Below are 288,358 nucleotides of genomic sequence, written 5' to 3' on the forward strand. Positions count from 1 at the left end.
ATGATCGGTACAATTGCTGCCAATGCATTTTTTAAAGCTGTATTGTCATGAGTCAAATTTGATCATGTTAGATTCTTGCATAGGTCCTATAGCATTGATAAGTTTCCACCCTCTTTCCTACATACACACATCTCTCCTGCATACACACAACTCTACTACTATCACACACGCAATTTTCCGAAATACACACACAACTCTCCTCCATACACAAACACAGTTCTAACACATATAGCTTTTCTACAGCTTTGAAGTATGCACTCACACCTCTGTTACATACACGCACTGTTTTGCTACATACTTGTACACAGCTTTCTTACATACACCAACAGCTCTCTTATATACTCATGCAGCTCCACACACACAAACACTTATATATATATATATATATATATGTACACTCATCCATCGTATACATTACCACATCTTGAAATTCCTTCCAGGAATGTGACTGATCACATGACCTGAAAGGTTCAATGGCTAATCAACAACTTTGTTTGATTGGGACCCTATCCATGCCACCTCACATATCAGGAGTGTCGTTCTTCTTTTCATAAAGAGGTCCAAGGGCTAGTCTTGCAGAAGTTTTTTCAGCTACACAGGATGCGCAACATCCGTGCAAGTCCTGGTGACTTTCTCCCCTGCACTGCACCGATCAGATAGATCAGTGTGGGGCAGGAGAAAGGAGAACAGTTCTTTCAGTGATCATGAAGGATGCTGTCAGTGTTTTCCTCCATCAGAATAAGCAGCCTCTAGACTGTAAGAAACACACACATTTTAACATCATTTTGATTGTCTAAAATTTACTGCAGCTAAAAATTACATTTGGTTTACAATGCATTTTGCCAGATATGTTGTCACTTGTCAAAGCTAAGAATTTTACATGCTGGGTTTTTTTATGGCACATTTAGCACTGATAAGTTGTCACACTCTTGCTTAATATGTTAACATTCTGTCTGTAAACTGTATATGCATAGCTACCTTTTTGAAGCAATATTGAGATTTACTTAAGAACGTGGGGCCCAATAAATACCATCAATGGTGCCCAGTCCAAGAGATGGTGGATCCTATAGGTAAACACCACCTCATCATGCACTAAAACTTACTAAAAAAAAAAAAGATGTGAAGTTCACACATATAGAAAATGAACATTTTGTGAATACATATTACACGTATTGTAAAATAGATAGAGCTCATATGTAGAGTTTGTTTGATAAACTTTCCTACTACTTTGTCTAAATTAGAAGCAAATTGGTTGAACATTACTTCTACCTAAAATGGCAGAAAACGCACCTATCTTGGTGATGGACAGGACAGCTAGAGGGGATATGGAGGAGGCTGTTATTTTTTTTTTAATAGGTGTACTTTCACCAATTTGCTGATAATTCATTGAAAGTAGATGATCGGTACAATTGCTGCCAATGCATTTTTTAAAGCTGTATTGTCATGAGTCAAATTTGATCATGTTAGATTCTTGCATAGGTCCTATAGCATTGATAAGTTTCCACCCTCTTTCCTACATACACACATCTCTCCTGCATACACACAACTCTACTACTATCACACACGCAATTTTCCGAAATACACACACAACTCTCCTCCATACACAAACACAGTTCTAACACATATAGCTTTTCTACAGCTTTGAAGTATGCACTCACACCTCTGTTACATACACGCACTGTTTTGCTACATACTTGTACACAGCTTTCTTACATACACCAACAGCTCTCTTATATACTCATGCAGCTCCACACACACAAACACTTATATATATATATATATATATGTACACTCATCCATCGTATACATTACCACATCTTGAAATTCCTTCCAGGAATGTGACTGATCACATGACCTGAAAGGTTCAATGGCTAATCAACAACTTTGTTTGATTGGGACCCTATCCATGCCACCTCACATATCAGGAGTGTCGTTCTTCTTTTCATAAAGAGGTCCAAGGGCTAGTCTTGCAGAAGTTTTTTCAGCTACACAGGATGCGCAACATCCGTGCAAGTCCTGGTGACTTTCTCCCCTGCACTGCACCGATCAGATAGATCAGTGTGGGGCAGGAGAAAGGAGAACAGTTCTTTCAGTGATCATGAAGGATGCTGTCAGTGTTTTCCTCCATCAGAATAAGCAGCCTCTAGACTGTAAGAAACACACACATTTTAACATCATTTTGATTGTCTAAAATTTACTGCAGCTAAAAATTACATTTGGTTTACAATGCATTTTGCCAGATATGTTGTCACTTGTCAAAGCTAAGAATTTTACATGCTGGGTTTTTTTATGGCACATTTAGCACTGATAAGTTGTCACACTCTTGCTTAATATGTTAACATTCTGTCTGTAAACTGTATATGCATAGCTACCTTTTTGAAGCAATATTGAGATTTACTTAAGAACGTGGGGCCCAATAAATACCATCAATGGTGCCCAGTCCAAGAGATGGTGGATCCTATAGGTAAACACCACCTCATCATGCACTAAAACTTACTAAAAAAAAAAAAGATGTGAAGTTCACACATATAGAAAATGGACATTTTGTGAATACATATTACACGTATTGTAAAATAGATATAGATAGAGCTCATATGTAGAGTTTGTTTGATAAACTTTCCTACTACTTTGTCTAAATTAGAAGCAAATTGGTTGAACATTACTTCTACCTAAAATGGCAGAAAACGCACCTATCTTGGTGATGGACAGGACAGCTAGAGGGGATATGGAGGAGGCTGTTATTTTTTTTTTAATAGGTGTACTTTCACCAATTTGCTGATAATTCATTGAAAGTAGATGATCGGTACAATTGCTGCCAATGCATTTTTTAAAGCTGTATTGTCATGAGTCAAATTTGATCATGTTAGGTTCTTGCATAGGTCCTATAGCATTGATAAGTTTCCACCCTCTTTCCTACATACACACATCTCTCCTGCATACACACAACTCTACTACTATCACACACGCAATTTTCCGAAATACACACACAACTCTCCTCCATACACAAACACAGTTCTAACACATAGCTTTTCTACAGCTTTGAAGTATGCACTCACACCTCTGTTACATACACGCACTGTTTTGCTACATACTTGTACACAGCTTTCTTACATACACCAACAGCTCTCTTATATACTCATGCAGCTCCACACACACAAACACTTATATATATATATATATATATATATATATATGTACACTCATCCATCGTATACATTACCACATCTTGAAATTCCTTCCAGGAATGTGACTGATCACATGACCTGAAAGGTTCAATGGCTAATCAACAACTTTGTTTGATTGGGACCCTATCCATGCCACCTCACATATCAGGAGTGTCGTTCTTCTTTTCATAAAGAGGTCCAAGGGCTAGTCTTGCAGAAGTTTTTTCAGCTACACAGGATGCGCAACATCCGTGCAAGTCCTGGTGACTTTCTCCCCTGCACTGCACCGATCAGATAGATCAGTGTGGGGCAGGAGAAAGGAGAACAGTTCTTTCAGTGATCATGAAGGATGCTGTCAGTGTTTTCCTCCATCAGAATAAGCAGCCTCTAGACTGTAAGAAACACACACATTTTAACATCATTTTGATTGTCTAAAATTTACTGCAGCTAAAAATTACATTTGGTTTACAATGCATTTTGCCACATATGTTGTCACTTGTCAAAGCTAAGAATTTTACATGCTGGGTTTTTTTATGGCACATTTAGCACTGATAAGTTGTCACACTCTTGCTTAATATGTTAACATTCTGTCTGTAAACTGTATATGCATAGCTACCTTTTTGAAGCAATATTGAGATTTACTTAAGAACGTGGGGCCCAATAAATACCATCAATGGTGCCCAGTCCAAGAGATGGTGGATCCTATAGGTAAACACCACCTCATCATGCACTAAAACTTACTAAAAAAAAAAAAGATGTGAAGTTCACACATATAGAAAATGGACATTTTGTGAATACATATTACACGTATTGTAAAATAGATAGAGCTCATATGTAGAGTTTGTTTGATAAACTTTCCTACTACTTTGTCTAAATTAGAAGCAAATTGGTTGAACATTACTTCTACCTAAAATGGCAGAAAACGCACCTATCTTGGTGATTGACAGGACAGCTAGAGGGGATATGGAGGAGGCTGTTATTTTTTTTTTTAATAGGTGTACTTTCACCAATTTGCTGATAATTCATTGAAAGTAGATGATCGGTACAATTGCTGCCAATGCATTTTTTAAAGCTGTATTGTCATGAGTCAAATTTGATCATGTTAGGTTCTTGCATAGGTCCTATAGCATTGATAAGTTTCCACCCTCTTTCCTACATACACACATCTCTCCTGCATACACACAACTCTACTACTATCACACACGCAATTTTCCGAAATACACACACAACTCTCCTCCATACACAAACACAGTTCTAACACATATAGCTTTTCTACAGCTTTGAAGTATGCACTCACACCTCTGTTACATACACGCACTGTTTTGCTACATACTTGTACACAGCTTTCTTACATACACCAACAGCTCTCTTATATACTCATGCAGCTCCACACACACAAACACTTATATATATATATATATATATATGTACACTCATCCATCGTATACATTACCACATCTTGAAATTCCTTCCAGGAATGTGACTGATCACATGACCTGAAAGGTTCAATGGCTAATCAACAACTTTGTTTGATTGGGACCCTATCCATGCCACCTCACATATCAGGAGTGTCGTTCTTCTTTTCATAAAGAGGTCCAAGGGCTAGTCTTGCAGAAGTTTTTTCAGCTACACAGGATGCGCAACATCCGTGCAAGTCCTGGTGACTTTCTCCCCTGCACTGCACCGATCAGATAGATCAGTGTGGGGCAGGAGAAAGGAGAACAGTTCTTTCAGTGATCATGAAGGATGCTGTCAGTGTTTTCCTCCATCAGAATAAGCAGCCTCTAGACTGTAAGAAACACACACATTTTAACATCATTTTGATTGTCTAAAATTTACTGCAGCTAAAAATTACATTTGGTTTACAATGCATTTTGCCAGATATGTTGTCACTTGTCAAAGCTAAGAATTTTACATGCTGGGTTTTTTTATGGCACATTTAGCACTGATAAGTTGTCACACTCTTGCTTAATATGTTAACATTCTGTCTGTAAACTGTATATGCATAGCTACCTTTTTGAAGCAATATTGAGATTTACTTAAGAACGTGGGGCCCAATAAATACCATCAATGGTGCCCAGTCCAAGAGATGGTGGATCCTATAGGTAAACACCACCTCATCATGCACTAAAACTTACTAAAAAAAAAAAAGATGTGAAGTTCACACATATAGAAAATGAACATTTTGTGAATACATATTACACGTATTGTAAAATAGATAGAGCTCATATGTAGAGTTTGTTTGATAAACTTTCCTACTACTTTGTCTAAATTAGAAGCAAATTGGTTGAACATTACTTCTACCTAAAATGGCAGAAAACGCACCTATCTTGGTGATGGACAGGACAGCTAGAGGGGATATGGAGGAGGCTGTTATTTTTTTTTTAATAGGTGTACTTTCACCAATTTGCTGATAATTCATTGAAAGTAGATGATCGGTACAATTGCTGCCAATGCATTTTTTAAAGCTGTATTGTCATGAGTCAAATTTGATCATGTTAGATTCTTGCATAGGTCCTATAGCATTGATAAGTTTCCACCCTCTTTCCTACATACACACATCTCTCCTGCATACACACAACTCTACTACTATCACACACGCAATTTTCCGAAATACACACACAACTCTCCTCCATACACAAACACAGTTCTAACACATATAGCTTTTCTACAGCTTTGAAGTATGCACTCACACCTCTGTTACATACACGCACTGTTTTGCTACATACTTGTACACAGCTTTCTTACATACACCAACAGCTCTCTTATATACTCATGCAGCTCCACACACACAAACACTTATATATATATATATATATATGTACACTCATCCATCGTATACATTACCACATCTTGAAATTCCTTCCAGGAATGTGACTGATCACATGACCTGAAAGGTTCAATGGCTAATCAACAACTTTGTTTGATTGGGACCCTATCCATGCCACCTCACATATCAGGAGTGTCGTTCTTCTTTTCATAAAGAGGTCCAAGGGCTAGTCTTGCAGAAGTTTTTTCAGCTACACAGGATGCGCAACATCCGTGCAAGTCCTGGTGACTTTCTCCCCTGCACTGCACCGATCAGATAGATCAGTGTGGGGCAGGAGAAAGGAGAACAGTTCTTTCAGTGATCATGAAGGATGCTGTCAGTGTTTTCCTCCATCAGAATAAGCAGCCTCTAGACTGTAAGAAACACACACATTTTAACATCATTTTGATTGTCTAAAATTTACTGCAGCTAAAAATTACATTTGGTTTACAATGCATTTTGCCAGATATGTTGTCACTTGTCAAAGCTAAGAATTTTACATGCTGGGTTTTTTTATGGCACATTTAGCACTGATAAGTTGTCACACTCTTGCTTAATATGTTAACATTCTGTCTGTAAACTGTATATGCATAGCTACCTTTTTGAAGCAATATTGAGATTTACTTAAGAACGTGGGGCCCAATAAATACCATCAATGGTGCCCAGTCCAAGAGATGGTGGATCCTATAGGTAAACACCACCTCATCATGCACTAAAACTTACTAAAAAAAAAAAAGATGTGAAGTTCACACATATAGAAAATGGACATTTTGTGAATACATATTACACGTATTGTAAAATAGATATAGATAGAGCTCATATGTAGAGTTTGTTTGATAAACTTTCCTACTACTTTGTCTAAATTAGAAGCAAATTGGTTGAACATTACTTCTACCTAAAATGGCAGAAAACGCACCTATCTTGGTGATGGACAGGACAGCTAGAGGGGATATGGAGGAGGCTGTTATTTTTTTTTTAATAGGTGTACTTTCACCAATTTGCTGATAATTCATTGAAAGTAGATGATCGGTACAATTGCTGCCAATGCATTTTTTAAAGCTGTATTGTCATGAGTCAAATTTGATCATGTTAGGTTCTTGCATAGGTCCTATAGCATTGATAAGTTTCCACCCTCTTTCCTACATACACACATCTCTCCTGCATACACACAACTCTACTACTATCACACACGCAATTTTCCGAAATACACACACAACTCTCCTCCATACACAAACACAGTTCTAACACATAGCTTTTCTACAGCTTTGAAGTATGCACTCACACCTCTGTTACATACACGCACTGTTTTGCTACATACTTGTACACAGCTTTCTTACATACACCAACAGCTCTCTTATATACTCATGCAGCTCCACACACACAAACACTTATATATATATATATATATATATATATATATGTACACTCATCCATCGTATACATTACCACATCTTGAAATTCCTTCCAGGAATGTGACTGATCACATGACCTGAAAGGTTCAATGGCTAATCAACAACTTTGTTTGATTGGGACCCTATCCATGCCACCTCACATATCAGGAGTGTCGTTCTTCTTTTCATAAAGAGGTCCAAGGGCTAGTCTTGCAGAAGTTTTTTCAGCTACACAGGATGCGCAACATCCGTGCAAGTCCTGGTGACTTTCTCCCCTGCACTGCACCGATCAGATAGATCAGTGTGGGGCAGGAGAAAGGAGAACAGTTCTTTCAGTGATCATGAAGGATGCTGTCAGTGTTTTCCTCCATCAGAATAAGCAGCCTCTAGACTGTAAGAAACACACACATTTTAACATCATTTTGATTGTCTAAAATTTACTGCAGCTAAAAATTACATTTGGTTTACAATGCATTTTGCCACATATGTTGTCACTTGTCAAAGCTAAGAATTTTACATGCTGGGTTTTTTTATGGCACATTTAGCACTGATAAGTTGTCACACTCTTGCTTAATATGTTAACATTCTGTCTGTAAACTGTATATGCATAGCTACCTTTTTGAAGCAATATTGAGATTTACTTAAGAACGTGGGGCCCAATAAATACCATCAATGGTGCCCAGTCCAAGAGATGGTGGATCCTATAGGTAAACACCACCTCATCATGCACTAAAACTTACTAAAAAAAAAAAAGATGTGAAGTTCACACATATAGAAAATGGACATTTTGTGAATACATATTACACGTATTGTAAAATAGATAGAGCTCATATGTAGAGTTTGTTTGATAAACTTTCCTACTACTTTGTCTAAATTAGAAGCAAATTGGTTGAACATTACTTCTACCTAAAATGGCAGAAAACGCACCTATCTTGGTGATTGACAGGACAGCTAGAGGGGATATGGAGGAGGCTGTTATTTTTTTTTTTAATAGGTGTACTTTCACCAATTTGCTGATAATTCATTGAAAGTAGATGATCGGTACAATTGCTGCCAATGCATTTTTTAAAGCTGTATTGTCATGAGTCAAATTTGATCATGTTAGGTTCTTGCATAGGTCCTATAGCATTGATAAGTTTCCACCCTCTTTCCTACATACACACATCTCTCCTGCATACACACAACTCTACTACTATCACACACGCAATTTTCCGAAATACACACACAACTCTCCTCCATACACAAACACAGTTCTAACACATATAGCTTTTCTACAGCTTTGAAGTATGCACTCACACCTCTGTTACATACACGCACTGTTTTGCTACATACTTGTACACAGCTTTCTTACATACACCAACAGCTCTCTTATATACTCATGCAGCTCCACACACACAAACACTTTTATATATATATATATATATATATATATATATATATATATATATATATATGTACACTCATCCATCGTATACATTACCACATCTTGAAATTCCTTCCAGGAATGTGACTGATCACATGACCTGAAAGGTTCAATGGCTAATCAACAACTTTGTTTGATTGGGACCCTATCCATGCCACCTCACATATCAGGAGTGTCGTTCTTCTTTTCATAAAGAGGTCCAAGGGCTAGTCTTGCAGAAGTTTTTTCAGCTACACAGGATGCGCAACATCCGTGCAAGTCCTGGTGACTTTCTCCCCTGCACTGCACCGATCAGATAGATCAGTGTGGGGCAGGAGAAAGGAGAACAGTTCTTTCAGTGATCATGAAGGATGCTGTCAGTGTTTTCCTCCATCAGAATAAGCAGCCTCTAGACTGTAAGAAACACACACATTTTAACATCATTTTGATTGTCTAAAATTTACTGCAGCTAAAAATTACATTTGGTTTACAATGCATTTTGCCAGATATGTTGTCACTTGTCAAAGCTAAGAATTTTACATGCTGGGTTTTTTTATGGCACATTTAGCACTGATAAGTTGTCACACTCTTGCTTAATATGTTAACATTCTGTCTGTAAACTGTATATGCATAGCTACCTTTTTGAAGCAATATTGAGATTTACTTAAGAACGTGGGGCCCAATAAATACCATCAATGGTGCCCAGTCCAAGAGATGGTGGATCCTATAGGTAAACACCACCTCATCATGCACTAAAACTTACTAAAAAAAAAAAAAGATGTGAAGTTCACACATATAGAAAATGGACATTTTGTGAATACATATTACACGTATTGTAAAATAGATATAGATAGAGCTCATATGTAGAGTTTGTTTGATAAACTTTCCTACTACTTTGTCTAAATTAGAAGCAAATTGGTTGAACATTACTTCTACCTAAAATGGCAGAAAACGCACCTATCTTGGTGATGGACAGGACAGCTAGAGGGGATATGGAGGAGGCTGTTATTTTTTTTTTAATAGGTGTACTTTCACCAATTTGCTGATAATTCATTGAAAGTAGATGATCGGTACAATTGCTGCCAATGCATTTTTTAAAGCTGTATTGTCATGAGTCAAATTTGATCATGTTAGGTTCTTGCATAGGTCCTATAGCATTGATAAGTTTCCACCCTCTTTCCTACATACACACATCTCTCCTGCATACACACAACTCTACTACTATCACACACGCAATTTTCCGAAATACACACACAACTCTCCTCCATACACAAACACAGTTCTAACACATATAGCTTTTCTACAGCTTTGAAGTATGCACTCACACCTCTGTTACATACACGCACTGTTTTGCTACATACTTGTACACAGCTTTCTTACATACACCAACAGCTCTCTTATATACTCATGCAGCTCCACACACACAAACACTTATATATATATATATATATATATATATATGTACACTCATCCATCGTATACATTACCACATCTTGAAATTCCTTCCAGGAATGTGACTGATCACATGACCTGAAAGGTTCAATGGCTAATCAACAACTTTGTTTGATTGGGACCCTATCCATGCCACCTCACATATCAGGAGTGTCGTTCTTCTTTTCATAAAGAGGTCCAAGGGCTAGTCTTGCAGAAGTTTTTTCAGCTACACAGGATGCGCAACATCCGTGCAAGTCCTGGTGACTTTCTCCCCTGCACTGCACCGATCAGATAGATCAGTGTGGGGCAGGAGAAAGGAGAACAGTTCTTTCAGTGATCATGAAGGATGCTGTCAGTGTTTTCCTCCATCAGAATAAGCAGCCTCTAGACTGTAAGAAACACACACATTTTAACATCATTTTGATTGTCTAAAATTTACTGCAGCTAAAAATTACATTTGGTTTACAATGCATTTTGCCAGATATGTTGTCACTTGTCAAAGCTAAGAATTTTACATGCTGGGTTTTTTTATGGCACATTTAGCACTGATAAGTTGTCACACTCTTGCTTAATATGTTAACATTCTGTCTGTAAACTGTATATGCATAGCTACCTTTTTGAAGCAATATTGAGATTTACTTAAGAACGTGGGGCCCAATAAATACCATCAATGGTGCCCAGTCCAAGAGATGGTGGATCCTATAGGTAAACACCACCTCATCATGCACTAAAACTTACTAAAAAAAAAAAAGATGTGAAGTTCACACATATAGAAAATGGACATTTTGTGAATACATATTACACGTATTGTAAAATAGATAGAGCTCATATGTAGAGTTTGTTTGATAAACTTTCCTACTACTTTGTCTAAATTAGAAGCAAATTGGTTGAACATTACTTCTACCTAAAATGGCAGAAAACGCACCTATCTTGGTGATGGACAGGACAGCTAGAGGGGATATGGAGGAGGCTGTTATTTTTTTTTTTAATAGGTGTACTTTCACCAATTTGCTGATAATTCATTGAAAGTAGATGATCGGTACAATTGCTGCCAATGCATTTTTTAAAGCTGTATTGTCATGAGTCAAATTTGATCATGTTAGGTTCTTGCATAGGTCCTATAGCATTGATAAGTTTCCACCCTCTTTCCTACATACACACATCTCTCCTGCATACACACAACTCTACTACTATCACACACGCAATTTTCCGAAATACACACACAACTCTCCTCCATACACAAACACAGTTCTAACACATATAGCTTTTCTACAGCTTTGAAGTATGCACTCACACCTCTGTTACATACACGCACTGTTTTGCTACATACTTGTACACAGCTTTCTTACATACACCAACAGCTCTCTTATATACTCATGCAGCTCCACACACACAAACACTTTATATATATATATATATATATATATATATATATATATGTACACTCATCCATCGTATACATTACCACATCTTGAAATTCCTTCCAGGAATGTGACTGATCACATGACCTGAAAGGTTCAATGGCTAATCAACAACTTTGTTTGATTGGGACCCTATCCATGCCACCTCACATATCAGGAGTGTCGTTCTTCTTTTCATAAAGAGGTCCAAGGGCTAGTCTTGCAGAAGTTTTTTCAGCTACACAGGATGCGCAACATCCGTGCAAGTCCTGGTGACTTTCTCCCCTGCACTGCACCGATCAGATAGATCAGTGTGGGGCAGGAGAAAGGAGAACAGTTCTTTCAGTGATCATGAAGGATGCTGTCAGTGTTTTCCTCCATCAGAATAAGCAGCCTCTAGACTGTAAGAAACACACACATTTTAACATCATTTTGATTGTCTAAAATTTACTGCAGCTAAAAATTACATTTGGTTTACAATGCATTTTGCCAGATATGTTGTCACTTGTCAAAGCTAAGAATTTTACATGCTGGGTTTTTTTATGGCACATTTAGCACTGATAAGTTGTCACACTCTTGCTTAATATGTTAACATTCTGTCTGTAAACTGTATATGCATAGCTACCTTTTTGAAGCAATATTGAGATTTACTTAAGAACGTGGGGCCCAATAAATACCATCAATGGTGCCCAGTCCAAGAGATGGTGGATCCTATAGGTAAACACCACCTCATCATGCACTAAAACTTACTAAAAAAAAAAAAGATGTGAAGTTCACACATATAGAAAATGGACATTTTGTGAATACATATTACACGTATTGTAAAATAGATATAGATAGAGCTCATATGTAGAGTTTGTTTGATAAACTTTCCTACTACTTTGTCTAAATTAGAAGCAAATTGGTTGAACATTACTTCTACCTAAAATGGCAGAAAACGCACCTATCTTGGTGATGGACAGGACAGCTAGAGGGGATATGGAGGAGGCTGTTATTTTTTTTTTAATAGGTGTACTTTCACCAATTTGCTGATAATTCATTGAAAGTAGATGATCGGTACAATTGCTGCCAATGCATTTTTTAAAGCTGTATTGTCATGAGTCAAATTTGATCATGTTAGGTTCTTGCATAGGTCCTATAGCATTGATAAGTTTCCACCCTCTTTCCTACATACACACATCTCTCCTGCATACACACAACTCTACTACTGTCACACACGCAATTTTCCGAAATACACACACAACTCTCCTCCATACACAAACACAGTTCTAACACATATAGCTTTTCTACAGCTTTGAAGTATGCACTCACACCTCTGTTACATACACGCACTGTTTTGCTACATACTTGTACACAGCTTTCTTACATACACCAACAGCTCTCTTATATACTCATGCAGCTCCACACACACAAACACTTATATATATATATATATATATATATATGTACACTCATCCATCGTATACATTACCACATCTTGAAATTCCTTCCAGGAATGTGACTGATCACATGACCTGAAAGGTTCAATGGCTAATCAACAACTTTGTTTGATTGGGACCCTATCCATGCCACCTCACATATCAGGAGTGTCGTTCTTCTTTTCATAAAGAGGTCCAAGGGCTAGTCTTGCAGAAGTTTTTTCAGCTACACAGGATGCGCAACATCCGTGCAAGTCCTGGTGACTTTCTCCCCTGCACTGCACCGATCAGATAGATCAGTGTGGGGCAGGAGAAAGGAGAACAGTTCTTTCAGTGATCATGAAGGATGCTGTCAGTGTTTTCCTCCATCAGAATAAGCAGCCTCTAGACTGTAAGAAACACACACATTTTAACATCATTTTGATTGTCTAAAATTTACTGCAGCTAAAAATTACATTTGGTTTACAATGCATTTTGCCAGATATGTTGTCACTTGTCAAAGCTAAGAATTTTACATGCTGGGTTTTTTTATGGCACATTTAGCACTGATAAGTTGTCACACTCTTGCTTAATATGTTAACATTCTGTCTGTAAACTGTATATGCATAGCTACCTTTTTGAAGCAATATTGAGATTTACTTAAGAACGTGGGGCCCAATAAATACCATCAATGGTGCCCAGTCCAAGAGATGGTGGATCCTATAGGTAAACACCACCTCATCATGCACTAAAACTTACTAAAAAAAAAAAAGATGTGAAGTTCACACATATAGAAAATGGACATTTTGTGAATACATATTACACGTATTGTAAAATAGATATAGATAGAGCTCATATGTAGAGTTTGTTTGATAAACTTTCCTACTACTTTGTCTAAATTAGAAGCAAATTGGTTGAACATTACTTCTACCTAAAATGGCAGAAAACGCACCTATCTTGGTGATGGACAGGACAGCTAGAGGGGATATGGAGGAGGCTGTTATTTTTTTTTTAATAGGTGTACTTTCACCAATTTGCTGATAATTCATTGAAAGTAGATGATCGGTACAATTGCTGCCAATGCATTTTTTAAAGCTGTATTGTCATGAGTCAAATTTGATCATGTTAGGTTCTTGCATAGGTCCTATAGCATTGATAAGTTTCCACCCTCTTTCCTACATACACACATCTCTCCTGCATACACACAACTCTACTACTATCACACACGCAATTTTCCGAAATACACACACAACTCTCCTCCATACACAAACACAGTTCTAACACATATAGCTTTTCTACAGCTTTGAAGTATGCACTCACACCTCTGTTACATACACGCACTGTTTTGCTACATACTTGTACACAGCTTTCTTACATACACCAACAGCTCTCTTATATACTCATGCAGCTCCACACACACAAACACTTATATATATATATATATATATATATGTACACTCATCCATCGTATACATTACCACATCTTGAAATTCCTTCCAGGAATGTGACTGATCACATGACCTGAAAGGTTCAATGGCTAATCAACAACTTTGTTTGATTGGGACCCTATCCATGCCACCTCACATATCAGGAGTGTCGTTCTTCTTTTCATAAAGAGGTCCAAGGGCTAGTCTTGCAGAAGTTTTTTCAGCTACACAGGATGCGCAACATCCGTGCAAGTCCTGGTGACTTTCTCCCCTGCACTGCACCGATCAGATAGATCAGTGTGGGGCAGGAGAAAGGAGAACAGTTCTTTCAGTGATCATGAAGGATGCTGTCAGTGTTTTCCTCCATCAGAATAAGCAGCCTCTAGACTGTAAGAAACACACACATTTTAACATCATTTTGATTGTCTAAAATTTACTGCAGCTAAAAATTACATTTGGTTTACAATGCATTTTGCCAGATATGTTGTCACTTGTCAAAGCTAAGAATTTTACATGCTGGGTTTTTTTATGGCACATTTAGCACTGATAAGTTGTCACACTCTTGCTTAATATGTTAACATTCTGTCTGTAAACTGTATATGCATAGCTACCTTTTTGAAGCAATATTGAGATTTACTTAAGAACGTGGGGCCCAATAAATACCATCAATGGTGCCCAGTCCAAGAGATGGTGGATCCTATAGGTAAACACCACCTCATCATGCACTAAAACTTACTAAAAAAAAAAAAGATGTGAAGTTCACACATATAGAAAATGGACATTTTGTGAATACATATTACACGTATTGTAAAATAGATAGAGCTCATATGTAGAGTTTGTTTGATAAACTTTCCTACTACTTTGTCTAAATTAGAAGCAAATTGGTTGAACATTACTTCTACCTAAAATGGCAGAAAACGCACCTATCTTGGTGATGGACAGGACAGCTAGAGGGGATATGGAGGAGGCTGTTATTTTTTTTTTAATAGGTGTACTTTCACCAATTTGCTGATAATTCATTGAAAGTAGATGATCGGTACAATTGCTGCCAATGCATTTTTTAAAGCTGTATTGTCATGAGTCAAATTTGATCATGTTAGGTTCTTGCATAGGTCCTATAGCATTGATAAGTTTCCACCCTCTTTCCTACATACACACATCTCTCCTGCATACACACAACTCTACTACTATCACACACGCAATTTTCCGAAATACACACACAACTCTCCTCCATACACAAACACAGTTCTAACACATATAGCTTTTCTACAGCTTTGAAGTATGCACTCACACCTCTGTTACATACACGCACTGTTTTGCTACATACTTGTACACAGCTTTCTTACATACACCAACAGCTCTCTTATATACTCATGCAGCTCCACACACACAAACACTTATATATATATATATATATATATATATATATGTACACTCATCCATCGTATACATTACCACATCTTGAAATTCCTTCCAGGAATGTGACTGATCACATGACCTGAAAGGTTCAATGGCTAATCAACAACTTTGTTTGATTGGGACCCTATCCATGCCACCTCACATATCAGGAGTGTCGTTCTTCTTTTCATAAAGAGGTCCAAGGGCTAGTCTTGCAGAAGTTTTTTCAGCTACACAGGATGCGCAACATCCGTGCAAGTCCTGGTGACTTTCTCCCCTGCACTGCACCGATCAGATAGATCAGTGTGGGGCAGGAGAAAGGAGAACAGTTCTTTCAGTGATCATGAAGGATGCTGTCAGTGTTTTCCTCCATCAGAATAAGCAGCCTCTAGACTGTAAGAAACACACACATTTTAACATCATTTTGATTGTCTAAAATTTACTGCAGCTAAAAATTACATTTGGTTTACAATGCATTTTGCCAGATATGTTGTCACTTGTCAAAGCTAAGAATTTTACATGCTGGGTTTTTTTATGGCACATTTAGCACTGATAAGTTGTCACACTCTTGCTTAATATGTTAACATTCTGTCTGTAAACTGTATATGCATAGCTACCTTTTTGAAGCAATATTGAGATTTACTTAAGAACGTGGGGCCCAATAAATACCATCAATGGTGCCCAGTCCAAGAGATGGTGGATCCTATAGGTAAACACCACCTCATCATGCACTAAAACTTACTAAAAAAAAAAAAGATGTGAAGTTCACACATATAGAAAATGGACATTTTGTGAATACATATTACACGTATTGTAAAATAGATAGAGCTCATATGTAGAGTTTGTTTGATAAACTTTCCTACTACTTTGTCTAAATTAGAAGCAAATTGGTTGAACATTACTTCTACCTAAAATGGCAGAAAACGCACCTATCTTGGTGATGGACAGGACAGCTAGAGGGGATATGGAGGAGGCTGTTATTTTTTTTTTAATAGGTGTACTTTCACCAATTTGCTGATAATTCATTGAAAGTAGATGATCGGTACAATTGCTGCCAATGCATTTTTTAAAGCTGTATTGTCATGAGTCAAATTTGATCATGTTAGGTTCTTGCATAGGTCCTATAGCATTGATAAGTTTCCACCCTCTTTCCTACATACACACATCTCTCCTGCATACACACAACTCTACTACTATCACACACGCAATTTTCCGAAATACACACACAACTCTCCTCCATACACAAACACAGTTCTAACACATATAGCTTTTCTACAGCTTTGAAGTATGCACTCACACCTCTGTTACATACACGCACTGTTTTGCTACATACTTGTACACAGCTTTCTTACATACACCAACAGCTCTCTTATATACTCATGCAGCTCCACACACACAAACACTTATATATATATATATATATATATGTACACTCATCCATCGTATACATTACCACATCTTGAAATTCCTTCCAGGAATGTGACTGATCACATGACCTGAAAGGTTCAATGGCTAATCAACAACTTTGTTTGATTGGGACCCTATCCATGCCACCTCACATATCAGGAGTGTCGTTCTTCTTTTCATAAAGAGGTCCAAGGGCTAGTCTTGCAGAAGTTTTTTCAGCTACACAGGATGCGCAACATCCGTGCAAGTCCTGGTGACTTTCTCCCCTGCACTGCACCGATCAGATAGATCAGTGTGGGGCAGGAGAAAGGAGAACAGTTCTTTCAGTGATCATGAAGGATGCTGTCAGTGTTTTCCTCCATCAGAATAAGCAGCCTCTAGACTGTAAGAAACACACACATTTTAACATCATTTTGATTGTCTAAAATTTACTGCAGCTAAAAATTACATTTGGTTTACAATGCATTTTGCCAGATATGTTGTCACTTGTCAAAGCTAAGAATTTTACATGCTGGGTTTTTTTATGGCACATTTAGCACTGATAAGTTGTCACACTCTTGCTTAATATGTTAACATTCTGTCTGTAAACTGTATATGCATAGCTACCTTTTTGAAGCAATATTGAGATTTACTTAAGAACGTGGGGCCCAATAAATACCATCAATGGTGCCCAGTCCAAGAGATGGTGGATCCTATAGGTAAACACCACCTCATCATGCACTAAAACTTACTAAAAAAAAAAAAGATGTGAAGTTCACACATATAGAAAATGGACATTTTGTGAATACATATTACACGTATTGTAAAATAGATAGAGCTCATATGTAGAGTTTGTTTGATAAACTTTCCCACTACTTTGTCTAAATTAGAAGCAAATTGGTTGAACATTACTTCTACCTAAAATGGCAGAAAACGCACCTATCTTGGTGATGGACAGGACAGCTAGAGGGGATATGGAGGAGGCTGTTATTTTTTTTTTAATAGGTGTACTTTCACCAATTTGCTGATAATTCATTGAAAGTAGATGATCGGTACAATTGCTGCCAATGCATTTTTTAAAGCTGTATTGTCATGAGTCAAATTTGATCATGTTAGGTTCTTGCATAGGTCCTATAGCATTGATAAGTTTCCACCCTCTTTCCTACATACACACATCTCTCCTGCATACACACAACTCTACTACTATCACACACGCAATTTTCCGAAATACACACACAACTCTCCTCCATACACAAACACAGTTCTAACACATATAGCTTTTCTACAGCTTTGAAGTATGCACTCACACCTCTGTTACATACACGCACTGTTTTGCTACATACTTGTACACAGCTTTCTTACATACACCAACAGCTCTCTTATATACTCATGCAGCTCCACACACACAAACACATATATATATATATATATATATATATATATATATATATATATATATATGTACACTCATCCATCGTATACATTACCACATCTTGAAATTCCTTCCAGGAATGTGACTGATCACATGACCTGAAAGGTTCAATGGCTAATCAACAACTTTGTTTGATTGGGACCCTATCCATGCCACCTCACATATCAGGAGTGTCGTTCTTCTTTTCATAAAGAGGTCCAAGGGCTAGTCTTGCAGAAGTTTTTTCAGCTACACAGGATGCGCAACATCCGTGCAAGTCCTGGTGACTTTCTCCCCTGCACTGCACCGATCAGATAGATCAGTGTGGGGCAGGAGAAAGGAGAACAGTTCTTTCAGTGATCATGAAGGATGCTGTCAGTGTTTTCCTCCATCAGAATAAGCAGCCTCTAGACTGTAAGAAACACACACATTTTAACATCATTTTGATTGTCTAAAATTTACTGCAGCTAAAAATTACATTTGGTTTACAATGCATTTTGCCAGATATGTTGTCACTTGTCAAAGCTAAGAATTTTACATGCTGGGTTTTTTTATGGCACATTTAGCACTGATAAGTTGTCACACTCTTGCTTAATATGTTAACATTCTGTCTGTAAACTGTATATGCATAGCTACCTTTTTGAAGCAATATTGAGATTTACTTAAGAACGTGGGGCCCAATAAATACCATCAATGGTGCCCAGTCCAAGAGATGGTGGATCCTATAGGTAAACACCACCTCATCATGCACTAAAACTTACTAAAAAAAAAAAAGATGTGAAGTTCACACATATAGAAAATGGACATTTTGTGAATACATATTACACGTATTGTAAAATAGATAGAGCTCATATGTAGAGTTTGTTTGATAAACTTTCCCACTACTTTGTCTAAATTAGAAGCAAATTGGTTGAACATTACTTCTACCTAAAATGGCAGAAAACGCACCTATCTTGGTGATGGACAGGACAGCTAGAGGGGATATGGAGGAGGCTGTTATTTTTTTTTTAATAGGTGTACTTTCACCAATTTGCTGATAATTCATTGAAAGTAGATGATCGGTACAATTGCTGCCAATGCATTTTTTAAAGCTGTATTGTCATGAGTCAAATTTGATCATGTTAGGTTCTTGCATAGGTCCTATAGCATTGATAAGTTTCCACCCTCTTTCCTACATACACACATCTCTCCTGCATACACACAACTCTACTACTATCACACACGCAATTTTCCGAAATACACACACAACTCTCCTCCATACACAAACACAGTTCTAACACATATAGCTTTTCTACAGCTTTGAAGTATGCACTCACACCTCTGTTACATACACGCACTGTTTTGCTACATACTTGTACACAGCTTTCTTACATACACCAACAGCTCTCTTATATACTCATGCAGCTCCACACACACAAACACATATATATATATATATATATATATATATATATATATATATATATATATGTACACTCATCCATCGTATACATTACCACATCTTGAAATTCCTTCCAGGAATGTGACTGATCACATGACCTGAAAGGTTCAATGGCTAATCAACAACTTTGTTTGATTGGGACCCTATCCATGCCACCTCACATATCAGGAGTGTCGTTCTTCTTTTCATAAAGAGGTCCAAGGGCTAGTCTTGCAGAAGTTTTTTCAGCTACACAGGATGCGCAACATCCGTGCAAGTCCTGGTGACTTTCTCCCCTGCACTGCACCGATCAGATAGATCAGTGTGGGGCAGGAGAAAGGAGAACAGTTCTTTCAGTGATCATGAAGGATGCTGTCAGTGTTTTCCTCCATCAGAATAAGCAGCCTCTAGACTGTAAGAAACACACACATTTTAACATCATTTTGATTGTCTAAAATTTACTGCAGCTAAAAATTACATTTGGTTTACAATGCATTTTGCCAGATATGTTGTCACTTGTCAAAGCTAAGAATTTTACATGCTGGGTTTTTTTATGGCACATTTAGCACTGATAAGTTGTCACACTCTTGCTTAATATGTTAACATTCTGTCTGTAAACTGTATATGCATAGCTACCTTTTTGAAGCAATATTGAGATTTACTTAAGAACGTGGGGCCCAATAAATACCATCAATGGTGCCCAGTCCAAGAGATGGTGGATCCTATAGGTAAACACCACCTCATCATGCACTAAAACTTACTAAAAAAAAAAAAGATGTGAAGTTCACACATATAGAAAATGGACATTTTGTGAATACATATTACACGTATTGTAAAATAGATAGAGCTCATATGTAGAGTTTGTTTGATAAACTTTCCTACTACTTTGTCTAAATTAGAAGCAAATTGGTTGAACATTACTTCTACCTAAAATGGCAGAAAACGCACCTATCTTGGTGATGGACAGGACAGCTAGAGGGGATATGGAGGAGGCTGTTATTTTTTTTTTAATAGGTGTACTTTCACCAATTTGCTGATAATTCATTGAAAGTAGATGATCGGTACAATTGCTGCCAATGCATTTTTTAAAGCTGTATTGTCATGAGTCAAATTTGATCATGTTAGGTTCTTGCATAGGTCCTATAGCATTGATAAGTTTCCACCCTCTTTCCTACATACACACATCTCTCCTGCATACACACAACTCTACTACTATCACACACGCAATTTTCCGAAATACACACACAACTCTCCTCCATACACAAACACAGTTCTAACACATATAGCTTTTCTACAGCTTTGAAGTATGCACTCACACCTCTGTTACATACACGCACTGTTTTGCTACATACTTGTACACAGCTTTCTTACATACACCAACAGCTCTCTTATATACTCATGCAGCTCCACACACACAAACACTTATATATATATATATATATATATATATATATGTACACTCATCCATCGTATACATTACCACATCTTGAAATTCCTTCCAGGAATGTGACTGATCACATGACCTGAAAGGTTCAATGGCTAATCAACAACTTTGTTTGATTGGGACCCTATCCATGCCACCTCACATATCAGGAGTGTCGTTCTTCTTTTCATAAAGAGGTCCAAGGGCTAGTCTTGCAGAAGTTTTTTCAGCTACACAGGATGCGCAACATCCGTGCAAGTCCTGGTGACTTTCTCCCCTGCACTGCACCGATCAGATAGATCAGTGTGGGGCAGGAGAAAGGAGAACAGTTCTTTCAGTGATCATGAAGGATGCTGTCAGTGTTTTCCTCCATCAGAATAAGCAGCCTCTAGACTGTAAGAAACACACACATTTTAACATCATTTTGATTGTCTAAAATTTACTGCAGCTAAAAATTACATTTGGTTTACAATGCATTTTGCCAGATATGTTGTCACTTGTCAAAGCTAAGAATTTTACATGCTGGGTTTTTTTATGGCACATTTAGCACTGATAAGTTGTCACACTCTTGCTTAATATGTTAACATTCTGTCTGTAAACTGTATATGCATAGCTACCTTTTTGAAGCAATATTGAGATTTACTTAAGAACGTGGGGCCCAATAAATACCATCAATGGTGCCCAGTCCAAGAGATGGTGGATCCTATAGGTAAACACCACCTCATCATGCACTAAAACTTACTAAAAAAAAAAAAGATGTGAAGTTCACACATATAGAAAATGGACATTTTGTGAATACATATTACACGTATTGTAAAATAGATAGAGCTCATATGTAGAGTTTGTTTGATAAACTTTCCTACTACTTTGTCTAAATTAGAAGCAAATTGGTTGAACATTACTTCTACCTAAAATGGCAGAAAACGCACCTATCTTGGTGATGGACAGGACAGCTAGAGGGGATATGGAGGAGGCTGTTATTTTTTTTTTAATAGGTGTACTTTCACCAATTTGCTGATAATTCATTGAAAGTAGATGATCGGTACAATTGCTGCCAATGCATTTTTTAAAGCTGTATTGTCATGAGTCAAATTTGATCATGTTAGGTTCTTGCATAGGTCCTATAGCATTGATAAGTTTCCACCCTCTTTCCTACATACACACATCTCTCCTGCATACACACAACTCTACTACTATCACACACGCAATTTTCCGAAATACACACACAACTCTCCTCCATACACAAACACAGTTCTAACACATATAGCTTTTCTACAGCTTTGAAGTATGCACTCACACCTCTGTTACATACACGCACTGTTTTGCTACATACTTGTACACAGCTTTCTTACATACACCAACAGCTCTCTTATATACTCATGCAGCTCCACACACACAAACACTTATATATATATATATATATATATATATATATATGTACACTCATCCATCGTATACATTACCACATCTTGAAATTCCTTCCAGGAATGTGACTGATCACATGACCTGAAAGGTTCAATGGCTAATCAACAACTTTGTTTGATTGGGACCCTATCCATGCCACCTCACATATCAGGAGTGTCGTTCTTCTTTTCATAAAGAGGTCCAAGGGCTAGTCTTGCAGAAGTTTTTTCAGCTACACAGGATGCGCAACATCCGTGCAAGTCCTGGTGACTTTCTCCCCTGCACTGCACCGATCAGATAGATCAGTGTGGGGCAGGAGAAAGGAGAACAGTTCTTTCAGTGATCATGAAGGATGCTGTCAGTGTTTTCCTCCATCAGAATAAGCAGCCTCTAGACTGTAAGAAACACACACATTTTAACATCATTTTGATTGTCTAAAATTTACTGCAGCTAAAAATTACATTTGGTTTACAATGCATTTTGCCAGATATGTTGTCACTTGTCAAAGCTAAGAATTTTACATGCTGGGTTTTTTTATGGCACATTTAGCACTGATAAGTTGTCACACTCTTGCTTAATATGTTAACATTCTGTCTGTAAACTGTATATGCATAGCTACCTTTTTGAAGCAATATTGAGATTTACTTAAGAACGTGGGGCCCAATAAATACCATCAATGGTGCCCAGTCCAAGAGATGGTGGATCCTATAGGTAAACACCACCTCATCATGCACTAAAACTTACTAAAAAAAAAAAAGATGTGAAGTTCACACATATAGAAAATGGACATTTTGTGAATACATATTACACGTATTGTAAAATAGATAGAGCTCATATGTAGAGTTTGTTTGATAAACTTTCCTACTACTTTGTCTAAATTAGAAGCAAATTGGTTGAACATTACTTCTACCTAAAATGGCAGAAAACGCACCTATCTTGGTGATGGACAGGACAGCTAGAGGGGATATGGAGGAGGCTGTTATTTTTTTTTTAATAGGTGTACTTTCACCAATTTGCTGATAATTCATTGAAAGTAGATGATCGGTACAATTGCTGCCAATGCATTTTTTAAAGCTGTATTGTCATGAGTCAAATTTGATCATGTTAGGTTCTTGCATAGGTCCTATAGCATTGATAAGTTTCCACCCTCTTTCCTACATACACACATCTCTCCTGCATACACACAACTCTACTACTATCACACACGCAATTTTCCGAAATACACACACAACTCTCCTCCATACACAAACACAGTTCTAACACATATAGCTTTTCTACAGCTTTGAAGTATGCACTCACACCTCTGTTACATACACGCACTGTTTTGCTACATACTTGTACACAGCTTTCTTACATACACCAACAGCTCTCTTATATACTCATGCAGCTCCACACACACAAACACTTATATATATATATATATATATATATATATATGTACACTCATCCATCGTATACATTACCACATCTTGAAATTCCTTCCAGGAATGTGACTGATCACATGACCTGAAAGGTTCAATGGCTAATCAACAACTTTGTTTGATTGGGACCCTATCCATGCCACCTCACATATCAGGAGTGTCGTTCTTCTTTTCATAAAGAGGTCCAAGGGCTAGTCTTGCAGAAGTTTTTTCAGCTACACAGGATGCGCAACATCCGTGCAAGTCCTGGTGACTTTCTCCCCTGCACTGCACCGATCAGATAGATCAGTGTGGGGCAGGAGAAAGGAGAACAGTTCTTTCAGTGATCATGAAGGATGCTGTCAGTGTTTTCCTCCATCAGAATAAGCAGCCTCTAGACTGTAAGAAACACACACATTTTAACATCATTTTGATTGTCTAAAATTTACTGCAGCTAAAAATTACATTTGGTTTACAATGCATTTTGCCAGATATGTTGTCACTTGTCAAAGCTAATAATTTTACATGCTGGGTTTTTTTATGGCACATTTAGCACTGATAAGTTGTCACACTCTTGCTTAATATGTTAACATTCTGTCTGTAAACTGTATATGCATAGCTACCTTTTTGAAGCAATATTGAGATTTACTTAAGAACGTGGGGCCCAATAAATACCATCAATGGTGCCCAGTCCAAGAGATGGTGGATCCTATAGGTAAACACCACCTCATCATGCACTAAAACTTACTAAAAAAAAAAAAAAGATGTGAAGTTCACACATATAGAAAATGGACATTTTGTGAATACATATTACACGTATTGTAAAATAGATAGAGCTCATATGTAGAGTTTGTTTGATAAACTTTCCTACTACTTTGTCTAAATTAGAAGCAAATTGGTTGAACATTACTTCTACCTAAAATGGCAGAAAACGCACCTATCTTGGTGATGGACAGGACAGCTAGAGGGGATATGGAGGAGGCTGTTATTTTTTTTTTAATAGGTGTACTTTCACCAATTTGCTGATAATTCATTGAAAGTAGATGATCGGTACAATTGCTGCCAATGCATTTTTTAAAGCTGTATTGTCATGAGTCAAATTTGATCATGTTAGGTTCTTGCATAGGTCCTATAGCATTGATAAGTTTCCACCCTCTTTCCTACATACACACATCTCTCCTGCATACACACAACTCTACTACTATCACACACGCAATTTTCCGAAATACACACACAACTCTCCTCCATACACAAACACAGTTCTAACACATATAGCTTTTCTACAGCTTTGAAGTATGCACTCACACCTCTGTTACATACACGCACTGTTTTGCTACATACTTGTACACAGCTTTCTTACATACACCAACAGCTCTCTTATATACTCATGCAGCTCCACACACACAAACACTTATATATATATATATATATATATATATATATGTACACTCATCCATCGTATACATTACCACATCTTGAAATTCCTTCCAGGAATGTGACTGATCACATGACCTGAAAGGTTCAATGGCTAATCAACAACTTTGTTTGATTGGGACCCTATCCATGCCACCTCACATATCAGGAGTGTCGTTCTTCTTTTCATAAAGAGGTCCAAGGGCTAGTCTTGCAGAAGTTTTTTCAGCTACACAGGATGCGCAACATCCGTGCAAGTCCTGGTGACTTTCTCCCCTGCACTGCACCGATCAGATAGATCAGTGTGGGGCAGGAGAAAGGAGAACAGTTCTTTCAGTGATCATGAAGGATGCTGTCAGTGTTTTCCTCCATCAGAATAAGCAGCCTCTAGACTGTAAGAAACACACACATTTTAACATCATTTTGATTGTCTAAAATTTACTGCAGCTAAAAATTACATTTGGTTTACAATGCATTTTGCCAGATATGTTGTCACTTGTCAAAGCTAAGAATTTTACATGCTGGGTTTTTTTATGGCACATTTAGCACTGATAAGTTGTCACACTCTTGCTTAATATGTTAACATTCTGTCTGTAAACTGTATATGCATAGCTACCTTTTTGAAGCAATATTGAGATTTACTTAAGAACGTGGGGCCCAATAAATACCATCAATGGTGCCCAGTCCAAGAGATGGTGGATCCTATAGGTAAACACCACCTCATCATGCACTAAAACTTACTAAAAAAAAAAAAGATGTGAAGTTCACACATATAGAAAATGGACATTTTGTGAATACATATTACACGTATTGTAAAATAGATAGAGCTCATATGTAGAGTTTGTTTGATAAACTTTCCTACTACTTTGTCTAAATTAGAAGCAAATTGGTTGAACATTACTTCTACCTAAAATGGCAGAAAACGCACCTATCTTGGTGATGGACAGGACAGCTAGAGGGGATATGGAGGAGGCTGTTATTTTTTTTTTTAATAGGTGTACTTTCACCAATTTGCTGATAATTCATTGAAAGTAGATGATCGGTACAATTGCTGCCAATGCATTTTTTAAAGCTGTATTGTCATGAGTCAAATTTGATCATGTTAGGTTCTTGCATAGGTCCTATAGCATTGATAAGTTTCCACCCTCTTTCCTACATACACACATCTCTCCTGCATACACACAACTCTACTACTATCACACACGCAATTTTCCGAAATACACACACAACTCTCCTCCATACACAAACACAGTTCTAACACATATAGCTTTTCTACAGCTTTGAAGTATGCACTCACACCTCTGTTACATACACGCACTGTTTTGCTACATACTTGTACACAGCTTTCTTACATACACCAACAGCTCTCTTATATACTCATGCAGCTTCACACACACAAACACTTATATATATATATATATATATATGTACACTCATCCATCGTATACATTACCACATCTTGAAATTCCTTCCAGGAATGTGACTGATCACATGACCTGAAAGGTTCAATGGCTAATCAACAACTTTGTTTGATTGGGACCCTATCCATGCCACCTCACATATCAGGAGTGTCGTTCTTCTTTTCATAAAGAGGTCCAAGGGCTAGTCTTGCAGAAGTTTTTTCAGCTACACAGGATGCGCAACATCCGTGCAAGTCCTGGTGACTTTCTCCCCTGCACTGCACCGATCAGATAGATCAGTGTGGGGCAGGAGAAAGGAGAACAGTTCTTTCAGTGATCATGAAGGATGCTGTCAGTGTTTTCCTCCATCAGAATAAGCAGCCTCTAGACTGTAAGAAACACACACATTTTAACATCATTTTGATTGTCTAAAATTTACTGCAGCTAAAAATTACATTTGGTTTACAATGCATTTTGCCAGATATGTTGTCACTTGTCAAAGCTAAGAATTTTACATGCTGGGTTTTTTTATGGCACATTTAGCACTGATAAGTTGTCACACTCTTGCTTAATATGTTAACATTCTGTCTGTAAACTGTATATGCATAGCTACCTTTTTGAAGCAATATTGAGATTTACTTAAGAACGTGGGGCCCAATAAATACCATCAATGGTGCCCAGTCCAAGAGATGGTGGATCCTATAGGTAAACACCACCTCATCATGCACTAAAACTTACTAAAAAAAAAAAAGATGTGAAGTTCACACATATAGAAAATGGACATTTTGTGAATACATATTACACGTATTGTAAAATAGATAGAGCTCATATGTAGAGTTTGTTTGATAAACTTTCCTACTACTTTGTCTAAATTAGAAGCAAATTGGTTGAACATTACTTCTACCTAAAATGGCAGAAAACGCACCTATCTTGGTGATGGACAGGACAGCTAGAGGGGATATGGAGGAGGCTGTTATTTTTTTTTTAATAGGTGTACTTTCACCAATTTGCTGATAATTCATTGAAAGTAGATGATCGGTACAATTGCTGCCAATGCATTTTTTAAAGCTGTATTGTCATGAGTCAAATTTGATCATGTTAGGTTCTTGCATAGGTCCTATAGCATTGATAAGTTTCCACCCTCTTTCCTACATACACACATCTCTCCTGGCATACACACAACTCTACTACTATCACACACGCAATTTTCCGAAATACACACACAACTCTCCTCCATACACAAACACAGTTCTAACACATATAGCTTTTCTACAGCTTTGAAGTATGCACTCACACCTCTGTTACATACACGCACTGTTTTGCTACATACTTGTACACAGCTTTCTTACATACACCAACAGCTCTCTTATATACTCATGCAGCTCCACACACACAAACACTTATATATATATATATATATATATATATATATATGTACACTCATCCATCGTATACATTACCACATCTTGAAATTCCTTCCAGGAATGTGACTGATCACATGACCTGAAAGGTTCAATGGCTAATCAACAACTTTGTTTGATTGGGACCCTATCCATGCCACCTCACATATCAGGAGTGTCGTTCTTCTTTTCATAAAGAGGTCCAAGGGCTAGTCTTGCAGAAGTTTTTTCAGCTACACAGGATGCGCAACATCCGTGCAAGTCCTGGTGACTTTCTCCCCTGCACTGCACCGATCAGATAGATCAGTGTGGGGCAGGAGAAAGGAGAACAGTTCTTTCAGTGATCATGAAGGATGCTGTCAGTGTTTTCCTCCATCAGAATAAGCAGCCTCTAGACTGTAAGAAACACACACATTTTAACATCATTTTGATTGTCTAAAATTTACTGCAGCTAAAAATTACATTTGGTTTACAATGCATTTTGCCAGATATGTTGTCACTTGTCAAAGCTAAGAATTTTACATGCTGGGTTTTTTTATGGCACATTTAGCACTGATAAGTTGTCACACTCTTGCTTAATATGTTAACATTCTGTCTGTAAACTGTATATGCATAGCTACCTTTTTGAAGCAATATTGAGATTTACTTAAGAACGTGGGGCCCAATAAATACCATCAATGGTGCCCAGTCCAAGAGATGGTGGATCCTATAGGTAAACACCACCTCATCATGCACTAAAACTTACTAAAAAAAAAAAAGATGTGAAGTTCACACATATAGAAAATGGACATTTTGTGAATACATATTACACGTATTGTAAAATAGATAGAGCTCATATGTAGAGTTTGTTTGATAAACTTTCCTACTACTTTGTCTAAATTAGAAGCAAATTGGTTGAACATTACTTCTACCTAAAATGGCAGAAAACGCACCTATCTTGGTGATGGACAGGACAGCTAGAGGGGATATGGAGGAGGCTGTTATTTTTTTTTTTAATAGGTGTACTTTCACCAATTTGCTGATAATTCATTGAAAGTAGATGATCGGTACAATTGCTGCCAATGCATTTTTTAAAGCTGTATTGTCATGAGTCAAATTTGATCATGTTAGGTTCTTGCATAGGTCCTATAGCATTGATAAGTTTCCACCCTCTTTCCTACATACACACATCTCTCCTGCATACACACAACTCTACTACTATCACACACGCAATTTTCCGAAATACACACACAACTCTCCTCCATACACAAACACAGTTCTAACACATATAGCTTTTCTACAGCTTTGAAGTATGCACTCACACCTCTGTTACATACACGCACTGTTTTGCTACATACTTGTACACAGCTTTCTTACATACACCAACAGCTCTCTTATATACTCATGCAGCTTCACACACACAAACACTTATATATATATATATATATATGTACACTCATCCATCGTATACATTACCACATCTTGAAATTCCTTCCAGGAATGTGACTGATCACATGACCTGAAAGGTTCAATGGCTAATCAACAACTTTGTTTGATTGGGACCCTATCCATGCCACCTCACATATCAGGAGTGTCGTTCTTCTTTTCATAAAGAGGTCCAAGGGCTAGTCTTGCAGAAGTTTTTTCAGCTACACAGGATGCGCAACATCCGTGCAAGTCCTGGTGACTTTCTCCCCTGCACTGCACCGATCAGATAGATCAGTGTGGGGCAGGAGAAAGGAGAACAGTTCTTTCAGTGATCATGAAGGATGCTGTCAGTGTTTTCCTCCATCAGAATAAGCAGCCTCTAGACTGTAAGAAACACACACATTTTAACATCATTTTGATTGTCTAAAATTTACTGCAGCTAAAAATTACATTTGGTTTACAATGCATTTTGCCAGATATGTTGTCACTTGTCAAAGCTAAGAATTTTACATGCTGGGTTTTTTTATGGCACATTTAGCACTGATAAGTTGTCACACTCTTGCTTAATATGTTAACATTCTGTCTGTAAACTGTATATGCATAGCTACCTTTTTGAAGCAATATTGAGATTTACTTAAGAACGTGGGGCCCAATAAATACCATCAATGGTGCCCAGTCCAAGAGATGGTGGATCCTATAGGTAAACACCACCTCATCATGCACTAAAACTTACTAAAAAAAAAAAAGATGTGAAGTTCACACATATAGAAAATGGACATTTTGTGAATACATATTACACGTATTGTAAAATAGATAGAGCTCATATGTAGAGTTTGTTTGATAAACTTTCCTACTACTTTGTCTAAATTAGAAGCAAATTGGTTGAACATTACTTCTACCTAAAATGGCAGAAAACGCACCTATCTTGGTGATGGACAGGACAGCTAGAGGGGATATGGAGGAGGCTGTTATTTTTTTTTTAATAGGTGTACTTTCACCAATTTGCTGATAATTCATTGAAAGTAGATGATCGGTACAATTGCTGCCAATGCATTTTTTAAAGCTGTATTGTCATGAGTCAAATTTGATCATGTTAGGTTCTTGCATAGGTCCTATAGCATTGATAAGTTTCCACCCTCTTTCCTACATACACACATCTCTCCTGCATACACACAACTCTACTACTATCACACACGCAATTTTCCGAAATACACACACAACTCTCCTCCATACACAAACACAGTTCTAACACATATAGCTTTTCTACAGCTTTGAAGTATGCACTCACACCTCTGTTACATACACGCACTGTTTTGCTACATACTTGTACACAGCTTTCTTACATACACCAACAGCTCTCTTATATACTCATGCAGCTCCACACACACAAACACTTATATATATATATATATATATATATATATATGTACACTCATCCATCGTATACATTACCACATCTTGAAATTCCTTCCAGGAATGTGACTGATCACATGACCTGAAAGGTTCAATGGCTAATCAACAACTTTGTTTGATTGGGACCCTATCCATGCCACCTCACATATCAGGAGTGTCGTTCTTCTTTTCATAAAGAGGTCCAAGGGCTAGTCTTGCAGAAGTTTTTTCAGCTACACAGGATGCGCAACATCCGTGCAAGTCCTGGTGACTTTCTCCCCTGCACTGCACCGATCAGATAGATCAGTGTGGGGCAGGAGAAAGGAGAACAGTTCTTTCAGTGATCATGAAGGATGCTGTCAGTGTTTTCCTCCATCAGAATAAGCAGCCTCTAGACTGTAAGAAACACACACATTTTAACATCATTTTGATTGTCTAAAATTTACTGCAGCTAAAAATTACATTTGGTTTACAATGCATTTTGCCAGATATGTTGTCACTTGTCAAAGCTAATAATTTTACATGCTGGGTTTTTTTATGGCACATTTAGCACTGATAAGTTGTCACACTCTTGCTTAATATGTTAACATTCTGTCTGTAAACTGTATATGCATAGCTACCTTTTTGAAGCAATATTGAGATTTACTTAAGAACGTGGGGCCCAATAAATACCATCAATGGTGCCCAGTCCAAGAGATGGTGGATCCTATAGGTAAACACCACCTCATCATGCACTAAAACTTACTAAAAAAAAAAAAAGATGTGAAGTTCACACATATAGAAAATGGACATTTTGTGAATACATATTACACGTATTGTAAAATAGATAGAGCTCATATGTAGAGTTTGTTTGATAAACTTTCCTACTACTTTGTCTAAATTAGAAGCAAATTGGTTGAACATTACTTCTACCTAAAATGGCAGAAAACGCACCTATCTTGGTGATGGACAGGACAGCTAGAGGGGATATGGAGGAGGCTGTTATTTTTTTTTTAATAGGTGTACTTTCACCAATTTGCTGATAATTCATTGAAAGTAGATGATCGGTACAATTGCTGCCAATGCATTTTTTAAAGCTGTATTGTCATGAGTCAAATTTGATCATGTTAGGTTCTTGCATAGGTCCTATAGCATTGATAAGTTTCCACCCTCTTTCCTACATACACACATCTCTCCTGCATACACACAACTCTACTACTATCACACACGCAATTTTCCGAAATACACACACAACTCTCCTCCATACACAAACACAGTTCTAACACATATAGCTTTTCTACAGCTTTGAAGTATGCACTCACACCTCTGTTACATACACGCACTGTTTTGCTACATACTTGTACACAGCTTTCTTACATACACCAACAGCTCTCTTATATACTCATGCAGCTCCACACACACAAACACTTATATATATATATATATATATATATATATATATGTACACTCATCCATCGTATACATTACCACATCTTGAAATTCCTTCCAGGAATGTGACTGATCACATGACCTGAAAGGTTCAATGGCTAATCAACAACTTTGTTTGATTGGGACCCTATCCATGCCACCTCACATATCAGGAGTGTCGTTCTTCTTTTCATAAAGAGGTCCAAGGGCTAGTCTTGCAGAAGTTTTTTCAGCTACACAGGATGCGCAACATCCGTGCAAGTCCTGGTGACTTTCTCCCCTGCACTGCACCGATCAGATAGATCAGTGTGGGGCAGGAGAAAGGAGAACAGTTCTTTCAGTGATCATGAAGGATGCTGTCAGTGTTTTCCTCCATCAGAATAAGCAGCCTCTAGACTGTAAGAAACACACACATTTTAACATCATTTTGATTGTCTAAAATTTACTGCAGCTAAAAATTACATTTGGTTTACAATGCATTTTGCCAGATATGTTGTCACTTGTCAAAGCTAAGAATTTTACATGCTGGGTTTTTTTATGGCACATTTAGCACTGATAAGTTGTCACACTCTTGCTTAATATGTTAACATTCTGTCTGTAAACTGTATATGCATAGCTACCTTTTTGAAGCAATATTGAGATTTACTTAAGAACGTGGGGCCCAATAAATACCATCAATGGTGCCCAGTCCAAGAGATGGTGGATCCTATAGGTAAACACCACCTCATCATGCACTAAAACTTACTAAAAAAAAAAAAGATGTGAAGTTCACACATATAGAAAATGGACATTTTGTGAATACATATTACACGTATTGTAAAATAGATAGAGCTCATATGTAGAGTTTGTTTGATAAACTTTCCTACTACTTTGTCTAAATTAGAAGCAAATTGGTTGAACATTACTTCTACCTAAAATGGCAGAAAACGCACCTATCTTGGTGATGGACAGGACAGCTAGAGGGGATATGGAGGAGGCTGTTATTTTTTTTTTTAATAGGTGTACTTTCACCAATTTGCTGATAATTCATTGAAAGTAGATGATCGGTACAATTGCTGCCAATGCATTTTTTAAAGCTGTATTGTCATGAGTCAAATTTGATCATGTTAGGTTCTTGCATAGGTCCTATAGCATTGATAAGTTTCCACCCTCTTTCCTACATACACACATCTCTCCTGCATACACACAACTCTACTACTATCACACACGCAATTTTCCGAAATACACACACAACTCTCCTCCATACACAAACACAGTTCTAACACATATAGCTTTTCTACAGCTTTGAAGTATGCACTCACACCTCTGTTACATACACGCACTGTTTTGCTACATACTTGTACACAGCTTTCTTACATACACCAACAGCTCTCTTATATACTCATGCAGCTTCACACACACAAACACTTATATATATATATATATATATGTACACTCATCCATCGTATACATTACCACATCTTGAAATTCCTTCCAGGAATGTGACTGATCACATGACCTGAAAGGTTCAATGGCTAATCAACAACTTTGTTTGATTGGGACCCTATCCATGCCACCTCACATATCAGGAGTGTCGTTCTTCTTTTCATAAAGAGGTCCAAGGGCTAGTCTTGCAGAAGTTTTTTCAGCTACACAGGATGCGCAACATCCGTGCAAGTCCTGGTGACTTTCTCCCCTGCACTGCACCGATCAGATAGATCAGTGTGGGGCAGGAGAAAGGAGAACAGTTCTTTCAGTGATCATGAAGGATGCTGTCAGTGTTTTCCTCCATCAGAATAAGCAGCCTCTAGACTGTAAGAAACACACACATTTTAACATCATTTTGATTGTCTAAAATTTACTGCAGCTAAAAATTACATTTGGTTTACAATGCATTTTGCCAGATATGTTGTCACTTGTCAAAGCTAAGAATTTTACATGCTGGGTTTTTTTATGGCACATTTAGCACTGATAAGTTGTCACACTCTTGCTTAATATGTTAACATTCTGTCTGTAAACTGTATATGCATAGCTACCTTTTTGAAGCAATATTGAGATTTACTTAAGAACGTGGGGCCCAATAAATACCATCAATGGTGCCCAGTCCAAGAGATGGTGGATCCTATAGGTAAACACCACCTCATCATGCACTAAAACTTACTAAAAAAAAAAAAGATGTGAAGTTCACACATATAGAAAATGGACATTTTGTGAATACATATTACACGTATTGTAAAATAGATAGAGCTCATATGTAGAGTTTGTTTGATAAACTTTCCTACTACTTTGTCTAAATTAGAAGCAAATTGGTTGAACATTACTTCTACCTAAAATGGCAGAAAACGCACCTATCTTGGTGATGGACAGGACAGCTAGAGGGGATATGGAGGAGGCTGTTATTTTTTTTTTAATAGGTGTACTTTCACCAATTTGCTGATAATTCATTGAAAGTAGATGATCGGTACAATTGCTGCCAATGCATTTTTTAAAGCTGTATTGTCATGAGTCAAATTTGATCATGTTAGGTTCTTGCATAGGTCCTATAGCATTGATAAGTTTCCACCCTCTTTCCTACATACACACATCTCTCCTGCATACACACAACTCTACTACTATCACACACGCAATTTTCCGAAATACACACACAACTCTCCTCCATACACAAACACAGTTCTAACACATATAGCTTTTCTACAGCTTTGAAGTATGCACTCACACCTCTGTTACATACACGCACTGTTTTGCTACATACTTGTACACAGCTTTCTTACATACACCAACAGCTCTCTTATATACTCATGCAGCTTCACACACACAAACACTTATATATATATATATATATATATATATATATATATATGTACACTCATCCATCGTATACATTACCACATCTTGAAATTCCTTCCAGGAATGTGACTGATCACATGACCTGAAAGGTTCAATGGCTAATCAACAACTTTGTTTGATTGGGACCCTATCCATGCCACCTCACATATCAGGAGTGTCGTTCTTCTTTTCATAAAGAGGTCCAAGGGCTAGTCTTGCAGAAGTTTTTTCAGCTACACAGGATGCGCAACATCCGTGCAAGTCCTGGTGACTTTCTCCCCTGCACTGCACCGATCAGATAGATCAGTGTGGGGCAGGAGAAAGGAGAACAGTTCTTTCAGTGATCATGAAGGATGCTGTCAGTGTTTTCCTCCATCAGAATAAGCAGCCTCTAGACTGTAAGAAACACACACATTTTAACATCATTTTGATTGTCTAAAATTTACTGCAGCTAAAAATTACATTTGGTTTACAATGCATTTTGCCAGATATGTTGTCACTTGTCAAAGCTAAGAATTTTACATGCTGGGTTTTTTTATGGCACATTTAGCACTGATAAGTTGTCACACTCTTGCTTAATATGTTAACATTCTGTCTGTAAACTGTATATGCATAGCTACCTTTTTGAAGCAATATTGAGATTTACTTAAGAACGTGGGGCCCAATAAATACCATCAATGGTGCCCAGTCCAAGAGATGGTGGATCCTATAGGTAAACACCACCTCATCATGCACTAAAACTTACTAAAAAAAAAAAAGATGTGAAGTTCACACATATAGAAAATGGACATTTTGTGAATACATATTACACGTATTGTAAAATAGATAGAGCTCATATGTAGAGTTTGTTTGATAAACTTTCCTACTACTTTGTCTAAATTAGAAGCAAATTGGTTGAACATTACTTCTACCTAAAATGGCAGAAAACGCACCTATCTTGGTGATGGACAGGACAGCTAGAGGGGATATGGAGGAGGCTGTTATTTTTTTTTTAATAGGTGTACTTTCACCAATTTGCTGATAATTCATTGAAAGTAGATGATCGGTACAATTGCTGCCAATGCATTTTTTAAAGCTGTATTGTCATGAGTCAAATTTGATCATGTTAGGTTCTTGCATAGGTCCTATAGCATTGATAAGTTTCCACCCTCTTTCCTACATACACACATCTCTCCTGCATACACACAACTCTACTACTATCACACACACAATTTTCCGAAATACACACACAACTCTCCTCCATACACAAACACAGTTCTAACACATATAGCTTTTCTACAGCTTTGAAGTATGCACTCACACCTCTGTTACATACACGCACTGTTTTGCTACATACTTGTACACAGCTTTCTTACATACACCAACAGCTCTCTTATATACTCATGCAGCTTCACACACACAAACACTTATATATATATATATATATATATATGTACACTCATCCATCGTATACATTACCACATCTTGAAATTCCTTCCAGGAATGTGACTGATCACATGACCTGAAAGGTTCAATGGCTAATCAACAACTTTGTTTGATTGGGACCCTATCCATGCCACCTCACATATCAGGAGTGTCGTTCTTCTTTTCATAAAGAGGTCCAAGGGCTAGTCTTGCAGAAGTTTTTTCAGCTACACAGGATGCGCAACATCCGTGCAAGTCCTGGTGACTTTCTCCCCTGCACTGCACCGATCAGATAGATCAGTGTGGGGCAGGAGAAAGGAGAACAGTTCTTTCAGTGATCATGAAGGATGCTGTCAGTGTTTTCCTCCATCAGAATAAGCAGCCTCTAGACTGTAAGAAACACACACATTTTAACATCATTTTGATTGTCTAAAATTTACTGCAGCTAAAAATTACATTTGGTTTACAATGCATTTTGCCAGATATGTTGTCACTTGTCAAAGCTAAGAATTTTACATGCTGGGTTTTTTTATGGCACATTTAGCACTGATAAGTTGTCACACTCTTGCTTAATATGTTAACATTCTGTCTGTAAACTGTATATGCATAGCTACCTTTTTGAAGCAATATTGAGATTTACTTAAGAACGTGGGGCCCAATAAATACCATCAATGGTGCCCAGTCCAAGAGATGGTGGATCCTATAGGTAAACACCACCTCATCATGCACTAAAACTTACTAAAAAAAAAAAAGATGTGAAGTTCACACATATAGAAAATGGACATTTTGTGAATACATATTACACGTATTGTAAAATAGATAGAGCTCATATGTAGAGTTTGTTTGATAAACTTTCCTACTACTTTGTCTAAATTAGAAGCAAATTGGTTGAACATTACTTCTACCTAAAATGGCAGAAAACGCACCTATCTTGGTGATGGACAGGACAGCTAGAGGGGATATGGAGGAGGCTGTTATTTTTTTTTTTAATAGGTGTACTTTCACCAATTTGCTGATAATTCATTGAAAGTAGATGATCGGTACAATTGCTGCCAATGCATTTTTTAAAGCTGTATTGTCATGAGTCAAATTTGATCATGTTAGGTTCTTGCATAGGTCCTATAGCATTGATAAGTTTCCACCCTCTTTCCTACATACACACATCTCTCCTGCATACACACAACTCTACTACTATCACACACGCAATTTTCCGAAATACACACACAACTCTCCTCCATACACAAACACAGTTCTAACACATATAGCTTTTCTACAGCTTTGAAGTATGCACTCACACCTCTGTTACATACACGCACTGTTTTGCTACATACTTGTACACAGCTTTCTTACATACACCAACAGCTCTCTTATATACTCATGCAGCTTCACACACACAAACACTTATATATATATATATATATATGTACACTCATCCATCGTATACATTACCACATCTTGAAATTCCTTCCAGGAATGTGACTGATCACATGACCTGAAAGGTTCAATGGCTAATCAACAACTTTGTTTGATTGGGACCCTATCCATGCCACCTCACATATCAGGAGTGTCGTTCTTCTTTTCATAAAGAGGTCCAAGGGCTAGTCTTGCAGAAGTTTTTTCAGCTACACAGGATGCGCAACATCCGTGCAAGTCCTGGTGACTTTCTCCCCTGCACTGCACCGATCAGATAGATCAGTGTGGGGCAGGAGAAAGGAGAACAGTTCTTTCAGTGATCATGAAGGATGCTGTCAGTGTTTTCCTCCATCAGAATAAGCAGCCTCTAGACTGTAAGAAACACACACATTTTAACATCATTTTGATTGTCTAAAATTTACTGCAGCTAAAAATTACATTTGGTTTACAATGCATTTTGCCAGATATGTTGTCACTTGTCAAAGCTAAGAATTTTACATGCTGGGTTTTTTTATGGCACATTTAGCACTGATAAGTTGTCACACTCTTGCTTAATATGTTAACATTCTGTCTGTAAACTGTATATGCATAGCTACCTTTTTGAAGCAATATTGAGATTTACTTAAGAACGTGGGGCCCAATAAATACCATCAATGGTGCCCAGTCCAAGAGATGGTGGATCCTATAGGTAAACACCACCTCATCATGCACTAAAACTTACTAAAAAAAAAAAAGATGTGAAGTTCACACATATAGAAAATGGACATTTTGTGAATACATATTACACGTATTGTAAAATAGATAGAGCTCATATGTAGAGTTTGTTTGATAAACTTTCCTACTACTTTGTCTAAATTAGAAGCAAATTGGTTGAACATTACTTCTACCTAAAATGGCAGAAAACGCACCTATCTTGGTGATGGACAGGACAGCTAGAGGGGATATGGAGGAGGCTGTTATTTTTTTTTTAATAGGTGTACTTTCACCAATTTGCTGATAATTCATTGAAAGTAGATGATCGGTACAATTGCTGCCAATGCATTTTTTAAAGCTGTATTGTCATGAGTCAAATTTGATCATGTTAGGTTCTTGCATAGGTCCTATAGCATTGATAAGTTTCCACCCTCTTTCCTACATACACACATCTCTCCTGCATACACACAACTCTACTACTATCACACACGCAATTTTCCGAAATACACACACAACTCTCCTCCATACACAAACACAGTTCTAACACATATAGCTTTTCTACAGCTTTGAAGTATGCACTCACACCTCTGTTACATACACGCACTGTTTTGCTACATACTTGTACACAGCTTTCTTACATACACCAACAGCTCTCTTATATACTCATGCAGCTTCACACACACAAACACTTATATATATATATATATATATATATGTACACTCATCCATCGTATACATTACCACATCTTGAAATTCCTTCCAGGAATGTGACTGATCACATGACCTGAAAGGTTCAATGGCTAATCAACAACTTTGTTTGATTGGGACCCTATCCATGCCACCTCACATATCAGGAGTGTCGTTCTTCTTTTCATAAAGAGGTCCAAGGGCTAGTCTTGCAGAAGTTTTTTCAGCTACACAGGATGCGCAACATCCGTGCAAGTCCTGGTGACTTTCTCCCCTGCACTGCACCGATCAGATAGATCAGTGTGGGGCAGGAGAAAGGAGAACAGTTCTTTCAGTGATCATGAAGGATGCTGTCAGTGTTTTCCTCCATCAGAATAAGCAGCCTCTAGACTGTAAGAAACACACACATTTTAACATCATTTTGATTGTCTAAAATTTACTGCAGCTAAAAATTACATTTGGTTTACAATGCATTTTGCCAGATATGTTGTCACTTGTCAAAGCTAAGAATTTTACATGCTGGGTTTTTTTATGGCACATTTAGCACTGATAAGTTGTCACACTCTTGCTTAATATGTTAACATTCTGTCTGTAAACTGTATATGCATAGCTACCTTTTTGAAGCAATATTGAGATTTACTTAAGAACGTGGGGCCCAATAAATACCATCAATGGTGCCCAGTCCAAGAGATGGTGGATCCTATAGGTAAACACCACCTCATCATGCACTAAAACTTACTAAAAAAAAAAAAGATGTGAAGTTCACACATATAGAAAATGGACATTTTGTGAATACATATTACACGTATTGTAAAATAGATAGAGCTCATATGTAGAGTTTGTTTGATAAACTTTCCTACTACTTTGTCTAAATTAGAAGCAAATTGGTTGAACATTACTTCTACCTAAAATGGCAGAAAACGCACCTATCTTGGTGATGGACAGGACAGCTAGAGGGGATATGGAGGAGGCTGTTATTTTTTTTTTAATAGGTGTACTTTCACCAATTTGCTGATAATTCATTGAAAGTAGATGATCGGTACAATTGCTGCCAATGCATTTTTTAAAGCTGTATTGTCATGAGTCAAATTTGATCATGTTAGGTTCTTGCATAGGTCCTATAGCATTGATAAGTTTCCACCCTCTTTCCTACATACACACATCTCTCCTGCATACACACAACTCTACTACTATCACACACGCAATTTTCCGAAATACACACACAACTCTCCTCCATACACAAACACAGTTCTAACACATATAGCTTTTCTACAGCTTTGAAGTATGCACTCACACCTCTGTTACATACACGCACTGTTTTGCTACATACTTGTACACAGCTTTCTTACATACACCAACAGCTCTCTTATATACTCATGCAGCTTCACACACACAAACACTTATATATATATATATATATATATGTACACTCATCCATCGTATACATTACCACATCTTGAAATTCCTTCCAGGAATGTGACTGATCACATGACCTGAAAGGTTCAATGGCTAATCAACAACTTTGTTTGATTGGGACCCTATCCATGCCACCTCACATATCAGGAGTGTCGTTCTTCTTTTCATAAAGAGGTCCAAGGGCTAGTCTTGCAGAAGTTTTTTCAGCTACACAGGATGCGCAACATCCGTGCAAGTCCTGGTGACTTTCTCCCCTGCACTGCACCGATCAGATAGATCAGTGTGGGGCAGGAGAAAGGAGAACAGTTCTTTCAGTGATCATGAAGGATGCTGTCAGTGTTTTCCTCCATCAGAATAAGCAGCCTCTAGACTGTAAGAAACACACACATTTTAACATCATTTTGATTGTCTAAAATTTACTGCAGCTAAAAATTACATTTGGTTTACAATGCATTTTGCCAGATATGTTGTCACTTGTCAAAGCTAAGAATTTTACATGCTGGGTTTTTTTATGGCACATTTAGCACTGATAAGTTGTCACACTCTTGCTTAATATGTTAACATTCTGTCTGTAAACTGTATATGCATAGCTACCTTTTTGAAGCAATATTGAGATTTACTTAAGAACGTGGGGCCCAATAAATACCATCAATGGTGCCCAGTCCAAGAGATGGTGGATCCTATAGGTAAACACCACCTCATCATGCACTAAAACTTACTAAAAAAAAAAAAGATGTGAAGTTCACACATATAGAAAATGGACATTTTGTGAATACATATTACACGTATTGTAAAATAGATAGAGCTCATATGTAGAGTTTGTTTGATAAACTTTCCTACTACTTTGTCTAAATTAGAAGCAAATTGGTTGAACATTACTTCTACCTAAAATGGCAGAAAACGCACCTATCTTGGTGATGGACAGGACAGCTAGAGGGGATATGGAGGAGGCTGTTATTTTTTTTTTAATAGGTGTACTTTCACCAATTTACTGATAATTAATTGAAAGTAGATGATCGGTACAATTGCTGCCAATGAATTTTTTAAAGCTGTATTGTCATGAGTCAAATTTGATCATGTTAGGTTCTTGCATAGGTCCTATAGCATTGATAAGTTTCCACCCTCTTTCCTACATACACACATCTCTCCTGCATACACACAACTCTACTACTATCACACACGCAATTTTCCGAAATACACACACAACTCTCCTCCATACACAAACACAGTTCTAACACATATAGCTTTTCTACAGCTTTGAAGTATGCACTCACACCTCTGTTACATACACGCACTGTTTTGCTACATACTTGTACACAGCTTTCTTACATACACCAACAGCTCTCTTATATACTCATGCAGCTCCACACACACAAACACTTATATATATATATATATATATATATATATATATGTACACTCATCCATCGTATACATTACCACATCTTGAAATTCCTTCCAGGAATGTGACTGATCACATGACCTGAAAGGTTCAATGGCTAATCAACAACTTTGTTTGATTGGGACCCTATCCATGCCACCTCACATATCAGGAGTGTCGTTCTTCTTTTCATAAAGAGGTCCAAGGGCTAGTCTTGCAGAAGTTTTTTCAGCTACACAGGATGCGCAACATCCGTGCAAGTCCTGGTGACTTTCTCCCCTGCACTGCACCGATCAGATAGATCAGTGTGGGGCAGGAGAAAGGAGAACAGTTCTTTCAGTGATCATGAAGGATGCTGTCAGTGTTTTCCTCCATCAGAATAAGCAGCCTCTAGACTGTAAGAAACACACACATTTTAACATCATTTTGATTGTCTAAAATTTACTGCAGCTAAAAATTACATTTGGTTTACAATGCATTTTGCCAGATATGTTGTCACTTGTCAAAGCTAAGAATTTTACATGCTGGGTTTTTTTATGGCACATTTAGCACTGATAAGTTGTCACACTCTTGCTTAATATGTTAACATTCTGTCTGTAAACTGTATATGCATAGCTACCTTTTTGAAGCAATATTGAGATTTACTTAAGAACGTGGGGCCCAATAAATACCATCAATGGTGCCCAGTCCAAGAGATGGTGGATCCTATAGGTAAACACCACCTCATCATGCACTAAAACTTACTAAAAAAAAAAAAGATGTGAAGTTCACACATATAGAAAATGGACATTTTGTGAATACATATTACACGTATTGTAAAATAGATAGAGCTCATATGTAGAGTTTGTTTGATAAACTTTCCTACTACTTTGTCTAAATTAGAAGCAAATTGGTTGAACATTACTTCTACCTAAAATGGCAGAAAACGCACCTATCTTGGTGATGGACAGGACAGCTAGAGGGGATATGGAGGAGGCTGTTATTTTTTTTTTAATAGGTGTACTTTCACCAATTTGCTGATAATTCATTGAAAGTAGATGATCGGTACAATTGCTGCCAATGCATTTTTTAAAGCTGTATTGTCATGAGTCAAATTTGATCATGTTAGGTTCTTGCATAGGTCCTATAGCATTGATAAGTTTCCACCCTCTTTCCTACATACACACATCTCTCCTGCATACACACAACTCTACTACTATCACACACGCAATTTTCCGAAATACACACACAACTCTCCTCCATACACAAACACAGTTCTAACACATATAGCTTTTCTACAGCTTTGAAGTATGCACTCACACCTCTGTTACATACACGCACTGTTTTGCTACATACTTGTACACAGCTTTCTTACATACACCAACAGCTCTCTTATATACTCATGCAGCTTCACACACACAAACACTTATATATATATATATATATATATGTACACTCATCCATCGTATACATTACCACATCTTGAAATTCCTTCCAGGAATGTGACTGATCACATGACCTGAAAGGTTCAATGGCTAATCAACAACTTTGTTTGATTGGGACCCTATCCATGCCACCTCACATATCAGGAGTGTCGTTCTTCTTTTCATAAAGAGGTCCAAGGGCTAGTCTTGCAGAAGTTTTTTCAGCTACACAGGATGCGCAACATCCGTGCAAGTCCTGGTGACTTTCTCCCCTGCACTGCACCGATCAGATAGATCAGTGTGGGGCAGGAGAAAGGAGAACAGTTCTTTCAGTGATCATGAAGGATGCTGTCAGTGTTTTCCTCCATCAGAATAAGCAGCCTCTAGACTGTAAGAAACACACACATTTTAACATCATTTTGATTGTCTAAAATTTACTGCAGCTAAAAATTACATTTGGTTTACAATGCATTTTGCCAGATATGTTGTCACTTGTCAAAGCTAAGAATTTTACATGCTGGGTTTTTTTATGGCACATTTAGCACTGATAAGTTGTCACACTCTTGCTTAATATGTTAACATTCTGTCTGTAAACTGTATATGCATAGCTACCTTTTTGAAGCAATATTGAGATTTACTTAAGAACGTGGGGCCCAATAAATACCATCAATGGTGCCCAGTCCAAGAGATGGTGGATCCTATAGGTAAACACCACCTCATCATGCACTAAAACTTACTAAAAAAAAAAAAGATGTGAAGTTCACACATATAGAAAATGGACATTTTGTGAATACATATTACACGTATTGTAAAATAGATAGAGCTCATATGTAGAGTTTGTTTGATAAACTTTCCTACTACTTTGTCTAAATTAGAAGCAAATTGGTTGAACATTACTTCTACCTAAAATGGCAGAAAACGCACCTATCTTGGTGATGGACAGGACAGCTAGAGGGGATATGGAGGAGGCTGTTATTTTTTTTTTAATAGGTGTACTTTCACCAATTTACTGATAATTAATTGAAAGTAGATGATCGGTACAATTGCTGCCAATGAATTTTTTAAAGCTGTATTGTCATGAGTCAAATTTGATCATGTTAGGTTCTTGCATAGGTCCTATAGCATTGATAAGTTTCCACCCTCTTTCCTACATACACACATCTCTCCTGCATACACACAACTCTACTACTATCACACACGCAATTTTCCGAAATACACACACAACTCTCCTCCATACACAAACACAGTTCTAACACATATAGCTTTTCTACAGCTTTGAAGTATGCACTCACACCTCTGTTACATACACGCACTGTTTTGCTACATACTTGTACACAGCTTTCTTACATACACCAACAGCTCTCTTATATACTCATGCAGCTCCACACACACAAACACTTATATATATATATATATATATATATATATATGTACACTCATCCATCGTATACATTACCACATCTTGAAATTCCTTCCAGGAATGTGACTGATCACATGACCTGAAAGGTTCAATGGCTAATCAACAACTTTGTTTGATTGGGACCCTATCCATGCCACCTCACATATCAGGAGTGTCGTTCTTCTTTTCATAAAGAGGTCCAAGGGCTAGTCTTGCAGAAGTTTTTTCAGCTACACAGGATGCGCAACATCCGTGCAAGTCCTGGTGACTTTCTCCCCTGCACTGCACCGATCAGATAGATCAGTGTGGGGCAGGAGAAAGGAGAACAGTTCTTTCAGTGATCATGAAGGATGCTGTCAGTGTTTTCCTCCATCAGAATAAGCAGCCTCTAGACTGTAAGAAACACACACATTTTAACATCATTTTGATTGTCTAAAATTTACTGCAGCTAAAAATTACATTTGGTTTACAATGCATTTTGCCAGATATGTTGTCACTTGTCAAAGCTAAGAATTTTACATGCTGGGTTTTTTTATGGCACATTTAGCACTGATAAGTTGTCACACTCTTGCTTAATATGTTAACATTCTGTCTGTAAACTGTATATGCATAGCTACCTTTTTGAAGCAATATTGAGATTTACTTAAGAACGTGGGGCCCAATAAATACCATCAATGGTGCCCAGTCCAAGAGATGGTGGATCCTATAGGTAAACACCACCTCATCATGCACTAAAACTTACTAAAAAAAAAAAAGATGTGAAGTTCACACATATAGAAAATGGACATTTTGTGAATACATATTACACGTATTGTAAAATAGATAGAGCTCATATGTAGAGTTTGTTTGATAAACTTTCCTACTACTTTGTCTAAATTAGAAGCAAATTGGTTGAACATTACTTCTACCTAAAATGGCAGAAAACGCACCTATCTTGGTGATGGACAGGACAGCTAGAGGGGATATGGAGGAGGCTGTTATTTTTTTTTTAATAGGTGTACTTTCACCAATTTGCTGATAATTCATTGAAAGTAGATGATCGGTACAATTGCTGCCAATGCATTTTTTAAAGCTGTATTGTCATGAGTCAAATTTGATCATGTTAGGTTCTTGCATAGGTCCTATAGCATTGATAAGTTTCCACCCTCTTTCCTACATACACACATCTCTCCTGCATACACACAACTCTACTACTATCACACACACAATTTTCCGAAATACACACACAACTCTCCTCCATACACAAACACAGTTCTAACACATATAGCTTTTCTACAGCTTTGAAGTATGCACTCACACCTCTGTTACATACACGCACTGTTTTGCTACATACTTGTACACAGCTTTCTTACATACACCAACAGCTCTCTTATATACTCATGCAGCTTCACACACACAAACACTTATATATATATATATATATATATGTACACTCATCCATCGTATACATTACCACATCTTGAAATTCCTTCCAGGAATGTGACTGATCACATGACCTGAAAGGTTCAATGGCTAATCAACAACTTTGTTTGATTGGGACCCTATCCATGCCACCTCACATATCAGGAGTGTCGTTCTTCTTTTCATAAAGAGGTCCAAGGGCTAGTCTTGCAGAAGTTTTTTCAGCTACACAGGATGCGCAACATCCGTGCAAGTCCTGGTGACTTTCTCCCCTGCACTGCACCGATCAGATAGATCAGTGTGGGGCAGGAGAAAGGAGAACAGTTCTTTCAGTGATCATGAAGGATGCTGTCAGTGTTTTCCTCCATCAGAATAAGCAGCCTCTAGACTGTAAGAAACACACACATTTTAACATCATTTTGATTGTCTAAAATTTACTGCAGCTAAAAATTACATTTGGTTTACAATGCATTTTGCCAGATATGTTGTCACTTGTCAAAGCTAAGAATTTTACATGCTGGGTTTTTTTATGGCACATTTAGCACTGATAAGTTGTCACACTCTTGCTTAATATGTTAACATTCTGTCTGTAAACTGTATATGCATAGCTACCTTTTTGAAGCAATATTGAGATTTACTTAAGAACGTGGGGCCCAATAAATACCATCAATGGTGCCCAGTCCAAGAGATGGTGGATCCTATAGGTAAACACCACCTCATCATGCACTAAAACTTACTAAAAAAAAAAAAGATGTGAAGTTCACACATATAGAAAATGGACATTTTGTGAATACATATTACACGTATTGTAAAATAGATAGAGCTCATATGTAGAGTTTGTTTGATAAACTTTCCTACTACTTTGTCTAAATTAGAAGCAAATTGGTTGAACATTACTTCTACCTAAAATGGCAGAAAACGCACCTATCTTGGTGATGGACAGGACAGCTAGAGGGGATATGGAGGAGGCTGTTATTTTTTTTTTTAATAGGTGTACTTTCACCAATTTGCTGATAATTCATTGAAAGTAGATGATCGGTACAATTGCTGCCAATGCATTTTTTAAAGCTGTATTGTCATGAGTCAAATTTGATCATGTTAGGTTCTTGCATAGGTCCTATAGCATTGATAAGTTTCCACCCTCTTTCCTACATACACACATCTCTCCTGCATACACACAACTCTACTACTATCACACACGCAATTTTCCGAAATACACACACAACTCTCCTCCATACACAAACACAGTTCTAACACATATAGCTTTTCTACAGCTTTGAAGTATGCACTCACACCTCTGTTACATACACGCACTGTTTTGCTACATACTTGTACACAGCTTTCTTACATACACCAACAGCTCTCTTATATACTCATGCAGCTTCACACACACAAACACTTATATATATATATATATATATGTACACTCATCCATCGTATACATTACCACATCTTGAAATTCCTTCCAGGAATGTGACTGATCACATGACCTGAAAGGTTCAATGGCTAATCAACAACTTTGTTTGATTGGGACCCTATCCATGCCACCTCACATATCAGGAGTGTCGTTCTTCTTTTCATAAAGAGGTCCAAGGGCTAGTCTTGCAGAAGTTTTTTCAGCTACACAGGATGCGCAACATCCGTGCAAGTCCTGGTGACTTTCTCCCCTGCACTGCACCGATCAGATAGATCAGTGTGGGGCAGGAGAAAGGAGAACAGTTCTTTCAGTGATCATGAAGGATGCTGTCAGTGTTTTCCTCCATCAGAATAAGCAGCCTCTAGACTGTAAGAAACACACACATTTTAACATCATTTTGATTGTCTAAAATTTACTGCAGCTAAAAATTACATTTGGTTTACAATGCATTTTGCCAGATATGTTGTCACTTGTCAAAGCTAAGAATTTTACATGCTGGGTTTTTTTATGGCACATTTAGCACTGATAAGTTGTCACACTCTTGCTTAATATGTTAACATTCTGTCTGTAAACTGTATATGCATAGCTACCTTTTTGAAGCAATATTGAGATTTACTTAAGAACGTGGGGCCCAATAAATACCATCAATGGTGCCCAGTCCAAGAGATGGTGGATCCTATAGGTAAACACCACCTCATCATGCACTAAAACTTACTAAAAAAAAAAAAGATGTGAAGTTCACACATATAGAAAATGGACATTTTGTGAATACATATTACACGTATTGTAAAATAGATAGAGCTCATATGTAGAGTTTGTTTGATAAACTTTCCTACTACTTTGTCTAAATTAGAAGCAAATTGGTTGAACATTACTTCTACCTAAAATGGCAGAAAACGCACCTATCTTGGTGATGGACAGGACAGCTAGAGGGGATATGGAGGAGGCTGTTATTTTTTTTTTAATAGGTGTACTTTCACCAATTTGCTGATAATTCATTGAAAGTAGATGATCGGTACAATTGCTGCCAATGCATTTTTTAAAGCTGTATTGTCATGAGTCAAATTTGATCATGTTAGGTTCTTGCATAGGTCCTATAGCATTGATAAGTTTCCACCCTCTTTCCTACATACACACATCTCTCCTGCATACACACAACTCTACTACTATCACACACGCAATTTTCCGAAATACACACACAACTCTCCTCCATACACAAACACAGTTCTAACACATATAGCTTTTCTACAGCTTTGAAGTATGCACTCACACCTCTGTTACATACACGCACTGTTTTGCTACATACTTGTACACAGCTTTCTTACATACACCAACAGCTCTCTTATATACTCATGCAGCTTCACACACACAAACACTTATATATATATATATATATATATATATATATATATGTACACTCATCCATCGTATACATTACCACATCTTGAAATTCCTTCCAGGAATGTGACTGATCACATGACCTGAAAGGTTCAATGGCTAATCAACAACTTTGTTTGATTGGGACCCTATCCATGCCACCTCACATATCAGGAGTGTCGTTCTTCTTTTCATAAAGAGGTCCAAGGGCTAGTCTTGCAGAAGTTTTTTCAGCTACACAGGATGCGCAACATCCGTGCAAGTCCTGGTGACTTTCTCCCCTGCACTGCACCGATCAGATAGATCAGTGTGGGGCAGGAGAAAGGAGAACAGTTCTTTCAGTGATCATGAAGGATGCTGTCAGTGTTTTCCTCCATCAGAATAAGCAGCCTCTAGACTGTAAGAAACACACACATTTTAACATCATTTTGATTGTCTAAAATTTACTGCAGCTAAAAATTACATTTGGTTTACAATGCATTTTGCCAGATATGTTGTCACTTGTCAAAGCTAAGAATTTTACATGCTGGGTTTTTTTATGGCACATTTAGCACTGATAAGTTGTCACACTCTTGCTTAATATGTTAACATTCTGTCTGTAAACTGTATATGCATAGCTACCTTTTTGAAGCAATATTGAGATTTACTTAAGAACGTGGGGCCCAATAAATACCATCAATGGTGCCCAGTCCAAGAGATGGTGGATCCTATAGGTAAACACCACCTCATCATGCACTAAAACTTACTAAAAAAAAAAAAGATGTGAAGTTCACACATATAGAAAATGGACATTTTGTGAATACATATTACACGTATTGTAAAATAGATAGAGCTCATATGTAGAGTTTGTTTGATAAACTTTCCTACTACTTTGTCTAAATTAGAAGCAAATTGGTTGAACATTACTTCTACCTAAAATGGCAGAAAACGCACCTATCTTGGTGATGGACAGGACAGCTAGAGGGGATATGGAGGAGGCTGTTATTTTTTTTTTAATAGGTGTACTTTCACCAATTTGCTGATAATTCATTGAAAGTAGATGATCGGTACAATTGCTGCCAATGCATTTTTTAAAGCTGTATTGTCATGAGTCAAATTTGATCATGTTAGGTTCTTGCATAGGTCCTATAGCATTGATAAGTTTCCACCCTCTTTCCTACATACACACATCTCTCCTGCATACACACAACTCTACTACTATCACACACGCAATTTTCCGAAATACACACACAACTCTCCTCCATACACAAACACAGTTCTAACACATATAGCTTTTCTACAGCTTTGAAGTATGCACTCACACCTCTGTTACATACACGCACTGTTTTGCTACATACTTGTACACAGCTTTCTTACATACACCAACAGCTCTCTTATATACTCATGCAGCTTCACACACACAAACACTTATATATATATATATATATATATGTACACTCATCCATCGTATACATTACCACATCTTGAAATTCCTTCCAGGAATGTGACTGATCACATGACCTGAAAGGTTCAATGGCTAATCAACAACTTTGTTTGATTGGGACCCTATCCATGCCACCTCACATATCAGGAGTGTCGTTCTTCTTTTCATAAAGAGGTCCAAGGGCTAGTCTTGCAGAAGTTTTTTCAGCTACACAGGATGCGCAACATCCGTGCAAGTCCTGGTGACTTTCTCCCCTGCACTGCACCGATCAGATAGATCAGTGTGGGGCAGGAGAAAGGAGAACAGTTCTTTCAGTGATCATGAAGGATGCTGTCAGTGTTTTCCTCCATCAGAATAAGCAGCCTCTAGACTGTAAGAAACACACACATTTTAACATCATTTTGATTGTCTAAAATTTACTGCAGCTAAAAATTACATTTGGTTTACAATGCATTTTGCCAGATATGTTGTCACTTGTCAAAGCTAAGAATTTTACATGCTGGGTTTTTTTATGGCACATTTAGCACTGATAAGTTGTCACACTCTTGCTTAATATGTTAACATTCTGTCTGTAAACTGTATATGCATAGCTACCTTTTTGAAGCAATATTGAGATTTACTTAAGAACGTGGGGCCCAATAAATACCATCAATGGTGCCCAGTCCAAGAGATGGTGGATCCTATAGGTAAACACCACCTCATCATGCACTAAAACTTACTAAAAAAAAAAAAGATGTGAAGTTCACACATATAGAAAATGGACATTTTGTGAATACATATTACACGTATTGTAAAATAGATAGAGCTCATATGTAGAGTTTGTTTGATAAACTTTCCTACTACTTTGTCTAAATTAGAAGCAAATTGGTTGAACATTACTTCTACCTAAAATGGCAGAAAACGCACCTATCTTGGTGATGGACAGGACAGCTAGAGGGGATATGGAGGAGGCTGTTATTTTTTTTTTAATAGGTGTACTTTCACCAATTTACTGATAATTAATTGAAAGTAGATGATCGGTACAATTGCTGCCAATGAATTTTTTAAAGCTGTATTGTCATGAGTCAAATTTGATCATGTTAGGTTCTTGCATAGGTCCTATAGCATTGATAAGTTTCCACCCTCTTTCCTACATACACACATCTCTCCTGCATACACACAACTCTACTACTATCACACACGCAATTTTCCGAAATACACACACAACTCTCCTCCATACACAAACACAGTTCTAACACATATAGCTTTTCTACAGCTTTGAAGTATGCACTCACACCTCTGTTACATACACGCACTGTTTTGCTACATACTTGTACACAGCTTTCTTACATACACCAACAGCTCTCTTATATACTCATGCAGCTTCACACACACAAACACTTATATATATATATATATATATATGTACACTCATCCATCGTATACATTACCACATCTTGAAATTCCTTCCAGGAATGTGACTGATCACATGACCTGAAAGGTTCAATGGCTAATCAACAACTTTGTTTGATTGGGACCCTATCCATGCCACCTCACATATCAGGAGTGTCGTTCTTCTTTTCATAAAGAGGTCCAAGGGCTAGTCTTGCAGAAGTTTTTTCAGCTACACAGGATGCGCAACATCCGTGCAAGTCCTGGTGACTTTCTCCCCTGCACTGCACCGATCAGATAGATCAGTGTGGGGCAGGAGAAAGGAGAACAGTTCTTTCAGTGATCATGAAGGATGCTGTCAGTGTTTTCCTCCATCAGAATAAGCAGCCTCTAGACTGTAAGAAACACACACATTTTAACATCATTTTGATTGTCTAAAATTTACTGCAGCTAAAAATTACATTTGGTTTACAATGCATTTTGCCAGATATGTTGTCACTTGTCAAAGCTAAGAATTTTACATGCTGGGTTTTTTTATGGCACATTTAGCACTGATAAGTTGTCACACTCTTGCTTAATATGTTAACATTCTGTCTGTAAACTGTATATGCATAGCTACCTTTTTGAAGCAATATTGAGATTTACTTAAGAACGTGGGGCCCAATAAATACCATCAATGGTGCCCAGTCCAAGAGATGGTGGATCCTATAGGTAAACACCACCTCATCATGCACTAAAACTTACTAAAAAAAAAAAAGATGTGAAGTTCACACATATAGAAAATGGACATTTTGTGAATACATATTACACGTATTGTAAAATAGATAGAGCTCATATGTAGAGTTTGTTTGATAAACTTTCCTACTACTTTGTCTAAATTAGAAGCAAATTGGTTGAACATTACTTCTACCTAAAATGGCAGAAAACGCACCTATCTTGGTGATGGACAGGACAGCTAGAGGGGATATGGAGGAGGCTGTTATTTTTTTTTTTAATAGGTGTACTTTCACCAATTTGCTGATAATTCATTGAAAGTAGATGATCGGTACAATTGCTGCCAATGCATTTTTTAAAGCTGTATTGTCATGAGTCAAATTTGATCATGTTAGGTTCTTGCATAGGTCCTATAGCATTGATAAGTTTCCACCCTCTTTCCTACATACACACATCTCTCCTGCATACACACAACTCTACTACTATCACACACGCAATTTTCCGAAATACACACACAACTCTCCTCCATACACAAACACAGTTCTAACACATATAGCTTTTCTACAGCTTTGAAGTATGCACTCACACCTCTGTTACATACACGCACTGTTTTGCTACATACTTGTACACAGCTTTCTTACATACACCAACAGCTCTCTTATATACTCATGCAGCTTCACACACACAAACACTTATATATATATATATATATATGTACACTCATCCATCGTATACATTACCACATCTTGAAATTCCTTCCAGGAATGTGACTGATCACATGACCTGAAAGGTTCAATGGCTAATCAACAACTTTGTTTGATTGGGACCCTATCCATGCCACCTCACATATCAGGAGTGTCGTTCTTCTTTTCATAAAGAGGTCCAAGGGCTAGTCTTGCAGAAGTTTTTTCAGCTACACAGGATGCGCAACATCCGTGCAAGTCCTGGTGACTTTCTCCCCTGCACTGCACCGATCAGATAGATCAGTGTGGGGCAGGAGAAAGGAGAACAGTTCTTTCAGTGATCATGAAGGATGCTGTCAGTGTTTTCCTCCATCAGAATAAGCAGCCTCTAGACTGTAAGAAACACACACATTTTAACATCATTTTGATTGTCTAAAATTTACTGCAGCTAAAAATTACATTTGGTTTACAATGCATTTTGCCAGATATGTTGTCACTTGTCAAAGCTAAGAATTTTACATGCTGGGTTTTTTTATGGCACATTTAGCACTGATAAGTTGTCACACTCTTGCTTAATATGTTAACATTCTGTCTGTAAACTGTATATGCATAGCTACCTTTTTGAAGCAATATTGAGATTTACTTAAGAACGTGGGGCCCAATAAATACCATCAATGGTGCCCAGTCCAAGAGATGGTGGATCCTATAGGTAAACACCACCTCATCATGCACTAAAACTTACTAAAAAAAAAAAAGATGTGAAGTTCACACATATAGAAAATGGACATTTTGTGAATACATATTACACGTATTGTAAAATAGATAGAGCTCATATGTAGAGTTTGTTTGATAAACTTTCCTACTACTTTGTCTAAATTAGAAGCAAATTGGTTGAACATTACTTCTACCTAAAATGGCAGAAAACGCACCTATCTTGGTGATGGACAGGACAGCTAGAGGGGATATGGAGGAGGCTGTTATTTTTTTTTTAATAGGTGTACTTTCACCAATTTGCTGATAATTCATTGAAAGTAGATGATCGGTACAATTGCTGCCAATGCATTTTTTAAAGCTGTATTGTCATGAGTCAAATTTGATCATGTTAGGTTCTTGCATAGGTCCTATAGCATTGATAAGTTTCCACCCTCTTTCCTACATACACACATCTCTCCTGCATACACACAACTCTACTACTATCACACACGCAATTTTCCGAAATACACACACAACTCTCCTCCATACACAAACACAGTTCTAACACATATAGCTTTTCTACAGCTTTGAAGTATGCACTCACACCTCTGTTACATACACGCACTGTTTTGCTACATACTTGTACACAGCTTTCTTACATACACCAACAGCTCTCTTATATACTCATGCAGCTTCACACACACAAACACTTATATATATATATATATATATATATATATATATATATGTACACTCATCCATCGTATACATTACCACATCTTGAAATTCCTTCCAGGAATGTGACTGATCACATGACCTGAAAGGTTCAATGGCTAATCAACAACTTTGTTTGATTGGGACCCTATCCATGCCACCTCACATATCAGGAGTGTCGTTCTTCTTTTCATAAAGAGGTCCAAGGGCTAGTCTTGCAGAAGTTTTTTCAGCTACACAGGATGCGCAACATCCGTGCAAGTCCTGGTGACTTTCTCCCCTGCACTGCACCGATCAGATAGATCAGTGTGGGGCAGGAGAAAGGAGAACAGTTCTTTCAGTGATCATGAAGGATGCTGTCAGTGTTTTCCTCCATCAGAATAAGCAGCCTCTAGACTGTAAGAAACACACACATTTTAACATCATTTTGATTGTCTAAAATTTACTGCAGCTAAAAATTACATTTGGTTTACAATGCATTTTGCCAGATATGTTGTCACTTGTCAAAGCTAAGAATTTTACATGCTGGGTTTTTTTATGGCACATTTAGCACTGATAAGTTGTCACACTCTTGCTTAATATGTTAACATTCTGTCTGTAAACTGTATATGCATAGCTACCTTTTTGAAGCAATATTGAGATTTACTTAAGAACGTGGGGCCCAATAAATACCATCAATGGTGCCCAGTCCAAGAGATGGTGGATCCTATAGGTAAACACCACCTCATCATGCACTAAAACTTACTAAAAAAAAAAAAGATGTGAAGTTCACACATATAGAAAATGGACATTTTGTGAATACATATTACACGTATTGTAAAATAGATAGAGCTCATATGTAGAGTTTGTTTGATAAACTTTCCTACTACTTTGTCTAAATTAGAAGCAAATTGGTTGAACATTACTTCTACCTAAAATGGCAGAAAACGCACCTATCTTGGTGATGGACAGGACAGCTAGAGGGGATATGGAGGAGGCTGTTATTTTTTTTTTAATAGGTGTACTTTCACCAATTTGCTGATAATTCATTGAAAGTAGATGATCGGTACAATTGCTGCCAATGCATTTTTTAAAGCTGTATTGTCATGAGTCAAATTTGATCATGTTAGGTTCTTGCATAGGTCCTATAGCATTGATAAGTTTCCACCCTCTTTCCTACATACACACATCTCTCCTGCATACACACAACTCTACTACTATCACACACGCAATTTTCCGAAATACACACACAACTCTCCTCCATACACAAACACAGTTCTAACACATATAGCTTTTCTACAGCTTTGAAGTATGCACTCACACCTCTGTTACATACACGCACTGTTTTGCTACATACTTGTACACAGCTTTCTTACATACACCAACAGCTCTCTTATATACTCATGCAGCTTCACACACACAAACACTTATATATATATATATATATATATGTACACTCATCCATCGTATACATTACCACATCTTGAAATTCCTTCCAGGAATGTGACTGATCACATGACCTGAAAGGTTCAATGGCTAATCAACAACTTTGTTTGATTGGGACCCTATCCATGCCACCTCACATATCAGGAGTGTCGTTCTTCTTTTCATAAAGAGGTCCAAGGGCTAGTCTTGCAGAAGTTTTTTCAGCTACACAGGATGCGCAACATCCGTGCAAGTCCTGGTGACTTTCTCCCCTGCACTGCACCGATCAGATAGATCAGTGTGGGGCAGGAGAAAGGAGAACAGTTCTTTCAGTGATCATGAAGGATGCTGTCAGTGTTTTCCTCCATCAGAATAAGCAGCCTCTAGACTGTAAGAAACACACACATTTTAACATCATTTTGATTGTCTAAAATTTACTGCAGCTAAAAATTACATTTGGTTTACAATGCATTTTGCCAGATATGTTGTCACTTGTCAAAGCTAAGAATTTTACATGCTGGGTTTTTTTATGGCACATTTAGCACTGATAAGTTGTCACACTCTTGCTTAATATGTTAACATTCTGTCTGTAAACTGTATATGCATAGCTACCTTTTTGAAGCAATATTGAGATTTACTTAAGAACGTGGGGCCCAATAAATACCATCAATGGTGCCCAGTCCAAGAGATGGTGGATCCTATAGGTAAACACCACCTCATCATGCACTAAAACTTACTAAAAAAAAAAAAGATGTGAAGTTCACACATATAGAAAATGGACATTTTGTGAATACATATTACACGTATTGTAAAATAGATAGAGCTCATATGTAGAGTTTGTTTGATAAACTTTCCTACTACTTTGTCTAAATTAGAAGCAAATTGGTTGAACATTACTTCTACCTAAAATGGCAGAAAACGCACCTATCTTGGTGATGGACAGGACAGCTAGAGGGGATATGGAGGAGGCTGTTATTTTTTTTTTAATAGGTGTACTTTCACCAATTTACTGATAATTAATTGAAAGTAGATGATCGGTACAATTGCTGCCAATGAATTTTTTAAAGCTGTATTGTCATGAGTCAAATTTGATCATGTTAGGTTCTTGCATAGGTCCTATAGCATTGATAAGTTTCCACCCTCTTTCCTACATACACACATCTCTCCTGCATACACACAACTCTACTACTATCACACACGCAATTTTCCGAAATACACACACAACTCTCCTCCATACACAAACACAGTTCTAACACATATAGCTTTTCTACAGCTTTGAAGTATGCACTCACACCTCTGTTACATACACGCACTGTTTTGCTACATACTTGTACACAGCTTTCTTACATACACCAACAGCTCTCTTATATACTCATGCAGCTCCACACACACAAACACTTATATATATATATATATATATATATATATATGTACACTCATCCATCGTATACATTACCACATCTTGAAATTCCTTCCAGGAATGTGACTGATCACATGACCTGAAAGGTTCAATGGCTAATCAACAACTTTGTTTGATTGGGACCCTATCCATGCCACCTCACATATCAGGAGTGTCGTTCTTCTTTTCATAAAGAGGTCCAAGGGCTAGTCTTGCAGAAGTTTTTTCAGCTACACAGGATGCGCAACATCCGTGCAAGTCCTGGTGACTTTCTCCCCTGCACTGCACCGATCAGATAGATCAGTGTGGGGCAGGAGAAAGGAGAACAGTTCTTTCAGTGATCATGAAGGATGCTGTCAGTGTTTTCCTCCATCAGAATAAGCAGCCTCTAGACTGTAAGAAACACACACATTTTAACATCATTTTGATTGTCTAAAATTTACTGCAGCTAAAAATTACATTTGGTTTACAATGCATTTTGCCAGATATGTTGTCACTTGTCAAAGCTAAGAATTTTACATGCTGGGTTTTTTTATGGCACATTTAGCACTGATAAGTTGTCACACTCTTGCTTAATATGTTAACATTCTGTCTGTAAACTGTATATGCATAGCTACCTTTTTGAAGCAATATTGAGATTTACTTAAGAACGTGGGGCCCAATAAATACCATCAATGGTGCCCAGTCCAAGAGATGGTGGATCCTATAGGTAAACACCACCTCATCATGCACTAAAACTTACTAAAAAAAAAAAAGATGTGAAGTTCACACATATAGAAAATGGACATTTTGTGAATACATATTACACGTATTGTAAAATAGATAGAGCTCATATGTAGAGTTTGTTTGATAAACTTTCCTACTACTTTGTCTAAATTAGAAGCAAATTGGTTGAACATTACTTCTACCTAAAATGGCAGAAAACGCACCTATCTTGGTGATGGACAGGACAGCTAGAGGGGATATGGAGGAGGCTGTTATTTTTTTTTTAATAGGTGTACTTTCACCAATTTGCTGATAATTCATTGAAAGTAGATGATCGGTACAATTGCTGCCAATGCATTTTTTAAAGCTGTATTGTCATGAGTCAAATTTGATCATGTTAGGTTCTTGCATAGGTCCTATAGCATTGATAAGTTTCCACCCTCTTTCCTACATACACACATCTCTCCTGCATACACACAACTCTACTACTATCACACACGCAATTTTCCGAAATACACACACAACTCTCCTCCATACACAAACACAGTTCTAACACATATAGCTTTTCTACAGCTTTGAAGTATGCACTCACACCTCTGTTACATACACGCACTGTTTTGCTACATACTTGTACACAGCTTTCTTACATACACCAACAGCTCTCTTATATACTCATGCAGCTTCACACACACAAACACTTATATATATATATATATATATATGTACACTCATCCATCGTATACATTACCACATCTTGAAATTCCTTCCAGGAATGTGACTGATCACATGACCTGAAAGGTTCAATGGCTAATCAACAACTTTGTTTGATTGGGACCCTATCCATGCCACCTCACATATCAGGAGTGTCGTTCTTCTTTTCATAAAGAGGTCCAAGGGCTAGTCTTGCAGAAGTTTTTTCAGCTACACAGGATGCGCAACATCCGTGCAAGTCCTGGTGACTTTCTCCCCTGCACTGCACCGATCAGATAGATCAGTGTGGGGCAGGAGAAAGGAGAACAGTTCTTTCAGTGATCATGAAGGATGCTGTCAGTGTTTTCCTCCATCAGAATAAGCAGCCTCTAGACTGTAAGAAACACACACATTTTAACATCATTTTGATTGTCTAAAATTTACTGCAGCTAAAAATTACATTTGGTTTACAATGCATTTTGCCAGATATGTTGTCACTTGTCAAAGCTAAGAATTTTACATGCTGGGTTTTTTTATGGCACATTTAGCACTGATAAGTTGTCACACTCTTGCTTAATATGTTAACATTCTGTCTGTAAACTGTATATGCATAGCTACCTTTTTGAAGCAATATTGAGATTTACTTAAGAACGTGGGGCCCAATAAATACCATCAATGGTGCCCAGTCCAAGAGATGGTGGATCCTATAGGTAAACACCACCTCATCATGCACTAAAACTTACTAAAAAAAAAAAAGATGTGAAGTTCACACATATAGAAAATGGACATTTTGTGAATACATATTACACGTATTGTAAAATAGATAGAGCTCATATGTAGAGTTTGTTTGATAAACTTTCCTACTACTTTGTCTAAATTAGAAGCAAATTGGTTGAACATTACTTCTACCTAAAATGGCAGAAAACGCACCTATCTTGGTGATGGACAGGACAGCTAGAGGGGATATGGAGGAGGCTGTTATTTTTTTTTTAATAGGTGTACTTTCACCAATTTACTGATAATTAATTGAAAGTAGATGATCGGTACAATTGCTGCCAATGAATTTTTTAAAGCTGTATTGTCATGAGTCAAATTTGATCATGTTAGGTTCTTGCATAGGTCCTATAGCATTGATAAGTTTCCACCCTCTTTCCTACATACACACATCTCTCCTGCATACACACAACTCTACTACTATCACACACGCAATTTTCCGAAATACACACACAACTCTCCTCCATACACAAACACAGTTCTAACACATATAGCTTTTCTACAGCTTTGAAGTATGCACTCACACCTCTGTTACATACACGCACTGTTTTGCTACATACTTGTACACAGCTTTCTTACATACACCAACAGCTCTCTTATATACTCATGCAGCTCCACACACACAAACACTTATATATATATATATATATATATATATATATATATGTACACTCATCCATCGTATACATTACCACATCTTGAAATTCCTTCCAGGAATGTGACTGATCACATGACCTGAAAGGTTCAATGGCTAATCAACAACTTTGTTTGATTGGGACCCTATCCATGCCACCTCACATATCAGGAGTGTCGTTCTTCTTTTCATAAAGAGGTCCAAGGGCTAGTCTTGCAGAAGTTTTTTCAGCTACACAGGATGCGCAACATCCGTGCAAGTCCTGGTGACTTTCTCCCCTGCACTGCACCGATCAGATAGATCAGTGTGGGGCAGGAGAAAGGAGAACAGTTCTTTCAGTGATCATGAAGGATGCTGTCAGTGTTTTCCTCCATCAGAATAAGCAGCCTCTAGACTGTAAGAAACACACACATTTTAACATCATTTTGATTGTCTAAAATTTACTGCAGCTAAAAATTACATTTGGTTTACAATGCATTTTGCCAGATATGTTGTCACTTGTCAAAGCTAAGAATTTTACATGCTGGGTTTTTTTATGGCACATTTAGCACTGATAAGTTGTCACACTCTTGCTTAATATGTTAACATTCTGTCTGTAAACTGTATATGCATAGCTACCTTTTTGAAGCAATATTGAGATTTACTTAAGAACGTGGGGCCCAATAAATACCATCAATGGTGCCCAGTCCAAGAGATGGTGGATCCTATAGGTAAACACCACCTCATCATGCACTAAAACTTACTAAAAAAAAAAAAGATGTGAAGTTCACACATATAGAAAATGGACATTTTGTGAATACATATTACACGTATTGTAAAATAGATAGAGCTCATATGTAGAGTTTGTTTGATAAACTTTCCTACTACTTTGTCTAAATTAGAAGCAAATTGGTTGAACATTACTTCTACCTAAAATGGCAGAAAACGCACCTATCTTGGTGATGGACAGGACAGCTAGAGGGGATATGGAGGAGGCTGTTATTTTTTTTTTAATAGGTGTACTTTCACCAATTTGCTGATAATTCATTGAAAGTAGATGATCGGTACAATTGCTGCCAATGCATTTTTTAAAGCTGTATTGTCATGAGTCAAATTTGATCATGTTAGGTTCTTGCATAGGTCCTATAGCATTGATAAGTTTCCACCCTCTTTCCTACATACACACATCTCTCCTGCATACACACAACTCTACTACTATCACACACGCAATTTTCCGAAATACACACACAACTCTCCTCCATACACAAACACAGTTCTAACACATATAGCTTTTCTACAGCTTTGAAGTATGCACTCACACCTCTGTTACATACACGCACTGTTTTGCTACATACTTGTACACAGCTTTCTTACATACACCAACAGCTCTCTTATATACTCATGCAGCTTCACACACACAAACACTTATATATATATATATATATATATATATATGTACACTCATCCATCGTATACATTACCACATCTTGAAATTCCTTCCAGGAATGTGACTGATCACATGACCTGAAAGGTTCAATGGCTAATCAACAACTTTGTTTGATTGGGACCCTATCCATGCCACCTCACATATCAGGAGTGTCGTTCTTCTTTTCATAAAGAGGTCCAAGGGCTAGTCTTGCAGAAGTTTTTTCAGCTACACAGGATGCGCAACATCCGTGCAAGTCCTGGTGACTTTCTCCCCTGCACTGCACCGATCAGATAGATCAGTGTGGGGCAGGAGAAAGGAGAACAGTTCTTTCAGTGATCATGAAGGATGCTGTCAGTGTTTTCCTCCATCAGAATAAGCAGCCTCTAGACTGTAAGAAACACACACATTTTAACATCATTTTGATTGTCTAAAATTTACTGCAGCTAAAAATTACATTTGGTTTACAATGCATTTTGCCAGATATGTTGTCACTTGTCAAAGCTAAGAATTTTACATGCTGGGTTTTTTTATGGCACATTTAGCACTGATAAGTTGTCACACTCTTGCTTAATATGTTAACATTCTGTCTGTAAACTGTATATGCATAGCTACCTTTTTGAAGCAATATTGAGATTTACTTAAGAACGTGGGGCCCAATAAATACCATCAATGGTGCCCAGTCCAAGAGATGGTGGATCCTATAGGTAAACACCACCTCATCATGCACTAAAACTTACTAAAAAAAAAAAAGATGTGAAGTTCACACATATAGAAAATGGACATTTTGTGAATACATATTACACGTATTGTAAAATAGATAGAGCTCATATGTAGAGTTTGTTTGATAAACTTTCCTACTACTTTGTCTAAATTAGAAGCAAATTGGTTGAACATTACTTCTACCTAAAATGGCAGAAAACGCACCTATCTTGGTGATGGACAGGACAGCTAGAGGGGATATGGAGGAGGCTGTTATTTTTTTTTTAATAGGTGTACTTTCACCAATTTACTGATAATTAATTGAAAGTAGATGATCGGTACAATTGCTGCCAATGCATTTTTTAAAGCTGTATTGTCATGAGTCAAATTTGATCATGTTAGGTTCTTGCATAGGTCCTATAGCATTGATAAGTTTCCACCCTCTTTCCTACATACACACATCTCTCCTGCATACACACAACTCTACTACTATCACACACGCAATTTTCCGAAATACACACACAACTCTCCTCCATACACAAACACAGTTCTAACACATATAGCTTTTCTACAGCTTTGAAGTATGCACTCACACCTCTGTTACATACACGCACTGTTTTGCTACATACTTGTACACAGCTTTCTTACATACACCAACAGCTCTCTTATATACTCATGCAGCTCCACACACACAAACACTTATATATATATATATATATATATATATATATGTACACTCATCCATCGTATACATTACCACATCTTGAAATTCCTTCCAGGAATGTGACTGATCACATGACCTGAAAGGTTCAATGGCTAATCAACAACTTTGTTTGATTGGGACCCTATCCATGCCACCTCACATATCAGGAGTGTCGTTCTTCTTTTCATAAAGAGGTCCAAGGGCTAGTCTTGCAGAAGTTTTTTCAGCTACACAGGATGCGCAACATCCGTGCAAGTCCTGGTGACTTTCTCCCCTGCACTGCACCGATCAGATAGATCAGTGTGGGGCAGGAGAAAGGAGAACAGTTCTTTCAGTGATCATGAAGGATGCTGTCAGTGTTTTCCTCCATCAGAATAAGCAGCCTCTAGACTGTAAGAAACACACACATTTTAACATCATTTTGATTGTCTAAAATTTACTGCAGCTAAAAATTACATTTGGTTTACAATGCATTTTGCCAGATATGTTGTCACTTGTCAAAGCTAAGAATTTTACATGCTGGGTTTTTTTATGGCACATTTAGCACTGATAAGTTGTCACACTCTTGCTTAATATGTTAACATTCTGTCTGTAAACTGTATATGCATAGCTACCTTTTTGAAGCAATATTGAGATTTACTTAAGAACGTGGGGCCCAATAAATACCATCAATGGTGCCCAGTCCAAGAGATGGTGGATCCTATAGGTAAACACCACCTCATCATGCACTAAAACTTACTAAAAAAAAAAAAGATGTGAAGTTCACACATATAGAAAATGGACATTTTGTGAATACATATTACACGTATTGTAAAATAGATAGAGCTCATATGTAGAGTTTGTTTGATAAACTTTCCTACTACTTTGTCTAAATTAGAAGCAAATTGGTTGAACATTACTTCTACCTAAAATGGCAGAAAACGCACCTATCTTGGTGATGGACAGGACAGCTAGAGGGGATATGGAGGAGGCTGTTATTTTTTTTTTAATAGGTGTACTTTCACCAATTTGCTGATAATTCATTGAAAGTAGATGATCGGTACAATTGCTGCCAATGCATTTTTTAAAGCTGTATTGTCATGAGTCAAATTTGATCATGTTAGGTTCTTGCATAGGTCCTATAGCATTGATAAGTTTCCACCCTCTTTCCTACATACACACATCTCTCCTGCATACACACAACTCTACTACTATCACACACGCAATTTTCCGAAATACACACACAACTCTCCTCCATACACAAACACAGTTCTAACACATATAGCTTTTCTACAGCTTTGAAGTATGCACTCACACCTCTGTTACATACACGCACTGTTTTGCTACATACTTGTACACAGCTTTCTTACATACACCAACAGCTCTCTTATATACTCATGCAGCTTCACACACACAAACACTTATATATATATATATATATATATGTACACTCATCCATCGTATACATTACCACATCTTGAAATTCCTTCCAGGAATGTGACTGATCACATGACCTGAAAGGTTCAATGGCTAATCAACAACTTTGTTTGATTGGGACCCTATCCATGCCACCTCACATATCAGGAGTGTCGTTCTTCTTTTCATAAAGAGGTCCAAGGGCTAGTCTTGCAGAAGTTTTTTCAGCTACACAGGATGCGCAACATCCGTGCAAGTCCTGGTGACTTTCTCCCCTGCACTGCACCGATCAGATAGATCAGTGTGGGGCAGGAGAAAGGAGAACAGTTCTTTCAGTGATCATGAAGGATGCTGTCAGTGTTTTCCTCCATCAGAATAAGCAGCCTCTAGACTGTAAGAAACACACACATTTTAACATCATTTTGATTGTCTAAAATTTACTGCAGCTAAAAATTACATTTGGTTTACAATGCATTTTGCCAGATATGTTGTCACTTGTCAAAGCTAAGAATTTTACATGCTGGGTTTTTTTATGGCACATTTAGCACTGATAAGTTGTCACACTCTTGCTTAATATGTTAACATTCTGTCTGTAAACTGTATATGCATAGCTACCTTTTTGAAGCAATATTGAGATTTACTTAAGAACGTGGGGCCCAATAAATACCATCAATGGTGCCCAGTCCAAGAGATGGTGGATCCTATAGGTAAACACCACCTCATCATGCACTAAAACTTACTAAAAAAAAAAAAGATGTGAAGTTCACACATATAGAAAATGGACATTTTGTGAATACATATTACACGTATTGTAAAATAGATAGAGCTCATATGTAGAGTTTGTTTGATAAACTTTCCTACTACTTTGTCTAAATTAGAAGCAAATTGGTTGAACATTACTTCTACCTAAAATGGCAGAAAACGCACCTATCTTGGTGATGGACAGGACAGCTAGAGGGGATATGGAGGAGGCTGTTATTTTTTTTTTAATAGGTGTACTTTCACCAATTTGCTGATAATTCATTGAAAGTAGATGATCGGTACAATTGCTGCCAATGCATTTTTTAAAGCTGTATTGTCATGAGTCAAATTTGATCATGTTAGGTTCTTGCATAGGTCCTATAGCATTGATAAGTTTCCACCCTCTTTCCTACATACACACATCTCTCCTGCATACACACAACTCTACTACTATCACACACGCAATTTTCCGAAATACACACACAACTCTCCTCCATACACAAACACAGTTCTAACACATATAGCTTTTCTACAGCTTTGAAGTATGCACTCACACCTCTGTTACATACACGCACTGTTTTGCTACATACTTGTACACAGCTTTCTTACATACACCAACAGCTCTCTTATATACTCATGCAGCTTCACACACACAAACACTTATATATATATATATATATATATATATATGTACACTCATCCATCGTATACATTACCACATCTTGAAATTCCTTCCAGGAATGTGACTGATCACATGACCTGAAAGGTTCAATGGCTAATCAACAACTTTGTTTGATTGGGACCCTATCCATGCCACCTCACATATCAGGAGTGTCGTTCTTCTTTTCATAAAGAGGTCCAAGGGCTAGTCTTGCAGAAGTTTTTTCAGCTACACAGGATGCGCAACATCCGTGCAAGTCCTGGTGACTTTCTCCCCTGCACTGCACCGATCAGATAGATCAGTGTGGGGCAGGAGAAAGGAGAACAGTTCTTTCAGTGATCATGAAGGATGCTGTCAGTGTTTTCCTCCATCAGAATAAGCAGCCTCTAGACTGTAAGAAACACACACATTTTAACATCATTTTGATTGTCTAAAATTTACTGCAGCTAAAAATTACATTTGGTTTACAATGCATTTTGCCAGATATGTTGTCACTTGTCAAAGCTAAGAATTTTACATGCTGGGTTTTTTTATGGCACATTTAGCACTGATAAGTTGTCACACTCTTGCTTAATATGTTAACATTCTGTCTGTAAACTGTATATGCATAGCTACCTTTTTGAAGCAATATTGAGATTTACTTAAGAACGTGGGGCCCAATAAATACCATCAATGGTGCCCAGTCCAAGAGATGGTGGATCCTATAGGTAAACACCACCTCATCATGCACTAAAACTTACTAAAAAAAAAAAAGATGTGAAGTTCACACATATAGAAAATGGACATTTTGTGAATACATATTACACGTATTGTAAAATAGATAGAGCTCATATGTAGAGTTTGTTTGATAAACTTTCCTACTACTTTGTCTAAATTAGAAGCAAATTGGTTGAACATTACTTCTACCTAAAATGGCAGAAAACGCACCTATCTTGGTGATGGACAGGACAGCTAGAGGGGATATGGAGGAGGCTGTTATTTTTTTTTTAATAGGTGTACTTTCACCAATTTACTGATAATTAATTGAAAGTAGATGATCGGTACAATTGCTGCCAATGAATTTTTTAAAGCTGTATTGTCATGAGTCAAATTTGATCATGTTAGGTTCTTGCATAGGTCCTATAGCATTGATAAGTTTCCACCCTCTTTCCTACATACACACATCTCTCCTGCATACACACAACTCTACTACTATCACACACGCAATTTTCCGAAATACACACACAACTCTCCTCCATACACAAACACAGTTCTAACACATATAGCTTTTCTACAGCTTTGAAGTATGCACTCACACCTCTGTTACATACACGCACTGTTTTGCTACATACTTGTACACAGCTTTCTTACATACACCAACAGCTCTCTTATATACTCATGCAGCTCCACACACACAAACACTTATATATATATATATATATATATATATATATATGTACACTCATCCATCGTATACATTACCACATCTTGAAATTCCTTCCAGGAATGTGACTGATCACATGACCTGAAAGGTTCAATGGCTAATCAACAACTTTGTTTGATTGGGACCCTATCCATGCCACCTCACATATCAGGAGTGTCGTTCTTCTTTTCATAAAGAGGTCCAAGGGCTAGTCTTGCAGAAGTTTTTTCAGCTACACAGGATGCGCAACATCCGTGCAAGTCCTGGTGACTTTCTCCCCTGCACTGCACCGATCAGATAGATCAGTGTGGGGCAGGAGAAAGGAGAACAGTTCTTTCAGTGATCATGAAGGATGCTGTCAGTGTTTTCCTCCATCAGAATAAGCAGCCTCTAGACTGTAAGAAACACACACATTTTAACATCATTTTGATTGTCTAAAATTTACTGCAGCTAAAAATTACATTTGGTTTACAATGCATTTTGCCAGATATGTTGTCACTTGTCAAAGCTAAGAATTTTACATGCTGGGTTTTTTTATGGCACATTTAGCACTGATAAGTTGTCACACTCTTGCTTAATATGTTAACATTCTGTCTGTAAACTGTATATGCATAGCTACCTTTTTGAAGCAATATTGAGATTTACTTAAGAACGTGGGGCCCAATAAATACCATCAATGGTGCCCAGTCCAAGAGATGGTGGATCCTATAGGTAAACACCACCTCATCATGCACTAAAACTTACTAAAAAAAAAAAAGATGTGAAGTTCACACATATAGAAAATGGACATTTTGTGAATACATATTACACGTATTGTAAAATAGATAGAGCTCATATGTAGAGTTTGTTTGATAAACTTTCCTACTACTTTGTCTAAATTAGAAGCAAATTGGTTGAACATTACTTCTACCTAAAATGGCAGAAAACGCACCTATCTTGGTGATGGACAGGACAGCTAGAGGGGATATGGAGGAGGCTGTTATTTTTTTTTTAATAGGTGTACTTTCACCAATTTGCTGATAATTCATTGAAAGTAGATGATCGGTACAATTGCTGCCAATGCATTTTTTAAAGCTGTATTGTCATGAGTCAAATTTGATCATGTTAGGTTCTTGCATAGGTCCTATAGCATTGATAAGTTTCCACCCTCTTTCCTACATACACACATCTCTCCTGCATACACACAACTCTACTACTATCACACACGCAATTTTCCGAAATACACACACAACTCTCCTCCATACACAAACACAGTTCTAACACATATAGCTTTTCTACAGCTTTGAAGTATGCACTCACACCTCTGTTACATACACGCACTGTTTTGCTACATACTTGTACACAGCTTTCTTACATACACCAACAGCTCTCTTATATACTCATGCAGCTTCACACACACAAACACTTATATATATATATATATATATATATATATGTACACTCATCCATCGTATACATTACCACATCTTGAAATTCCTTCCAGGAATGTGACTGATCACATGACCTGAAAGGTTCAATGGCTAATCAACAACTTTGTTTGATTGGGACCCTATCCATGCCACCTCACATATCAGGAGTGTCGTTCTTCTTTTCATAAAGAGGTCCAAGGGCTAGTCTTGCAGAAGTTTTTTCAGCTACACAGGATGCGCAACATCCGTGCAAGTCCTGGTGACTTTCTCCCCTGCACTGCACCGATCAGATAGATCAGTGTGGGGCAGGAGAAAGGAGAACAGTTCTTTCAGTGATCATGAAGGATGCTGTCAGTGTTTTCCTCCATCAGAATAAGCAGCCTCTAGACTGTAAGAAACACACACATTTTAACATCATTTTGATTGTCTAAAATTTACTGCAGCTAAAAATTACATTTGGTTTACAATGCATTTTGCCAGATATGTTGTCACTTGTCAAAGCTAAGAATTTTACATGCTGGGTTTTTTTATGGCACATTTAGCACTGATAAGTTGTCACACTCTTGCTTAATATGTTAACATTCTGTCTGTAAACTGTATATGCATAGCTACCTTTTTGAAGCAATATTGAGATTTACTTAAGAACGTGGGGCCCAATAAATACCATCAATGGTGCCCAGTCCAAGAGATGGTGGATCCTATAGGTAAACACCACCTCATCATGCACTAAAACTTACTAAAAAAAAAAAAGATGTGAAGTTCACACATATAGAAAATGGACATTTTGTGAATACATATTACACGTATTGTAAAATAGATAGAGCTCATATGTAGAGTTTGTTTGATAAACTTTCCTACTACTTTGTCTAAATTAGAAGCAAATTGGTTGAACATTACTTCTACCTAAAATGGCAGAAAACGCACCTATCTTGGTGATGGACAGGACAGCTAGAGGGGATATGGAGGAGGCTGTTATTTTTTTTTTAATAGGTGTACTTTCACCAATTTACTGATAATTAATTGAAAGTAGATGATCGGTACAATTGCTGCCAATGCATTTTTTAAAGCTGTATTGTCATGAGTCAAATTTGATCATGTTAGGTTCTTGCATAGGTCCTATAGCATTGATAAGTTTCCACCCTCTTTCCTACATACACACATCTCTCCTGCATACACACAACTCTACTACTATCACACACGCAATTTTCCGAAATACACACACAACTCTCCTCCATACACAAACACAGTTCTAACACATATAGCTTTTCTACAGCTTTGAAGTATGCACTCACACCTCTGTTACATACACGCACTGTTTTGCTACATACTTGTACACAGCTTTCTTACATACACCAACAGCTCTCTTATATACTCATGCAGCTCCACACACACAAACACTTATATATATATATATATATATATATATATATGTACACTCATCCATCGTATACATTACCACATCTTGAAATTCCTTCCAGGAATGTGACTGATCACATGACCTGAAAGGTTCAATGGCTAATCAACAACTTTGTTTGATTGGGACCCTATCCATGCCACCTCACATATCAGGAGTGTCGTTCTTCTTTTCATAAAGAGGTCCAAGGGCTAGTCTTGCAGAAGTTTTTTCAGCTACACAGGATGCGCAACATCCGTGCAAGTCCTGGTGACTTTCTCCCCTGCACTGCACCGATCAGATAGATCAGTGTGGGGCAGGAGAAAGGAGAACAGTTCTTTCAGTGATCATGAAGGATGCTGTCAGTGTTTTCCTCCATCAGAATAAGCAGCCTCTAGACTGTAAGAAACACACACATTTTAACATCATTTTGATTGTCTAAAATTTACTGCAGCTAAAAATTACATTTGGTTTACAATGCATTTTGCCAGATATGTTGTCACTTGTCAAAGCTAAGAATTTTACATGCTGGGTTTTTTTATGGCACATTTAGCACTGATAAGTTGTCACACTCTTGCTTAATATGTTAACATTCTGTCTGTAAACTGTATATGCATAGCTACCTTTTTGAAGCAATATTGAGATTTACTTAAGAACGTGGGGCCCAATAAATACCATCAATGGTGCCCAGTCCAAGAGATGGTGGATCCTATAGGTAAACACCACCTCATCATGCACTAAAACTTACTAAAAAAAAAAAAGATGTGAAGTTCACACATATAGAAAATGGACATTTTGTGAATACATATTACACGTATTGTAAAATAGATAGAGCTCATATGTAGAGTTTGTTTGATAAACTTTCCTACTACTTTGTCTAAATTAGAAGCAAATTGGTTGAACATTACTTCTACCTAAAATGGCAGAAAACGCACCTATCTTGGTGATGGACAGGACAGCTAGAGGGGATATGGAGGAGGCTGTTATTTTTTTTTTAATAGGTGTACTTTCACCAATTTGCTGATAATTCATTGAAAGTAGATGATCGGTACAATTGCTGCCAATGCATTTTTTAAAGCTGTATTGTCATGAGTCAAATTTGATCATGTTAGGTTCTTGCATAGGTCCTATAGCATTGATAAGTTTCCACCCTCTTTCCTACATACACACATCTCTCCTGCATACACACAACTCTACTACTATCACACACGCAATTTTCCGAAATACACACACAACTCTCCTCCATACACAAACACAGTTCTAACACATATAGCTTTTCTACAGCTTTGAAGTATGCACTCACACCTCTGTTACATACACGCACTGTTTTGCTACATACTTGTACACAGCTTTCTTACATACACCAACAGCTCTCTTATATACTCATGCAGCTTCACACACACAAACACTTATATATATATATATATATATATGTACACTCATCCATCGTATACATTACCACATCTTGAAATTCCTTCCAGGAATGTGACTGATCACATGACCTGAAAGGTTCAATGGCTAATCAACAACTTTGTTTGATTGGGACCCTATCCATGCCACCTCACATATCAGGAGTGTCGTTCTTCTTTTCATAAAGAGGTCCAAGGGCTAGTCTTGCAGAAGTTTTTTCAGCTACACAGGATGCGCAACATCCGTGCAAGTCCTGGTGACTTTCTCCCCTGCACTGCACCGATCAGATAGATCAGTGTGGGGCAGGAGAAAGGAGAACAGTTCTTTCAGTGATCATGAAGGATGCTGTCAGTGTTTTCCTCCATCAGAATAAGCAGCCTCTAGACTGTAAGAAACACACACATTTTAACATCATTTTGATTGTCTAAAATTTACTGCAGCTAAAAATTACATTTGGTTTACAATGCATTTTGCCAGATATGTTGTCACTTGTCAAAGCTAAGAATTTTACATGCTGGGTTTTTTTATGGCACATTTAGCACTGATAAGTTGTCACACTCTTGCTTAATATGTTAACATTCTGTCTGTAAACTGTATATGCATAGCTACCTTTTTGAAGCAATATTGAGATTTACTTAAGAACGTGGGGCCCAATAAATACCATCAATGGTGCCCAGTCCAAGAGATGGTGGATCCTATAGGTAAACACCACCTCATCATGCACTAAAACTTACTAAAAAAAAAAAAGATGTGAAGTTCACACATATAGAAAATGGACATTTTGTGAATACATATTACACGTATTGTAAAATAGATAGAGCTCATATGTAGAGTTTGTTTGATAAACTTTCCTACTACTTTGTCTAAATTAGAAGCAAATTGGTTGAACATTACTTCTACCTAAAATGGCAGAAAACGCACCTATCTTGGTGATGGACAGGACAGCTAGAGGGGATATGGAGGAGGCTGTTATTTTTTTTTTAATAGGTGTACTTTCACCAATTTACTGATAATTAATTGAAAGTAGATGATCGGTACAATTGCTGCCAATGAATTTTTTAAAGCTGTATTGTCATGAGTCAAATTTGATCATGTTAGGTTCTTGCATAGGTCCTATAGCATTGATAAGTTTCCACCCTCTTTCCTACATACACACATCTCTCCTGCATACACACAACTCTACTACTATCACACACGCAATTTTCCGAAATACACACACAACTCTCCTCCATACACAAACACAGTTCTAACACATATAGCTTTTCTACAGCTTTGAAGTATGCACTCACACCTCTGTTACATACACGCACTGTTTTGCTACATACTTGTACACAGCTTTCTTACATACACCAACAGCTCTCTTATATACTCATGCAGCTCCACACACACAAACACTTATATATATATATATATATATATATATATGTACACTCATCCATCGTATACATTACCACATCTTGAAATTCCTTCCAGGAATGTGACTGATCACATGACCTGAAAGGTTCAATGGCTAATCAACAACTTTGTTTGATTGGGACCCTATCCATGCCACCTCACATATCAGGAGTGTCGTTCTTCTTTTCATAAAGAGGTCCAAGGGCTAGTCTTGCAGAAGTTTTTTCAGCTACACAGGATGCGCAACATCCGTGCAAGTCCTGGTGACTTTCTCCCCTGCACTGCACCGATCAGATAGATCAGTGTGGGGCAGGAGAAAGGAGAACAGTTCTTTCAGTGATCATGAAGGATGCTGTCAGTGTTTTCCTCCATCAGAATAAGCAGCCTCTAGACTGTAAGAAACACACACATTTTAACATCATTTTGATTGTCTAAAATTTACTGCAGCTAAAAATTACATTTGGTTTACAATGCATTTTGCCAGATATGTTGTCACTTGTCAAAGCTAAGAATTTTACATGCTGGGTTTTTTTATGGCACATTTAGCACTGATAAGTTGTCACACTCTTGCTTAATATGTTAACATTCTGTCTGTAAACTGTATATGCATAGCTACCTTTTTGAAGCAATATTGAGATTTACTTAAGAACGTGGGGCCCAATAAATACCATCAATGGTGCCCAGTCCAAGAGATGGTGGATCCTATAGGTAAACACCACCTCATCATGCACTAAAACTTACTAAAAAAAAAAAAGATGTGAAGTTCACACATATAGAAAATGGACATTTTGTGAATACATATTACACGTATTGTAAAATAGATAGAGCTCATATGTAGAGTTTGTTTGATAAACTTTCCTACTACTTTGTCTAAATTAGAAGCAAATTGGTTGAACATTACTTCTACCTAAAATGGCAGAAAACGCACCTATCTTGGTGATGGACAGGACAGCTAGAGGGGATATGGAGGAGGCTGTTATTTTTTTTTTAATAGGTGTACTTTCACCAATTTGCTGATAATTCATTGAAAGTAGATGATCGGTACAATTGCTGCCAATGCATTTTTTAAAGCTGTATTGTCATGAGTCAAATTTGATCATGTTAGGTTCTTGCATAGGTCCTATAGCATTGATAAGTTTCCACCCTCTTTCCTACATACACACATCTCTCCTGCATACACACAACTCTACTACTATCACACACGCAATTTTCCGAAATACACACACAACTCTCCTCCATACACAAACACAGTTCTAACACATATAGCTTTTCTACAGCTTTGAAGTATGCACTCACACCTCTGTTACATACACGCACTGTTTTGCTACATACTTGTACACAGCTTTCTTACATACACCAACAGCTCTCTTATATACTCATGCAGCTTCACACACACAAACACTTATATATATATATATATATATATATATATATGTACACTCATCCATCGTATACATTACCACATCTTGAAATTCCTTCCAGGAATGTGACTGATCACATGACCTGAAAGGTTCAATGGCTAATCAACAACTTTGTTTGATTGGGACCCTATCCATGCCACCTCACATATCAGGAGTGTCGTTCTTCTTTTCATAAAGAGGTCCAAGGGCTAGTCTTGCAGAAGTTTTTTCAGCTACACAGGATGCGCAACATCCGTGCAAGTCCTGGTGACTTTCTCCCCTGCACTGCACCGATCAGATAGATCAGTGTGGGGCAGGAGAAAGGAGAACAGTTCTTTCAGTGATCATGAAGGATGCTGTCAGTGTTTTCCTCCATCAGAATAAGCAGCCTCTAGACTGTAAGAAACACACACATTTTAACATCATTTTGATTGTCTAAAATTTACTGCAGCTAAAAATTACATTTGGTTTACAATGCATTTTGCCAGATATGTTGTCACTTGTCAAAGCTAAGAATTTTACATGCTGGGTTTTTTTATGGCACATTTAGCACTGATAAGTTGTCACACTCTTGCTTAATATGTTAACATTCTGTCTGTAAACTGTATATGCATAGCTACCTTTTTGAAGCAATATTGAGATTTACTTAAGAACGTGGGGCCCAATAAATACCATCAATGGTGCCCAGTCCAAGAGATGGTGGATCCTATAGGTAAACACCACCTCATCATGCACTAAAACTTACTAAAAAAAAAAAAGATGTGAAGTTCACACATATAGAAAATGGACATTTTGTGAATACATATTACACGTATTGTAAAATAGATAGAGCTCATATGTAGAGTTTGTTTGATAAACTTTCCTACTACTTTGTCTAAATTAGAAGCAAATTGGTTGAACATTACTTCTACCTAAAATGGCAGAAAACGCACCTATCTTGGTGATGGACAGGACAGCTAGAGGGGATATGGAGGAGGCTGTTATTTTTTTTTTAATAGGTGTACTTTCACCAATTTACTGATAATTAATTGAAAGTAGATGATCGGTACAATTGCTGCCAATGCATTTTTTAAAGCTGTATTGTCATGAGTCAAATTTGATCATGTTAGGTTCTTGCATAGGTCCTATAGCATTGATAAGTTTCCACCCTCTTTCCTACATACACACATCTCTCCTGCATACACACAACTCTACTACTATCACACACGCAATTTTCCGAAATACACACACAACTCTCCTCCATACACAAACACAGTTCTAACACATATAGCTTTTCTACAGCTTTGAAGTATGCACTCACACCTCTGTTACATACACGCACTGTTTTGCTACATACTTGTACACAGCTTTCTTACATACACCAACAGCTCTCTTATATACTCATGCAGCTCCACACACACAAACACTTATATATATATATATATATATATATATATATGTACACTCATCCATCGTATACATTACCACATCTTGAAATTCCTTCCAGGAATGTGACTGATCACATGACCTGAAAGGTTCAATGGCTAATCAACAACTTTGTTTGATTGGGACCCTATCCATGCCACCTCACATATCAGGAGTGTCGTTCTTCTTTTCATAAAGAGGTCCAAGGGCTAGTCTTGCAGAAGTTTTTTCAGCTACACAGGATGCGCAACATCCGTGCAAGTCCTGGTGACTTTCTCCCCTGCACTGCACCGATCAGATAGATCAGTGTGGGGCAGGAGAAAGGAGAACAGTTCTTTCAGTGATCATGAAGGATGCTGTCAGTGTTTTCCTCCATCAGAATAAGCAGCCTCTAGACTGTAAGAAACACACACATTTTAACATCATTTTGATTGTCTAAAATTTACTGCAGCTAAAAATTACATTTGGTTTACAATGCATTTTGCCAGATATGTTGTCACTTGTCAAAGCTAAGAATTTTACATGCTGGGTTTTTTTATGGCACATTTAGCACTGATAAGTTGTCACACTCTTGCTTAATATGTTAACATTCTGTCTGTAAACTGTATATGCATAGCTACCTTTTTGAAGCAATATTGAGATTTACTTAAGAACGTGGGGCCCAATAAATACCATCAATGGTGCCCAGTCCAAGAGATGGTGGATCCTATAGGTAAACACCACCTCATCATGCACTAAAACTTACTAAAAAAAAAAAAAGATGTGAAGTTCACACATATAGAAAATGGACATTTTGTGAATACATATTACACGTATTGTAAAATAGATAGAGCTCATATGTAGAGTTTGTTTGATAAACTTTCCTACTACTTTGTCTAAATTAGAAGCAAATTGGTTGAACATTACTTCTACCTAAAATGGCAGAAAACGCACCTATCTTGGTGATGGACAGGACAGCTAGAGGGGATATGGAGGAGGCTGTTATTTTTTTTTTAATAGGTGTACTTTCACCAATTTGCTGATAATTCATTGAAAGTAGATGATCGGTACAATTGCTGCCAATGCATTTTTTAAAGCTGTATTGTCATGAGTCAAATTTGATCATGTTAGGTTCTTGCATAGGTCCTATAGCATTGATAAGTTTCCACCCTCTTTCCTACATACACACATCTCTCCTGCATACACACAACTCTACTACTATCACACACGCAATTTTCCGAAATACACACACAACTCTCCTCCATACACAAACACAGTTCTAACACATATAGCTTTTCTACAGCTTTGAAGTATGCACTCACACCTCTGTTACATACACGCACTGTTTTGCTACATACTTGTACACAGCTTTCTTACATACACCAACAGCTCTCTTATATACTCATGCAGCTCCACACACACAAACACTTATATATATATATATATATATATATATATATGTACACTCATCCATCGTATACATTACCACATCTTGAAATTCCTTCCAGGAATGTGACTGATCACATGACCTGAAAGGTTCAATGGCTAATCAACAACTTTGTTTGATTGGGACCCTATCCATGCCACCTCACATATCAGGAGTGTCGTTCTTCTTTTCATAAAGAGGTCCAAGGGCTAGTCTTGCAGAAGTTTTTTCAGCTACACAGGATGCGCAACATCCGTGCAAGTCCTGGTGACTTTCTCCCCTGCACTGCACCGATCAGATAGATCAGTGTGGGGCAGGAGAAAGGAGAACAGTTCTTTCAGTGATCATGAAGGATGCTGTCAGTGTTTTCCTCCATCAGAATAAGCAGCCTCTAGACTGTAAGAAACACACACATTTTAACATCATTTTGATTGTCTAAAATTTACTGCAGCTAAAAATTACATTTGGTTTACAATGCATTTTGCCAGATATGTTGTCACTTGTCAAAGCTAAGAATTTTACATGCTGGGTTTTTTTATGGCACATTTAGCACTGATAAGTTGTCACACTCTTGCTTAATATGTTAACATTCTGTCTGTAAACTGTATATGCATAGCTACCTTTTTGAAGCAATATTGAGATTTACTTAAGAACGTGGGGCCCAATAAATACCATCAATGGTGCCCAGTCCAAGAGATGGTGGATCCTATAGGTAAACACCACCTCATCATGCACTAAAACTTACTAAAAAAAAAAAAGATGTGAAGTTCACACATATAGAAAATGGACATTTTGTGAATACATATTACACGTATTGTAAAATAGATAGAGCTCATATGTAGAGTTTGTTTGATAAACTTTCCTACTACTTTGTCTAAATTAGAAGCAAATTGGTTGAACATTACTTCTACCTAAAATGGCAGAAAACGCACCTATCTTGGTGATGGACAGGACAGCTAGAGGGGATATGGAGGAGGCTGTTATTTTTTTTTTAATAGGTGTACTTTCACCAATTTACTGATAATTAATTGAAAGTAGATGATCGGTACAATTGCTGCCAATGCATTTTTTAAAGCTGTATTGTCATGAGTCAAATTTGATCATGTTAGGTTCTTGCATAGGTCCTATAGCATTGATAAGTTTCCACCCTCTTTCCTACATACACACATCTCTCCTGCATACACACAACTCTACTACTATCACACACGCAATTTTCCGAAATACACACACAACTCTCCTCCATACACAAACACAGTTCTAACACATATAGCTTTTCTACAGCTTTGAAGTATGCACTCACACCTCTGTTACATACACGCACTGTTTTGCTACATACTTGTACACAGCTTTCTTACATACACCAACAGCTCTCTTATATACTCATGCAGCTCCACACACACAAACACTTATATATATATATATATATATATATATGTACACTCATCCATCGTATACATTACCACATCTTGAAATTCCTTCCAGGAATGTGACTGATCACATGACCTGAAAGGTTCAATGGCTAATCAACAACTTTGTTTGATTGGGACCCTATCCATGCCACCTCACATATCAGGAGTGTCGTTCTTCTTTTCATAAAGAGGTCCAAGGGCTAGTCTTGCAGAAGTTTTTTCAGCTACACAGGATGCGCAACATCCGTGCAAGTCCTGGTGACTTTCTCCCCTGCACTGCACCGATCAGATAGATCAGTGTGGGGCAGGAGAAAGGAGAACAGTTCTTTCAGTGATCATGAAGGATGCTGTCAGTGTTTTCCTCCATCAGAATAAGCAGCCTCTAGACTGTAAGAAACACACACATTTTAACATCATTTTGATTGTCTAAAATTTACTGCAGCTAAAAATTACATTTGGTTTACAATGCATTTTGCCAGATATGTTGTCACTTGTCAAAGCTAAGAATTTTACATGCTGGGTTTTTTTATGGCACATTTAGCACTGATAAGTTGTCACACTCTTGCTTAATATGTTAACATTCTGTCTGTAAACTGTATATGCATAGCTACCTTTTTGAAGCAATATTGAGATTTACTTAAGAACGTGGGGCCCAATAAATACCATCAATGGTGCCCAGTCCAAGAGATGGTGGATCCTATAGGTAAACACCACCTCATCATGCACTAAAACTTACTAAAAAAAAAAAAAGATGTGAAGTTCACACATATAGAAAATGGACATTTTGTGAATACATATTACACGTATTGTAAAATAGATAGAGCTCATATGTAGAGTTTGTTTGATAAACTTTCCTACTACTTTGTCTAAATTAGAAGCAAATTGGTTGAACATTACTTCTACCTAAAATGGCAGAAAACGCACCTATCTTGGTGATGGACAGGACAGCTAGAGGGGATATGGAGGAGGCTGTTATTTTTTTTTTAATAGGTGTACTTTCACCAATTTGCTGATAATTCATTGAAAGTAGATGATCGGTACAATTGCTGCCAATGCATTTTTTAAAGCTGTATTGTCATGAGTCAAATTTGATCATGTTAGGTTCTTGCATAGGTCCTATAGCATTGATAAGTTTCCACCCTCTTTCCTACATACACACATCTCTCCTGCATACACACAACTCTACTACTATCACACACGCAATTTTCCGAAATACACACACAACTCTCCTCCATACACAAACACAGTTCTAACACATATAGCTTTTCTACAGCTTTGAAGTATGCACTCACACCTCTGTTACATACACGCACTGTTTTGCTACATACTTGTACACAGCTTTCTTACATACACCAACAGCTCTCTTATATACTCATGCAGCTCCACACACACAAACACTTATATATATATATATATATATATATATATGTACACTCATCCATCGTATACATTACCACATCTTGAAATTCCTTCCAGGAATGTGACTGATCACATGACCTGAAAGGTTCAATGGCTAATCAACAACTTTGTTTGATTGGGACCCTATCCATGCCACCTCACATATCAGGAGTGTCGTTCTTCTTTTCATAAAGAGGTCCAAGGGCTAGTCTTGCAGAAGTTTTTTCAGCTACACAGGATGCGCAACATCCGTGCAAGTCCTGGTGACTTTCTCCCCTGCACTGCACCGATCAGATAGATCAGTGTGGGGCAGGAGAAAGGAGAACAGTTCTTTCAGTGATCATGAAGGATGCTGTCAGTGTTTTCCTCCATCAGAATAAGCAGCCTCTAGACTGTAAGAAACACACACATTTTAACATCATTTTGATTGTCTAAAATTTACTGCAGCTAAAAATTACATTTGGTTTACAATGCATTTTGCCAGATATGTTGTCACTTGTCAAAGCTAAGAATTTTACATGCTGGGTTTTTTTATGGCACATTTAGCACTGATAAGTTGTCACACTCTTGCTTAATATGTTAACATTCTGTCTGTAAACTGTATATGCATAGCTACCTTTTTGAAGCAATATTGAGATTTACTTAAGAACGTGGGGCCCAATAAATACCATCAATGGTGCCCAGTCCAAGAGATGGTGGATCCTATAGGTAAACACCACCTCATCATGCACTAAAACTTACTAAAAAAAAAAAAAGATGTGAAGTTCACACATATAGAAAATGGACATTTTGTGAATACATATTACACGTATTGTAAAATAGATAGAGCTCATATGTAGAGTTTGTTTGATAAACTTTCCTACTACTTTGTCTAAATTAGAAGCAAATTGGTTGAACATTACTTCTACCTAAAATGGCAGAAAACGCACCTATCTTGGTGATGGACAGGACAGCTAGAGGGGATATGGAGGAGGCTGTTATTTTTTTTTTAATAGGTGTACTTTCACCAATTTACTGATAATTAATTGAAAGTAGATGATCGGTACAATTGCTGCCAATGAATTTTTTAAAGCTGTATTGTCATGAGTCAAATTTGATCATGTTAGGTTCTTGCATAGGTCCTATAGCATTGATAAGTTTCCACCCTCTTTCCTACATACACACATCTCTCCTGCATACACACAACTCTACTACTATCACACACGCAATTTTCCGAAATACACACACAACTCTCCTCCATACACAAACACAGTTCTAACACATATAGCTTTTCTACAGCTTTGAAGTATGCACTCACACCTCTGTTACATACACGCACTGTTTTGCTACATACTTGTACACAGCTTTCTTACATACACCAACAGCTCTCTTATATACTCATGCAGCTCCACACACACAAACACTTATATATATATATATATATATATATATATATGTACACTCATCCATCGTATACATTACCACATCTTGAAATTCCTTCCAGGAATGTGACTGATCACATGACCTGAAAGGTTCAATGGCTAATCAACAACTTTGTTTGATTGGGACCCTATCCATGCCACCTCACATATCAGGAGTGTCGTTCTTCTTTTCATAAAGAGGTCCAAGGGCTAGTCTTGCAGAAGTTTTTTCAGCTACACAGGATGCGCAACATCCGTGCAAGTCCTGGTGACTTTCTCCCCTGCACTGCACCGATCAGATAGATCAGTGTGGGGCAGGAGAAAGGAGAACAGTTCTTTCAGTGATCATGAAGGATGCTGTCAGTGTTTTCCTCCATCAGAATAAGCAGCCTCTAGACTGTAAGAAACACACACATTTTAACATCATTTTGATTGTCTAAAATTTACTGCAGCTAAAAATTACATTTGGTTTACAATGCATTTTGCCAGATATGTTGTCACTTGTCAAAGCTAAGAATTTTACATGCTGGGTTTTTTTATGGCACATTTAGCACTGATAAGTTGTCACACTCTTGCTTAATATGTTAACATTCTGTCTGTAAACTGTATATGCATAGCTACCTTTTTGAAGCAATATTGAGATTTACTTAAGAACGTGGGGCCCAATAAATACCATCAATGGTGCCCAGTCCAAGAGATGGTGGATCCTATAGGTAAACACCACCTCATCATGCACTAAAACTTACTAAAAAAAAAAAAGATGTGAAGTTCACACATATAGAAAATGGACATTTTGTGAATACATATTACACGTATTGTAAAATAGATAGAGCTCATATGTAGAGTTTGTTTGATAAACTTTCCTACTACTTTGTCTAAATTAGAAGCAAATTGGTTGAACATTACTTCTACCTAAAATGGCAGAAAACGCACCTATCTTGGTGATGGACAGGACAGCTAGAGGGGATATGGAGGAGGCTGTTATTTTTTTTTTAATAGGTGTACTTTCACCAATTTGCTGATAATTCATTGAAAGTAGATGATCGGTACAATTGCTGCCAATGCATTTTTTAAAGCTGTATTGTCATGAGTCAAATTTGATCATGTTAGGTTCTTGCATAGGTCCTATAGCATTGATAAGTTTCCACCCTCTTTCCTACATACACACATCTCTCCTGCATACACACAACTCTACTACTATCACACACGCAATTTTCCGAAATACACACACAACTCTCCTCCATACACAAACACAGTTCTAACACATATAGCTTTTCTACAGCTTTGAAGTATGCACTCACACCTCTGTTACATACACGCACTGTTTTGCTACATACTTGTACACAGCTTTCTTACATACACCAACAGCTCTCTTATATACTCATGCAGCTTCACACACACAAACACTTATATATATATATATATATATATATATATGTACACTCATCCATCGTATACATTACCACATCTTGAAATTCCTTCCAGGAATGTGACTGATCACATGACCTGAAAGGTTCAATGGCTAATCAACAACTTTGTTTGATTGGGACCCTATCCATGCCACCTCACATATCAGGAGTGTCGTTCTTCTTTTCATAAAGAGGTCCAAGGGCTAGTCTTGCAGAAGTTTTTTCAGCTACACAGGATGCGCAACATCCGTGCAAGTCCTGGTGACTTTCTCCCCTGCACTGCACCGATCAGATAGATCAGTGTGGGGCAGGAGAAAGGAGAACAGTTCTTTCAGTGATCATGAAGGATGCTGTCAGTGTTTTCCTCCATCAGAATAAGCAGCCTCTAGACTGTAAGAAACACACACATTTTAACATCATTTTGATTGTCTAAAATTTACTGCAGCTAAAAATTACATTTGGTTTACAATGCATTTTGCCAGATATGTTGTCACTTGTCAAAGCTAAGAATTTTACATGCTGGGTTTTTTTATGGCACATTTAGCACTGATAAGTTGTCACACTCTTGCTTAATATGTTAACATTCTGTCTGTAAACTGTATATGCATAGCTACCTTTTTGAAGCAATATTGAGATTTACTTAAGAACGTGGGGCCCAATAAATACCATCAATGGTGCCCAGTCCAAGAGATGGTGGATCCTATAGGTAAACACCACCTCATCATGCACTAAAACTTACTAAAAAAAAAAAAAGATGTGAAGTTCACACATATAGAAAATGGACATTTTGTGAATACATATTACACGTATTGTAAAATAGATAGAGCTCATATGTAGAGTTTGTTTGATAAACTTTCCTACTACTTTGTCTAAATTAGAAGCAAATTGGTTGAACATTACTTCTACCTAAAATGGCAGAAAACGCACCTATCTTGGTGATGGACAGGACAGCTAGAGGGGATATGGAGGAGGCTGTTATTTTTTTTTTAATAGGTGTACTTTCACCAATTTGCTGATAATTCATTGAAAGTAGATGATCGGTACAATTGCTGCCAATGCATTTTTTAAAGCTGTATTGTCATGAGTCAAATTTGATCATGTTAGGTTCTTGCATAGGTCCTATAGCATTGATAAGTTTCCACCCTCTTTCCTACATACACACATCTCTCCTGCATACACACAACTCTACTACTATCACACACGCAATTTTCCGAAATACACACACAACTCTCCTCCATACACAAACACAGTTCTAACACATATAGCTTTTCTACAGCTTTGAAGTATGCACTCACACCTCTGTTACATACACGCACTGTTTTGCTACATACTTGTACACAGCTTTCTTACATACACCAACAGCTCTCTTATATACTCATGCAGCTCCACACACACAAACACTTATATATATATATATATATATATATATATGTACACTCATCCATCGTATACATTACCACATCTTGAAATTCCTTCCAGGAATGTGACTGATCACATGACCTGAAAGGTTCAATGGCTAATCAACAACTTTGTTTGATTGGGACCCTATCCATGCCACCTCACATATCAGGAGTGTCGTTCTTCTTTTCATAAAGAGGTCCAAGGGCTAGTCTTGCAGAAGTTTTTTCAGCTACACAGGATGCGCAACATCCGTGCAAGTCCTGGTGACTTTCTCCCCTGCACTGCACCGATCAGATAGATCAGTGTGGGGCAGGAGAAAGGAGAACAGTTCTTTCAGTGATCATGAAGGATGCTGTCAGTGTTTTCCTCCATCAGAATAAGCAGCCTCTAGACTGTAAGAAACACACACATTTTAACATCATTTTGATTGTCTAAAATTTACTGCAGCTAAAAATTACATTTGGTTTACAATGCATTTTGCCAGATATGTTGTCACTTGTCAAAGCTAAGAATTTTACATGCTGGGTTTTTTTATGGCACATTTAGCACTGATAAGTTGTCACACTCTTGCTTAATATGTTAACATTCTGTCTGTAAACTGTATATGCATAGCTACCTTTTTGAAGCAATATTGAGATTTACTTAAGAACGTGGGGCCCAATAAATACCATCAATGGTGCCCAGTCCAAGAGATGGTGGATCCTATAGGTAAACACCACCTCATCATGCACTAAAACTTACTAAAAAAAAAAAAAGATGTGAAGTTCACACATATAGAAAATGGACATTTTGTGAATACATATTACACGTATTGTAAAATAGATAGAGCTCATATGTAGAGTTTGTTTGATAAACTTTCCTACTACTTTGTCTAAATTAGAAGCAAATTGGTTGAACATTACTTCTACCTAAAATGGCAGAAAACGCACCTATCTTGGTGATGGACAGGACAGCTAGAGGGGATATGGAGGAGGCTGTTATTTTTTTTTTAATAGGTGTACTTTCACCAATTTGCTGATAATTCATTGAAAGTAGATGATCGGTACAATTGCTGCCAATGCATTTTTTAAAGCTGTATTGTCATGAGTCAAATTTGATCATGTTAGGTTCTTGCATAGGTCCTATAGCATTGATAAGTTTCCACCCTCTTTCCTACATACACACATCTCTCCTGCATACACACAACTCTACTACTATCACACACGCAATTTTCCGAAATACACACACAACTCTCCTCCATACACAAACACAGTTCTAACACATATAGCTTTTCTACAGCTTTGAAGTATGCACTCACACCTCTGTTACATACACGCACTGTTTTGCTACATACTTGTACACAGCTTTCTTACATACACCAACAGCTCTCTTATATACTCATGCAGCTCCACACACACAAACACTTATATATATATATATATATATATATATATGTACACTCATCCATCGTATACATTACCACATCTTGAAATTCCTTCCAGGAATGTGACTGATCACATGACCTGAAAGGTTCAATGGCTAATCAACAACTTTGTTTGATTGGGACCCTATCCATGCCACCTCACATATCAGGAGTGTCGTTCTTCTTTTCATAAAGAGGTCCAAGGGCTAGTCTTGCAGAAGTTTTTTCAGCTACACAGGATGCGCAACATCCGTGCAAGTCCTGGTGACTTTCTCCCCTGCACTGCACCGATCAGATAGATCAGTGTGGGGCAGGAGAAAGGAGAACAGTTCTTTCAGTGATCATGAAGGATGCTGTCAGTGTTTTCCTCCATCAGAATAAGCAGCCTCTAGACTGTAAGAAACACACACATTTTAACATCATTTTGATTGTCTAAAATTTACTGCAGCTAAAAATTACATTTGGTTTACAATGCATTTTGCCAGATATGTTGTCACTTGTCAAAGCTAAGAATTTTACATGCTGGGTTTTTTTATGGCACATTTAGCACTGATAAGTTGTCACACTCTTGCTTAATATGTTAACATTCTGTCTGTAAACTGTATATGCATAGCTACCTTTTTGAAGCAATATTGAGATTTACTTAAGAACGTGGGGCCCAATAAATACCATCAATGGTGCCCAGTCCAAGAGATGGTGGATCCTATAGGTAAACACCACCTCATCATGCACTAAAACTTACTAAAAAAAAAAAAGATGTGAAGTTCACACATATAGAAAATGGACATTTTGTGAATACATATTACACGTATTGTAAAATAGATAGAGCTCATATGTAGAGTTTGTTTGATAAACTTTCCTACTACTTTGTCTAAATTAGAAGCAAATTGGTTGAACATTACTTCTACCTAAAATGGCAGAAAACGCACCTATCTTGGTGATGGACAGGACAGCTAGAGGGGATATGGAGGAGGCTGTTATTTTTTTTTTAATAGGTGTACTTTCACCAATTTACTGATAATTAATTGAAAGTAGATGATCGGTACAATTGCTGCCAATGCATTTTTTAAAGCTGTATTGTCATGAGTCAAATTTGATCATGTTAGGTTCTTGCATAGGTCCTATAGCATTGATAAGTTTCCACCCTCTTTCCTACATACACACATCTCTCCTGCATACACACAACTCTACTACTATCACACACGCAATTTTCCGAAATACACACACAACTCTCCTCCATACACAAACACAGTTCTAACACATATAGCTTTTCTACAGCTTTGAAGTATGCACTCACACCTCTGTTACATACACGCACTGTTTTGCTACATACTTGTACACAGCTTTCTTACATACACCAACAGCTCTCTTATATACTCATGCAGCTCCACACACACAAACACTTATATATATATATATATATATATATATATATATATATGTACACTCATCCATCGTATACATTACCACATCTTGAAATTCCTTCCAGGAATGTGACTGATCACATGACCTGAAAGGTTCAATGGCTAATCAACAACTTTGTTTGATTGGGACCCTATCCATGCCACCTCACATATCAGGAGTGTCGTTCTTCTTTTCATAAAGAGGTCCAAGGGCTAGTCTTGCAGAAGTTTTTTCAGCTACACAGGATGCGCAACATCCGTGCAAGTCCTGGTGACTTTCTCCCCTGCACTGCACCGATCAGATAGATCAGTGTGGGGCAGGAGAAAGGAGAACAGTTCTTTCAGTGATCATGAAGGATGCTGTCAGTGTTTTCCTCCATCAGAATAAGCAGCCTCTAGACTGTAAGAAACACACACATTTTAACATCATTTTGATTGTCTAAAATTTACTGCAGCTAAAAATTACATTTGGTTTACAATGCATTTTGCCAGATATGTTGTCACTTGTCAAAGCTAAGAATTTTACATGCTGGGTTTTTTTATGGCACATTTAGCACTGATAAGTTGTCACACTCTTGCTTAATATGTTAACATTCTGTCTGTAAACTGTATATGCATAGCTACCTTTTTGAAGCAATATTGAGATTTACTTAAGAACGTGGGGCCCAATAAATACCATCAATGGTGCCCAGTCCAAGAGATGGTGGATCCTATAGGTAAACACCACCTCATCATGCACTAAAACTTACTAAAAAAAAAAAAGATGTGAAGTTCACACATATAGAAAATGGACATTTTGTGAATACATATTACACGTATTGTAAAATAGATAGAGCTCATATGTAGAGTTTGTTTGATAAACTTTCCTACTACTTTGTCTAAATTAGAAGCAAATTGGTTGAACATTACTTCTACCTAAAATGGCAGAAAACGCACCTATCTTGGTGATGGACAGGACAGCTAGAGGGGATATGGAGGAGGCTGTTATTTTTTTTTTAATAGGTGTACTTTCACCAATTTACTGATAATTAATTGAAAGTAGATGATCGGTACAATTGCTGCCAATGCATTTTTTAAAGCTGTATTGTCATGAGTCAAATTTGATCATGTTAGGTTCTTGCATAGGTCCTATAGCATTGATAAGTTTCCACCCTCTTTCCTACATACACACATCTCTCCTGCATACACACAACTCTACTACTATCACACACGCAATTTTCCGAAATACACACACAACTCTCCTCCATACACAAACACAGTTCTAACACATATAGCTTTTCTACAGCTTTGAAGTATGCACTCACACCTCTGTTACATACACGCACTGTTTTGCTACATACTTGTACACAGCTTTCTTACATACACCAACAGCTCTCTTATATACTCATGCAGCTCCACACACACAAACACTTATATATATATATATATATATATATATGTACACTCATCCATCGTATACATTACCACATCTTGAAATTCCTTCCAGGAATGTGACTGATCACATGACCTGAAAGGTTCAATGGCTAATCAACAACTTTGTTTGATTGGGACCCTATCCATGCCACCTCACATATCAGGAGTGTCGTTCTTCTTTTCATAAAGAGGTCCAAGGGCTAGTCTTGCAGAAGTTTTTTCAGCTACACAGGATGCGCAACATCCGTGCAAGTCCTGGTGACTTTCTCCCCTGCACTGCACCGATCAGATAGATCAGTGTGGGGCAGGAGAAAGGAGAACAGTTCTTTCAGTGATCATGAAGGATGCTGTCAGTGTTTTCCTCCATCAGAATAAGCAGCCTCTAGACTGTAAGAAACACACACATTTTAACATCATTTTGATTGTCTAAAATTTACTGCAGCTAAAAATTACATTTGGTTTACAATGCATTTTGCCAGATATGTTGTCACTTGTCAAAGCTAAGAATTTTACATGCTGGGTTTTTTTATGGCACATTTAGCACTGATAAGTTGTCACACTCTTGCTTAATATGTTAACATTCTGTCTGTAAACTGTATATGCATAGCTACCTTTTTGAAGCAATATTGAGATTTACTTAAGAACGTGGGGCCCAATAAATACCATCAATGGTGCCCAGTCCAAGAGATGGTGGATCCTATAGGTAAACACCACCTCATCATGCACTAAAACTTACTAAAAAAAAAAAAAGATGTGAAGTTCACACATATAGAAAATGGACATTTTGTGAATACATATTACACGTATTGTAAAATAGATAGAGCTCATATGTAGAGTTTGTTTGATAAACTTTCCTACTACTTTGTCTAAATTAGAAGCAAATTGGTTGAACATTACTTCTACCTAAAATGGCAGAAAACGCACCTATCTTGGTGATGGACAGGACAGCTAGAGGGGATATGGAGGAGGCTGTTATTTTTTTTTTAATAGGTGTACTTTCACCAATTTGCTGATAATTCATTGAAAGTAGATGATCGGTACAATTGCTGCCAATGCATTTTTTAAAGCTGTATTGTCATGAGTCAAATTTGATCATGTTAGGTTCTTGCATAGGTCCTATAGCATTGATAAGTTTCCACCCTCTTTCCTACATACACACATCTCTCCTGCATACACACAACTCTACTACTATCACACACGCAATTTTCCGAAATACACACACAACTCTCCTCCATACACAAACACAGTTCTAACACATATAGCTTTTCTACAGCTTTGAAGTATGCACTCACACCTCTGTTACATACACGCACTGTTTTGCTACATACTTGTACACAGCTTTCTTACATACACCAACAGCTCTCTTATATACTCATGCAGCTCCACACACACAAACACTTATATATATATATATATATATATATATATGTACACTCATCCATCGTATACATTACCACATCTTGAAATTCCTTCCAGGAATGTGACTGATCACATGACCTGAAAGGTTCAATGGCTAATCAACAACTTTGTTTGATTGGGACCCTATCCATGCCACCTCACATATCAGGAGTGTCGTTCTTCTTTTCATAAAGAGGTCCAAGGGCTAGTCTTGCAGAAGTTTTTTCAGCTACACAGGATGCGCAACATCCGTGCAAGTCCTGGTGACTTTCTCCCCTGCACTGCACCGATCAGATAGATCAGTGTGGGGCAGGAGAAAGGAGAACAGTTCTTTCAGTGATCATGAAGGATGCTGTCAGTGTTTTCCTCCATCAGAATAAGCAGCCTCTAGACTGTAAGAAACACACACATTTTAACATCATTTTGATTGTCTAAAATTTACTGCAGCTAAAAATTACATTTGGTTTACAATGCATTTTGCCAGATATGTTGTCACTTGTCAAAGCTAAGAATTTTACATGCTGGGTTTTTTTATGGCACATTTAGCACTGATAAGTTGTCACACTCTTGCTTAATATGTTAACATTCTGTCTGTAAACTGTATATGCATAGCTACCTTTTTGAAGCAATATTGAGATTTACTTAAGAACGTGGGGCCCAATAAATACCATCAATGGTGCCCAGTCCAAGAGATGGTGGATCCTATAGGTAAACACCACCTCATCATGCACTAAAACTTACTAAAAAAAAAAAAGATGTGAAGTTCACACATATAGAAAATGGACATTTTGTGAATACATATTACACGTATTGTAAAATAGATAGAGCTCATATGTAGAGTTTGTTTGATAAACTTTCCTACTACTTTGTCTAAATTAGAAGCAAATTGGTTGAACATTACTTCTACCTAAAATGGCAGAAAACGCACCTATCTTGGTGATGGACAGGACAGCTAGAGGGGATATGGAGGAGGCTGTTATTTTTTTTTTAATAGGTGTACTTTCACCAATTTACTGATAATTAATTGAAAGTAGATGATCGGTACAATTGCTGCCAATGCATTTTTTAAAGCTGTATTGTCATGAGTCAAATTTGATCATGTTAGGTTCTTGCATAGGTCCTATAGCATTGATAAGTTTCCACCCTCTTTCCTACATACACACATCTCTCCTGCATACACACAACTCTACTACTATCACACACGCAATTTTCCGAAATACACACACAACTCTCCTCCATACACAAACACAGTTCTAACACATATAGCTTTTCTACAGCTTTGAAGTATGCACTCACACCTCTGTTACATACACGCACTGTTTTGCTACATACTTGTACACAGCTTTCTTACATACACCAACAGCTCTCTTATATACTCATGCAGCTCCACACACACAAACACTTATATATATATATATATATATATATATGTACACTCATCCATCGTATACATTACCACATCTTGAAATTCCTTCCAGGAATGTGACTGATCACATGACCTGAAAGGTTCAATGGCTAATCAACAACTTTGTTTGATTGGGACCCTATCCATGCCACCTCACATATCAGGAGTGTCGTTCTTCTTTTCATAAAGAGGTCCAAGGGCTAGTCTTGCAGAAGTTTTTTCAGCTACACAGGATGCGCAACATCCGTGCAAGTCCTGGTGACTTTCTCCCCTGCACTGCACCGATCAGATAGATCAGTGTGGGGCAGGAGAAAGGAGAACAGTTCTTTCAGTGATCATGAAGGATGCTGTCAGTGTTTTCCTCCATCAGAATAAGCAGCCTCTAGACTGTAAGAAACACACACATTTTAACATCATTTTGATTGTCTAAAATTTACTGCAGCTAAAAATTACATTTGGTTTACAATGCATTTTGCCAGATATGTTGTCACTTGTCAAAGCTAAGAATTTTACATGCTGGGTTTTTTTATGGCACATTTAGCACTGATAAGTTGTCACACTCTTGCTTAATATGTTAACATTCTGTCTGTAAACTGTATATGCATAGCTACCTTTTTGAAGCAATATTGAGATTTACTTAAGAACGTGGGGCCCAATAAATACCATCAATGGTGCCCAGTCCAAGAGATGGTGGATCCTATAGGTAAACACCACCTCATCATGCACTAAAACTTACTAAAAAAAAAAAAAGATGTGAAGTTCACACATATAGAAAATGGACATTTTGTGAATACATATTACACGTATTGTAAAATAGATAGAGCTCATATGTAGAGTTTGTTTGATAAACTTTCCTACTACTTTGTCTAAATTAGAAGCAAATTGGTTGAACATTACTTCTACCTAAAATGGCAGAAAACGCACCTATCTTGGTGATGGACAGGACAGCTAGAGGGGATATGGAGGAGGCTGTTATTTTTTTTTTAATAGGTGTACTTTCACCAATTTGCTGATAATTCATTGAAAGTAGATGATCGGTACAATTGCTGCCAATGCATTTTTTAAAGCTGTATTGTCATGAGTCAAATTTGATCATGTTAGGTTCTTGCATAGGTCCTATAGCATTGATAAGTTTCCACCCTCTTTCCTACATACACACATCTCTCCTGCATACACACAACTCTACTACTATCACACACGCAATTTTCCGAAATACACACACAACTCTCCTCCATACACAAACACAGTTCTAACACATATAGCTTTTCTACAGCTTTGAAGTATGCACTCACACCTCTGTTACATACACGCACTGTTTTGCTACATACTTGTACACAGCTTTCTTACATACACCAACAGCTCTCTTATATACTCATGCAGCTCCACACACACAAACACTTATATATATATATATATATATATATATATGTACACTCATCCATCGTATACATTACCACATCTTGAAATTCCTTCCAGGAATGTGACTGATCACATGACCTGAAAGGTTCAATGGCTAATCAACAACTTTGTTTGATTGGGACCCTATCCATGCCACCTCACATATCAGGAGTGTCGTTCTTCTTTTCATAAAGAGGTCCAAGGGCTAGTCTTGCAGAAGTTTTTTCAGCTACACAGGATGCGCAACATCCGTGCAAGTCCTGGTGACTTTCTCCCCTGCACTGCACCGATCAGATAGATCAGTGTGGGGCAGGAGAAAGGAGAACAGTTCTTTCAGTGATCATGAAGGATGCTGTCAGTGTTTTCCTCCATCAGAATAAGCAGCCTCTAGACTGTAAGAAACACACACATTTTAACATCATTTTGATTGTCTAAAATTTACTGCAGCTAAAAATTACATTTGGTTTACAATGCATTTTGCCAGATATGTTGTCACTTGTCAAAGCTAAGAATTTTACATGCTGGGTTTTTTTATGGCACATTTAGCACTGATAAGTTGTCACACTCTTGCTTAATATGTTAACATTCTGTCTGTAAACTGTATATGCATAGCTACCTTTTTGAAGCAATATTGAGATTTACTTAAGAACGTGGGGCCCAATAAATACCATCAATGGTGCCCAGTCCAAGAGATGGTGGATCCTATAGGTAAACACCACCTCATCATGCACTAAAACTTACTAAAAAAAAAAAAAGATGTGAAGTTCACACATATAGAAAATGGACATTTTGTGAATACATATTACACGTATTGTAAAATAGATAGAGCTCATATGTAGAGTTTGTTTGATAAACTTTCCTACTACTTTGTCTAAATTAGAAGCAAATTGGTTGAACATTACTTCTACCTAAAATGGCAGAAAACGCACCTATCTTGGTGATGGACAGGACAGCTAGAGGGGATATGGAGGAGGCTGTTATTTTTTTTTTAATAGGTGTACTTTCACCAATTTGCTGATAATTCATTGAAAGTAGATGATCGGTACAATTGCTGCCAATGCATTTTTTAAAGCTGTATTGTCATGAGTCAAATTTGATCATGTTAGGTTCTTGCATAGGTCCTATAGCATTGATAAGTTTCCACCCTCTTTCCTACATACACACATCTCTCCTGCATACACACAACTCTACTACTATCACACACGCAATTTTCCGAAATACACACACAACTCTCCTCCATACACAAACACAGTTCTAACACATATAGCTTTTCTACAGCTTTGAAGTATGCACTCACACCTCTGTTACATACACGCACTGTTTTGCTACATACTTGTACACAGCTTTCTTACATACACCAACAGCTCTCTTATATACTCATGCAGCTCCACACACACAAACACTTATATATATATATATATATATATATATATGTACACTCATCCATCGTATACATTACCACATCTTGAAATTCCTTCCAGGAATGTGACTGATCACATGACCTGAAAGGTTCAATGGCTAATCAACAACTTTGTTTGATTGGGACCCTATCCATGCCACCTCACATATCAGGAGTGTCGTTCTTCTTTTCATAAAGAGGTCCAAGGGCTAGTCTTGCAGAAGTTTTTTCAGCTACACAGGATGCGCAACATCCGTGCAAGTCCTGGTGACTTTCTCCCCTGCACTGCACCGATCAGATAGATCAGTGTGGGGCAGGAGAAAGGAGAACAGTTCTTTCAGTGATCATGAAGGATGCTGTCAGTGTTTTCCTCCATCAGAATAAGCAGCCTCTAGACTGTAAGAAACACACACATTTTAACATCATTTTGATTGTCTAAAATTTACTGCAGCTAAAAATTACATTTGGTTTACAATGCATTTTGCCAGATATGTTGTCACTTGTCAAAGCTAAGAATTTTACATGCTGGGTTTTTTTATGGCACATTTAGCACTGATAAGTTGTCACACTCTTGCTTAATATGTTAACATTCTGTCTGTAAACTGTATATGCATAGCTACCTTTTTGAAGCAATATTGAGATTTACTTAAGAACGTGGGGCCCAATAAATACCATCAATGGTGCCCAGTCCAAGAGATGGTGGATCCTATAGGTAAACACCACCTCATCATGCACTAAAACTTACTAAAAAAAAAAAAGATGTGAAGTTCACACATATAGAAAATGGACATTTTGTGAATACATATTACACGTATTGTAAAATAGATAGAGCTCATATGTAGAGTTTGTTTGATAAACTTTCCTACTACTTTGTCTAAATTAGAAGCAAATTGGTTGAACATTACTTCTACCTAAAATGGCAGAAAACGCACCTATCTTGGTGATGGACAGGACAGCTAGAGGGGATATGGAGGAGGCTGTTATTTTTTTTTTAATAGGTGTACTTTCACCAATTTACTGATAATTAATTGAAAGTAGATGATCGGTACAATTGCTGCCAATGCATTTTTTAAAGCTGTATTGTCATGAGTCAAATTTGATCATGTTAGGTTCTTGCATAGGTCCTATAGCATTGATAAGTTTCCACCCTCTTTCCTACATACACACATCTCTCCTGCATACACACAACTCTACTACTATCACACACGCAATTTTCCGAAATACACACACAACTCTCCTCCATACACAAACACAGTTCTAACACATATAGCTTTTCTACAGCTTTGAAGTATGCACTCACACCTCTGTTACATACACGCACTGTTTTGCTACATACTTGTACACAGCTTTCTTACATACACCAACAGCTCTCTTATATACTCATGCAGCTCCACACACACAAACACTTATATATATATATATATATATATATATATATATATATGTACACTCATCCATCGTATACATTACCACATCTTGAAATTCCTTCCAGGAATGTGACTGATCACATGACCTGAAAGGTTCAATGGCTAATCAACAACTTTGTTTGATTGGGACCCTATCCATGCCACCTCACATATCAGGAGTGTCGTTCTTCTTTTCATAAAGAGGTCCAAGGGCTAGTCTTGCAGAAGTTTTTTCAGCTACACAGGATGCGCAACATCCGTGCAAGTCCTGGTGACTTTCTCCCCTGCACTGCACCGATCAGATAGATCAGTGTGGGGCAGGAGAAAGGAGAACAGTTCTTTCAGTGATCATGAAGGATGCTGTCAGTGTTTTCCTCCATCAGAATAAGCAGCCTCTAGACTGTAAGAAACACACACATTTTAACATCATTTTGATTGTCTAAAATTTACTGCAGCTAAAAATTACATTTGGTTTACAATGCATTTTGCCAGATATGTTGTCACTTGTCAAAGCTAAGAATTTTACATGCTGGGTTTTTTTATGGCACATTTAGCACTGATAAGTTGTCACACTCTTGCTTAATATGTTAACATTCTGTCTGTAAACTGTATATGCATAGCTACCTTTTTGAAGCAATATTGAGATTTACTTAAGAACGTGGGGCCCAATAAATACCATCAATGGTGCCCAGTCCAAGAGATGGTGGATCCTATAGGTAAACACCACCTCATCATGCACTAAAACTTACTAAAAAAAAAAAAAGATGTGAAGTTCACACATATAGAAAATGGACATTTTGTGAATACATATTACACGTATTGTAAAATAGATAGAGCTCATATGTAGAATTTGTTTGATAAACTTTCCTACTACTTTGTCTAAATTAGAAGCAAATTGGTTGAACATTACTTCTACCTAAAATGGCAGAAAACGCACCTATCTTGGTGATGGACAGGACAGCTAGAGGGGATATGGAGGAGGCTGTTATTTTTTTTTTAATAGGTGTACTTTCACCAATTTGCTGATAATTCATTGAAAGTAGATGATCGGTACAATTGCTGCCAATGCATTTTTTAAAGCTGTATTGTCATGAGTCAAATTTGATCATGTTAGGTTCTTGCATAGGTCCTATAGCATTGATAAGTTTCCACCCTCTTTCCTACATACACACATCTCTCCTGCATACACACAACTCTACTACTATCACACACGCAATTTTCCGAAATACACACACAACTCTCCTCCATACACAAACACAGTTCTAACACATATAGCTTTTCTACAGCTTTGAAGTATGCACTCACACCTCTGTTACATACACGCACTGTTTTGCTACATACTTGTACACAGCTTTCTTACATACACCAACAGCTCTCTTATATACTCATGCAGCTCCACACACACAAACACTTATATATATATATATATATATATATATATGTACACTCATCCATCGTATACATTACCACATCTTGAAATTCCTTCCAGGAATGTGACTGATCACATGACCTGAAAGGTTCAATGGCTAATCAACAACTTTGTTTGATTGGGACCCTATCCATGCCACCTCACATATCAGGAGTGTCGTTCTTCTTTTCATAAAGAGGTCCAAGGGCTAGTCTTGCAGAAGTTTTTTCAGCTACACAGGATGCGCAACATCCGTGCAAGTCCTGGTGACTTTCTCCCCTGCACTGCACCGATCAGATAGATCAGTGTGGGGCAGGAGAAAGGAGAACAGTTCTTTCAGTGATCATGAAGGATGCTGTCAGTGTTTTCCTCCATCAGAATAAGCAGCCTCTAGACTGTAAGAAACACACACATTTTAACATCATTTTGATTGTCTAAAATTTACTGCAGCTAAAAATTACATTTGGTTTACAATGCATTTTGCCAGATATGTTGTCACTTGTCAAAGCTAAGAATTTTACATGCTGGGTTTTTTTATGGCACATTTAGCACTGATAAGTTGTCACACTCTTGCTTAATATGTTAACATTCTGTCTGTAAACTGTATATGCATAGCTACCTTTTTGAAGCAATATTGAGATTTACTTAAGAACGTGGGGCCCAATAAATACCATCAATGGTGCCCAGTCCAAGAGATGGTGGATCCTATAGGTAAACACCACCTCATCATGCACTAAAACTTACTAAAAAAAAAAAAAGATGTGAAGTTCACACATATAGAAAATGGACATTTTGTGAATACATATTACACGTATTGTAAAATAGATAGAGCTCATATGTAGAATTTGTTTGATAAACTTTCCTACTACTTTGTCTAAATTAGAAGCAAATTGGTTGAACATTACTTCTACCTAAAATGGCAGAAAACGCACCTATCTTGGTGATGGACAGGACAGCTAGAGGGGATATGGAGGAGGCTGTTATTTTTTTTTTAATAGGTGTACTTTCACCAATTTGCTGATAATTCATTGAAAGTAGATGATCGGTACAATTGCTGCCAATGCATTTTTTAAAGCTGTATTGTCATGAGTCAAATTTGATCATGTTAGGTTCTTGCATAGGTCCTATAGCATTGATAAGTTTCCACCCTCTTTCCTACATACACACATCTCTCCTGCATACACACAACTCTACTACTATCACACACGCAATTTTCCGAAATACACACACAACTCTCCTCCATACACAAACACAGTTCTAACACATATAGCTTTTCTACAGCTTTGAAGTATGCACTCACACCTCTGTTACATACACGCACTGTTTTGCTACATACTTGTACACAGCTTTCTTACATACACCAACAGCTCTCTTATATACTCATGCAGCTCCACACACACAAACACTTATATATATATATATATATATATATATATATGTACACTCATCCATCGTATACATTACCACATCTTGAAATTCCTTCCAGGAATGTGACTGATCACATGACCTGAAAGGTTCAATGGCTAATCAACAACTTTGTTTGATTGGGACCCTATCCATGCCACCTCACATATCAGGAGTGTCGTTCTTCTTTTCATAAAGAGGTCCAAGGGCTAGTCTTGCAGAAGTTTTTTCAGCTACACAGGATGCGCAACATCCGTGCAAGTCCTGGTGACTTTCTCCCCTGCACTGCACCGATCAGATAGATCAGTGTGGGGCAGGAGAAAGGAGAACAGTTCTTTCAGTGATCATGAAGGATGCTGTCAGTGTTTTCCTCCATCAGAATAAGCAGCCTCTAGACTGTAAGAAACACACACATTTTAACATCATTTTGATTGTCTAAAATTTACTGCAGCTAAAAATTACATTTGGTTTACAATGCATTTTGCCAGATATGTTGTCACTTGTCAAAGCTAAGAATTTTACATGCTGGGTTTTTTTATGGCACATTTAGCACTGATAAGTTGTCACACTCTTGCTTAATATGTTAACATTCTGTCTGTAAACTGTATATGCATAGCTACCTTTTTGAAGCAATATTGAGATTTACTTAAGAACGTGGGGCCCAATAAATACCATCAATGGTGCCCAGTCCAAGAGATGGTGGATCCTATAGGTAAACACCACCTCATCATGCACTAAAACTTACTAAAAAAAAAAAAGATGTGAAGTTCACACATATAGAAAATGGACATTTTGTGAATACATATTACACGTATTGTAAAATAGATAGAGCTCATATGTAGAGTTTGTTTGATAAACTTTCCTACTACTTTGTCTAAATTAGAAGCAAATTGGTTGAACATTACTTCTACCTAAAATGGCAGAAAACGCACCTATCTTGGTGATGGACAGGACAGCTAGAGGGGATATGGAGGAGGCTGTTATTTTTTTTTTAATAGGTGTACTTTCACCAATTTACTGATAATTAATTGAAAGTAGATGATCGGTACAATTGCTGCCAATGCATTTTTTAAAGCTGTATTGTCATGAGTCAAATTTGATCATGTTAGGTTCTTGCATAGGTCCTATAGCATTGATAAGTTTCCACCCTCTTTCCTACATACACACATCTCTCCTGCATACACACAACTCTACTACTATCACACACGCAATTTTCCGAAATACACACACAACTCTCCTCCATACACAAACACAGTTCTAACACATATAGCTTTTCTACAGCTTTGAAGTATGCACTCACACCTCTGTTACATACACGCACTGTTTTGCTACATACTTGTACACAGCTTTCTTACATACACCAACAGCTCTCTTATATACTCATGCAGCTCCACACACACAAACACTTATATATATATATATATATATATATATATATATGTACACTCATCCATCGTATACATTACCACATCTTGAAATTCCTTCCAGGAATGTGACTGATCACATGACCTGAAAGGTTCAATGGCTAATCAACAACTTTGTTTGATTGGGACCCTATCCATGCCACCTCACATATCAGGAGTGTCGTTCTTCTTTTCATAAAGAGGTCCAAGGGCTAGTCTTGCAGAAGTTTTTTCAGCTACACAGGATGCGCAACATCCGTGCAAGTCCTGGTGACTTTCTCCCCTGCACTGCACCGATCAGATAGATCAGTGTGGGGCAGGAGAAAGGAGAACAGTTCTTTCAGTGATCATGAAGGATGCTGTCAGTGTTTTCCTCCATCAGAATAAGCAGCCTCTAGACTGTAAGAAACACACACATTTTAACATCATTTTGATTGTCTAAAATTTACTGCAGCTAAAAATTACATTTGGTTTACAATGCATTTTGCCAGATATGTTGTCACTTGTCAAAGCTAAGAATTTTACATGCTGGGTTTTTTTATGGCACATTTAGCACTGATAAGTTGTCACACTCTTGCTTAATATGTTAACATTCTGTCTGTAAACTGTATATGCATAGCTACCTTTTTGAAGCAATATTGAGATTTACTTAAGAACGTGGGGCCCAATAAATACCATCAATGGTGCCCAGTCCAAGAGATGGTGGATCCTATAGGTAAACACCACCTCATCATGCACTAAAACTTACTAAAAAAAAAAAAGATGTGAAGTTCACACATATAGAAAATGGACATTTTGTGAATACATATTACACGTATTGTAAAATAGATAGAGCTCATATGTAGAGTTTGTTTGATAAACTTTCCTACTACTTTGTCTAAATTAGAAGCAAATTGGTTGAACATTACTTCTACCTAAAATGGCAGAAAACGCACCTATCTTGGTGATGGACAGGACAGCTAGAGGGGATATGGAGGAGGCTGTTATTTTTTTTTTAATAGGTGTACTTTCACCAATTTACTGATAATTAATTGAAAGTAGATGATCGGTACAATTGCTGCCAATGCATTTTTTAAAGCTGTATTGTCATGAGTCAAATTTGATCATGTTAGGTTCTTGCATAGGTCCTATAGCATTGATAAGTTTCCACCCTCTTTCCTACATACACACATCTCTCCTGCATACACACAACTCTACTACTATCACACACGCAATTTTCCGAAATACACACACAACTCTCCTCCATACACAAACACAGTTCTAACACATATAGCTTTTCTACAGCTTTGAAGTATGCACTCACACCTCTGTTACATACACGCACTGTTTTGCTACATACTTGTACACAGCTTTCTTACATACACCAACAGCTCTCTTATATACTCATGCAGCTCCACACACACAAACACTTATATATATATATATATATATATATATATATATGTACACTCATCCATCGTATACATTACCACATCTTGAAATTCCTTCCAGGAATGTGACTGATCACATGACCTGAAAGGTTCAATGGCTAATCAACAACTTTGTTTGATTGGGACCCTATCCATGCCACCTCACATATCAGGAGTGTCGTTCTTCTTTTCATAAAGAGGTCCAAGGGCTAGTCTTGCAGAAGTTTTTTCAGCTACACAGGATGCGCAACATCCGTGCAAGTCCTGGTGACTTTCTCCCCTGCACTGCACCGATCAGATAGATCAGTGTGGGGCAGGAAAAAGGAGAACAGTTCTTTCAGTGATCATGAAGGATGCTGTCAGTGTTTTCCTCCATCAGAATAAGCAGCCTCTAGACTGTAAGAAACACACACATTTTAACATCATTTTGATTGTCTAAAATTTACTGCAGCTAAAAATTACATTTGGTTTACAATGCATTTTGCCAGATATGTTGTCACTTGTCAAAGCTAAGAATTTTACATGCTGGGTTTTTTTATGGCACATTTAGCACTGATAAGTTGTCACACTCTTGCTTAATATGTTAACATTCTGTCTGTAAACTGTATATGCATAGCTACCTTTTTGAAGCAATATTGAGATTTACTTAAGAACGTGGGGCCCAATAAATACCATCAATGGTGCCCAGTCCAAGAGATGGTGGATCCTATAGGTAAACACCACCTCATCATGCACTAAAACTTACTAAAAAAAAAAAAAGATGTGAAGTTCACACATATAGAAAATGGACATTTTGTGAATACATATTACACGTATTGTAAAATAGATAGAGCTCATATGTAGAGTTTGTTTGATAAACTTTCCTACTACTTTGTCTAAATTAGAAGCAAATTGGTTGAACATTACTTCTACCTAAAATGGCAGAAAACGCACCTATCTTGGTGATGGACAGGACAGCTAGAGGGGATATGGAGGAGGCTGTTATTTTTTTTTTAATAGGTGTACTTTCACCAATTTGCTGATAATTCATTGAAAGTAGATGATCGGTACAATTGCTGCCAATGCATTTTTTAAAGCTGTATTGTCATGAGTCAAATTTGATCATGTTAGGTTCTTGCATAGGTCCTATAGCATTGATAAGTTTCCACCCTCTTTCCTACATACACACATCTCTCCTGCATACACACAACTCTACTACTATCACACACGCAATTTTCCGAAATACACACACAACTCTCCTCCATACACAAACACAGTTCTAACACATATAGCTTTTCTACAGCTTTGAAGTATGCACTCACACCTATGTTACATACACGCACTGTTTTGCTACATACTTGTACACAGCTTTCTTACATACACCAACAGCTCTCTTATATACTCATGCAGCTCCACACACACAAACACATATATATATATATATATATATATATATATATATATATATATATATATATATGTACACTCATCCATCGTATACATTACCACATCTTGAAATTCCTTCCAGGAATGTGACTGATCACATGACCTGAAAGGTTCAATGGCTAATCAACAACTTTGTTTGATTGGGACCCTATCCATGCCACCTCACATATCAGGAGTGTCGTTCTTCTTTTCATAAAGAGGTCCAAGGGCTAGTCTTGCAGAAGTTTTTTCAGCTACACAGGATGCGCAACATCCGTGCAAGTCCTGGTGACTTTCTCCCCTGCACTGCACCGATCAGATAGATCAGTGTGGGGCAGGAGAAAGGAGAACAGTTCTTTCAGTGATCATGAAGGATGCTGTCAGTGTTTTCCTCCATCAGAATAAGCAGCCTCTAGACTGTAAGAAACACACACATTTTAACATCATTTTGATTGTCTAAAATTTACTGCAGCTAAAAATTACATTTGGTTTACAATGCATTTTGCCAGATATGTTGTCACTTGTCAAAGCTAAGAATTTTACATGCTGGGTTTTTTTATGGCACATTTAGCACTGATAAGTTGTCACACTCTTGCTTAATATGTTAACATTCTGTCTGTAAACTGTATATGCATAGCTACCTTTTTGAAGCAATATTGAGATTTACTTAAGAACGTGGGGCCCAATAAATACCATCAATGGTGCCCAGTCCAAGAGATGGTGGATCCTATAGGTAAACACCACCTCATCATGCACTAAAACTTACTAAAAAAAAAAAAAGATGTGAAGTTCACACATATAGAAAATGGACATTTTGTGAATACATATTACATGTATTGTAAAATAGATAGAGCTCATATGTAGAGTTTGTTTGATAAACTTTCCTACTACTTTGTCTAAATTAGAAGCAAATTGGTTGAACATTACTTCTACCTAAAATGGCAGAAAACGCACCTATCTTGGTGATGGACAGGACAGCTAGAGGGGATATGGAGGAGGCTGTTATTTTTTTTTTAATAGGTGTACTTTCACCAATTTGCTGATAATTCATTGAAAGTAGATGATCGGTACAATTGCTGCCAATGCATTTTTTAAAGCTGTATTGTCATGAGTCAAATTTGATCATGTTAGGTTCTTGCATAGGTCCTATAGCATTGATAAGTTTCCACCCTCTTTCCTACATACACACATCTCTCCTGCATACACACAACTCTACTACTATCACACACGCAATTTTCCGAAATACACACACAACTCTCCTCCATACACAAACACAGTTCTAACACATATAGCTTTTCTACAGCTTTGAAGTATGCACTCACACCTCTGTTACATACACGCACTGTTTTGCTACATACTTGTACACAGCTTTCTTACATACCATACACCAACAGCTCTCTTATATACTCATGCAGCTCCACACACACAAACACTTATATATATATATATATATATATGTACACTCATCCATCGTATACATTACCACATCTTGAAATTCCTTCCAGGAATGTGACTGATCACATGACCTGAAAGGTTCAATGGCTAATCAACAACTTTGTTTGATTGGGACCCTATCCATGCCACCTCACATATCAGGAGTGTCGTTCTTCTTTTCATAAAGAGGTCCAAGGGCTAGTCTTGCAGAAGTTTTTTCAGCTACACAGGATGCGCAACATCCGTGCAAGTCCTGGTGACTTTCTCCCCTGCACTGCACCGATCAGATAGATCAGTGTGGGGCAGGAGAAAGGAGAACAGTTCTTTCAGTGATCATGAAGGATGCTGTCAGTGTTTTCCTCCATCAGAATAAGCAGCCTCTAGACTGTAAGAAACACACACATTTTAACATCATTTTGATTGTCTAAAATTTACTGCAGCTAAAAATTACATTTGGTTTACAATGCATTTTGCCAGATATGTTGTCACTTGTCAAAGCTAAGAATTTTACATGCTGGGTTTTTTTATGGCACATTTAGCACTGATAAGTTGTCACACTCTTGCTTAATATGTTAACATTCTGTCTGTAAACTGTATATGCATAGCTACCTTTTTGAAGCAATATTGAGATTTACTTAAGAACGTGGGGCCCAATAAATACCATCAATGGTGCCCAGTCCAAGAGATGGTGGATCCTATAGGTAAACACCACCTCATCATGCACTAAAACTTACTAAAAAAAAAAAAAGATGTGAAGTTCACACATATAGAAAATGGACATTTTGTGAATACATATTACATGTATTGTAAAATAGATAGAGCTCATATGTAGAGTTTGTTTGATAAACTTTCCTACTACTTTGTCTAAATTAGAAGCAAATTGGTTGAACATTACTTCTACCTAAAATGGCAGAAAACGCACCTATCTTGGTGATGGACAGGACAGCTAGAGGGGATATGGAGGAGGCTGTTATTTTTTTTTTAATAGGTGTACTTTCACCAATTTGCTGATAATTCATTGAAAGTAGATGATCGGTACAATTGCTGCCAATGCATTTTTTAAAGCTGTATTGTCATGAGTCAAATTTGATCATGTTAGGTTCTTGCATAGGTCCTATAGCATTGATAAGTTTCCACCCTCTTTCCTACATACACACATCTCTCCTGCATACACACAACTCTACTACTATCACACACGCAATTTTCCGAAATACACACACAACTCTCCTCCATACACAAACACAGTTCTAACACATATAGCTTTTCTACAGCTTTGAAGTATGCACTCACACCTCTGTTACATACACGCACTGTTTTGCTACATACTTGTACACAGCTTTCTTACATACCATACACCAACAGCTCTCTTATATACTCATGCAGCTCCACACACACAAACACTTATATATATATATATATATATATGTACACTCATCCATCGTATACATTACCACATCTTGAAATTCCTTCCAGGAATGTGACTGATCACATGACCTGAAAGGTTCAATGGCTAATCAACAACTTTGTTTGATTGGGACCCTATCCATGCCACCTCACATATCAGGAGTGTCGTTCTTCTTTTCATAAAGAGGTCCAAGGGCTAGTCTTGCAGAAGTTTTTTCAGCTACACAGGATGCGCAACATCCGTGCAAGTCCTGGTGACTTTCTCCCCTGCACTGCACCGATCAGATAGATCAGTGTGGGGCAGGAGAAAGGAGAACAGTTCTTTCAGTGATCATGAAGGATGCTGTCAGTGTTTTCCTCCATCAGAATAAGCAGCCTCTAGACTGTAAGAAACACACACATTTTAACATCATTTTGATTGTCTAAAATTTACTGCAGCTAAAAATTACATTTGGTTTACAATGCATTTTGCCAGATATGTTGTCACTTGTCAAAGCTAAGAATTTTACATGCTGGGTTTTTTTATGGCACATTTAGCACTGATAAGTTGTCACACTCTTGCTTAATATGTTAACATTCTGTCTGTAAACTGTATATGCATAGCTACCTTTTTGAAGCAATATTGAGATTTACTTAAGAACGTGGGGCCCAATAAATACCATCAATGGTGCCCAGTCCAAGAGATGGTGGATCCTATAGGTAAACACCACCTCATCATGCACTAAAACTTACTAAAAAAAAAAAAAGATGTGAAGTTCACACATATAGAAAATGGACATTTTGTGAATACATATTACACGTATTGTAAAATAGATAGAGCTCATATGTAGAATTTGTTTGATAAACTTTCCTACTACTTTGTCTAAATTAGAAGCAAATTGGTTGAACATTACTTCTACCTAAAATGGCAGAAAACGCACCTATCTTGGTGATGGACAGGACAGCTAGAGGGGATATGGAGGAGGCTGTTATTTTTTTTTTAATAGGTGTACTTTCACCAATTTGCTGATAATTCATTGAAAGTAGATGATCGGTACAATTGCTGCCAATGCATTTTTTAAAGCTGTATTGTCATGAGTCAAATTTGATCATGTTAGGTTCTTGCATAGGTCCTATAGCATTGATAAGTTTCCACCCTCTTTCCTACATACACACATCTCTCCTGCATACACACAACTCTACTACTATCACACACGCAATTTTCCGAAATACACACACAACTCTCCTCCATACACAAACACAGTTCTAACACATATAGCTTTTCTACAGCTTTGAAGTATGCACTCACACCTCTGTTACATACACGCACTGTTTTGCTACATACTTGTACACAGCTTTCTTACATACACCAACAGCTCTCTTATATACTCATGCAGCTCCACACACACAAACACTTATATATATATATATATATATATATATATATATATGTACACTCATCCATCGTATACATTACCACATCTTGAAATTCCTTCCAGGAATGTGACTGATCACATGACCTGAAAGGTTCAATGGCTAATCAACAACTTTGTTTGATTGGGACCCTATCCATGCCACCTCACATATCAGGAGTGTCGTTCTTCTTTTCATAAAGAGGTCCAAGGGCTAGTCTTGCAGAAGTTTTTTCAGCTACACAGGATGCGCAACATCCGTGCAAGTCCTGGTGACTTTCTCCCCTGCACTGCACCGATCAGATAGATCAGTGTGGGGCAGGAGAAAGGAGAACAGTTCTTTCAGTGATCATGAAGGATGCTGTCAGTGTTTTCCTCCATCAGAATAAGCAGCCTCTAGACTGTAAGAAACACACACATTTTAACATCATTTTGATTGTCTAAAATTTACTGCAGCTAAAAATTACATTTGGTTTACAATGCATTTTGCCAGATATGTTGTCACTTGTCAAAGCTAAGAATTTTACATGCTGGGTTTTTTTATGGCACATTTAGCACTGATAAGTTGTCACACTCTTGCTTAATATGTTAACATTCTGTCTGTAAACTGTATATGCATAGCTACCTTTTTGAAGCAATATTGAGATTTACTTAAGAACGTGGGGCCCAATAAATACCATCAATGGTGCCCAGTCCAAGAGATGGTGGATCCTATAGGTAAACACCACCTCATCATGCACTAAAACTTACTAAAAAAAAAAAAAGATGTGAAGTTCACACATATAGAAAATGGACATTTTGTGAATACATATTACACGTATTGTAAAATAGATAGAGCTCATATGTAGAGTTTGTTTGATAAACTTTCCTACTACTTTGTCTAAATTAGAAGCAAATTGGTTGAACATTACTTCTACCTAAAATGGCAGAAAACGCACCTATCTTGGTGATGGACAGGACAGCTAGAGGGGATATGGAGGAGGCTGTTATTTTTTTTTTAATAGGTGTACTTTCACCAATTTGCTGATAATTCATTGAAAGTAGATGATCGGTACAATTGCTGCCAATGCATTTTTTAAAGCTGTATTGTCATGAGTCAAATTTGATCATGTTAGGTTCTTGCATAGGTCCTATAGCATTGATAAGTTTCCACCCTCTTTCCTACATACACACATCTCTCCTGCATACACACAACTCTACTACTATCACACACGCAATTTTCCGAAATACACACACAACTCTCCTCCATACACAAACACAGTTCTAACACATATAGCTTTTCTACAGCTTTGAAGTATGCACTCACACCTATGTTACATACACGCACTGTTTTGCTACATACTTGTACACAGCTTTCTTACATACACCAACAGCTCTCTTATATACTCATGCAGCTCCACACACACAAACACATATATATATATATATATATATATATATATATATATATATATATATATATATATGTACACTCATCCATCGTATACATTACCACATCTTGAAATTCCTTCCAGGAATGTGACTGATCACATGACCTGAAAGGTTCAATGGCTAATCAACAACTTTGTTTGATTGGGACCCTATCCATGCCACCTCACATATCAGGAGTGTCGTTCTTCTTTTCATAAAGAGGTCCAAGGGCTAGTCTTGCAGAAGTTTTTTCAGCTACACAGGATGCGCAACATCCGTGCAAGTCCTGGTGACTTTCTCCCCTGCACTGCACCGATCAGATAGATCAGTGTGGGGCAGGAGAAAGGAGAACAGTTCTTTCAGTGATCATGAAGGATGCTGTCAGTGTTTTCCTCCATCAGAATAAGCAGCCTCTAGACTGTAAGAAACACACACATTTTAACATCATTTTGATTGTCTAAAATTTACTGCAGCTAAAAATTACATTTGGTTTACAATGCATTTTGCCAGATATGTTGTCACTTGTCAAAGCTAAGAATTTTACATGCTGGGTTTTTTTATGGCACATTTAGCACTGATAAGTTGTCACACTCTTGCTTAATATGTTAACATTCTGTCTGTAAACTGTATATGCATAGCTACCTTTTTGAAGCAATATTGAGATTTACTTAAGAACGTGGGGCCCAATAAATACCATCAATGGTGCCCAGTCCAAGAGATGGTGGATCCTATAGGTAAACACCACCTCATCATGCACTAAAACTTACTAAAAAAAAAAAAAGATGTGAAGTTCACACATATAGAAAATGGACATTTTGTGAATACATATTACATGTATTGTAAAATAGATAGAGCTCATATGTAGAGTTTGTTTGATAAACTTTCCTACTACTTTGTCTAAATTAGAAGCAAATTGGTTGAACATTACTTCTACCTAAAATGGCAGAAAACGCACCTATCTTGGTGATGGACAGGACAGCTAGAGGGGATATGGAGGAGGCTGTTATTTTTTTTTTAATAGGTGTACTTTCACCAATTTGCTGATAATTCATTGAAAGTAGATGATCGGTACAATTGCTGCCAATGCATTTTTTAAAGCTGTATTGTCATGAGTCAAATTTGATCATGTTAGGTTCTTGCATAGGTCCTATAGCATTGATAAGTTTCCACCCTCTTTCCTACATACACACATCTCTCCTGCATACACACAACTCTACTACTATCACACACGCAATTTTCCGAAATACACACACAACTCTCCTCCATACACAAACACAGTTCTAACACATATAGCTTTTCTACAGCTTTGAAGTATGCACTCACACCTCTGTTACATACACGCACTGTTTTGCTACATACTTGTACACAGCTTTCTTACATACCATACACCAACAGCTCTCTTATATACTCATGCAGCTCCACACACACAAACACTTATATATATATATATATATATATGTACACTCATCCATCGTATACATTACCACATCTTGAAATTCCTTCCAGGAATGTGACTGATCACATGACCTGAAAGGTTCAATGGCTAATCAACAACTTTGTTTGATTGGGACCCTATCCATGCCACCTCACATATCAGGAGTGTCGTTCTTCTTTTCATAAAGAGGTCCAAGGGCTAGTCTTGCAGAAGTTTTTTCAGCTACACAGGATGCGCAACATCCGTGCAAGTCCTGGTGACTTTCTCCCCTGCACTGCACCGATCAGATAGATCAGTGTGGGGCAGGAGAAAGGAGAACAGTTCTTTCAGTGATCATGAAGGATGCTGTCAGTGTTTTCCTCCATCAGAATAAGCAGCCTCTAGACTGTAAGAAACACACACATTTTAACATCATTTTGATTGTCTAAAATTTACTGCAGCTAAAAATTACATTTGGTTTACAATGCATTTTGCCAGATATGTTGTCACTTGTCAAAGCTAAGAATTTTACATGCTGGGTTTTTTTATGGCACATTTAGCACTGATAAGTTGTCACACTCTTGCTTAATATGTTAACATTCTGTCTGTAAACTGTATATGCATAGCTACCTTTTTGAAGCAATATTGAGATTTACTTAAGAACGTGGGGCCCAATAAATACCATCAATGGTGCCCAGTCCAAGAGATGGTGGATCCTATAGGTAAACACCACCTCATCATGCACTAAAACTTACTAAAAAAAAAAAAAGATGTGAAGTTCACACATATAGAAAATGGACATTTTGTGAATACATATTACATGTATTGTAAAATAGATAGAGCTCATATGTAGAGTTTGTTTGATAAACTTTCCTACTACTTTGTCTAAATTAGAAGCAAATTGGTTGAACATTACTTCTACCTAAAATGGCAGAAAACGCACCTATCTTGGTGATGGACAGGACAGCTAGAGGGGATATGGAGGAGGCTGTTATTTTTTTTTTAATAGGTGTACTTTCACCAATTTGCTGATAATTCATTGAAAGTAGATGATCGGTACAATTGCTGCCAATGCATTTTTTAAAGCTGTATTGTCATGAGTCAAATTTGATCATGTTAGGTTCTTGCATAGGTCCTATAGCATTGATAAGTTTCCACCCTCTTTCCTACATACACACATCTCTCCTGCATACACACAACTCTACTACTATCACACACGCAATTTTCCGAAATACACACACAACTCTCCTCCATACACAAACACAGTTCTAACACATATAGCTTTTCTACAGCTTTGAAGTATGCACTCACACCTCTGTTACATACACGCACTGTTTTGCTACATACTTGTACACAGCTTTCTTACATACCATACACCAACAGCTCTCTTATATACTCATGCAGCTCCACACACACAAACACTTATATATATATATATATATATATGTACACTCATCCATCGTATACATTACCACATCTTGAAATTCCTTCCAGGAATGTGACTGATCACATGACCTGAAAGGTTCAATGGCTAATCAACAACTTTGTTTGATTGGGACCCTATCCATGCCACCTCACATATCAGGAGTGTCGTTCTTCTTTTCATAAAGAGGTCCAAGGGCTAGTCTTGCAGAAGTTTTTTCAGCTACACAGGATGCGCAACATCCGTGCAAGTCCTGGTGACTTTCTCCCCTGCACTGCACCGATCAGATAGATCAGTGTGGGGCAGGAGAAAGGAGAACAGTTCTTTCAGTGATCATGAAGGATGCTGTCAGTGTTTTCCTCCATCAGAATAAGCAGCCTCTAGACTGTAAGAAACACACACATTTTAACATCATTTTGATTGTCTAAAATTTACTGCAGCTAAAAATTACATTTGGTTTACAATGCATTTTGCCAGATATGTTGTCACTTGTCAAAGCTAAGAATTTTACATGCTGGGTTTTTTTATGGCACATTTAGCACTGATAAGTTGTCACACTCTTGCTTAATATGTTAACATTCTGTCTGTAAACTGTATATGCATAGCTACCTTTTTGAAGCAATATTGAGATTTACTTAAGAACGTGGGGCCCAATAAATACCATCAATGGTGCCCAGTCCAAGAGATGGTGGATCCTATAGGTAAACACCACCTCATCATGCACTAAAACTTACTAAAAAAAAAAAAAGATGTGAAGTTCACACATATAGAAAATGGACATTTTGTGAATACATATTACACGTATTGTAAAATAGATAGAGCTCATATGTAGAATTTGTTTGATAAACTTTCCTACTACTTTGTCTAAATTAGAAGCAAATTGGTTGAACATTACTTCTACCTAAAATGGCAGAAAACGCACCTATCTTGGTGATGGACAGGACAGCTAGAGGGGATATGGAGGAGGCTGTTATTTTTTTTTTAATAGGTGTACTTTCACCAATTTGCTGATAATTCATTGAAAGTAGATGATCGGTACAATTGCTGCCAATGCATTTTTTAAAGCTGTATTGTCATGAGTCAAATTTGATCATGTTAGGTTCTTGCATAGGTCCTATAGCATTGATAAGTTTCCACCCTCTTTCCTACATACACACATCTCTCCTGCATACACACAACTCTACTACTATCACACACGCAATTTTCCGAAATACACACACAACTCTCCTCCATACACAAACACAGTTCTAACACATATAGCTTTTCTACAGCTTTGAAGTATGCACTCACACCTCTGTTACATACACGCACTGTTTTGCTACATACTTGTACACAGCTTTCTTACATACACCAACAGCTCTCTTATATACTCATGCAGCTCCACACACACAAACACTTATATATATATATATATATATATATATATATATATGTACACTCATCCATCGTATACATTACCACATCTTGAAATTCCTTCCAGGAATGTGACTGATCACATGACCTGAAAGGTTCAATGGCTAATCAACAACTTTGTTTGATTGGGACCCTATCCATGCCACCTCACATATCAGGAGTGTCGTTCTTCTTTTCATAAAGAGGTCCAAGGGCTAGTCTTGCAGAAGTTTTTTCAGCTACACAGGATGCGCAACATCCGTGCAAGTCCTGGTGACTTTCTCCCCTGCACTGCACCGATCAGATAGATCAGTGTGGGGCAGGAGAAAGGAGAACAGTTCTTTCAGTGATCATGAAGGATGCTGTCAGTGTTTTCCTCCATCAGAATAAGCAGCCTCTAGACTGTAAGAAACACACACATTTTAACATCATTTTGATTGTCTAAAATTTACTGCAGCTAAAAATTACATTTGGTTTACAATGCATTTTGCCAGATATGTTGTCACTTGTCAAAGCTAAGAATTTTACATGCTGGGTTTTTTTATGGCACATTTAGCACTGATAAGTTGTCACACTCTTGCTTAATATGTTAACATTCTGTCTGTAAACTGTATATGCATAGCTACCTTTTTGAAGCAATATTGAGATTTACTTAAGAACGTGGGGCCCAATAAATACCATCAATGGTGCCCAGTCCAAGAGATGGTGGATCCTATAGGTAAACACCACCTCATCATGCACTAAAACTTACTAAAAAAAAAAAAGATGTGAAGTTCACACATATAGAAAATGGACATTTTGTGAATACATATTACACGTATTGTAAAATAGATAGAGCTCATATGTAGAGTTTGTTTGATAAACTTTCCTACTACTTTGTCTAAATTAGAAGCAAATTGGTTGAACATTACTTCTACCTAAAATGGCAGAAAACGCACCTATCTTGGTGATGGACAGGACAGCTAGAGGGGATATGGAGGAGGCTGTTATTTTTTTTTTAATAGGTGTACTTTCACCAATTTACTGATAATTAATTGAAAGTAGATGATCGGTACAATTGCTGCCAATGCATTTTTTAAAGCTGTATTGTCATGAGTCAAATTTGATCATGTTAGGTTCTTGCATAGGTCCTATAGCATTGATAAGTTTCCACCCTCTTTCCTACATACACACATCTCTCCTGCATACACACAACTCTACTACTATCACACACGCAATTTTCCGAAATACACACACAACTCTCCTCCATACACAAACACAGTTCTAACACATATAGCTTTTCTACAGCTTTGAAGTATGCACTCACACCTCTGTTACATACACGCACTGTTTTGCTACATACTTGTACACAGCTTTCTTACATACACCAACAGCTCTCTTATATACTCATGCAGCTCCACACACACAAACACTTATATATATATATATATATATATATATATATATATGTACACTCATCCATCGTATACATTACCACATCTTGAAATTCCTTCCAGGAATGTGACTGATCACATGACCTGAAAGGTTCAATGGCTAATCAACAACTTTGTTTGATTGGGACCCTATCCATGCCACCTCACATATCAGGAGTGTCGTTCTTCTTTTCATAAAGAGGTCCAAGGGCTAGTCTTGCAGAAGTTTTTTCAGCTACACAGGATGCGCAACATCCGTGCAAGTCCTGGTGACTTTCTCCCCTGCACTGCACCGATCAGATAGATCAGTGTGGGGCAGGAGAAAGGAGAACAGTTCTTTCAGTGATCATGAAGGATGCTGTCAGTGTTTTCCTCCATCAGAATAAGCAGCCTCTAGACTGTAAGAAACACACACATTTTAACATCATTTTGATTGTCTAAAATTTACTGCAGCTAAAAATTACATTTGGTTTACAATGCATTTTGCCAGATATGTTGTCACTTGTCAAAGCTAAGAATTTTACATGCTGGGTTTTTTTATGGCACATTTAGCACTGATAAGTTGTCACACTCTTGCTTAATATGTTAACATTCTGTCTGTAAACTGTATATGCATAGCTACCTTTTTGAAGCAATATTGAGATTTACTTAAGAACGTGGGGCCCAATAAATACCATCAATGGTGCCCAGTCCAAGAGATGGTGGATCCTATAGGTAAACACCACCTCATCATGCACTAAAACTTACTAAAAAAAAAAAAAGATGTGAAGTTCACACATATAGAAAATGGACATTTTGTGAATACATATTACACGTATTGTAAAATAGATAGAGCTCATATGTAGAGTTTGTTTGATAAACTTTCCTACTACTTTGTCTAAATTAGAAGCAAATTGGTTGAACATTACTTCTACCTAAAATGGCAGAAAACGCACCTATCTTGGTGATGGACAGGACAGCTAGAGGGGATATGGAGGAGGCTGTTATTTTTTTTTTAATAGGTGTACTTTCACCAATTTGCTGATAATTCATTGAAAGTAGATGATCGGTACAATTGCTGCCAATGCATTTTTTAAAGCTGTATTGTCATGAGTCAAATTTGATCATGTTAGGTTCTTGCATAGGTCCTATAGCATTGATAAGTTTCCACCCTCTTTCCTACATACACACATCTCTCCTGCATACACACAACTCTACTACTATCACACACGCAATTTTCCGAAATACACACACAACTCTCCTCCATACACAAACACAGTTCTAACACATATAGCTTTTCTACAGCTTTGAAGTATGCACTCACACCTCTGTTACATACACGCACTGTTTTGCTACATACTTGTACACAGCTTTCTTACATACACCAACAGCTCTCTTATATACTCATGCAGCTCCACACACACAAACACATATATATATATATATATATATATATATATATATATGTACACTCATCCATCGTATACATTACCACATCTTGAAATTCCTTCCAGGAATGTGACTGATCACATGACCTGAAAGGTTCAATGGCTAATCAACAACTTTGTTTGATTGGGACCCTATCCATGCCACCTCACATATCAGGAGTGTCGTTCTTCTTTTCATAAAGAGGTCCAAGGGCTAGTCTTGCAGAAGTTTTTTCAGCTACACAGGATGCGCAACATCCGTGCAAGTCCTGGTGACTTTCTCCCCTGCACTGCACCGATCAGATAGATCAGTGTGGGGCAGGAGAAAGGAGAACAGTTCTTTCAGTGATCATGAAGGATGCTGTCAGTGTTTTCCTCCATCAGAATAAGCAGCCTCTAGACTGTAAGAAACACACACATTTTAACATCATTTTGATTGTCTAAAATTTACTGCAGCTAAAAATTACATTTGGTTTACAATGCATTTTGCCAGATATGTTGTCACTTGTCAAAGCTAAGAATTTTACATGCTGGGTTTTTTTATGGCACATTTAGCACTGATAAGTTGTCACACTCTTGCTTAATATGTTAACATTCTGTCTGTAAACTGTATATGCATAGCTACCTTTTTGAAGCAATATTGAGATTTACTTAAGAACGTGGGGCCCAATAAATACCATCAATGGTGCCCAGTCCAAGAGATGGTGGATCCTATAGGTAAACACCACCTCATCATGCACTAAAACTTACTAAAAAAAAAAAAAGATGTGAAGTTCACACATATAGAAAATGGACATTTTGTGAATACATATTACATGTATTGTAAAATAGATAGAGCTCATATGTAGAGTTTGTTTGATAAACTTTCCTACTACTTTGTCTAAATTAGAAGCAAATTGGTTGAACATTACTTCTACCTAAAATGGCAGAAAACGCACCTATCTTGGTGATGGACAGGACAGCTAGAGGGGATATGGAGGAGGCTGTTATTTTTTTTTTAATAGGTGTACTTTCACCAATTTGCTGATAATTCATTGAAAGTAGATGATCGGTACAATTGCTGCCAATGCATTTTTTAAAGCTGTATTGTCATGAGTCAAATTTGATCATGTTAGGTTCTTGCATAGGTCCTATAGCATTGATAAGTTTCCACCCTCTTTCCTACATACACACATCTCTCCTGCATACACACAACTCTACTACTATCACACACGCAATTTTCCGAAATACACACACAACTCTCCTCCATACACAAACACAGTTCTAACACATATAGCTTTTCTACAGCTTTGAAGTATGCACTCACACCTCTGTTACATACACGCACTGTTTTGCTACATACTTGTACACAGCTTTCTTACATACCATACACCAACAGCTCTCTTATATACTCATGCAGCTCCACACACACAAACACTTATATATATATATATATATATATGTACACTCATCCATCGTATACATTACCACATCTTGAAATTCCTTCCAGGAATGTGACTGATCACATGACCTGAAAGGTTCAATGGCTAATCAACAACTTTGTTTGATTGGGACCCTATCCATGCCACCTCACATATCAGGAGTGTCGTTCTTCTTTTCATAAAGAGGTCCAAGGGCTAGTCTTGCAGAAGTTTTTTCAGCTACACAGGATGCGCAACATCCGTGCAAGTCCTGGTGACTTTCTCCCCTGCACTGCACCGATCAGATAGATCAGTGTGGGGCAGGAGAAAGGAGAACAGTTCTTTCAGTGATCATGAAGGATGCTGTCAGTGTTTTCCTCCATCAGAATAAGCAGGCTCTAGACTGTAAGAAACACACACATTTTAACATCATTTTGATTGTCTAAAATTTACTGCAGCTAAAAATTACATTTGGTTTACAATGCATTTTGCCAGATATGTTGTCACTTGTCAAAGCTAAGAATTTTACATGCTGGGTTTTTTTATGGCACATTTAGCACTGATAAGTTGTCACACTCTTGCTTAATATGTTAACATTCTGTCTGTAAACTGTATATGCATAGCTACCTTTTTGAAGCAATATTGAGATTTACTTAAGAACGTGGGGCCCAATAAATACCATCAATGGTGCCCAGTCCAAGAGATGGTGGATCCTATAGGTAAACACCACCTCATCATGCACTAAAACTTACTAAAAAAAAAAAAAGATGTGAAGTTCACACATATAGAAAATGGACATTTTGTGAATACATATTACACGTATTGTAAAATAGATAGAGCTCATATGTAGAGTTTGTTTGATAAACTTTCCTACTACTTTGTCTAAATTAGAAGCAAATTGGTTGAACATTACTTCTACCTAAAATGGCAGAAAACGCACCTATCTTGGTGATGGACAGGACAGCTAGAGGGGATATGGAGGAGGCTGTTATTTTTTTTTTAATAGGTGTACTTTCACCAATTTACTGATAATTAATTGAAAGTAGATGATCGGTACAATTGCTGCCAATGCATTTTTTAAAGCTGTATTGTCATGAGTCAAATTTGATCATGTTAGGTTCTTGCATAGGTCCTATAGCATTGATAAGTTTCCACCCTCTTTCCTACATACACACATCTCTCCTGCATACACACAACTCTACTACTATCACACACGCAATTTTCCGAAATACACACACAACTCTCCTCCATACACAAACACAGTTCTAACACATATAGCTTTTCTACAGCTTTGAAGTATGCACTCACACCTCTGTTACATACACGCACTGTTTTGCTACATACTTGTACACAGCTTTCTTACATACACCAACAGCTCTCTTATATACTCATGCAGCTCCACACACACAAACACTTATATATATATATATATATATATATATGTACACTCATCCATCGTATACATTACCACATCTTGAAATTCCTTCCAGGAATGTGACTGATCACATGACCTGAAAGGTTCAATGGCTAATCAACAACTTTGTTTGATTGGGACCCTATCCATGCCACCTCACATATCAGGAGTGTCGTTCTTCTTTTCATAAAGAGGTCCAAGGGCTAGTCTTGCAGAAGTTTTTTCAGCTACACAGGATGCGCAACATCCGTGCAAGTCCTGGTGACTTTCTCCCCTGCACTGCACCGATCAGATAGATCAGTGTGGGGCAGGAGAAAGGAGAACAGTTCTTTCAGTGATCATGAAGGATGCTGTCAGTGTTTTCCTCCATCAGAATAAGCAGCCTCTAGACTGTAAGAAACACACACATTTTAACATCATTTTGATTGTCTAAAATTTACTGCAGCTAAAAATTACATTTGGTTTACAATGCATTTTGCCAGATATGTTGTCACTTGTCAAAGCTAAGAATTTTACATGCTGGGTTTTTTTATGGCACATTTAGCACTGATAAGTTGTCACACTCTTGCTTAATATGTTAACATTCTGTCTGTAAACTGTATATGCATAGCTACCTTTTTGAAGCAATATTGAGATTTACTTAAGAACGTGGGGCCCAATAAATACCATCAATGGTGCCCAGTCCAAGAGATGGTGGATCCTATAGGTAAACACCACCTCATCATGCACTAAAACTTACTAAAAAAAAAAAAAGATGTGAAGTTCACACATATAGAAAATGGACATTTTGTGAATACATATTACACGTATTGTAAAATAGATAGAGCTCATATGTAGAGTTTGTTTGATAAACTTTCCTACTACTTTGTCTAAATTAGAAGCAAATTGGTTGAACATTACTTCTACCTAAAATGGCAGAAAACGCACCTATCTTGGTGATGGACAGGACAGCTAGAGGGGATATGGAGGAGGCTGTTATTTTTTTTTTAATAGGTGTACTTTCACCAATTTGCTGATAATTCATTGAAAGTAGATGATCGGTACAATTGCTGCCAATGCATTTTTTAAAGCTGTATTGTCATGAGTCAAATTTGATCATGTTAGGTTCTTGCATAGGTCCTATAGCATTGATAAGTTTCCACCCTCTTTCCTACATACACACATCTCTCCTGCATACACACAACTCTACTACTATCACACACGCAATTTTCCGAAATACACACACAACTCTCCTCCATACACAAACACAGTTCTAACACATATAGCTTTTCTACAGCTTTGAAGTATGCACTCACACCTCTGTTACATACACGCACTGTTTTGCTACATACTTGTACACAGCTTTCTTACATACACCAACAGCTCTCTTATATACTCATGCAGCTCCACACACACAAACACATATATATATATATATATATATATATATATATATATGTACACTCATCCATCGTATACATTACCACATCTTGAAATTCCTTCCAGGAATGTGACTGATCACATGACCTGAAAGGTTCAATGGCTAATCAACAACTTTGTTTGATTGGGACCCTATCCATGCCACCTCACATATCAGGAGTGTCGTTCTTCTTTTCATAAAGAGGTCCAAGGGCTAGTCTTGCAGAAGTTTTTTCAGCTACACAGGATGCGCAACATCCGTGCAAGTCCTGGTGACTTTCTCCCCTGCACTGCACCGATCAGATAGATCAGTGTGGGGCAGGAGAAAGGAGAACAGTTCTTTCAGTGATCATGAAGGATGCTGTCAGTGTTTTCCTCCATCAGAATAAGCAGCCTCTAGACTGTAAGAAACACACACATTTTAACATCATTTTGATTGTCTAAAATTTACTGCAGCTAAAAATTACATTTGGTTTACAATGCATTTTGCCAGATATGTTGTCACTTGTCAAAGCTAAGAATTTTACATGCTGGGTTTTTTTATGGCACATTTAGCACTGATAAGTTGTCACACTCTTGCTTAATATGTTAACATTCTGTCTGTAAACTGTATATGCATAGCTACCTTTTTGAAGCAATATTGAGATTTACTTAAGAACGTGGGGCCCAATAAATACCATCAATGGTGCCCAGTCCAAGAGATGGTGGATCCTATAGGTAAACACCACCTCATCATGCACTAAAACTTACTAAAAAAAAAAAAAGATGTGAAGTTCACACATATAGAAAATGGACATTTTGTGAATACATATTACATGTATTGTAAAATAGATAGAGCTCATATGTAGAGTTTGTTTGATAAACTTTCCTACTACTTTGTCTAAATTAGAAGCAAATTGGTTGAACATTACTTCTACCTAAAATGGCAGAAAACGCACCTATCTTGGTGATGGACAGGACAGCTAGAGGGGATATGGAGGAGGCTGTTATTTTTTTTTTAATAGGTGTACTTTCACCAATTTGCTGATAATTCATTGAAAGTAGATGATCGGTACAATTGCTGCCAATGCATTTTTTAAAGCTGTATTGTCATGAGTCAAATTTGATCATGTTAGGTTCTTGCATAGGTCCTATAGCATTGATAAGTTTCCACCCTCTTTCCTACATACACACATCTCTCCTGCATACACACAACTCTACTACTATCACACACGCAATTTTCCGAAATACACACACAACTCTCCTCCATACACAAACACAGTTCTAACACATATAGCTTTTCTACAGCTTTGAAGTATGCACTCACACCTCTGTTACATACACGCACTGTTTTGCTACATACTTGTACACAGCTTTCTTACATACCATACACCAACAGCTCTCTTATATACTCATGCAGCTCCACACACACAAACACTTATATATATATATATATATATATGTACACTCATCCATCGTATACATTACCACATCTTGAAATTCCTTCCAGGAATGTGACTGATCACATGACCTGAAAGGTTCAATGGCTAATCAACAACTTTGTTTGATTGGGACCCTATCCATGCCACCTCACATATCAGGAGTGTCGTTCTTCTTTTCATAAAGAGGTCCAAGGGCTAGTCTTGCAGAAGTTTTTTCAGCTACACAGGATGCGCAACATCCGTGCAAGTCCTGGTGACTTTCTCCCCTGCACTGCACCGATCAGATAGATCAGTGTGGGGCAGGAGAAAGGAGAACAGTTCTTTCAGTGATCATGAAGGATGCTGTCAGTGTTTTCCTCCATCAGAATAAGCAGCCTCTAGACTGTAAGAAACACACACATTTTAACATCATTTTGATTGTCTAAAATTTACTGCAGCTAAAAATTACATTTGGTTTACAATGCATTTTGCCAGATATGTTGTCACTTGTCAAAGCTAAGAATTTTACATGCTGGGTTTTTTTATGGCACATTTAGCACTGATAAGTTGTCACACTCTTGCTTAATATGTTAACATTCTGTCTGTAAACTGTATATGCATAGCTACCTTTTTGAAGCAATATTGAGATTTACTTAAGAACGTGGGGCCCAATAAATACCATCAATGGTGCCCAGTCCAAGAGATGGTGGATCCTATAGGTAAACACCACCTCATCATGCACTAAAACTTACTAAAAAAAAAAAAAGATGTGAAGTTCACACATATAGAAAATGGACATTTTGTGAATACATATTACACGTATTGTAAAATAGATAGAGCTCATATGTAGAGTTTGTTTGATAAACTTTCCTACTACTTTGTCTAAATTAGAAGCAAATTGGTTGAACATTACTTCTACCTAAAATGGCAGAAAACGCACCTATCTTGGTGATGGACAGGACAGCTAGAGGGGATATGGAGGAGGCTGTTATTTTTTTTTTAATAGGTGTACTTTCACCAATTTACTGATAATTAATTGAAAGTAGATGATCGGTACAATTGCTGCCAATGCATTTTTTAAAGCTGTATTGTCATGAGTCAAATTTGATCATGTTAGGTTCTTGCATAGGTCCTATAGCATTGATAAGTTTCCACCCTCTTTCCTACATACACACATCTCTCCTGCATACACACAACTCTACTACTATCACACACGCAATTTTCCGAAATACACACACAACTCTCCTCCATACACAAACACAGTTCTAACACATATAGCTTTTCTACAGCTTTGAAGTATGCACTCACACCTCTGTTACATACACGCACTGTTTTGCTACATACTTGTACACAGCTTTCTTACATACACCAACAGCTCTCTTATATACTCATGCAGCTCCACACACACAAACACTTATATATATATATATATATATATATATGTACACTCATCCATCGTATACATTACCACATCTTGAAATTCCTTCCAGGAATGTGACTGATCACATGACCTGAAAGGTTCAATGGCTAATCAACAACTTTGTTTGATTGGGACCCTATCCATGCCACCTCACATATCAGGAGTGTCGTTCTTCTTTTCATAAAGAGGTCCAAGGGCTAGTCTTGCAGAAGTTTTTTCAGCTACACAGGATGCGCAACATCCGTGCAAGTCCTGGTGACTTTCTCCCCTGCACTGCACCGATCAGATAGATCAGTGTGGGGCAGGAGAAAGGAGAACAGTTCTTTCAGTGATCATGAAGGATGCTGTCAGTGTTTTCCTCCATCAGAATAAGCAGCCTCTAGACTGTAAGAAACACACACATTTTAACATCATTTTGATTGTCTAAAATTTACTGCAGCTAAAAATTACATTTGGTTTACAATGCATTTTGCCAGATATGTTGTCACTTGTCAAAGCTAAGAATTTTACATGCTGGGTTTTTTTATGGCACATTTAGCACTGATAAGTTGTCACACTCTTGCTTAATATGTTAACATTCTGTCTGTAAACTGTATATGCATAGCTACCTTTTTGAAGCAATATTGAGATTTACTTAAGAACGTGGGGCCCAATAAATACCATCAATGGTGCCCAGTCCAAGAGATGGTGGATCCTATAGGTAAACACCACCTCATCATGCACTAAAACTTACTAAAAAAAAAAAAAGATGTGAAGTTCACACATATAGAAAATGGACATTTTGTGAATACATATTACACGTATTGTAAAATAGATAGAGCTCATATGTAGAGTTTGTTTGATAAACTTTCCTACTACTTTGTCTAAATTAGAAGCAAATTGGTTGAACATTACTTCTACCTAAAATGGCAGAAAACGCACCTATCTTGGTGATGGACAGGACAGCTAGAGGGGATATGGAGGAGGCTGTTATTTTTTTTTTAATAGGTGTACTTTCACCAATTTGCTGATAATTCATTGAAAGTAGATGATCGGTACAATTGCTGCCAATGCATTTTTTAAAGCTGTATTGTCATGAGTCAAATTTGATCATGTTAGGTTCTTGCATAGGTCCTATAGCATTGATAAGTTTCCACCCTCTTTCCTACATACACACATCTCTCCTGCATACACACAACTCTACTACTATCACACACGCAATTTTCCGAAATACACACACAACTCTCCTCCATACACAAACACAGTTCTAACACATATAGCTTTTCTACAGCTTTGAAGTATGCACTCACACCTCTGTTACATACACGCACTGTTTTGCTACATACTTGTACACAGCTTTCTTACATACACCAACAGCTCTCTTATATACTCATGCAGCTCCACACACACAAACACATATATATATATATATATATGTACACTCATCCATCGTATACATTACCACATCTTGAAATTCCTTCCAGGAATGTGACTGATCACATGACCTGAAAGGTTCAATGGCTAATCAACAACTTTGTTTGATTGGGACCCTATCCATGCCACCTCACATATCAGGAGTGTCGTTCTTCTTTTCATAAAGAGGTCCAAGGGCTAGTCTTGCAGAAGTTTTTTCAGCTACACAGGATGCGCAACATCCGTGCAAGTCCTGGTGACTTTCTCCCCTGCACTGCACCGATCAGATAGATCAGTGTGGGGCAGGAGAAAGGAGAACAGTTCTTTCAGTGATCATGAAGGATGCTGTCAGTGTTTTCCTCCATCAGAATAAGCAGCCTCTAGACTGTAAGAAACACACACATTTTAACATCATTTTGATTGTCTAAAATTTACTGCAGCTAAAAATTACATTTGGTTTACAATGCATTTTGCCAGATATGTTGTCACTTGTCAAAGCTAAGAATTTTACATGCTGGGTTTTTTTATGGCACATTTAGCACTGATAAGTTGTCACACTCTTGCTTAATATGTTAACATTCTGTCTGTAAACTGTATATGCATAGCTACCTTTTTGAAGCAATATTGAGATTTACTTAAGAACGTGGGGCCCAATAAATACCATCAATGGTGCCCAGTCCAAGAGATGGTGGATCCTATAGGTAAACACCACCTCATCATGCACTAAAACTTACTAAAAAAAAAAAAAGATGTGAAGTTCACACATATAGAAAATGGACATTTTGTGAATACATATTACACGTATTGTAAAATAGATAGAGCTCATATGTAGAGTTTGTTTGATAAACTTTCCTACTACTTTGTCTAAATTAGAAGCAAATTGGTTGAACATTACTTCTACCTAAAATGGCAGAAAACGCACCTATCTTGGTGATGGACAGGACAGCTAGAGGGGATATGGAGGAGGCTGTTATTTTTTTTTTAATAGGTGTACTTTCACCAATTTGCTGATAATTCATTGAAAGTAGATGATCGGTACAATTGCTGCCAATGCATTTTTTAAAGCTGTATTGTCATGAGTCAAATTTGATCATGTTAGGTTCTTGCATAGGTCCTATAGCATTGATAAGTTTCCACCCTCTTTCCTACATACACACATCTCTCCTGCATACACACAACTCTACTACTATCACACACGCAATTTTCCGAAATACACACACAACTCTCCTCCATACACAAACACAGTTCTAACACATATAGCTTTTCTACAGCTTTGAAGTATGCACTCACACCTCTGTTACATACACGCACTGTTTTGCTACATACTTGTACACAGCTTTCTTACATACCATACACCAACAGCTCTCTTATATACTCATGCAGCTCCACACACACAAACACTTATATATATATATATATATATGTACACTCATCCATCGTATACATTACCACATCTTGAAATTCCTTCCAGGAATGTGACTGATCACATGACCTGAAAGGTTCAATGGCTAATCAACAACTTTGTTTGATTGGGACCCTATCCATGCCACCTCACATATCAGGAGTGTCGTTCTTCTTTTCATAAAGAGGTCCAAGGGCTAGTCTTGCAGAAGTTTTTTCAGCTACACAGGATGCGCAACATCCGTGCAAGTCCTGGTGACTTTCTCCCCTGCACTGCACCGATCAGATAGATCAGTGTGGGGCAGGAGAAAGGAGAACAGTTCTTTCAGTGATCATGAAGGATGCTGTCAGTGTTTTCCTCCATCAGAATAAGCAGCCTCTAGACTGTAAGAAACACACACATTTTAACATCATTTTGATTGTCTAAAATTTACTGCAGCTAAAAATTACATTTGGTTTACAATGCATTTTGCCAGATATGTTGTCACTTGTCAAAGCTAAGAATTTTACATGCTGGGTTTTTTTATGGCACATTTAGCACTGATAAGTTGTCACACTCTTGCTTAATATGTTAACATTCTGTCTGTAAACTGTATATGCATAGCTACCTTTTTGAAGCAATATTGAGATTTACTTAAGAACGTGGGGCCCAATAAATACCATCAATGGTGCCCAGTCCAAGAGATGGTGGATCCTATAGGTAAACACCACCTCATCATGCACTAAAACTTACTAAAAAAAAAAAAGATGTGAAGTTCACACATATAGAAGATGGACATTTTGTGAATACATATTACACGTATTGTAAAATAGATAGAGCTCATATGTAGAGTTTGTTTGATAAACTTTCCTACTACTTTGTCTAAATTAGAAGCAAATTGGTTGAACATTACTTCTACCTAAAATGGCAGAAAACGCACCTATCTTGGTGATGGACAGGACAGCTAGAGGGGATATGGAGGAGGCTGTTATTTTTTTTTTAATAGGTGTACTTTCACCAATTTGCTGATAATTCATTGAAAGTAGATGATCGGTACAATTGCTGCCAATGCATTTTTTAAAGCTGTATTGTCATGAGTCAAATTTGATCATGTTAGGTTCTTGCATAGGTCCTATAGCATTGATAAGTTTCCACCCTCTTTCCTACATACACACATCTCTCCTGCATACACACAACTCTACTACTATCACACACGCAATTTTCCGAAATACACACACAACTCTCCTCCATACACAAACACAGTTCTAACACATATAGCTTTTCTACAGCTTTGAAGTATGCACTCACACCTCTGTTACATACACGCACTGTTTTGCTACATACTTGTACACAGCTTTCTTACATACCATACACCAACAGCTCTCTTATATACTCATGCAGCTCCACACACACAAACACTTATATATATATATATATATGTACACTCATCCATCGTATACATTACCACATCTTGAAATTCCTTCCAGGAATGTGACTGATCACATGACCTGAAAGGTTCAATGGCTAATCAACAACTTTGTTTGATTGGGACCCTATCCATGCCACCTCACATATCAGGAGTGTCGTTCTTCTTTTCATAAAGAGGTCCAAGGGCTAGTCTTGCAGAAGTTTTTTCAGCTACACAGGATGCGCAACATCCGTGCAAGTCCTGGTGACTTTCTCCCCTGCACTGCACCGATCAGATAGATCAGTGTGGGGCAGGAGAAAGGAGAACAGTTCTTTCAGTGATCATGAAGGATGCTGTCAGTGTTTTCCTCCATCAGAATAAGCAGCCTCTAGACTGTAAGAAACACACACATTTTAACATCATTTTGATTGTCTAAAATTTACTGCAGCTAAAAATTACATTTGGTTTACAATGCATTTTGCCAGATATGTTGTCACTTGTCAAAGCTAAGAATTTTACATGCTGGGTTTTTTTATGGCACATTTAGCACTGATAAGTTGTCACACTCTTGCTTAATATGTTAACATTCTGTCTGTAAACTGTATATGCATAGCTACCTTTTTGAAGCAATATTGAGATTTACTTAAGAACGTGGGGCCCAATAAATACCATCAATGGTGCCCAGTCCAAGAGATGGTGGATCCTATAGGTAAACACCACCTCATCATGCACTAAAACTTACTAAAAAAAAAAAAAGATGTGAAGTTCACACATATAGAAAATGGACATTTTGTGAATACATATTACACGTATTGTAAAATAGATAGAGCTCATATGTAGAGTTTGTTTGATAAACTTTCCTACTACTTTGTCTAAATTAGAAGCAAATTGGTTGAACATTACTTCTACCTAAAATGGCAGAAAACGCACCTATCTTGGTGATGGACAGGACAGCTAGAGGGGATATGGAGGAGGCTGTTATTTTTTTTTTAATAGGTGTACTTTCACCAATTTGCTGATAATTCATTGAAAGTAGATGATCGGTACAATTGCTGCCAATGCATTTTTTAAAGCTGTATTGTCATGAGTCAAATTTGATCATGTTAGGTTCTTGCATAGGTCCTATAGCATTGATAAGTTTCCACCCTCTTTCCTACATACACACATCTCTCCTGCATACACACAACTCTACTACTATCACACATGCAATTTTCCGAAATACACACACAACTCTCCTCCATACACAAACACAGTTCTAACACATATAGCTTTTCTACAGCTTTGAAGTATGCACTCACACCTCTGTTACATACACGCACTGTTTTGCTACATACTTGTACACAGCTTTCTTACATACCATACACCAACAGCTCTCTTATATACTCATGCAGCTCCACACACACAAACACTTATATATATATATATATATATGTACACTCATCCATCGTATACATTACCACATCTTGAAATTCCTTCCAGGAATGTGACTGATCACATGACCTGAAAGGTTCAATGGCTAATCAACAACTTTGTTTGATTGGGACCCTATCCATGCCACCTCACATATCAGGAGTGTCGTTCTTCTTTTCATAAAGAGGTCCAAGGGCTAGTCTTGCAGAAGTTTTTTCAGCTACACAGGATGCGCAACATCCGTGCAAGTCCTGGTGACTTTCTCCCCTGCACTGCACCGATCAGATAGATCAGTGTGGGGCAGGAGAAAGGAGAACAGTTCTTTCAGTGATCATGAAGGATGCTGTCAGTGTTTTCCTCCATCAGAATAAGCAGCCTCTAGACTGTAAGAAACACACACATTTTAACATCATTTTGATTGTCTAAAATTTACTGCAGCTAAAAATTACATTTGGTTTACAATGCATTTTGCCAGATATGTTGTCACTTGTCAAAGCTAAGAATTTTACATGCTGGGTTTTTTTATGGCACATTTAGCACTGATAAGTTGTCACACTCTTGCTTAATATGTTAACATTCTGTCTGTAAACTGTATATGCATAGCTACCTTTTTGAAGCAATATTGAGATTTACTTAAGAACGTGGGGCCCAATAAATACCATCAATGGTGCCCAGTCCAAGAGATGGTGGATCCTATAGGTAAACACCACCTCATCATGCACTAAAACTTACTAAAAAAAAAAAAGATGTGAAGTTCACACATATAGAAGATGGACATTTTGTGAATACATATTACACGTATTGTAAAATAGATAGAGCTCATATGTAGAGTTTGTTTGATAAACTTTCCTACTACTTTGTCTAAATTAGAAGCAAATTGGTTGAACATTACTTCTACCTAAAATGGCAGAAAACGCACCTATCTTGGTGATGGACAGGACAGCTAGAGGGGATATGGAGGAGGCTGTTATTTTTTTTTTAATAGGTGTACTTTCACCAATTTGCTGATAATTCATTGAAAGTAGATGATCGGTACAATTGCTGCCAATGCATTTTTTAAAGCTGTATTGTCATGAGTCAAATTTGATCATGTTAGGTTCTTGCATAGGTCCTATAGCATTGATAAGTTTCCACCCTCTTTCCTACATACACACATCTCTCCTGCATACACACAACTCTACTACTATCACACACGCAATTTTCCGAAATACACACACAACTCTCCTCCATACACAAACACAGTTCTAACACATATAGCTTTTCTACAGCTTTGAAGTATGCACTCACACCTCTGTTACATACACGCACTGTTTTGCTACATACTTGTACACAGCTTTCTTACATACACCAACAGCTCTCTTATATACTCATGCAGCTCCACACACACAAACACTTATATATATATATATATATATATATATATATGTACACTCATCCATCGTATACATTACCACATCTTGAAATTCCTTCCAGGAATGTGACTGATCACATGACCTGAAAGGTTCAATGGTTAATCAACAACTTTGTTTGATTGGGACCCTATCCATGCCACCTCACATATCAGGAGTGTCGTTCTTCTTTTCATAAAGAGGTCCAAGGGCTAGTCTTGCAGAAGTTTTTTCAGCTACACAGGATGCGCAACATCCGTGCAAGTCCTGGTGACTTTCTCCCCTGCACTGCACCGATCAGATAGATCAGTGTGGGGCAGGAGAAAGGAGAACAGTTCTTTCAGTGATCATGAAGGATGCTGTCAGTGTTTTCCTCCATCAGAATAAGCAGCCTCTAGACTGTAAGAAACACACACATTTTAACATCATTTTGATTGTCTAAAATTTACTGCAGCTAAAAATTACATTTGGTTTACAATGCATTTTGCCAGATATGTTGTCACTTGTCAAAGCTAAGAATTTTACATGCTGGGTTTTTTTATGGCACATTTAGCACTGATAAGTTGTCACACTCTTGCTTAATATGTTAACATTCTGTCTGTAAACTGTATATGCATAGCTACCTTTTTGAAGCAATATTGAGATTTACTTAAGAACGTGGGGCCCAATAAATACCATCAATGGTGCCCAGTCCAAGAGATGGTGGATCCTATAGGTAAACACCACCTCATCATGCACTAAAACTTACTAAAAAAAAAAAAGATGTGAAGTTCACACATATAGAAGATGGACATTTTGTGAATACATATTACACGTATTGTAAAATAGATAGAGCTCATATGTAGAGTTTGTTTGATAAACTTTCCTACTACTTTGTCTAAATTAGAAGCAAATTGGTTGAACATTACTTCTACCTAAAATGGCAGAAAACGCACCTATCTTGGTGATGGACAGGACAGCTAGAGGGGATATGGAGGAGGCTGTTATTTTTTTTTTAATAGGTGTACTTTCACCAATTTGCTGATAATTCATTGAAAGTAGATGATCGGTACAATTGCTGCCAATGCATTTTTTAAAGCTGTATTGTCATGAGTCAAATTTGATCATGTTAGGTTCTTGCATAGGTCCTATAGCATTGATAAGTTTCCACCCTCTTTCCTACATACACACATCTCTCCTGCATACACACAACTCTACTACTATCACACACGCAATTTTCCGAAATACACACACAACTCTCCTCCATACACAAACACAGTTCTAACACATATAGCTTTTCTACAGCTTTGAAGTATGCACTCACACCTCTGTTACATACACGCACTGTTTTGCTACATACTTGTACACAGCTTTCTTACATACACCAACAGCTCTCTTATATACTCATGCAGCTCCACACACACAAACACTTATATATATATATATATATATATATATATATGTACACTCATCCATCGTATACATTACCACATCTTGAAATTCCTTCCAGGAATGTGACTGATCACATGACCTGAAAGGTTCAATGGTTAATCAACAACTTTGTTTGATTGGGACCCTATCCATGCCACCTCACATATCAGGAGTGTCGTTCTTCTTTTCATAAAGAGGTCCAAGGGCTAGTCTTGCAGAAGTTTTTTCAGCTACACAGGATGCGCAACATCCGTGCAAGTCCTGGTGACTTTCTCCCCTGCACTGCACCGATCAGATAGATCAGTGTGGGGCAGGAGAAAGGAGAACAGTTCTTTCAGTGATCATGAAGGATGCTGTCAGTGTTTTCCTCCATCAGAATAAGCAGCCTCTAGACTGTAAGAAACACACACATTTTAACATCATTTTAATTGTCTAAAATTTACTGCAGCTAAAAATTACATTTGGTTTACAATGCATTTTGCCAGATATGTTGTCACTTGTCAAAGCTAAGAATTTTACATGCTGGGTTTTTTTATGGCACATTTAGCACTGATAAGTTGTCACACTCTTGCTTAATATGTTAACATTCTGTCTGTAAACTGTATATGCATAGCTACCTTTTTGAAGCAATATTGAGATTTACTTAAGAACGTGGGGCCCAATAAATACCATCAATGGTGCCCAGTCCAAGAGATGGTGGATCCTATAGGTAAACACCACCTCATCATGCACTAAAACTTACTAAAAAAAAAAAAGATGTGAAGTTCACACATATAGAAGATGGACATTTTGTGAATACATATTACACGTATTGTAAAATAGATAGAGCTCATATGTAGAGTTTGTTTGATAAACTTTCCTACTACTTTGTCTAAATTAGAAGCAAATTGGTTGAACATTACTTCTACCTAAAATGGCAGAAAACGCACCTATCTTGGTGATGGATAGGACAGCTAGAGGGGATATGGAGGAGGCTGTTATTTTTTTTTAATAGGTGTACTTTCACCAATTTGCTGATAATTCATTGAAAGTAGATGATCGGTACAATTGCTGCCAATGCATTTTTTAAAGCTGTATTGTCATGAGTCAAATTTGATCATGTTAGGTTCTTGCATAGGTCCTATAGCATTGATAAGTTTCCACCCTCTTTCCTACATACACACATCTCTCCTGCATACACACAACTCTACTACTATCACACACGCAATTTTCCGAAATACACACACAACTCTCCTCCATACACAAACACAGTTCTAACACATATAGCTTTTCTACAGCTTTGAAGTATGCACTCACACCTCTGTTACATACACGCACTGTTTTGCTACATACTTATACACAGCTTTCTTACATACACCAACAGCTCTCTTATATACTCATGCAGCTCCACACACACAAACACATATATATATATATATATATATATATGTACACTCATCCATCGTATACATTACCACATCTTGAAATTCCTTCCAGGAATGTGACTGATCACATGACCTGAAAGGTTCAATGGCTAATCAACAACTTTGTTTGATTGGGACCCTATCCATGCCACCTCACATATCAGGAGTGTCGTTCTTCTTTTCATAAAGAGGTCCAAGGGCTAGTCTTGCAGAAGTTTTTTCAGCTACACAGGATGCGCAACATCCATGCAAGTCCTGGTGTCTTTCTCTCCTGCACTGCACCGATCAGATAGATCAGTGTGGGGCAGGAGAAAGGAGAACAGTTCTTTCAGTGATCAGGAAGGATGCTGTCAGCGTTTTCCTCCATCAGAATAAGCTGCCTCTAGACTGTCAGAAACACACACATTTTAGCATCATTTTGATTGTCTAAAATATACTGCAGCTAAAAATTACATTTGGTTTACAATGCATTTTGCCAGGTATGTTGTCACTTGTCAAAGTTAAGAATTTTACCATGCTGGGTTTTTTTTATGGCACATTTAGCACTGATAAGTTGTCACACTCTTGCTTAATGTGTTAACATTCTGTCTGTAAACTGTATATGCAAAACTACATTTTTGAAGCAATATTGAGATTTACTTAAGAATGTGAGGCCCAATAAATACCATCAATGGTGCCCAGTCCAAGAGATGGTGGATCCTATAGGTAAACACCACCTCATCATGCACTAAAACTTACTAAAAAAAAAGATTTGAAGTTCACACATATAGAAAATGGACATTTTGTGAATACACATTACATGTAATGTAAAATAGATAGAGCTCATATGTAGAGTTTGTTTGATAAACCTTCCTGCTACTTTGTCTAAATTAGAAGCAAATTGGTTGAACGTTACTTCTACCTAAAATGGCAGAAAATGCACCTATCTTGGTGATGGACAGGACAGCTAGAGGGGATATGGAGGAGGCTGTTATTTTTTTTTTAATAGGTGTACTTCACCAATTTGCTGATAATTCATTGAAAGTAGATGATCGGTACAATTGATGCCAATGCATTTTTTAAAGCTGTATTGTCATGAGTCAAATTTGATCATGTTAGGTTCTTGCATAGGTCCTATAGCATTGATAAGTTTCCACCCTCTTTCCTACATACACACATCTCTCCTGCATACACATACATCTCTCCTGCATACACACAACTCTACTACTATCACACACGCAGTTTTCCTAAATACACACACAACTCTCCTCCATACACAAACACAGTTCTGAAACATATAGCTTTTATACAGCTTTGAAGTATGCACTCACACATCTGTTACATACACTCACTGTTATGCTTCATACTTGTACACAGCTTTCTTACATACACCAACAGCTCTCTTATATACTCATGCAGCTCCACACGCACACAAACACTTATATATATATATATATATCCTACTAATATTATAAATGCGAAAGTTTGTCAGTATTTATGTTTGTTACTCTTTCACGAAAAAACTACTGGACGGATTTGCATGAAACTTTACAGTAATATAGATTATACATCGGAATAACATATAGGCTACAATTTGTAATGATTTTATGTAATTTTGGTCGTAATATAACGATACATGTCAATTAAGTCGGAAAAAAATCTGGCCTCTGAGAGCTCTCTTATATACACACATACACAGGTGATATTTAAATGGCTGATTTACAGCAGTCAGAAGAGATTGATAATACAATAATTTGCCCATAGTGGATCATTGTATAGTGAGGTCACAGTTGCCGCCTGTCCACAGTCAGAATACAGGGGTTATCATATACCGTGGCCAGGTTCAAGTGTGGCACAGGGGGTTCACACACGACCCCCAGGGACTGACATTTCCTAGCTGTCAGTCATGAGCTCACCCTGATACATTACACTCTGGAAACAGCTGAAGGGAGAAGGATAATTTATGACATTTTCTCAGACTTAAAAAAAAATAAAAAAACACAGAAAACAGCCCATATGTCAGGAACAGGTTACTAGGGAACTACACGTCCCAGCACGGCCTGCCCGCGCCCACAGCCCGGGGGGAGTGTGAGGCTTCCTCCTGCAGGTTGCCCGGGGGCCGTCATTGTCCTCACACAGGGGGTCCCCGCCGCCATTGTCCCTCCACATAACACCGTATAATAAAACATGCGCTCACCTGCGCCAGCTGCTGCAGCCGGGAAAGTTCCGAGCGCCTCACCTGGGCGGAGGGGAAGTGACTCACACACGGGGAGGGGCAGTAACCTGAGCGCGGCTCCATGGAGGATGCACACACTGCAGCCTGACAGCACCGGCAGCAGCGCTACACAAATGGTGTCCTCCCCTCCTGTGTGCAGCACAGCCCTGTGTGTGTGCAGTGCAGCATGTCACCCACACCACCAGCAGGCTGCTCTCAGCTCCCACAGAGCACTGGGAATGGTTGCTATGGGTAACCGCGCCACAGCTGCTCCTCATAGACCAGTCATATACAACTGATATCGTCTGTACAGCGATCGTAATATAACTAATTAGATTGTTTTAGTATTTTGTTTGAACTTTACTAAGTACCTATTTTGTAATTAGTACTTATAAAAATGCCGCGAAAGCGTAAGTCTAACATTTCGCAAAGCTCTAATAAAGCCCGAGCTATGAAAATAATTAGACGTGATGAGACGTCTCAACAAGCCGAGCAACGAAGGCTTGAGCAGGCGGTGCGTTGTGCGGCACATAGAGCTGCAGAGACTCCAGAACAATCCCAAGCCCGACGTGAACGGAATGCGGAGTTTTTGGCATCTCAACGGGCTGCTGAAACTCAAGAACAGTCCCAAGCCCGACGTGAACAGCATGCGGAGTATCTGGCATCTCAACGGGCTGCTGAAACTCCAGAACAGTCCCAAGCTCGACGTAAACAGCAAGCGACTTACATGGCGTCCCAAAGAGCCACTGAAACTTATGAAATGGCCGAATCACGCAGACGCACTGTTGCTGAAAGGGCAGCACAGCGACGTCAAACATTTACAAGAAATACATGGATATTGTTTAATAAAGCAGCATTTGAGTATGACGAGACTCTTGATTATGAAACTCACAAGCTTATAAAAATAGAAGCAATGACCATAGATTGCAAATATTGCGGAGCTCTTAAGTGGAAAGAGGAAGCAGCAGGTATGTGTTGTTTGGGCGGGAAAGTAGCTCTTCCTTATATAGACGAGCCAGTTCAACCTTTAAAAGAGCTTTTCTCTAATGAAACTGATGAATCTCGCCTTTTTCTAAATAATATAAGAAAATACAACATGTGCTTTCATATGACGTCTTTTGGAGCAGATCAAATTGTCTTAATGCCAGGGTTTTGCCCGACCTTTACAATACAAGGACAAGTATACCACCGTATCGGTTCTTTAATTCCTACGTCCATTTCGCAACCACAATTTTTACAAGTTTATTTCATAGGTGACGAAGAAGAACAAATCAACAGGCGTACTGAGTGCGTGCAAAGCGTAGATAGAAACATAGTTAAAAAATTACAACGAGTAGTTCACGACCACAACATTTTGTGCATGAATTTAAAACGGATAGAGACAGAATGATCAATGACGATCATTTCAAAGTAGTGATTCACCCAGACCGTGTACCACGTGGTCAACATGAGAGATGATTCAATGCCCCTACTACAAATGAAATAGCTGCTGTAATAGTTAGTAGCGAACAAACTATGTCTCGGGACATCGTTGTGCAGCCGCGCGATGGCATGCTCACTAGGGTTCCCAATACACATAGATTCTATGACGCTCTCGAGTACCCAATAATTTTTTGGAAAGGACAAGAGGGGTACAGCATTGATATTCCTCAGATAAATCCAATTACCAAACAAGCAATGCCAAGCAAAAAGGTGTCCTGCAAAGATTTTTATGCCTTTCACTTGAAGGTCCGTCGCAGCGATTTTAATTTGATGCTTAAGTGTAGGCTCCTACTTCATCAGTTTCTGGTCGACATGTATGTAAAGATGGAAAGTGAGCGCTTAAGGTTCATCTCTTTAAATGAAAAAAAACTGCGCGCAGAAAATTATATTCACTTGCAAGATGCAATAAGAAATGATGCGGATTTGGATCCAAATAATTTAGGTCAGATGGTGATTCTCCCGTCATCATTTGTAAATAGCCCGAGATACCTACACGAATACACACGAGATGCGTTCACATACGTACGTAATTATGGGAGGCCTGATTTATTTAATACAATGACTTGCAACCCCGCTTGGCCAGAAATCACCAAAGAGCTTATGGCTGGTCAAAATTCAACAGACAGACATGACTTAACAGCTCGAGTATTTAGAATAAAAGTACAGAAGTTGGTAGCTCTACTTACAAAAGTTTACATATTTGGTGATATGCAATGCTTCATGTACTCGATCGAGTGGCAAAAGCGAGGTTTGCCTCATGTGCACTTACTGCTGTGGTTAAAGGAAAAATTGCATCCGAACCAAATTGACGAAATCATATGTGCTGAGATACCAAACCCAGAAACCGATCAAAAGCTCTATGATACAGTGACAAAGAATATGATTCACGGGCCATGTGGTACATTCAATTCTTCATCGCCATGCATGAAGGAAGGAAAATGTACCAAAAAATATCCGAGGAAGCTTTTAAAAGATACTCAAACCAATGACAGGCGCAGAGCACCAGAGAATGGTGGACGCAAGACGATTATAAAAACCCGTAGAGGAACACAGGAAATATTGGTGGACAATAGCTGGGTGGTCCCATATTCTCCACTCTTGTCAAAAAATTTTAATTCTCATTTAAATGTAGAGTTCTGTAATACGGTACAGGCGATAAAATATATTTGTAAATATGTTAATAAGGGTAGCGACCAGGCTATTTTTAACATCCGCCAGCAAGGGAATGTTAACATTGACCCAAGAGATGAGGTGCAGACCTTTAGAACCGGCCGATATGTTAGTAGTAACGAAGCAGCGTGGCGGATCTTAGGTCTGCCTCTGCACGAGAAACACCCAACCGTCACTCATCTCGCGATTCATTTACCCAATGGCGAGAGGGTTTACTTTACGGAAAATAATTTTAGAGAGAGATTAGAAGCACCACCTAAAACTACACTAACTGCATTTTTCCTGTTGTGCCAAAGTGATACGTTTGCAAAAACATTACTTTACATTGACGTGCCTCGCTACTATACTTGGAATGTGGCACGGAAGCAATGGAAACGTCGTTTACAAGGAACACCTGTCGATGGCTGGCCAGGTGTGAAGGCAGGAGACGCTCTAGGTCGCATTTACACGGTGCACGTTAGCAATTTTGAATGTTATTGCTTGCGTATGCTGCTGAATGTAATAAGGGGTCCAACCAACTTCTCGGATTTAAAAACATTTGAAGGTCAAGAACTTGCAACTTTTCGGCAGGTGTGTGAGAAGATGGGGTTGTTGGAAGATGATAACCACTGGGATACCACCTTAGAAGAGGCCGTGCTATGTCACTCCCCGGCGCAAATAAGAGAGCTGTTTGCCATATTGATATGCACTTGCGGTTTATCCAATCCTCTACAACTCTGGCACAAGTATAAAACTGCGTTATCAGAGGATATCATGCACAGATTTGAAAGAATGGATCACGTTAACGATGATCTCTGTTTCAATGAGGCGTTGGGGCTTATCGAGGACAAAATATTAATAATTTCTGGAAAGAAATTGTCCGATTTTGGTCTACCCTCACCGCGGCGTAGAGGAGAGCTGTCGAACGAGTTGATAAAAGAGCTAAGCTATGATACCAACCAGTTAGACGCTCACGTTTGCGAAACTGAGCCACGTTTGCTACCTGATCAAAGAGAGATTTATCACAAAATAGTAGGACGAGTTGAGAATGGTGAAGGTGGACTTTTTTTCCTTGATGCCCCGGGTGGTACAGGAAAAACTTTCTTGCTTAATTTACTTTTAGCAAAAATTCATAGCAGTCATAACGTTGCATTAGCTGTGGCTTCCTCTGGAATTGCTGCAACATTGCTAAGTGGTGGACGGACGGCACATTCAGTCTTTAAATTACCTCTTAATCTGGTGAACGAAGAAACCCCATCGTGTAATATCAGCAAGAGCAGCGCCCGTGGCCTCCTGTTGCAACAGTGCAAACTAATCGTGTGGGACGAGTGCACAATGTCACGCAAACGCGCCATCGAAGCTCTTGATCGTTGTCTACAAGACTTACACAGTAAACAAACAATAATGGGTGGTGTGGTTGTTTTATTGGCTGGGGACTTTAGGCAAACTTTGCCTGTCATCAAGCGAGGCACTGCAGCAGACGAAATTAACGCATGTCTGAAATCCTCATATTTATGGACCAAAGTTGAAAAGCTGCACCTCACCACCAACATGCTTGTCCAGCTATTCAGTGATCTAGAGTCGGGCGCGTACGCTGAGAAACTGCTCGAGATCGGTGAAGGTCGAATCGAAACTGACGAAGAAGGTATGGTTCTATTCACTAACCAATTTTGTCATGTTGTGGATTCGGAAGACGCACTTATTGCTCAAGTTTTTCCAAATTTGCAACAAAACATCCACGATGAAAATTGGCTATGTGAAAGAACTATACTAGCACCAAGAAATGAAACAGTTGCGAAAATCAATAAAATTATCTAGGACCAAGTAACCAGCGATGCAACAACCTACAACTCCATCGACACAGTCATGTCATCTGAAGACTGTACGAGCTACCCCGTGGAGTTTCTTAACTGTTTGGAGCTATCCGGGGTCCCATCTCATAAGCTCGAATTAAAGGTCGGTATACCCGTTTTGTTAATGCGCAACTTGGACGCCCCGAGATTATGTAATGGCACTAGATTGCGAGTCACTGAACTAGGCAGGCACATTGTAAAGGCCACAATTTTAACTGGAGAAGCTAAGGGTGAAAATATTCTTATACCACGCATCCCAATAATACCCAATAACTTACCCTTTAATTTCAAACGTTTGCAGTTCCCACTTAAAGTTGCATTTTCAATGACCATCAATAAATCGCAAGGGCAAACTTTGAAGGTAGCGGGGATACATTTAGGCACGCCCTGTTTTTCCCACGGTCAGCTATACGTAGCTTGCTCACGTGTTTCTAAATCGCAAAATCTACATATTTTCGCTGAACGAAAGAAATCAAATAACATAGTTTACAGGAGTATATTGCAGTAAAAACACATAGATAAATTACCTGCAGATGTCCACTATTCCAATTACATACTAATTCTTTACTAACACGAACAATATTAAACGCAAGTAACTTCAGTCCGTCCTGTTTATTAATCAGTGTTTAGTAATCCGTTTGTGATGAAATTTGATATGGATAATTTCAAGCCTGGGGAAGGACATAGGGCTACTTTTTATAAACAAACCATACAGGCGAAGATTATATAAAACTGTAAACCTGATTGACTGACACACCTAGCGGTCAACGCACAGCCGAAACCACTGAACTTATAGCATCTTGAAATTTGCAGATAGGTTCTATTATAGCTTAAATGAGCACTAAGAAAGGAATTTTGATAATTCCACCCTCAAGAGTTTCCCTCTTCATATTATAGGGGTTCAAAGATTGTATGGAATCCGTCAGTTTTGAAGTTAGACATCTGAAATTTTGGATGTACGAGTAACTAAATATGATTATTTTTTTTTACTATTAAGATTATTTTTTTTTACTATTAAAATGATCTGTCACGAAACTTAATGTGGCAGACCAAATTCCACGCGAGCGAAGCCGCGGGTAAAAGCTAGTAGCATATAAAGATGTCAGAAGAACAGATTTCTAAAGCACACAACCGCAGGCAACAGTTAGCTGCCATTAATGCAAAAATGGATGAGCTGGGGGAGAAAGAAGCTGAAGACATCATGGGGACATGCCTCCAGGAGCTAACACAGTTTCTTACCAGGTTGAAGTTGGAGGATGGAGGGGCGGCACCAATTACCAAAAGCGTGAATCTCTGTCTGCAGACTGAACTACGGGAATTGAAAGAACAACTCAAAACCCTAACAACAGCCCTGCAGAAATCGACCAAAATCTCTTAACGGGTGACAGACTCAGACAGAACCTTTAACCTGCTCGGGTTAGATAAATCAGGAAGACAGTCCTCTCTAACACCACAAATCACCATAAGGAAAGAATTCAAGATCCTGGGACAGATTGGAGAGTGTGAACAGAAAGAGAAACTGTCTTATATGAACTTGTTTCACCAGATTGATGCAGGCTTACAGAAAGGCTACCAGCCAGATGAAATCGTTGAGGGGGTGGTGAAGTGATCAGCCCAGGAATGAACCTCTATAGTATGCTAGAAATGAAGAGTCAATTGACCTTGCAACAGCTGAAGATGATTTTAAATGGGCACTATAAAGAAGAGTGTACTTCAGAATTGTTCCACCGACTCATTAATCTCTCACAGAAAAATAATGAATCACCCCAAAGTTTCTTGTTCAGAGAAATTGAACTGAAGAATAGACTGTTGTTTGCATCCAGAGATGTAGAAGCAGACGAGAGGTTTGATGCTGGACTAGTCCAGAAGAAGTTCTTGAGATCATTGGGAACAGGGTTAATCAGCAAAGACATCAAGTCGCAGCTGAAACAGTACCTAGAAGATCCTGGCATTCTGGACGAAATCCTAATTGAACAAATGAATGAGGCAGCTAGATTGGAGTCAGAGAGCGAACAAAAGATAAAGAATGGCTCTGCTCCTAAATCAAAAAATATCACAGTAAAAGATAATTCCTTACCAACACCAGGTCAGATTACATGGAGGGGATGGCTGTGTAGTATTATACATGCACACGCACACCGATGGAGTTTGCATATTTTTAATGTTTAATGTTAGGACTCGCAAGTATGGGGACCCTTGATGCTGGGTTGCGAGCTTGCGTATTTTGGCCAAAATATTGACCCTTACCTCATGTGGTGTATTGATCTTATACACTATTTTTCATCTTTTTTACACATTTTTATGCAGGATGCAGCCAGGCCTCTTTAGTGTTGGCTGGGTAAATTGGGGCGTCTGTCCTGTGGGGGTGCACGTATATAGTGCTCGGCAGCCCCCCTGATCTAATAGTATAGGCATCATCAATAGGCTGCAAGCCAGACACTGTGCATCACACATATCTGTGTGATTGGTGCCCTATGCAAACTCCATCGGTGTGCATGTATAATACTACGCAGTCACCCCCTCCATGAATTGGTAGGTTAGTGAGTGGCTGTCTGCATCAGTATTTTGCACATGTGCTGCCCCTGCCTTTATCATGGAGGCTTGCTGCATCCTGCGATGCCTTGGTAATCTGACCTGGTGTTGATAAGGCATTATCTTTTACTGTGATGTTTTTTGAAATTAGCTCCTAAATCACCAAAATGAGTCAGCTGAGGTTGGAGACCCCCAGTGGCCAGTCTGAAGATAATCATGGAGACCCTCCAGTGCCACCTCCGAGAGGGAACCTTAAAGCACCAACAAAAGAGAGGACCGCCAGCGCTGACTGGGAAGAAGTAATAGGAGAACTGCGAGCTGAGTTGATTGAGATGAAAAAGTTGATTAATTCCAGAACAGAACCTGCATCCCTCAGACCCAGGAGTGGGTTCCAAAACAGAAGATACCCGGCTTGTGAAGCGTGCCGTTCACCAAATCAGAGTACGGTATGTGTACACTGTCTAAGATGTGGTGAGGAAGGACATTATGCCAAGAAATGCCAATGGTCATGGTCTTTTGGGTTAAAAGACAGGAGGTTGCCAGTGCGGGGCGACTGGTATCCACGACACGGAGGAGGTCCCAGAAGCAAATCCAAATCTCACCAAACCCCAGAACGGTGTATGAGGTAAAACGGCTGCGTCATTACTATCCCCAAATGTGTTCCCGTCTACAACAGCTGCAAGAGAGACAGGGGCATCAGTTACTTAATGCCCAGTGCGGAGGTCAAATGATGTACTCCTGGGAGGAGGATTCCTCGGTCAGTAAAGATAGCATCATCGGCCTAATCGGCGAAAGATGCTTTATATAGTGCCAGCTAGATGGACTCCTGAAAACAGCACTGTGGGACACAGGAGCCCAAGCGAGCCTTTTAAATGAAGAATGGAGAAGGCTCTACCTGCCACATAAGTGCCTTCAAACTCTTAGAACCAGTGGAACTCCACGGCAAAGCAGTCAACCAGACCGAAGTCCCTTTCATAGGCTGGGTGGAAGTGACTTTCCAACTGAGGGCCACGAAGAACAGCAACACCATTGAGCTTTTGGTACCTTTTCTCGTGACCAGTAATCAGAACGTGGAAGAGAATCCTATCTTGGGTTATAATGTAATCAGTGAGGTCATCATGAAACACAAGTCAGGGACGCTGGTGGTGGATGCAATTGCTACATTGCTTGCCATACCCAATGTCGTGGTGGAAAATGTGATTCATAGAGTAAAGAAAGCACAGAATACAATGGACCTAAAAGAAGTCAAGGTAGGCTGGCGCCCAAACATCATTCCTGCAAACCAAATGGTGGGGGTGAGGTGTGGAGTCCAGGTAGAACTGGTAAGAAAAGTTCAGAAAAGACTGTTCATGCCAAAAGACTCATCAGAACTTCCGGAATGCCTAGTTCAAGGTGAGACTGTGCTTACGATTCCTACTGGTGGGTTTACTCGAGTGACAATACTGGTGATGAATACTACGAAACAAGAAATTAGACTGGATCCAAAGACTGTGTTAGGTCACATTGAAACCGTTAAAACTGTATATTCAGCCAGTGTGAGACCCGCCCACGGGTCTACCATGAATTCAGTCTCCCCACCAAGGAACAGGAGTTGACCAGGGGAGGAAATTGCGCGACCCACCTCGGGGTCCTGGGATCCCCCAGTACCCCTAGAACACTTGTGTGCTGAAGAAATAGCGGTAGCAAAACAGATGCTGAGAGAAGAGTGTCATGCATTCTCCAAAGATGACTCTGATATAGGAGGTATCCCGTTGGTGCAGTTGGAAATCAATTTGAAAGACATGACCCCAGTAACCAGAAGTTACATGTCTGTGCCAAAACCATTACACCGTGAAGTGAAAGAGTATTTACAAGATCTAATCAACAGAGGTTGGATCCAAAAGTCAAAGCCGTCTTATTCCTCTCCTATTCTTTGTGTTAGGAAGAAGGACGGTACGTTGAGACTCTGCTGTGATTACCGGGAACTAAACCGAAAGTCAGTACCTGATCAGCACCCGATACCACAGATTCAAGATATGCTGGATAACCTATCAGGAAGTGCCTGGTTCTCTGTCCTCGATCAGGGTAAAGCATACCATCAAAGGTTTGTTGAAGAGTCCAGTAGACCTTTGACAGCATTCATCACACCGTGCGGGATATACGAGTGGATCTGCATACTGTTTGGGCTCAGTTCAGCTCCAGAAAAATTCCAGAGGAGCATGGAGACATATTTAGAAGGACTGAGGGATAATATCTTCCAGCTGTACTTGGATGACAATGTGGTACACAGAAAAACTTTCCGGGAGCATGTTGAACATGTGAGGACCGTATTACAACGGTATCAAGTCAACAACATGGAGTTAAGTTGACCCCCAAAGAAGTGTGAACTGTTCAAAAGGCAAGTCTGATTTCTAGGGAAAATTGTGTCCGGAGAAGGATATACCATAGACCCAGCAGAAATCGCTCTGGTACTGGCCTTAAAAGACAAGCGGCCCTCTACTGTCGGGGAGTTGAGGTAGATATTATTATTCCTCTCCTACTATCGTACTTACGTTCGGAACTTCTCCAGGATTGCCACCCCACTATACCTCCTCTTGGGGGGGGGTGGTGACAGAGTCAACAACACACACTGAGAAAAAGAAGAATGCGGGTAGAACTGGGCTTAAAAGAAGCAACGCCGTTTCATCCCAAAAGCCATTCTCTGGACAGTAGACCACCAGGAGGTATTGGAAGAACTAGTAGACTACCTGGTAAAACCACACATCTTGGGATATCCTGATTTCAACTTACCGTTTGTTCTTCATTGTGACGTTTCTCAAGTTGGACTGGGAGCTGCCCTGTATCAGCATCAAGATAGAAAACTGAGAGTCATCGGTTACGGTTCTAGAACGTTGACAGACGCCGAGAAGAATTACCATCTACATTCCGGAAAATTGAAGTTCCTGGAGTTGAAATGGACTATCTGTGAACCATTTAGAGATTATCTCTACTACAGCAAAGAGTTTGAGGTATACACTGACAACAACCCTTTGACCTATGTCCTCACTACAGCCAAACTGAATGCAACGGGTCAGAGATGAGTCGCTGAACTAGCTGACTTCAATTTCAGCATCAAGTACAGGCCAGGAAAATGCAAGGCTGATGCTGACAGATTGTCGAAAATGCCAATAGAGCCTGATTAGTTCATGTAAGAAAGCTCAGAGGAAGTCAGTTTGGAAGCAATTGAGAGCACTACCCAAGCAGTACAAGCTTATCAAGAGGAAGACACACCATTGTGGTGTCCGTTGACGGTGGAAACCACCATAAAAGCGAGAGAACAAGATTACCCCCTGTCTACTCAACGACTACCAAAAGGAAAAATCCATAGAGCACAATGGGAAGATCAGATAAATGGTAAAATACTACTTTATGTGGACCAAAATCAGTTTCCAAGTAAATGGGAGAAAGATAATGAGTCACCAGCAGTATCTGTTTTAGTTAAAGAATGGATGAAGCTCTACCTCAGTGAAGACTGTATCCTGTATCGTAAAGGAGGTCAAAACCGGCAGTTGGTACTACCCAGAGTATTTCGTAGATTGGTCTTCAAAGAACTCCATGAAAACATGGGACACCTGGGAGTGGAAAGGACAACAAACTTGATCCGTGAACGTTTCTTCTGGCCGTACATGCAGAGAGATATTGAGAGATACGTGACCAGGGAGTGTGGGGGTCTGAAAGATAAATGTCCCAACACATCAACCCGGGCACCTATGGGCAACATCCAAACTACGTATCCGTTTGAGATGGTCTCAATAGACTTTCTACATCTCGAGACGTGCAAGGGTGGTGACGAATACATCTTGGTGGTGATGGACCATTTTACTTGATTTGCTCAAGCATATGCCACCACCAATAAAGAGGGTCGCACAGCAGCAGAGAAGATCTTCAATAATTTTGCTTTGAGGTTTGGGTTCCCTACGAGGTTACACCATGACCAAGGAAGAGAATTTGAGAACAAGATCTTTGCCAAGATAGGAAAGTACTGTAGGATTCAGAGATCCCACATAATGCCCTATCACCCAGAGGGTAATGGACAAGTGAAACGATTTAGTCGGACATTATTGTCGATGTTGCACACTTTAACAGCTGACGAGAAGAAAGACTGGAAGAGTTCTCTGTCAAAAGTGGTACATGCCTATAACTGTACGAAGAGCGATGCAATGGGTTACTCACCCTTCTTTCTATTGTACGGTCAATCGCCAAGACTGTCAATCGACATCATGTTCGATACTCCAGTGTCAGAGACTTACAGAACATATCCGGAGTATGTTCGGAAATGGAAGGAACGGATGGCAGAGGCATACAACATAGCGTCCAAAGTGGTTACGCAAGGACAGAGCAAGAGCAAGGAGTACTATGACTGAAAATGTTATGGAGCAGAATTGGCACTGGGAAGCCGTGTGCTAGTCAAGAACAAAAGGCGGTCCGGGAAAACTTTGTTTGTACTGGGAAGACAAGGTGTATGTGGTCGTAAGGAGGAAAGCCGATGACAGTACAGTGTATGAAATCCGATTGGAAACCAGAATAGTCCATCGGAATTTACTACTACCCTGTGATTATCTCCCACCACAACAAGACTTTCCAGAAGTAGAACAACATCGTCCGAGATCGACTAAGGGACCACCACAGACTGAAGCTCCGAAGATGGATAGTGATCTTGAAAGTTCACATGAAGAAGAACACACCGTTGTATTTCTCGGACCGGCAAGGAGAGGGATGTACCATCCTCAGGAGAGTGAAGTAAGTCCCCAGGCTCCAGAGTTTGTACCAAGGAGTACAGATATAGTCCAATTCAGATTTGATGATCGAACACCGTTCACTGAAGAGACCGATCGACACTTAGGAGTAGCAGAATTACCAGACCAGGTGGAAACGAACGATTCAAGAGAAGTACAGTAACTTACAGAGGCACTTCCAAGATCATCTGAGGAAGTTCGAGAAATGAGTGTGGCAGAAGAAACTCCTGCAACGGAGGAACCCGTTGTATCTGAGGAACAACCTACCAGGAGGATGTCGACTCGAGAAGTGAGGAGGCCTGTGATGCTGACATATGAGACACTCGGTGAACCGAGTCAAGTGCCAAGGACTGTCGATTGGAAACAGGTATTTCTGCCTACGGACCAGGTAAGCTCACTTGAGTGGTATTCACCACCGAGAGACAGTATGGACAATGTTACCTGGTGGAAAGACTTGTTTTGGCCTAGTGAGAGAGAGAGCTGGTTGAAGACGTACGAAAACCTCCAGCGGAAGAGATGCTGATTATTTTAATTGTGTATTTCTTTCAGGAGATCTACAAGCAAAAGGTCGCAAGAATAGGTTGTTATTGATGTTTGTAAATTTTATGCCAATATGACAATGCCAATTTGTATATAAAGTTATTCAACTTTTACCACTGTCTCAGAATTGGTCAGCTTGACCAATTAAAACGAATATCGAGAACAACATTAAAAAAGAAGGGAAAGTGTGACATGCAGAAGTAGTGCTGTTGCTTCAAAAGCATCCAGCAACTATAAGAGTTAACACAGTCACAAGAGACAGGGAGTGGTTAGCAGAGCCCCAGGGGGATTGTGGGGAACTTGTTTACTATTCTGGCTGCAGCCAAAGGGAGAAGTGGTGTGTGATCTGTATCTCACAGAAGTGCAGGAAAGAGAACAGGATTCAAGTCCAGGGTGAAACTCAACACGGGTCAGATACCCTGCACTGTTAGTTCAGGAAATCTATCATCGGGCAGGAAGATAAGGACTGGAAGGAATTGTGTCACAGAGATCATCTTCCTCATCAAACCCTCCCCCCTCCATCTCCATGCAGAATAAAGAATGCTGTGTACTAGTGAGACCTTGTGAAGGAAAAGCCTGCTGTTTACGTATAGAAGTGTGCTGCCAAGAGATCTAATTTGTGCTGAATTATGCTACTGAAGAGACTGAGGTTCCTGTGCCTGCTTTATGAGACTGTGCTGTAATGAAGATTGTTGCTGTAATATCCCTGAACTGCACTGGCCATGCTTCAGATTAAATTCCACTGTTAAACTGTTGAAAAAGACTCTTGTCAGATGTGTCTGGTCAGCAACTGAATCTTTCATGTGCCTGAGAGAAGCTGCAGCCTATGGTTGCCCTGAGTAACGGTTCCCCCAAGATTCCAATTAATTTATGAAACCTGTCTCGCCCTATTTGAACCTAGTGGCGTGCGTGTAACAAAAGCCTAGTTTTGTTGGTTGGCTCTGTCAGGAACTGTAGTAAGGGCACTAGCAGCAGCTATCTCAGTCATAGCAAATTTAAAGATGTGAATAATGTGTGGGAGCATTGAGCTCAGGACATTTTTCATACTGACTCCGGGATAGTGATGATTTTGTAAAGGTGTCAGTTGTGTCAGCCAGACCTGGAGATTATCTGTGAATGAATGCATGGTCAGCAAGGCTACAGCATGTTAGAGAGGTGGTAGCTAGAGAGAGCCCCCTTAGGCTGCGTGCCCACGATGCCCACAATGTTTTTTAAGCACTTCCATAGGAGCAATTCCGCCACGGAAATGCTTAAAAAACGCTTGGTAGAAGGTCTGCAATGTTCCCCAATGATAATCCGCATTTGCTGAGCACATGCTGGGAAATTTCCGCTGCAGATTAACATTGCGGAAAAATCCGCAGCACTACCATAAATTTAGCGGAATCGCGGCGTTTTAGCCACCATTGACTTGTATTGGACCGCATAACATCCGCATGACTACATGTGCACATGCAGATATTATGCGGTTCAATGCGCAGATGGTACCTGGGTCTGGAGAAGAGGAGACTCTCCTTCAGTCCCGGGTACCATACTACCTGTAGTTAAAAAAGAATTAAAATAAAAAATAAACATATACTCACCTTCTGATGGCCCCCGGTCTCCTTCTCCGGTGTCTTCGACTGCTCGCGGTGGTAAAAGGACCTTCCATGATGTCATTTAGTCATGTGACCTGTCACATGACTAAATGACGTCATGGAAGGTCCTTTTACACCACCGCGAGCCGCTGAAGACACCGGACGCAACGGAGAAGGAGATCAGGGGCCATCGGAAGGTGAGTATATGTTTTTTTTTTATTTTTCACCATTTGTATTCTTTTTTTTACTATTGATGCTGCATTTGCAGCATCGTAACTTGGTCACACTATATAAATCCATGCCGTTTGCATGGATTTATACAGTGTGACCAAGTTGTCAAGCACTTTTCCAAGTGATGCTAAAATCGTTTAGAAAAGTGCTTCACAACTCGCATGCGAAATCGCATGTTAAAAAAGCTTCACTTACGCTTCTACCTGGCAGAAAAAAACGCATGTAAAATCCGCATGCGTTTTTTCTGCCAGAGAGATGCAGAAACGCTCAGGAAAAATCCGCAGCATTTCTGCATCATGGGCACATAGCCTTACACTGTTTCACAAGAGTGCAACTAGGGTGCAGTGGTCACAGCGAAACACATGAGCCATGTGGCCCTATATCAGGAAGGTGGAGGTGATGTTATCAGTGTGGGATGATGTTGACAACAGACGCATGCTCAGTAGAGGAGGAACTAGCCCAGACCCTGAAAAGGACATCACTGACGGCTCTTAATTCAGGGAAAGGACAGGCGCTACTGCAATGACGACAGCCTCTGCTCCCTGATGATGGTTTGTTTGTAAATCCCAGTATGCACTTGGGGTTCTCAGACGAAGCAACGTGAAACAGGAAGAAGGTAAAAAAAAAAAGGAGTCAGATAGTCTAGTGAAGGAACAATAGGGATTTTTTAATTAATGTATATTAGAAAAGAGATTAGGTAATGACATTAACCCCTTCACGACCTATGACGTTAATGTACTTCAAAGGTCATGTCCCTGAATTTAATGCAGGCTCATATGCCGAGCTCGGATTTTTCACAGCAGATGATGGCTGATTTAAGCCCAGATTCCATTGGTCAATACCCAAAACCCAGTCTTCACCAGTCAAGATGCCGCAGGTCAAGCACCGAAGATCAGACGGTGGTCATTGGATGAGGCAGGACGTCTGCCGTGCTGACGAGAAGACCCAAGTGAACCAGGCCTTTAATTCAAGCGTAGACGAACGGTACAGGGTGTGGGCCGTGGCTGCGCTTCAGAAAGGAACGAGGGTGGCCAGTGTGAAGAACCCACTAAGTGACTCACATATGAGGCACTTGTGGCCTAGCGGAAAGTACCGGTGTCCCCCGTTAGTGCCAGTATAACAATCAAAGGCGCTTGAAGCGCATATTACAGCTACAAGCCTGGCGCTGGCAGTGTCGCTCTTTGAGCTAAAGACATTAATAGTCGTTTAACTGTGAAATGAGACTGCATGCAGATAGAACATAGAGTAAGATATTGCATTTATTACACTGCTTTTATTGTCATTACTGCTAAGATTGTGTTAGTTGTCTCCATATACCTGCATCACCATGTGTTCCTATAGTTAAACGTTCTTTCTGTGGTAGGAAAATAAATAGCTTTGGTTAACTATCCCTGCATCCTCACTATCTGCATCATTACATCTAGATCATTTCACCCGATAAATGAGCATTTAGCTTGTTTATTGTGTTTAATTGGCTGCCTCTTTAGAAGGGACTGAAAGCTGTATTTTAGGTGTAAATGCAGCTTTCAGTCCCCCATACATAAGTCTAAAGTCGGTTGACACATTCATATCAATAAGTATGCCTTACACTCTAATATGTGTGGCGCCCCTGAGGGTTCAGTCGCCACAAAGGTACTGCATCTCACCCAGAGGTGTGGTATCTCACTCTCAGGTAAGGAAGGAGTACAGCCCGGGACCCTAACACCTGCATTCAACACATCCACTTCAGTAGGGCAGGGCGAGATTGCTCCTACGGGAGAGCACAGTCCCTGGGCCCTGGCTGGAGTGGAGGGGAACTTAGTGAGGGGGAACCATGTAGTGGGTGTGGGTGGAGAACGTAAATCAGGGGAGCACTGGTGAGGGAGTGATATAAAAGAGGGAACCATCTTAGAAAGACAAGCCAGTCAGAGGAGGAGAGTGTGTGGAGCAGAGGCTCTGCAGGAGCTCTGCTTCGGAGGCGGGCCTAGTGAGAGGCCCAGGACTGAGAGAGGAGAGGGAGCAGGAGAAAGGCCCCAGGAACAGAGGGGATCCCAGGGGTACGGGCAGTGCTAGAGGCCACCCGTACGCCCGAATCTGCCAGGCGGTGGAGGGATCGAGCCGCAGAGGGGATCGGCTCCTAAACTAGTGGAGAACTATAAGGCTCAGCTAGGAACCGGAGGCTGCTGTACTTGCAAGGTGCAGTGGCCACATTCGCAACTATATCGCCGAAAAGGTGGCCACAGAGGGTCCAGGGGACTGCAGGTCGCCCGACAAGACCCGAGGCTACCGGATTGGGACACTGGTTGCGAGGCGCAGGGCAGGAGGGCGAGAGCCAGCGCAGGAAGACGACTGAGGAAGGCACATAGAAAGGGGTCCTGTCAGGCACTCTTGAATCACCTGAGGGATTGCTGAACCTCTGCCTGGTGAACGCAGCACGACGTGGGAGGTTGTGGTCCGGACCCTGTAACCTGAGGAACTGATCAACTGTGAGTAAACTCGGAAGACTGCACCCCACTGTCTCTGTGATTATTGCTGCACCATCAACCCCTGCACTACAACGCCCAGCATAACCTATAACATCTACACTGCCCTGGAGCTGAGCTCTACCTGTGGAGAGCCACACCATCCCTGCTGCACTCACATCAGCTCCAGAGGACCTGCTCCGCAGCGGCGGCTCCCTTAGCCGCATACCAGAGGTGGCGTCACGAACGTTATACAATCACTATAAATCCCCAATCAATAACCCCTTTTTATTGACCGTCCTGGGTTACGGACCGGGTCACCGCCACTGTGACATCCCCCAGCATCTACCGGCCCGGCACCGGGTACCCCACGGCCAAAAGGGCGCGTCATATGTATGTGTGGCGCCCATGTGGGTTCAGTCGCCACAGAGGTACTGCATCTCACCCAGAGGTGTGGTATCTCACTCTCAGGTAAGGAAGGAGTACAGCCCGGGACCCTAACACCTGCATTCAACACTACACTACTCCAGACAAGCAGGAGGGGCAAAATGCGCTGCTCCTCTGCTGAGCCCTGTCCCTGGCTGGAGCTGGGGGAACCAAAGTAGGGGGAACCATGTAGTGGGTGTGGGTAGAGGAAGCAGTTCAGGGGAGCACAGTATGGAGCAATATGAAAGAGAGGGTGGAACATTCTAGAGTGAGTGAAGTTCTGAGGCGGTTGAGTCAGAGAGAGAGTCAGAGCAGCAGCTCAGCAGGAGCTCTGCTCAGGAGGAGGGCCTAGTGAGGAGGCCCAGGAGTAGAGGAGGAAGGAACGGGAGCAGAGGGAAGGCTCCAGGAGTGAAGAAAGAATCCCAGGGGTATGGGCAGTGCTGGAGGCCACCCGTACACCCAAATCCACCAAATCTAGGCGGTGGAGAGATCGGGTCGCAGAGGGGACCGGCCCCTAACTAGTGAGAATAGCAATATTCAACTAGGTAACCGGAGGGTGCAGCATTTCAAGTGCTGCAGCCAAAAGCCACATCTATTTCACCGAAAAGGTGGCCATAGAAGACCCAGGGGACAGAGAAAAAGTCGCCCGACAAGGTCCACGGTCACTGGATTGGGACACAGGGTGTGAGGTGTAGGAAGACGGCCAGAAGGAACACACAGAAGGGGGTCCCGTTATGTACTCCGGAGGTACCTGAGGGTTTGCTGTACCCCTCCCTGAGTAAGCACAGGACGACGTGGGAAGTTATGATCTGCAGTTGTAACCAGGAGCAAAGTAAGAAATGTGAGTAAATCCGGAAGACTGCACCCCACTGTCTCTGCGACTTATTACTGCGCCATCATCCCCTGCACTACACTTCACAGCAACATCTATAACATCACCATTTCCTGCCCTGGAGCTAAGCTCTGCCTGTGGAGAGCTGAACCAACTCTGCTGCACTAACATCAGCTCCAGAGGACCTGCTCTGCAGCGGCGGCTCCCTTTAGCCACATACCACAGTTGGCGTCACGAACATTATATAAAAACTATAAATCCCCTGTAAATATCCCCTTTTATTGACCACCCTGGGTCACGGACCGGGTCACCGCCACTGTGACATCTCCCCTAGAAACGACCGGCCCGGCACCAAGTACCCCAGGGCCCATGGGGCGCATCATATTGGCGCGCCAATCAACTGGTCAGGGAAGATATTATTTGGGCATATACAATTTTGGACTGCCGATCACTTCATTCTCTCTGAGAATAGCTGCTGACAGAGATGATTGTCAGTTTCTCTCATAGAGAACACAGGAGCACTCGGCCAAGTGCGCGCTTCCGTGTATGGGAGAGACGGCCAAGATGGTTGTTGGCCAAATGATCAACTGAAGCATCATTTGGCCAACAATTTGGTCACAATTATCAGATTCTAAATAATATTATCAGCAGGTCACACCAAAGGCTAAGCCTGTCCTGTTAACCCTTTCATGACATGCGCCGTACATATACGGCGCATGACGTGTCTTCGCCTTAGATGCAGGCTCCGACGATGAGCCCGCAACTTTCCGGGGACTTGACAGCGGATCTGATCAGCTGTCATGTGCTCCTAACAGCCGCGGGTGGAATCGCGATTCTCCCGTGATTATCAACATGTTAAATGCCGCTAATTATGAACCTATCCTAGTAATGCAGTTAGTATTATTTAGACGATATGAATCATGACGAGGGTTTATATAAATTGGGCAAAAAATAAACATTTAAGTCTCTTCTACATGTTTGATGCCTACCTGCTATATTTCTTCAGTGTCTGCTGCTTTTGACCTTTGATTTCTTAGGAAAAACTTATGGTCAGTGACCTCCTGTGTAATCAGTGGCTCCGTCCCTCCTTTCAGCACTGCAGCTCTGTAAACTCGGATTGGAAAAGAGCCCTAAAAGATACAGTTACCAGAGTTCATAAATCCATACCCAGACCAGACTCTCTCTTAAAGAAGTTGTCCACTACTTGGACAACTCCTTCACCCCCACGCTTGGCCCCAATAAAATAAAAAAGCTTATACTCACCTATACTCAGGCGTTTTAATTTTATTATGGCCAAACATTTAGATCAAGAAGGGGTTGCCCAAGTAGTGTACAACAACCTCTTTAATGCAGACTCCTGACCACAATCCTCTGTAATACAAACCCCAGACTTCCTTTTGAAATAATGCCTAATCAGACTCATGCTGTGGCACCCTGCTGTGCACAGGTACCACAAGACCCAGGGTGCATGAATGGACTTTTCCACAAGAGGCCCTCATTACATACAAACACCTCCACCCTTCCACCTCACACCACCAGAGGGAGCCTGTTAGGGATATATATATGGAGGGTGGAGCCAGGTAGCTCAGTCAGTGAGAAGTTCAGTCAGAGTCAGAGAGCGTGCTGACGCTGAGAGCAGCGAAGACGCAGCGCGTCTGCTGCTAAGTTCTGAGGGCCCCGAGTGTGGCCGACGGCAGAGAGGAGAAAGGAGAGAGGAGTTGAAGGGGCAGAGGAGCTTCATAGGCTCACCCCGATATACAAACCGGACACCGGGTCCGCGCCTACAGGGTCCCTTTATACCCAGTAGGGTTCACCGGCATTCCAGGACTACAAGTCCCTCGACGACCTGAAGCTAGACCCATTACAGGATCAGGTACCACGAAGGCCCCAGCTTTACCAGGGATAGTGGTTGCCAGCAGAAGGTCCTACTACCGACAGGTGAAGGAACAACACGACACATAAGCTAGGCCCAGTTGCAGGCTGGCCAGGAGCATACAGAGAGGCAGACACGGACCAGGAGGCCTTATACCCGCTCACTGGGGAGAAGTTCTGAAGTGCACCCATCCTACTGAGTACCCTGGACCGTACCTGACATCTGCACCAGTAAAGGTATTGAAGCGAATCCCCTGTCTCTGTCAGTTACTTCTGCTGCGCCATCCGCCTGCACTACAAGTCCCAGCATCACCACCATCAAACTCCACACGGCCCCGGCGGCTGCTCCACCTCAGCTGCCATCCCATCACCCCCCGGAGGTCTGCAGCAGCGCTGGTAATCCTTACCAGGTACCACAGGTGGCGTCACAAACTATTTATTATATTTTTCCTATCCAAGTTACAAATCCCCCTTTTTGGTTGACCACTCTGGGCCACGGACCGGGCCAGCCACCGTGATATCCCCCACCAGCATCCACAGGCCCGGATGCCGAGTACCCCATTGCCCCGGGGGCGCGTCAATGCCTCATTCACACGACAGTGTTTCACGTACGGGTTATATCCGCGGTGTTCACCCACCCATTATAATCTATAGATCAGATCACATAGCCTTGTTGTTTTCCAGACTGTGTGTGTGTGAGACCCGCAGCAAATTTTAACCATTTTTGAGCCATTAAAGATAAATCTTTTTATTCAAAAACTGTTGTTTAAGAAATGTTTCATGATAAATTCCACCAATTCTATTTTTACCACAGACAGGGAACTCCAAGCAATCCAGGCATTAGAAAATCTCTTGCTGGGGCAGGCGAAGTATACAAGGGTAAGTTTCCCTCTACCATTAGTAAGGAAGGCCAGGGAGCCCCATAGGGCGTATAGGCCACATGACAAGATAGGAGGGTGGGAGTGAAGGAGTTAGAATTTTGAATAAGGGATTAGGAGTAGTGTGGGGAGTTTTGATTGGAGGGGAAGAGGTGGGGGGAGGAGCAAGAGATGATATAAGGAAGGGCAGGGGTCAGTTACCTCCTCTTGCTTCCTGGATCGCAGCTGAAGCAGACCAGACCCTGCAGTGGAGCCATGGCAGATCTTGTGGCCTTGCTGGACCTAGCGCGGCCTGTCTCAGCGATCCATGGGGCAGACTTGGTGCAGCAGCAGCTGCGGGTGACCTGTGCACAGTCGTCGGCTGCAGAAGAAGCTTCAGGGAGGCCTGCAGCGGTCACGGCCGCCGGAGCGTTACTCACCAGCAGGTGAGGTTCGGAGCAGGAGAAGCTCCAGGAGCCCCCTCGGGGACCTCTGCAGCCAGGGGAGCAGCGCGTGCCTGAGGCTCCTTCTCCGATCCCCAGGAGGAATCCTCGCCGGAGCCGCAGCCTACCAGAAGTGGGCGTGCCTGCGCTGCGGCCTACTTCCGGTTTGCGGCCTAAAAGGCCCCCGAGCAGCGCGGCGGTGACCCCCGGTGACAAGCCAGCCGTGGGTTATACCTGGCAAGATGGCGGGACGAGGAGTCCTCCCACGGTCTGCGGATGAGGGCGGGGCCAGCGTCCAGTGTACGGCGGGGGAGGAGTTGCTGTCTGCAGCGGTGGCCCCGATGTCATGCTGGGGTCGACCCCGGCGGGGGAGGGAGCGTGAAGGGCCTTCCCACAGTCGGCAGGGAGGAGCACGGCTTGCAGGGCGGAGGTGCAGCAGAGCCATGAGGAACACTGGCGCAGCAGCAGGTGGTCAAGAAAGGGGACGGATGAGAGATGAGCGGCCCTCCTGCAGGCGGCAGGGTGGGTCTGTGGATGGGAGGATCTGGGGTCCAGGAGTGCCACGGGAGATTGCGGGGGCAGGCTGCCCTGCGGGGCCCTTTTAAGATCATCGGGCAGGAAGCGGCCGGCAGATGTGCGGGACCTTAGAGAGCTATCTTTGGATCCGGAGCGGCAGCGTCGTCAGGCAGCCCCTTCTGCGCCTTTATCAAGACCTGACAACGTTGAAAACATGGAGAAAAGCTGAGAGGAGGGCGAGATTTCATAGGGACCGTCAGAACATGAGCAAGTTCCGTCAGGAGATGTCGCGGCCGGTCAGAGGATCTCTCTGAGGCAGCCTGATGAGGAGACTACCCTTGTTCATAATTTAACTGATGTGGGTGGTGCTCGGGGTGTGTTGGGGGTTAGTAATTCAGAGGGTGTTATAGGGAATATTCAAGGGGCAATTGGTGGGTGCATTATCTATGGGGTCAATTATTAAGTGTATTGCAGGGCTTGGCGTCACAGGGGGCAAGTGATGTGAGGTCGCCGGCAGTGGCGTGAGTGGCTTCCGGAGGTTCAGGAGCAGGATCTGGGCAGGCGGGAGTGCGCCTGCAGGGTGGTGGCTCGGTGTTATCACAGGAAAAGAGTAATACTGAGAAAGAAAAGGAGGATGAGGTGGTTCGGTTGGATAATTGAAGTGTATGTGGCACCCCAGGAGTCCGGGTGCCACAGTGGCATTGCCTCCCTCACAAGGGGTGATGCCATGCCTCGAAGCAAGGAGGGGTCCCCTAATCAGGTTTTGCTAGCATGCAACACTTTCCTGGCTCCAGACCAGCAAGGGGAGCTCCTCCCCTTAGCAACTGGGATCTGGAGGCGGGGTTAGTTTGAGGAAAGAAGAAAGGAGTTGAAGTCAGGACGTCGATGAGGAAAGACCTAGGGAGTGGAGCTGCATGGCAGTTCACCCCAGAGGAAGCGCAGAAGAACTGGACACCGGAGTCCGAGGTTGTGGGGCACCGAAAGCCCAGCAGCAGAAACCGGAGGGCAGGAGACAGCCAGCGGATCTTCAGTGTCTATAAAGAAAGGTTTTTGTTGGCAGTTCAACTAGGGGCAATGTAAGTTTGGGGGCACATGCAAGTTTAAGCACGAGTGTTTTGGATGTAGGGGAAGTCAGGGGCTCAGTAAGTGCTTTAAACGAGCAAAAGGCAAAACAGGTGAGGGTTCTGGAAAGAGGGAGGACTCCCGTGAAGGTCGAGGCGATGCTTCCATTTTTAAATAGATATCCAGATATGGAGGCGGCTAGGTTAATTGAGCTGGGTTTTTCTGAGCGCCAAAATTTAGGCCGGGAAATTTGAAATCGGCAGGGGAACACCCGGAGGTGGTGATGGAAACGCTGTATAATGAAGTGGCTTTGGGGAGCACGGCGGGACCATTTCTGGATCCGCCTTGGCCAGAATTGAGAATTTCCCCTTTGAATGTTGTACCCAAGCTGGTACCAAATAAGTTTTGGCTTATTCATCACTTATCTTCTCTAGAAGAAGACTCCGTGAATGGCATCCCGGTAGAGTTATCGTTTGATAAGTCATTAGGGTTGGTAAGGGCAGCAGGGCAAGCTGCGTTGGTGGTGACTCGCCCCCTGGGCCGTGGGGTACTCTGTAGCGGGGCAGGTCGGTGCTGGGGGTGTCACAGTGGCAGTGACCCGGTCCGTGACCCAGGGCGGTTAATAAAAGGGATTAAAGAAAAGGGAATATAGTTTTTATATAATGTTCGTGACGACACCTGTGATATGCTGCTATATGGGGCCGCCGCTGCGGTGCAGATCCTCTGGAACTGATGATGACGCAGCAGAGTTGGTTCAGCTCTCCACAGGGAGAGCTTAGCTCCAGGGCAGTAAGTAGTGATACTATAGGGCGGATGTGGTTGGTGCGGTGTAGTGCAGGTGATGGCGCAGATAATAATTCTAGGACACAGTGGGGTGTAGTCTTCAAGGTTTACTCACAGTTGTTGAACTCCAGGTTACCAGGACCAGGGTAACCTCCCACACCGTCCTGTGTTTACCAAGGCAGGGGTTCAGCAATCTCCCAGGTGCCTCAGGAGTACATAACGGGACCCCAGTCTGTGTGCCTTACTCGGTCGTCTTCCTGCGCTGGCTCTCACCCTCCTGCCCTGCGCCAGTGTCCCAAGCCGGTAACCTCGGATTTTGGCGGGTAACCTGCAGTCCCCTGAATCCTATGTGGCTACCTTTTTAGCGATGTAGTTGTGGTTGTGAGCAGCTGCACCCTGAAAGTACAGAAGCATCCGGTTTCTAGCTGAGCCTTGTAGTTCTCCAATAGTTAGGGGCCGGTCCTCTTTGCGGCCTGATACCTCCACGTTCCTGCAGATTCGGGCGCATTGGTGGCTTCCGCACTTGCCGTGCCCCTGGGATCCCCTCACTCCTGGAGCCTTCCTCTGCTCCCTTCCTCTTCAGCCAGTCCTCCTGGGCCTCTCTGTCTAGGCTCTCTTCTCTGAGCAGAGCTCCTGCTTCCACCACTCTCTCCTCAGACTGAACACTGACTGGACTCTCTCTCTCAAGATGGCTCCCCTTTTTATACACCTACTGAAGTGCTCCCCTAGCTGCTTCCTCCACCCTCACCCAATACTTGGTTCCCCCTCAGTCGGTTCCACCGCACTTCCAACAGGGACAGGGCTCAGCATAAGGCAGTGCATCTTGCCCCGCCTGCTGGCCTGGAAGGGTGTAGTGTTGGATGCAAGTGGGTGGGTCCCGGGCAGTACTCCATCCTTACCTGAGAGTGAGATACCACACCTCTGGGTGAGATGCAGTACCTCTGTGGCGACTGACCCCGCAGGGGCGCCACAATGGCAAAATCGGATATTGAGGCGGCTTTTCACTTGCTTCCAGTGCATCCGGACACTCTTCATCTGTTAGGCTGCATGTGGGATGAAAACATTTTTGTAGATCGTTGTTTGCCCATGGGCTGCTCTATATCATGCTCATACTTTGAGGCTTTTAGTTTATTTGTTGAATGGGTGGTTCGGGACATGTCCGGGGTCTCTTCAATAATTCACTACCTGAATGATTTCTTTTGTGTTGGGCCTTCTGGCTTGTTAGTGTGTTCAGTTTTGTGGGTAACTTTAAAGAAGGTGACGGTGTTGTTTGGGATCCCATTAGCCGCAGACAAGACGGAGGGCCCTGCTACGGTGATGTGTTTTTTGGGTATAGAAATTGACAGTGTGGCGATGGAGTGTAGGCTTCCTAAAGGAAAGTTGATGGATTTGCGGCTGGCGGAAGCGGCGGTGCGACGCGTCAAGAAAATAAGGTTGAAGGTAGTACGGTCATTGTTGGGCAAGCTTAATTTTGCTTGCAGGATAATGCCGATGGTCAGGGTGTTTTCCAGGTGATTATCGGAGGCGTTGGCAGGAAAATCATCGTCGCATCATTTTTTCGCGTTACTCAGGAGATCAAGGCGGATCTGGAGGTTTGGGACTCTTTTCTGGCGAAATATAATGGTTGCACGCTGTGGATGGACAAAGTGGTGTCCAATGATAGTATATCTTGACTTCAGCAAAGCATTTGACAAAGTATCTCACACCGTCCTTATTGAAAAAATGACCAAGTATGCAATGGACCAGGCAACTGTTAGGTGGATTCATAACTGGCTTAGTGATCGGACTCAAAGGGTGGTTGTAAATGGCTTCACATCCAGCTGGATGAATGTCTCAAGTGGGGTACCACAGGGCTCCGTCCTGGGACCTGTATTGTTCAACATCTTTATCAATGATTTAGATGAAGGAATTGAGGGTAAACTGATTAAATTTGCTGATGACACAAAGCTAGGAGGGATAGCTAATACTAGAGAAGAGAGAGAGAGGATTCAAAAAGACCTAAATAAACTGGAGCAGTGGGCAGCAACCAACAGAATGGTTTTTAACCGGGAAAAATGCAAAGTACTACATCTGGGCAATAAAAATGAAAAAAGCATATACAGAATGGGAGGAATAGAGCTAAGCAACAGTACATGTGAAAAAGACTTAGGTATACTAATAGGTCATAGACTGAACATGAGTCAACAGTGTGATGCAGCAGCAAAAAAGGCAAATACAATTCTGGGATGTATTAACAGAAGCATACAGTCTAGATCACGTGAAGTCATTATCGGTCTTTACTCCTCTTTGGTCAGACCTCATCTGGAATGCTGTGTACAGTTTTGGGCACCACATTTTAAAAAAGACATAGACAAACTGGAGCAAGTTCAGAGAAGAGCGACCAGAATGGTGACTGGTCTGCAAACCATGTCCTATGAGGAACGGTTGCAGGATTTGGGAATGTTTAGCTTGCAAAAAAGAAGACTGAGAGGAGACTTAATAGCTGTCTACAAATATGTCAAGGGCTGTCACATTGTAGAAGGATCATCTTCTCATTTGCACAAGGAAAGACTAGAAGCAATGGGATGAAACTAAATGGGAGGAGACACAGATTAGATATTAGAAAAAACTTTTTGACAGTTAGGGTGATTAATGAGTGGAACAGGCTGCCACGAGAGGTGGTGAGTTCCCCTTCAATGGACATCTTCAAACAGAGGCTGGACAGACATCTGTCTGAGATGATTTAGTGAATCCTGCTTTGAGCAAGGGGTTGGACCAGATGACCCAGGAGGTCCCTTCCAACTCTACCATTCTATGATAACTTGCAGCTTTACACGGTTGCTGCTAGGTCATTGGGTTTTGGAGCGTTTTTTCTGGGACATTGGTGCGTAGGTCCTTGGCCAGTGACCTGACAGGAAACGGGTTTGGTAAAAAAACTTGTCCTTGTTGGAATTATTCCCAACTGTACTGGCCCTGGAATTGTGGGGGGCCGAGTTTAGCGGAAAGAACGTTTGTTTTTATTGTGATAACCTGTTGGAGGTTCATGCAATAAATTCTTTGTTGGCAAAATCTCCTCCTATAGTGGTGTACCTACGTCACTTGGTGTTGCGCTGTTTGGAAAGGAATGTGTATAGTGGCGAGGCATGTTCCGGGGGAATTGAATGAAGTGGCTGATGCGCTGTCTCGTTTCAGTTCGACTGGTTTCTCCAGCTGGTGCCATGGGCAGATAAAGTGGGAGCGGAATGTCCCAATGTGCTTTGGAGTCTAGTCAATGTGTAGTTTTCGAGTTAATCAAGAACTCAAGAAGGTATCCAAAATTATTGCTAGAATGGGAAACTTTGAGTGCGTGCATGGAGGTGGATTCTTCTGATAAGGATAGGCTGTGTTTAGTTTTATCCTTTTTAGGAAAAGATTTCATTTCGGGTAGATCGGTGTCCGCAGTGTCGCAGAGATTAGCGACGCTGGCATTTCTGTTTAAGTTACAGGGTGTGAAGGATGTCACAAAGGAATTTTTGGTGAATCAGGCCATGAAGGATTTTCGGAAAGGCGTAGTTAGTCAAGATAAAAGGAGGCCAGTTTCTTTTGCACTGTTGAACAAGTTGTTGGGTTGTGTGCAATCTGTTTGTTATTCCCTTTATGAGATAGCATTGTTTTCGGCTGCTTTTGTGTTAGCCTTCTTTGGTGCATTTCGCATAAGCGAGCTAATCAGTCCTCCACGTATGGTGGAAGGGGGTTTGCTTTTGGGTGACGTTCATGTGTTGGATGATAGGGTGGAATGTGTGTTCAGGCAGTCTAAGACTGATCAATGTGGGAATGTTTATTCTATTCCTGGTTATTTAGCCTGCCCGATTGTCGTAGTAAGGCATTTTATGGCAGTTCATGGTGCAATGCTGGGTGTGTTCTTATGACATGTGGACGAATTTGCACTGTCTCGGTACCAATTTGTTGCAGTTTTTAAACATTGATTAATGTTAATGGGTGAAAAGCCTGAAGAGTATGGGTCTCATTCGTTCCGCATTGGTGCGGCGACGGAGGCTTCTCGTTGGGGCTTGGGTGATGATGTGGTTCGGCGTATAGGTCGTTGTGAATCAGCACTTTTTCGCTCATATGGACGCCCTCACCTTGTGGCTGTATAAGGTTGAGATGGGCTGTAGCTGTTTGTTAGTGTGGTGATATTTATGTTTATTAATGAGGTCATTTTTTGTTTTATTAAAGTGCATGTTTAATGTGGATCCTCGGTCATTCTTGCATGTTTTGGGGTGCGTTACTGGCCGATGTTCACACGGATGGTCGGCAGCTCAGGCAGGCTTGGTCCACGGCACTGATCAAGTGGCTGGGTATCCGCGGTATGACCTGGGGGAGTGTTTTGCCGGAGGTGGCATACTATTGTAGGGTGAATCAACTGCCGAATGTACTTGTGTTACATGTTGGTGGAAATTACCTTGGGGTTAGATCATCATGGAAACTCATCAGAGATATTAAATTCGACATGTTACGGTTGTGGTCAGCGTATCCAGGAATCGTTATTGTTTGGTCGGACATTGTTGCTCTGCTGAACTGGAGGTACACAAAATCGGTTGAGCGTATTAACAAGACCAGGATTAAGGTTAACAAAACTATGGCTCGTTTCGTAGCAAGGTGTGGTGGTAAGGCGTAAGGATTTGGAGGTGCCTTCTAGGGAGCACTTGAGATCGGACGGTGTGCATCTAAATGATATTGGGATGGATTTATGGTCTTTGGCCTTGAGAGAGGGTATTGAGCAAGCTTTAGGTGTGTGGCAGGCCCAGGCCAAGTAAGGTGTCACGTGTCCGGAGCTGTGGCGGGGGATAGGTCTGGTTCAGAAGCTGATATTAAAAATGTCCGTTTTGGTGGGAAGTCACTATTGGAGTATAGTGCCTTCTGTTTAACCCATGTCGCATGCAGCCATGTGTTTCTTTAAAGGGAGGTTAATATGAAAGGGGGTCGGAAAGATCCTCAATGACCAGAAAACCCTTCTTGAATTGTCAAGAAATCTGCCATATTTCCTCTACTCTCTCTTTGTCCCACTTGAAATTTTCATGAGAACAGTCTGAGTAACTTAAAATATTCACTCATCACTGCGAATCAATGATAATGTTACTAAACAACAGATGACTGCTTTAAATGAAATTAAAAAAAATCATGAAACAGGTGGTAAAAAGGTAAACTGACAAAGGATCGAATGTGGTTATTTGGCATACTGACATGTATGAAAGGGAGGCTTCCTGTCAACTGAATGATGTCAAGTATTTTTTTGCAGATTGCCAATAAGAACATTTCAAAATAATATGTTCCTTATTTTGGATAAGACACTTGAGAGAGGCACTATCCCTAAACCATAATGGGAAGATCTCATGGTTGACGGTCCAGTTATTGCTACATTCTATTACCTAAGGTTCATGAAAATTTACTCAACCCCCCCCAGGTTGTCCCATTGTATCAGGATGTGGAAGTATGAATGAACAGATCTGTAGATTCCTTGATCATTGTCTTCAACCTTGTATGGTCGATCTTCCGTCCTACTTAAAGGAGTCGAGAGAGGTTTTAAGGCGATTGGATGGTGAAGTATTGGAACCTGACATGTTCCTTGTGACATGTGATATTGAGTCCCTTTATACCTGCATTAGTCATCAACAGGGGATGCCAGCAACCAAATTTCTTCTCAACATGCAGGGTCTATCCAGAGACCTCCTTATCCGTCCAATGGACTCAATTTTGTTTTGGATCACAATTTTTTTTGTATTCAGGAACAGATTTTTCTTGCAGACTATGGGTGTGGCAATGGGCGTAACATTTGCGCTGTCTTATGAAAATCTTTTTTGTAGGGCTATGGGTGAGAGATATGGTTCAGACACAATATTCTCATGAATGGATAAGTAATTTTGTGTGATCAAACATCTGACTTTGAGAGCCATGTTAGAGATCTGAAAGACAGATTTACACAACGCGGATATCGAGTAAAAGATATTGACCGAGGTTACAGATTAGCTAGAGTATGTAACCTTGATGATTTACTGAAAAAGATGAAAAATCAAGATGAACGTGTCCTGCCAATTACCAGTTTCCATAGTCGAAGAGATGAAGTCCATTGGCCTATATTGAAACAGTTTTTTCTGAAACAAGAAAAAGCTGGTACAAATTGAATGTAAGTGGATAACTACTTTATAAACATTGGCACCTCTTGGTTTATAAGAACAGCTCAGTTTTGTTTCCTATCTTTAATTGTTGTATTCTTTCATGACTACAATTTACCATCTTTTTGTTCCCTTATTGTTTCCCAACATTTCATTTTATTTTCCTTATATTTGCGAAGTCGGCTGTGGCTTTTTAGTTTTATTCATTTTTATTTGTTTTCTCACTTCTTCTCTTTCAATCTAGGATGCAGTTTATCTCAGTGGCTAATATGAAAACAAGTCCCACATTTTTTCTTTCTTCCAGTATTTTTTACTTTGTCGTCTCATCTGGATATTGCTGCACGTTTTTCCATTTAAATGTGTTTTTATATATTTTTTTCATTGTTCTGTGTGTTTTATACACACTATTTTATTCTACCACTATGCATACCCTTTTTCACATTCATATGTTCTCTTTCTTTGCTTACTCATTACACTATTATTATTTTAATTTTACAATTTTTTATTACTTACTATTTATTTATTATCATTATATATATTTTTTTTTCTTAGTTTTTCATTTTGTGATCTTCCCTATTCCCCTATCACTTTATTTAGATTTTTTTTTTCATCATTCATTTCATTGACATGTCACAACGCATCCAATCATATTTCTTTGTTTATTTTTTAGCACCCTCACTTTTCACTCCATGCTTCCACATTCTGTCATTTTTCATCAGTTATCCACATACATATTTTTTTTCATTTGGCTCTTTTTCCCATCAAGGTCTACTTTCCCCACTGCAATAGGCACGTTTCCCCCATCCAATATAGCCGCCGCCCCATATTTTCCAATCTACAGTTATATGAAAAAGTTTGGGCACCCCTATTAATCTTAAGCTTAATGTTTTATAAAAATTGGTGTTTTTGCAACAGCTATTTCAGTTTGATATATGTAATAACTGTTGGACACAGTAATGTTTCTGCTTTGAAATGAGGTTTATTGTACTAACAGAAAATGTGCAATCTGCATTCAAACAAAATTTGACAGGTGCATAAGTATGGGCACCCTTATCATTTTCTTGTTTTAAATACTCCTACCTACTTTTTACTGACTTACTAAAGCACTTTTTTGGTTTTGTAACCTCATTAAGCTTTGAACTTCATAGCCACTTGCAAGTTGTTCTCTTGTTTGAATCTCCTCTGAAGAGTGGCATCATGGGCTCCTCAAAACAACTGTCAAATGATCTGAAAACAAAGATTATTCAACATAGTTGTTCAGGGGAAGGATACAAAAAGCTGTCTCAGAGATTTAACCTGTCAGTTTCCTCTGTGAGGAACATAGTAAGGAAATGGAAGAACACAGGGACAGTTCTTGTTAAGGCCAGAAGTGGCAGGCCAAGAAAAACATCAGAAAGGCAGAGAAGAAGAATGGTGAGGTCAAGGACAATCCTCAGACCACCTCCAGAGAGCTGCAGCATCAACTTGCTGCAGATGGTGTCACTGTGCATCGGTCAACAACGCACTTTGCACAAGGAGAAGCTGTATGGGAGAGTGATGCGAAAGAAGCCGTTTCTGCAAGCACGCCACAAACAGAGTCGGCTGAGGTATGCAAAAGCACATTTGGAGAAGCCAATTTCTTTTTGGAAGAAGGTCCTGTGGACTGATGAAACCATGGTTGAGTTGTTTGGTCATACAAAAAGGCGTTATGCATGGCTGCAAAAAAACACAGCATTCCAAGAAAAACACTTGCTACCCACAGTAAAATTGGGTGGAGGTTCCATCATGCTTTGGGGCTGTGTGGCCAATGCCGGCACCGGGAATCTTGTTAAAGTTGAGGGATGCATGAATTCCACTCAGTATCAGCAGATTCTTGACAATAATGTTCAAGAATCAGTGACAAAGTTGAAGTTACGCAGGGGATGGATCTTTCAGCAAGACAATAATCCAAAACACCGCTCCAAATCTACTCAGGCATTCATGCAGAGGAACAATTACAATGTTCTGGAATGGCCATCCCAGTCCCCAGACCTGAATATCATTGAACATCTGTGGGATCATTTGAAGAGGGCTGTCCATGCTCGGCGATCATCAAATTTAACTGAACTGGAACTGTTTTGTAAAGAGGAATGGTCAAAAATACCTTCATCCAGGATCCAGGAAATCATTAAAAGCTACAGGAAGCGACTAGAGGCTGTTATTTTTGCAAAAGGAGGATCTACTAAATATTAATGTCACTTTTCTGGTGAGGTGCCCATACTTATGCACCTGTCAAATTTTGTTTGAATGCAGATTGCACATTTTTTGTTAGTACAATAAACCTCATTTCAAGGCAGAAACATTACGGTGTCCAACAGTTATTACATATATCAAACTGAAATAGCTGTTGCAAAAACACCAATTTTTATAAAACATTAAGCTTAAGATTAATAGGGGTGCCCAAACTTTTTCATATAACTGTATTTCTACTTTCATAGTTGCATTGGGCAAGTTTTCCTCATCCAAGATGGCTGCCACTCCATTTCGCACATACGCACTGGCTGCTCGGCTTGGACCCGGAATTTCAGCTTCAATGACTCCATCAGCGCCCTCCAATGCAGGTATTGATAGTGACCACGCCACATAATCATAGTGGAAGGCGTTGATAGAAATGGCCATCACCTCTACCACCTTTCTCACTCATTAAAAAGTTGGCTTCCATTCTCCACTTCACCACCCCTTCGGAAGCATTAGTGAAACGTGCATTGGAGGGTAAGGTGGAGGCTGCACAGGGAGTATGTGGGCATCGGGACCTATGTTCAGTACTTATTATTGTGCCTGCTGTGTTTTATTGGTTTTTAATTAGTCCTATATCTTGTTTTTTAATATCTCTAGTTGTCCAGCTATATTTATTAATTAATAAAATTATGTTTTGTTACTTGCGACTTTGTAGGTTCTATTTTGTAATTATAGACTGTCTGCTCTCACTGATTTTCCTGCAAATCTGTATGTGATTACATAGTTCTAGGAGAATAGTAGACATATGTGTGATTACTAACACTTCTTCAGCTTTCATCATGTCAGAAAGTGTTGGGGAAGGGGCAGTACAGCAGAGGTTAGCTTTGTCTCATTATACTTTTGTGAGCTCTTTTCTCATAGTGCTGTCAGCTCAGCTGTACTGCCCCATCTCTTAGCTGCTATTAATCTGTGCTGCTGGGTGCCAACTCCGCACATAATCAGTTTTCTTCCCCTTCTGGCAGCAGACAGTATGGTCCATTTTACTTCCTTTGCACATGGACTTTTCATAGGTATATAATGCTACTGCAGGAGAGAGACCAAGCATGCATATCCAGCAGCACTTAGCACATGAGGTGGACATGCACATTGATAAACACTTTGAACATAAAACGGTGTCATACTATATGTTTAGATGTAGTAAATGATTCTTTACTCAATATTGTTTAACAGCATGTAAATGCTATTAACTATTTTTTTAGAACATGAAATACCCACGTAAGAGATATGAACACCTTGACATTCAGGGAAAAATGTAAATTTGCAATAAAATATATATAAAGTTTAAGATTTTCATACATCAAATGTGTTTATCATCTAAATCACTGCACTAAATAGAGTTTAGAACAAAATGGGTAATTTTTAATATTTGCTTAGCTACCGTTGAAGCTCGAGCAGGCATTAAAACATTTGTATCTGATACAATGACAGTAAATGATGGCGGTACATATAATCCTTGGCTTGTCTCATCAATAAACCGAGGTCCAATGAAATATAAAACAGGGCCGAATGGAGTGTGCACTTTCCAGTATGAGTGAAAAGTGTCCCAGAAAACAGAATATTTTTCGTTGTAGGAGCTAAAACCCATATTTGGTATCCATAGCCTCCTTTTCGGAACCCCAATGACTTTGGGGGAGAATCTGATGTATATCCATGGTTAATCCTCTCCCATATCAACATTATCGGCCAACATGCCTCATCAAATGATGCCGTCAGTGTGAAATCCATCTCTGTATTGATTACTGATGTCTTCACTCTAGAATGTTTTCAGAAGTACAAAATCAAAATATTAAAATGGTATAGAATAGGGGTCTCAAACTCAGCTGGGTATATGGGCCGCACACGGAAAAAAATTGAATTTGGGGGGCCGCATTCTTTGCATGACAAAGTGACATTTTTAGTGATACCATTTTTTTTCTATACACTTTTTGAACTGGTCCTCGTCTTGTAGTAATGCCCCATCCTGATCCTCATCTTGTAGTAATGTGCCCATCCTGATCCTCATCTTGTAGTAATGTACCCATCCTGGTCCTCATCTTGCAGTAATGCCCCATCCTGGTCCTCATCTTGTAGTAATGTGCCCATCCTGATCCTCATCTTGAAGTATTGCCCCATCCTGGTCCTCATCTTGTAGTAATGCACCATCCTGGTCCCCATCTTGTAGTAATGCCCCATCGTGGTCCCCATCTTGTAGTGATGTGCCCATCCTGGTCCTCATATTGTAGTGATGTGCCCATCCTGGTCCTCATATTGTAGCGATGTGCCCATCCTGGTCCTCATATTGTAGCAATGTGCCCATCCTGGTCCTCATATTGTAGCAATGTGCCCATCCTGGTCCTCATATTGTAGCAATGTGCCCATCCTGGTCCTCATATTGTAGCAATGTGCCCATCCTGGTCCTCATATTGTAGCAATGTGCCCATCCTGGTCCTTATATTGTAGCAATGTGCCCATCCTGGTCCTCATCTTGTAGTAATGCCCCATCCTGGTCCTCATCTTGTAGTAATGCCCCCCATCCAGGTCCAAATATTGTAGGAATGTCCCCCTCCAGGTCCCCATATTGTAGGAATGTCCCCATCCAGGTGGCCATACGTCCTCATCCAGGTGGCCATATGTGCTCACCCACGTGCCCATATGTCCCTATCCAGATGCCCATAGTGCACATAACAGAGAAAAAAAAATTCTTCTCACCTGTCTTCCGTTCCCTCGGCGTCCTTCTGCATATGCAGCATGCAGGCACCATAGACCCCTTGACAATTCCGGCCCGGACCAGTAGCCGCCGACATAAGCACCGTAGTGCAGTGTATTGCCGAGCAGAGACAGGCTCTCTGCACAGCAATACCAATGCCAGCTGCCGACCTATCAGAGGCCTGCAGCTGACATCTGCGTCAGTGATGTCATACGCCGCTGCGCTGGGACGCAGATGTCAGCTGCTGGCCTCTGATAATCTTGTCTTTCAAAGTGTTAGCCCCGCTCATCCATTAGAATCTGAGGATGTGAAAAGACTCACTGAGCGACATTTTATTGCACTTATTCCAGCAACGGAAACAAGAAGGAACCCCCAGAAAAGATGTCGTGTATGTACTAAGAGAGGAATGAGGCGTGATACCCGCTACTATTGCGCACAATGCCCATCATTGCCAGCCTTATGCGTCACTGACTGCTTTAAAATCTTCCACACAGAACCACGTTTTTAAACTGTAAAAATGTATCCCAATTTGTCATTCAAACATTTGGTTCATTTAGTGAATGACACATTTGAGTAGAGCTCACTTAATTTCCAGGGGGGGTTCTCCAGAATCTAAACCTTCCATTGCGTGCTTGTTTCTGGAAATCATCCATTGAGTTAAAATGGTCACAAAACTCATAGATGAATTCCCAGAGGGGTGTCATTTCCAAAATGGGGTCACTTGTTGGGGGTTTCCTCTGTTTAGGCACCTCAGGGGCTCTCCAAATGCAACATGGCGTCCGCTATCGATTCCAGTCAAATTTCCATTCCAAAAGTCAAATGGCGCTCCTTACCTTCCAAGCCATGCCGTGCGCCCAAAAAGTGGCTTTGCACCACATATGGGGTATCAGCGTGCTCAGGAGAAATTGCACAACACATTTTGGGGTCCATTTTTTCTGGCTGCCCTTGTGAAAATTAAAAATTTGAGGTTAAAGTAGCAGTTTTGTGAAAAAAAAGTTAAATGTTCATTGTTTTCTTCCACATTCCAAAAATTCCTGTGAAGCACCTGAAGGGTTAATAAACTTCTTGAATGTGGTTTTGAGCACCTTGGGGGGTGAAGTTTTTAGAATGGTGTCACTTTTGGGTATTTTCTGTCATAAAGGCCTCTCAAAGTCACTTCAAATAAGATGTGGTCCCTAAAAAAATGTTTTTGTAAATTTTGTTGTAAAAATGAGAAATCGCTGGTCAACTTTTAACCCTTATAGCTTCCTAACAAAAAAAAATGTTGGTTCCAAAATTGTGCTGATGTAAAGTAGACATGTGGGAAATGTTATTTATTAACTATTTTGTGTGACATCTCTCTCTGATTTAAGGGCATGAAAATTCAAAGTTTGAAAATTGCAAAATTTTCAAAATTTTCGCCAAATTTCCGATTTTTTCACAAATAAACGCAAGTGATATCGAAGAAATTTTACCACTATCATGAAGTACAATATGTCACGAAAAAACAGTCTCAGAATCAGGGGAATCCGTTGAAGCGTTCCAGAGTAATTACCTCATAAAGTGACAGTGGTCAGAATTGAAAAAATTGGCCCGGTCACGAAGGCAAAAAGAGGCTCTGGCGCGAAGTGGTTAACTTGACATGGGCATCACCCTCCCAGTACAGGCCAATAACATATAATCTCCCCGGCAGCACTATATTCAGCTTTTCTTATGTTGTAGGATCCATTTACACAAACCCATTTGCAGAAATTTAAAAGCCTGTTTACATGGGCAGACTGAGCGATCTGTAGCAGATTGTTCAGAGTGCATAAGCAGCCATAGCTCTTGGGAGTCCGAGTCGTATTTAGAAAGGACCACTGCACCACTGAGAACAATGATTTTTTGTGCTGCACAAAAAATAATTTCACCCAGTGAATGCGAGTTTTGCTTTTTTTATCTGATGATCATCAGCCTGTTTCTTAAAAACGATCGTACATGATAATCTTTCAGTGTAAATACAGCTTTCTCCATACACATTAGGTTAAAGTTGGTCAAACACATCGATATGCCGGACACTCTAATGTGTATAGGGGCACAGGTCAACTGATGGTCGCAGGAGATGACAATTGGACATATCCAATTTGGGACTGCTGATCACTTTGTTCTCTCAGAAATCATGGAGAACACAGGAGTGCTCAGCCAAGTGAGCAATCCATTCCATGGGAGAGTCAGCAAAGATGGCTGTTGGCTGAATGATCCACTGAAGAATCGTTTGGTCAACAGTCATCTAATTTGTGTGGCCAGCTTTAGAATGGCTCAACAACCTGGTCACAAGTATCAGCTTCTAATTATTGTGCTCAGTTGGTCACATTGAAGGCTACACCCGCCCTGTTACAGAGAGCGCATGACCTATTTGTTCTACCTATTTATCTACTAACCTTGTCCACATGGGAGACTCGCAGTCTTTACCTCTCTTGAATTCCCACACTGACTGAGTGATAACAATACACCAATTTACTATGACGCTTGAGTTCTCTCCGATGTAATGACAGAGGAGACAAGGCAACTACAATCATCACTCTGACCCGTAGTCAACACATTCAAAGCAATGTAATCATAGGCGGATTATAATGAGGACAATCTGGGCTACCGCCCGGGGCCCTGGCCTTCGGGGGAGCCCATGGCCAGATCGCCCTCATTATAATGTTTTCTGCAGAGGCATGGGCAGGGGAACCGCACCGTACCATTAGACGCCGGCTGCATCAGGGAGACAGACACACCCCTTGCACGCTGTGTCTCCAGGACTGACGTCACACAGCGGCGCCTGGAGCTGCTTCACTTCAGCCTGCCGGAGAGGAGCTCCTGCATCAGTGGATGGCGGTAAATAGTAAATATGAGGTCGGGCCCAGGGCAGGTTGTCTGGAGTGAGGAGGGGGCTGCAAGATGCTGCTCTCCTCCTAATGAGTTCACACAGATCCCTTAGTATCAGGTCAGCGGTCGCTCTGCTGGGGCTCTGTGTGACTTATTGCCGGAGTCTGACCTTTGTTGCAGATCAGCTCGCGCTGTCAATGCCAGGTCATCGGCTCCATCGTCACCAGATCTGCAGGAAAATTCACAGTCATGCAATAAATCACACTGAGCCCCAGCAGAGACCACAGACATCGCATACAGGATCCTGCACTGACTGATCAGCCCAAAACCTACAGGACGTCACATACTATACTGCTCCATATATAATATGTGAGGTCCTGTAGGCCGGTGTGATCAGTACAGTGTATATCCCTGTACAAAATGTCACATCCAGTATACAGATTAGTGTACGGTATACTGTGGTAAAGACATCAGATGGGATATAACAATGTGTATAGTATATAACATCTGATGTCTATATCACAGTATATCGCACTAGCTATTGAACTTGTTTTACGCCCGGGTGGCGAGCTTTTTTATTGGTATATGCTCTCCTATCCTGGCCCCGTATCCTGGTATATGCTTCCCCATCCTGGTGTATGCTTCCCCATCCTGGTATATTTGCCCCCGTCCTGGTATATGCTCCCCCATCCTGGTGTATGCTTCCCCATCCTGGTCCCCCATCCTGGTATATGCTCCTCCATCCTGGTGTATGCTCCCCCATCCTGGTATATGCTCCCCCATCCTGGTATATGCTTCCCCATCCTGGTATATGCTCCCCCATCCTGGTATATGCTCCCCCATCCTGGTATATGCTCCCCCATCCTGGTTCCCCATCCTGGTATATGCTCCCCCATCCTGGTGTATGCTTCCCCATCCTGGTCCTCCATCCTGTTATATGCTCCCCCATCCTGGTATATGCTCCCCCATCCTGGTATATGCTCCCCCATCCTGGTGTATGCTTCCCCATCCTGGTCCCCCATCCTGGTATATGCTCCCCCCATCCTGGTCCATGCTTCCCCCCCATCCCTCCATCCTGGTATATGCTTCCCCATCCTGGTCCCCCATTCTGGTACATGCTCCCCCATCCTGGTCCATGCTTCCTCCCATCTTGGCATATGCTCCCCTATCCTGGTATATGCTCCCCCATCCTGGTTTATGCTTCCCCATCCTCGTATATGCTCCGCTATCCTGGCCCATGCTCCCCCATCCTGGTCCATGCTTCCCCATCCTGGTATATGCTCCCCCTTCCTGTTCCCCTATCCTGGTCTATGCTCCCCCCTCACCTTGGTCCATGCTCCCCATGTCCGCATAGCGCAATATCCAGTTTCATTTGAATGAATACAAATGTGCAGAGTGTATTCAACAAAATGGCGCCAAAGTACACGCATGCGCATACCACACTGTCCATTTTGTTTTCATATTTGTCTTGACTAAAATAGCGCCGGAAATCACAGTATGCACAGGCGCCGATTGTGGCACCACATTCCTCCCCCAGCCTCTCCAGAGATGACAGGACTGAACAGGTATGTGTTTATGGTGCCTTTGCATACCGGGATATCCGGCACCACACTCCTCATCCCTGTCTGGGATGTGGATGTGTCTGTCTGCGGCCAGACTGCGCAGGTATTGCACTTGCGCAGTCTATAGAGGCTTCTGACAGAAGGACACATCCCTGATTATACTATAGTAGATACCAGTCATGTATTGTCATATAGACTGTACAGGGCCATACATGGGGGAATGAGGAGAGGCATGTGACCGGGGTACAGCCATCAGGCGGGTGCCTTTGGGCCACCTCATGCGGTGGTCAAAGGTGTCTCCCAGGTAGCTGCATTTTGCATTCGACCATTCTCTGAGCTGGCTGTGGAACCGACAGTCGATCAGAGAAGGGAGCTATGTACGGGCTCATATTGTATATAGGGAGCTATGTGGGTACTCATACTGTATATAGGGAGTTATGTACGGGCTCATATTGTATATAGGGTGCTATGTGGGTACTCATACTGTATATAGGGAGCTATGTACGGGCTCATATTGTACATAGGGAGCTATTTGGGTGCTCATACTGTATATAGGGAGCTATGTGAGGGCTCATACTGTATCTATGGAGCTATGTGAGGGCTCATACTGTAACTAGGGAGCTATGTGAGGGCTCATACTGTATATAGGGAGCTATGTGGGGCTCCTACTGTATATAGGGGGCAATGTGAGTGCTCATACTGTATATAGGGTGCTATGTGGGTGCTCATACTGTATATAGGCAGCTATGTGTGGGGCTCATACTGTATCTAGGGAGCTATGTGTGGGGCTCATACTGTATCTAGGGAGCTATGTGTGGGGCTCATACTGTATCTAGGGAGCTATGTGGGGGCTCATACTGTATCTAGGGAGCTATGTGCGGGCTCATACTGTATCTAGGGAGTTATGTGGGGGCTCATACTGTATATAGGGGGATGTCAGCATACTTAATTCTGCTCAATATTAAGTCATACAATTAATATATATTTTTTATTATTTTGTTAACATTATTAATGTTGAGCAGAATTAATTTCAGCCTATTGGTTCAGCCTCCACAACAGTCATGGTCTCTCGTGACCCCTCAAGGAAATTAATCTCCCACTGCTGCTCTACTATATATAGCGCTATGTTATGTATAGCGCTGTGAACATAATGGAAAAAAATTTCTATCATTTTCCGTCTACAGATGTGACCAAAGCTTCTGTGTGTTGGTCACATGATCTATCACATGAGCTATCAAAGGGAATCATGTGACATGTCACGTGATACATCGGGTACCTGTGGGGGGGCCCACACCTTCTAAACTGCCCAGGGCCCTGGCTACTCTTAATCCACCCCTGAACGTAATCCATAACATATCCAGCAAACCATCATTATCACACAATAAGTTTAACATTACACATTCAGTATCTGCCATGGGGAAAAGAGCAGTGGCCCTTGCATCCTATAAAATCCATACAGTCTGTACATACAGGAAGCCCCAAGTATAACCACATGTACAGACAATAAGATCAGTGATAGTTTATAGCTATAATGGAAATAGGACGCGTAATGCTAATAATGACCCTATCCTAGTGATGCAGTCAGTATTATTTAGAAGATATGAATCATGACGAGGGTTTTATAAATTAAGCAAAAAAAATCAACATTTAAGTCTTCTACATGACTGATGCCTACAGTCATGGCCAAAAGTTTTGAGAATGACACCAAAATTATATTTTCACATGATCTGCTGGCCTCTGGTTTTTATTAGTGTTTGTCTGATGTTTATATCACATACAGAAATATAATTGCAATCATATTATGAGTACCAATAGGTTATATTGACAGTTAGAATGAGTTAATGCAGCAAGTCAATATTTGCAGTGTTGCCCCTTCTTCTTCAAGACCTCTGTAATTCTCCCTGGCATGCCCTCAATCAACTTTTGGACCAAATCCTGACTGATAGCAGTCCATTCTTGCATAATCAATGCTTGCATTTTGCCAGAATTTGTTGGTTTTTGTTTGTCCACCCGTCTCTTGATGATTGACCACAAGTTCTCAATGGGATTAAGATCTGGGGAGTTTCCAGGCCATGGACCCAAAATCTCTATGTTTTGTTCCATGAGCCATTTAGTTATCACCTTTGCTTTATGGCAAGGTGCTCCATCATGCTGGAAAAGGCATTGTTGGGCGCCAAACTGCTCTTGGACGGTTGGGAGAAGTTGCTCTTGGAGGACATTCTGGTACCATTCTTTATTCATGGCTGTGATTTTAGGCAAGACTGTGAGTGAGCCGATTCCCTTGGCTGAGAAGCAACCCCACACATGAATGGTTTCAGGATGCTTTACAGTTGGCATGAGACAAGACTGGTGGTAGCGCTCACCTCTTCTCCGAATAAGCTGTTTTCCAGATGTCCCAAACAATCGAAAAGGGGATTCATCAGAGAAAATGACTTTGCCCCAGTCCTCAGCAGTCCACTCCCTGTACCTTTTGCAGAATATCAGTCGGTCCCTGATGTTTTTTCTGGAGAGAAGTGGCTTCTTTGCTGCCCTCCTTGAAACCAGCCCTTGCTCAAAGAGTCTCCGCCTCACAGTGCGTGCAGAAGCACGCACACCAGCCTGCTGCCATTCCTGAGCAAGCTCGGCACTGCTGGTAGTCCGATCCCGCAGCTGAAACAGTTTGAAGATACGGTCCTGGCGCTTGCTGGTCTTTCTTGGGCGCCCTGGAGCCTTTTTGACAACAATAGAAGCTCTCTCCTTGAAGTTCTTGATGATGCGATAGATTGTTGACTGAGGTGCAATCTTTGTAGCTGCGATACTCTTCCCTGTTAGGCCATTTTTGTGCAGTGCAATGATGGCTGCACGTGTTTCTTTAGAGATAACCATGGTTAACTGAAGAGAAACAATGATACCAAGAACCAGCCTCCTTTTAAAGTGTCCAGTGATGTCATTCTTACTTAATCATGACTGATTGATCGCCTGCCCTGTCCTCATCAACACCCACACCTGTATTAATGGATCAATCACTAAAACGATGTTAGCTGCTCCTTTTAAGGCAGGACTGCAATGATGTTGAAATGTGTTTTGGGGGTTAAAGTTCATTTTCTGGGCAAATATTGACTTTGCAAGTACAGTAATTGCTGTTAAGCTGATCACTCTTTGACATTCAGGAGTATATGCAAATTGCCATTACAAAAAATGAAGCAGTAAACTTTGGAAAAATTACTATTTGTCTCATTCTCAATACTTTTGGCCATGACTGTACCTGCTATTTCATGTCTTCACATTTGAGCTTTGTTCACTTAGGATAAATTTATGGTCAGTGACCTAGCTCATAAATCCATACCCAGACCAGACTCCCTCTTAATACAGACTCCTGAGCACAACCCTCTGTAATACAAACCCCAGACTTTGCTTTGAAATAATGTCTAATCAGACTCCCCTCATACCTCATCCAGACTTTATTGTTTCACATACTTGTTTTATCCATAGTTTTCATGCATAAAATACGTAGCCATTATAAGCTATTGAGTTGTCCACATAACAATAGTTACGATTCATGAATCTAAATTCCCCATACAAATATATGGGTCTGTGACAGTAGCGTAGCTACCTGGGGGGCAGAGGGGGAGGTCGCCCCGGGCCCCGCGCTCTGAGGGTGCCCACCCGAGCTACGTCATTGTAACTGTAGCGGCACGCCTCTACAGTTACACTCCGGGCAGAGCAGGGAGACCCAATGTCCCTGTACTGCCCGGCAGCTGCTATGGGGCCCTAAAGCAGGAGGGAGGTCCCCGATGCCAGCATCGCCCCCCCCCCCCGCAAGTCACCGCAACTGCAAGCTCAGTGATGGGAGAGGGAGCTACGCTCCCTCTCCCATCAGTCCCCATAGCGTCCTCTGTGTCTGACGCCACTGACGTCACGTCATCACTTGGCGCCCGGCCCACTGTGCTGAAGATTTGTGCGGACCGGGCGCTCGGAGCAGCGGGGGAATGAGGAGGAGAGAGAGGTGAGTATTGTGCTTATTTATTTATTTTTTCTTATTGGAGAGGGGGGGGGGGTTATGCTACAGACTGCCTATGGGGGGGTGAGGGGATTATGCTACAGACTACCTATGGGGAGTGAGGAGATTATGCTACAGACTGCCTATGGGGGGTGGGGGGATTATGCTACAGACTGCCTATGGGGGGTGGGGGGATTATGCTACAGACTGCCTGTGGGGGGTGGGGGGATTATGCTACAGACTGCCTATGGGGGGTGAGGGGATTATGCTACAGACTGCCTATGGGGGGGTGAGGGGATTATGCTACAGACTGCCTATGGGGGGTGAGGGGATTATGCTACAGACTGCCTATGGGGGGGTGAGGGGATTATGCTACAGACTGCCTATGGGGGGTGAAGGGATAATGCTACAGACTGCTTATGGGGGGTGAGGGGATTATGCTACAGACTGCCTATGGGGGGGTGAGGGGATTATGCTACAGACTGCCTATGGGGGGGGTGAGGGGATTATGCTACAGACTGCCTATGGGGGGGGTGAGGGGATTATGCTACAGACTGCCTATGGGGGCTGAGGGGATTATGCTACAGACTGCCTATGGGGGGGTGAGGGGATTATGCTACAGACTGCCTATGGGGGGGTGAGGGGATTATGCTACAGACTGCTTATGGGGGGTGAGGGGATTATGCTACAGACTGCCTATGGGGGGGAGTGAGGGGATTATGCTACAGACTGCCTATGGGAGGGGTGAGGGGATTATGCTACAGACTGCCTATGGGTAGTGAGGGGATTATGCTACAGACTGCTTATGGGGGGTGAGGGGATTATGCTACAGACTGCCTATGGGGGTGAGGGGATTATGCTACAGGCTGCCTATGGGGGGGGGTGAGGGGATTATGCTACAGACTGTCTATGGGGAGTGAGGAGATTATGCTACAGACTGCCTATGGGGGGCGGGGGGATTATACTACAGACTGCCTATGGGGGTGGGGGGATTATGCTACAGAAGGCCTATGGGAGGTGGGGGGATTATGCTACAGACTGCTTTTGGGGGGATTATGCTACAGAGGTGCACCTTTGGTCAAAATCAGAGGCTTCGTGTCCCGTTTGCAACAGGCTTGACCTGAAATGTTGCCGAAAGGCAACAAAAGATGACCTTTTGTTGCAAACGGGACACAAGATGGCCGACTTTTGTTGCCGGAATGCAACATTTGTTGCATTTGTGCAACAGGCTTGACCTTGATACATTGGAACTGGATTAAAGAGTCAATATGGTAGTATGACCTTCTGTACTATAGTAATATATAGGGACTGATGGGGGAAATTTGTTTTTTGGCATTTGGGACGCTTACGCACGCGGTGGGATGCGCTAAATTTTTTTCAGGGTTAAGGCAAAATTTTTGCTCGAAACTGCGCGCTCTGCGGTCTGAAATATCGCTCCTGAGGGGGTCTACGCAATAAAAATGCAAAAAAATGTAACATTAGAGCTGGCTAAATCACTTACCTGATTGACCAATAGCCAGCCCTCATTGACTTTTTTGTTGACATTGTGTGTTCTGAGGAAACTCCACCGGGTGGCAATGTTGTCCAACTTTTTAATTTTTTATTGTAGGATTGTAAAAACACCAGATGGCAATGTTTCTATTTCTAATGTGCACGCAAGCATGAGAGCTTGCTGCTGGTTGTCCTGGATTACCTGCATCCAGCCCTCATATTGGGCATATAATGTCTATAGCCAACTCTCAAATTTTTTTTGCTTTAATAACACTAAGGCTATGTAACCACGATGCAGAAATGAAGCATTGTGTTCACGGCTGCCTCTAGCCAGCCCCCCAATTTTTTTTTTCTTTAATAACACAAACACCATGAGGGCTGGCTATCGTGTGTTCACGGCTGCCTCTAGCCAGCCCCCCCAATTTTTTTTTTCTTTAATAACACAAACACCATGAGGGCTGGCTATCATGTGTCCACGGCTGCCTCTAGCCAGCCCCCCAATTTTTTTTTTCTTTAATATCACAAACACCATGAGGGCTGGCTATCGTGTGTTCACGGCTGCCTCTAGCCAGCCCCCCAATTTTTTTTTTCTTTAATAACACAAACACCATGAGGGCTGGCTATCGTGTGTTCACGGCTGCCTCTAGCCAGCCCCCCAATTTTTTTTTTCTTTAATAACACAAACACCATGAGGGCTGGCTATCGTGTGTCCACGGCTGCCTCTAGCCAGCCCCCCCAATTTTTTTTTTCTTTAATAACACAAACACCATGAGGGCTGGCTATCGTGTGTCCACGGCTGCCTCTAGCCAGCCCCCCAATTTTTTTTTTCTTTAATATCACAAACACCATGAGGGCTGGCTATCGTGTGTTCACGGCTGCCTCTAGCCAGCCCCCAAATTTTTTTTTTCTTTAATATCACAAACACCATGAGGGCTGGCTATCGTGTGTCCGCGGCTGCCTCTAGCCAGCCCCCCAATTTTTGTTTTTCTTTAATAACACAAACACCATGAGGGCTGGCTATCGTGTGTTCACGGCTGCCTCTAGCCAGCCCCCCAATTTTTTTTTTTCTTTAATAACACAAACACCATGAGGGCTGGCTATCGTGTGTTCACGGCTGCCTCTAGCCAGCCCCCCAATTTTTTTTTTCTTTAATAACACAAACACCATGAGGGCTGGCTATCGTGTATCCATGGCTACCTCTAGCCAGCCCCCCAATTTTTTTTTTCTTTAATAACACAAACACCATGAGGGCTGGCTATCGTGTATCCACGGCTACCTCTAGCCAGCCCCCCAATTTTTTTTTTTGTTTAATAACACAAGCACCATGAGGGCTGGCTATCGTGTGTCCACGGCTGCCTCTAGCCAGCCCCCCAATTTTTTTTTTCTTTAATAACACAAACACCATGAGGGCTGGCTATCATGTGTCCACGGCTGCCTCTAGCCAGCCCCCCAATTTTTTTTTCTTTAATAACACAAACACCATGAGGGCTGGCTATCGTGTGTTCACGGCTGCCTCTAGCCAGCCCCCCAATTTTTGTTTTTCTTTAATAACACAAACACCATGAGGGCTGGCTATCGTGTGTCCACGGCTGCCTCTAGCCAGCCCCCCAATTTTTTTTTTCTTTAATAACACAAACATCATGAGGGCTCGCTATCGTGTGTCCACGGCTGCCTCTAGCCAGCCCCCCAATTTTTTTTTTCTTTAATAACACAAACACCATGAGGGCTGGCTATCGTGTGTCCACGGCTGCCTCTAGCCAGCCCTCCAATTTTTTTTTTCTTTAATAACACAAACACCATGAGGGCTGGCTATCGTGTGTTCACGGCTGCCTCTAGCCAGCCCCCCAATTTTTTTTTTCTTTAATAACACAAACACCATGAGGGCTGGCTATCATGTGTCCACGGCTGCCTCTAGCCAGCCCCCCAATTTTTTTTTTCTTTAATAACACAAACACCATGAGGGCTGGCTATCGTGTGTTCACGGCTGCCTCTAGCCAGCCCCCCAATTTTTTTTTTCTTTAATAACACAAACACCATGAGGGCTGGCTATCTTGTGTCCACGGCTGCCTCTAGCCAGCCCCCCAATTTTTTTTTTCTTTAATAACACAAACACCATGAGGGCTGGCTATCGTGTGTTCACGGCTGCCTCTAGCCAGCCCCCCAATTTTTTTTTTCTTTAATAACACAAACACCATGAGGGCTGGCTATCTTGTGTCCACGGCTGCCTCTAGCCAGCCCCCCAATTTTTTTTTTCTTTAATAACACAAACACCATGAGGGCTGGCTATCGTGTGTTCACGGCTGCCTCTAGCCAGCCCCCCAATTTTTTTTTTCTTTAATAACACAAACACCATGAGGGCTGGCTATCGTGTGTCCACGGCTGCCTCTAGCCAACCCCCCAATTTTTTTTTCTTTAACCCCTTAAGCCCCGCGGGTGGTTTGCACATTAATGACCGGGCCAATTTTTACAATTCTGACCACTGTCACTTTATGAGGTAATTACTCTGGAACGCTTCAACGGATCCCCCTGATTCTGAGATTGTTTTTTCGTGACATATTGTACTTCATGATTGTGGAAAAATTTCTTCGATATCACTTGCGTTTATTTGTGAAAAAAACGGAAATTAGGTGAAAATTTTGAAAATTTTGCAATTTTCAAAATTTGAATTATTAAGCCCTGAAATCAGAGCGATATGTCACACAAAAGAGTTAATAAATAACATTTCCCACATGTCTACTTTACATCAGCACAATTTTGGAACCAAAATTTTTTTTTGTTAAGGAGCTATAAGGGTTAAAAGTTGACCAGCGATTTCTCATTTTTCCAACAAAATTTACAAAACCATTTTTTTAGGGACCACATCACATTTGAAGTCACTTTGAGAGGTCTTTATGACAGAAAATACCCAAAAGTGACACCATTCTAAAAACTGCACCCCTCAAGGTGCTCAAAACCACATTCAAGAACTTTATTAACCCTTCAGGTGCTTCACAGGAATTTTTTGAATGTGGAAGAAAAAAATGAACATTTAACTTTTTTCACAAAAATGTTACTTTAGACCCAATTTTTTTTATTTTCACAGGGGTAACAAGAAAAAATGGACCCCAAAATTTGTTGTGCAATTTCCCCTGGGCACGCAGATACCCAATATTTGGGGAAAAAACACTGTTTAGGCGCACGGCAGGGCTCGGAAGGGAAGGAGCGCCATTTGACTTTTTGATTGTAAAATTTGCTTGAATAATTAGCGGACGCCATGTTGTGTTTGGAGAGCCCATGTGTGCCCAAACTTTGGAGCTCCCCCACAAGTGACCCCATTTTGGAAACTAGACCCCCCAAGGCACCTTTCTAGATGCATAGTGAGCACTTGGAACCCCCAGGTGCTTCACAAATTGATTCGTAACAATGAAAAAGTGAAAAAAACAAACACTTTTTCATTTTTATGAATCAATTTGTGAAGCACCTGAGGGTTCCAAGTGCTCACAATGCATCTAGATAGGTGCCTTGGGGGGTCTAGTTTCCAAAATGGGGTCACTTGTGGGGGAGCTCCAATGTTTGGGCACACAGCGGCTCTCCAAACGCAACATGGTGTCACTAACAATTTGAGCCGATTTTCCGTTAAATTTGTTAGAGGACACCAAGTTGCATTTAGAGAGTCCCTGTGTGCCCAAACATTGGAGCTCCCCCACAAGTGACCCCATTTCGGAAACTAGACCCCCCAAGGCACTTATCTAGATGCATAGTGAGCACTTGGAACCCCCAGGTGCTTCACAAATTGATTCGTAACAATGAAAAAGTGAAAAAAAAAACACTTTTTCATTTTTATGAATCAATTTGTGAAGCACCTGAGGGTTCCAAGTGCTCACTATGCATCTAGATAGGTGCCTTGGGTGGTCTAGTTTCCAAAATGGGGTCACTTGTGGGGGAGCTCCAATATTTGGGCACACAGTGGCTCTCTAAATGCAACATGGTGTCCGCTAACAAATTTAACGCAAAATTGGCTCAAATTGTTAGCGACACCATGTTGCGTTTGGAGAGCCGCTGTGTGCCCAAACATTGGTGCTCCCCCACAAGTGACCGCATTTTGGAAACTAGACCCCCCAAGGCACCTATCTAGATGCATCGTGAGCACTTGGAACCCCCAGATGCTTCACAAATTGATTCGTAACAATGAAAAAGTGAAAAAAAAAACACTTTTTCATTTTTATGAATCAATTTGTGAAGCACCTGGGGGTTCCAACTGCTCACTATGCATCTAGATAGGTGCCTTGGGGGGTCTAGTTTCCAAAATGGGGTCACTTGTGGGGGAGCTCCAATGTTTGGGCACACAGGGACTCTCCAAATGCAACATGATATCCGCTAACAATTTGAGCCGACAATTTGTTAGCGGATATCATGTTGCATTTGGAGAGTCCCTGTGTGCCCAAACATTGGAGCTCCCCCACAAGTGACCCCATTTTGGAAACTAGACCCCCCAAGGCACCTATCTAGATTCATAGTGAGCACTTGGAACCCCAGGTGCTTCACAAATTGATTCATAAAAATGAAAAAGTGTTTTTTTTTTCACTTTTTCATTTTTACGAATCAATTTGTGAAGCACCTGGGGGTTCCAAGTGCTCACTATGCATCTAGAAAGGTGCCTTGGGGGGTCTAGTTTCCAAAATGGGGTCACTTGTGGGGGAGCTCCAAAGTTTGGGCACAGAGGGGCTCTCCAAACGCAATGTGTGTCCGCTAACAATTTGAGCCGATTTTCCATTCAATTTGTTAGCGGATACCATGTTGCATTTAGAGAGTCCCTGTGTGCCCAAACATTGGAGCTCCCCCACAAGTGACCCCATTTTGGAAACTAGACCCCCCAAGGCACCTATCTAGATTCATAGTGAGCACTTGGAACCCCAGGTGCTTCACAAATTGATTCATAAAAATGAAAAAGTGTTTTTTTTTTTCACTTTTTCATTTTTACGAATCAATTTGTGAAGCACCTGGGGGTTCCAAGTGCTCACTATGCATCTAGATAGGTGCCTTGGGGGGTCTAGTTTCCAAAATGGGGTCACTTGTGGGGGAGCTCCAATGTTTGGGCACACAGGGGCTCTCCAAACGCAACATGGCGTCCGCTAACAATTTGAGCCGATTTTCCATTCAATTTGTTAGCGGACACCATGTCGCGTTTGGAGAGCCCGTGATGTGCCTAAACAGTGGAGCTCCCCCACAAGTGTCCCCATTTTGGAAACTATACCCCTCATGGATTTTATTAAGGTGTATAGTGAACATTTTGAACCCAGAGGTACGGCACATTATTTGTTTACATTAGGTCATCATATTGAATAAGTTGTCATTATTCTTGAGCGCAAGTGCTCGCTACTTGAGTTTGCATCGGGTACTCAGGTATGCACCATGTACAGCGTGTGCTCGAGTGACATGCTCGAGTCCCTGCTCCGCATGTTTCACGGTTATTAGACACCCAAAAAAAAACATGCGGGGATCGCTCGTGCATGGCAGGCAATCCCCGTAAAGTTTTTTGGCCGCGAAGCATATGGGGCAGAGACTCGAGCATGTCACTCAAATACCCACGATACTCAATGCATACCAGAGCACCCGATGCAAACTCAAGTAGCGAGCACTTGCTCTCAACACTAGTCGCCATATCGTCATCTTTTTTTCTTACTTTTGAAAAAAATCCCAACCCCAGCCCTAACCCTAGCACAACCCTAGCCCCAGCACAACCCTAGCCCCAAACCCAGCCCTAACCCTAGCCCAATCCTAACCCAAGAGTTTATTTTTGACGCCGTTCCTTGTGCGGTATTAGTGATTAGACGACTTTATTTTTCGGGTCGGTGTGATTACAGCAATGCCAGAATCATATGGGGTTTTTATGACTGACAGCTGTCACACACTAAAAGACGCATTTTTTGTAAAATCTAGTTTTTGCATCGCCATATTTTGAGAGCTATAATTTTTCCAGATTTTGGCAGACAGTCATGTGACGGCTCGTTTTTTGCGGGATGACTTGACGTTGTTATTGGTGCCATTTTCAGGCACGTGACATTTTTCGATCGCTTTCTATTCCGATTTTTGGGAGGCAGAATAAACAAAAAACAACAATTCAGGAATTGTTTTTTTTTTTTTATTCTGTTCCGCGTGTGGTAAAATTGATGAGGTAGCTTTATTCTTCGGGTCAGTACGTTTACAGCGGTACCACATTTGTATCATTTTTCTATGTTTTGGCGCTTATACACAATAAAAGCTATTTTATAGAAAAAAATATTTTTTAGTATCGCTTTATTCTGAGAGCTATAACTTTTTTATTTTTCAGCTGATGGAGCTGTATGGCAGCTTGTTTTTTGCGGGACGAGATGACGTTTTCAGCGGTATCATTTTTATTTATATGCGTCTTTTTGATCGCGTGTTATTCCACTTTTTGTTTGGTGGTATGGTGATAAAGCATTGTTTTTTGCTTCGTTTTTTTTTTTTTTTTTTTACCGTGTTCACTGAAGGGGTTAACTTGTGGGACAGTTTTATAGGTCAGGTTGTTCCGGACGCGGCGATACCAAATATGTGTACTTTTATTGTTTTTTTTTTATTTTTTTTATAATAATATTTATTGATGGGTACATTATATTTTTATTTTTGGTGTATTATTTTTTTTATTTTTTTATAATATTTTTTCACTTTTTTTTTTTTTTTTTTTTCCCACTTTCACACAGTTTATACACTTTATTACTTTGTCCCACTCTGGGACTTTCACTTTTTTTTTTTCTGATCGCCTGCATGGCATAAGAATGGAGCACCATCCCTATGCCATGAAGGCTGTCAGAAGTGCACAGTGTCAAGATTGCTTGGAGATGCACTGCGCATGTCCAAGCAATCTTCCTGCTCTCTGGTGACCCGGATGTTGTCATGACGACATCGGGTAGTCATGGCAACACCCGGGAAGCCGCTGCAGACTGCGCTGGAAGCCGGAAGAGGAGGTGAGTATCGCCGATCACCTCCCCTTGCCCCCGCAATGCCGCGATCGACTTCTATCGACTTCGATCGCAGCATCACGGGGGTTAATGTGCTGGGAGCGGTGCAGGACCGCTCCCTGCACATAGTACCGGGTGTCAGCTGTGACAATCAGCTGACACCTGGCGGCGATCGCGCCCGCACAGCCTGTGTGCGCGCGCGATCGCGATGACGTACTAATACGGGTCTGGCTCTTAAGTCCCAGGGCACAGACGCGTATTAGTACGTCAGATGTTATTAAGGGGTTAATAACACAAACACCATGAGGGCTGGCTATAGTGTGTCCACGGCTGCCTCTAGCCAGCCCTCAAATTTTTTTTTCTTTAATAACACAAACACCATGATGGCTGGCTATGAGAAAGGGAGCTATGTCCCTGTAAAGTTAGCTTGTTGTCATGTGGAGAAGAGTTTGAGGGGATTGTGGCCCTGTGGAAATGCTTGTGGCCCGGCAGAAGGAGCCAGTGGTCCTGTGGAGAGAGCTGAAGGGGTTGAGGCCCTGTGGAAAGGCCTGTGACCCTGTATAGGGGTCCGTTGCCCTGTGGAGAGAGCTGTAGGGGCTCGTGCCCTATGGAAATGACTATGGCCATGTAGACAGGCCTTCTGGCCTTGAAGAGGGGGCTTGTGCCCTGCAGACGGGCCTTGTGTCTCTGTGGAGAGAGCTAAAGGGGGCAGTGGCGGTGCAGAAAGTGCATTTCGCCCTGTTGATGGGAGCTATGGCCCGGTAAAGAGAGCTTGTTGTCCTGTGGAGAAGAGTTGGAGGGGCTTGTGGCACTGTGGAAAGGCCTGTGGCCCAGTAGGGGCCTGTGGTCCTGTGGAGACAGCTGAAGGGGTTGAGGCCCTGTGGAAAGGCCTGTGACCCTGTATAGGGGTCTGTGGCCCCGCAGAGGGGCATGTGGCGATGTAAAGAGAGCTGGAGGGAGTTGTGGCCTGAGGAAAAGGCCATGTGGAGCGGGCTGGAGAGGCCTGTGGAAGGCTCTGGAGTAAGATTTGAGCCTATGAAGTCCTTTGCAGTAAACAACATGCAACATGATTGCCTGTGGAGAGAGCTGGAGGGGCTTGTGGCACTGTGGAAAGGCCTGTGGCCCAGTAGGAGCCTGTGGTTCTGTGGAGATAGCTGAAGGTGTTGTGGCCCTGTGGAAAGGCCTGTGACCCTGTATAGGGGTCCGTTGCCCTGTGGAGAGAGCTGGAGGGGCTCGTGCCATATGGAAATGACTATAGCCATGTAGAAAGGCCTTTTGGCCTTGAAGAGGGCGCTTGTGCCCTGCAGACGGGCCCTGTGACTCTGTGGAGAGAGCTGTTGGGAGTTGTGGCCGTGTGGAAAGTGCATTTGGCCCTGTGGAGGTGAGCTATGGCCCTGTAAAGAGAGCTTCTTGTCCTGTGGAGAGAGCTGGAGGGTGTTGTGGCCCTGTGGAAAGGTCTGTGGCCCTATGGATAGGCCCTTTAGCCTTGTGGAAAGGGATGTGGCCCTGTGGTGAGAGCTGGAAGGAGTTGTGGGCTGTGGAAAAGCCTGTGGTCCTGTGGAGACAGCTGAAGGGGTTGAGGCCCTGTGGAAAGGCCTGTGACCCTGTATAGGGGTCTGTGGCCCCGCAGAGGGGCATGTGGCGATGTAAAGAGAGCTGGAGGGAGTTGTGGCCTGAGGAAAAGGCCATGTGGAGCGGGCTGGAGAGGCCTGTGGAAGGCTCTGGAGTAAGATTTGAGCCTATGAAGTCCTTTGCAGTAAACAACATGCAACATGATTGCCTGTGGAGAGAGCTGGAGGGGCTTGTGGCACTGTGGAAAGGCCTGTGGCCCAGTAGGAGCCTGTGGTCCTGTGGAGAGAGCTGAAGGTGTTGTGGCCCTGTATAGGGGTCTGTTGCCCTGTGGAGAGAGCTGGAGGGGCTCGTGCCCTATGGAAATGACTATGGCCATGTAGAAAGGCCTTTTGGCCTTGAAGAGGGGGCTTGTGCCCTGCAGACGGGCCCTGTGACTCTGTGGTGAGAGCTGTTGGGAGTTGTGGCCGTGTGGAAAGTGCATTTGGCCCTGTGGAGGTTAGCTATGGCCCTGTAAAGAGAGCTTCTTGTCCTGTGGAGAGAGCTGGAGGGTGTTGTGGCCCTGTGGAAAGGTATGTGGCCCTATGGATAGGCCCTTTAGCCTTGTGGAAAGGGCTGTGGCCCTGTGGTGAGAGCTGGAAGGAGTTGTGGGCTGTGGAAAAGCCTGTGGTCCTGTGGAGACAGCTGAAGGGGTTGAGGCCCTGTGGAAAGGCCTGTGACCCTGTATAGGGGTCTGTGGCCCCGCAGAGGGGCATGTGGCGATGTAAAGAGAGCTGGAGGGAGTTGTGGCCTGAGGAAAAGGCCATGTGGAGCGGGCTGGAGAGGCCTGTGGAAGGCTCTGGAGTAAGATTTGAGCCTATGAAGTCCTTTGCAGTAAACAACATGCAACATGATTGCCTGTGGAGAGAGCTGGAGGGGCTTGTGGCACTGTGGAAAGGCCTGTGGTCCTGTGGAGAGAGCTGAAGGTGTTGTGGCCCTGTGGAAAGGCCTGTGATCCTGTATAGGTGTCCGTTGCTCTGTGGAGAGAGCTGGAGGGGCTCGTGCCCTATGGAAATGACTATGGCCATGTAGAAAGGCCTTTTGGCCTTGAAGAGGGGGCTTGTGCCCTGCAGACGGGCCCTGTGACTCTGTGGAGAGAGCTGTTGGGAGTTGTGGCCGTGTGGAAAGTGCATTTGGCCCTGTGGAGGTGAGCTATGGCCCTGTAAAGAGAGCTTCTTGTCCTGTGGAGAGAGCTGGAGGGTGTTGTGGCCCTGTGGAAAGGTCTGTGGCCCTATGGATAGGCCCTTTAGCCTTGTGGAAAGGGCTGTGGCCCTGTGGTGAGAGCTGGAAGGAGTTGTGGGCTGTGGAAAAGCCTGTGGTCCTGTGGAGACAGCTGAAGGGGTTGAGGCCCTGTGGAAAGGCCTGTGACCCTGTAAAGGGGTCTGTGGCCCCGCAGAGGGGCATGTGACGATGTAAAAAGAGCTGGAGGGAGTTGTGGCCTGAGGAAAAGGCCATGTGGAGCGGGCTGGAGAGGCCTGTGGAAGGCTCTGGAGTAAGATTTGAGCCTATGAAGTCCTTTGCAGTAAACAACATGCAACATGATTGCCTGTGGAGAGAGCTGGAGGGGCTTGTGGCACTGTGGAAAGGCCTGTGACCCTGTATAGGGGTCCGTTGCCCTGTAGAGAGAGCTGGAGGGGCTCGTGCCCTATGGAAATGACTATGGCCATGTAGAAAGGCCTTTTGGCCTTGAAGAGGGGGCTTGTGCCCTGCAGACGGGCCTTGTGTCTCTGTGGAGAGAGCTAAAGGGGGCTGTGGCCGTGCAGAAAGTGCATTTGGCCCTGTGGAGGGGAGCTATGGCCCGGTAAAGAGAGCTTGTTGTCCTGTGGAGAGGAGTTGGAGGGGATTGTGGCCCTGTGGAAAGGCTTGTGGCCCGGCAGAAGTAGGCAGTGGTCCTGATGAGAGAGCTGAAGGGGTTGAGGCCCTGTGGAAAGGCCTGTGACCCTGTATAGGGGTCTGTGGCCCCGCAGAGGGGCATGTGGCGATGTAAAGAGAGCTGGATGGAGTTGTGGCCTGAGAAAAAGGCCATGTGGAGCGGGCTGGAGAGGCCTGTGGAAGGCTCTGGAGTAAGATTTGGGCCTATGAAATCCTTTGCAGTAAACAACATGCAACATGATTGCCTGTGGAGTGAGCTGGAGGGGCTTGTGGCACTGTGGAAAGGCCTGTGGCCCAGTAGGAGCCTGTGGTCCTGTGGAGAGATCTGAAGGTGTTGTGGCCCTGTGGAAAGGCCTGTGACCCTGTATAGGGGTCTGTTGCCCTGTGGAGAGAGCTGGAGGGGCTCGTGCCCTATGGAAATGACTATGGCCATGTAGAAAGGCCTTTCGGCCTTGAAGAGGGGGCTTGTGCCCTGCAGACGTGCCCTGTGACTCTGTGGAGAGAGCTGTTGGGAGTTGTGGCCGTGTGGAAAGTGCATTTGGCCTTGTGGAGGTGAGCTATGGCCCTGTAAAGAGAGCTTCTTGTCCTGTGGAGAGAGCTGGAGGGTTTTGTGGCCCTATGGATAGGCCCTTTAGCCTTGTGGAAGGGGCTGTGGCCCTGTGGTGAGAGCTGGAAGGAGTTGTGGGCTGTGGAAAAGCCTGTGGTCCTGTGGAGACAGCTGAAGGGGTTGAGGCCCTGTGGAAAGGCCTGTGACCCTGTAAAGGGGTCTGTGGCCCCGCAGAGGGGCATGTGACGATGTAAAAAGAGCTGGAGGGAGTTGTGGCCTGAGGAAAAGGCCATGTGGAGCGGGCTGGAGAGGCCTGTGGAAGGCTCTGGAGTAAGATTTGAGCCTATGAAGTCCTTTGCAGTAAACAACATGCAACATGATTGCCTGTGGAGAGAGCTGGAGGGGCTTGTGGCACTGTGGAAAGGCCTGTGGCCCAGTAGGAGCCTGTGGTCCTGTGGAGAGAGCTGAAGGTGTTGTGGCCCTGTGGAAAGGCCTGTGACCCTGTATAGGGGTCCGTTGCCCTGTGGAGAGAGCTGGAGGGGCTCGTGCCCTATGGAAATGACTATGGCCATGTAGAAAGGCCTTTTGGCCTTGAAGAGGGGGCTTGTGCCCTGCAGACGGGCCTTGTGTCTCTGTGGAGAGAGCTAAAGGGGGCTGTGGCCGTGCAGAAAGTGCATTTGGCCCTGTGGAGGGGAGCTATGGCCCGGTAAAGAGAGCTTGTTGTCCTGTGGAGAGGAGTTGGAGGGGATTGTGGCCCTGTGGAAAGGCTTGTGGCCCGGCAGAAGTAGGCAGTGGTCCTGATGAGAGAGCTGAAGGGGTTGAGGCCCTGTGGAAAGGCCTGTGACCCTGTATAGGGGTCTGTGGCCCCGCAGAGGGGCATGTGGCGATGTAAAGAGAGCTGGATGGAGTTGTGGCCTGAGAAAAAGGCCATGTGGAGCGGGCTGGAGAGGCCTGTGGAAGGCTCTGGAGTAAGATTTGGGCCTATGAAGTCCTTTGCAGTAAACAACATGCAACATGATTGCCTGTGGAGTGAGCTGGAGGGGCTTGTGGCACTGTGGAAAGGCCTGTGGCCCAGTAGGAGCCTGTGGTCCTGTGGAGAGATCTGAAGGTGTTGTGGCCCTGTGGAAAGGCCTGTGACCCTGTATAGGGGTCTGTTGCCCTGTGGAGAGAGCTGGAGGGGCTCGTGCCCTATGGAAATGACTATGGCCATGTAGAAAGGCCTTTCGGCCTTGAAGAGGGGGCTTGTGCCCTGCAGACGTGCCCTGTGACTCTGTGGAGAGAGCTGTTGGGAGTTGTGGCCGTGTGGAAAGTGCATTTGGCCTTGTGGAGGTGAGCTATGGCCCTGTAAAGAGAGCTTCTTGTCCTGTGGAGAGAGCTGGAGGGTTTTGTGGCCCTGTCAAAAGGTCTGTGGCCCTATGGATAGGCCCTTTAGCCTTGTGGAAGGGGCTGTGGCCCTGTGGTGAGAGGTGGAAGGAGTTGTGGGCTGTGGAGAAGCCTGTGGTCCTGTGGAGACAGCTGAAGGGTTTGAGGCCCTGTGGAAAGGCCTGTGACCCTGTATAAGGGTCTGTGACCCCGCAGAGGGGCATGTGGCGATGTAAAGAGAGCTGGAGGGAGTTGTGGCCTGAGGAAAACGCCATGTGGAGCGGGCTGGAGAGGCCTGTGGAAGGCTCTGGAGTAAGATTTGGGCCTATGAAGTCCTTTGCAGTAAACAACATGCAACATGATTGCCTGTGGAGAGAGCTGGAGGGGCTTGTGGCACTGTGGAAAGGCCTGTGGCCCAGTAGGAGCCTGTGGTCCTGTGGAGAGAGCTGAAGGTGTTGTGGCCCTGTGGAAAGGCCTGTGACCCTGTATAGGGGTCCGTTGCCCTGTGGAGAGAGCTGGAGGTGCTCGTGCCCTATGGAAATGACTATGGCCATGTAGAAAGGCCTTTTGGCCTTGAAGAGGGGGCTTGTGCCCTGCATACGGGCCTTGTGTCTCTGTGGAGAGAGCTAAAGGGGGCTGTGGCCGTGCAGAAAGTGCATTTGGCCCTGTGGAGGGGAGCTATGGCCCAGTAAAGAGAGCTTGTTGTCCTGTGGAGAAGAGTTGGAGTGGATTGTGGCCCTGTGGAAAGGATTGGTGCCCGGCAGAAGTAGGCAGTGGTCCTGTGGAGACAGCTGAAGGGGTTGAGGCCCTGTGGAAAGGCCTGTGACCCTGTATAGGGGTCTGTGGCCCCGCAGAGGGGCATGTGGCGATGTAAAGAGAGCTGGAGGGAGTTGTGGCCTGAGGAAAACGCCATGTGGAGCGGGCTGGAGAGGCCTGTGGAAGGCTCTGGAGTAAGATTTGGGCCTATGAAGTCCTTTGCAGTAAACAACATGCAACATGATTGCCTGTGGAGAGAGCTGGAGGGGCTTGTGGCACTGTGGAAAGGCCTGTGGCCCAGTAGGAGCCTGTGGTCCTGTGGAGAGAGCTGAAGGTGTTGTGGCCCTGTGGAAAGGTCTGTGACCCTGTATAGGGGTCCGTTGCCCTGTGGAGAGAGCTGGAGGGGCTCGTGCCCTATGGAAATGACTATGGCCATGTAGAAAGGCCTTTTGGCCTTGAAGAGGGGGCTTGTGCCCTGCAGACGGGCCCTGTGACTCTGTGGAGAGAGCTGTTGGGAGTTGTGGCCGTGTGGAAAGTGCATTTGGCCCTGTGGAGGTGAGCTATGGCCCTGTAAAGAGAGCTTCTTTTCCTGTGGAGAGAGCTGGAGGGTGTTGTGGCCCTGTGGAAAGGTCTGTGGCCCTATGGATAGGCCCTTTAGCCTTGTGGAAGGGGCTGTGGCCGTGTGGTGAGAGCTGGAAGGAGTTGTGGGCTGTGGAAAAGCCTGTGGTCCTGTGGAGACAGCTGAAGGGGTTGAGGCCCTGTGGAAAGGCCTGTGACCCTGTATAGGGGTCTGTGGCCCCGCAGAGGGGCATGTGGCGATGTAAAGAGAGCTGGAGGGAGTTGTGGCCTGAGGAAAAGGCCATGTGGAGCAGGCTGGAGAGGCCTGTGGAAGGCTCTGGAGTAAGATTTGGGCCTATGAAGTCCTTTGCAGTAAACGACATGCAACATGATAGCCTGTGGAGAGAGATGGAGGGGCTTGTGACACTGTGGAAAGGCCTGTGGCCCAGTAGGAGCCTGTGGTCCTGTGGAGAGAGCTGAAGGTGTTGTGGCCCTGTGGAAAGGATTTTTAAGCGCAGCAGAAACGCTGCGGAAAAATCCGCAGCATGGGCATTAACATTGCGGAATGCCACTAAGTACCATGGGGTGCGGATTAACAAGTGTTTCACAAGCGTTTCCGCTGCGTAAATTACGCAACATATACGCTTGTAAATCGCTACGTGGGCACGCAGCCTGAGGCTGTGTTCACACACCACGCTTTTTTCCGGCCCGGAGGAGAAGTGATGTCACAGAGGAGGATGAAGAATCCTGTTCCTCCTCCCCTTTGTGACATGTCTGCCAGCCCCCCTTTCATTTTGTAATATATTACTATACAGTACGAAATCAAAATTAAATAAATCAAGATGTATTAAAAATAATAAAGAATTAATACTTACCCTTTCAGACGCTTTTCGGTCTATCCGGTGCAGAGCCAAGGCCACGTCCTGAGCGACAGGACCTTCCATGATGTCACAGGAAGGTCCTGTCGATTGGTATTTGGCCTTGGTTCTGCACCGGATAGCCCTAAAAGGCATCGGAAATGGTAAGTATTAATTCTATTGTGATGTCATAATACCCCACAACTATTAGTAGAGGCAAAAAAGTGACACATTTATTCCATTTTATTTATTGAAAGAAATTAGGCTTAAACCAAAAATGACATGATGGAGCGGATTGCCTGTAAAGATGCCTTCTTTTTAATGTATTGATCTTCATGGAATAAAGTAAAATTCATCATATGGAAACCGGTGCCAGCATTCCTTTTTTCATGTTTGGCTTTCAGGCGGTGGCCTACCGCCACTGAGCACCTGACCGGATCCACTGATTGGAAGGAGGGGGGAGCTTTCCATTTCCCAATTTTCTCATTTGGCTCCAAAAATAACATGTCAATCAAGAAAACTGGTATAAAGGAGCATGGCATAGGTGACATTTCTTTGCAAGCATTCAACCTGTGTAAAGAAAAAAAAGAATATTAAACAGTGCAGTATACTATATCAGGTTCCTTTACTCGAGCTGACCAATGGTCAATAGGTCACTCAAATGAGTCCTTTTAACTGACTAAAGGGGGGTGGAGGAGGCTGTGGCCCTGATGAAAGAGCTGAAAAGGGTTGTAGCCTTGTAGAAGGAGCCTGTGGAGAGAGCTGGAGGGGGTTATTGCCTTGGGGAAATGCCTATGGCTCTGTGGAAGGGACCTGTGGCCCTTTGAAAAAGGCCTTTGGACTTGTGGAGGGGGCTGTGGCCTTGTAAAGGGAGCCTCTGTCCTTTTTGAGAGAGACAGAGGGGGTTGTGGCCTTATGGAAAAGCCTATGACACAGTGAAAGGGCCCTGTGGAGAGAGGTGAAGGCGGTTGTGGCCCTGTATAAATGCCTGTAAACCTGTAGAAGGAGCCTGTTGTTCTGTGGAGAGAGCTTGAGGGGGTTATGGCCCTATGGAAATGACTATGGCCCTGTGGAATTGACCTATGGCTCTTTGCAAAGGGCCTTTGGCCTTGTGGAGGGGGCCCTTGCCCTGTAGAAGGAGCCTGTGGCCCTCTTGAGAGAGCCAGAGGAGGTTGTGGCACTATTTAAAGGCCAGTGGCCCTGTAGAAAGGCCCCTTGGCCTTGATGAAGGGGCTTGTGCCCTGCAGACGGGCCCCATGACTCTGTGTAGAGAGCTGTGTAGAGAGCTGGAGGGGGTTGTGGCCATGTGGAAAGTGCACTTGGCCCTGTGGAGGGGAGCTATGGCCCTGTAAAGAGAGTCTGTTGTCCTGTGGAATTGGAGGGGATTGTGGCCCTGTGGAAAGGCTTGTGGCCCGGCAGAAGGAGCCAGTGGTCCTGTGGAGAGAGCTGAAGGGGTTGAGGCCCTGTGGAGAGGCCTGTGACCCTGTATAGGGGTCTGTTGCCCCGCAGAGGGGCATGTGGCGATGTAAAGAGAGCTGGATGGAGTTGTGGCCTGTGGAAAAGGCCATGTGGAGCATGCTGGAGGGGCCTGTGGAAGGCTCTGGAGTAAGATGGGGGCCTATGAAGTCCTTTGCAGTAAACATCTAAATTTTCAAGCTTCGTGTCCGATTTGCAACAGGGTTGACTCCAATGTTGCCGAACTGCAACAAAAATTGACTCTTGTTGCAAAAGTGCAACATGATTGCCTGTGGAGAGAGCTGAATGGTGCTTGTGGCACTGTGGAAAGACCTGTGGCCCGGTAGTAGCCTGTGGTCCTGTGGAGAGAGCTGAGGGTGTTGTGGCCCTGTGGAAAGGCCTGTGACCCTGTATAGGGGTCCGTTGCCCTGTGGAGAGAGCTGGAGGGGCTTGTGCCCTATGGAAATGACTATGGCCATGTAGAAAGGCCCTTTGGCCTTGAAGAGGGGGCTTGTGTCCTGCAGACGGGCCCTGTGTCTCTGTGGAAAGAGCTAAAGGGGGCTGTGGCCGTGCAGAAAGTGCATTTGGCCCTGTGGAGGGGAGCTATGGCTCTGTAAAGAGAGCTTGTTGTCCTGTGGAGAAGAGTTGGAGGGGATTGTGGCCCTGTGGAAATGCTTGTGGCCCGGCAAAAGGAGCCAGTGGTCCTGTGGAGAGAGCTGAAGGGGTTGAGGCCCTGTGGAAAGGCCTGTGACCCTGTATAGGGGTCTGTGGCCCCGCAGAGGGGCATGTGGCGATGTAAAGAGAGCTGGAGGGAGTTGTGGCCTGCGGAAAAGGCCATGTGGAGGGGGCTGGAGGGGCCTGTGGAAGGGTCTGAAGTAAGATTTGGGCCTATGAAGTCCTTTTTTCGGTAAACAACATGCAACATGATTGCCTGTGGAGAGAGCTAGAGGGACTTGTATCACTGTGTAAAAGCCTGTGGCCGGGTAGGAGCCTGTGGTCCTGTGGAGAGAGCTGAAGGTGTTGTGGCCCTGTGGAAAGGCCTGTGACCCTGTATAGCGGTCCGTTGCCCTGTGGAGAGAGCTGGAGGGGCTCGTGCCCTATGGAAATGACTATGGCCATGCAGAAAGGCCTTTTGGCTTTGAAGAGGGGGCTTGTGCCCTGCAGACGGGCCCTGTGACTCTGTGGAGAGGGCTGTTGGGAGTTGTGGCCGTGTGGAAAGTGCATTTGGCCCTGTGGAGGTGAGCTATGGCCCTGTAAAGAGAGCTTCTTGTCCTGTGGAGAGAGCTGGAGGGTGTTGTGGCCATGTGGAAAGGTCTGTGGCCCTATGGATAGGCCCTTTGGCCTTGTGGAAGGGGCTGTGGCCCTGTGGTGAGAGGTGGAAGAAGTTGTGGGCTGTGGAAAAGCCTGTGGTCCTGTGGAGACAGCTGAAGGGGTTGAGGCCCTGTGGAAAGGCCTGTGACCCTGTATAGGGGTCTGTGGCCCCGCAGAGGGGCATGTGGCGATGTAAAGAGAGCTGGAGGGAGTTGTGGCCTGAGGAAAAGGCCATGTGGAGCGGGCTGGAAAGGCCTGTAGAAGGCTCTGGAGTAAGATTTGGGCCTATGAAGTCCTTTGCAGTAAACAACATGCAACATGATTGCCTGTGGAGAGAGCTGGAGGGGCTTGTGGCACTGTGGAAAGGCCTGTGGCCCAGTAGGAGCCTGTGGTCCTATGGAGAGAGCTGAAGGTGTTGTGGCCCTGTGGAAAGGCCTGTGACCCTGTATAGGGGTCCGTTGCCCTGTGGAGATAGCTGGAGGTGCTCGTGGAAATGACTATGGCCATGTAGAAAGGCCTTTTGGCCTTGAAGAGGGGGCTTGTGCCCTGCAGACGGGCCTTGTGTCTCTGTGGAGAGAGCTAAAGGGGGCTGTGTCCATGCAGAAAGTGCATGTGGAGGGGAGCTATGGCCCGGTAAAGAGAGCTTGTTGTCCTGTGGAGAAGAGTTGGAGGGGATTGTGGCCCTGTGGAAAGGCTTGTAGCCCGGCAGAAGGAGGCAGTGGTACTCTGGAGAGAGCTGAAGGGGTTGAGGCCCTGTGGAAAGGCATGTGACGCTGTATAGGGGTCTGTGGCCCCGCAGAGGGGCATGTGGCGATGTAAAGAGAGCTGGAGGGAGTTGTGGCCTGAGGAAAAGGCCATGTGGAGTGGGCTGGAGGGGCCTGTGGAAGGCTCTGGAGTAAGATTGGGGCCTATGAAGTCTTTTGCAGTAAACAACATGCAACATGATTGCCTGTGGAAAGAGCTGGAGGGGCTTGTGGCACTGTGTAAAGGCCTGTGGCCCGGTAGGAGCCTGTGGTCCTGTGGAGAGAGCTGAAGGGGCTTGTGGCCCTGTGGAAAGGCCTGTGACCCTGTATAGTGGTCTGTTGCCCTGTGGAGAGAGCTGGAGGGGCTTGTGGCCCTGAGGAAAGGGCCTATGGCCCTGTGGAGAGAGCTGAAGGTGGGTGCGGCCCTGTGGAAAGGCCTGTGACCCTGAAGAGGGATCTGTGGCCCTTCAAATGGGCCTGTTGCCCTGTGGAGAGAGCTGGAGTGGGTTATGGCCCTGTGGAAATGCCTATGGCACTGCGGAAAGGGACCTCTGGCCCTTTGCAAAGGGTCATTGGCCTTGTGGAGTGGGCTATTGCCCTGTTGACGGGCCTGTGGCCCTGTGTGATTGTTGATAGCCTGACAAATCATCCCATAAAAACTTGCATATTTTTCAAGGATCCTGTAGCTTAAAGATGTTTCCTGACAATTCACTTTAATGTTCAGGAAGCATCCTACAGCAACAAGATTCTTAAAAAATACACAAGTGTTAAACACTGTGTAGCTTTCTGGTTACTTACCAATTAATCTTCTCTGCTGCAACTTGAGTAGTGCTTCTTACCTTTGACCTACAGGAAGAGGTGTGCATGAGAGAGAGTCATTGAGAGGCACATAGAGGCAAAGAAGGGAGCAAAGGGGCAAAGGTAGGCACATAGAGGGATGCAAAAGGTAAATAGAAGCACAGGGAGGGACAGAGAGGCACAGAGACCGATAGAGAGCCACAGATGGGCAAAGACAGAGATTGAGAGGCTCGTGAAGGCACAGAGACAAAAAAAGGCACTTTGGATGGAAAGAGAGCACCAGAGAGAGAGCATGCGAGAGAGTGGTGCAATGGGGAGAGATCAAAAGCGAGCGCCAGTGATGCACTGGAGACTGAGAGAGCACAAAAGAGAGCAGTGCACTATAAAGACAGAGGAGTGCCAGAGAGTGGTGCACTGGAAAGAGAGTGAAAGAGCACCAGAGAGCATTGCACTGCGGAGAGAGAAAGAGAGAAAGAGACAGAAAGCAGTGTGCCAGTGTAAAAGGGCACCAGAGAGTGATGCACTGACTGGACAAATGGTCATTTTTATAGGCAGTTCTACATGTCGGGTTGCTGGACAGCTGGGGGTCATGCTTACCGTTGTTAGGGATGGTAATATATTCTGCTTCCCTAGGCCTGATTTCCAGGGACTGCACTGCTCTGACTGGCAGGAGCACTTTTATGGCTACCTGACCTTTAAATTATTATGGATTCTAGTAATACTGACAAAGCATTAGACTAAACGGCTCAGAAACCTGACGGTAGTAAATGATTGTGCCATTTGAACAGTTGTCAGAATTGTTTCATCATAGCCATAGGACTTCCACTTTATATTTATCTTTAAAATAGTTATTAAAAGGACTCTGTCACCAGGTTTTTGACATCCCATCGGACAGCAGCATAATGTAGAGATAGAAATCCTGATCCAGCAATGTTTCACTTACTGAGCTCCTTGCTGTCATTTTGATAAAATTACTGTTTTCTCTGTTGCAGATTTGGCAGCTCCCAAGTATGACTTGACTACTGGAGTAGTGCTCTAATGATAATCTCCAGATGATTTAACAGTGTTTTAATGCAAACTACACTGAGCAGCCTAGTAAGTGATACATCACTGGAATAAAGATGTCTGTGTCCACATTATGGTGCGCTCAGATGAGATGGCTAAAACCTGGTGACATAATCCCTTTAACACTAATACAAACAGTACAAATGTTTATAATAAAGAAAATCTTCTCCCATTGCTTCGAGGGCCCCGTTCACCTGGAATTGTAGAACAACCTAGAATAGAAAAGAAACAAATAAAACATGAATTCAGAAACTTTAACAAGACCGGAACTTTAGTCTCCGAAACGCCTCATTCTTTCTTGGGAGCTGATCACTGCCGTCTTCTTAATCTCTTTAAAGGAAAGAAGGGGAATACATATGTTAAAACCGAAATGTTTATTGTTCAAGGACAATGTGAATGAGTACCGTATATTCCGGCGTATAAGACGACCTGGTGTATAAGACGACCCCCCTACTTTCCTGTTAAAATATAGAGTTTAGGATATATTCACCGTATAAGACTACCCCTTTTCCAACGCATACCAAACACCGGTAAAAATAAAAAAAAAAACAGATTTGAATTTAACATGGTCCTTTTTTAATTTAAATTCTTATGACATGCAGGTATATAGCAGGAAAACTGTCACTCATAAACATATTAAAATAGTGGGGACCCCACGTCATTTTTTGGGGGGGTCCCCCATTCTAATAGCTAGTAAAGGCTAGGTATTCAGCTGGGGGCTGATATTAGTAGCCTGGGAAGCTCCGTGGGTATTACCCTCTTCCCAGACTTCAAACATCTGCCCCAGCCGTCTGCTTAACCTCCGCTAGAGACTATAATGATGGTGGATCCCACGCCAATTTTCTTTTTAAAAAATCCTTTATTTTAACACTAAATGACAATTGAGGGGTTAATAAAGATGCAGTCCCTAAATTATTAATTTTGTAATTAATTTTTCCCAAAAATGTTGACGTGGGGCTTCGCCATATTTTTGTGTCCAGCCAGGTACAGCAGGCAGGAACGGGCTGCACCCAACCACCAGCTGCCTATTTGTACCTGGCCGGACACAACAATATAGGGAAGCCCTTTTTTTTTTTAATTATTTCATGAAATAATTTAAAAAAAAAATACGTGGGGCTTCGCCCTATTTTTGTGTCCAGCCAGGTACAACTAGGCAGCTGGGGGCTGGAATCTGCAGCGCAGGGAGACCCAAGCTTTCTGGGCCCCCCCCGCTGCAAATTGCAGTCCGCAGCCACCCCGGAAAATGGCGCGTTCATAGAAGCGCCATCTTCTGGCGCTGTACCCAACTCATCCAGGGCCCTGGTGCGGTGGCTCACTGGGTAATAAAGGGGTTAGGGCCAGCTTGGCATTATCAGCTGGCCCTAAGCCCGAAATTCATGGGGTCACGCCAATATTAGACATGACCACCATGAATTTCTAGTAAAGTATTTAAAAAAACACAACACCCAGAAAAAAGTCCTTTAATTGAAATAAAGACACAATTCTTTATTGTTCTAAATTAAACCATACTTACCATCACGGCCATTCCAGCTGAAGCCAACGATCTCCTGCAATAAAAGTAAAATAATAAAGCAACCTCATCCTTACCTCTCCATGGTTCCCAGGACCGGTCCAGCTCTGCTACATTCACATGACAGGCTGCACCGCAGCAGAACGCTGCCGTTCAGCTTGCCATGCGGCAGACACTGAGAAGCGCAGGCATGCTTGTGCTCCTCAGTGTCTGACTGTGACGGCATCCAGATGAGCCGAGATCATGTCCAATGAACTCGGCTCACCTCATGCACGTCACTGACAGCGTGGGAAAATTCTCCTGCTCCCCGCATGCGCAGTAGAAGTTTCCCACGCTGTCAGTGATGGACGTCCAGGAGGTGAGCCGAGTTCATTGTCGGCTCATCTGGATGCCGTCACAGTCAGACACTGAGGAGCGCAAGCATGCCTGCGCTTCAGTGTCTGCAGGATGACAGGCTGGATGGCAGCGTTCTGCTGCGGTCCAGCCTGTCATCTCGATGTAGCAGAGCTGGACCTGTCCTGGGAACCATGGAAAGGTAAGGATGAGGTTGGTTTATTATTTTTCTTTTATTGCAGGAGATCGTTGGCTTCAGCTGGAATGGGCGTGATGGTAAGTATAGTTTAATTTAGAACAATAAAGATTTGTGTCTTTATTTCAATTAAAGGAGTTTATTCTGGGTGTTTGTGTTTTTTTTTTAACTTTGACTATGGGGTTAGCAATGGGGGTGTCTTATAGACGCCTCTCCATTACTAACCTGGGCTTGATGTCAGCTGGCATTATAAGCTGACATCAACCCCAGCCCTATTACCCCCTGCCACCGCTACAGGGCAGCGTGGAAGAGCGAGGCTAAGTGCCAGAATTGGTGCATCCTATGAATGCGCCATTTCTGGGGCGGCTGACGGCTGGTGTTTCTAGCCTGGGAGGGGGCCAATATTCATGGCTCCCTTCCTGGGCTATTAATATCAGCCCCCAGCTGTCTGCCTAGCCTTTGCTAGCTATTAAAATAGGGGGGACCCCACGTCATTTTTTTGGGGGGGTCCCCCATTTTAATAGCTAGTAAAGGCTATGTATTCAGCTGGGGGCTGATATTAGTAGCCTGGGAAGCTCCGTGGGTATTATCCCCTTCCCAGGCTTCAAACATCTGCCCCAGCCGTCTGCTTAACCTCCGCTAGAGACTAAAATTAAGGGGAACCCCACGCCAATTTTTTTTTTAATAAATCCGTTATTTTAACACTAGATGACAAGTACAGTAACCAGCACTGTCACTGTACTTCATATATATGTGACTGACATGTTTCTATCTATCTAATCTATGTGTGATGCTCTATCTTTCTGTTCTAAATTGTCGGGTACAGATGCTGAATTGCCGGCCGGCTTTTTTAAAGAGACGGTGCATGAAAACACTATTATTTGTTTTAATAAATCCTTTACACTAAATGACAAGTACAGTAAGCAATACTGTCACTGTACTTCATATATATGTGACTGACATGTTTCTATCTATCTAATCTATGTGTGAAGCTCTATTCTTTCTATTCTAAATTGTCGGGTGCCGGCTTATGCCGCTGCTGAATTGCCGGCTTTTCATATATTGTCACAGAAGCGATGCGAACTTCCCAGCTCCGGACACAGCGCAGCGCTTCTGTGACAAGTGAAAGCTGTCGGCACAGAAGCCCTGCGCTGTGTCCGGAGCTGGGAATACGCAGCGATGTGTCCGTTTCAGCACAGAAGCGCTGACTATCTGGACCTACCGCCGCCGTATTTTAACTCCCTCCACCTTATATTAACTCCGACATGGCAGGGATACGGCCACGGCAGCTTATTAACACCCCCAGAGTATCCCCGCATGTCAATTTCTGAAAGTTCAAAAGCATTACCGGCGTATAAGACGACCCCAGACTAGACAGAAGATTTTTCAGTCTTCAAAAGTCGTCTTATACGCCGGAATATACGGTATATTGACCAATTACCCTGGGTGTTTCCTTTTCCTCAACTGCATCCCTGTCTTCATGGACCTTGTTGTGACCCTAGGTTCGATTGGTGCTCTCCGCCTGATATAAATAATAACATTACATTTTCTGGGCACTTAGAGTGGTATAAGGATATCTTCTATCAATCCTAAAAGTTTAGGCATCGAGGTTTGTTCTGCGATGGAGATATCATCAATAAACGCCTGTAATATACCCTTCCGCATACTGTCTACAAGTGGCCGCTACTGAGAGCACTTTGCCTGGGTATAGGTGCTGAGGATGCTCGGAAGAACAAGTCATTGTCCATAACATCACAAGCTATGTACAGTTTGCCAACTCCTACTAGCTTGCTTGATTTAATAATATACCCACCTTTGAGTCTTAGTATTTAAATTTGACACACCGAGGTCCTCTGTTTCACCCTGGGCACTGTAGTCTTCAGCTTGCTGGACCATTTGCTCCTCTTCTCCATTGCTCCCTTCTGCTTCTCTTTAGGGGAGATAGAAAACAGAATATTACATTTTATCAACAATTTGGTGAAATAGATCATAACTGCTTTGCAATAAATTACCTTGAGCTGCTGGGTTGAGGTTGATTTTCCGATGATTTCCCTGCTGCCAAGACCAGTGTGTATGCTTGGCAGAGTTCTCCTAACGTTTTTTCTCTGTAATTCCTCTCTGCTGTCATGTTGGAATGACTGAGATATTTGGAGAAAAGATACCTCTGTGTCTCTGTTAAATGTGACACGGTCCATGTTTCACAAGTTTTTCTTGCCACCTGACTAGAGATGGATTTAAATTTGTACCTAGATAGCAATAGAGTAGATCATAAATACATGGCACAACATCTAATATGTAGGATTTTTAACTTTTAAGACTTACTTCTTCTGGTAGCGATGAAGGTCGGTGGATACATTATATATCTGTCTTCCTGTAGTCGATAAGAAGAATTTATCTGGACTGTCTTTTTTGGCCAGCACCCGTCTCACTTTTTTAAAGTAGATGTTAAACCACTGTAAATAAACAAAACAAAAAACAGTAAACCACTTAATAAAAATTGAGTTGGGCCCTTCAATATTAAGATAAGAAAATTTGAAATAGACTAAATTAATTACTGGAGTCAATGACCGCACCAACGTGAGGGAGGGATGTGCCTGACCAGGAGAGCGAAACCTACAGACTAAAAGGGCGGTATCTCTCCTCCGCCTCAGTTGGATTTCAGAGCATGATAGGAACCACACAATCTAAATATATAGAAAAGTCACCTCACACCAAACATATGTCAGACTATAAACTGCCCACCATTCATTTAAAGTGCAGAACATCTGTGATAAGGGAGAGCATATCTGTTCCTACTGATAATGCATTCTGGATGCTGCTGCAACAAGCATTATTGTTAAGAAAATGCACTATTCTGGACACCGATACTATGGTTTAGCATCCTGGATACTGCAGGGAAATAAGGGAAAGACTCCCAACACACCTGCATGAGGATGTAGCACCAAGTTGTCCTGTAAAATCTGGTTAAAGGGAGGATCTACTAAAAGGGACAGAATGCCACTAATCCTACGGGTTGAAGTCATGACAACTAACAGATCCCTCTCTAATGTGGGTGCCGTCGTAGTGACAGGAACATTTTACCTTTTCTTCTTCTTCAGTAAGCACAAAACAGGCTACTTGGTGGGCAGCAGTCTTATGGCATTTAACTCCGACAATTATTAGCTGTTCATTTTGATAGATGTGACGCATCCTCTCTGTCCACTCAGAAACCTGTGAGTCAAGACATGGGAAAGTTAGATAGACATGTGGCTTTAAATCAGGATAATGAGTAGGTTGTTACTTACCGTCATGTTTCTGACAACTCCTGGTCTTTGTAAGTGTTTTAGTATGATTAAGGCCTCAAGGTAATAGAGAATCTCCAACTGATGCACTTCATTTCGGGATCCTCCTTGGACATCCTCGATGGCTTGCAGGAAAGCTGGCTTTGCAACGGTCAGGATCTCCTGGCATTGCTGAGGTGTTTTGTCCAATTTATGCAACTCCAGGTACCTAAGAGAAAGATTAATAAATGTGACTGATAGGTGAGGCCTATTTTTAAGTCATGTATGAAAAATCCTGGCGGGAGAGAGAAAAGAGAAAAAATAATAATTGTGCATACATCTGAAAGGATAAAAATTAGCTGACATACCTTTTGCTGACAACTTCTTTTGCAACTCCCTTGGAAAATTTCTTCTGAATATCCGCAGTCACATATTGGAAATACTTCATTGCCTTGAAGAGTTTTTCATTTTTATCGCGTAAATTGGTTGCAAATAGTTGATAATGTACAAATTTCCGGACATTCTAAATGTAGTTGGTGACAGTTTGGTTGCACAGACCGAGATCTTGAATGTTTTTGAAAAATAAATGGGCGTTTTCAATCTGTCGCAAAGTTGAGGCTCACACGGCGTTTGTTCATAAAGTATAAAAACCTTGACACATTTTCAGCAATTTGTTTGTATCTTTCCAGCTTGCAATGGTTCTGCAAATAAGAGGAAAAACCTTTTAATATTGGATGAGACAGAGAATGGCGATCATAATAACCTGCATCTTTCATTTTGATCCTCTTGTCAACAGTCCATTTCTGGCTTGTCATCCTACAAATTTGGAAGAAAGAACAACAGGTCAGAGTAGAAACAAATTACAACTTTGAGAAAAATACTGTGTAAGCATATACAGCATATATATATAGTGACGTCCTGCCAATGGCAGTAGACTATGCAGCCGCTATGGGGCCTGTGAGTCCAGGGTTCCCTGTAACGACGCATTCATGGGGCCCTCACCCAGTGGAAGAATCTGGGGAAATGTCGGGGACCTTGACAGCTGGGGGTTCCACTCACCGTTGTCAGGGGTGGTAAACATTTCTGTGTCCCCAGGCCCGATTTCTGTGGACCCCAGTGCTCTGACTGGCAGCAGCACTTTGCTGACTGCCTGCCCTTTATACGCAGCATCCACTGCTGAACACTGCGTGTTCTGAAGTTCATCTGTGGGTAAAGCTAGTACATCATCCTCTACTGGCCCACAGATGAAAATCGTAATGGCAGTGCATTTTAGTATGCCCCGCCAAAGCTGTGTGCCCCACAGAGCTGTCTGTGTGTAGGGCACTTTTTTGGCATCCTGTTTTATGGCTGCAATGGAAGGGAAATCTATTGCCTAAAATAGGAGAAAAAATTACTTTGTAAGGGCTGTAAAGTTGTGGGATATGCTATTAATTGTCCCAGTTAAACATTATTTGTATTGTTTTTTTGCTCAATATATATATATATATATATATATATAGATAGATAGATATAAAAGCATGATGAGTGAGAATGTTACACACACTAACTGACCTCGGCCTGTCTTCATCTGTTTGGCTGGTATTTTCCTCTCTTTCTCTGGTCTCTGGTTGTTGATCGGCTTCACTGTCGGATGTTTCAGAGGATGTATAGTCTTCTGCAGCTGAAAGATGCACCAATTCAGGATTTGATATGGCTCGGCGTGCCGATGTGCCAGTTGATGTAGATGGCTCCTCATCTTCAACAGTCCTGTAAATTATAAAAATCCTTAGTAATAACGTGAAGTACAATCTTGAGTAGGCCAGCAGTGTTGACAATTTTTTAAAGTGGCCTAAAAGCCAGGATGTGCTGAGGCCAAGGCAATGTTTGAGCAAGGGATTAAAGTAAATTCCTTGTATAAATTTACACTCACCTGTAGACATCATAATCCTCTGTGACAGGCGGCTCTTCCTCTGTGACGGGCGGCTCTTCCTCTGGGACGGGCGGCTCTTCCTCTGGGACGGGCGGCTCTTCCTCTGGGACGGGCGGCTCTTCCTCTGGGACGGGCGGCTCTTCCTCTGGGACGGGCGGCTCTTCCTCTGGGACGGGCGGCTCTTCCTCTGGGACGGGCGGCTCTTCCTCTGGGACGGGCGGCTCCTCCTCGATGACTGTAGACATTTCCTCCTCAACAGACATCATTTCCTCCTCATTAGGCAGCTCTTGCTCACTGGTTGTCAGCTCATCCTGCACAGGTGATGCCCCCTCATCTTCAACAATCCTGTAAATATAAAATACACGTGATTATTTGGCATAGTTCAGAACATATATGCAAATCTATAAAGCTTACACAAGTATGAACATCAGTATTCAAAGAATAAGATGCTAGTGGGGCATACCTGGCCATAGTTGGTTTCTCGGGTACTATAAACCCTCTGTCCTCCAGGAAGGAGATAAGATCGTCCTTTGTAGTGATCTCTGGAATCTTGTCATAAGGGATATATGTTCCTTTTGTTGCAATTGCTATCAGTGAGTTTCTAGATTCTTTCACTAGCGCATCCTTCTCCTCTTCTGTACAGTATCTAAGGCATTGTCGTGTAAGGTGCTGTGGCAGTTGAGTAAATGTTTTGTAACATAGTGGACATGTCTTCAGCATCCTGAAGCCGCTGTAAAAAAGAAAAATGTAAGATCAGGAACAATATCAGTGAGAATCTAGCTTTTCCACCCACTAATATCAACCAGCATTTTTTATGTTTCAGCAGGATAACTGGATTTCAAAAATCTGATTTTTTTTTTACAACAAATACACAGCTCATGAGAAAAGGCACGTCTCATCATTGCCATAGATTTTTTTTAAAAAGATGAGGGCTGGCTCTAGAGTGTATTTTGACCACCAATAGCCAGCCCTCATTTTTGGTCACAAAAACGGACAAACGTACACAATTTTTTAAGGAGCAATTGTTTAGCACAAGTTAATGCACTTTTATAGCATACTACACAAATTGTGTCAATATTGTGCACATAACACATGCGGTTTTTTATCATATGCATGTTCCTAGATCTTGCGCAAATCTGAGGTTTTGCAAGAATTAGAATTAGAATTTTAGATTGACAAAGATACCGTGCAAAAAATTAATGTGGTATTGACTATGCAAATGCTTATACAGTTTTGCACATGACCGGTACTCATTTATCAGTCAAAAAGGAGAAAAAACGAGTGAGCGAGCAAGTACATATACAGTTTAAAGCCTTTTCACACTGCAAACTTTGAAAGATACAGAAAGACCGCGCCAAAAACATAAACCCTTTCTGTGACTGAGCCTGAACAATTGCAAGCCTTAACATGATGTTAGAATACACTTTCACACCACAATCCTTCCCCCTCCCCCCACCACAGTAATACAACCAAGCTAAAAAGTTTGCAGAGGTCACAGAGAGGACATCAGATTAGGCACCTGATTCCAGTACAAACTATATGAGTACAAGCATACTTATACACCTGATTCCAGTACAAGCTATATGAGTACAAGTATACTTATACACCTGATTCCAGTACAAGCTATATGAGTACAAGTATACTTATACACCTGATTCCAGTACAAGCTCAGATGATGCTGCAGTATAGTTAGGCACCTGATCCCAATACATGCTGTATGTTAACCTCTTCTGCAAATACTCCCATGGTCTCAGTGTACCCCAGAATGCATGCTGCAATGGTGTCCAGAAAGAGTATTTCTAGAAGCAACACATACCTCTGCAGATTCATATTTCCCTCCCACTCACTATCCCACCAGGTGTACTTACCTTCTTTTGGGCGGCATGGTTGTAATTGGCTAAGGTCACAGCTTCTCTTGTGCACTAATCACCCTTGTTGCTCCTGAGCACTGGATCAAATTAAACTTCCCTCCAAAACTCCTTTTCCTTTTCCTAAAATGATGCACTTGTCAGTGATTGGTTTATTTAAATGTAAATCATGAATCTGCTCCGATTGGTTAATGCAACTTAGTAGGCGTAGCTTTTTCTTGATGAGAGCTGGCTACAGGTACTTCCAGGACGACCCGTAGCCAGCCCTCACCCTTGGATTAGCTCAATGAGGATGAGAGCTGGCTACAGGTACTTCCAGGATGACCCGTAGCCAGCCCTCACCCTTGGAATCGTTCAATGAGGATGAGAGCTGGCTACAGGTACTTCCAGGATGACCCGTAGCCAGCCCTCACCCTTGGAATAGCTCAATGAGGATGAAAGCTGGCTACAGGTACTTCCAGGACGACCCGTAGCCAGCCCTCACCCTTGGAATAGCTCAATGAGGATGAGAGCTGGCTACAGGTACTTCCAGGATGACCCGTAGCCAGCCCTCACCCTTGGAATCGTTCAATGAAGGTGAGGGCTGGCTACTGGTTTGATGATACCAAAAGCACTTAAAATTCAATCTGCAACAAAAAAGTCGCTCTGACGCCGCCGTTCAGGGCTGCGTCCGTTATCACGCTCATCTGATGAATTACGGAAAAAAAACGTAAACTTTATAGTTTTTTTGGCGCTCTTATTTCACCGCCCGTTCCTACGTGCCGCCATTCAGCGCAGCTTCCGTTATCACGCTCATCTAATGAATTATGGAAAAAAAACGTAAACTTTATAATTTTTTTGCCGCGCTTATTTCACCGCCCGTTCCCACGCGCCGCGGTACAGCGCACCTTCCGTTATCACGCTCATCTTATGAATTACGGAAAAAAACGTAAACTTTATAGTTTTTTTGGCGCGCTTATTTCACCGCCCGTTCCTACGCGCCGCCGTTCAGCGCAGCTTCCGCTATCACGCTCATCTGATGAATTACGGAAAAAACCCGAAAACTTTATAGTTTTTTGGCGCGCTTATTTCACCGCCCGATCCTACGCGCCGCCGTTCAGCGCACCTTCCGTTATCACGCTCATCTGATGAATTACGGAAAAAAAACGTAAACTTTATAGTTTTTTTGGCGCTCTTATTTCACCGCCCGTTCCTACGCGCCGCCGTTCAGCGCAGCTTCCGTTATCACGCTCATCTGATGAATTGCGGAAAAAAAACGTAAAATTTATATTTTTTTGGGCGCGCTTATTTCACCGCCCGTTCCTACGCGCCGCCGTTCAACGCAGCGTCCGTTATCACGCCCATCTAATGAATTATGGAAAAAAAACGTAAAGTTTATAGTTTTTTTGGCGCGCTTATTTCACCGCCCGTTCCTATGCGCCGCCGTTCAGCGCAGCGTCCGTTATCACGCTCAATGAGGATGAGAGCTGGCTACAGGTGCCTCCAGGGCGACACCTAGCCAGCCCTCACCCTTGGAATAGCTCAATGAGGATGAGAGCTGGCTACAGGTGCCTCCAGGGCGACCCCTAGCCAGCCCTCACCCTTGGAGCAGCTCAATGAGGATGAGAGCTGGCTACAGGTGCCTCCAGGGCGACCCCTAGCCAGCCCTCACCCTTGGAGCAGCTCAATGAGGATGAGAGCTGGCTACAGGTGCCTCCAGGGCGACCCCTAGCCAGCCCTCACCCTTGGAGCAGCTCAATGAGGATGAGAGCTGGCTACAGGTGCCTCCAGGGCGACCCCTAGCCAGCCCTCACCCTTGGAGCAGCTCAATGAGGATGAGAGCTGGCTACAGGTGCCTCCAGGGCGACCCCTAGCCAGCCCTCACCCTTGGAGCAGCTCAATGAGGATGAGAGCTGGCTACAGGTGCCTCCAGGGCGACCCCTAGCCAGCCCTCACCCTTGGAGCAGCTCAATGAGGATGAGAGCTGGCTACAGGTTTGATGATACCAAAAGCACTTAAAATTCAATCTGCAACAAAAAAAAGTCGCTCTGACGCCGCCGGTAAGGGCTGCGTCCGTTATCACGCTCATCTGATAAATTACAGAAAAAAAACGTAAACTTTATCGTTTTTTTGGCGCACTTATTTCACCGCCCGCTCCTACGTGCCGCCGTTCAGCACAGCATCCGTTATCACGCTCATCTGATGAATTACGGAAAAAAAACGTAAACTTTATAGTTTTTTTGGCGCGCTTATTTCACCGCCTGTTCCTACGCGCCGCCATTCAGCGCAGCGTCCGTTATCACGCTCATCTGATGAATTACGGAAAAAAAACGTAAACTTTATAGTTTTTTTGGCGCGCTTATTTCACCGCCCGTTCCTACGCGCCGCCGTTCAACGCAGCTTCCGTTATCACGCTCATCTAATGAATTATGGAAAAAAACGTACACTTTATAGCTTTTTTGGCGCGCTTATTTCACCGCCCGTTCCTACGCGCCGCCGTTCAGCGCAGCTTCCGTTATCACGCTCATCTGATGAATTACGGAAAAAAAACGTAAATTTTATAGTTTTTTTGGCGCGCTTATTTCACCGCCCGTTCCTACGCGCCGCCGTTCAGCGCAGCGTCCGTTATCACCCTCATCTGATGAATTACGGAAAAAAAACGTAAATTTTATAGTTTTTTTGGCGCGCTTATTTCACCGCCCGTTCCTATGCGCCGCCGTTCAGCGCAGCGTCCGTTATCACGCTCAATGAGGATGAGAGCTGGCTACAGGTGCCTCCAGGGCGACACGTAGCCAGCCCTCACCCTTGGAATAGCTCAATGAGGATGAGAGCTGGCTACAGTTGCCTCCAGGGCGACCCCTAGCCAGCCCTCACCCTTGGAATAGCTCAATGAGGATGAGAGCTGGCTACAGGTGCCTCCAGGGCGACCCGTAGCCAGCCCTCACCCTTGGAATAGCTCAATGAGGATGAGAGCTGGCTACAGGTGCCTCCAGGGCGACCCGTAGCCAGCCCTCACCCTTGGAATAGCTCAATGAGGATGAGAGCTGGCTACAGGTGCCTCCAGGGCGACCCCTAGCCAGCCCTCACCCTTGGAATAGCTCAATGAGGATGAGAGCTGGCTACAGCTGCCTCCAGGGCGACCCCTAGCCAGCCCTCACCCTTGGAATAGCTCAATGAGGATGAGAGCTGGCTACAGGTGCCTCCAGGGCGACCCCTAGCCAGCCCTCACCCTCGGAATAGGTCAATGAGGATGAGAGCTGGCTACAGGTGCCTCCAGGGCGACCCCTAGCCAGCCCTCACCCTTGTAATAGCTCAATGAGGATGAGAGCTGGCTACAGGTTTGATGATACCAAAAGCACTTAAAATTCAATCTGCAACAAAAAAAAGTCGCTCTGACGCCGCCGTTAAGGGCTGCGTCCGTTATCACGCTCATCTGATAAATTACGGAAAAAAAACGTAAACTTTATAGTTTTTTTGGAGCGCTTATTTCACTGCCTTTTCCTACGCGCCGCCGTTTAGCGCAGCTTCCGTTATCACGCTCATCTAATGAATTATGGAAAAAAAGTAAACTTTATAGTTTTTTGGCGCGCTTATTTCACCGCCTGTTACTACGCGCCACCGTTCAGCGCAGCTTCCGTTATCACGCTCATCTGATGAATTACGGAAAAAAAACGTAAACTTTATAGTTTTTTTGGCGCGCTTATTTCACCGCCCGTTCCTACGCTTCGCCGTTCAGCGCAGCGTCTGTTATCACGCTCATCTGATGAATTACAGAAAAAAAACGTAAACTTTATCGTTTTTTTGGCGCACTTATTTCACCGCCCGTTCCTACGTGCCGCCGTTCAGCACAGCATCCATTATCACGCTCATCTGATGAATTACGGAAAAAAAACGTAAACTTTATAGTTGTTTTGGCGCGCTTATTTCATCCCCCGTTCCTACGTGCCGCCATTCAGCGCATCGTCCGTTATCACGCTCATCTGATGAATTATGGAAAAAAAAAGCGTAAACTTTATAGTTTTTTTGGCGCGCTTATTTCACCGCCCGTTCCTACGCGCCGCCGTTCAGCGCAGCGTCCGTTTTCACGCTCATCTGATGAATTACAGAAATAAAACGTAAACTTTATAGTTTTTTTGGCGCACTTATTTCACCGCCCATTCCTACGTGCCGCCGTTCAGCACAGCAACCGTTATCACGCTCATCTGATGGATTACGGAAAAAAAACGTAAACTTTATAGTTGTTTAGGCGCGCTTATTTCACGCCCGTTCCTACGCGCCGCCATTCAGCGCAGCGTCCGTTATCACGCTCATCTGATGAATTACGGAAAAAAACCGTAAACATTATAGTTTTTTGGGCGCGCTTATTTCACCGCCCGTTCCTACGCCACGGTTTTTACACAACTTTAAGTGTTTTACAACATGGTCACATGCTCTATTTACTTTTACCTATTTTTGATATGAAATATGGGCTCAATATCAGTGATTATTGCTGCCATTTTTGTGTCTTTTTAAATAATGATGTAATAAAATTGCAACTTTTTAAATGCCTTTAATTAAACTCCTTATTCTCATTTGATTATATGGTCACAATCTGTGTTAAAAGAGTTAATGTTTTACAAGGTCAGGCAGCAGCACTGTTGAAAGTCCTAATCTCAGTGAAACAACAGAGACAAAAATGCTACATCATCATCCCCTCCCCCCATCACAGCCATTCCACCGAAGGATAAGTGAAAAATCTCCTTATTGTGTGTTTCCTGTGAGGGTCTATCATGAACGAGTGAATGGCTTTTAAAGCACAGCTGCCATCCAGTGTTCAATTTCCAGAAAAGCAGCTGAATTCTGTCTGACAAGTAATGAATGATATTTAAAGCACAGATGCCATCTGGTGGTCATTTCCAAGTGATGAAATGTTGTGAGGGCTGGCTAAATGGCTTGTTTTTCGGACCTGGCACAGACGAGGTTTTTGCAAGCCTTTTTTCGGAGCCTTAATGGCGTCGGATCGACCCGGGGCGGCGTGCAGAGCATCTCCCGGGCTGGATCTGTAAAATGGCGAGCGTTGCGTCGTCCAGCGGCAAAGTTTTTTCGTGAGGGCTGGCTATTGTAGGTGAGAGCTGGCTATTAAAGAAGATGGCAGAGAGGATTTCTTTGGAAAAATGTTTTCATCTCGAAACGTTACGAAAAAAGTACAGCGCGTCCGGCATGTGATAAGAGTGCGGCACGCCGAATAGCGGCGTCCAGCTCCAAACCGCGTGCGTTCCAGAGCCAGAAAACTGTAGCGCGGACGCCGAGGCTTAATCGCAAATTCCGGAGATGCTCGTCCCCTCGGGACGAGTGTGGGAGCGCCTGACGCGAATCTGGTCAAAAAACGCAAACATTTCCAAAATCCAAAGGTCCAACTGTTGAGTCTGCCTATGGGGAGTGCATTATACTATATTGAGGATTATCTGGTGCATTATACTATATAGAGGCTATTTATACAGTGTGGGGATTACAGTTAGGGTCATATAGTGTGGGGTATTTGTATGGTGTGGGGGCCATCATACAGTGTTGGAGACATCAGTTTGGGGGCTACTAAGGGGTCAGTATACTGTGTGTGGGGGTACTATACAGTGAGGGGGCATTATACTGTGTATAGGAAAGCATCATACTGTGTAGAGAGGGGCTGTACATGGGGGAGACTCAGGACATTATCAAATGTTAAGTGGGCACTTATCTTTATAGGGGAACTCAGGTTATTGTGACTGTCAAATGGGCACACAGAGGGCACAATTACTTTCTAGGGGGCAAAATGTGGGCACTGTTTTCTAGGGCACGTGCACACGGCATTACTATATTCTAGAGGTTTGTTTAACCATCTAGAGGGGGCACAGCAGGTGCAGTAATAGGGACACATACAACAGCGGCTCAGTATTGGGGTATCAGCAAGATGAGGAGTTTAAAAAAAAAAAAAAAAAATCTATTATACCCCCCTCCGAGACCGCCACCGTCTGAGTGTCCTGGGAGGACCCGCTTCATTTCCACTTATAATCATGAGTGGGCTGCCATGAGGCGGGTCCTCTCACGACATTGGAGTGTTCTTGGGGCGGAGCCTTCCTTGAGGGATGTTGTGGGGCAATTTCCACTTATGACTGCCAGACGAGCCAGGAATCTGGGTGATCTGGTTACTTCAAGTCATTATGTCCCACCAGCACCTAACCCTTTTGGGTCGCGCGGTCCCAGGGTTGGATCCTATCCATGTGGCCATTGTGTAGCTTGCGCTAATGTGCTCCGTTGTTCGTCTTTTATGAACTCAGATGGCTCCCGGACATACCGAATCCTCAGATATATTTCCTGCAGTACAACACACGTGGTTTATTATGCCACGTGTGGGTGTCAAAAAATTTATGTAGGTCTTACTACAAGGGAACTGAGGATTCGGGTTCGGGAGCATGTTCGGGACATTGGCGCAGCTAGATCTGTGTCGGACCCCCGGGAGCTCAGAACGTTACCACGACACTTCAAACAAGTTCATGATTGTGATCCACGCAGCCTTATGGTGCGTGGAATTGATGTGGTGCATCTGGGCTCTCGGGGTGGTGACTACAAATTGTGCCTTGCACAAAAAGAGGCCAGATGGATTAGCACCCTGGATACCCTGGTACCGCGCGGCCTTAATGAAAATCTGAATTTTTCTTCATTTTTATGATTGGGCCCTTTTGCTTGGCGATGCTCCCCCTCAGCGTTAATAATTTTTTCCGATCTGTAGTTCGTGCTTTAGTTTTTAGCCTCTTTTAATTGTGTGTTCCTTACTTTTTTTTTTTTTCTCTTACGTTTTTAGACCTATGGCTATGAACCCCTTATTATTGTGCACCTTATGGACCCTGTCCTACTTACTGTTCAAGATATTCTACAGCTGACAACTCGGAGCATCTCTCAAGAGCCCCCTGATGACTATCATCTTTCCTTTATATGGGGGAAATGGTTCTATATTGAATTGTATCCATGTATATAAATTGTGACCTATACCCACATTGGGAATTTTTTCAATCACATATGTGAGTGCTTTTGAATCCTTGTTATATTGATGCCCCAGCTGTCATACCTATTGTTCTGTGACAGTGAGTATTTTACTTCATTTGATGTCTCTTGTACTATATGCTCCCTGTCCCCTGTGCATGTCTCTATTCATTATCTCCATTTACACATTGGTGGTGCGCGTGTCCTCCGGTCCTGGGCTGGCCTGCGCCCGCGTCTGGCTGCCTCCTGCCCCAGGCGCTCTCCTGGGGGCGTTTCCTAGGCACGCCCCCGGGCGCGCGCTCGGGGCTTGGCGGCTGTGATGCGTGCGGCGGGGGGCGCGGCTCCGGGTACACGCGCCGCTCCACACCAACGAATTGCGTCCTTTCCCACCATGTGACTAGCGGTGGGCGTATATATTCAGGTCCTGTCGGGTACACTTTACAGCGCCTCTTGAAAAAGAAGAGCGAAACGCGCGTCGGGGCGCGCTTCTATTTGTTGGCACCCTCTGTGATCCCTCTGCTATTTCTGCGGGCTTTCTGCCACCCGGTGTTATATATCAGGGTGAGTGATTATTCTTTTCCCTCTCTTGGGCATTCCCTGTGTACCTATGCATCCTATTTTATGGGCACATAGCAGCCAGTACTTTTGACTTTGGCTTTGTATCATTCCCTCATGTTACTAGTTTACATTTTGCGACTTTTGCACATTACATTGTCCAGTCTTTCTATTATAATGATTTGTGCCCTATAAAGGGTTATTCTTTATAATTATGTACCGTTATATGTGCTGCTATATATGTATAGAGTGTCCTTTTGCATGTACAGTTGATTATGCCCTTTTGTTTTAGATTGTCCCGCAGTTTTATTACCATGGGTCACTTTGTCTGGCACTGCCTTCCAAGATCCTCTTGCCTTGTCACTATTTTCTTGTATAACCCTTTATTATTTTGGTGATGAATTATTAATTAATAAACTTTGTCTTTTGCTATGCTACTCTTGTTTTCTCCGGTTCTTTTATATTGTATTTGAGTAGGCAATCTGAACTTGGTGCCGGACAACATGTCTTAGCACCATGTTCCATACCATAGCATTTATTTGGCCAGCTTTGTTTACAAGGATGAGGAGTTTGTACAGGTTGGGAATAGATGGGGACGGTGCCTGAAATGTAAGGAGTCAAATGTGTCTTTGGATGGAGACGTTGTCGTGTCGGTCTGGGCCAGATGAAAAAGACGGTAAAAAGTGAACAATTTAATCAGAAAGAACGTCATCTGTAAATTACTATATATAACTGTAATCTCTTATATATTCTGCAGGACTGACATCTATCAATATATGTCGCCATATGGCGGTAGTATCAGTGCTGCTCTGTGTATAGAGATTATTTTCAGTAACAGCGTGGTCATCTGCTGAGGTTCTCCTACATCCACTATATGGGTGCGCCACTATTTTTGTAATCAGGGTCACCTGGTTAGGGGCCCACTCAGAAGTTTCGCCCCCCCCCGAACCAAAACCCTATCATACAGCCAGCATCTGTCTGTAACAGCAGCGACTGGAGCGAGCTGTAATTGCTGATGTTTAACCATTTAAATCTCTGACACCTGCATTTAAATCACTGACTTGCTGGTGTGCACGCACCAGCTCCTATCTCCTTCATACCTGCACAACGTGATCTATGGCAGAATTGCAGTTTTTTTTACCATGTCAGCATACTTAGAATTTTTTTTCCATTTTCCAGTATATTGCATGGTAAAAGGAATAGTGGCATTCAAAATTACAACTTGTCCTGCAAAAGCAAGTCCTCATATGAGTAATTCAATTGAAAAATATAAAAGTTAGGATGCTTGAAAGATAGGGAATAAAAAACTCGAAAGCGCAACAATGAAAATTGGCTGTGGTGGGAAGAGGTTCAAGGGGATTTCCGCTTTGTTTAGAAAGAAACAAACAAACTGTTCTTTACTCATCCTCCCCAGTCCAGAGTTGTACCTCTGCCTTTGATCACAGTGTTAGGGTATAATGTCTTTTTCAGGCCGGTTAAACTATAGCTAAATGAGCATGCTGCTTCCTTTAACCACTTCAGTTTCTAAACTCTGAAACAGTTAAAAGAAGTAACAAAAGTCCCAACATGTGCACAGCAGTATGGTTTTTACACTGCAGTGCATTGTTTTACATATTTTCAGTGTGTGCACATATCCTAATGTAACATCTGCAGTGGGAGTATTGTGTACAGAGAATAATGCAGCTGGGAATAAACAGACATTCACAGCAGCAGACATGAATGCTTCTTTTGCTGCAACTCCCAGCAGGCTTTGCTCCTCTTTACATCCTCTAAGTGTCGCGAAGGAGTGGGAAAGACCAAGTGCAACACGAAGGGAAGAGGGGAGGAAGCCCAAACACTAGGGAAAGGGGGAGTGGAGACCCCTAGATCTAATATCACCCTGCATACCCTACCGTCCCTATATAGGTTCCACACCTATCGCCGGGCAGGACCCTAAACCCTAGATGACCCTAGAGCTTGGCCCTAGATAGGGAGGGGGAGGGGTGAGCACTGGTCAGGCCCCACTACAAACTAAAGACAACAAGGTAGACAAACAAAGGGGATTTACTTAGCTTGAGCATACACCAGAGGAGTAATACCAACAGTCCTCCAAGGGCACCAGAGAAGACACTAGCCGACTGCTAGTGCGCCAAGCTTGTACATAGAAGTATCACCGGCGATTGCCTGGAGAAAACTGAGGATTTTTAACTCCCATGCCAGGGTGTATCAATCAGCGGCAGTAGGGTGGTCGTTGCTGGGTCTTAAAGGAAGAAGGATTAAGAAAGTGTCAGCAATGCCAAGCGCAGTGACCTTCTGTTATGAACGGCAACAAGTTCTAAGAAAAGAAGGGGAAAGCTTTCCCTACAGTAAGACTAAGCTGAATCCCTATGATGTAGCGGGCTGCCTGTTTCTAGCAAACGGACCCGCCTTAGTCCTAGGCTAGTCTGAACGAAGACCTATAGAATAAAGGGAAGGCGTCCCTAAAAGAACTAAGGACTGGAACAAAAAATGGGACACCTCCTGAATAGTGTTGAGCGAGCATGCTCGACACTGCTCGGTACTCTCCCGAGCATCTCACTACTCGGGATGTTCGGCGAGCACCGAACAATTCCGGGTTACTCAGGCGGCTCCGCACTGCTCTCCTCTGCTTGTCCTCCGCACCTGCGGCTCCGCTCTGCTCCGCCTGTCCTCCGCACCTGCGGCTCTGCTCCGCTTTTCCTCCGCACCTGCAGCTCCGCTCTGCTCCGCTTGTTCTCCGCACCTGCGGATCTGCTCTGCTCCCCTTGTTCTCCGCACCTGTGGCTCTGCTCTGCTCTGCTTGTCCTCCACACCTGCGGATCTGCTCTGCTCCGCTTCTCTTCTGCACCTGCGGCTCCGCTCTGCTCCACTTGTCTTCCGCACCTGCGGCTCTGCTCTGCTCCGCTTGTCCTCCGAACCTGCAGCTCCGCTCTGCTCCGCTTGTCCTCCGAACCTGCAGCTCCGCTCTGCTCCACTTGTCCTCTGCACCTGTGGCTCCGCTTTGCTCCGCTTGTCCTCCACACCTGCGGCTCTGCTCTGCTTTGCTCCGCTTGTCCTCCGCACCTGCGGCTCTGCTCCGCTTGTCCTCCGCACCTGCGGCTCTGCTTGTCCTCTGTGCCTGCGGCTCCGCTCTGCTCTGCTCCGCTTGTCCTCCACACCTGTGGCTCTGCTCCGCTAGTCCTCTGCACCTGCGGCTCTGCTCCGCTCTGCTCCACTTGTCCTCCGCACCAGCGGCTCTGCTCCACTCTGCTCTGCTCTGCCTGTCCTCCGCACCTGCGTCTCTGCTTGTCCTCTGTGCCTGCGGCTCCGCTCTGCTCCGCTTGTCCTCCACACCTGTGGCTCTGCTCCGCTCTGCTCTGCTCCGCTAGTCCTCTGCACCTGTGGCTCTGCTCTGCATCTCTTGCCCTCCGCACCTGCGGCTCTGCTCCGCTCTGCTTTGCTCTGCTTGTTCTCCGCAACTGCGGCTCTGCTCCGCTCTGCTCCACTTGTCCTCCACACCTGCGGCTCTGCTCCGCTCTACTCTGCTCCGCTAGTCCTCTGCACCTGCGGCTCTGCTCCGCTCTGCTCCTCTTGTCCTCCGCACCTGCGGCTCTGCTACACTTGTTCTCTGCACCTGCGGCTCTGCTCCGCTCTGCTTTGCTCCGTCTGTCCTCTGCACCTGCAGCTCTGCTCCGCTGTGCTCTTCTCCGCTTGTCCTCCGTACCTGCGGCTCTGCTGCACTTGTTCTCCGTGCCTGTGGCTCTGCTCCCCTCTGCTCCGCTCCGTCTGTCCTGCGCACCTGCGGCTCTGCTCCACTTGTCCTCCGCACCTGCGGCTCCGCTCTGCTCCGCTTGTTCTCCACACCTGCGGCTCTGCTCCGCTTGTCCTCTGCACCTGCGGCTCTTCTCCGCTCTACTCCGCTTGTCCTCCGCACCTGCGACTCTGCTCTGCTTCGCTTATCCTCCGCACCTGCGGTTCCACTACGCTCTGCTCCACTTGTCCCTCGCACCTGCGGCTCTGCTCTGCTTCTCCTCTGCACCTGCGGCTCTGCTCCGCTTGTCCTCCGAACGTGCAGCTCCGCTTGTCCTCCACACCTGCGGCTCTGCTCTGCTTTGCTCCGCTTGTCCTCCGCACCTGCGGCTCTGCTCCGCTTGTCCTCCGCACCTGCGTCTCTGCTTGTCCTCTGTGCCTGCGGCTCCGCTCTGCTCTGCTCCGCTTGTCCTTTACACCTGTGGCTCTGCTCTGCTCCGCTAGTCCTCTGCACCTGCGGCTCTGCTCCGCTCTGCTCCACTTGTCCTCCGCACCAGCGGCTCTGCTCCACTCTGCTCTGCTCTGCCTGTCCTCTGCACCTGCGGCTCTGCTCCGCTCTGCTCCTCTTGTCCTCTGCACCTGCGGCTCTGCTACGCTTGTTCTCCGCACCTGCGGCTCTGCTCCGCTCTGCTTTGCTCCCTCTGTCCTCTGCACCTGCAGCTCTGCTCCGCTCTGCTCTTCTCCGCTTGTCCTCCGCACCTGCGGCTCTGCTGCGCTTGTTCTCCGCGCCTGTGACTCTGCTCCCCTCTGCTCCGCTCCGTCTGTTCTGCGCACCTGCGGCTCTGCTCCGCTCTGCTCTGCTCCAATTGTCCTCCGCACCTGCGGCTCCGCTGTGCTCCGCTTGTTCTCCACACCTGCGGCTCTGCTTCGCTCTGCTCCGCTTGTCCTCTCGACCTGCGGCTCTGCTCCGCTCTGCTCTGCTTGTCCTCCACACCTGAGGCTCCGCTCTACTCCACTTGTCCTCCGCACCTGCGGCTCTGCTCTGCTCCGCTTCTCCTCCGCACCTGCGGTTCCAATACGCTCTGCTCCACTTGTCCCTCGCACCTGCGGCTCTGCTCTGCTTCTCCTCCGCACCTGCAGCTCTGCTCCGCTTGTCTTCTGCACCTGCGGCTCCGCTCTGCATCTCTTGCCCTCCGCACCTGCGGCTTTGCACCGCTCTGCTTTGCTCTGCTTGTTCTCCGCAACTGCGGCTCTGCTCCGCTCTGCTCCACTTGTCCTCCACACCTGCGGCTCTGCTCCGCTCTGCTCCCCCTGTCCTCCGCACCTGCGGCTCCGCTTTGCTCCGCTTGTCCTTCGCACCTGCGGCTCCACTCTGCTCCGCTTGTCCTTCGCACCTGCGGCTCCACTCTGCTCCGCTTGTCCTTCGCACCTGCGGCTCCACTCTGCTCCACTTACCCTCCGCACCTGCGGCTCTGCTCCGCTTGTCCTCCGCACCTGCGTCTCTGCTTGTCCTCTGTGCCTGCGGCTCGGCTCTGCTCCGCTTGTCCTCTGCACCTGCGGCTCCACTCTGCTCCTCTTGTCCTTCGCACCTGCGGCTCCACTCTGCTCCATTTACCCTCCACACCTGCGGCTCTGCTCCGCTTGTCCTCCGCACCTGCGTCTCTGCTTGTCCTCTGTGCCTGCGGCTCCGCTCTGCTCTGCTCCGCTTGTCCTTTACACCTGTGGCTCTGCTCCGCTCTGCTCTGCTCCGCTAGTCCTCTGCACCTGCGGCTCTGCTCCGCTCTGCTCCGCTTGTCCTCCGCACCTGCGGCTCTGTTCTGCTCTGCTCCGCTCCGCTTGTCCTCTGCACCTGCGGCTCTGCTCATCTTTGCTTTGCTCCGCTAGTCCTCTGCACCTGCGGCTCTGCTCTGCTCCGCTTGTCCTCCACACCTGCGGCTCTGCTCCGCTCTGCTCTGCTCCGCTTGTCCTCCGCACCTACGTCTCTGCTTCGCTCTGCTCTGCTCCGCTTGTTCTCCGCACCTGCGGCTCTGCTCTGCTCTGCTCCGCCTGTCCTCCGCACCTGCGGCTCTGCTCTGCTCCTCTTGCTCTCCGTACCTGCAGCTCTGCTCTGCTCCTCTTGCTCTCCGTACCTGCGGCTCCGTTCTGCTTCGCTTGTTCTCTGCACCTGCGGCTCTGCTCCGTCTGTCCTCTGCACCTGTGGCTCTGCTCCGCTCTGCTCTACTCCGCTTGTCCTCCACATCTGCGGCTCTGCTCTGCTTGTTCTCCGCACCTGCGGCTCCACTCTGCTCTGCTTGTCCTCCGCACATGCGGCTCCGTTCTGCTCTGCTCTGCTTGTCCTCCGCACCTGCGGCTCCGCTCTGCTCCACTTGTCCTCCGCACCTGCGGCTCCGCTCTGCTTGTCCTCTGCACCTGCAACTCCGTTCTGCTCTGCTCCACTTGTCCTCTGCACCTGCGGCTCTCCTCCGCTTTGCTTTGTCCCGCTTGTCCTCTGCACCTGCGACTCTGCTCCGCTTGTTCTCCGCACCTGCGGCTCTGCTCCGCTCTGCTCTGCTCCGCTTGTCTTCCGCACCTATGTCTCTGCTTCGCTCTGCTCTGCTCCGCTTGTTCTCCGCACCTGCGGCTCTGCTCTGCTCTGTCTGTCCTCCGCCCCTGCGGCTCTGCTCCTCTCCTCTTGTCCTCCGTACCTGCAGCTCTGCTCTGCTTCGCTTGTTCTCTGCAACTGCGGCTCCATTCTGCTTTGCTTGTTCTCTGCACCTGCGGCTCTGCTCCACTGTGCTCCGTCTGTCCTCCGCACCTGCGGCTCTGCTCCGTTCTGCTCTGCTCCGCTTGTCCTCCACACCTGCTGCTCTGCTCTGCTCCGCTTGTTCTCCGCACCTGCGGCTCCGCTCTGCTTGTCCTCTGCACATACGGCTCCGTTCTGCTCTGCTCTGCTCTGCTTGTCTTCTGCACCTGCGGCTCCTCTCTGCTCCACTTGTCCTCCGCACCTGCGGCTCCACTCTGCTCGTCCTCCGAACCTGCGGCTCCGCTCTGCTCTGCTTGTCCTCCGCACCTGCGACTCCGTTCTGTTCTGCTCCACTTGTCCTCTGCACCTGCGGCTCTGCTCCGCTTGTTCTCCGCACCTACGTCTCTGCTTCGCTCTGCTCTGCTCTGCTCTGTCTGTCCTCCGCACCTACGGCTCTGCTCCGTTATGCTCTGCTCCGCTTGTCCTTTGCAACTGCAGCTCTGCTCTGCTCCGCTTGTTCTCCGCACCTACGGCTCCGCTTGTACTCCGCACCTGCGGCTTTGCTTCACTCTGCTCTGCTCCGCTTGTCCTTCGCACCTATGTCTTCGCTTTGCTCTGCTCTGCTCCGCTTGTCCTACGCACCTCCGGCTCTGCTCTGCTCTGCTTTGCTTTGCTCCATCTGTCCTCCGCACCTGCGGCTCTGCTCCGCTCAGCTCTTCTCCGTTTGTGCTCCGCACCTGCGGCTCTGCTGCGCTTGTCCTCTGTGCCTGCGGCTCTGCTCCCCTCTGCTCTGCTCCATCTGTCCTGCGCACCAGCGGCTCTGCTTTGCTCCGCTTGTCCTCCGCACTTGTGGCTCTGCTCCACTTGTCCTCCGCACCTGCGTTTCTGCTTCGCTCTGCTCTGCTTGTCCTCAGCACATGCGGGTGTGCTCTGCTCCGCTCTGCACCATTTGTCCTCCGCGCTTGTGGCTCTGCTCTGCTTGTCCTCCACACCTGTGGCTCTGCTCCGCTTGTCCTCTGCACTTGCGTCTCTGCTTCTCTTGTCCTCCGCACCTGCGGCTCTGCTCCGCTTGTCCTCCGCACCTGCGGCTCTGCTCCGCTCTGCTAGTCCTCTGCACCTGCGGCTTTGCTCCGCTTGTCCTCCGCACCTGTGACTCTGCTCCGCTTCGTCCTCTGCATCTGCGGCTCTGCTCCGCTCTGCACCGCTTGTCGTCCGCACCTGCAGCTCTGCTCCGCTATCCCAGTCTGTATTGGTCCCTATCCAGCCTGTTTTCCTACCTGCCTGTACCCGCCAGTCTGCATACCAGCCGAGCCTGCCCGTTCCTGCATTCCCCGATGTGGGTCAACAGCTGTGACCGGGGTCGACCTGGAGTAGCACCTGAGCCACCTTCGACGTCCCTCCTCGGACCACGGAGTTGATTAAGCTGCCGTGTGTTCGTGATCGAATCTGGCGAGGCCCCTAGTCACACCCCTCCAGGCACTCCTCGGTTCTTGGCCCAGTGGGACCACTAACCATGCTCATGCCAGTCAGTCCGGGCGTGAGCGAAACAACCGCAAAGTAGTTGAACATGACCTTCTTTCCATAATTGGCCCAAAAAACATATTTCAATTACTACAAAGGGGGAATTGCCTGGATCGAGGACGGCCTTTCATTTTTCTAACTAAGGAAAGTAAACAGATTAGTTTGTAGTAATAAAAATGCAATCTCAATGTAAAGCCTCTCAGCTTTCTGACATATGATGATTGCATATAATCTACATCCATAGCTATATACATGTAATTGAATGGTGTAGTAAATACTTACCTCCCAATTGGGGCACAACGTGAATTCTCTAATGTATTCTATTGATTCCAAGAGTCCACAAAGTGCTTCCAGAGAAATTATTTTCTGACCTACACAAAACAAAACAAAAAGTGTCAGCTAGGACCAAGGGAGAAGATAGAATGCAAAAATTGAACTACTAAATTTGTTTTACTTACTTTGATTAGGTGTTTTCCAAAAATTGATGAACAAACGCTTCACATGTTCTTCAAGGAGTTTCTAATGCAATCCATTCTTGATAGAAGGTCCAAAAATGTTCTCAAAATGTAACACTTAGAAGATGCTTGCTTGTCAAGGAAGTAAGAATCTTTCTACGGTTCTTCCTCAAAGTACTTCAACCATTCCATGGCCCATGCAATACGCAAAACAATTTACGCCCCAGGCTCTGTGCATGCACATGATTTCACAACAATGCAGTAAAAGCAAATCTTTGACAAGAGCTTTTACTGTATTTATCATTGTAAAATGTGTGGGTAATGCACAGAAACAACCAAGTAGTTGAACAAGTATTTCTTATCGTAATTGGCCTGAGGAGAACATATTTCTACGACTGCAAAGAGGATATTGCCTGGAACAAGGATGGTCTTTTGTTTTTTAACTGAAACACAACAGAATAGATTGTAGTAATAAAAATGCAATCTCAATGTACAGCCTCTCAGCTTTCTGACACATGATGATTGCATATTGTCTACATTTAAAGCTTTGAAAATGTGATAGAGTTCTTGAGCAAATGCTTACCACACAATTGGAGTATGACCTGAATTCTACAATATCTTCCAAGGATTCCAAGAGTCCACATAAGGCTTTCAGGTAAGGATTTTCCTGACCTACAAAAAAAGTAAAAAACAAACATATCAGGTAGGACAAACAGGGTAGATTAAATCTAAGCATTGAATTATTACATTTGTCCTACTTACTTTGATTTGGAGTTTTCCAAGAAAATGATCAATAAATCCACACATCTTCTTCTAGGTCCTTCTAAGGCAGGGGTCTCAAACTTGGCTGGGTATATGGGCCGCACATGGAAAAAATTTGAATTTGGGGGGCCGCATTCTTTGTTCAATGTAACATTTTTAGTGATACCATTTTTTTGTATACACCTTTTGAACATTTTTGCCGTGTTTATTTTTTTATGGCTTGGGTCTTTATGGATGTGGCGATAATAAACGTGCACTTTTTTGTGTTTACTTTAGTTTACATATAAAACAGCATTTTTAGTGCCCAATAATTTTTCATGCTTTATTTTATTTTTTATTTTTTTTACAATTTTATTTCCCCCAATTGGCCACATACAGTAATATTGTCTTACAATTAGCATCATATAGTAATAATGGAAAACATCTTGTAGTAATGTTCCCCATCCAAGTCCCCATCTTGTACTAATGTGCCCCATCCAGGTCCCCATCCTGTGGCTATGTGCCCCATCCAGGTCCCCATCCTGTGGCAATGTTCCCCATCCAGGTCCCCATCTTGTGGCTCTGGTCCCCATCTTGTGGCTCTGTGCCCCATCCAGGTCCCCATCTTGTGGCTCTGTGCCCCATCCAGGTCCCCATCTTGTGGCTATGTGCCCCATCCAGGTCCCCATCCTGTGGCAACGTTCCCCATCCTGGCGCCCATCTTGTGGCTATGTGCCCCATCCAGGTCCCCATCTTGTGGCTATGTGCCCCATCCAGGTCCCCATCTTGTGGCTCTGTGCCCCATCCAGGTCCCCATCTTGTGGCTATGTGCCCCATCCAGGTCCACATCTTGAGGCTCTGTGCCTCATCCAGGTCCCCATCCTGTGGCTATGTGCCCCATCCAGGTCCCCTCTTGTGGCTATGTGCCCCATCCAGGTCCCCTCTTGTGGCTATGTGCCCCATCCAGGTCCCCATCCTGTGGCAACGTTCCCCATCCTGGCGCCCATCTTGTACTAATGTGCCTCATCCAGGTCCCCATCTTGGGGCTATGTGCCCCATCCAGGTCCCCATCCTGTGGCTATGTGCCCCATCCAGGTCCCCATCTTGTGGCTATGTGCCCCATCCAGGTCCCCATGTTGTGGCTCTGGTCCCCATCTTGTGGCTCTGTGTCCCATCCAGGTCCCCATCTTGTGGCTATGTGCCCCATCCAGGTCCACATCTTGAGGCTATGTGCCCCATCCAGGTCCACATCTTGAGGCTCTGTGCCCCATCCAGGTCCCCATCCTGTGGCTATGTGCCCCATCCAGGTCCCCTCTTGTGGCTATGTGCCCCATCCAGGTCCCCTCTTGTGGCTCTGTGCCCCATCCCGGTCCCCATGTTGTGGCTCTGTGCCCCCTGTGCTGTTCTTCACACACATAAAATAGAAAAAAAAAAAGATGATTCTCACCTGTCCTCCGTTCCCTCGGCGGCCTTCCTGCAGATGTGGCCCGCAGGCACCACAGAGTCCAACCCCTTGACGATCCCGACCTGGTCCAGGAAGAGCCGCCGACAGCAGCGCTGCATTGCCGCACAGAGACTGTCTCCCAGCACAGCATTTTCAATGTCAGCCGCCGGCCAATCAGAGGCCAGCAGCTGACATCTGCTTATGGCAATGACGTCATACTCGCTGCGCCGACACGCAGATATCAGCTGCTGGCCTCTGATTGGCCAGCGGCTGGCATTGGAAATGCAGTGCTGGGAAACAGTCTCTGTGTGGCAATTCAGCGCTGCTGTCCGCGGCTCCTCCTGGACCAGGTCGGGATCGTCAAGGGGTCTGTGCCTGCGGGCCGCATAAAGCAGCCTCAGGGGCCGCATGCGGCCCGCGGGCCGCGTGTTTGAGACCCCTGTTCTAAGGTAATCTTTTCTTTATGGAAAGTCCAAAACGTTCTCCCAGTCCAACATTTAAAAGCTGTCCCCTTTGTCAAAAATGGAAGAACACATCCAAGGTTCTTCTAGAAAAATCATCTACCATGCTATTGCTCATGGAATGCACAAAAATTATTGCTCAGAGCTCTCTGCATGCATAGTTTCACAACAATGCAGTAAAACAACTCTTTGACAAGAGTTTTTACTTATTCATCATTGTGAAATGTGTGGGCATTGCACAAGTACAGCCAAGTAGTTGAACATGACCTCCTTTCCATAATTGGCCCAAAAAACATATTTCAATTACTACAAAGGGGGATTTCCTGGATCGAGGACGGCCTTTCATTTTTCAAACGAAGGAAAGTAAACAGATTAGCTTGCAGTAATAAAAATGCAATCTCAATGTAAAGCCTCTCAGCTTTCTGACATATGATGATTGCATATAATCTGCATCCATAGCTATATACATGTAATTGAATGGTGTAGTAAATACTTACCTCCCAATTGGGGCACAACGCAAATTTTATAATGTATTCCATGGATTCCAAGCAGGGCCGGCGTCAGCACCCGGCACACCCGGGCAAGTGCCGGGGCCCTGAGCAGGCAGGGGGGCCCACTGGCGGTCGCGCACCCCGCTGGGCTATGGGCGGAGGAGAGCGGTGTCAGCGCCCGCCCTTCTCCGCCACTTGCTCAGGGCCCCGGCCTCTCCCCGTGCCTCCGCAGATCCACTGTCTTCCTGCTCTGCGCTCCCTGTGACGTCTCAGGTCAGAGGGCGTGGTAACGTCTTTCCACCGCACGCTCCCCTGAGCCATCACAGGGACGACGCCGGCAACGCTGGAGTCCAGACCCGAGCAGCGGGCAGCAGGTGAGAAGGAGGGAGGTGAGCATTTGATTTTTTTTTTTTTTTTTTTATGTATGGAGGCATGGGGCCTAATATGGGGGGGGGGTGACATCCTGCATGAGGCATAATATGGGGGGGTGACATCTTTCATGGAGCATTATAAAGAGAGGGGGGGTGACATCCTGCATGGAGCATTATAAAGAGAGGGGGTGACATCCTGCATGGGACATTATAAAGAGAGGGGGGGTGACATCCTGCATGGGGCATTATAAAGAGAGGGGGGGTGACATTCTGCATGGGGCATTATAGAGAGAGGGGGTGACAACCTGCATGGGGCATTATAGAGAGAGGGGGTGACAGCCTGCATGGGGCCTTATAAAGAGGGGGGGTACATCCTGCATGGGGCATTATAAAGAGAGGGGGGGTGACATCCTGCATGGGGCATTATAAAGAGAGGGGGGGTGACATCCTGCATGGGGCATTATAAAGAGAGGGGGTGTGACATCCTGCATGGGGCATTATAGAGAGAGGGGGTGACATCATGCATGAGGCCTTACAAAGAGGGCTGGGTACATCCTGCATGGGGCATTATAAATAGATGGGGGTGACATCCTGCATGGGGCATTATAAAGAGAGGGGGTGACATCCTGCATGGAGCATTATAAAGAGAGGGGGTGACATCCTGCATGGGGCATTATAAAGAGGGGGGGTGACATCCTGCATGGGGCCTTATAAAGAGGGGGGTACATCCTGCATGGGGCATTATAAAGAGGAGGGGTGACAGCCTGCATGGGGCATTATAAGGTGGGGAACAGCCTGCATGGGGCATTGTAAGGGGGGGATAGCCTGCATAGTGAATTATATGGGGGGAACAGCCTGAATGGAGCATTATAAGGGGGGGGCAGCTTGTATGGGGCATTATGTTGGGGGTAACAGCGTGCATGGAGCATTATAAGGGGGGGACAGCCTGTATGGGGCATTATGTGGGGGGTAACAGCCTGCATGCAGCATTATATAGGGGCCAGTATCCTGTATGGAGCGTTATAAGGGGACCAGTATCCTGTATGGAGCGCTATATGGGGGCCAGTATCCTGTATGGAGCTTTATAAGGGGACCAGTATCCTGTATGGAGCGTTATATGGGGGCCAGTATCCTGTATGGAGCGTTATATGGGGGCCAGTATTCTGTATGGAGCCTTATATGGGGGCCAGTATTCCATATGGAGCCTTATATGGAGGTGTCACGCTGTCTCAGCGTACAGGGGGGTCAGAGGCCTGAGCTGACCCTAGACGGGGGCCCTGACTAATCCCTCAACCTGGAGGTACTGTTAATGGTACAGAGGTCCAGGCCGCCAGCGTAACCCTAAACTCCTGAATATCCCTGAACCTAAGTAATCTAGTCCTGAGAAGGACCCCGATCACAACAATGGGGAACAGGATAGAAAATGCCCAAAACACAGTACTAGACAAACGAGACAGTACAAGGGGAAAACCAAAAACCACCTTGCATACAAAAACTAACACCACAATTACAGTGGGAACAACAACAGGTTAGGAGATAAATGATAAAGGGAGGAAGGGAACAAACCACACCGCATACTCCTCGCTCCGAACTCCACCAAACAACGATCCACTCTGAAGGTCTGCAAGAAATGCTTTCACCGACAACTTCCCCATCAGACCAGCAGGTATTTGAAGGAATCCCAATACTGCAGCATTAACTGCAGCTGGGCGAGGCTGAGCCTCTTCAAGCACAGAGAGAGAGAATTAACTCCCTCACAACCAAAAAACACAAAGCACCAAAAACTCAGCTGCGAGAAGTCAGGCTGTGTAGTCGCGACGATCTTCGTGGCGACACACCCATGACAGTACCCCCCCTTCTACGAGGGGCCTCCGGACCCTCAGGGCCTGGTTTATCCGGGTGAGTCGTGTGGAAGGCCCGAATTAACCGGTCTGCGTTAATATTTGACGCAGGAACCCACATTCTCTCCTCAGGACCATACCCTTTCCAATGAACCAGGTACTGAAGGGACCGGCGACTAAAACATGAATCGATGACTTTCGATACCTGAAACTCCAAATTTCCATTGACCACCACTGGAGGAGGAGGTAAAGGTGACGGTATCATTGGCGCCACATACCTCTTAAGCAAAGATCTGAGGAACACGTTATGAATTTTAAACGTAGGGGGGAGGTCAAGACGGAATGCCACCGGATTAATTATAGAACTGATCCTGTACGGCCCGATGAACCTGGGACCCAGTTTCCAGGAGGGAACCTTGAGTTTTATATTCTTGGTAGACAACCATACCCGATCGTTCACACTTAGGTCCGGACCAGACACTCTCCTCCTATCAGCCATACGTTTGTATCGGTTCCCCATAGTACTCAGATTATTCAGTACCCCTCTCCATACTGAAGCGAGTGATGACGAAAATCGTTCCTCCTCAGGAACCCCCGAAGAGCCCCCTCTACTGAAAGTACAAAACTGGGGATGAAAACCATATGCCCCAAAAAACGGGGACTTACCAGTGGATTCGCTCCGCCTATTATTAAGAGCAAACTCCGCCAGAGGTAAGAAAGAAGCCCAGTCCTCCTGGTTCTCTGACACAAAACACCAGAGATATGTCTCCAAACTCTGGTTCAGACGTTCCGTCTGACCATTGGTCTGAGGATGAAAAGCCGATGAGAACGATAAATGCATCCCCCGCCGAGTACAAAAAGCCTTCCAGAATTTGGACACAATCTGAGACCCCTGATCCGACACCACATCGGAGGGTACCCCGTGAAGCCTCACAATCTCTCCAATGAACACCTGCGCAAGAGTTTTAGCATTAGGAAGAGCAGGAAAAGCGATAAAATGTGCCATCTTGCTGAACCTGTCTACTACAACGAGTATGACCGTTTTACCCGAGGACGGCGGGAGGTCCGTAATAAAGTCCATAGACAGATGAGTCCAAGGACGCTCCGGGATCTTCAAAGGTAAGAGGGCCCCAGACGGACGGGTATGTGGGGTCTTAGAGCGCGCACAAACCCCACAGGACACAACAAAAGTTACCACCTCCTTATGTAAGTTAGGCCACCAAAACCGACGCGAGAGGAGATCCACAGTTGCTTTACTCCCTGGGTGTCCTGCCAAAGCTGAGTTATGGTGTGCCTCGATCACCTTTTGTCGTAGCTGATCTGGAACAAACAGTCTCCCTGGAGGTCCAACAGGGGCGTCTCCCTGAGCCTCCAATACCTCCTCCTCAAGCTCAGAGCATACTGCCGACACCACCACCCCCTCTTGAAGGATAGGAACCGGATCATCCGTATTCCCGGCCCCAGGGAAACTACGAGATAAGGCATCCGCCTTCACATTTTTTGACCCAGGACGATATGTAACGACAAAATTAAACCTGGTAAAAAACAACGACCACCTGGCTTGTCTGGGATTCAAATGTTTTGCGGACTCCAGATAAAGCAGGTTCTTGTGATCAGTGATGACGGTGACCGGATAGACTGCCCCCTCCAAAAAATGGCGCCACTCCTCAAAAGCTAACTTAATAGCCAAGAGTTCCCTATTGCCGACATCGTAATTCCTCTCAGCGGACGACAATTTTTTGGAGAAAAAAGCGCACGGACGCCACTTACCAGGCTACGAACCTTGTGACAAAACTGCTCCCACCCCTACCTCAGAAGCGTCTACCTCTACAATGAACGACTGTGACGCATCAGGTTGAATGAGTATGGGTGCTGAGGCAAAACATTTTTTCAAGGAGGAGAATGCTTGACAAGCCTTGTCAGACCACCTAGAAAAATCCGTCCCCTTTTTTGTCATGTCTGTGAGAGGTTTAACCATGGATGAGAAATTACGAATGAATTTCCGGTAATAATTAGCAAACCCCAGGAAACGTTTTAGTGCCTTAAGATTCTCTGGCAGATCCCACTCAAGAACTGCCCGCACTTTCCCTGGGTCCATACGAAAACCGGACGCTGACACCACGAAACCTAAAAACTGGAGTTCCTGTACGGGGAACACACACTTCTCCCATTTGGCGTACAGTTTATTATCCCGCAAGATCTGTAACACCTGCCTAACATGCTCCTGATGAGACACAAGATCAGGCGAGTAAATTAAGATGTCATCCAGATATATGACTACAAACTGACCCACCAGGCGGCGAAAAATGTCATTAACAAAGTGTTGGAACACCGCCGGGGCATTAGTCAGACCGAATGGCATGACAAGGTTCTCATAATGCCCCTCCGGAGTGTTAAACGCCGTCTTCCACTCATCCCCCTCCTTTATCCTAATCAGATTGTACGCCCCCCTGAGATCCAACTTAGAGAACCATTTGGCGCCCACGATCTGATTAAAGAGATCGGGGATAAGTGGGAGTGGATACGGATCTCGGACCGTAATCCGATTAAGTTCACGGAAATCCAGGCAAGGGCGTAGGCCTCCATCTTTCTTCTTCACAAAGAAGAACCCCGCGGCCACCGGGGAAGATGAAGGTCTAATATGCCCCTTAGCCAGACTCTCAGAAATATAATCCTTCATGGCCTGCCTCTCCGGACCAGATAGGTTATACAACCTAGATTTAGGTAACTTGGCCCCAGGGAGCAATTTTACAGAACAGCCATACACGCGATGAGGAGGTAGTTCCTGACACCCTTTCTCCGAGAATACATCCTCAAAGTCCGCCAGAAATGGAGGTAAGACCCTAGGAGTGACAGCACCGATCACCGTATTCATGCAGTTTTTATTACAGAATTCACTCCATTGGCTTATCTCCCTGGATTGCCAATTAATAACCGGATTATGCTTAATTAACCAAGGAAGGCCCAACACAATAGGAGTGGGAAGACCCTCCAACACGTAACAAGACAACAGTTCTTTATGTATCGCCCCCACTTGAAGATGTACGTTATGCACCACTTGCAAAAAACTTCCCTGACCGAGAGGCCTGGCGTCGATCGAAAATATGGGGATGGGTTTAGCCAACATATTCAATAGCATACCTTGAACCCGGGCAAACCGAGCGTCCACCAGATTAGCCCCGGCCCCACTATCTAGAAGAACAGATATCCTCTCAGTTCTCGTACCCACCACCACCTCCCCCGGTACGAGAAACTGAGACGAACCTAGGGACGAAATACCTACTCCCAGATTGCCGTCCACCACACAACCTGGGATCAATAGTTTTCCGACGACTCTTTATTCTGCAAAGGACGGGATGGACACCCCCCAATAAAATGTCCCTTTCTCCCGCAGAAGAAGCACCTTCCAGTCTTGTGGTGCACCGCCGGTCCCCTCCCCCGGAAAGATGTCCCTCCTAACTGCATAGGCTCCTCTGGACTGACCAGGGGAACCTCCATATGAGGAGACCTTGTAGGAGGTGGAGTCATCCCAGGGGGCGGAGTTATCCCGCACCTCTCCCGAAGCCGTCTGTCAGTGCGAATAGCAAGAGCCATAGCGGCTTCCAGTGAGGCGGGAGGGTCATACTGTGCCAACACATCCTTTAATTTGTCAGATAACCCTTGACAAAACTGGCTCCTAAGAGCCGGGTCATTCCACTGGGTGTCCGTGGCCCACCTACGGAACTCCGAACAGAATTCCTCCGCCGGACGATCTCCCTGGTGGATCCTACGTAACTTAGATTCAGCAAGGGAGATCCGATCTGGGTCATCATATACGAGTCCCAGAGCAGCGAAAAACCTATCCACTGACTGGAGAGCCGGGGAGCCCGGGGGAATAGAGAACGCCCAAGATTGTGGGTCCCCTTGTAGGAGCAAGATGACAATTCCCACCCTTTGCTCCTCACTCACCGATGACCGAGGCCGCAGCTGAAAGTACAACTTGCATGCCTCCCGGAAAACAAAAAACTTATCCCGCCCCCCAGTGAACCTGTCAGGGAGAGCTACTTTAGGTTATGGTCTGGCTTGCTCCAGAGGACACAAAACCTTGGACTTAACGTCCGCCAACTCCATGGACAAACTCTGCAACTGCCGAGCTAGACTGGCTACTGGATCCATGGTGGTTGGAAAAAAAAATTATTTATTTATTTATTTTTTTGTCGGTCGGTGAAAATGTCACGCTGTCTCAGCGTACAGGGGGGTCAGGGGCCTGAGCTGACCCTAGACGGGAGCCCTGACTAATCCCTCAACCTGGAGGTACTGTTAATGGTACAGAGGTACAGGCCGCCAGCGTAACCCTAAACTCCTGAATATCCCTGAACCTAAGTAATCTAGTCCTGAGAAGGACCCCGATCACAACAATGGGGAACAGGATAGAAAATGCCCAAAACACAGTACTAGACAAACGATACAGTACAAGGGGAAAACCAAAAACCACCTTGCATACAAAAACTAACACCACAATTACAGAGGGAACAACAACAGGTTAGGAGATAAATGATAAAGGGAGGAAGGGAACAAACCACACCGCATACTCCTCGCTCCGAACTCCACCAAACAACGATCCACTCTGAAGGTCTGCAAGAAATGCTTTCACCGACAACTTCCCTATCAGACCAGCAGGTATTTGAAGGAATCCCAATACTGCAGCATTAACTGCAGCTGGGCGAGGCTGAGCCTCTTCAAGCACAGAGAGAGAAAATTAACTCCCTCACAACCAAAAAACACAAAGCACCAAAATCTCAGCTGCGAGAAGTCAGGCTGCGTAGTCGCGACGATCTTCGTGGTGACACACCCATGACAGGAGGCCTGTATTCTGTATGGTGCCTTATATAGGGGCCAAGTATTCCGTATGGAGCCTTATATGGGGGCCAAGTATTCCGTATGGAGCCTTATAGGGGGGCCAGTATTCCGTATGAGGCCTTATATGGGGGCCAGTATTCCGTATGGGGCCTTATATGGGGGCCAGTATTCCATATGGGGCCTTATATGGGGGCCAGTATTCCATATGGGGCCAAATATGGGGGCCAGTATTCCATATGGGGCCTTATATGGGGGCAAGTATTCTGTGTGGAGCGATTCGCTGGTTTCTGAGCTATTGTGGAATTTACAATAGATATCGCTCATGTAATGTAAGAAGTGAAATCTTTGCATTGTACTATATTTATATATATTCCTCTGCGGTATCTGTGCATCATGAATCGTGGTATGTATTAAAGGGGCCCACAGAGACTCTTTCGCCCGGGGCCCAGAAAAACCTGGAGCCGGCCCTGATTCCAAGAGTCCACAAACTGATTCCAGAGAAATTATTTTCTGACCTACACAAAACAAAACAAAAAATGTCAGCTAGGACCAATGGAGAGGATAGAATGCAAAAATTGAAATACTAAATTTGTTTTACTTACTTTGATTAGGTGTTTTCCAAAAATTGATGAACAAACGCTTCACATGTTCTTCAAGGAGTTTCTAATGGAATCCATTCTTGATAGAAGGTTCAAAAATGTCCTCAAAATGTAACACTTAGAAGATGCTTGTTTGTCAAGGAAGTAAGAATGTTTCTACGGTTCTTCCTCAAAGTGCTTCAACCATTCCATGGCCCATGCAATAAGCAAAACAATTTACGCCCCAGGCTCTGTGCATGCACATGATTTCACAACAATGCAGTAAAAACAAATCATTGACAAGAGCTTTTACTGTATTTATCATTGTAAAATGTGTGGGTAATGCACAGAAACAACCAAGTAGTTGAACAAGTATTTCTTACCGTAATTGGAGTGAAGATAATATATTTCTACGACTGCAAAGAGGATATTGCCTGGATCAAGGATGGTCTTTTGTTTTTTAAATGAAACACAACAGATTAGATTGTAGTAATAAAAATGCAACCTCAATGTAAAAGCCTCTCAGCTTTCTGACACATGATGATTGCATATTGTCTACATTTAAAGCTTTGAAAATGTGATAGAGTTCTTGAGCAAATGCTTACCACACAATTGGAGTATGACCTGAATTGTATAATATCTTCCAAGGATTGCAAGAGTCCACATAAGGCTTTCAGGTAAGGATTTTCCTGACCTACAAAAAAAGTAAAAAACAAACATATCAGATAGAACAAACAGGGTAGATTAAATCTAAGCATTGAATTATTACATTTGTCCTACATACTTTGATTTGGAGTTTTCCAAGAAAATTATCAATAAATCCACACATCTTCTACGTCCTTCTGAGGTAATCTTTTCTTGATGGAAGGTCCAAAATGTTCTCACAGTCCAACATTCAAAAGATGGCCCCTTTGTCAAAAATGGAAGAACACATCCAAGGTTCTTCTAGAAAAATCATCTACCATGCTATTGCTCATGGAATGCACAAAAATTATTGCTCAGAGCTCTGTGCATGCATAGTTTCACAACAATGCAGTAAAACAACTCTTTCACAAGAGTTTTTACTTATTCATCATTGTGGAATGTGTGGGCATTGCACAAGTACAGACAAGTAGTTGAACATGACCTTCTTTCCATAATTGGCACAAAAAACATATTTCAATTACTACAAAGAGGGAATTGCCTGGATGAAGGATGGCCTTTCATTTTTCTAACTAAGGAAAGCAAACAGATTAGCTTGCAGTAATAAAAATGCAATCTCAATGTAAAGCCTCTCAGCTTTCTGACATATGATGATTGCATTTAATCTACATTCATAGCTATATACATGTAATTGAATGGTGTAGTAAATACTTACCTCCCAATTGGGGCACAACATGAATTCTATAATGTATTCCATTGATTCCAAGAGTCCACAAAGTGCTTCCAGCGAAATTAATTTCTGACCTACACAAAGCAAAACAAAAAATGTCAGCTAGGACCAATGGAGAAGATAGAATGCAAAAATTGAAATACTAAATTTGTTTTACTTACTTTGATTAGGTGTTTTCCAAAAATTGATGAACAAACGCTTCACATGTTCTTCAAGGAGTTTCTAATGCAATCCATTCTTGATTGAAGGTCCAAAAACGTCCTCAAAATGTAACACTTAGAAGATGCTTGTTTGTCAAGGAAGTGAGAATCTTTCTACGGTTCTTCCTCAAAGTGCATCAACCTTTCCATGGCCCATGCAATAAGCAAAACAATTTACGCCCCAGGCTTTGTGCATGCACATGATTTCACAACAATGCAGTAAAATCAAATCTTTGACAAGAGCTTTTACTGTATTTATCATTGTAAAATGTTTGGGTAATGCACAGAAACAACCAAGTAGTTGAACAAGTATTTCTTACCGTAATTGGCCTGAGGAAAACATATTTCTACTACTGCAAAGAGGATATTGCCTGGATCAAGGATGGTCTTTTGTTTTTAAACTGAAACACAACAGATTAGATTGTAGTAATGAAAATGCAATCTCAATGTAAAGCCTCTCAGCTTTCTGACACATGATGATTGCATATTGTCTACATTTAAAGCTTTGAAAATGTGATAGAGTTCTTGAGCAAATGTGACGCGCCCCCAGGGCCGTGGGTTACTCTGCAGCCGGGCCTTTGTGTATGCCGGTAGGGGAGTATCACGGTGGCTGGCCCGGTCCGTGACCCAGGGCGGTCAGTGCACAAGGGGGGTACTTTAATATGGGATTTTTGGGATTGTTCATGAAGCCACCTGTGGATTGCGGCTAAAGGGGACCGCCGCTGGGGAGCAGTCCTCTGGAGCTTGTGTTACGGCAGCAGGGATGGTGTGGCTCTCCACAGGTAGAGCTAGCTCCAGGGCAGTGTATGGTGTAATGGATGGTGGTTGTGCTGGGCGTTGTAGTGCAGAGAGGGAACGATGGCACAGATTAAAGAATGGATGAAGGCAGTGCGGTGCAGTCATCCGAGTTTTTACTGACAATTATTATGACAGTTCCACTGGTGCACTGTACAGGTGCTAGCCTTACATGTCGCGCTGCATTCACCAGGCAGGGGTTCAGCACTTCCTCAGGTAGATCAGGAATACCTGGCAGAACCCCACTTTCTTGTGTTCCTATCTAGACCGTCTTCACGCTGGGTCTTTCTCTCTCTTGCCATGCGCTTCCCACTCTCAATCCTGCTCGGGTGCTCTGAAGTCCCTACTGTCCGTCAGAGTTCACAGACCTGCTTGACCCTCACGGGGATTAGAATGAGGCTTCGGCAACTGACTATATAAGCCAGGAGCCTCCGGTTCTTCCAGCCGGGACTTGAAGTACACAACTGGGCCAGGGGCCGGTCCCCTTCCTGCGGCCTACGATCCCTCTGTCTTCTGAGAGATGCGGGGCATACAGGTGCCTTCCTGCACTCGCCGTACCCCCCCTAGGATCCCTTCTTAGAACGGATCCTACTCCCTGCTCCCCTCCTGGGCCTCTGACACTAGGCCCAAGTTGTGGAGCAGAGCTCCTACTGAGACTCTGCTTCCAGACTGTTCTCCAACTACTAGTCTGACTGATCTGCCACCCTAAAATGGCTTCCCTATTTATACTCCTACCAAAGTGCTCCCCCTAACTACTTCCTCCACCCACACCCACTACTGGTTCCCCCTACCTCTGGGTTCCCCCCACTCCAGCCAGGGTCAGAGCTCAGCAGAAACATAAATTGCGTCTTGCCCTTCCTGCTGGCCTACAGCAGTGTAGTGTTGGATGCAGGTGTTGGGGTTCCGAGCAGCACTCCCTTCTTACCTGAGAGAAGGAGACACCACACCTCTGGGTGAGGTGAAGTACCTCTGTGGCGACTGAACCCTCAGGGGTGCCACAAATGCTTACCACACATTTGGAGTATGATCTGAATTCTACAATATCTTCCAAGGATTCCAAGAGTCCACATAAGGCTTTCAGGTAAGGAATTTCCGGACCTACATAAAAAGTAAGAAAAATATATATCAGGTAGGACAAACAGGGTAGATTAAATCTAAGCTCTGAATTATTACATTTGTCCTACTTACTTTGATTTGGAGTGTTCCTAGAAAATTATCAACAAATCCACACATCTTCTTCTAGGTCCTTCTGAGGTAATCTTTTCTTGATGGAAGGTCCAAAATGTTCTCACAGTCCAACATTTAAAAGATGTCCCCTTTGTCAAAAATGGAAGAACACATCCAAGGTTCTTCTAGAAAAATCATTTACCATGCTATTGCTCATGGAATGCACAAAAAATATTGCTCAGATCTCTGTGCATGCATAGTTTCACAACAATGCAGTAAAACAACTCTTTGACAAGAATTTTTACTTATTCATCATTGTGAAATGTGTGGGCATTGCACAAGTACAGCCAACTAGTTGAATATGACCTTCTTTCCATAATTGGCCCAAAAAAACATATTTCAATTACTACAAAGGGGGAATTGCCTGGATCGAGGACGGCCTTTCATTTTTCTAACTAAGGAAAGTGAACAGATTATCTTGTAGTAATAAAAATGCAATCTCAATGTAAAGCCTCTCAGCTTTCTGACATATGATGATTGCATATAATCTACATCCATAGCTATATACATGTAATTGAATGGTATAGTAAATACTTACCTCCCAATTGGGGCACAACGTGAATTATATAATGTATTCCACTGATTCCAAGAGTCCACAAAGTGCTTCCAGAGAAATTATTTTCTGACCTACACAAAACAAAACAAAAAATGTCAGCTAGGACCAATGGAGAAGATAGAATGCAAAACTTGAAATACTAAATTTGTTTTACTTACTTTAATTAGGTGTTTTCCAAAAATTGATGAACAAATGCTTCACATGTTCTTCAAGGCGTTTCTAATGGAATCCATTCTTTATAGACGGTCCAAAAATGTTCTCAAAATGCAAAACTTAGAAGATGCTTGTTTGTCAAAGAAGGAAGAATCTTCTACGGTTCTTCCTCAAAGTGAATTAACTATTCCATGGCCCATGCAATATGCAAAACAATTTATGCCCCAGGCTCTGTGCATGCACATGATTTCACAACAATGCAGTAAAAACAAATCTTTGACCAGAGCTTTTACTGAATTTATCATTGTAAAATGTGTGGGTAATGCACAGAAACAACCAAGTAGTTGAACAAGTATTTCTTACCGTAATTGGCCTGAGGATAACATATTTCTATGACTGCAAAGTGGATATTCCCTGGATCAAAGATGGTCTTTTGTTTTTTAACTGACACACAACAGATTAGATTGTAGTAATAAAAATGCAATCTCAATGTAAAGCCTCTCAGCTTTCTGACACATGATGATTGCATATTGTCTACATTTAAAGCTTTGAAAATGTGATAGAGTTCTTGAGCAAATGCTTACCACACAATTGGAGTATGACCTGAATTCTACAATATCTTCCAAGGATTCCAAGAGTCCACATAAGGCTTTCAGGTAAGGATTTTCCGGACCTACAAAAAAAGTAAAAAACAAACATATCAGGTAGGACAAACAGGGTAGATTAAATCCAAACATTGAATCATTACATTTGTCCTACTTACTTCGATTTGGAGTTTTCCAAGAAAATGATCAATAAATCCAAACATCTTCTTCGAGGTTCTTCTGAGGTAATCTTTTCTTGATGGAAGGTCCAAAATGTTCTCACTGTACAATATTTAGAAGATGCTCTTTGTCAAAAATGGAAGAACACATCCAAGGCTATTCTAGAAAAATCTTCAACCATGCTATTGCTCATGGAATGCACAAAAATTATTGCTCAAAGCTCTGTGCATGCATAGTTTCACAACAATGCAGTAAAACAACTCTTTGACAAGAGCTTTTAATGTATTTATCATTGTGAAATGTGTGGGCATTGCTAAAGAACAGCCAAGCAATTGAATGTGACCTTTTTTCCTTAATTGGCATGAGAATAACATGTTTCAAAAACTTCAAAGGGGGAATTGCATACATCGAGGACGGCCTTTTATTTTTTCAAGGAGATTTGTACAAGGTAAATGGGATTTTGAATAAGGAAGGTTCTCACTCCATTTTGCAACGCCTTTCCATACCCTGTGGACTGCGCTTGATCGGAGCCAATTTCATCCTACAACAAGACAATGACCCAAAGCACACCTCCAAATTATACATTAACTATTTAGGGAAGAAGCAGGCAGCTGGTATTCTATCTGTAATGGAGTGGCCAGCGCAGTCACCAGATCTCAACCCCATTGAGCTTTTGTGGGAGCAGCTTGACCGTATGGAACTCAAAAAGTGCCCATCAAGCCAATCCAACTTGTGGGAGGGGCTTCAGGAAGCATGGGGTGAAATTTCTCAAGATTACCTCAGCAAATTAACAGTTAGAATGCCAGAGGTCTGCAAAGCTGTAATTGCTGCAAAGGGAGCATTCTTTGACAAAAGCAAACTTTAAAGGAGAAAATTATTCTTTCTAATAAAAATCATTATTTATAACCTTGTCAATGTCTGGACCATATTTTCAATTCATTTTGCAACTCATTTGATAAATAAAAGTATGAGTTTTCATGGAAAACACAAAATTGTCTGAGTGACCCCCAAACTTTTGAACGGTAGTGTACACTAGCTATTGAGCCTGTTCTACGCTCGGTTGGCGAGCATTTTTATTGGTATATGGTCTCTCATGCTAGTATGTGCTGCCCCCATTCTGGTATTTGAGCTGCCCCCATCCTGGTATTTGTGTTCCCCAATCCTGTTCCTGCATCCTGCTATGTGCTGCCCTCATCCCTATCCTGGTATGCATGGCATGCCTCATCCCTATCCTGGTATGCATGGCACCCCTCACCACTAATCCTGGTATGCATTGCACCCCTCAGCCCCAATCCTGGTATGCATGGCACCCCTCACCCCCAATCCTGGTATGCATGACACCCCTCAATCCCAATCCTGTATGCATGGCACAACTAACACCCAAACCTGGTATGCATGGCACCCCTTATCCCCAATCCTGGTATGCATGGCACCCCTCATCCCGAATCCTGTTATGCATGGCACCCATCATCCCCAATCCTGGTATGCATGGCACCCCTCATCCCCAATCCTGGTATGCATGGCACCCCTCATCCCCAATCCTGGTATGTATGGCACTCCTAATCCCCAATCCTGGTATGCATTGCACTCATCATCCCCAATCCTGGTATGCATGGCACCCCTCATCCCCAATCCTGGTATGCATGGCACCCCTCATCCCCAATCTTGGTATGCATGGCACCCCTCACCCCCAATCTTGGTATGCATGGCACCCCTCATCCCTAATCCTGGTATGCATGGAACTCCTCATCCCCAATCCTGGTATGCATGGCACCCCTCATCCCAATCCTGGTATGCATGGCACCCCTCATCCCCAATCCTGGTACGCATGGCACCCCTCATCCCCAATCCTGGCATGCATGGCACCCCTCATCCTGGTATACATGGCTCCCTCATCCCTATCCTGGTATGTATGCTACCCTTCATCCTGGTATGCATTGTACTCCTCATCCAAATCCTGGTATGCATGGCCCCTGCAGATCCATATACTGGTATGCATGGTACCCCTCATCCCTATCCTGGTATGCATGCCACCCCTCATCCCCAATCCTGGTACGCATGGCACCCCTCATCCCCAATCCTGGTATGCATGGCACTGCTTATCCCCAATCCTGGTATGCATGGCACCCCTCATCCCAATCCTGGTTTGCATGGCACCCCTCATCTCCAATCCTGGTATGCATAGCACCCCTCATCCCCAATCCTGGCATGCATGGCACCCCTCATCCTGGTATGCATGGCTCCCTCATCCCTATCCTGGTATGTATGGTACCCCTCATCCTGGTATGCATGGTACCCCTCATCCCTATCCTGGTATGCATGGTACTCCATCCCTCATCCTGATATACATGGTACCCCTTATCCCTATTCTGGTATACATGGCCACTCACCCGAATTCTGGTATGCATGGCCCCCCATATCCCTATCCTGGTATGCATGGTACCCCTCATCCCTATCCTGGTATGCATGGCACCCCTCATCCCTCAATCCTTGTATGCATGGCACTCCTCATCCCCAATCCTGGTATGCATTGCACCCATCATCCCCAATCCTGGTATGCATGGCACTCCTCATCACCAATCCTGGTATGCCTGGCACCCCTCATCCCCAATCTTGGTATGCATGGCACCTGTCAACCCCAATCTTGGTATGCATGGTACCCCTCAGCCCCAATCTTGGTATGCATGGCACCCCTCATCGCCAATCCTGGTATGTATGGCACTCCTCATCCCCAATCCTGGCATGCATTGCACCCATCATCCCCAATCCTGGTATGCATGGCACTCCTCATCCCCAATCCTGGTATGAATGGCACCCCTCATCCCCAATCTTGGTATGCATGGCACCCCTCAACCCCAATCTTGGTATGCATGGTACCCCTCAGCCCCAATCTTGGTATGCATGGCACCCCTCATCCCCCATCCTGGTATGCATGGCACTCCTCATCCCCAATCCTGGTATTTATGGCATCCCTCATCCCCAATCCTGGTATGTGTGGCACTCCTCATCCCCAATCCTGGTATGCATTGCAGCCATCATCCCCAATCCTAGTATGCATAGCACTCCTCATCCCCAATCCTGGTATGCCTGGCACCCCTCATCCTCAATCTTGGTATGCATGGCACCCCTCAACCCCAATCTTGGTATGCATGGCACCCCTCATCCCCAATCCTGGTATGCATGGCACTCCTCATCTCCAATCCAGGTATGCATGGCACCCCTCAACCCCAATCTTGGTATGCATGGCACCTCTCATCCCCAATCCTGGTATGCATGGCACTCCTCATCCCCAATCCTGGTATGCCTAACTCCCCTCATCCCCAATCCTGGTATGTATGGCACTCCTCATCCCCAATCCTGGTATGCATAGCACCCATCATCCCCAATCCTGGTATGCATGGCACCCCTCAACCCCAATCCTGGCATGCATGGCACCCCACATCCTGGTATATATGGCTCCCTCATTCCTATTCTGGTATGTATGGTACCTCTCATCCTCGTATACATGGTACTCCTCATCCGAATCCTGGTATGCATGGCCCCCCCCAGATCCCTATCCTGGTATGCATGGTACATCTCATCCCTATCCTGGTATGCATGGCACCCCTTATCCAAAATCCTGGTATGCATGGCACCCCTCAACCGCAATCTTGGTATGCATGGCACCCCTCATACCCAATCCAGGTATGCATGGCACCCCTCATCCCTCAATCCTTGTATGCATGGCACTCCTCATCCCCAATCCTGGTATGCATTGCACCCATCATCCCCAATCCTGGTATGCATGGCACTCCTCATCACCAATCCTGGTATGCCTGGCACCCCTCATCCCCAATCTTGGTATGCATGGCACCTGTCAACCCCAATCTTGGTATGCATGGTACCCCTCAGCCCCAATCTTGGTATGCATGGCACCCCTCATCGCCAATCCTGGTATGTATGGCACTCCTCATCCCCAATCCTGGCATGCATTGCACCCATCATCCCCAATCCTGGTATGCATGGCACTCCTCATCCCCAATCCTGGTATGAATGGCACCCCTCATCCCCAATCTTGGTATGCATGGCACCCCTCAACCCCAATCTTGGTATGCATGGTACCCCTCAGCCCCAATCTTGGTATGCATGGCACCCCTCATCCCCCATCCTGGTATGCATGGCACTCCTCATCCCCAATCCTGGTATTTATGGCATCCCTCATCCCCAATCCTGGTATGTGTGGCACTCCTCATCCCCAATCCTGGTATGCATTGCAGCCATCATCCCCAATCCTAGTATGCATAGCACTCCTCATCCCCAATCCTGGTATGCCTGGCACCCCTCATCCTCAATCTTGGTATGCATGGCACCCCTCAACCCCAATCTTGGTATGCATGGCACCCCTCATCCCCAATCCTGGTATGCATGGCACTCCTCATCTCCAATCCAGGTATGCATGGCACCCCTCAACCCCAATCTTGGTATGCATGGCACCTCTCATCCCCAATCCTGGTATGCATGGCACTCCTCATCCCCAATCCTGGTATGCCTAACTCCCCTCATCCCCAATCCTGGTATGTATGGCACTCCTCATCCCCAATCCTGGTATGCATAGCACCCATCATCCCCAATCCTGGTATGCATGGCACCCCTCAACCCCAATCCTGGCATGCATGGCACCCCACATCCTGGTATATATGGCTCCCTCATTCCTATTCTGGTATGTATGGTACCTCTCATCCTCGTATACATGGTACTCCTCATCCGAATCCTGGTATGCATGGCCCCCCCCAGATCCCTATCCTGGTATGCATGGTACATCTCATCCCTATCCTGGTATGCATGGCACCCCTTATCCAAAATCCTGGTATGCATGGCACCCCTCAACCGCAATCTTGGTATGCATGGCACCCCTCATACCCAATCCAGGTATGCATGGCACCGCTCATCCCCAATCCTGGCATGCATGGCACCCCTCAACCGCAATCTTGGTATGCAAGGCACCCCTCATCCCCAATCCTGGTATGCATGGCACCACTCATCCCAATGCTGGTATGCATGGCACCCCTCATCCCCAATCCTGGTATGCAAGGCACCCCTCATTCGCAATCCTGGCATGCATGGCACCCCTCATACTGGTATGCATGGTACCACTCATCCGAATCTAGGCATGTATGGACCCCTCAGAGCCCTATCCTGGTATGCATGGTACCCCTCATCCCTATCCTGGTATGCATGGTACCCCTTATCCAAAATCCTGTTATGCATGTCACCCCTAATACACAATCCTGGTATGCATGGCACCCCTCATCCCCAATCCTGGTATGCATGGCACCCCTCATCACCAATCCTGGTAAGCATGGCACCACTCATCCCCAATCCTGGTATGCATGGCACCCCTCATCCCAATCCTGGTATGCATGGCACCTCTCATCCCCAATCCTGGCATGCATGGCATCCATCATCCCCAATCCTAGTATTCATGGCACCCCTCATCCCCAATCTTGGTATGCATGGCACCCAATCCCTCATCCAGATATACATGCCACCCTCAGCCCTTTCCTGGTATACATGACCCCTCATCCGAATCCTGGTATGCATTGGCCCCCCAGATTCATATCCTGGTATGCATGGCACCCCTCATCCCCAATCCTGGTATGCATGGCACCCCTCATTCCCAATCCTGGTATGTATGGCACTCCTCATCCCCAATCCTGGTATGCATGGCACCCATCATCCCCAATCCTGGTATGCATGGTACCCCTCATCCCCAATCCTGGTATGCATGGCACCCCTCTTCCCCAATCTTGGTATGCATGGCACCCCTCAACCCCAATTTTGGTATGCATGGCACCCCTCATCCCCAATCCTGGTATGCATGACATTCCTCATCCCCAATCCTGGTTTGCATGGCTCCCCTCATCCCCAATCCTGGTATGCATGGCACCCCATCTCTCATCCTGGTATGCATGGCCCCCTCATCCCCCAATCCTGGTATGTGTGACCCCCTCATCCCTCAATCCTGGTATGTATGGCACCCCTCATCCCCCAATCCTGGTATGTATGGTGCCTAATCCCTCATACTGATATGCCTGGCTTCCTCATCCCCAATCCTGGTATGCATGGTACTTCTCATCCCCAATCCTGGTATGCATGGTACTCCTCATCCCTTTCATGGTATGTATGGTACCCCTCATCCTGGTATACATGGCACCCCATCCCTCATCCTGCTATGCATGATACCCTGCATCCCTATTCTGGTATGTATGGTATCCCTCATGCTGGTATACATGGCACCCCTCATCCTAATTCTGGTATGTATGGCCTCCTCATCCCTCAATCCTTGTATGCATGGCACTCCATCCCTCATCCTAGTATGCATGGAACCCTGCATTCCTATCCTGGTATGCATGGTACCCCTCAACCCTACTCTCGTATGCATGGTACCCCTCATCCTGGTATGCATGGCACCCCATCCCTCATCCTGGTATGCATGGTACCCAATCCCTCATCCTGGTATGCATTGTACCACACACCCCTATTCTGGTATGTATGGTACCTCTCATCCTGGTATACATGGCACTCCTCATCCCAATTCTGGTATGTATGGCATCCCTCATCAACCAATCCTAGTAAGTATGCCCTCCTTATCCCCCAATCCTGATATGCATGACACCCAACCCCTCATCCTGGTATGCATGGCTCCCTCATCCCCAATCCTGGTATGTATGGCCCCCTCATCCCTATCCTGGTATGCATGGCACTCCTCATCCCCCAATCCTGGTGTGCATGGCACCACATATTCCTATTCTAGTATGCATGGTACCCCTCATCCCTATTCTTGTATGCATGGTACCCCTCATCCTCTTATGCATGGCACCCCATCCATCATCCTGGTATGCATGGTTCTCCTCATCCCCAATGCTGGTATGTATGGCACCCCCCATCCCCAATGCTGGTATGCATGGCCCACCTCACCTCCCAATCCTGGTAGGCATGGTACCCTCACCCCCAATACTTGTAAGCATGGTACCCATCACCCCCAATCCTGATATGCATGGCCCCCCTCACCTCCCAATCCTGGTATGCATGGTCCCCTCACCCCCCAATCCTGGTATGCATGGTGCCCCTCATCTCCCAATCCTGGTATGCAAGGCACCCCTCAGCCCCAATCCTGGTATGCATGGTGCCCCTCACCTCCCAATCCTGGAATGCATGGTCCCATCACCCCCCAATCCTGGTGTGCATAGTATCCCTCACCCCACAATTCTGGTATGCATGGTACCCCTCATCCCCCAATCCTGGTATCCATGATATCCCTCATCCCCCAATCCTGGTAAGCATGGTCCCCTCACCCCCAATCCTGGTATGCATGGTCCCCTCACCCCTCAATCCTGGTATGCATGGTCCCATCACACCTCAATCCTGTTATGTATGGTACCCCTCATCCCCCAATCCTGGTATGTGTGGCCACCTCTTCCCCCAATCCTGGTATGTGTGGGCCCCTCATCCCCCAATCCTGGTATGTGTGGCCCCCTCATCCCCCAATCCTTGTATGTGTGGCCACCTCTTCCCCCAATCCTGGTATGTGTGGCACTCCTCATCCCCCAATCCTGTTATGCATGGCACCACATATTCCTATTCCGGTATGCACGGTATCCCTCATTCCTATTCTGGTATGCATGGTTCCCCACATCCTGGTATGCATGGCACCCCATCCATCATCCTGGTATGCTTGGTACTCCTCATCCCCAATGCTGGTATGCATGGCACGTCTCATCACCAATCCTGGTATGCATGGTCCCCTCACCCCCAAATCTGGTTTGCATGGTACCCCTCACCTCCCAATCCTGGTATGCGTGGCACCCCTCATCCCCAATCCTGGTAGGTATGCATGGCTCCCCTCACCTCCCAATCCTGGTATGCATGGTCCTCTCACCCCCCCCAATCCTGGTATGCACGGTACCCCTCAAACCCCAATCCTGTTATGCATGGCACCACATATTCCTATTCCGGTATGCACGATATCCCTCATTCCTATTCTGGTATGCATGGTTCCCCACATCCTGGTATGCATGGCACCCCATCCATCATCCTGGTATGCTTGGTACTCCTCATCCCCAATGCTGGTATGCATGGCACGTCTCATCACCAATCCTGGTATGCATGGTCCCCTCACCCCCAAATCTGGTTTGCATGGTACCCCTCACCTCCCAATCCTGGTATGCGTGGCACCCCTCATCCCCAATCCTGGTAGGTATGCATGGCTCCCCTCACCTCCCAATCCTGGTATGCATGGTCCTCTCACCCCCCCAATCCTGGTATGCACGGTACCCCTCACCCCCCAATCCTGGTATGCATGGTACCCCTCATCCCCCAATCCTGGTAAGCATGGTCCCCTCATCCCCAATCCTGGTATGCATGGTCCCCTCACCCCCAATCCTGGTATGCCTGGTCCCCTCACCCCTCAATCCTGGTATGCATGGTCCCCTCACCCCCTCAATCCTGGTATGCATGGTCCCCTCACCCCTCAATCCTGGTATGTATGGTACCCCTCATCCCCTAATCCTAGTATGTGTGGCCCCCTCATCCCCCAATCCTGATATGTGTGACCCCCTCATCCCCCAATTCTGGTAAGTGTGGACCCCTTATCCCCCAATCTTGGTATGTGTGGCCCCCTCATCTCCTAATACTGGTATGTGTGGCCCCCTCATCCCCCAATCCTGGTGTGTGTGGTCCCCTCACCCCCTCAATCTTGGTATGTGTGACCCCCTCATCCCCCAATCCTGGTATGTGTGGCCCCCTCACCCAACAATCCTGGTATGTGTGACCCCCTCATCCCTTTCACGCTGCACACATACAAAAAAACACATATACTCACCTTTCTTCCCTGTGCTCCAGCGCTGTGGTGCCCTGTTCTGCCGGAGGCCGGGAGAGGAGTGTGGCGCCAGAGTACAAGCATGCCCATACTGCGCTTTCCGGTGCCATTTTGCTGAAGACACACTGCAAATGTGTCTTCAGTAAAATGGCGCAGGATAGCACTATGCGCATGCGCTGATTCCGATGCCTTCACTCCTGCCCCGGTCTCCGACGAGAAGAGAGGCGCCGTGGCAGCGTTCCTCCCGGTCAGGTATGTAACTGTGGCGCCGGAGATCGCTGTATGTGTAGACACTGAACGCATACCGCGATCCCCGGCGCCACACACTCCTCTTACCTGTAACGGCTCCATGCGTTCTTCTGTCTGGAGCCAGACTGCGCAGGTGTGTCGAACTTGTGCAGTCTATAGAGGCTTCAGACAGAGGGACACTTTTAGCGTTATATTATAGATATACTGTATATATATACCGCATTTTTTGGACTATAAGACACACTTTTTCCTCCAAAATTTTAAAGGAAAGTGGGAGGTGCGTCTTATAATCCGAATGTGGGGGGTATATATATATACTGTGGGGTTGTGGGGGGAGCAGTAGCAGCGGAGGAGCGAGGCACAGGAGGCAGCAGCCGCATGCTGCAGCCTACATTGTCCCTGCTGCTAAAGACAATTAATATTCAGTTCTCCCCACGCCCATGGGTGTGGGGAGCGCTGAATATTCTTTCTCCTTAATAGCCGGCACACAGTGTATCCACAGAGCGGCTCCTGCTGCTGTCGGACGATCACGTGTGCCTGCTATTAAAGGGCATGAATATTCACCCCTCTCCACACTCATGGGAGTAGAGAGGGGTGAATATTCATGCTCTTTAATAGCGGGCACATGCGATCGCCTGGCTGCAGCAGGAGCCACGCTGCGGCTACACTGTGTGCCGGCTATTAAGGAGAATGAAGTCACTGCTCTCCATGCACACAGTCCCGGCGTGGGGAGCAGTGACTATTCTCACAGCTGAGGGTGCATGGCAGTGAGGCTCACATGGTGAGATCAGTGCTGGCAGCAGAGCAGGATGCAGTGCTGGAACACAGGGAAGAAAGGTGAGTAGAAGTGTTTATTTTTTTAATGTGCAGCTTGATGGGGATTAGGGGTGCCATGCATACCAGGATGGGGATTGCTGTGCCATGCATACCAGGATAAGGATGAGGTGTGCCATACATACCAGTATAAGGATGAGGGATGCCATGCATACCAGGATAGGGATGAGGAGTGCCTTGCATACCAGGATAAGGATGAGGGGTGCCATGCATACTAGGATAAGGATAAGGGATGCCATGCATACCAGGATAAGGATGTGGGATGCAGTGCATACCAGGATAAGGATGAGGTGTGCCATGCATACCAGGATAAGGATGAGGGATGCCATGCATACCAGGATGAGGGGAGCCTTGCATTCCAGGATGGAGATCAGGGGTGCCATGCATACCAGGATGGAGGGGTGCCAAGCATACCAGGATGGAGGGGGTGCCATGCATACCAGAATGAGGGGTGCCATGCATACTAGGATGGAGGGGTGCCATGCATACCAGGATGGAGGGGTGCCATGCATACAGTATACAGTATATATATTTATCAATATTTTTCAACAATCTGACCAGAAAAAAAAAAACAAAGTCCAGGAAGAAACATATATGATGTCAATCACAAACCATCCATATACCTCACAGTCACGTTTCTATGGACATGTACTATTATGCAGTATATGGATCCTAAATGGCCTGAACACTTGTGTACTTAGATTAATGGAATTTTCTTTGGACGCATTTCCCCTCTCTTTCGGTCATTCAGGGGTTCATCAGGGAATTCCTTGAAATAGGAAAAGAAAAGGAGACCATAAGATATACTGCAATGAGGATAACAGCTCACAGGCCCAGGCAATATGCCCCACATAGCCCCTACATACAATATGAGCCCCCACACAGCCCCCCATATACAATATTAGCCCCCACATAGCCCCATACATACAATATGAGCTCCCATATAGCTCCCTATATACAGTATAAGCCTCACATAGCTACCTATATACAGTATGAGCCCCCATATAGCTACCTAGATACAGTATGAGCCCGCACATAGCTTCCTATATAAAGTGTGAGCCCCCGCATAGCCTCCTATATACAGTATGAGCCCGCACATAGCCCCTACATACAAAATAAGCCTTCACACAGCCCCCTACATATGATATGAGTCCACACACAGACCCTTACATACAGTATGAGCCCCTACATGGCTCCCTTTATACAGTATAAGCCCCACATAGCTCCCTATATAAAGTATGATCCCCCATATAGCTACCTAGATACAGTATGAGCTCGCACATAACCTTCTGTATACAGTATGAGCCACACATAACCTCCTGTATACAGTGTAAGCCCTCATATAGCCTCCTATATACAGTATGAGCACCCACATAGCCTTCTGGATACAGTATGAGCCCATACATAGCCTCCTGTATACAGTGTGAGCCCCCATATAGCCTCCTGTATACAGTATGAGCACGCACATAACCTCCTGTGTACAGTATGAGCCTGCACATAGCCCCTATATACAGTTGGAGCCCGCACATAGACTCCTGTATACAATATGAGCCCACACATAGCCTCCTACATACAGTATGAGCCCATTATAATGATGGCAATCTGGCAATGGACCCCCTTGGAGCCATGGGCCGTGAACAGTAGCCCAGATTGCCTTCATTATAATCCGCCTATGCATGTGGTCACAATTCCCCTGTATTCCCCGTGTGAATAGGTGGTTACGTGCTCATTAGTCTCAATTCTAGTCCCTGAGTCCGCATCAAAGTCAGGGAGCCAGCATATGACATAACTGTATGTCATATGTCAGATAGGGGATAGAGGGGTATTTCACTAACTGTTGTATCAAGTGGTGCGAATACCTACTGAGATGCATGCAAGATCAGCAGGTATCGTGCACTTATTTTGGAAGATATATAGGGTCGTAAGTTCGTTGGCAGTACCCATATTAGATTTGAAAGAGATTGGCGCCAGAGTACAACTTTAACCCTTTCACCCTGAAGTCTGTTTTCATCTTCCTGACCTGGCCATTTTTTTCAATTCTGATCAGTGTCACTTTGTGATGTAATAACTCTGAAACGCTTCAACGGATCCCAGTGATACTGTAATTGTTTTTTGTGACATATTGTACATCATGATAGTGGTAACATGTCTTAGATATGACTTGCGTTTATTTGTGAAAAAGTTGGAAATTTGGCGATTGTTGTAAATCAAATATCACAGAGCTTGTAAACCAAGTATTGCAGAGATGGATTACAGCGTGGGACAGTATGTCGAATACGTGAGTATTATGGTTGTTTTTTATTTTAGTTTTTTTACAGGGGACAAGGACTTTGATGGATTAGGTGTAAGGTGAGCATTTTTGTTGTTTATTATTTTCTGTCTTTTACAGGGGACTCGTGCATCAGAGGAAAATTTGTAAGGTGAGCACAAATGTGTTTTTTATTTTTAAATAAATGTGTAAAACAGTGTAGACTTTTATTTCAAATAAAAGATTTTATTCAAGCTCTTTGTTTCTTTCCCAACTTTTACTATACGGTTAGTAATGGGGGTGTCTTATAGGCCTCTCCATTACTAACCCCTGGGCTTCATGTCAGCAGCCAATACAAGGCTGACACGAACCCTAGCACTATTACCACACTTGCCATTACACCAGAACAAGTGATATTAGCTGAGGCTAAGCACGAGATTTGGTGCATCTTATTGATGCGCTATTTCTGAGGCTGCTGAGGGCTGATGTTACTAGCTTCAGAGGGGGCCAGTATCCAGGGCCCCTTCCCTGCTATTAATATCAGCCCAAAGCTGTCTGGTTAGCCTTTGCTGGTTAGAATTTATAGGGGAACCCTACATCATTTTTTTTCTGGGGTCCCCCTGTAATTTAGCCAGTAAACGCTAATCAAACAGCTGTGGGCTGTTATTAATAGCCACATAACATTTTTGGCTAATGGCCCCTTCCCAAGTCAGCCCCCAGTGGTCGGCTTTCCCTCTGCTGGTTATGATGTCGGAGCTCACGCCGCTTTTTAATGTATTTTATTTATTTAGTAGATACATCAAAGTAGAGACAACAACACACGCAAACCACTGATTATACAGATATCAACATTTTTGTATCTATCATCTGTTCTCGCTCCTGCAAGTCCTGTGTTGTTAAATTTCTTGCAATTAAACTTTATAAATACATTTTTAAATATCATTCATTTTTTTCCTGGACAAAACATGGCTGCTGCATACGGACACATGGATGGCACACAGTCACACGGACAGCACACGGATGTCACACGGATGTCACATACGGACACACGGATGGCACACAGACACGGACCACGGATCTCACTAGTACTGTTTTTTCCTGAATCACCAGGACGTGTGAAGGATGCCTTAAAGACGCTTATTATTGCAAAAAACAAGTTTTTGTATTCCCATATTTTGAAAGCTATAACTTTTACATATTTCGGCTGACAGAGTCATGTGAGAGGGTTTTTTTTTTTGCGGGATGGGTTGATGTTTTTATTGGAACCATTTTCGGGCACAGGACATTTTTTGATCTCTTTGTATTCCGATTTTTGGGAGGCAGAATAAACAAAAATTCAAGAATTGTTTTTCGTTTTTTTTTTTAAGGCCATTCCGCGTGTGGTATAATTGATAAGGCAGCTTTATTCTTCAGGTCAGTATGTTTACAGCAATACCACATTCATATCTTTTTTTAAGTTTTGTCACTCAACTCAAGGGGGCCGAATAATATTGCACGCCCCACTTTTCAGTTTTTAATTTGTTAAAAAAGTTTAAAATATCCAATAAATTTCATTCCACTTCACGATTGTGTCCCACTTGTTGTTGATTCTTCCCAAAAAAATGTGAATTTTATATCTTTATGCTTGAAGCCAGAAATGTGGCAAAAGGTAGAAAAGTTCAAGGGGGCCAAATAATTTCACAATACACTGTATATATATATATACAGTGCCTACAAGTAGTATTCAACCCCCTGCAGATTTAGCTGGTTGACACATGCGGAATTAACTTGGCATTGTGACATTTGTACTGTAGATCAGCCTGGAAGTGGGAAATGCACTGCAGCAAATTTTGTTTTTGTTTTTTTGAAAACGTTAAAAGTTAATTCAGAGTGTCATTTATTATTCAACCCCTCAAACCACAAGAATTCTGTTTGGTCCCCCTAAAGTATTAAGAAGTAGTTCAGGCACCAAGAATAATGAGCTTCACATGTGTGGATTAAAGATCTCTTTTGCCAGCCTTTTCTGACTATTTAAGACCCTCCCCAAACTTGTGAACAGCACTCAGACATGGTCAACATGGGAAAGACAAAGGAGCATTCCAAGGCCATCAGAGACAAGATCGTGGAGGGTCACAAGGCTGGCAAGGGGTACAAAACCCTTTCCAAGGAGTTGGGCCTACCTGTCTCCACTGTTGGGAGCATCATCCGTAAGTGGAAGGCTTATGGAACTACTGTTAGCCTTCCACGGCCTGGACAGCCTTTGAAAGTGTCCTCCCGTGCCGAGGCCAGGCTTGTCCGAAGAGTCAAGGCTAACCCAAGGACAACAAGGAAGGAGCTCCGGGAAGATCTCATGGCAGTGGGGACATTGGTTTCAGTCAATACCATAAGTAACGTACTCCACCGCAATGGTCTCCGTTCCAGACGAGCCCATAAGGTACCTTTACTTTCAAAGCGTCATGTCAAGGCTCGTCTACAGTTTGCTCATGATCACTTGGAGGACTCTGAGACAGACTGGTTCAAGGTTCTATGGTCTGATGAGACCAAGATCGAGATCTTTGGTGCCAACCACACACGTGATGTTTGGAGACTGGATGGCACTGCATACGACCCCAAGAATACCATCCCTACAGTCAAGCATGGTGGTGGCAGCATCATGCTGTGGGGCTGTTTCTCAGCCAAGGGGCCTGGCCATCTGGTCCGCATCCATGGGAAGATGGATAGCACGGCCTACCTGGAGATTTTGGCCAAGAACCTCCGCTCCTCCATCAAGGATCTTATGATGGGTCGTAATTTCATCTTCCAACAAGACAACGACCCAAAGCACACAGCCAAGAAAACCAAGGCCTGGTTCAAGAGGGAAAAAGTCAAGGTGTTGGAGTGGCCTAGTCAGTCTCCTGACCTTAAACCAATTGAAAACTTGTGGAAGGAGCTCAAGAATAAAGTCCACATGAGACACCCAAAGAACCTAGATAACTTGGAGAAGATCTGCATGGAGGAGTGGGCCAAGATAACTCCACAGACCTGTGCCGGCCTGATCAGGTCTTATAAAAGACGATTATTAGCTGTAATTGCAAACAAGGGTTATTCCACAAAATATTAAACATAGGGGTTGTATAATAATTGACCCACACTTTTATGTTTAAAATTTAATAAAATTCAACTGAGCAACATAACTTTTTGGTTTGTAAGATTTATGCTTCTGTTCATAAAACCTACTCTCGTTTGCAGTTTGAAGGCTCTAACTTATTTGCATCTTATCAAACCAGCTAAATCTGCAGGGAGTTGAATACTACTTGTAGGCACTGTGTATATATATATATATATATATATATATATATATATATATATATATATATATATATGGGTGTACATACGGTATATATTATATACACACAGTATATAGTAAGTGTGTGTCTGTATATATATGTATACTGTATGTGTGCATGTATGCAGTATATTGTGTGTAAATACATTTTTAAACTGAATATATATGTTACTATTATAGAGTATCGCCAAAAGCCTACTAAGTGGGTGCAAAGCTCTTTGAACACATACCGCCTGGTCCAATATGATGCATAAAGAAAAAATAAGCAGCATTCCAGGTCACAGCTACATGGGCCAATAAAAAGTCCTCTATTTTTGCATCTTAACCTGGAATGCTGCTTATTCTTTCTTTATGTATCATATTGGACCAGAGGGTATGTGTTCCTAGTGCTTTGCACCCACTCAGTAGCCTTTTGGCTCTGCTCCATAATATTTTTTATATATATGTATACTGTATGTGTGCATGTATGCAGTACATTGTGTAAATATACAGTACAGACCAAAAGTTTGGACACACCTTCTCATTTAAAGATATTTCTGTATTTTCATGACTATGTAAATTGCACATTCACACTGAAGGCATCAAAACTATGAATTAACACATGTGGATTATATACTTAACAAAAAAGTCTGAAACAACTGAAAATATGTCTTATATTCTAGGTTCTTCAAAGTAGCCACCTTTTGCTTTGATGACTGCTTTGCACACTCTTGGCATTCTCTTGATGAGCTTCAAGAGGTAGTCACCGGAAATGGTCTTCCAACAATCTTGAAGGAGTTCCCAGAGATGCTTAGCACTTGTTGGCCCTTTTGCCTTCACTCTGCAGTCCAGCTCACCCCAAACCATCTCGATTGGGTTCAGGTCTGGTGACTGTGGGAGCCAGGTCATCTGGCGTAGCACCCCATCACTCTCCTTCTTGGTCAAATAGCCCTTACACAGCCTGGAGGTGTGTTTGGGGTCATTGTCCTATTGAAAAATAAATGATGGTCCAACTAAACGCAAACCGGATGGAATAGCATGGCGCTGCAAGATGCTGTGGTAGCCATGCAGGTTCAGTATGCCTTCAATTTTGAATAAATCCCCAACAGTGTCACCAGAAAAGCACCCCCACACCATCACACCTCCTCCTCCATGCTTCACGGTGGGAACCAGGCATGTAGATTCCATCCATTCACCTTTTCTGCGTCGCACAAAGACACGGTGGTTGGAACCAAAGATCTCAAATTTGCACTTATCAGACCAAAGCACAGATTTCCACTGGTCTAATGTCCATTCCTTGTGTTCTTTAGCCCAAACAAATCTCTTCTGCTTGTTGCTTGTCCTTAGCAGTGGTTTCCTAGCAGCTGTTTTACCATGAAGGCCTGCTGCACAAAGTCTCCTCTTAACAGTTGTTGAAGAGATGTGCCTGCTGCTAGAACTCTGTGTGGCATTGACCTGGTCTCTAATCTGAGCTGCTGTTAACCTGCAATTTCTGAGGCTGGTGACTCGGATAAACTTATCCTCAGAAGCAGAGGTGACTCTTGGTCTTCCTTTCCTGGGGCGGTTATCATGTGAGCCAGTTTCTTTGCAGCGCTTGATGGTTTTTGCAACTGCAGTTGGGGACACTTTCAAAGTTTTCCCAATTTTTCGCACTGACTTACCTTCATTTCTTAAAGTAATGATGGCCACTCGTTTTTCTTTACTTAGCTGCTTTTTTCTTGCCATTATACAAATTCTAACAGTCTATTCAGTAGGACTATCAGCTGTGTATACACCAGACTTCTGCACAACACTACTGATGGTCCCAACCCCATTTATAAGGCAAGAAATCCCACTTATTAAACCTGACAGGGCACACCTGTGAAGTGAAAACCATTTCCAGTGACTACCTCTTGAAGTTCATCAAGAGAATGCCAAGAGTATGCAAAGCAGTCATCAAAGCAAAAGGTGGCTACTTTGAAGAACCTAGAATATAAGACATATTTTCAGTTGTTTCACACTTTTTTGTTAACTATATAATTCCACATGTGTTAATTCATAGTTTTGATGCCTTCAGTGTGAATGTACAATTTTCAAAGTCATGAAAAAACAGAAAAATCTTTAAATGAGAAGGTGTGTCCAAACTTTTTGTCTGTACTGTATATATATATATATATATATATATATATATATATATATACACTATATTTATGTGTGTAAGCATGTATAAACTGAATATATGTGTTGCTGTATGTATATACTTTATATATGTGTTTGTACATACTGTATGTGTCTGTATATATATATGCAGCATATAGCGTATGTTTGTATGTGTAACATACCTGGCGGCGTCCTTGCATGGTGGTCCATCTCCCACTGTGCAAGAGCGCGCACTTGATCTCCAGTCCAGAATGTCTCTCTGGCTTCCCTCCATGCTGTCTGTTTGTGTCTGTTTCTGCTGCTTAAGGGCGGCGCCCGATCACTTCCTGATTTTTGTACCTGCTGTGGGTCACACCCCTTGTGCGTCCTCAGCCTATTGTTGTCTGTCACATTGTATATAGCTCAGCTGCTCCAATCAATCCCTGCCTGAGCATAGTGTTTCATTCAGTGTGTGCTTGCACTCTGAAGGTGCCAGGTCCCGTTCTGTGTTCTCTTGTCTGCCTTTCCTGGAGGCTGTATTTCCAGGCCTGTCTGAACACGCTCCTAGCCTGTTCCTCCCGCCTTCTAGGGGCCGATTACCTAGACCCGCTCCTGTATCTTGTCTGTCCTGTCTGAACACGCTCCTAGCCTGTTCCTCCCGCCTTCTAGGGGCCGATTACCTAGACCCGCTCCTGTATCTTGTCTGTCCTGTCTGAACACGCTCCTTGCCTGTTCGTCTCGCCTCTCTGGGGGCCGTATTCCCAGACCCGCTCCTGTATCCCTCTGCAGTGTCGGTCTCCTCCGTACACTCAGTTCCAGTCTGAACTCTCTCCTATCCTTTACCTGTTTTGCCTCTATGTCCGATGTCCGTTCCCTTCCTTTTTTTGCAGAGTCTGAACTCGTACCTAACTCCTGCTTGTTGTCTCTGTACTCCCGTTTGTAAGTTTGTGGTCCACTCGCTACTTCACTGCAAGTACCCTGTGGGTATCTGGCTCTGCCTTTCTCTTCCTGTCTGTTCTGTGTGAACAGAGCCCTGTCCCCCCTGCTCTGCCTTGCTCACCGCTCCGGCGGTTCTAGCCTGCTCTGACTCCTTTGCTCACCACTCCGGCGGTTCTAGCCTGCTCTGACTCCTTTGCTCACCGCTCCGGCGGTTCTAGCCTGCTCTGACTCCTTTGCTCACCGCTCCGGCGGTTCTAGCCTGCTCTGACTCCTTTGCTCACCGCTCCGGCGGTTCTAGCCTGCTCTGACTCCTTTGCTCACCGCTCCGGCAGTTCTAGCCTGCTCTGACTCCTTTGCTCACCGCTCCGGCGGTTCTAGCCTGCTCTGACTCCTTTGCTCACCGCTCCGGCGGTTCTAGCCTGTTCTGACTCCTTTGCTCGCTGCTCCGGCAGCCTTGCTCCGCTCTGACCCTTTTGCTCACTGCTCCGGCAGTCTCGCTCCGCTCTTATCCTTTTGCTCACTGCTCCGGCAGTCTTGCTCCACTCTTGCTCACCGCTCCAGGCGGCCTCGTCCTGCTTTACTCTTGCTCACTGCTCCGGCAGTCTCGCTCAGCTCTGACCCTTTGCTCACTGCTCCTGGCGGCCTTGTCCTGCTCTACTCATTCTCACCGCTCCAGACGGCCTCATCCTGCCCTGCCCTGCTCTCGCTCACCTCTCTGGGCGGCCTCACTCTGCTGTGTTTGTCCGCCACATCTGTGGTTCTGTTCCTGAGTCCCAGTGTGTACTGGGTCCTATCCCACCAGTGTCCCTACCTGCTAGTGCCTCCCTGTCTGCACTCTAGCTGTGCTTGCCTGTACCCCTCTGCCTGTATTGTTCCTGAGTCCCAGTGTGTACTGGGTCCTATCCCGCCTGTGTTCCTACCTGCTAGTGCCTCCCTGTCTGCACTCTAGCCGTGCTTGCCTGTACCCCCCTGCCTGCATACCCGCCTGCCTGCATACCAGTCGTGCCTGCCTATACCCACCAGTCTGTGCGCCAGCCTACCAGTCTGTTCCTGTGTTCCCCTGTGTGGGTCAACAGCCGTGTCTGGGGTCTGTCCTGGAGTAGCACCTGGTCCCTCTGCTCGGTTCCTCCTTGGTGCACTGGCGTCGTATGCCGTCGTGCGACCCTGGTCGGATCGGGTGAATACCTAGTTACGCCCCTCCAGGCATTCACTCTCCGGCACGGTCCAGTGGAATCACTACAATCACACGCACACGCCGCTCAGCCCGGGCGTGTGCATTACAGCATGCTCAGGCCATGGTTCCCGTTGAGCCCCACGGCCTTCGCTCTCTGAGAAGTTTTCCAGCGAATACATGCATTAAAATAAATAAATAAAATTTTTTTTTTCTTAGCTGAGTTCCAGGCGAATTACGCACCCGTCCAGATGGATCTATCTGCTCTCGTTCCTGCGGATCCGCTACGTTACTATGGGGATCCAAGACAAAGTCGTGCATTTGTGGAGCAATGCATGCTACACTTCAAGTTCTACCCTCTATGTTTTCCCACCGATCGGGTTAAGGTGGCATTCATTATGTCTTACCTGGCGGGTGATGCCTTGGAATGGATCAACCCCCTATATGAAACACAGGATCCGATCCTCCTGGACCTAATGGCCTTCCTGGTGGCCTTTCTAATGGTCTTTGATGATCCTAACCCGGAGGCTCCTGCTGAAGCTTCACTTCCCAATATCCCGGAGCAACCCCGATGGGTAATGTGTGTGGGTAGCGCAATAGTCCTCCAGCCCAATGAGACTACTGCCCACCCAGAATCCTCACAGGGTGATTACGCTTTCCGGAATACTTCTCCCAACCTCAAGAGGCAGTCCAGACGTGCTAGACGTAGAGGCAAGCCGTCACGCCAGGGTCTGTCCTCCCTGAGATCTCCTGACCCCAACCTTGAAGTCCCTAATGAAGCTTCATCTCCCTGTATCCCGGAGAAGCCCCAACGGGTAATGTGCGTGGGTAGTGCACCGGTTCTCCTGCCCGAAGAGACTTCTGCCCATCCAGACTCCACACAGGAGAACTTCCTGCACCCGGCATCAGATGCTTCACCCACTTTAACTGGTGTGCATGTCCAAGGATGCTCCAAAGCTGTGGTTACCTCAGAGTCTGTGCACCTCTACTACCTGGCGGAGGACCCCCTGTTGTCTCCTGAATCCTCCGGGATACCACTCGATGACAAATGGAGAGAGACTTCTCTACACCCGGTACTCGATACTTTGTCCGCTTCGTCCTGTGAGCCTGACAATGGGTACCCCAAAGTGATAGTTACCCCCGAGTCTCTACACCCCTCCGACCAGGCGGAGGACCTCCAGTTGTCTCCAGAACCCTTCGGGGTGCCACCTGGTGGTGAATGGACAGAGACTTTCCTATATCCTGGATCTGATACCTCGCTTGCTTCGTTCAGTGAGTTCGACCTAGTGTACTCTGAAGCAGAGGTTACCCATGAGTCTCTACACTCCTCTGACCAGGCAGAGGACCTCCAGTTGTCTCCAGAACCCTTTGGGGTGCCACCTGGTGGTGAATGGACAGAGACTTTCCTATACTCGGTACCCGATACCTCGCCTGCTTCCTCCAGTGAGTCCAACCTAGTGTACTCTGAAGCAGATGTTTTCTCTGAGCCTCTGCACTCTTCTGACCCGGCGGAGGACCTCCAGTTGTTTCCTGAATTCTCCGGGGTACCACCAGATAACAAAGAGACAGTGACTTTTCCTCATTATGTACCTGATAACCCGTCTATTTCTTCCTGTGAGCTTGACAAGATGTACCTCGAAGCAGAGATTACCCCCAAGTCTCTGTCCCCCTCCAACCCGGTGAAGGACTTCCAGTTGTCTCCTGTACCCTCTGGGGTGCCACCTGAAAATATGTGGAGAGAGACTTCCTCGTGTGCTGTTCCTGGTACTCCACCCGTTTCGTCTGTTGCTGAGGATGGCTGGATAGGAGGTAGCATCCTAGCTAACCAGATGGGATCAGTTTTTCCTGTGGACAGTGGAAGTGATCTCCTTGAAGTGAACGACTGGTCCTCGATTTCCCTGCGGAAGATTCTGGCAGGCCTGAAGAAGAGGGGGCGTAAGGGGGGGGTACTGTAACATACCTGGCGGCGTCCTTGCATGGTGGTCCATCTTCCACTGTGCAAGAGCGCGCACTTGATCTCCAGTCCAGAATGTCTCTCTGGCTTCCCTCCATGCTGTCTGTTTGTGTCTGTTTCTGCTGCTTAAGGGCGGCGCCCGATCACTTCCTGCTTTTTGTACCTGCTGTGGGTCACACCCCTTGTGCGTCCTCAGCCTATTGTTGTCTGTCACCTGGTATATAGCTCAGCTGCTCCAATCAATCCCTGCCTGAGCATAGTGTTTCATTCAGTGTGTGCTTGCACTCTGAAGGTGCCAGGTCCCGTTCTGTGTTCTCTTGTCTGCCTTTCCTGGAGGCTGTATTTCCAGGCCTGTCTGAACACGCTCCTAGCCTGTTCCTCCCGCCTTCTAGGGGCCGATTACCTAGACCCGCTCCTGTATCTTGTCTGTCCTGTCTGAACACGCTCCTAGCCTGTTCCTCCCGCCTTCTAGGGGCCGATTACCTAGACCCGCTCCTGTATCTTGTCTGTCCTGTCTGAACACGCTCCTTGCCTGTTCGTCCCGCCTCTCTGGGGGCCGTATTCCCAGACCCGCTCGTGTATCCCTCTGCAGTGTCGGTCTCCTCCGTACACTCAGTTCCAGTCTGAACTCTCTCCTATCCTTTACCTGTTTTGCCTCTATGTCCGATGTCCGTTCCCTTCCTTTTTCTGCAGAGTCTGAACTCGTACCTAACTCCTGCTTGTTGTCTCTGTACTCCCGTTTGTGAGTTTGTGGTCCACTCGCTACTTCACTGCAAGTACCCTGTGGGTATCTGGCTCTGCCTTTCTCTTCCTGTCTGTTCTGTGTGAACAGAGCCCTGTCCCCCCTGCTCTGCCTTGCTCACCGCTCCGGCGGTTCTAGCCTGCTCTGACTCCTTTGCTCACCACTCCGGCGGTTCTAGCCTGCTCTGACTCCTTTGCTCACCGCTCCGGCGGTTCTAGCCTGCTCTGACTCCTTTGCTCACCGCTCCGGCGGTTCTAGCCTGCTCTGACTCCTTTGCTCACCGCTCCGGCGGTTCTATCCTGCTCTGACTCCTTTGCTCACCGCTCCGGCAGTTCTAGCCTGCTCTGACTCCTTTGCTCACCGCTCCGGCGGTTCTAGCCTGCTCTGACTCCTTTGCTCACCGCTCCGGCGGTTCTAGCCTGTTCTGACTCCTTTGCTCGCTGCTCCGGCAGCCTTGCTCCGCTCTGACCCTTTTGCTCACTGCTCCGGCAGTCTCGCTCCGCTCTTATCCTTTTGCTCACTGCTCCGGCAGTCTTGCTCCACTCTTGCTCACCGCTCCAGGCGGCCTCGTCCTGCTTTACTCTTGCTCACTGCTCCGGCAGTCTCGCTCAGCTCTGACCCTTTGCTCACTGCTCCTGGCAGCCTTGTCCTGCTCTACTCATTCTCACCGCTCCAGGCGGCCTCGTCCTGCCCTGCCCTGCTCTCGCTCATCTCTCTGGGCGGCCTCACTCTGCTGTGTTTGTCCGCCACATCTGTGGTTCTGTTCCTGAGTCCCAGTGTGTACTGGGTCCTATCCCACCAGTGTCCCTACCTGCTAGTGCCTCCCTGTCTGCACTCTAGCTGTGCTTGCCTGTACCCCTCTGCCTGTATTGTTCCTGAGTCCCAGTGTGTACTGGGTCCTATCCCGCCTGTGTTCCTACCTGCTAGTGCCTCCCTGTCTGCACTCTAGCCGTGCTTGCCTGTACCCCCCTGCCTGCATACCCGCCTGCCTGCATACCAGTCGTGCCTGCCTATACCCACCAGTCTGTGCGCCAGCCTACCAGTCTGTTCCTGTGTTCCCCTGTGTGGGTCAACAGCCGTGTCTGGGGTCTGTCCTGGAGTAGCACCTGGTCCCTCTGCTCGGTTCCTCCTTGGTGCACTGGCGTCGTATGCCGTCGTGCGACCCTGGTCGGATCGGGTGAATACCTAGTTACGCCCCTCCAGGCATTCACTCTCCGGCACGGTCCAGTGGAATCACTACAATCACACGCACACGCCGCTCAGCCCGGGCGTGTGCATTACAGTATGTGTATAATGTATATACACTGCTCAAAAAATAAAGGAAACACTTAAACAACAGAATATAACTCCAAGTAAATCAAACTTCTGTGAAATCAAACTGTCCACTTAGGAAGCAACACTGATTGACAATCAATTTCACATGCTGTTGTGCAAATGGAATAGAAAATAGATGGAAATTATTGGCAATTATCAAGACACACTCAATAAAGGAGTGGTTCTACAGGTGGGGACCGCAGATCACATCTCAGTACCAATGCTTTCTGGCTGATGTTTTGGTCACTTTTGAATGTTGGTTGTGCTTTCACACTCATGGTAGCATGAGACGGACTCTACAACCCACAGAAGTTGCTCAGGTACTGCAACTCATCCAGCATGGCACATCAATGCGAGCTGTGGCAAGAAGGTTTGCTGTGTCTGTCAGCGTAATATCCAGAGGCTGGAGGCACTACCAGGAGACAGGCCAGTACACCAGGAGATGTGGAGGGGGCCGTAGGAGGGCAACAATCCAGCAGCAGGACTGCTACTTCCGCCTTTGTGCAAGGAGGAACAGGAGGAGCACTGCCAGAGCCCTTCAAAATTACCTCCATCAGGCCACAAATGTGCATGTGTCTGCACAAACGGTTAGAAACAGACTCCATGAGGGTGGTATGAGGGCCCGACGTCCACAGATGGGGGTTGTGCTCACAGCCCATCACCGTGCAGGACGCTTGGCATTTGCCACAGAACACCAGGATTGGCAAAGTCACCACTGGCACCCTGTGCTCTTCACAGATGAAAGCAGGTTCACACTGAGCACATGTGACAGACGTAACAGAGTCTGGAGACGCCGTGGAGAGCGATCTGCTGCCTGCAACATCCTTCAGCATCACCAGTTTGGCTGTGGGTCAGTAATGGTGTGGGGTGGCATTTCTTTGGAGGGCTGCACAGCCCTCCATGTGCTTGCCAGAGGTAGCCTGACTGCCATTAGGTACCGAGATGAGATCCTCAGACCCCTTGTGAGAACATATGCTGGTGAGGTTGGCCCTGGGTTCCTCCTAATGCAGGACAATGCTAGACCTCATGTGGCTGGAGTGTGTCAGATGTTCCTGCAAGATGAAGGCATTAAAGCTATGGAATGGCCCGCACGTTCCCCAGACCTGAATCCGATTGAGCACATCTGGGACATCATGTCTCGCTCCATCCACCAACGTCACGTTGCACCACAGACTGCCCAAGAGTTGGCGGATTCTTTAGTCCAGGTCTGGGAGGAGATCCCACAGGAGACCATCCACAACCTCATCAGGAGCATGCCCAGGCGTTGTAGGGAGGTCATACAGGCACGTTGAGGCCACACACAATACTGAGCCTCATTTTGACTTGTTTTAAGGACATTACATCAAAGTTGGATCAGCCTGTAGTGTGTTTTTCCACTTTAATTTTGGGGGTGACTCCAAATCCAGGCCTCCATTGGTTCATAAATTTGATTTCCATTGATGATTTTTGTGTGATTTTATTTTCAGCACATTCAACTTTGTAAAGAACAAAGTATTCAATGAGAGTATTTCATTCATTCAGATCTAGGATGTGTTATTTGAGTGTTCCCTTAATTTTTTTGAGCAGTGTATATAAAATATGTGTGTACATGTATAGGGTATATCTGTTATGTGCTGCATATATAGTTCTGTAATTGTAGTGTCACCATAATAGGGATCATCTCTAAGCACAGTTTATGTCTTATGTAAGCGTTTTACATTAGGGCCTGTTCACACTGTTTTTCTTTACTGAGCCTGGTGGTTTCTGCCTGAATTTCCTATGGAGCCATAGACTGCAATGACAGGAATGAACTTCAAATGAATTCCATGTGTGATTTTTTTCTGTATATGTCTGTCTGTTCCAACAGCCACAGAAAAATGGACGCTTAGAAGAAAAAACACAAACAGGGACTTTAAGAAACTAAATCAGAGGATCAATATCAGAAAAAAAAGCAAATGGAATTCATTTGAAGTCCGCTTCTGTCATTGTAGTCTGTGGCCCCATCGGGAATTTGTGTGAATCCTATTTTGGGGGGATTCAAGCAGAGCCCCCGGACGCACTGCAGAAAAAGTGTGAAAAGGGTTGAACATACTATAGTATGGAATAGTGCAGTCTACTATACAACTCCAAACTCTCCCAGTACAGCAGACAGACAGACACAGACCACAAGACACTTTTTTTTTATAAATCCGTTGCATGTCAATTCTTCCAGCATTTTTGCAGTGTTTTTTTTCCCTATTCAAATGAATGGGAAACGAAAAGGCTGAAAAAACGCAGAATTTTTCCTGCCAACACTCTGGTTTTTGATGCAGAACAATCCGCAGAAAAACTGTGCAAGTGAACAGACCTTACAGGGGTTTTCTGCGAGTGTAAAAATAATTCTCATGAAATGATGACTCCCCCGCGGCTCCAGCACTGATGCTCTAGAAGTCTATGGCAGTCGTGGTACTTGGCTGCAGTGATCTTGTGGCTCTACCTCTAGCTGCAAATTGAATAATGACTATCAGGGACACGGGAGCATCGGCACTAAAGCCAGAGGGGATTTAGCAGGGTAGTTTGGGGGACATATAGGACTTTATTTTATCACTTTTTATTCTGCCATTTGTGAGGTAGAATGTACAAAAAGATGGAAATTCTGCTAATGTTTTCTATTTGACTGTTAGATTTCATTCACATGACTGTACTTTCAGTCCGAGTGTTAACCGTGATAAAACCAGACAGCACTCGGACCAATGTGATCCAATGGGGCAGTGCAGATGAGGGATTTTTTTTTCACTGACCGAATTGCAGCATGCACTAGTTCCTACCATAAACCAGATGAGACACCCATTCAAGCCTATGGGTGCGTCATAAAAAATCAGATGCCACAATGTAGAATCCGATTTTACATTGCAGTTCTGTAACATAAGAAACTGTAAATGGTCCGGTAAAGGGTTAATAACTGCTGCTGTAAAACACGGATTGTACACGGAAGACAAGTGAGAAAAAAATTGCTCCACTTTTCAGAATGAAACTCTGAAAGATGTTTTATACGGTCGTGTGACCCTACGCTGAGGCCCCCTTCCTACGTCACTGTTTCCGGCACGTGTGGCATCCATACAGTACGTGTGACATTTTTTTTAGGGATTCCAAATGTACTCATTTCAACCTATGGTGCTGCTCACATGTCCATTTTTTTCCCTGCAGCCGGATGACAGGGGCCAATACAAGTCTATGGGTGTAAACACATCCAGCACACGGATGGCACCTGGGTACAGTCCATGTGCCGTGTGTATGTGTTTAACATTGAAAGCATAGTGGAAGCATTGTAATTTCATTTCCAGTATCCATACAGGAAAAACACGATGACACACACACGGCACACGAATGACACACTGATGGCACATTGATTACACTGGTACCAGTGTAAGGCTACGTTCACACATTCAGTATTTGGTCAGTATTTCACATCAGTATTTGTAATCCAAAAACAGGAGTGGGTGATAAATACAGAAGTGGTGACGTGTTTCTATTATACTTTTCCTCTGATTGTTCCTCTCCTGATTTTGGCTTACAAATACTGATATAAAATACTGACCAAATACTCAACATGGGCACGAGGCCAAACAGTGTTGTTGGTGGAATATTTCAGGATTGGGGGCCCCAATATGTCTAAAACCGGTCCTGCGTGTGTACCTGCATATATAGCGAGGTCTTAGCATTATGGAAACCTGTTTACTATAAATGTGAGTTACTGCAAATTATTACTTCTTGTATAAAAATACTCCTCAAAATTGCAAAAAAGAGTATTCGTAACCTGCTGTAAAATAAGCGGTGCGACCTGTGCTCCTATGAATGCTCACCAATGTACCAAAGTGTATTTTGTTTTTGAACATTTTTCTAGTTTTCTTTTTTCCCAGTGATGTTCATAGGCTTCCATTATTTATGTTAGAGTATCATCCATATTTATTCCCCGCAGCACAGGCAATATGTCCGCTCTTTCCCCATAGAGTAGGACCCACTGACGCATTTTTATTTTATTTTCAGTGAATTTTTATTTCGTTTTCTCAGATTAAAACATTTGTAGCTTTTTATGACAAAGACGCAATCAATTATACAATCAATAGTTGCTTTACAATCAGGATCATTAGGTATGACTCATTTTTGTAAGTAATTTTTATTTGATTTTACAATGCAATGAATACAACACAAAATATAAAGCTCGCTCGCACATAGGGGGTTCATCTACAGAGTGTTGGGCGCGCAGGCCTCAGAATATCACAATACATATTACATTATCAAATGCAGAGAAAAGCGATCCCTATGTAACAAAACCTAAAATCAAAATCTATAATCATTACCATAAATACACAAATACACATAACAATATTCATCTACATTCAACTGGGACATTGAAATCTCAATAAATTGCCAATTTTGCTTTCAGACTCTAGAAGGTCACTTCTACGTTATTTCTTTCTTTGAGCAATATCTAGAAATAGATACAGTAGCTTCCATTTTGTTAGGAATTTACTTGCTTGTTCCTCCTTTTTTCGGCATCTACCCTATCGGTGTGTAATATTTTTGTTTTATTTTTGTGATTAGTTCGGACAAGGTGGTAACTGATCTTACAACCAATGTTTCAAGTTGGAGCACATGTAATAAACAAGATGGATACATATAATGTTTGGAGCCATCATTGCCTTCAAGTAAAGTCAATGAATAGTCGACACTATGTATACAAGCTGGTGAACATGGGGAATCAACTTGAACAAATAGAAAGAACCAGCCCGGCACTCACGTGTTGATTAAATGCTTCTTTAATGGCAATCCATATAAAGCAAGACATTTCAGCCTCTCCTAGGTTTTTGTCAATAGTGGAACAACACATTCGACATGATTGTATATCACATATAGCCACGGAAATGACTTCATATAAATTAACATAAAAAGGAGGAACCAATATACCTAGAATGTTTTGCATATATTTTCTTTTTGTTTCCTCCTTTTTATGTTAATTTATATGAAGTCATTTCCGTGGCTATATGTGACATATAATCATGTTGAATGTGTTGTGCCACAATTGACAAAAGCCTGGGAGAGGCTGAAATGTCTTGCTTTATGTGGATTGCCATTAAAGAAGCATTTAATCAACACGTGAGTGCCGGGGCTGGTCCTTTCTATATCATTGCCTTCAGACCATGAATTAAACAGTATGAGTTGAGACCTCAAATTTCTTTCACCCCCTCCCCGACAATCCTCCACTGATTACCTGAATGAGTACATAACCAAAACCCATGAGATACAGTCTTAGGTGTCTGGCATTTAGGGCAGGTAGTTATTCTGTTCGGTTTCAATTCTGCTCTTAGTGGGTCAAAATAATAAGTTACATTGTACATAGGTTTAACCCTCTGAATTTACCGTCTTGCCAGTAATTTTCCATATATATTCTGTTACCTGGAAGTAACTTGCAGATCATTGGACGGTGACTTGTGCGGAAGACGCTGAGTCTTTGTGCTGAGATCTCTGCTGGAACGTGGACTTCTATGACTTTGATATATCAGCTTGTACATGACACTGTCCCTACAGAAGCCATGATATATTGTCATTTACATCCCAGAAGAGGCGGCACGTGACGTCCCATATCTGCACAGTACCAGGGCTGGGGTCAGATATAACCAGAAGCTCCTCACCGGAACCAACCGACACATTCCAACTGTCATCTCACAAGGGGCAGAAAAAGAAAGCATCTGATTGGTTGGTTCTACTGTCACTCTGAAATGATGGAAAACAGAGCAAGCAGCTGATTGGTTCATTCCACCTGTCACTTATATAAATGACAGAATCAAGGAAGAAGCATCTGATCATTCAGAGCTTCACATGTAAAACTGTGTATGGAGAAATATGTCACATGATATGATATTTAAATCATTCATAATCCGTATCTGTTACAACAAGTAGAAGTGCTGTCAGATATAAAGAGATTCCAGCTTGATAATTAAAATATAATTTTATTATTATTAATACATAAAAACAAGAAACCAATTAAAAAGAAAGGGCAATAGGCCTCCAAAAAGGATGGAGACAGACAGTATATTACAGATCCAAATAGTAAGATTGGATATATCTGCATATAGAAATCCTAAGCATAAGTGCAAAGGAACGGACCCCATATTGGAATCCCTCACTAATAAGTCATAAAATATAACTTTAATTTTTAATTGTAGAAAACTTGCTGTAGGGTATTACTAAAATATTGTCCCTAATCTGTTCAATCTCATATTATAAGGTATACACCTATATTTGATATGGACGAAACACGGGAAGTCACCAACTTTATAACAGAATAGGACAAACAGACATTAAATCACAAGTCTCCCCAACATGTTTCACCTCAGGTGCGGCTTCATCAGGGAATGGGACACTGACATGAATCACATTCATACCATTCATACCCAATTTGTACCCAAGAAACCATCAATGAAATATATACTTATTATTACATAGGAATATACGTGTGTTAGTGTATTTTATGTCTGGCATTCTGTACATGAATCAGGAGTCTCAGGATGCACAATGCTACTCTACACATCCCACTCAATGAAATATTAATAAAATATATGGAATGAAATATAAATTTGCACTGATACATAGTAAAACATGCTTGTCAATCTTTATTATACTTCTGTCATACAGTTCATGAACCAGCATGTCCAGCCTGAGCAATGCTATAGATGTCGAACAGATAAGCTGATGATACTCTATACCAGGGGTCTCAAACACGCGGCCCCTCTGGCTGCTTCTTGCGGCCCACAGGCACAGACCCCGTAATGATCGCGGCTCTCTCCAGCAGCCGTCGACATCAGCGCTGTAATGCAGTGTATTGCCGCGCAGAGACCGGCTCTCTGCACAGCAATACCAGTGTCAGCCGGCGGCCTATCAGAGGCCAGCAGCTGACATCTGCGTCTCAGCGCAGCAGCGTATGACGTCACTGCCATGCGCAGATGTCAGTTGCTGGCCTCTGATAGGCCGGCGGCTGACACTGGTATTGCTGTGCAGAGAGCCGGTCTCTGCGCGGCAATACACTGCATTACAGCGCTGATGTCGGCGGCTGCTGGAGAGAGCCGCTATCGTTACGGGGTCTGTGTCTGGGGGCCACAGGTGCAGGAAGGACTCTGAGGGAACGGAGGACAGGTGAGCACTTTTTTTTCCCTCTGTCCTCAGTATAGGGGGAGCACTGTGGGCAGTATGGGGGACGAGAACCCTGAGCGCTGTATGGGGGGACGGGGACCCTGAGCGCAGTATGGGGCGGAGGGTGGCCCTGTGCGCAGTATGGGGGGGGACCTGGATGGGGGACATGTCTGCAACATAAGGACCAGGATGGGGGACCATGTCTGCAATATGGGGGACCTGGATGGGGGACCATGTCTGCAATATGGGGGACCACGTCTGCAATATGGGGGACCTGGAGGGGGGACCATGTCTGCAATATGGGGGACCTGGATGGGGGACCATGTCTGCAATATGGGGGACCATGTCTGCAATATGGGGGACCTGGAGGGGGGACCATGTCTGCAATATGGGAGACCTGGATGGGAGGCCATGTCTGCAATATGAAGATCATGTCTGCAATATGGGGGACCTGGATGCGGGACCATGTCTGCAATATGGGGGACCATGTCTGCTGGATGGGGGACCTGGATGGGGGCCATGTCTGCAATATGGGGGACCTGGATGGGGGACCAAGTCTGCAATATGGGGGACCATAATGGGAGACCATGTCTGCTTAATGGGGGACCATGTCTGCAATATGGGGGACCTGGATGGGAGACCATGTCTGCAATATGGGGGACCTGGATGGGGGACCATGTCTGCAATATGGGGGACCATGATGGGAGACCATGTCTGCTGGATGGGGGACCATGTCTGCAATATGGGGGACCTGGATGGGAGACCATGTCTGCAATATGGGGGACCTGGAGGGGAGACCATGTCTGCAATATGGGGGACCTGGAGGGGAGACTATGTCTGCAATATGGGGGACCTGGAGGGGAGACTATGTCTGCAATATGGGGGACCTGGAGGGGAGACCATGTCTGCAAGATGAGGACCAGTTCAAAAGGTGTATAGAAGATAAAATGGTATCACTAAAAATGTCACTTTGTCATGCAAATAATGCGGCCCCCCAAATTAAATGTTTTTCCGTGTGCGGCCCATATGCCCAGCTGAGTTTGAGACCCCTGCTGTATACAATGAAATTCATTGTTATTCTCATAGACCCTAAGTGGAGTTTAAATTTTCTCTAATACATAACAATATACGTGTGTCAGTTTTATTACTTCTGAATCAAAAAACTCAGGATAAACAATGCTATACATATAACCTAATGACATATTAATGAAATATACTGACAGAAAAATACATTTCACTTATGCATGTATACAGAAGCATTGTGCATCCTGAGCTTCCTGGTTCTTGTACAGAATGCCAGACATAAAATAGGCTAAAACATGTGTATTGCTCTGTATCAGGGTAAATCTATATTCCATTCACGGTCTATGGGTACAATTATGAATTTCATTGTGTAGTGTTTCATTAGCTTATCTGGTTGGGATCTATGACATTGTTCATCCTGAGTTTTCTAGATGAGCTCTCATCTTTAGACAGACAGTACAGCAGAAATATCAGATACACATAAGATACACTGTACACACATCAGATACATGGTACACACATCAGATACACGGTACACACATCAGATACATGGTACACACATCAGATACACTGTACACACATCAGATACATGGTACACACATCAGATACACGGTACACACATCAGATACATGGTACACACATCAGATACATGGTACACACATCAGATACATGGTACACACATCAGATACATGGTACACACATCAGATATACTGTACACACACATCAGATACACGGTACACACATCAGATACACGGTACACACATCAGATACATGGTACACACATCAGATACATGGTACACACATCAGATATACTGTACACACACATCGGATACATGGTGAGCACACATCATTTACACGGTGCGCACACATCAGATACACAGAGCACACACATTGGATACACGGTGCGCACACATAATTTACACGGTGCGCACACATCAGATACACGGTGCGCACACATCATTTACACGGTGCGCACACATCATTTACACGGTGCGCACACATCAGATACACAGAGTACATACATTGGATACAGGGTGTGCACACATCATTTACACTGTGCACACACATCAGATACACAGAGCACACACATCAGATACACAGAGCACACACATTGGATACACGGTGCGCACACATCATTTACACGGTGCGCACACATCAGATACACGGTGCGCACACATCATTTACACGGTGCGCACACATCAGATACACAGAGCACATACATTGGATACAGGGTGTGCACACATCATTTACACTGTGCACACACATCAGATACACAGAGCACACACATTGGATACAGAGTGTGCACACATCATTTACACTGTGCGCACACATCATTTACATTGTGTGAACACATCACATACACGGTGCGCACACATCATTTACACAGTGCACACACATCACATACACGGTGTGCACACATCAGATACACAGAGCACACACATTGGATACACGGTGCGCACACATCATTTACACTGTGTGAACACATCACATACACGGTGCGCACACATCATTTACACGGTGCACACACATCAGATACACAGAGCACACACATTGGATACAGGGTGTGCACACATCATTTACACTGTGCGCACACATCATTTACACAGTGCACACACATCACATACACGGTGTGCACACATCAGATACACAGAGCACACACATTGGATACACGGTGCGCACACATCATTTACACTGTGTGAACACATCACATACACGGTGCGCACACATCATTTACACGGTGCACACACATCAGATACACAGAGCACACACATTGGATACAGGGTGTGCACACATCATTTACACTGTGTGAACACATCATTTACACAGTGCACACACATCACATACACGGTGTGCACACATCAGATACACAGAGCACACACATTGGATACAGGGTGTGCACACACCATTTACACTGTGCGCACACATCATTTACATGGTGCACACACATCAGATACACAGTGCACACACAACATTTACACGGTGCACACACATCGGATACACAGTGAGCACACATTGGATACTCGGTGCACACACATCGTATACACAGTTCAAACACATCATTTACACAGTGTAAACATATGATATACACGGTGCACATACATCGGATACACGATGCACACACATCATTTACACGGTGTACACACATCGTATATCGAAAACACGCATCGTATACATGGTGTGCACACATCACTTTGGGAAGACATATCTCGACTTCCTGAAGAAGAAGCCAATAAATGGATAGAGGCAACAGAAATAGAAATAAAATCCATGCATGACTCAAAAACATGGACACTAACAGAATTACCAGAAGGAAGAAAAGCTATAGGATGTAAATGGGTTTTTAAAGTAAAGTAACGAACAGATGACACAGCTGAACGATGCCGAGCAAGACTCGTAGCTAAAGGTTATTCTCAAAAATATGGAGAAGACTATGATGAAACATTTGCTCCAGTTGTCAAACATACTACAATAAGAACTTTGTTTGCAGTTGCAGAAATGAAACAAATGGAACTGAAACATCTGGATGTAAAGACAGCATTTTTGAATGGAAGCTTAACAGAAGATATTTACATGGAACAACCTCCAGGATTCAAAGATGAAAGTAACCCAAACATGGTGTGCAAATTACAGAAAAGTATATACGGTTTAAAACAAGCTGTTAAAGTGTGGAATGATAAAATCACAGAGGTGCTCACAAATGAAAAATTTAAAAGAAGCAAAGCTGATCCTTGCCTGTACACAAAAAGACTAATGGTCAGATGGATCTATGTACTCATATATGTTGATGACATTTTAGTTCGTTTTGAAAAAGAGATAAAGAGGACATACTAAAAATCCTGAATCAACATTTCGAGATCAAAGACTTGGGAAATGTGAAACCGTACTTAGGAATGAAAATAGAAAGAGAAGAAGATGGAAGTTTCCTACTTAATCAAAATCACATGATTCAAGACATATCCGAAACATTTGGATTGAAGGATGCAAAACCAGCAAAGTCTCTAATGGAAACTAATTATCTTAAAGAGATGAGTAGTGAGAAAAATGTGTTACCAAATAATGAAGAGTACAGAATGGCGATAGGAAAATTACTGTATCTAGCGACTGTTACAAGGCTAGACATTGCAGCAGAAGTAGGAATTCTGAGTAGAAAAGTGTCCAAGCGAAATAAAGCGGATTGGAATGCTGTGAAGAGAGTAATAAGTTATTTGAAATGAACCAGCAATGTTAAACTGAAACTGCCTACAAGTGATGAATGCATTTTATCTGTATACGTTGATGCGGATTGGGCTGGAGATCCAACTGACATAAAATCTACCAGTGGCTATCTTTTCTTTCTCTCAGGTGGACCAATTAGTTGGACTAGTAAAAAACAATCAATAGTAATGCTGTCATCAACAGAAGCAGAATATGTTGCAGCAGCACATGCGCGTCAAGAAGTTCTATGGTTTTAGACAATTGCTAACAGACCTAGGACAAGCACAGTTGGAACCAACAAAAATAAATGAGGACAATCAGGGATGTCTTGTTCTTGCTCAGATGGAAAGAGTTAACCCAAGAACCAAGCACATTGATGTGAAGTATCATTTCTTGAGGGACCATCAGGAACAAGGAATCCTGAAATTAGAATATTGTCCAACTGAAGATATGACAGCAGACATTTTCACAAAGGCATTGAATGCTGAAAAACATCAGAGAATAATGAAGAAATTAGGTTTGACTGAATAAGTCCTTACTGTTGAGAAAGGGTGTTGGTATATGCAACAGTTGTGGACTTCTTTGTTTGTGTGAAGGGGGACTTTATGCTGATCTGACAGTAGATGGCGATGTTGTGTAAAGTTTCCTTGTTTACTGTATTGTAAAAGAAAAAAAAGTCTCTCTTGTACTTTCAGTTTTGTTCTTACTTCCTGGTGCAGTACTGAGTGACTGCGCATTTTTTCCTTTACCTCATGTTCTGAGAAGTAAAAGCTTGTTATCCCATGTAATCTGCTCTGTGAAGTTTCTACCGCAACTGTGGGTATCCAGAAGCTGTGCAACACCAATGATGTTTCATTTGAGAATTCCAGTGAATTTTGGGATACTCACACGGGACAACATCAGGAGTCAGAGGCTGCGGACCTTTTAACAAAGCGTCATCTGTGACCTGTGTTTCAGGGGATGGGCTAGTCATTGCTTGCTTCGTGGTCTCCTTACAATTTCTACTGAGAGTGCTCTCTCCTTCTGGCTTGTCATTTCTCTCTAGAATAAGGCGCTAAGCTGAAATGCGTTGGTCTATCTGCACTGTCTCCTGGAATTTTCTTGGTGACCTGCTACTACAGTTTTTAAATTGTTCTAAATAAACTTTTTGCATTTTTATATATAACCTTTTTGGGCTTCTCTTTGCTATATTGTTCTCTCCTTCTGGCTTGTCATTTCTCTCTAAAGCTGGCAAGGGAGCGCACTGTGAATTCAAAAGAATATAGCACAGGAAGCTCATAGTGAGAATACGTCAGAATTTACAACCGACACATTATCATTAGAGTAAGGACTAGCCCAGCCCTGAAACAGACGTCGCTGATGCCGCTTTGTTTTTGGGAGGCAGCAGAGGCTACGGAGGTGACTGCAGCCTCTGCCCCCTGATGAGGGCTCATTTGAGTATCTCAGCATGCATTGGGAGTTCTCAAACAAAATTCCATTGGAAGTTTAAAAAAAAGAGGCAAGAAGTCAGACTGGGGAGGATACGTTAGGGAATTTGTAATTAAAGTGAGCTATAGTGTACAGCCGACAGCTGCTGCATTTTCACCCGTAGGAGGATGCTAAATTCACTTATAGCTCAGGTCAGTTTTAAGTCATATTGGTGGTCACTCAGTGGTTAATCTTTAATTCATATGGACTATATCATCTATAATGTTTGCAGTTATAAATCAATTATATATCTTTTATTATAATATTGATACATTGTTTTAAACTGTTAGAGTAATGGTAGATAGGCATAGAAAGTCTGACTAACAAGATTCATCTGAATAGATGCTGTGCAGGACTATCATCCCATAATTTACATAGGTTTAGCCTTGGACCTTATGTAGTAGGGTTGTCTTGCAGACCTGTGATGGTGAGGCAGGGAAGGTATTTTAGAAAGGTATGCAAGATGATAAAAAAGGGGAATTGTGAAAGAAATTGCTACATTTCCTTTTCATTTTGATTTTTGTTTCCTGAATATTCTTTAGTGGCGTTATCTTATGTCTGCACTTCATCCTTGTTTGTACTATATTGTGCAATATTTGGCTTTGACTGGATGGGAGTTTGGCTTCTGAAGTGAAGATAAAATTTCCCTTTTGAGATGGAACAATGAGAAACTCCAGGCTTCTATTCGGCCAAGGACAAACTATTTACGCTGGTATTTGGGACGTACAGTAGTTCAGGTGCCATAAAGACAATCCATCATCTCACAAAATCAGTATTTCTGCCAAATCATTGTCTTACCAATACTCATGCAAATAGTTATGCAACCATTATGCAATCTCTTATGTAACCAAGCCACCCCTATAAAAAGATGGGCTTATGTTAGTATAAATGAGACTTTCACAGTGACTCCCCGGCACCTGCGCAATAGAACACTGCTGCACTGTACTCAGCCAAACGGGCCTGGGAGGAAACAAAGCTCGCTCCCCGTGAGCTGCGCTTTGCGCATGCGCCGGGAGGTGAGGGGGAAAAAAGCGCATGTCACAGGGCCCTGTGACGTGCAGGGAGGGGGGGAAATATGGTAAACATGAACATAGGCGGGGAATTGGTGGAAGAACAAGCAGATGGGCGAAGATAGCTTGGCATCCGGGGGACACCAAGCCTGTGAAAAACCAAGGAGATAAAACTACATTTCTCTGCATTCAGACCTCTACCATGGGCCATACAGGTATGTATAGATTTACTTTTCTATACTCTGTATGCCCATAGTAGAGGTCTGATAACTCCAAAGTGGTGACAGATTCCCTTTAAAAACCACCAATACACATTAAAACATCAGTCATAAAGAGGCCTCATTCCTGATCGGCGATTAGGAATAAGTGTATAGCACCTGCAAGTGAGCAAAATTCTCATGAGTGACAGCTGTATACGAAAACTGACACCCTGCAGCTTCGGCCCCTACCGGTTTTGGAAACGATCGGGCCCAATTAACCCCTTTCCACTGTCAATTGCGACAACAGCACCTAAGTTGTTAAAAGGGGTTTTAAAGATTCCGTTTGATACCATCGCCCCCCCCGTGATCCTAATCGCTGATGGTGATAATTGCCATGGTACCCCAAGGTCATCTGATGACCCCACAGTACGGTGGTTTGTTGATTCTGCTATAAGCAGGGCCTAACAGGCTGTGTCAGTGAGTCACTGGCACGTCTTACGCACTGCAGTACAAGAGTAAACTTATTATTTCTGTGCTAAAAGGCTCAACGTATAAAAGTACTTAAAGTGTACGTTAAATGGTGGAAGGCAAAAAAATGAAACATCTCTTGGTTTCTGCGCTTCTCCCCAAACATACAATAAAAAACAATTAAACCAATTAAATAAGCCTTCACCCAGTTCCTTGGACAAAAAAATAAATAGAAAAGGTTACCAGTCTCAGAAAATAGTGACAATAACCTTTTTTGTTAAAGAAGGTTCTGAATTTTCTTAACTATTAAAATAAACCTCTCATGTTAAAAAAAAATGCTATTAACCTGCAGATATGGGGTAACTCTGCATGTTAATAGCGTTCTAAAGCTGTCCGGTGCCCACACTGAGAGCCCTGCAGCCGGGAGGAAATTAACTTTATTCCTCTCTTCAGCCTCGGGCTTTCAGTCATACTGGTGCGGCCGGTGTAGCTTCCGTCATAGTGAGTGGTGGCTGAAACCACGCCCTGGCACTGACTGACAGCCGGCTCAACATTAGAGCTCAGGTTTAGAGCTGGCTGTCAAACAGTGCCGGGGCGCAGCTACAGCCATCGCTCATTATGCACTGAGCAGCGACTGAAGCTGCACTAGCCATACCCCTATGGTTGAAAGCCTGAGGCTGCTGCAAAGAATAAAGGTAATTCCCTTCTGGCAGCGGGGCTCTCAGTGCGTGAACCAGGCAGCTTTAGAACGCTATTAACCTGCAGATTAACCTCATATCTGCAGGTTAATAGCTTTTTTTACATGACTGTTTCCCCTTAAAATATAAAAAGTTTGGTATTGTAATCATACTGACTGGGAGAATCATATTACCAAGTAAATTTTGCTGCAGAATGACTTCTGTAAAAACAATCCCCAAAAAACAGTGAAGAAATTGCATTTTTGTCACCATTTCACCCCACTTGGATTTGTTTTCCCATTTAACAGAACATTATATGGTAAAAAGTTGTCATTAAAAACTACAACTCATCCAGTTTTTTGATCTTACAGTTTCCCTTTAACCCCTTAACGATGAATGATGAACATAGCACTTCATGAGCAAGTGTCAGTTCCCGCATCATGACGAGCTATGTCCATCATGAATTTAAGCGGTCACTGTGTGAAATCAAACAGTGACTGCTCCATGCAGACAGCTTCCACTGACAGAAATGCAGGGACCCATTTCATTGATCCCGCTCTCTGATTGCTGTTAGAGAAATTGCACAACAAATTATATAGCCCATTTTCTCCTGTTACCCTTGTGAAAATGCAAAATTTGGGGCTAAATCGAAATTTTTGTGGGAAAAAGTTCAATTTTAATTTTTTTCCTTGCACATTGCTTTAATTCCTGTGAAGCACCTGCAGGGTTAATAAACTTATTGAACGTGGCTTTGAGCACTTTGAGGGGTGCAGTTTTTAAAATGGTGTCACGTTTGGGTCATTTGTCATATAGACCCCTCATAGTCACTTCAGATCTGATGCGCTCCCTACAAAAAAATAGTTTTGTAAATTTTGTTTGAAAATTGAGAAATTGCTGGTCAACTTTTAACCCTTCTAAATTCCTAACAATAAAAAAATGGTGTTTCAAAAATGATGCTGTATGGAGGACCATGACAGGTGCATTATATTATATGGAGGACCAGGGCAAGTGCATTATATTGTATAGAGGAAAATGGGGGTTCATTATATTGTATGGAGAACCATGGGGGGTGCATTATATTGTATGGAGGACCATGGGGGTGCATTATATTTTATGGTAGACCATGGGGGGTGCATTATATTGTATGGAAGACCATGGGGAGTGCATTATATTCTATGAAGGACCATGGGGGTGCATTATAATGTATGGAGGACTATGGGGAATGCATTATACTATATGGAGGATTATGGGGGGTGCATTATGCTATATGGAGGATCATGGGGCGCATTATACTATATAGAGGATTAAGGGGGTGCATTATCATAGAATGGTAGAGTTGGAAGGGACCTCCTGGGTCATCTGGTCCAACCCCCTGCTCAAAGCAGGATTCACTAAATCATCTCAGACAGATGTCTGTCCAGCCTCTGTTTGAAGACGTCCATTGAAGGGGAACTCACCACCTCTTGTATCAGCCTGTTCCACTCATTAATCAAACTAACTGTCAAAAAGTTTTTTCTAATATCTAATCTGTGTCTCCTCCCATTTAGTTTCATCCCATTGCTTCCAGTCTTTCCTTGTGCAAATGAGAATAAAGATGATCCTTCTACAATGTGACAGCCCTTGAGATATTTGTAGACAGCTATTAAGTCTCCTCTCAGTCTTCTTTTTTGCAAGCTAAACATTCCCAAATCCTGCAACCGTTCCTCATAGGACATGGTTTGCAGACCAGTCACCATTCTGGTCGCTCTTCTCTGAACTTGCTCCAGTTTGTCTATGTCTTTTTTAAAATGTGGTGCCCAAAACTGTACACAGTATTCCAGATGAGGTCTGACCAAAGAGGAGTAAAGACCGATAATGACTTCACGTGATCTAGACTGTATGCTTCTGTTAATACATCCCACTATATGGAGGATTATGAGGGGTCGCATTACATTATATGGAAGACTATGTGGGGGACCATTTTAATATTTGGAGGGCTATGTGGGGGGCCATTATACTGTATGCAAGAAAGTATACAGCATGAAGGTTTGCATGGGGTCCATCATACTGTGTGGAGGGCTGTGTGGGGGCCTTTATACTGTTTACTGTTTGGAGGGCCATTATATAGTATGGGGCAATTAAACTGTATGTAGACCCATTATCCTGCATGGAGGGCTGTGTGAGGGCCACAGTTGGGGGATTATACTGTGTTAGGGTCACCATACTTTACCTTAGGAATTGAGGTGGGGTACAGTTGAGTCATTATACTGTGCATGTGGAGGCTAATGTGGAGGAATTCACTGTGGGGGTATCATATTGTGTTTGGTGGGCACTTTTGTTGGCATTATACTTTATGGGGGCACTGAAAGAGGAATCTAAGACTTCAGCAGGAGGAAAATGACTATACAAAGGCTGAAAAGTTGTGAGATATGGTCTTCTGTGACGCTGACAATTATTTTTTTTTTGGGAGGGTGGACCCAATTAGAATTTCTGCTATGGGGCCCCATGATTTCTATGTACGCCCCTGGCTATTGCTAAAGCTCGGCTTTTTACCTGAGAACCATTGCAGACAGCTATTGGCTTGTCTACAGTAAACAGAGGAGAGAGACCGAGCATGCATGTCCAGCAGCACTAAGCACATTAACTGCGCCTGCACATTGATATACACTTTGAACACAAGAGGGTGCCATACTATATATTTAAATGAAGAAAATGACTGCATAATTGATGTTTATAACAACATGTAAATGCATATAACTCCTATTAACTATTTTTTTTCTAACATGAGATACCTACATAAGAGATATGAACACCTGTAGGGGAAAATGTAAATTTGCAACAAAGTATATATAAAGTAAAACACCTTTATAAATCAAATGTGTTTATCATATACATCACTGTATTATATAGAGTTTATAACAAAACGGGAAATTTTTAAAATGTTTTCATCCACCATTGAAGCTCGAGCAGGCATTAAAATATGTGTATCTGATACAATGACAGTAAGTGATGGTGGTACATATAATCCTTTACTTGTTCCATCAATAAACAGAGGTCCAATGAAATGTAAAACAGGGCCGAATGGAGTTTTCACTTTCCAGTATGAGCAAAAAGTGTCCCAGACCACAGAATATTTTTCATTGTTCGAGCTAAAAACCCATATATATTCTCCTTTTTGGAACCCAAATGACTTCGGGGAGAATCTGATGTAAATGCATGGTTAATTCTTTCCCATATCAACTTCATTGGCCAACATGCCTCATCAAATGCCGCCATCTGTACGAAATCCATCTCTGTATTGATTTCTGATGTCTTCTTTCTGTAATGTCTTCAGAAGTGTTAAATTGGTATTGATAATAAAGCATGTCTGGAATTAAAAAAAAAAAATTCATGATGAAAGACGCAATCCAGCTACTATACCCCTCACCAAGTTTATCACACTCTGCAATTCTTTTATATAAAATTTACTCAGTTTCCTGCAGTTAAGCCCCATCTTTGCTTCTCTTTAGCCTCGGATTTCACAAAGAAGTTTTTCTTGTATACTTTGCTATCAGTACCATGATGCATCAGCACAGCATCACATGAGCATCCACAGCCAGGATCATCTGAGCCTCTAGGAAAGACATGGTAATTATCCTCCACTCTGCATTCCCTAGATAGGTTAACATAAGTAAACAGTCAGAGCTGTTTAGTCATCATCAGTAGCTGTGATATGAACTCATGTGCCTGCTTTATGAGACTGTGCTGTAATGAAGATTGTTGCTGTAATATCCCTGAACTGCACTGGCCGTGCTTAAGATTAAATCCCACAGTTAAACTGTTGAAAAAGACTCTTGTCAGATGTGTCTGGTCAGCAACTGAATCTATCATGTGCCTGAGAGAAGCTGCAGCCTATGGTCATCCTGAGTAACAGTTCCTCCAGGATTCCAATGAATTTATGAAACCCGTCTCGCCCTATCTGAACCTAGCGGTGTGCGTGTAACATTGGTGGCCCATATGGGGAGGACTGAGCGGGGATTAATGTCTAGAGGGAGAAGAGGAAAAATGTCTGGAAAAATACAGCAGCACAGCACCTCAACTTAACTCTGCTACACCACTTAAAGGGGACCATCCCTAAAGAAAACTCACTAGCAGCAATGGATGTTGAAATACAAATAGACAGAATTAGTGAGCGGTTTCTTCAGTTAACCTGCGAAGAATTAAGAACAGTAGCATATAAAGATGTCAGAAGAACAGATTTCTAAAGCACACAACCGCAGGCAACTGTTAGCTGCCATTAATGCAAAAATGGATGAGCTGGGGGAGAAAGAAGCTGAAGACGTCATGGGGACATGCCTCCAGGAGCTAACACAGTTTCTAACCAGGTTGAAGTTGGAGGATGGAGGGACGGCACCAATTACCAAAAGCGGGAATCTCTGTCCGCAGACTGAACTACGGGAATTGAAAGAACAACTCAAAACCCTAACAACAGCCCTGCAGGAATCGACCAAAATCTCTTAACGGGTGACAGACTCAGACAGAACCTTTAACCTGCTAGGGTTAGATAAATCAGGAAGACAGTCCTCTCTAACACCACAAATCACCATAAGTAAAGAATTCAAGATCCTGGGAAAGATTGGAGAGTGTGAACAGAAAGAGAAACTGTCTTATATGAACTTGTTTCACCAGATTGATGCAGGCTTACAGAAAGGCTACCAGCCAGATGAAATCGTTGAGGGGGTGGTGAAGTGATCAGCCCAGGAATGAACCTCTGTAGTATGCTAGAAATGAAGAGTCAATTGACCTTGCAACAACTGAAGATGATTTTAAAAGGGCACTATAAAGAAGAGAGTACTTCAGAATTGTTCCACCGACTCATTAACCTCTCACAGAAAAATAATGAATCACCCCAAAGTTTCTTGTGCAGAGAAATTGAACTGAAGGATAGACTGTTGTTTGCATCCAGAGATGTAGAAGCGGACGAGAGGTTTGATGCTGGACTAGTCCAGAAGAAGTTCTTGAGATCATTGGGAACAGGGTTAATCAGTACATACATCAAGTCGCAGCTGAAACAGTACCTAGAAGATCCTGGCATTCTGGACAAAATCCTAATTGAACAAATGAATGAGGCAGCTAGTTTGGAGTCAGAGAGCGAACAAAAGATAAAGAAAGGCTCTGCTCCTAAATCAAAAAATATCACAGTAAAAGACAAATTCCTTACCAACACCAGGTCAGATTACATGGAGGGGGTGGCTGTGTAGTATTATACGTGCACACGCACACCGATGGAGCTTGCATATTTTTAATGTTTAATGTTAGGACTCGCAAGTATGGGGACCCTTGATGCTGGGTTGCGAGCTTGCGTATTTTGGTCAAAATATCGACCCTTACCTCATGTGGTGTATTTATCTTATACACTATTTTTCATCTTTTTTACACATTTTTGTGCAGGATGCAGCCAGGCCTCTTTAGTGTTGGCTGGGTAAATTGGGGCGTCTGTCCTGTGGGGGTGCACGTATATAGTGCTGGGCAGCCCCCCTGATCTAATAGTATGGGCGTCATCAATAGGCTGCAAGCCAGACACTGTGCATCACACATATCTGAGTGATTGGTGCCCTATGCAAACTCCATCGGTGTGCATGTATAATACTACACAGTCACCCCCTCCATGAATTGGTAGGTTAGTGAGTGGCTGTCTGCCTCAGTATTTTGCACATGTGCTGCCCCGGCCTTTATCATGGAGGCTTGCTGCATCCTGCAATGCCTTGGTAATCAGACCTGGTGTTGATAAGGCATTATCTTATACTGTGATGTTTTTTTAAATTAGCTTCTAAATCACCAAAATGAGTCAGCTGAGGTTGGAGACCCCCAGTGGCCAGTCTGAAGATAATCATGGAGACCCTCCAGTGCCACCTCCGAGAGGGAACCTTAAAGCACCAACAAAAGAGAGGACCGCCAGCGCTGACTGGGAAGAAGTAATAGGAGAACTGCGAGCTGAGTTGATTGAGATGAAAAAGTTGATTCATTCCAGAACAGAACCTGCATCCCTCAGACCCAGGAGTGGGTTCCAAAACAGAAGATACCCGGCTTGTGAAGCGTGCCGTTCATCAAATCAGAGTACGGTATGTGTACACTGACTAAGATGTGGTGAGGAAGGACATTATGCCAAGGAATGCCAATGGTCATGGTCTTTTGGGTTAAAAGACAGGAGGTTGCCAGAGAGGGGCGACTGGTAACCACGACACAGAGGAGGTCCCAGAAGCAAATCCAAATCTCACCAAACCCCAGAACGGCATATGAGCTAAAACAGCTGCGTCATTACTATCCCCAAGTGTGTTTCCGTCTACAACAGCTGCAAGAGAGACAGGGGCATCAGTTACTTAATGCCCAGTGTGGAGGTCAAATGATGAACTCCTGGGAGGAGGATTCCTCGGTCAGTAAAGATAGCATCATCGGCCTAATCAGCGAAAGATGCTTTATATAGTGCCAGCTAGATGGACTCCTGATAACAGCACTGTGGGACACAGGAGCCCAAGCGAGCCTTTTAAATGAAGAATGGAGAAGGCGCTACCTGCCACATACGTGCCTTCAAACTCTTAGGACCAGTGGAACTCCACGGCAAAGCAGTCAACCTGACCGAAGTCCCTTTCATAGGCTGGGTGGAAGTGACTTTCCAACTGAGGGCCACGAACAACAGCAACACCATTGAGCTTTTGGTACCTTTTCTCGTGACCAGTGATCAGAACGTGGAAGAGGATCCTATCCTGGGTTATAATGTAATCAGTGAGGTCATCATGAAACACAAGTCAGTGACGCTGGTGGTGGATGCAACTGTCACATTGCTTGCCATACCCAATGTCGTGGTGGAAAATGTGATTCATAGAGTAAAGAAAGCACAGAATACAATGAACCTAAAAGAAGTCAAGGTAGGCTGGCGCCCAAACATCATTCCTGCAAACCAAATGGTGGGGGTGAGGTGTGGAGTCCAGGTGGAACTGGTAAGAAAAGTTCAGAAAAGACTGTTCATGCCAAAAGACTCATCAGAACTTCCGGAAGGCCTAGTTCAAGGTGAGACTGTGCTTACCATTCCTACTGGTGGGTTTACTCGAGTGAAAGTACCGGTGATGAATACTACGAAACAAGGGATCCAAAGACTGTGTTAGGTCACATTGAAACCGTTAAAACTGTATATTCAGCCAGTGTGAGACCCGCCCACGGGTCTACCATGAATTCAGTCTCCCCACCAAGGAACAGGAGTTGACCAGGGGAGGAAATTGCACGACCCACCTCGGGGTCCTGGGATCCCCCAGTACCCCTAGAACACTTGTGTGCTGAAGATAGAGCGGTAGCAAAACAGATGCTGAGAGAAGAGTGTCATGCATTCTCCAATGATGACTCTGATATAGGCGGTATCCCGTTGGTGCAGTTGGAAATCAATTTGAAAGACATGACCCCAGTAACCAGAAGTTACATGTCTGTGCCAAAACCATTACACCGTGAAGTGAAAGAGTATTTACAAGATCTAATCAACAGAGTTTGGGTCCAAAAGTAAAAGCCGTCTTATTCTTCTCCTATTCTTTGTGTTAGGAAGAAGGACGGTACGTTGAGACTCTGCTGTGACTACCGGGAACTAAACCGAAAGTCAGTACCTGATCAGCACCCGATACCACAGATTCAAGATATGCTGGATAACCTATCAGGAAGTACCTGGTTCTCTGTCCTCGATCAGGGTAAAGCATACCATCAAGGGTTTGTTGAAGAGTCCAGTAGACCTTTGACAGCATTCATCACACCATGCGGGATATACGAGTGGATCTGCATACCGTTTGGGCTCAGTTCAGCTCCAGAAAAATTCCAGAGGAGCATGGAGACATATTTAGAAGGATTGAGGGATAATATCTTCCAGCTGTACTTGGATGACAATGTGGTACACAGAAAAACTTTCTGGGAGCATGTTGAACACGTGAGGACCGTATTACAACGATATCAAGTCAACAATATGGAGTTAAGTTGACCCCCAAAGAAGTGTGAACTGTTCAAAAGGCAAGTCCGATTTCTAGGGAAAATTGTGTCCGGAGAAGAATATACCATAGACCCAGCAGAAATCGCTCTGGTACCGGCCTTAAAAGACAAGCGGCCCTCAACTGTCGGGGAGTTGAGGTAGATATTATTATTCCCCTCCTACTGTCGTACTTACGTTCGGAATTTCTCCAGGATTGCCGCCCCACTATACCTCCTCTTGGTGGGGGGGGGGCGACAGAGTCAACAACACCCACGGAGAAAAAGAAGAATGCGGGTAGAACTGGGCTTAAAAGAAGCAACGCCGTTTCATCCCAAAAGCCCATTCTCTGGACAGCAGACCACCAGGAGGTATTGGAAGAACTAGTAGACTACCTGGTAAAACCACCCATCTTGGGATATCCTGATTTCAACTTACCGTTTGTTCTTCATTGTGACGTTTCTCAAGTTGGACTGGGAGCTGCCCTGTATCAGCATCAAGATAGAAAATTGAGAGTCATCGGTTAAGGTTCTAGAACGTTGACAGACGCCGAGAAGAATTACCATCTACATTCCGGAAAATTGAAGTTCCTGGAGTTGAAATGGACTATCTGTGAACCATTTAGAGATTATCTCTACTACAGCAAAGAGTTTGAGGTATACACTGACAACAACCCTTTGACCTATGTCCTCACTACAGCCAAACTGAATGCAACAGGTCAGAGATGAGTCGCTGAACTAGCTGACTTCAATTTCAGCATCAAGTAGAGGCCAGGAAAATGCAAGGCGGATACTGACAGATTGTGGAAAATCCCACTAGAGCCTGATCAGTTCATGCAAGAAAGCTCAGAGGAAGTCAGTTTGGAAGCAATTGAGAGCACTGCCCAAGCAGTACAAGCTTATCAAAAGGACAACACACCATTGTGGTGTCCGTTGACGGTGGAAACCACCATAAAAGCGAGAGAACAAGATTACCCCCTGTCTATTCAACGACTACCAAAAGGAAAAATCCATAGAGCACAACGGGAAGATCAGATAAATGGTAGAATACTACTTTATGTGGACCAAAATTGGTTTCCAAGTAAATGGGAGAGAGATAATGAGTCACCAGCAGTATCTGTTTTAGTTAAAGAATGGATGAAGCTCTACCTCAGTGAAGACGGTATCCTGTATCGTAAAGGAGGTCAAAACCGGCAGTTGGTACTACCCAGAGTATTTTGTAGATTGGTCTTAAAAGAACTCCATGAAAACATGGGACACCTGGGAGTGGAAAGGACAACAAACTTGATCCGTGAACGTTTCTTCTGGCCGTACATGCAGTGAGATATTGAGAGATACGTGACCAGGGAGTGTGGGGGTCTGAAAGATAAACGTCCCAACACATCAACCCGGGCACCTATGGGCAACATCCAAACTACGTATCCGTTTGAGATGGTCTCAATAGACTTTCTACATCTCGAGACGTGCAAGGGTGGTGACGAATACATCTTGGTGGTGATGGACCATTTTACTTGATTTGCTCAAGCATATGTCACCACCAATAAAGCGGGTCGAACAGCAGCAGAGAAGATCTTCAATGATTTTGCTTTGAGGTTTGGGTTCCCTACGAGGTTACACCATGACCAAGGAAGAGAATTTGAGAACCAGATCTTTGCCAAGATAGGAAAGTACTGTAGGATTCAGAGATCCCACATAATGCCCTATCACCCAGAGGGTAATGGACAAGTGAAACGTTTTAGTAGGACATTATTGTCGATGTTGCGCACTTTAACAGCTGACGAGAAGAAAGACTGGAAGAGTTCTCTGTCAAAAGTGGTACATGCCTATAACTGTACAAAGAGCAATGCAATGGGTTACTCACCCTTCTTTCTATTGTACGGTCAATCGCCAAGACTGTCAATCGACATCATGTTCGATACTCCAGTATCAGAGACTTACAGAACATATCCAGAGTTTGTTCGGAAATGGAAGGAACGGATGGCA

The sequence above is a fragment of the Phyllobates terribilis genome, unplaced genomic scaffold (genome assembly GCF_046119375.1).
Source record: "Phyllobates terribilis strain yellow unplaced genomic scaffold, ASM4611937v1 Scaffold_595__1_contigs__length_1002683, whole genome shotgun sequence".
In the NCBI taxonomy this organism is placed as follows: domain Eukaryota; kingdom Metazoa; phylum Chordata; class Amphibia; order Anura; family Dendrobatidae; genus Phyllobates; species Phyllobates terribilis.